At 33.1% G+C, this 237,883-nt stretch overlaps 17 protein-coding genes, 1 long non-coding RNA gene and 1 other non-coding gene across 40 annotated transcripts; 11 read left to right on the plus strand and 8 right to left on the minus strand.

The window, feature by feature from the left end:
* Positions 1-5,218: 5,218 nt before the first annotated feature.
* LOC100241173 (protein ALTERED PHOSPHATE STARVATION RESPONSE 1) lies at positions 5,219-10,341 on the plus strand. The gene is made up of 4 exons (XM_002279638.4): positions 5,219-6,517; positions 6,927-7,102; positions 9,073-9,296; positions 9,426-10,341. The coding sequence occupies exons 1-4, from the start codon at positions 5,545-5,547 to the stop codon at positions 10,219-10,221; spliced, it is 2,169 nt and encodes a 722-aa protein (XP_002279674.1). The 5' UTR covers positions 5,219-5,544; the 3' UTR covers positions 10,222-10,341.
* Positions 10,342-12,404: 2,063 nt separating this feature from the next.
* Positions 12,405-16,086, minus strand: LOC100263448 (ras-related protein RHN1). Of its 3 annotated transcripts, none has more exons than XM_002284666.5 (7): positions 15,839-16,086; positions 14,608-14,685; positions 14,337-14,504; positions 13,519-13,567; positions 13,082-13,155; positions 12,801-12,894; positions 12,405-12,728 (listed from the first exon to the last, which is right to left on the minus strand). In XM_002284666.5, exons 1-7 carry the CDS (start codon positions 15,875-15,877, stop codon positions 12,631-12,633), a joined length of 600 nt encoding a protein of 199 aa, XP_002284702.2. In that variant the 5' UTR covers positions 15,878-16,086; the 3' UTR covers positions 12,405-12,630. The 3 variants fall into 3 exon arrangements, with proteins under 3 accessions (XP_002284702.2, XP_019077704.1, XP_019077705.1); XM_019222159.2 differs by having other exon boundaries at positions 15,835-15,874; XM_019222160.2 differs by lacking the exon at positions 15,839-16,086 and adding an exon at positions 15,655-15,749.
* Positions 16,087-21,007: 4,921 nt separating this feature from the next.
* LOC100258307 (uncharacterized) lies at positions 21,008-24,093 on the plus strand. Its single transcript, XM_002279670.4, has 3 exons — positions 21,008-21,755; positions 23,635-23,706; positions 23,794-24,093. Exons 1-3 carry the CDS (start codon positions 21,117-21,119, stop codon positions 23,794-23,796), a joined length of 714 nt encoding a protein of 237 aa, XP_002279706.1. The 5' UTR covers positions 21,008-21,116; the 3' UTR covers positions 23,797-24,093.
* A 4,871-nt stretch (positions 24,094-28,964) lies between these two features.
* Positions 28,965-31,041, minus strand: LOC104880241 (uncharacterized). The gene is made up of 2 exons (XM_010656368.3): positions 30,804-31,041; positions 28,965-29,785 (listed from the first exon to the last, which is right to left on the minus strand). The coding sequence occupies exons 1-2, from the start codon at positions 30,982-30,984 to the stop codon at positions 29,178-29,180; spliced, it is 789 nt and encodes a 262-aa protein (XP_010654670.1). The 5' UTR covers positions 30,985-31,041; the 3' UTR covers positions 28,965-29,177.
* A 1,337-nt stretch (positions 31,042-32,378) lies between these two features.
* On the plus strand, positions 32,379-33,313 carry LOC100242914 (transcription repressor OFP14). The gene has a single exon (XM_002279723.3). It carries the CDS (start codon positions 32,379-32,381, stop codon positions 33,306-33,308), a length of 930 nt encoding a protein of 309 aa, XP_002279759.3. The 3' UTR covers positions 33,309-33,313.
* A 3,194-nt stretch (positions 33,314-36,507) lies between these two features.
* On the minus strand, positions 36,508-76,633 carry LOC100265202 (regulator of telomere elongation helicase 1 homolog). 3 transcript variants are annotated; one of them, XM_059739500.1, is made up of 25 exons: positions 76,410-76,633; positions 71,819-72,078; positions 69,226-69,377; positions 61,718-61,799; positions 61,446-61,593; positions 60,992-61,154; positions 60,527-60,703; positions 60,159-60,274; positions 59,948-59,993; positions 57,551-57,692; positions 57,300-57,454; positions 56,426-56,517; positions 56,239-56,346; positions 56,072-56,140; positions 53,969-54,055; positions 51,123-51,182; positions 50,914-51,029; positions 49,266-49,323; positions 49,092-49,194; positions 46,822-46,892; positions 46,093-46,704; positions 45,402-45,547; positions 37,854-37,948; positions 37,065-37,139; positions 36,508-36,992 (listed from the first exon to the last, which is right to left on the minus strand). In XM_059739500.1, exons 1-24 carry the CDS (start codon positions 76,509-76,511, stop codon positions 37,135-37,137), a joined length of 3,165 nt encoding a protein of 1,054 aa, XP_059595483.1. In that variant the 5' UTR covers positions 76,512-76,633; the 3' UTR covers positions 36,508-36,992; positions 37,065-37,134. The 3 variants fall into 3 exon arrangements, with proteins under 3 accessions (XP_059595483.1, XP_010654671.1, XP_019077700.1); XM_010656369.3 differs by having other exon boundaries at positions 36,508-36,970; positions 76,410-76,632; XM_019222155.2 differs by lacking the exon at positions 76,410-76,633 and having other exon boundaries at positions 36,508-36,970; positions 69,226-69,388; positions 71,819-71,909.
* A 7,258-nt stretch (positions 76,634-83,891) lies between these two features.
* Positions 83,892-90,716, plus strand: LOC100260001 (heat shock 70 kDa protein 14). Of its 3 annotated transcripts, none has more exons than XM_010656371.3 (11): positions 83,893-84,113; positions 84,198-84,275; positions 85,021-86,255; positions 87,463-87,681; positions 87,792-87,887; positions 87,979-88,197; positions 88,966-89,160; positions 89,252-89,398; positions 89,483-89,632; positions 89,787-89,917; positions 90,167-90,716. In XM_010656371.3, the coding sequence occupies exons 3-11, from the start codon at positions 85,086-85,088 to the stop codon at positions 90,384-90,386; spliced, it is 2,547 nt and encodes an 848-aa protein (XP_010654673.1). In that variant the 5' UTR covers positions 83,893-84,113; positions 84,198-84,275; positions 85,021-85,085; the 3' UTR covers positions 90,387-90,716. The 3 variants fall into 3 exon arrangements, with proteins under 3 accessions (XP_002279789.2, XP_010654673.1, XP_010654674.1); XM_010656372.3 differs by having other exon boundaries at positions 83,953-84,113; positions 84,198-84,264; XM_002279753.5 differs by lacking the exon at positions 84,198-84,275 and having other exon boundaries at positions 83,892-84,113.
* A 2,032-nt stretch (positions 90,717-92,748) lies between these two features.
* On the plus strand, positions 92,749-97,144 carry LOC100249769 (pentatricopeptide repeat-containing protein At3g16010). Of its 2 annotated transcripts, none has more exons than XR_009466545.1 (3): positions 92,749-93,057; positions 93,217-95,499; positions 96,581-97,144. XR_009466545.1 is itself a non-coding variant. In XM_010656373.3 (3 exons), exons 1-2 carry the CDS (start codon positions 92,982-92,984, stop codon positions 95,055-95,057), a joined length of 1,917 nt encoding a protein of 638 aa, XP_010654675.1. In that variant the 5' UTR covers positions 92,749-92,981; the 3' UTR covers positions 95,058-95,067; positions 96,581-97,144. The 2 variants fall into 2 exon arrangements, 1 of the variants encoding a protein (XP_010654675.1); XM_010656373.3 differs by having other exon boundaries at positions 93,217-95,067.
* A 1,113-nt stretch (positions 97,145-98,257) lies between these two features.
* Positions 98,258-100,443, minus strand: LOC100244623 (trihelix transcription factor ENAP1). The gene has a single exon (XM_002279799.5). The coding sequence runs from the start codon at positions 99,657-99,659 to the stop codon at positions 98,454-98,456; it is 1,206 nt and encodes a 401-aa protein (XP_002279835.1). The 5' UTR covers positions 99,660-100,443; the 3' UTR covers positions 98,258-98,453.
* Positions 100,444-110,802: 10,359 nt separating this feature from the next.
* Positions 110,803-113,116, plus strand: LOC104880242 (uncharacterized). Of its 4 annotated transcripts, none has more exons than XM_059739806.1 (4): positions 110,803-110,906; positions 111,501-111,607; positions 111,705-112,485; positions 112,592-113,116. In XM_059739806.1, the coding sequence occupies exons 2-4, from the start codon at positions 111,529-111,531 to the stop codon at positions 112,758-112,760; spliced, it is 1,029 nt and encodes a 342-aa protein (XP_059595789.1). In that variant the 5' UTR covers positions 110,803-110,906; positions 111,501-111,528; the 3' UTR covers positions 112,761-113,116. The 4 variants fall into 4 exon arrangements, with proteins under 4 accessions (XP_059595789.1, XP_059595792.1, XP_059595791.1 ...); XM_059739809.1 differs by having other exon boundaries at positions 111,501-111,562; XM_059739808.1 differs by having other exon boundaries at positions 110,818-111,051; positions 111,501-111,562.
* Positions 113,117-115,835: 2,719 nt separating this feature from the next.
* On the minus strand, positions 115,836-117,222 carry LOC100853130 (coatomer subunit beta'-1). The gene is made up of 5 exons (XM_010656609.3): positions 117,128-117,222; positions 116,973-117,027; positions 116,768-116,804; positions 116,116-116,441; positions 115,836-116,025 (listed from the first exon to the last, which is right to left on the minus strand). The coding sequence occupies exons 1-5, from the start codon at positions 117,220-117,222 to the stop codon at positions 115,885-115,887; spliced, it is 654 nt and encodes a 217-aa protein (XP_010654911.1). The 3' UTR covers positions 115,836-115,884.
* A 22,069-nt stretch (positions 117,223-139,291) lies between these two features.
* Positions 139,292-144,060, plus strand: LOC100249815 (MAR-binding filament-like protein 1-1). 2 transcript variants are annotated; one of them, XM_002284709.4, is made up of 4 exons: positions 139,292-139,736; positions 141,592-141,635; positions 141,755-141,895; positions 142,104-144,060. In XM_002284709.4, exons 1-4 carry the CDS (start codon positions 139,472-139,474, stop codon positions 143,811-143,813), a joined length of 2,160 nt encoding a protein of 719 aa, XP_002284745.2. In that variant the 5' UTR covers positions 139,292-139,471; the 3' UTR covers positions 143,814-144,060. The 2 variants fall into 2 exon arrangements, with proteins under 2 accessions (XP_002284745.2, XP_010654677.1); XM_010656375.3 differs by having other exon boundaries at positions 141,595-141,635.
* A 167-nt stretch (positions 144,061-144,227) lies between these two features.
* Positions 144,228-144,301, minus strand: TRNAR-UCG (transfer RNA arginine (anticodon UCG)). Its single transcript has one exon. It is a non-coding gene; the product is annotated as a tRNA-Arg (tRNA).
* A 1,788-nt stretch (positions 144,302-146,089) lies between these two features.
* LOC100244681 (uncharacterized) lies at positions 146,090-150,802 on the plus strand. 2 transcript variants are annotated; one of them, XM_002284718.5, is made up of 3 exons: positions 146,090-146,900; positions 147,242-147,468; positions 150,219-150,802. In XM_002284718.5, the coding sequence occupies exons 1-3, from the start codon at positions 146,677-146,679 to the stop codon at positions 150,224-150,226; spliced, it is 459 nt and encodes a 152-aa protein (XP_002284754.1). In that variant the 5' UTR covers positions 146,090-146,676; the 3' UTR covers positions 150,227-150,802. The 2 variants fall into 2 exon arrangements, with proteins under 2 accessions (XP_002284754.1, XP_019077715.1); XM_019222170.2 differs by having other exon boundaries at positions 146,109-146,900; positions 150,248-150,802.
* A 945-nt stretch (positions 150,803-151,747) lies between these two features.
* On the minus strand, positions 151,748-158,941 carry LOC100251525 (uncharacterized). Of its 5 annotated transcripts, none has more exons than XM_059739501.1 (10): positions 158,567-158,941; positions 158,003-158,111; positions 157,248-157,892; positions 156,990-157,160; positions 155,991-156,905; positions 155,208-155,909; positions 153,997-154,494; positions 153,707-153,853; positions 152,480-152,587; positions 151,748-152,278 (listed from the first exon to the last, which is right to left on the minus strand). In XM_059739501.1, the coding sequence occupies exons 2-10, from the start codon at positions 158,087-158,089 to the stop codon at positions 152,159-152,161; spliced, it is 3,393 nt and encodes a 1,130-aa protein (XP_059595484.1). In that variant the 5' UTR covers positions 158,090-158,111; positions 158,567-158,941; the 3' UTR covers positions 151,748-152,158. The 5 variants fall into 5 exon arrangements, with proteins under 5 accessions (XP_059595484.1, XP_019077712.1, XP_019077711.1 ...); XM_019222167.2 differs by having other exon boundaries at positions 151,748-152,284; XM_019222166.2 differs by having other exon boundaries at positions 153,698-153,853.
* Positions 158,942-159,298: 357 nt separating this feature from the next.
* LOC109123197 (uncharacterized) lies at positions 159,299-161,692 on the plus strand. Its single transcript, XR_009466546.1, has 2 exons — positions 159,299-159,407; positions 159,500-161,692. It is a non-coding gene; the product is annotated as an uncharacterized LOC109123197 (long non-coding RNA).
* Positions 160,098-164,968, minus strand: LOC100267000 (probable sulfate transporter 3.4). Its single transcript, XM_003632815.4, has 13 exons — positions 164,573-164,968; positions 164,297-164,345; positions 163,969-164,176; positions 163,613-163,784; positions 163,206-163,271; positions 162,995-163,108; positions 162,763-162,879; positions 162,417-162,543; positions 162,038-162,324; positions 161,604-161,794; positions 161,266-161,351; positions 160,671-160,747; positions 160,098-160,579 (listed from the first exon to the last, which is right to left on the minus strand). The coding sequence occupies exons 1-13, from the start codon at positions 164,927-164,929 to the stop codon at positions 160,436-160,438; spliced, it is 1,995 nt and encodes a 664-aa protein (XP_003632863.1). The 5' UTR covers positions 164,930-164,968; the 3' UTR covers positions 160,098-160,435.
* A 31,865-nt stretch (positions 164,969-196,833) lies between these two features.
* LOC109123196 (uncharacterized) lies at positions 196,834-197,474 on the plus strand. The gene is made up of 2 exons (XM_019222171.2): positions 196,834-197,160; positions 197,347-197,474. Exons 1-2 carry the CDS (start codon positions 196,890-196,892, stop codon positions 197,460-197,462), a joined length of 387 nt encoding a protein of 128 aa, XP_019077716.1. The 5' UTR covers positions 196,834-196,889; the 3' UTR covers positions 197,463-197,474.
* A 22,935-nt stretch (positions 197,475-220,409) lies between these two features.
* Positions 220,410-236,881, plus strand: LOC100261812 (coatomer subunit beta'-2). 6 transcript variants are annotated; one of them, XR_786569.3, is made up of 27 exons: positions 220,410-220,584; positions 220,913-220,933; positions 221,050-221,111; positions 221,588-221,642; positions 223,297-223,333; positions 223,465-223,790; positions 223,900-224,031; positions 224,122-224,270; positions 225,860-225,928; positions 226,222-226,372; positions 226,476-226,541; positions 227,661-227,849; positions 228,102-228,242; positions 228,353-228,427; positions 228,556-228,732; positions 228,840-228,931; positions 229,025-229,141; positions 229,490-229,604; positions 229,764-229,835; positions 230,556-230,752; positions 230,843-230,936; positions 231,647-231,753; positions 232,246-232,375; positions 232,751-232,868; positions 233,465-233,495; positions 233,903-233,969; positions 236,392-236,881. XR_786569.3 is itself a non-coding variant. In XM_010656383.3 (26 exons), the coding sequence occupies exons 1-25, from the start codon at positions 220,582-220,584 to the stop codon at positions 233,920-233,922; spliced, it is 2,715 nt and encodes a 904-aa protein (XP_010654685.1). In that variant the 5' UTR covers positions 220,410-220,581; the 3' UTR covers positions 233,923-233,969; positions 236,392-236,881. The 6 variants fall into 6 exon arrangements, 2 of the variants coding, with proteins under 2 accessions (XP_010654685.1, XP_059595485.1); XR_786567.3 differs by having other exon boundaries at positions 220,411-220,584; positions 232,751-232,945; XR_002030821.2 differs by having other exon boundaries at positions 220,411-220,584; positions 232,751-232,910.
* The last annotated feature ends 1,002 nt before the right edge of the window (positions 236,882-237,883 follow it).

Raw genomic sequence — 237,883 nt, forward strand, 5'->3', positions numbered from 1 at the left:
CACTAAAGATATTTTTACTAAAAATGTTTCGAATAAAAACACTATCAAATGACTCTTAGAGTGCGTTTGACAATAATTTTAAAAAGTGTTTCTATAATTTCTAATACTTGAAAAAATTTATTTTTTTTAGTATTAAAAATATTAAAAACATTTCATGCCCAACACACTCTTAGAGTTCAACAATGATTCTAAGAAACACTTTTAATTTAAAAAGTGTTTTTTAAAAGAATTAGGTGTTTAGAAAAAATTAGGAAACACACTTAAAAAATTACTTGTAGTGTTAAAAAAAACCAATTATAGTATTTTCAAGAAAAAAAACTTAATTAGTGATTTTTCTAAAAACACTAGGAGTAAAAATAACGTCCAATCACTCTTTAATTTTTGTTCATAAGTACTATCAAATGGACTCTAAAACCTCTTTATCTAAAAATTACATAATTTAAACATATATAAATTTTTACTGATTTTAATTATATTTAACTTTTTTCATAGTTTTCATAATAAATTAAACATGAGAAAAATATTTATTTTATTATTATTATTTTCTTTCTTTAATATTTTTTTTTACTACCAGACATAGCCTTAGAGTAAATTGTGTATATTTATTGTTTGAAAACAAATGCTATTTTTCTCATTTCATTCTTCATTTTTCTTTTGGGCTTAAGTGGTGATCAAAGGGGCGAAAAAGGAAAGCTAAAAGAAGTTATTAGAAAAATACAAAATACAAATAAAAATCCTGCATTTAATTGCCATTTGTATATTATGTCATGGGCATGATACTAAAGGTGGAAAATCAAGTGGTGGTTCCTCCAGGACCAACTCTCTCCATCCCAAGAAGCTTGGTTTGGGCGTTGGACCTCAGCCCAGCCCTATTGGGCCTATTCTCCAAGACCCAGGCCCATCCTCATTTACAGCCCTTCTCAAAACCAATGTTGAAAATGTTGGATGTCTTTCGGGCGTTGGTGAAATGCAAATGGGAGCGAAATGTCAACAGAAGAAATATCCAAAATTTTTGCCAAAAATCGAAGAAATATCGACGATTTTTTTAAAAAAATCGCCTCCAATTGAAAAAAACTAGGGATATTTCGGTTTATTTCACTGATTTTTTGCCCATTTTTTGAAAATATCGGCGCCCTCCACCTACTGCTGATTTGATGGCTCCTAGCTTCCCCACGTTGATCTGACGGTCTAGATTTGGTCCGAGTTCCAACAGTCAATTTTATGTGCATCTGATGGTCCAAATTGAAGCTGGATGTGATCCAACAACCATAATTGAACCCCAACAACTATGTGATGATTCAATTGTCAGATTTCGATCCAACAACCAATTTTATTTTCCAACGATAAAATGAGATTCCAACAACTATTTTGACCCAACTTTTGTCTTCAACAACAAGACGGGGTTTCTTCATCTACCAATTCCATTGAACCACATCGATTTTCATTTTATTACTAAAGAGTCATTGTAATGTAATATGTACAAATTATTGATATTTAATGAAATCAAGTCTTTCATAAAGCTTCATAATGAGTGTACAATTACAAAATTCACATTTCTTATCGACCGACGTGATATAATTACATCTAATATCACAAATCATATCATACATATATCAAATTCTTCAACAAAACAACTTTAAATTGTCTATTATACTTCTAATTACATTGCTATGAGGTTTTTTTTACATTTCCGTGAATTTTGATCAATTTTTGGCTTACCAAATTTTTTTTCCAAAATATCCATCGATATTTCTCCGATATATACGTAAAATTAAGATACAGATATATCCGTAATTACCGATATTTTCATCAATGTTCAAAACTACATATTGTGGTATGGATTATGACTTTGAAGACATGAATGAATTCGAGCTTTCATGTGTGAGTGTTTTTGTTTAAAAATTTAAACAAAAAAATAAAAAATAAAAAATAAAAAAATAAAGAGAAAAAGTAAATTGAAATAATAAAATATAAATTTAAAGTGAATAAAGTATTTTTATATATTATTTTAAACCCATTTAACTTATTTAAACTCTTCTATATGAATATTAAATAATTTTAAAATACATAAGAGTTTGTTTGGTCATGTGATTTAAAAACCGTTTTTTGTTTTTAAAAAGAGAAACTTGTTTTTAAAAAATGTTAACATTATTTTATCATTGTTCTCTAAAAAGCATTTTTAAAAAGAAAGTAAAATAGAGGAAAAATTTTAGAGAACAAGTAAGAGTTGTTTTCATGAATTTTTTAAAATAAGTTTTAGAAAACAGGGTCAAAGGAGCCCTGATTTTTGGCTAATTTTAATTATATACAATTTTCTATTATATTTTTCATAATAAAATCATTTTTCTTAATGTTTTTAGTTGTAATGTTTGAATATAAACTAAAAAAAAATGTTTTAATAGTATTTTTGGTATGTATCATATAATAAAAAGAGTAATTTTTGGAATAATCATACATCATACATCATAAATCAATCCAAATAATTCTTCAAATTTTTAAAAATTTATCAAAAATGCTTTTAAATATTAGAAAGTGTTTGTAGTCCCTTTCAAAATCCTTCCCTCACAAACTTGAAATTGTGAATTTGCAAGTGTTTTTAAAATAATGATGAAAATTATATGCTAATGGATTTTGGGTGTAAGAGTAAATTTATATTTAAATTAAAGATAAAATTAAGAAATTTATTTCATTTTTTATCGGGGAAATTATTTAGACAACTTATTAAAAATAAAAACCAAACTTTTTTATTTTCATGAAAGTCGAAATTCCTATTTTCATTCTTACCACATCTCAATAAATTTTTAATGCATTCGATTAATGCTCTCATGTTAGAGTCAAGGAAATTTTTTTGGAATTGGTTTTGGGTGCCCAAATGGAATTGACATATTGATGCAACAAATGATAGATTAGGAGGAGCAGTTTTTATTGGCTTATTTTTATCTAGTTAGGCTATTTTATATTTAGGTATTCCTTAAACGAAAATATAGATATATAAATAGCATTAGGTCTTTGGTATTACAAGAGAAGGGGGTTTGATTGATAAAAGAAAAGAAAATTAGGGTTCTTTTCTAGGTTGTTTTCTCCGTGATTTTTTACTTCATTTGATGAGTTTTTTTACATTATATTTGGCGTCTCATTTTTAGTTGAATGTTCTTGGTGTTGTTATTATTGTTGAGTGATTGTTATTATTATGAAGAAATCTTTTAACCTTGGTATTCTATATTTCTCTTTTAACTTCTCACCCATTTCCCAAAGTTAAAATTGTCTAAAAGCCCGTAAATTTAGTAATATATATATATATATATATCACCCTCTTTCTTTATTTGAGAAAAAGGCCATAAAAACACATTTCTACAAGAGAATTTTCTCTTTTAAATTTCATCCAAGTTTTTCTTCTCTGTGCCCAAAAAGATTAAGCGTAAAAGTTAAAACATTTATACTATGAAATAAATTTTTTATAGTTTCATTCAAGACTTGAGACATGATTCATCGATGAAATAACCAATTTGGAATTCAGACATTTTGAAATCTTATTTTTTTTATATATAAATTCCTTTTAATTCTTGAGATACATTTTATACAAACTTCTTTTAATTATATAGATATATTTTAAAATAAAATGACTAGGGACGGAGCCAAGAAAGTGATTGAAGTAACATTATATGAAACTTATTTTAGGAGCAGAATAACATTAAACTTCTAATATAGTCAAGTGATAAAGTAGCTAATTATCATAAAGCTTTTCCATTACCTACTATATTTTTAGCAAAATTTCAAAATTTCCATTACCTGTTACAGTTCGGAAATGACATCAGAGTCAATATTTGTCTTTAATGTAAGCCTTGGGGCTTTGTCTATCCGAATCCAATGTAAGCCTTGTCCATCCGCCGAATCCATCCATAAGGTTTCCGACATGCCACGACGTCCTGACAGTGTGTCTACATGTAAGGGGTGATTGTGTGATCATGATATCCGAGGTTGAAAAAAACAATCTGACATCATGAATGTGGTAGTCAGTACAACATATAGTAGTAAAAATGCACAAATTTCAACGTTAACCTCATAACGGTGAGTGGTCGGCGTCGTCGGCTTTTAAAGTACAGCATCAAATCTAGATTTCGAAAACACCGGAATCTTAGCCTTAGACAATGAACACCGTCGGCAACTTTTCCAACTTCCGAGTGGCTTGTGGCATACAAATGCTGTTGAGGTCTTGCCATTTACGCTAACACCTCTTTTATCCATGCTTTTTCTAAACATTTAAAAAAATAATTTTAAATGTAATTAAAATTATTAAAAATTTTATATATTTTTAAATGATTTAATCTATATATATAAAAGAATTAAATTCATGAAAAATGTTTAAAATAACTTATTAATTTATTTATTTTTTATCTATTTCTTTTCCCTCGTATTTTGGTTAAAACTTTCCGAAAATTAAACATAGCGTTAGGAAATCAAATGTCAAGAAAAAATAATAAGGACATATTTGGAATGTTTTAAAAAACAGTTATTAAAAATGATTTTTGAGAATAATTTTGAATAAAAATATGTTTATAAATTTGAAATATTTTCAACTTTGTTTTTATATTTCAAATATTTTTTTTTTTAAGAATATCTTGTATCTTAATATTCATATACATTCCTATTGTAAATATATATTTAAAAAAAAATATTTTGAAAACAAACATAATCTTAAATTAAGTCATACCATACAAACCTAGTATATCATATTAATACCTTCCACCAATCAAATTCCAGCACTTTGAAAATTATTAATTAATTCCTAAAATTTCTACTTCCATATGCTTGAAATCATAAGCCCTATTTTAAAATCGGGTTTTCTTAGGATTAAAGCACCTTAATTCTATTTTTGGAAAGTGATAATAAATTAATACGAAAAATTTAAACGTATAACCACACGAGATTTATAATGATTCATTTTTAATGTGAGAGTTACATCCATTTTTAATAGCCGCAAATTTTTCACCGATACGAAAAGACTAAAGAGTGTCCAAGAGGATCCAAAACGCTCCACCATTTTTCTTTTTAGCTCTAAACATAATATTAGGATAAGCAAATCATGTGTAAAATTCTTTAAATGCCCCAACTTAAACAATAATATAAATTTAGAAATTAATTTTATTATTTTTTTATTTTTAAAAAGAAATTACTGCGAAATTACTAATTATAGAATAGGAAACTGCGAAACTGGAAAGCAAAAACACAACGCTGCTGGCTTAAATTCTGCTCACAGTTTCATAAACGATCGCCTGCCTTTATTCCCGGGGCCCGTCTTCTACCTTCTGCGACGTCGTTTTGGGCGATGAAACGACGTCGTTTATGCTGGTTATTCGTATTCCCTTCTAGAACCATGTTTGCCAGTATTCAACTCTGCTTTTTTTTCCTTCTTCCCATATCGGCAAACGGAAAAAAGTTGTCAATTTTACGTACTTTCTCTCTCTAGGTTTATAAAACCCCAATTCCAATTCGATCCAACTATGATCAACTGACCCACACAGATCGGCAGCCGAATCGGAGCAAATGGGTTGCACGCAATCGAAGATCGAGAACGAAGAAATCGTGACGAGATGCAAAGAACGGAAGCTGTTCATGAAGGATGCGGTGACGGCACGCAACGCCTTCGCGGCGGCGCACTCCGCCTACGCCATGTCGTTGAAGAACACCGGCGCGGCCCTCAGTGACTATGCCCACGGCGAAGTCCAAAACCCCCAACTTCCCACGCAGACCAACTCCAATAACCCGCCCCACTACGAGACCCTTCCTCCGCCACCGCCGCCCCTCCCCAATTTCCCTGCGGCGCCGCTCCAGCGGGCTGCCACCATGCCGGAGCTCAAGCTTCCGAAGCCGGATTCGAAGCCCTCTGACACGATAGAGGAAGAGAACGAAGACGAAATTTCGGATGATGAAATGGGTAGCAGCAGTTTGAGGCACCGGAGCAGTCGCCGGAGTGGAGGTGGGAGTAGGAGTGCCAAATTGGAGGTGGAAGATGATAGCCCCCCGCCACCGCCGCCGAGGGTGGATACGCCGCCTCCTCCGCCGCGGAGAGAGGAGCCTCCGTCGATGCCCCCGGAGACGAATAACGCCACGTGGGAATTTTTCTTCCCGTCGGTGGAGAATATGCCAGGGACGACACTGAGTGAGGTGGAAGAGGTCAGGGTACATGAGCAGAAGGTGTTTGAGGAAAGGCCTAAGAGGGTTGATGAAACTCCGGTGGTAGTGGAGAATCCAGTGGAACCGGCACCGGCACCCCCACCACCAGGGGCGGTGGTGGGGCCGAAGAATCCAAAAAAGGTGAAACAAGGGTCGAGTTCGGTCACTGCAGGGCCAGGAGCAGGGGTCATGGAGGTGAAGAGAGCAGGAGGAAAGAATTTGTTACAAATATTTATTGAACTAGATGATCATTTTCTTAAGGCCTCAGAGAGTGCTCATGAGGTTTCCAAGATGCTTGAGGCTACCCGATTGCATTATCACTCTAATTTTGCAGATAATCGAGGTAATTCATTTCTATCCTTCTCTTGCTGAATTCTTAGGATTAGTTTGCTTTTCAATTTTCCCTCGTATTGATTTTGAGGTTTTCTCTCTCCCATTATATGAAATCAACTTTGACAATCATGATAAGTCAATCCTCAAGTTGGCTTCAGTTAGCTTGAGTAACTAGCATTTCTTCCTCTACTATAGTGGTGATCATAACAAGGAGAATCTTTAATGCTATGGACAAAAGGTAGTCTATATATATATATATTATGAATTTGGCATATAATTTGAATTTTGCACTCCCAAATCCACATAACAGTTAAAGTAAACACAGCCCATTATATCATCTCTATGATGCAGCAGTGGAGTTTGGATAAGTGATTGATCTTCCAGATGACTGTTGAATTGCCTTTATATTTGCTTTGCAGGCCATATTGATCATTCTGCAAGGGTCATGCGGGCAATTACATGGAATAGATCATTCAAAGGTTTGCCAAATGCCGATGATGGGAAGGATGATTTTGATTCAGAAGAGCATGAAACACATGCCACAGTCTTGGATAAAATGCTAGCATGGGAGAAAAAATTGTATGATGAAGTGAAGGTGTGCTTCTTCATCACATTGGTTTCATGGGTTTAATTTTCCATCATTAATTAATTTGATTTTTGCACAACTGTTAATGACTTTGGAATAGTTGATATGTATTTTTTTTTTTCCTTCTTTTTTATTTATTTTTTATTTATTTTAATAAATAGGATAGTTTTAGATGTCCTTCCTAGTGCCTTCTGCACATTAATCATATTTTCTCCAGTTTCTATAGAGATTTTTAATCTCCTTTATTCATTCAATTATTTAAAAGGCTATAGACATGATACTCTCTTCTCAGAAACTTGGAGCTTCTCAATACTTCTTCTAATGCTTTTTTGGGTGAACACTTATTTAATATGTTTCGTACCATCATTTCATTGTTCAGGTACAGAGTTATAGACTTAAAATGGGCACTTTTTATCTGGATTCTATAATCTTGTAAGTTGTTGGAAAAGGAATTTGTTATTTTTTTTCAAATTGATACTTCAGGGGCTTGTGTATTAGTAATTAGCAATCACTCCTTCAAGAAGATGTTTCACTTTCAGATTGCCATGAAGTCAGTAGTAACTTTCCCACCTCCAAAGTCTACTATTCCTTTTCTCCCCTTAAAACATAAGACTAAAAGAATAGGTGTGCAATAGTTTGTTGTATTTTGTTCCACCATCTCATTCCTCGTAAGATTTTAATTTGTTGAGTGAATTAACTGCAAGCTTGGGTTGTGGAAACTGCAAATGGGATGTTCAGATGGGGCCATAAGACAGTAAATGTAGGTGGATTTTTTATTTTTTATTTTATTTTTGGATAAGTAAGAAAGTAAATATAGGTGGATATATTCAGCTTTTGTTGATGAAGCGATTGGAGTTGTCTTGATGCAGGGTAAATGCCTAAAACCTTATTGTGTTCCCAGGAGCTGTCACTGACAGTTGGCCTAAGTTGAGAAATGGTTCCTAGTCCCAAACCTTGTTTCTGGAGGACCATATTATCATTTGGGTGTGCCCTTATTTTCCTTCCACTCACATGATTTTCCTTTCCCTGTTTTTATTACTTATTCACTTCTGTCCACGTTATTTGTCTTTTGTTTTGCAACTTACCATCTCTGTAGCCATTTGCACCTTGTTATATCCAGGTGTTGTCTTTCTAAGATTACAGGGCTTGGCCTTCAGGTTTTCTAAGTTCTTATAGTGAAGTGCAAGAGCTCTGATAGAAAAAACAGGCTTGGTTGTACTGAATTCTCTCATCGGAGGAGTACCATTAGCTATTAAAGCTTTTCAATTCTCCAAATAATTGTTCTTTCTTTTTCTTTTCGTTTCTTTTTTGCTCTTTGGATCATCTTTTACTGTTGACTATTCAGATTTTCTACACTATCTACAATCATATCTTTTGTCAATATTCAAGCATTTTGAAGTAAATACTGCTGTCATTTTCTTTTGCTGGTTGACCTCGTTTGCTCCTTTCTGATATTATGCTTGGTTCTTTTGTGCTTATATTGGGTTTTCATGAACACTACCAGAACTTTATAATTGTTGTGTTCTTATTTATAGTTGTGGGTCTATTACAGGACTGTATTTCCTATTATCATTTCTTGTCTTTTCCAAATTATTAATCTGATGTCATCTATGCTTGATTTTCAACATTTCCAACATAATAACTCATTTGTAACCACTCTTGTTGGTGTCTTACGTAGTTTCAATTGGCTTAACCAGTCACATGCCTTGGGAAGAACATCTCCCATTTAATCACATAGTGTTGTCCTTCGCTCTCACCTTTGTGTTTGATCACACGCTGATAAGTTTGGTTTCTATTGGGTATTACCATTTAATCTTATGAACTTAACACCTTATACCCTTACTTTTATAGAGGCGGAGTATACATTCTAAATCTTAGCTCAACTTAATGTTCAAAACCTTTCAATTTTGAACTATTGCAACAATGTGCATTTCATAATTTAAGCTGGATCTTATTGTGTGCTGATTGATGCTGTATAGGCAGGTGAGATTATGAGATTCGAGTATCAGAAAAAAGTTGCCATGCTGAACAAGCAAAAGAAACGTGGTACCAACGCTGAAGCATTGGAAAAAACAAAAGCAGCAGTTAGTCATCTGAATACAAGATACATAGTTGATATGCAGTCCATGGACTCAACAGTTTCAGAAATAAACCGTCTAAGAGATGACCAATTATACCCAAAACTTGTAGCACTTGTTGACGGGTAAGTTGTGATATGAAAAAAGGAAAGAGTTTATATTTGAATTTGTCTGTGACTCAACCGTGCTGCCATTTCTGTGAGACACCTTGATGAACACTTTGTTGTTCCTTCATATTCTGATATGGTTTGCAGGATGGCCACAATGTGGGGAACCATGCTAGAACATCATAAAAGCCAGTCAAAGACTGCTATGGCTCTGAAATCTTTGGACATCTCCCAGTCCCCCAAGGAAACGAGTGAGCACCACCATAAGCGCACCATCCAGCTGTGGATTGTCGTCCAAGAGTGGCATTCACAGTTCGATAAGCTTGTTACCAATCAGAAAAATTATATAACAGCCCTGAAGAAGTGGTTGAGGCTAAATCTAATCCCAATAGAGAGCAATCTGAAAGAGAAAGTTTCTTCCCCACCAAGGCCCCAAAATCCCCCGATTCAGGCGCTCCTGCAAGCCTGGAATGATCATCTGGAAAAGCTTCCAGATGAGCTTGCAAAAACCTCTATATCCAACTTCGCTGCTATCATAGAAACTATAATGCAACATCAACAGGACGAGATGAGATTGAAGGCAAAATGCGAGGAGACTGCAAAGGAGCTTGAACGAAAAACCCGGCAATTTAATGACTGGCACAGTAAGTACATGCAGAAGAGAATACCAGATGAAAATGACCGAGAGCACTCGGGAGATGACCCGCATGATGAAGTTGTTATTGAGAGGAAGTTAGTAGTGGAGACATTATCAAATAGGCTGAAAGACGAGGAGGAAACCTACCAGAAGGAGTGCGTTCTGGTGAGGGACAAGTCTTTGGCGAGCCTTAAAAATCACTTGCCGGAGCTTTTCCGGGCACTATCAGAATTCTCTTATGCATGTTCAGATATGTACAGTCGATTGAGGTCCATTTCACGTTCCCAGAAGCCAGCTGGGAACTAGTGGTGGTGATATGTTTCTATGTTATTGTATAATTCGGTTGTGTCATGTAACTTACCAACTTTTGCATTCCTCGTTTGAGACCAGTGCCCAAAATGATAGGAGTTTGTGAATTTTCATCAATTTTTTTGGAGTTGAAGAGATGTCATGAATAATGGCTTTTTTCGATTATACCATGGAGATGATAGGCTATATTTATAGGTTGACTTGGGCATGTTATGGTGTATAAGTGAGCCAGCCAGGTGTTCGCTTGGTCAACAACCGATGACGAATGTTAGGATGTGTGATAGAGGTGCATCATCCTGGGCTTGATCTGTGCTACTAGTTGAATGCCCTTAATTACTTGGTGCGATTTGTGCTATTAGTTGAATGCCCTTGGCTACTTGGCACGGGTTGTGGCAAGCGTCATGGAAGGTTTGTGCCCTTGATTACTTGGTGCAGGTTGTGGCAAGGGTCATGGAAGGTTCGTGGTGTACGGGGTTTTCCTTTTTGGTGTTAAATCTAAATATAACTTATTTTGATTTAAATCTCAATAGATTGTTTCTATTAATGGTTGAATGTAATCAACATGTTGTTTGATAAAACTTAATACTTATTACTTAATTACTTAAATTAATTTTAAGTTAAAGTATACTTAAGTTGTTGATTTTGAATTTATTATTTGATTTTGAACTTATTATTTGATTTTTACTTTAAATATTAAAGTTGTTTTATAAAATTAACTTAAAATTTATTCTAAATTATTAAATTGACATATTTATTATCATAAATTATAATTAGGATAGAAGAGTTTGAGTAATAATGAAGGTTGTAAATTAGTAAAAGAGATTATGAAGATAATTAGGACAAATGAAAGTAAAAAAAATAAAATGAAAATATAGACCTAAAAATAAGTTTTTTTTTTACTTATTATTTAAAGTTGTTTTTAATTTTAATTTGTATAATTAAGTTATTTTACCAAACATATTTATTTATTTAATAATTTAAATTAAAATTTTGATTCACTTTAAAGTTATTAAATTAATTTACTAAACACCCATTAAATGTTAAATTATTCATTTTTATTAATATTTTAATATTATTATGTATTAAATAGATAAATTTTTATCCTTATAAAAATATCATATTTTATGTAATTAACGTAACATATTTGAAAATTAATAGTTTATTTAATAATTTAGATAAAGATATTTGAAAGCAAATAATTTTAAAAATAGTAATTTAATATATAATATATTTCCAAATATCCTAAAATGTCAAAATGGATTGTAATGACAAAATGTTTATATTGATGTATCAAGTAATTAGTTAGGAAATTTGAAAATTGGATAAGATAAGGTTTTCTAATTATATTAAGGTCCTAAGAAATTATTATAAAAATTTGTAGATTTATTCTAAACTCACTTCTTATCCAAATTAAATTAATTCTTGGTATTGTTTTGAGTAAGGATTCGTATAAAAAATTTAGATCTAAATTTGCTTTAGAAATAAAAAGGGAAATGATCAAAAATAGCTATTATAGGAATTAAATTATATTTTTCTTAATGACCACTTTGTTGATTTATAATAAACTTATTTCTCAATTAAATAGCATGAAATTTAGAGTGCATAACGAAAGTTTTTTCTTATGAAATGTTTTTAGGAGAATCACGGGTTTCTCTAAAAAAATATTACAAATGATTTTTCGACACTGTAAGTGATTTTTCAAAATTTTAAAAGTGTTTTTCTAAATTTTATAAAACACCATTTTTTTCAAAGGCACTTTTTAAGAATATGTTCAATAATATTTTTACTTTTCGTAAAAATGTTTTTTTTAAATGCTTTTAGAAAAATCACATATATAAGTGATTTTTCAATACTACAAATAATTTTTCAGAATTTTAAAAGCATTTTCTGAATATTGTCAAACACCTAATTTTTTTCAAAAACACTTTTTTAATACTAAATATTTTCTAAAATCACTATCAAATGAACTTTATTTTTTGTTAAACTCTAGGAAACACTTTTAAAAATTTTACAAATCACTTGTAGTATTGGAAAACCACTTATAGTGTTTTATGAAGAAATACTTGATAGATAATTCTCCTAAAAATACTTTTAGAGAAAACACTTTAACCAAAAACACTTCGTATAGAAACACTATCAAACCAACTCTTCTAAGACTTTAATCAAGAAACCAAACAAACTTTTGCAAGGACTCTTCCAATGTACAATCAACAGATAAAAACAGAAAATATACATAATAGTACAACTTCTTCACCTTTGATAAAAACTGTCACCATTTCGGTTTTCTTTGTGAATGATTTCTTTACAAATATCAAGAGTACATATAATACCTTGAGACCAAATGATAATCTGATGTTGAAGTAAGACTCGAGGTATAGAAAACTTTGCGACCCAGAGACTATTCTGTCATACTGAGCAACAAAATAGTCTTCTTCCACTGTTTTCTGTCTCATGCAGATTCATCCCAGAAGGCTGTGATGGTTGAGCTATTGCTAGCCGCTTTGCTGCAGCACAGGCAGCAATGGGGTCAGAGAAAACCCGGGTTTTCGAAGGAGATATATGAATGAATTAGTTACCTATTTCATAGAAGAGCTCATTGATGTTGAGAGAAGTTTTGGCTGATGTTTCTATGAAGAACATCCCATTTTCCTCTGAGAGTTTTTCCCCCTCCTGAAGTGGAAGTAAAAACAATGGATGGAAATTATTTTCATGCCGAATTCAAGGCTGAATATGTCAAACTAATATTTGGCGAAACACCTTCTGAACCATGGTATGGTATCTATGGTGAGAATAACAGAATGTCGTCATTCTGCTATTCTAAGCAAGGGGAGGGAGGGGAATGCAAGATTTGAAATACCTGAGTGTTCACTTCTCTCTTTGATTCCAAGTCACACTTGTTTGCAACCAATGCCATTACCAAATTCTTGTTTCCTAGAAGAAGTTAAAAGGAACAAATGGTAATAATGAGCCATGGACATAGAGCAAAACAATATTTATCCCAGAAGCAAGCCATTAGAAATTCGATATCATGTGTATACTCCATTGAAGAAAAAAAAAAAGGAGGTATTTTCACATTTTTATTTGGTAGGATTTAGAAGTAATTGGGAATCCATTTGTGTGAAAGTGAATATAATAAAAATGTCATAGGCATTCAAGAAGAGAAACATTTACGAACGCTTTTTGGATGAGGAAACTGCCATGGTTAATCATAACAATATATCATGATGAGAGGATATGTTAAAAGTCAAGAAACAAACATAACAAAAGATCTAGTTTGCAGTTTGATGGTGTCACCTTGTTTTTGCAGTTCTTGAACCCATTTTTTGGCTCGAACAAATGTATCCTGAAGCCAAAACAACATAGATTTTACTGTCGAGAAGTTTAATAGTTGGGAAATTAACAAATAGATCAAAAGTAGATGGACCACAATAAAATTAGCATCAAATTGGGTGTTTTTAGAGCATGATCTTCCTCAAAATATGGTCAAGTGATGAGCAATAATTGCTCAGGATCTTTCAATAAGGGTCAAGTCTAGTGTAATTTATTCTTGTATAATCAGGGGATAGGGGATGGGGTCCGAAATAGCATGATATAGTCACAGCCATTAGTGAACACAAGCCCTATAATAACATATTACATTTACAGAGACAGGTAAGAGATATTATATATTTTTTGAGCTTAGAGTTTCACAATATATGCTCATCATTAAATCTATTGTAGGGCAATAACTATAAACAATCTGTTGGTTGGCATACATAGCTGACATGGGTTTTTTTAAAAGTAATTTTATCAATTCTTAATGGAAGAAACAAAGCCCAATGAAGAACTCCACACTGAGAATAACTCATCGTGGATTCAATAAAAAAAAAAAAGGTAGATCAATTATGATGAATTTGATCACAATATCATATGTTGCAACAGGCCATTCAAGTAACTAATAAAGAGGCTCATGACCCATGACATCACATGGTTTCAGTTGATATCCATTCATTTAATTTTAATTTATAGCGCTTTCTATGACATTCATCTCATAATAACATTAACCTTAATGAATCTGCACGAAGAGATGTAAACAGCCATATACAACTATAAGAAGTGGAACAAATAACTACCACATTGGAGATGTCATACACAACAACCGCTGCTGCTGCACCACGATAGTACATTGGAGCCAGGCTATGATATCGCTCTTGTCCTGCTGTGTCCCATATGTCAAATTTCACAGTGGCTTCATTTAATGATAGTAACTGAGTGAAAAATGCTGCTCCTATGGTTGGTTCCTGCATCAAGATCAATGTTTTTCGGATATGGTTGATGACAAACATATATAATTGAGTAACAAAAGAAGATTATGTCATATGGAAACAAGCCCTGAATGTGAACCTGGTGTTCGAAAAATTGGCCTTTCACAAATCTTAACACCAAGCTGGTTTTCCCAGTTCCCATATCCCCCACAAGCACCTGAAAGAAAAAATAATCGATTAAATTCTAAGAAATAAGAATAATCAAAGTGCTTGTCAAGATCATTAATTTCAAAAAATGCGATGATATATTAACAATCCAACATCAAGAATTATTGACAACAATATAATTTCAAAAAACAACAAAAAAGGGTACCATATAGTATACCAATATTATTGCTTAATATGTAATCAAAATTTAGGTTACAACATGGAAGCAAAGCAACAGACCATCTTGCCCATTTTGGTGGGTGCACGTACTCTAAGCACCCGAACCATGGTGTGGGAGTGCCAGAGCAACATATAATTAGTCTTTATGTGATAGACTGCATTTACAATTTCCAAAGGTGTATTGCATCTATCTTAAGCATTCACACAAACACATTGCTCTTCAGTTTAATAGAGGCATGGTACCAGATAAAGCTGAATGGTGATGAAGTACTCATGTAGTTGACCTCATAGCGAGGATCCGACACACAGTTGTTATCAGTGAGCCATGCTTTGGACTTCATCAGAGAGATTCTAAAGCTTGGAGGAAACATTTCAGGGAGGCTTGCAACCTCAAATATTTGAAGTAGAGGGTTTCCTAAATGGGGATGATCCCCATTAGAACTCCAACTTCAACTAGTAAAGGTTCTCTCAATATACACTAGGGCCAAATTTGGAAGTCACATAGAAATTTCAATTCCAAAGTGCTAGACATCATCACAAATGAAGGTAAAATTTTGAAATGGAAACATTTGATGAAACCCTAAACCTAGCACTCTATCACCAGCTGGGGTGATGACCACTATATTCTTGAAACACCCCATTCCATATAATAGATTTGTAACTTCAAATGCTACTCCAAAGACAATCCAACCAATCAATTTTCATAGTGAATCCAAATTAATGTTCCCTAATTAATAGTAGGATTCCCAAAAAAACCCTCCTTTGGAGATGGGAAAAATACTGAGTTTATTCTACTTACACCAATATATTTGATTTCCAGGCAAACAAAACATGAGAGATGGAAGATATAAGCAGATATCTGAAATGGGGTTTTGAAAAATTGTCAGTGGGACAGAGAAACAGAGAGTTATATCAAGAAAAGCAGCAAATCAAAGTGAATGACCCCAAGAAACAGGGGAAAAAAAGGGGGAAAACATACCCACCAGCTTGGCTTGTATGTTCTTGTTGCTAGGCCTCGCCATTCCACTTTGATAGATTATGAGAAAGTAGAGAGATACAGAGAGTTGAAAAAAGGAAAACCATATACAAGTTTCATGAAGAAACTGGAGAAATCAGAGTGAGGAGTGATTGAGTGAATGAGAGTGGTTGGTTTGACCTTTGTGTTTTCCTGTGTGGGTTTGAAACTTTGAATGGTGGTTTTTTTTTTCTTGTTGGGTTGTCAAGTCATGGTTGCTTGGCCTTCACTTTGGTGGCAAAATTTATATAGTGCTTTATTAGCTTTAAGGCTTTTAGGCTGTTAGGCTTTTACTAAATGACTGGGTTTGGTTTGAGTGTAAGGTTAAATTTTTAGAAAAATTGGTAATTGAAAGTGATATGTTTGGAATAGGGGGAGGTCTCATGCAGTTCTTTACCTATGGATCTCTCTCGCCTATCCATATATATATATATATATATATTATATGATTGACATAAAACTTGGAGTATAAATACATTTATGAAATGAACATAATTATAATTTTATGTGATAGAAAAAAATTGACATTTTCTATGAATTAAAGTATGCTATTAAGTACAAGTATTAGGTTTACACTAATCTAATCAAAGGTAAACTCCTAAGAAGAGGAAGGGGGTGAATTAAGTGTTGATCAATTTTAATCATTTTTTGGGGGGATACTCGGATTTCTCCATTCCCTAGTTTTGGATCATGTAAGGTGTATGCATCTATCTTAAGCTTTTTTTTAGATCTAATGCAGCAAAAACACTTAACATTAAAAATTATTATTAATGTAGATCTAGAGTTAAAACACTCAAGCTTGTGATCTAGATGTTTCTAGATCAATTTCTATTCAATGAAGACTCTAAAACCACGATGGTCATTATAAAACTCGTCTACCCAATTATCTTTCACCCTATCTCTCCTTTCATAGCTCTTGGCGCAAGAAAAGGGTGAACTTATCTCCCTCTCTCTCTAGAGGGTGGATAGAGTTCCTCTCTCTGAAATCTTAAAAAATATGAAAGGAAGAATCAATTCCTAACCCCTTTTAAAGGGTTTATATATGCTTTCATGTAGGTTTAAGTGACTTGAGTCCAAATTAGGCTTAGGTCACCTAATTCAGCCCACTTGGGTAATAATTAATTAATTGGTCCTAATAAACTCAAATTAATTAATTACCTTAGTCCAAAAAGTCAATTCATAAGATCTAATACAACCATGCATTTTACCAAAATACTCTTATTGCACACTTATGAATTATATACCTAAAATACCCTCAAAGCATGTGTTACCATGAAATGGGAACTCGAGCAGGGACCACTGAGATCCATAGGAAAAATATTGGCTTCCTCAGAACCCAAATCTGAAATTGATTCAACATTCCACTAAACAGAGTTAATTGCACTTTATTATCCTATGAAATTATAATGAGATGAAACTTGGGTCTATGACCTACTATCTACTGCATGCAAACTCCTTATGAATTGGTATCCATGATCTAACAAGATAGTATTATCACCTATTAAGATTACCTCTCCAATTTTTAAATTATAGATCATACTTATTATGTGATCAATTGACAAATTCTAATTTTAAAAAGTATATGTCAAATTTTACTAAAGAAATTATTGCAATTACAAATTTCATGATCACATGTCATTTGAATCAACTAAGAGGACACACTATCTCAATCCTATGAGATATTATGGTGCCTCAATTGAGAATATCTATTGTCACCAGCCTCCATAAATAGTAACTCAATTCATAAGGATATATGACTACTTTAAGGTCTCACACATAGGTCAAAGCTCCATGTTAATTTCAACATAGACTTAATATCTTCTTAAGGTTAATAGTTCATGTAATATAATAGTTTGATGAATCATGACAATCGATAACCTTATGTCTTGATTCACCATAAGTCTTGTCCAATGTGCATCACATACACTAGTACACCCACTCATCCCGACGAACAAGACAAGTCATCCCTCTAATTTGGAGGTAGTACACTAGTCTCTATTAGATTGTCTAAATTCATAAACTGATTGTAAACAATTTATCCACTTACAAGGAACTCATAACTAGTATCATTTCTACAACTCCTAATGTACCAAAGTTATATACAATGTAAGAAATATTGGTTGAATACTCAAATCAATGTCAATGTCTAAAAGGGAAAACAAGAGGATAATTAAATGTGACTTTGTTACATCATATCTTACTTTTAAGGGTTCAATCCCAACATTTTTATCAATATGAATGCAAATGATAAATAATGTAATAATATTAACACCCACTTGCCCTCCAACATCTGTGACAAGTCCTTCTTCTCCTTCTTGACTGCTTGAAGCTTTACGAAAAGTTATCATGAGTGTGTTTCTACTTCCTTTGCCACCTACTTATATAACTTGGCATCATTAAGGTGCTCTCGAAGTTCACTCTTCTTCTTGATGTTAGCCTAAAGCTATCAATTGTAGTGACTAATTACTAATACATACTCATTATTCCAAGAAAGTGAATACAAAAATACTTACCAACATAACTAAGTTGCGAGAGTAGAACTACTACACGGTGACAAGGGCATCTTGTAAAGAGATAACCTTGTCGAAGTTGTACATCGTAGCTACAATCATTGGAAAAGGTGGAGAGACTAAGTCAACAAGATCAATGATGGCAACAAGATTGACTATTAGGATAGTTTGGTACACTTTCTCGAACTACAGAGGAGAATCCAATATCTTGATGGTCAGGCACTTCATCATTTAGTTTGGGGGGCCGCCACAACATGTGACCTTGACGAACCCTCTTTTTGGGCAACCACTTTCCTCTTCTTCCTACAGTCCTTAATCTTGGTAGTTAAAGAGTCGAGATTCATTTCGTCTATGTCTTGATCAAGAAGGCACCACAATAAAGGCTTGCTTGACAACTATGTCGCTTGAACGAATTCAATGGCTTACTAAAGCGATTTTGAATAGGTTGTCCGTTGGACCTGTGTTTGTCAGAGTGTGTCCTTCTATCACTTTCGGTCTTTTTTTACTTGAATGGAGGGGCCATTAAAGGTATTGGGTATCAAAAGCAACCTACCAGAGTTATCAACTCAATCGATTTAAACCATTCTAAATGCCTTATTGAGCCCGAGACTTCATTACTTGCCTCACACTTCGATACCACAGGGGTGGGCAAAATTTTACGGCTTAGTGGTGAACCCAAACTTGCTAGCACGTCGAATAGTCTTGTCCACCAAAGTGAACATTCAGTTTCCAAGCAATTCATCCCAAACACCAAAGTGAACTTCCAAATAAGATTCATTAGCATAGGTACCAAGGGTTGCGATAGGTTGCATATGAGGAATGGATCCCAAAGTAAAGTTGATCTTATCCCATTAGCAAAAGGTGTCTCTCTATTGGTCAACCACACGCTACTTGACACAGATTTGGCTAGCCAATGATAAACTAGACATGATCCCTAATCTTTGACTCCCTGACATGCAAATTTCTAAGGAAAAGGTTGGCTTCTTCAACCAATCAAAACCTGGTAAGAGAAACCCATAAAAAGAGGACCACGAATGATAAACGACCCAATCTGCTTTCTTCACAATTTGTACACTCTCCGGTGTTTAACGAAACCAAGGATTGGTTGCGACCTAGATAATTAACGAATAACCGCCCCCAAAGGTTTGTGCACCAATATGACCATAATTGTGAAAGTCTATTGAATCCAAAATGGACCTCATCAATAATAGAGGATCCATTGGGTCTGACAATATCTAAAAGAAGAGAATCATTAAAGTGCTAGAAATGGAAATAAAGATAAATTATAATAACATGGGAAAGACATGCTTTATAATCCTAACAATGATGGATCTTAATTTCCACAAAAAAAAATGAATTCCTATCTTATTAATCATAAGTAACTAGACAAGTGATAAATGAAAAATACAACATATTTACTATTCCCAACATATGCAATATGGATGTAATGCCACATAGCACATCATTGAAAGTCTGGATTCTTTTTCAATGGGAAAGTCCATGGGACATGAATCATATGACCACCGGCATCCATTTCAATATTATTCATCAAGATTTTATATTCAAAATTTATCAACACATAAAGACAAAGAAAGTTATTGAGTGTCAAACAGAAAGCTCAGCTAATTAACAAAAAAATATGATGGTGCCATACTGCCCATTAATCATTCACTAGTTGAAACAAAAAATTATTAAATTTTTTATTAAAAAAAATCATTAAATTTTTTATTAAAAAAAATCATTATAAAATCCTTGGAATCATGAATTTAAATTTAATTCCTTATTAGAATAATAAAATCCTTGAAAACCGTAAAAAATTTAATCAAACCTCCAAAATAAAATAATTAAGAATGACCTTATAAATTTCATTTTTCTTATATATATATAAGATTATTTCAACTATTTTTTTGAAAAACATTTACATGACATATATATCTTTAATATTGCAAAATTTTATTATAGTTGATAAATCAAATAAAAACTTTTTCTAACAATTGAAATGTTTGACATTTAAATTTTTTTTAAAAAAAATCAACGAACAAAATGATAGGTAAAGTCATGAAATCATGAATTTAATTATTTCATTAATATAATAAAAACAATTTTTAGATGCAATTTAAAATAAAATCTCAATCTTTTTTTCAAAATTGAAAACTACCTCACTTAGAGTGTTAATATTATAAAACATTTTAATATAAGAAGTTCTAGTATCAACTTATAATATCGATTGTTAGAAGTATACGATAAAATTTATACCGTTAGATCTAAATACAAATATATGATATTATGATGCAAATATAAGATCAATTTTTAAAAAAAAAATGAGATCAAAACTTAAGAGTAGTAAGATACAAATTTAGTTACCCAACTTTAACCAAATCCAAGAATAGAAGAGATGAAATGCAACATCACCTTCATTCCCTAAACCAAATCCACAATTAGTGTGTCATCAAATGACTAATCAATGTGGATTGTGGATGAGTTGATTTTGGAAATGTTAAAACGGGTGCCTAACCAATGTGGAGTGATGGTACGGCCCTCACTAGAAATTGTTGAAATTGTTTGGAGGTGGGCCAGCACGAAAATTCCCAAGAAGGAGGTCCATGATCATTTTCCACATCCAAACAAAACAAATAAAGAGCATACAAACAAATCCCCCAAACAAACCCTTATTCACCTTCCCCACCACACCACCAATTTCCTCACTTCTCGCCCCAACTCTATCCCGAAATAGTTATGGCCTCCTCCAAGTCCAAATCCAAGCCGAAGCCGAAGCCCCAACCCCAACCCCAACCTCAACCCCAGTCCCAGCTCCCACCACAAACCCACCCCCAGCTCCCATACTACACCCCAGTCCCTTCCCACCCGGCTTCTGAGCGAAACTACGTCGTTTTGCCCCTTTACATCCCCCTCCTTCACCGCCGCTGCAACAGGTTCCGCCTACTCACCGCCGCCTCCGTCCTCCTCCTTGTGGCCTCCACCTTCGTCCTGTGGCCATCCGACCCCGACGTCAGTATCGTCCGCCTCCGGCTTAGACGAATCGCAGTCCACACCTTTCCGCGGCTGTCGCTGGACGTGTCCATGTCCTTGATGGTGAAGGTGAGGAACGTGGACCTCTACTCCATGAATTACCGGTCGCTACACGTGGCGATAGAGTATAGGGGGAAGGAGCTGGGGAATGTGACTTCGGAGGAGGGGCACGTGAGGGCTAGGGGATCCTCGTTGGTGGACGCGTCGCTGGAGCTGAACGGAGTGGCGGTCTTGTCTGACGTCATATTCGTGTTAGAAGATCTGGCAAAGGGTACGATCCCTATTGATACGGTGACTGAGGTTCGTGGAAGCATGGGCTTCCTCTTCTTCCAACTTCCTTTGCGGGTAAGCCTTTTCTGTTTAGACACCCTTTCTTTTTATTTATTTATTTATTTATTTATATTATTGTGGATGAAAATATAGGCCATAAGAAAAATAAGAATACATATATATATTTCCATAGAAAACCCTAAAAAAAAAAAATCACTATTAAAGAAGAAGAATAATTCACTATATCAAAAATTAATACAAAATAGGAGATTATTAAGTCACTACTATACAAATCCTTGAAAATCTATACACAAAAGAAAAAGAAAAATTCATAATTTTTCTTCACCATGTATATTACATCATGAATTTAACTTAAAAAAAAGGAAATCAGGTTTATATATAATGATAACTCATTTTATCTCAATATATCGATTCAATAGATAGTTTGAGATATTAGAATTAATATATTATAGTTTAAAATTTAATTGTCATAAATTAATACATTAGAATTTTCCTCAATTAGGGTGTAGAAATCTAATTGTGTCAACTTGTTTGTGTTGGTACCAACTCATCTACATAAAGTGTAAAATAAAACCCCTAAACAAACCTATATCAAGATGGTTGGTAGGATAGGATATATTTGGATTGTACAAGAAATAAAAAATAAATTATAATTTAATATTTATTATTAAAAAATATTAATAAAAATAAATAAATATATGATTCACGATATATCTATATTTCACATCTCAACTTAAGATTTTCAGGTTTAGGATTATCATAACTCATATAAAAAAAATATATAAAAAAAATGGATAATATATTATACCATTTAAACTATTTCATATTCAACATATGATATGATATATGATAATTTTTGGGATTAGGGCAGGCTTGAAACCAACTTTTCAGTCCTTCAAGGCCTACTAGGACCAAGATAAGGGTGGGGTGAGCCCAAGCTAAGAGGACTTGGGCTTGGTCAGCTTGTTTACATGACTAAGCCTGGTGAAAGATTGAGAGGACAATGTTACATTCTAATGTATAATGAGTAATGAGTTATTAATGGTTTTTTCAATACATTATGGGTTTATTTGATAATTATTTTCGAGAATAGTTTTTATTTTTCAAAAAAAATAAAATAAGAAAAATACGTTCGACAACTAAAAATTATTTTTTGTTTTCTATTCTTATGAATATATATATAAACATCTTTCAGTTGTTATTATGTAAAATGATTAAAAATAAAAATAATTTAAATATATATTTAAAAATATTAAAAACGGGTTTAAAATATTTTAAGTTTCCAAACAGATTTTTGTTCCACTAAACATCATAGAACAATTTTAAAAAATTATTCTTAAAAAGTGTTTTAAAAAATAGTTACCAAGCAGGCCTATAATTTTCTTTTTCTTTTTAAAAATATTTTTCAAAATTTATCAAACATCTAATTTTATTTAAAGTGTTTTTAATACTAAAAATAGTTCACTTGTAATTGTATAAATATTATCTGCTTTGAGTTTAAAACGAATAATATTTACACAATTAAGGATAAATCGTTACAAATGATATCAAAATTGATCTTTAACCTTGAAACAAGTCTTTATTTATTTGGTCTCGTAAGTGATATTTCTTTGTTTGATTCTGCAATCACTCAAGACACAATGAGAACAATGAATGTTGTGTTTGTACGGGCTCATTGTTAAATGAAAAAAACTTCTTAAACATATATATATATATATATATATATATATATATATGTATATATGCATAAGTATATGTTTATGTATGTATGGATTCATGCATTTTGAAACCATGATGACCCTCTAAGCTTTGTGCGACTCACAAATTGGAGGAGTTGTCATTGGCAAAACCTCACTGTCATCATGGGTTATATATTGCCGGATGGCAGATTCAAATTCAAATTTCTAACCCTTAAATCTGCATCCCTGCACAGACAAAAGTATCATGCCAGGTTTATGTAAATACAAACACTCAGAAGGTCCTCCATCAAAATTGTTACCCTGAGGTGAGACCACACCCACCCATGAAAATCGATTCCTCATTCACTGGATCATGACTCCTCTCTTTACTCACTACTGTTTTTTATGATCAGTGACACAGCTCCAATGGCATCTGGTGGCCGGAGCCAAGCTACAAAGTCTGATGCTGTCCCTGACCTCTAAATATGTACATTTTTTAAAGGTCTAGGTCGATATATATATACATACACCTGTTTCTGTAACTACTGTAATCAAAACATGCTGATCTTCGCTTTTAGATTCATGGCTTCTTCTACTATCTTGGGCATTCATATAATAAGAGTAAGGGCTATATATCCATGCTCCATGAAAGCTCTACATGAGTTCCCTTTATTTGGCTATGTACAATAATTTTATACATGAGAAATTCATGCAGAAATACCATGGAACTAGATTCATATTCGACCAACCCATTTATATTCACCGTGGTGCTGCCTACACCTGAATGAGCCCGGGTGGCTCGTGGGTGAGCACACGCACTGCCTCACCATCCCACCACCTCCACCACCTTCATTCGCTCCACCCACCACCCCAATTGGCGATTCCTGTTGTCTCACGACCTCCACCCTCCGCCGTGCTCCGCTTGCTGGAACCCGGAAACTGCCCAAAGGGAGGCCTGGGTGACACATCTGGTTTGGAGAATTGAGGTTGAAGAAGAAGAATAATTTTAGAGGAGGATAGAAACAGAGAAAAGGAAAGATGGGATATGAGGTAAAGTTTTGGATTGATGCTGCATAAAGAGTTTCGGTTTTGGTGCGCGTGTGCACGCGCTGGTGTGGGTGATGGGGCGTTATATGCAGAGGAGGTTCGCCTCTCCTTGCTAACACTTGGCAAAGTGAGGGGGCTTTATGGGTGATAACGCGCCACCTGGAGGTGCTGAATACTTTTCCCCTGTCTGTTTGGAAAGAAAGAAAATGGAAGCGGGAAAGAATATTAAGTACCCTTTGTTTGGCTATTATCACTTTCTGTTTTCTTTCCATCTACCTTCTCGACCGTCTTTTAGTCCTATCACCAACTATTCATATAAATTGTTTATTCTTGAAATTCTGAAAAAGAAAAATAATTTAATAAATTAAAAAATAATAATAATTCCAATTAAGGATCCATATTTTCTTTCTTCTTGGGTGGGTAAGTTTCGTTTACTTTTCTTTTTCTTTCCCAACTTAGTCCATAAGCAATCTTCTTCATTATTAACTGATAGGCACGTGAAGATGGATGCTTTATTTGGACTCTTTTTCAACAAAAATAAAAAATAAAAAAATAAAAAATAAAAAATAAAAAATTCTTATAAGATGTTTAGTAATAGGATGAACCTTAAGCACGATACTTATATTTAATATTATAATTTAAAATTAATATTAATTTAAATATAAAAGCTAATATTAATTAAAAGTCTATTTTATTATGTTTATTTTTAAAAATTGTTTTTTATTTTTTAACTTAAAAATAGTTTAAAAAAAAACATGGCTAAACAGACTTATGTTTAAAAAAAAACTAATAAAAATAATTTTTACTTGTTTTTTAAAAATAGTTCTCAATTTCACTTTGTTTTAAAAATTGTTTCTAAATAATAACAACAAAACAGTGTTGAAAAATTTTTAAAATGATTTTTTATTTTAAAAAACAGAAAACCGTTTTTAAATCATATGACTAAGCATGAGTTATAACATTATTTCTTTAGTGGTTTAGAGAGAACAATTTACAAAAAGAAAAAAGAGAGTGCTAAGAGAAACAAGGTTAGAATTGTTTTCTTAGGAGTGAATCTCTCCTTTACACTCCATTGTATTTTTTTTTCCTTTTAAAAATAAAAATTTGAAATTACAATTTTGCCTTCATCTTCTTCATCAACCTCACCAGTCCAAAACTTCTAACCAATGCTGTGGGGCTCAAAAATATTCATGAGGCATTGTGAATGGAAGAAGGTGATCTCCATTAGCGTTATATTATTAAAAGGGATAAAATAATATCGTATCTTTTAAACCTAAAATATATTTATTTTGATAAAATAATTCTGATTTTTTTCGTAAAAAGATAATATTTTTTTATATTAAAACTTACCTATAAATAATCTAAAGATTGAAGGATATTTATGTAAAAAAAGAGTTATTTATCAAATTCGAACATTAGATCATTTTATCATTTTTAGTCAATTAATTTTGGATCATTTGATAAAAGGGGTGAAATAATCCTCAATATTAAAGTTGACTATCTTTTAAACCCTTACATGTAAATAATCTAAAAATGGAAGGACATTAATGTAAAAACATAGATTATTTTTAAAATTCAAATATAAAAGGGATTGAAATTACAAAATTTACATCATTTCATCCTTTTAATCGATTAATTCTTTTTTTAATTCTCCTTAAAAATATGCAATTTCTCTCCTGTCCCTCATGCTCTGAAATTTCCACTCAAAATGTCACTTTTACCCTCATTATGCCATGTGCTTTGACTTCAAATTGCCATGCTTTTTAATTTGATTGATGGGTGTATATATTCATATACCACAAGCATTTACAGTATCTCTCCATTGAGAGCCATTCAACCTCAAGTTCCAAGGTCCATAAGCTCAATCACTCTTCCTCCCGCACTGCAGTCTGCAGCCATGGACATCAAATACTGCTGCAGTTCAGGCAATGAACGCATCATCAGCGACTGCCATGGCTTGTCCTCTTTCAACTTTCTGGCCAGTGGATCAAGGGCACACAGGTGGAGAATGCTGTGGAGAAGAATTAAGAGAGAAAAGAAGAAGCTGTTCAATTACCCAACTCCAGTGCATGCCCCTTATGATCCCTACACCTACTCTCAAAACTTTGATCAGGGTCTGACCTGGGCTGATCCAGATAATGCGTCTCGCTCCTTCTCTGCTAGGTTTGCAGTTCCCTCTAGAATTTTTGAGGAGAGTTGAGTGGTGGGGTTTCATGGAAGATATGTATATGAGCTGTGTATTTTGATCTTTGATCATGGAAGCTGAGGATCAGTTTAGTTGTTAATTTGCTTAGTTTTCTTTAGGGTTTGTATTCTTTTTTCTTCTGATCATCAAGTGTGTTTTCTTTGTCTTCTCCTCCTCCTCCTCTCTTACTTCACAAGCAAGTGAAGGTGCCTTGTTTTGGACTTTCTTCATTGAAACTTTTTCCCAATAGAGGTAGAAGGAAACAAGGAAAAGCAAAAGGAATCTACTCCATTTGTTTTTTTGGTTTTCTTTAGACTTATCTCACATCACATGACAATAGTAAAGGTCATGGGAAAGGAAAATCCATGTGCAGAAGAGAATATACATACAACTACCTGATATATTATTCCACACTGAAGTTTCTGAATTATACTTTCTCTTTAAGAACATTTCCTAATTCAAAAAAAAAAAAAAAATTTAAAAATTACTTAATTTTTATATTGAGGGGATTGGGATTTAGGCATACAAGCAGGTGTATGGGTTACAACTGTGTTGGGAACTGAGTGCTCGTGATCTTGCAGGACGTGGGTCTTTAACTACCACAGACAGATTTGTCCATCAAAGTACACATCTACATGTGCTGCACTTGCATACAAGATCACAGTGGAAATCAAATATTGCAGGGTTAATCACTATAATGCCCTTTTAATGCTAGCATTTCTGTGTCCAAACCATTTTTCTAGGGGTAGAACTGACCCAAACAAGTGTGTTTCACACAACACAATCATTCATTTATTCATTTATTTATTTATTTATTTTCTTCTTTGAAACACAACTCATCTGGTCAAGCATATCTCCTACAGAAGGGCCTAGTTGTCTCATTAATAATCATATGTTCAGCCACATCTTAGAGGGCTCTCTCTGCCCCACAAATGAGGCCTACCATACCTTTATGTGGGGTTCTTTTATGGGGCTCTGCCCAACACCCTCATGAAATATGGGGTCATCTTCAAAATTTTGGGGCTCTGGTTACCGTTTTCCAATTTATTGTATTCTTCTATGGTAGATAATTTACCGGGGATCGGCCTGAATGACTCAACTACTTCAGTCGGTTTGGTGGCATGTGTAATTGCACATCGTGGTACACGCCGGTTTAATCATTGAATGCTGCATTAAACATGCCAACTTCTCATTACCGAATTTCAATTTTAGTCTCGGGCTGCATGACATGATCGACATGTCGTATGCGAGTTTCTTAACGTTGACATAATCCAAGGCTGCTTTGTTATATGTAGACGATGACTATGATAATAAGATAAGCTTAACGAGTGTAATATGGATGAACCTTTTTATGGGGAGCCCACAAAGTGAGGATGGGGATCCTTGAGGGCACTTACACCAGCCATCCATAAGATGTAGACTGCCTTTAAGAATTGTGTGGTTGTGTTAGAGTAGAGATTTGACGGCCTCAGTTGCTTAGTTAAAGGCATCTTCTTGAGTCTTTCTGGGGCTTGGTATTGGGGACAAACAGTCAACCTGAAAACAACAAAAGATTGGGTCCAGAATGATCGACTTGAATCTCTCACTATCTAGCAGGCCTTGTGGGTAATAGAGAACGCGAAAATGGTCCAAAATCCCTCCAAGTATTGGTCCCCCAAGTCATTGAATGAGCTCTAGAGTTTGGGGTGCCTCATCAAAAAGCTCATTTCATCCATATCAGCTATACTCCACAAACCATTCATCAATTCTCACCTACTACATTTATGTTTTCCTCTTCCTATAAGGACATGTTCTTGGCAGCAATTATAGAAAGTTGCACAAAACATTCAATGTTCAACAAAAATGTGTCCCTCCAATATGTTAGATTCAATTGCTATATGCCAAATGTGAAAAAAAGGGGATGAGAATCAAACGCCTCATTCAAAACTCTCTTTCATCTGTCTTTGCCTAAAAAGTTTTCCATCGGTTTCCTGCTCTGGTTGAGAGCAATAAATCAAGCACTTTAAACTGCAACAGATCCAACCACATGACCAATTAGACTCAGTACTCACGGTAGATTTCACTGTCTGATGATAATTCCTTGGATTTTCACAAGCACAAAATCCAGTATGAGATCAAATCTGCAACTTGATGATAATAGAGCCTATAGATTTGATAACTATCTGGACTTAACCACTTGTGAGTTGGGAAGAAAATCAGAATACTTGACAGAGAGGGATAGAGAGAGAGAGCGAGAGGGGGCAGAAAACTCAGACATTAATTTGTGTTTCAGAAATGGTCTAAACATGGATCTCAATGTAGTACTCAAAAGTTATGACTGTAAATAAATAACAGGAACTGAAATGGAAGCAATTCATTACAAGGGGGCATCTTTATTTCTGGGCAAAAAGGCAGTACAACTTTTGTTCTGTGACTCCAGAGCTTGGAGAGCAGCAACAACACTGAGAACAACCACATACAATAATGGCATAATGTCAGATAAATCTGACAAAAATGAATAAATATAATCAAACAGAAAAAGAACTTTCCACGGGGAAGTTGTGTATTGTTTGATGAGGGAAGGAGCTACAGTAGAGATAGGCCACACACGACAAGAACTGCATAGATGCTGCAATCAATGAAGATTGCACGGATGGACTGGTGCACCACTAAGCCTGTCTCCAAGACCTTCACTGCTCCTGCCCATGTCTGTGCATCTTCTTGGAACATTGCTCTTTCTCCTCCTTCAACCTTCACAAAACCCCTTCGCTTTTCAAGAACTAGGCGTCCCAGCACAATTGTTACATCAGTTAGCAGGAGCATGTAAAGAGGCCTTGAGGTTATAACGCTCTCTGAACTTACAATGTTTCTTCCAAACATTGTATAATCAATATAAGATAGAACTACCAGAAGGGCTATCATGGCTGAAGAAATGGCTCGAGTATTCTCCGAGGCCATGATGCAGGAACTTATTTGTTTAGGGGTGAATAAACTTGAATCAGAGCCCGGAGGTTCTGAAGATGGTCCTTTGACCATGGAAGTGACCAACACTGGCTGCATATGGGCCCTGACTTGCAGAGGAGGACGTCGGTTAAATTCTACACTCGTCTCGCACTTGCGCAACGGATGTTCTACCTTGCCAACAGCATTTCCTCTTGAACCCAAGGCATCACTGTGTTCACCATCAGGACTAGCTGCAATACAAATACAATGGCACCTTGTCATACTGATGAAATAGAGAAGAATTCCATATATATCCAAGGCATTTTGCCACAAGGAAGACCTCAAGGATGTCAAAGCTGTCATATGTTTGGCGGGTTTCGACCTGGGCATATCATCTCGTTACCCATTAGAAAGATATTATCCCCAAAACTAGGTCATGAGATCACAACTGAGATTCTAAGACTGAATGAATTTTGGTCCCGGATAAGGAATTCATCAAACACTATTATAGAATTCCATTCGGCAGAGACTCAATGTGATCAGGGTAAAATCAGTGGACTTGGAAGCCATGAATCCTAAACTTTGGAAGAAAAAAGAAAAGAAATTAAGCTTTTGAATTGTAGGTTTTTCTTTCCATGTGTTTGGAAGCCTAGAAAATAAAATCCCCCAATATAATGAACTCTCAAAAAGACTATTTGGCTAAGTTGCAGTGGGAAATTTTTTCCTTGGAATAAAAAAAAAGCCATAAATGGAAATCTAAATTTCAAATCCTTTTCTTTTTCCAACATTTTCAACCGAATGGAGCCATCCTAGACATCTCAATAACAACACCCAGAATTCTTCTTCTAGAAATAAACCAGCCTATAGTGCATAAGATTCTCGCAGTAATTTTCTCAGCATCCAAAAAGGAGAATATGGGTGCAAATCAATGTACCACAAGTCAATTCCACCAACAGTATCCAGAATTTATTTTCTGAAATAAACGAGCACAATACACATGGTTCAAATTCTAAATTAATTCTTCTCCTTTCCCCACATTTTCTCAGCATCCAAAAAGGACACAGAAGGGTGCAAACTCATTCTATCCCAAATCAATTCCTATAACAACACCCAAAATTTATTTTCCCGAAAGAAACCGATACAACACACAAGATTCAAATTCTAAATTCTTCTCGTCTCCCACATTTTCTCAGCATCCATAAGGAGATAGCATAATGGTGTCAACTCATTCTTCCCCAAATCAATTTCAACATGGAATGATAGTGTTACCAGTGATATAATCCTGGAAGGGGAATGATGGGGTTGAAGCAGTGTGGCAATGACGTGGTTGTTGGCTGGATGTTGAATGTGAGGCAGGCAGGCTTTGAATCCGACCCGTGATCAAAGCCAATCGGTCCGATTCTCTCTCCATGATCTTTTTTCTTCGGGCTTCCCTGCTGCTTATCTCCATCTCCCCTCTTCTTTCTCCTCCTCCTCCTCCACTTCTTCTTTTCCTCTGTTGTTTGATTTCTCCTCTACGTTCCTTCTCAAATGTCTTGGTAGTTATTTCTGTTGGGTCACATTTGGCATGCGACGTCGTTTTATGATGTGAAGACATCGTTTATTTTCAATGATAAGCAAATTTTATGCATAAATTATTTATTTTCTATAATTATATTTGCCTCGTATAAATAGACTTTTAAGTGAATTTGACTTGAAAACGAAACATGCTCAAATTACTATATTAGCCAATATATCTTATGGAATTTTTTTCCTTTATATAATGTTAGATATCATAATCACTCTCCACCCCCTATGCTAATATAATATCCTCATTATGTCTCGTAAAATTGTGGGATTTGGGATCAATTTTGATATTATTTGTAAAAAATTTCTTTCAACCATTTACATATTATCCTCTTTGAGTCCAAATGACTCTCATGACTTTATCAAAATTACATTTCGTAATATAGACACAAAGTCCTCGTTATATTTTATAGGATTGTATATATCAACTTTATTACCATTTGTAACGATCTACATTCAATAGTATAGACATTGATTGTTGGGGTGGAAATGAACTCTATTTGTAACAACTCACTTCAAACTAAGTAGATATTATTCACTTTAAACCCAAACGATACAACTTTATTACAATCACTTTAATATAGGTACAACGTACTCATTGTATTCCATGGGATTGCAAAGTCAAGGATCTATTTTGATACTATCGGGTTGACCTATCAACCTGACCCAACCCGCATTGCACCTCCGAACATCGGGTGATACGGTATGCCTATGAAGTATCCTAGTCAAATTGAGAGTTAATTTACCTAGCCTGGCTGGAATGGGCTGGGCTGGGCTCTCAGCCAGCTCATAATACTAAAATCAGGCTCAGATGGAGCCCACATTCAGTAGCTGGGCCAGTACCAAATTCAGACAAATGTATTCAAATAGAATATATTCACAGAAACAAATTGTTATCACTAAAAAAAAGGTTCAACTATTCATTATCGTCAAATTTGCGTTTTAATTTTATTTTCTTTTCTTTTCTTTTCTTTTCTCATTTATTATCGGTAACCGAGGAAGATGAGTGATATTTAATAAATTTAAGTAAGTTTAGAATTACTTAATGGATATTAAACAAAAATAAAACTTTCAAAATTAAGAGATATTTACCAATATTAACTGATTCAGATTTAATACCATTTAAGCCAAAACTCCAGCCAAACATTTAATTTTCCATACTGTCATCTTAGATTCTCCTTATTGTCCTCAAATTACCCAGAAAAAGGCCAAAATCTAGGAAAATGGTCATTTCAATGCATTAAGGAAACGTTTTCCTAAGATTTTTTTTTATTGTATATGTTACTTTCCACATCTTTTTTAGCTATTAAACCACCCCTTCTCCGTTGTTTTCAAAAGACTCTTTCTCGCCAAACAAGCAGAAGAGAGAAAATGCCTAGGAAAATTCAGAAGTCCCTTCAAGATTACCTCTCCAAGCTCAAAAAGCCCACCCCACATATCCAATTGTCTGCTAATAATGCTCTCTCGGCGTCGATAAATCGAATGCTATTAGGGTGTAAATACCCTAAAACGTTAATCGATGTTGATCGTGATCAAACAAACAGTCGTGGATCAGATCATGGCCATGCTGCCACACTCTCCGACATCGATCGCTTTCTTTTTGAGAATTTCAGGTCACTCTATCAGAAAAATGATGATGATGATGATGATGATGATGATACCAAGAAGCGAGAAGAAGAAGAAGAAGAAGAAGAAGAAGAAAAACCAGGTGGGGTTTTGTTTGAATCACCGAGGATTATGGATCCTACATCGAATATTTGCAGCTGCCACAGATTTTTCACAACTCCTTGTTCTTCAAGTTCATTAATGGAGGATGCTAGGGCAAGCCTAGCAGTATCATCAGAGGGCATTGCCTCTAGCTATGCAACCAGTAGTACCAGTACTGTTGATTGTTCTTCATCTTCTTCCAATGATATTAAGGAAGTTTTAGCTCCCCATGACTGCATTGCAGTGTTGACGAATTCTCCGAATCCATACGTCGATTTTCGACTCTCCATGCAGGAGATGATCGAAGCCCGATTGCACAGCCATGAAAAGGTTGATTGGGATTTCATGGAGGATCTTCTCTTCTGTTACTTGAACCTCAACGATAAGGACTCGCACAAGTATATTTTACAGGCTTTTGTAGACCTAATCTGCGTTTTACGCCAAAAAACCGACAAAGTTTCGATGAATGCTCGAGGAGAAGGAGAATGGAGAAGGGAATGAAGAAAGTTAACGTAAAATTTTAGTCATCTAGACTCCATTGATGAAGAACACAGGACACTGCATGGAAACCTAGGGTGGGTTTTGACTGTCTTTGGTTTATTCTCCTTAGGGCTCACATGCAATGTGCAAATATTGTAGAGAAGGTGTTTTTTGGAATCAATGAAAACACTTCTGTTTTATTTATTTTGCTTTGTTTATGGTTTAATTTCTTGTCTCATGTGGTTTTTGGTGGGATTTCACATATTTCAAAAGTGGGTTGTCTGTTGCATGTTCCCCGGTGCTTTCTATCTTAAGTATAAATCTTACGTTGGAAACTCAGAGCATGTGATCTTGGTAACCTTCCTTAAGTTACGGTTATTGTAGGGAGTGATGCTCGTAGACTATATGTATATATATCTCGTTGCCTTGATTTTGTCAATGTTAATTGCCACCGATTTTGTTGAAAACCCTAGACCAATTATTTAATTTTCCAGTTTTTCTTATGGGCAACCTTTGTAATTTAGCGGGTTATTGTCTTATTTGGATAGAGTATCATATGTGCACTATATACCCAAAAGAAGGGTCTTCCAATTCTACCTCCTTCCATCCTTTTTCTATACCTTTACCTCCTTCCATCCTTTTTGTACACCTTCTCGGGAAAAGTGTGTTACGATATACTCATACAAATTTGAAGTTGTTATTTAAAAATAATTAGTATTTCATATACTTTTTTATCAAATGTATTACATTTGATCATTAAGGTGCTACTTTTTAATAATATAGGTATTACATTTGACCATCGTAAGTATTACATTTGACTAATACAAGAGGACTCATATTTTATAATTATTTTTCAGAATTGCTATTCGCAACATCATTTTTACCAATGCAGCATTTTACATTCTTAAACTACCCTATCTTATTCCTTCCCCCTTCTCTCTCCTCTCTCCTCTCTCCTCCCCAACCTCACGTCCCAATTGCACTCCTTTTTATTTCTTTTTTCCTTTTCTTTTTCTTTTTTTCCAGCCCCCACCCCACATTTTAGCATTCTTTTTCTTTTATTTTTATCTTCCTTTTCATCTCTACCCACCCAATCCCCCACCCCACGTAAACTTTGCTTTTTTTTTCTTTTCATTTCTTATATTTTTTCACACTCAATTGTTTTTCATATTCTTCTTATATTTTGAAATTAAAATAATTTCTTTAAATAATAAATTATAAAATGATTTTTTCACCAAAAGTGTATTATGTAAAATGATTTTATTATATTCAATGTTTTAATGTGAAATTCATAACTCAATTTTTTTAAATAAAAATTATTATTAAAATTTTAAAATAAACAATATTTAATTAAAATGGTTTTTTTTAAAATATATTTTTTATTGTGTTCAATATGATTTTTTTTTTAACCCAAACAAAAATATTGAATTTCGTCATTTATTGTATTTCGTATGTGATTAGCAGCCTTAATCAATTAGAATTTAGGTTCAAAATATTGAGAGGAGGTTAAAGAGAATTTTTTATTAAAAAGGGTATATGTGAAAAAAAAATATGACAAAAAAATATTACGTTTAACAAAAGGATGAATAGCAACCCCTTATTTTTATATGAGTGTGTGAAAACATTTTTTTTTCCTTTCTCTTTTTCAAATATAAAATAGTCTTCCTTTATTTTTATTGTTATTTAATATAAAAGGCATGTGCCCTTGTTTTAAATGGTTTGAGGGCTAAGATGGAAAGAAATAAGGTACCCAAAAAGGGAGATATCAATAGGATATCAAGGTTTTATTTGGAAAATATTTTCGAGTACAGTTCAAAAAATGTTAGTAGAATAAAAATTTTGTTTGGAATTTGAAATGTTCTTTAACTTATTTTTTATTTTTTTAAATATGTTTTAAAAATAATTTTTATCCATAATACTTTATTTTTAATCATTCCAGTATTCATATAATTATTTTTTAAAACAATATTTATAAAACAAGTAAAAATAATTAAAAAATATTTTTTGAAAATATATTGGCTTCTATTTTTAAAAATAAAAAATTATTTTTTATTTTTTTATTGTTAAATGTGTTTTCCTATGTTTTGGAAAAACAATTCCCAAAAGAAACTAATATTTTGGGTGAGGTAGGTGAAGGTGAGGAATAGGATAATGTGAACATTTTAGTATTTTACATTTTTAAAATTTTTTTTTTTAAAACATTTGTATAACTCTTAAAACTCGTGAAAGAAAATCAACTAAGGTGACATTTATTTTTTGGCTTAATAGATAAAGTCAAAATATTTGACTTTTTTATTCGTTAAAAGTAATATGCTAATATCAATGGATATAACTAAATCGAATCTATTGATAATAAGTTTGTTTGATTGATATCAATAGATTATTTTTAATTGAATAGAAAAAAGTTAAAATATTTAACTTTTTCTGTTCAATAAAAAAATAGACACTAAAAAAAATATCGGTGTTTGTCCAACTGTGAAGATATTGAGAATGTTGAATATGAATTAGAGGTATGAAATTCAGAGTTTTGACCATGATTTGATGATTATATTTGAAGTAATTAATTGAATTTGAATCTGAATTGTGAATGCCTAGAGATTGGAACACAACTAGAAGCCTAGTACCATCCAGATGTGTAAACAATGAGAGAAAAGGGTCGAAAAGTCAATAAAATATAACAAATTTGGTGGATTCCATCCGCAGATGGTGAATCGTGTCGTTGAATTCACAGCTCATGGCATTAATGCAGCCTAAATTTAAGGATACATACCTGGCTGATCAACAGAAGAAACATTCCCCTTTCCTCCGTTTATTTTCCTAGAAAATGAAGGAATACAAGGGAAATTAAGTACACACTGCAATCATCTCACTCCATCACCAAAGATCTACCCACATGAATGGGGTGGATTTGGCAGGTCTCTCCTAGGATTGAAATATGAGCGGACCGATCCACCCTTCCCAACTCAAGATTTAGGTTGAAATGAACAAGATTTGAATAGATTAGGGTTGAACTTGAAACTTGTATTTTATTTTTATTTTTTAAATCTAAAGCTTCAAACCCACCCTTGCTTTGATTACACATCCCCAAATGCATCCAATTAGGGGCAGGCTGAAGTGGGTTCTCGAAATTATCTACCAAGTTGCCATCCCCAATTGAAAAGAATGATGGAACAATTTTCTTTCTAGTCTTCTCTCTTTGATTCCCGAGAACCAAACATAGCCTAAAAGAGATCAAGTTTACAATAGCTATTGCAATAATCAAAAATGTTTACAGGAGAAAAAGGCCTGTGATAACATAGATTTCATGATCTCTATGAATAAATTTACAATAGAATTGAAGATTCTCTTAAAATGTGCTCTTTATTCTGTAAGAAAATAGTTACAGACACTTGATACTTAAGCCTCCAATATTCCACCTTACCCATTCCATAATCATCAGCATTTACATTAGCTGTAATTTGTTTGGCTGTGAAACCCCAAAATCTGAGGTTCCTTTACATCCAATCTTTCCTGCTCCATCCAGATTTTCCTTTTCTCTCCTAAGCTGGTGTGTTGCAGCTTTCTAACATAATGCAGAATGGAGTTTCCTGAACCTGATGGGCACTAAATCTTACCAAATTGCAATGGTGCTGAGAACTGCATTTTTCTTTCAAATGAAGGTAGATGATTATCAGCTTCAATACCTGGTTAAAACCCACAAATAATCTACAAGTTAAAATATACAGTCTAACTAGCCATCTCAAGTGCAATACTTTAGCAATTAATATAAGTACTTACATTTCTCCTTAAGTCAGATATTCTGGCTTAGCCGCACAAATTCATGCCATAGCCATTAAGTTTCCAGGATTTAAGCTGCACCATAAATATGAAGAGTAAGAAATACAAGTTTCCTCCTTGAGGAAATGCAAAAGAACAAGAATCAACATGAAAATATTGGAACATAACGTATTAGTCAATGACTGCTCTGGAAGTCACATTCAGCCACCAAAACTTTAGGGGCAGCATTCTTTGCAGTCTACCTATGGACACCCAAACCCAGAGAGGGAATGGTCACTCTTGGGCATCTCTTCCTCATCCATCTTAACCATTTCCTCCTTTTCATTCCTAGGGGTTTTAGAAATTGCATTTAATGAATTCAACTTAAGCCTAATTATCTTGAAATTTTTCAATTTGTCTAAGCAATTCACCATAACTCTTGGTTTTCAATCTAGTTTCATCAATCATAAATTGTAAAGAAATAGGCCATTCTATAGAACTTTCCTTTATGTATCCAACCAATGCATCTATAATAGTCCCCAAAAAATAGGGGATTAATTTGAGCCTTTAAAAAATAGGGACTTAATTTGAGCCTGATAATTGTCATTTTAACTGTCTTTAATATTTCGTTTATTAATAATGCATGACTATGTTATACATCTTTGAAACTTCAGTTTATTGGCTTGATGCTCCTTCTCTAAAAATCTACTAAATTATATCCCTAGGAATTCCATCATATGATTGATCTAGGAGAGTAAATGTGCAAAATTTAGATAAACTTTGGTCAAGCTACAAAATATTAACACTCACAAGAAAAGGATTCCTCGGTGTCAATTGTTTCCTCATTATTTTTAAGATATTGCTGATATAGAGATTGATACTTTGCAGGAATATAATCCTTGAATCTGTTAACAGTGGCAAACAAAAGAGTGAGATCCTGGCAAGTTATGATTAGAAATAATTAATCATAAAATAGCAATAGTATAGAATGTGAAAAAGGTAATGCATAGAAAAGAGAAAATAAAGTAATAAAACAAAATTGATGCAGATGATTTTCAGCCCCATAATTGAATAGTAGAACTTTTACAAGGGTACTTATCAATGGTATTGAATGTGAAAAAGGATGAAAAAGAGAAAATGAAACAATAAAACAAAATTGATGCCGATGATTTTCAGCCCTATAATTGAATAGTAGAACTTTTACAAGAGCACTTATCAAATTCAAAGCATAACACATGTAACTGGCAAGCAACCTTAGAAGCAAATGAGCTAATTTTTTGTCTGATCATAGATAACCCGCTTTCTAAGAAACATGTGTTTGAGTTCATTATTGTAGGCTTCTTAAAGATCTATGATTGCTGAAGAGATGGTTACTCCAAGCACAATCAATAATTATGCATACTGAGCAACTAGCAAAATGTGCGTCTCTTAATATATTTTCCAAAAAGCAACTCCAACAAAAATAAGGGGACTTTCACAAACAGAATCTGCTGCTAGACATGATATATTCTATTACCAGTAGTCCGAAACATGAATAGACTTGAGTTCAATAGTATTATTTTAATTCTTTTTATTTATTTAGATTTTGTAACTGTGTACCAGTAGGAAGCACAGATTTCAAAGAACTTTCATGGTACAGCCAGCCCTTTATAATTTGGGAGGCCATGATGGTAGTTCCCATCTTGTAAAATATGAACTCAACCTTTCATTTTGAAAACCTGAGCTGATTCATTTCAATTCAAGAAGCTTTGTAAAGGAAGTTTAGAATTTGATGAGAGAAAGAATGCATCAGCAGTTTAGAATATAAGAAGAAATGGCTGGTTCGTTTATTTGGTCCTTTTGAGGAACATTCACTCACTTTAAAATGATAGAAAGACAAAGAGAGTTGGGAACTGTACCAGAGGCAATGATAATTATTTCATTGGAAGGCAAATATGGTAGATTCCTTGAACCGCTCATTAAACCCTTTGGTTATTGATAGCAGGAAGAGGGACAAGTTGGGTTGCTGATGGTGGGAAGATGGACAAGTTGGTTTGGAAGGCTTCAAAGAATGTTAGATAGTGTACAGTTATTTCAATTATTTACTTTTCCTTTTCTTTCCTTATTGTATTGTGGATCCCACTAACATGTATATATATACCCAAGTCCAATGTGTATTATTAACAGTTTTTTAATAAGAACAATTAGGGATTCTTCATTTTCTCTCTTTTCACATGGTATCAGAGCCTAGGGAGAAAAAAAACCTAATTATTTCCGGTTTATCCGTGAATCAATTCTGGGAAACCTTTCAGTGATCGTGTTTCATTCCAGTCACCTTTCCCATCTCCTAAAGCTTTCCGATCAACCGTATCGCAGTCAGAAAACCCTCACCACCGGCGACTTTTCTGATGACTTTCTAGCGAAGTCCTTTTCCGACACCGACCATACCATCAAGTGCGCAAGGAGGAGATCTTCAAGTTTTTTCAAAGCACTGGAGGGAGATTCTCAGTCACGCGCCGGCCACGCGCGTTTCTTCTCCGACGGCCTGAACCTCACACGCCGGCGCGTGAGGGCGTGTGGAGCACTTTCCGGCCACGCGCTTCCACCTCCAGTCTCGCCTGATGCCGTTTAGCCACCCTCCATCTGTGCTTGTGCCATCCAAGCCCTGCAATTGCATTTTTTGGGGTTTTTTGTCTCCGCCGGCCCTCTAAACAACCTTTCTGGCGACCTTCGGTGACTTCCTCTCCACCCTAAGCCCTACACGTGTCTTAGGAAGTGTTCTTCTACCCTTCCAGTAGTGTCACATTTGTTTTTCTTTACTATTTGGTCTCTCACAGCCGCGGATCCTCGGCTTTTCTTCTTTCAACCGTGATCTGAAACCGTATTAGGGCTCTCTTTGATCCAAACATATTTCGTTCTCCAGATAAGTAGATATGGCTACTAAAAGTTCCATTTTTTTCTCTATTATATCTGGATCTCCTATTATTACTTCGGAGAAATTGGTTAGTAGTGAAAATTATTTATCCTAATCTGCCTCTGTGGAGCTTTGGTTTATGGGTCAAGGTTATGAGGATCACCTTGTTACGCAGGAGGCGGCTATCCCTGAGGTTGACAGAGTACAATGGAGGAAGATAGATGCACAGTTATGTAGTGTATTATGGCAATCAGTTGATCCTAAGATTCTGCTTCATCTTCAGGCCTATAAAACATGCTTTAAATTTTGGAATCATGTGAAAGGGCTATACACAAATGATATCCAACGTCTTTATAAGGTGGCTTCTTCTATTGTCAATGTTAGACAACAAGACATGGATTTATCTACTTATATTGGCCAAATTGCCTCTCTTAAAGAGAAATTCTTGACTGTGATGCCTCTTACTACTAATGTTGGGGATCAACGAACATAGATTGATAAGTTCTTCATGGTTCTTACGCTTATTGGCCTCCGTCCAGATCTTGAGACCGTCCGCGATCAGATTCTTGGCAGTTCCTCCGTTCCATCCTTGGATGATGCATTTGCTCGCCTCCTCTGTATCTCCTCCACTCAGACTTTGCCATTTGATAACACTTCAGATTCTCCTGTGTTAGTTTCTCAAACTAACTCTCGAGGAGGACTCAGTGGTAACCGAGGTAGAGGCCAACGTCCTCATTGCACCTATTGCAATAAGCTTGGCCACACCCGTGATCGGTGTTATCAGTTACATGGGCGGCCTCCCCGCACTGCCCACGTGACCCAGTCATCTGATCCTCAGCCACCTCAGCCTCCCAGTTCCTCCACATCTCAAGGTATTTCCCTCACTGACAGTGAGTATGATGATTATCTCCGCTATCAAGCCACCAAGTCAACTTCTATTGCTTCTATTGCCCAGACTGGTAATGCTTCTGCTTGTCTTACCCACACATCTTCTCTTGGACCTTGGATTCTAGATTCTGGCGCTTCTGATCACATATCTGGTAATAAGGATCTTTTCTCTTCTATTACTACTACCTCTGCCTTACCTACTGTTACCTTAGCTAATGGCTCTCAAACTGTGGCTAAAGGCATTGGTTTGGCACATCCTCTCCCTTCTCTGCCTCTCACTTATGTCCTTTATACTCCTAAGTGTTCCTTTAATCTTATCTCCATCAGCAAAATCACTCATACTCTTAACTACTCTATTACTTTTTCTGATAAATTTGTGACCTTGCAAGACCGGAGTACAGGGAAGACAATTGGCATAGGACGTGAGTCTCAAGGCCTCTATCACCTCACCTCGCCTTCAACTCCTGCAGTTTGCATTTCCACTTATACTCCCCTCCTCATCCACAGTCGCCTAGGCCACCCTAGTCTATCCAAGTTCCGAAAATGGTCCCTCGTTTTTCATCTTTGTTGTCACTTACGTGTGAGTCATGTCAACTTGGGAAACATACTCGTGTCTCGTTCCCAAAGCGTTTGAATAATCGGGCAAAGTCTCCTTTTAAACTTGTCCACACTGATGTTTGGGGTCCTTGTCGGACCGCGTCTACTTTAGGATTTCAGTATTTTGTCACTTTCATTGATGACTATTCTCGATGTACTTGGTTATTTTTAATGAAAAATCGAACTGAGTTATTCTCTATTTTCCAGAAATTTTATGCTGAAATCCAAACTCAGTTCAATATTTTTATTCATGTGTTACGCAGTGACAATGTCAGGGAATATTTTTCTGCACCATTTACTTCATTTATGTCCCAACATGAGATCCTTCATCAGTCTTCTTGTGTTCATACTCCTCAACAAAATGGGATAGCTGAACGTAAGAATCGACATCTTGTTGAGACAACTCGTACTCTCCTTCTCCATAGTAATGTTCCTTTTCATTTTTGGAGGGACGCTGTTCTTACAGCATGTTATTTGATTAATCGTATGCCTTCATCTGTATTACACGATCAGATTCCTCATTCCCTTCTTTTCCCTGACCAACGACTTTATTTCCTTCCTCCTCGTGTTTTTGGTTGTACTTGCTTTGTTCATATTCTCACTCCTGGACAAGACAAACTTTCTGCCAAAGCCACAAAATGCATCTTCTTGGGATACTCCAGACTTCAAAAAGGTTATCATTGTTATTCCTCTGAGACTCGTCACTACTTTCTCTCCGTTGATGTCACCTTCTTTAAGGACTCACCATTCTTCTCCACCTCTAAGTCTCTTCCTGTTTCTGAAGTCTTACCCCTTCCCATTATCTCCCCACCTGATGCAGTGTCTTCTCGCCCACTTCAGGTTTATCATCACCGTCATCGTGTCGTTGTTCCTCCTTCTTTGGCCGAGGTACTTGCTGACTCACTTCCTATCCCTTCAACTTCTCCTACCCCGGCTCTACCTCCTTCTGCTGACTTACCCATTGCTCTTTGGAAAGGTAATCGATCTACTTGTAATCCTCATCCCATTTACAATTTTTTGAGTTACCATCAATTATCTTCACCCTATTCTGCATTTGTTTCTGCTATATCTTCTATTTCTCTTCCCAAGAGCACTCCTGAGGCTCTTTCCCATCCAGGCTGGCGACAGGCAATGGTAGATGAAATGGCTGCTTTACACTCCAATAACACTTGGGATCTTGTTGTTTTACCCTCTGGTAAATCTATAGTTGGTTGTCGTTGGGTCTACATAGTTAAGGTTGGCCCTAATGGTCAGGTTGATCGCCTTAAGGCAAGCTTAGTTGCTAAAGGCTATACTCAGGTTTATGGTTCTGATTATGGTGACACTTTCTCTCATGTTGCCAAGATAGCTTCTGTTTGTCTATTGCTCTCCATGGTTGCTATGTGTTCTTGGCCTCTTTATCAGTTAGATATTAAAAATGTTTTCCTTCATGGGGATCTTGCTGAGAAAGCTTATATGGAGCAACCACCTGGTTTTGTTGCTCAGGGAGAGTCTGGTTTAGTGTGCAGGTTACACCGTTCTCTATATGGCTTGAAACAATCTCCTCAAGCATGGTTTAGCCGTTTTAGTTCTGTTATTCAGGAGTTTGACATGTTCCGCAGTACAACAGACCATTCCGTTTTCTATCATCATAACTCTTCAGGGCAATGTATTTATCTGGTAGTTTATGTGGACGACACCGTCATTACAGGCAGTGATCAGAATGGTATTCAGAAACTAAAGCAACACCTTTTCACCCACTTTCAGACTAAAGACTTGGGGAAATTCAAGTATTTCTTAGGGATTGAGATAGCTCAATCCAATTCCGGTGTGGTTCTTTCCCAAAGGAAGTATGCTTTAGACATCTTGGAAGAAACCGGTATGTTAGACTGTAAACCGGTAGACACTCCTATGGATCCAAATGTCAAACTTATACCAGGACAAGGGGAGCCTTTAGGAGATCCTGGGAGATATCGGCGACTTGTAAGTAAACTGAACTACCTCATCATTACTCATCCAGACATTTCTTTTCCTGTAAGTGTTGTTAGTCAATTCCTACAGTCACCATGTGATAGCCATTGGAATGTTGTAATCCGCATTCTTCGATATATCAAAAGCACACCAGGCCAAGGTGTGTTGTACGAGAACAGAGGTCATACCCAAGTTATTGGTTACATAGATGCAGATTGGGCTGGCTCACCCACAGATAGACGTTCCACTTCCGGGTATTGTGTTTTTATTGGAAGTAACCTAATATCCTGGAAGAGTAAGAAACAAGATGTAGTAGCCAGATCTAGTGCTGAAGCCGAGTATTGAGCTATGGCTCTAGCAACATGTGAACTCATATGGCTGAAACATCTTCTTCGGGAGTTGAGATTTGGAAAGGATGAACAGATGAAGTTCATCTGTGACAACCAAGCCGCTCTGCATATTGCATCCAATCCAGTCTTCCATGAAATGACCAAACACATTGAAGTTGACTGTCACTTCATTAGAGAGAAGATCGCATCAGGATGTGTGGCGACTAGTTTTGTCAATTCAAATGATCAACTAGCAAATATTTTTACTAAATCTCTCAGAGGTCCTAGAATTAAATACATTTGTAACAAGCTTGATGCATATAATATATATGCTCCAGCTTGAGGGGGAGTGTTAGATAGTGTACAGTTATTTCAGTTATTTACTTTTCCTTTTCTTTCCTTATTATATTGTGGGTCCCACTAACATGTATATATATACCCAAGTCCAATATGTATTATTAATAGTTTTTTAATAACAAAAATTAGGAATTCTTCCTTTTCTCTCTTTTCACAAAGGTCTTTCTCAATTAATTACAGGTCTATGGCATCTTGGTGAGCTTTCTCCTTTTCCAGTTGAAGAGACACGGAATTTAAAGGAGTCATCTAAAGTTTGGATCTTTGTTTGGGAGACAACTTGGAAGAATATTCTCACATCTGATCAACTTATAAAGTGAAGTTGGTCTATGGTAAATCGGTGTTGCCTCTTAGCAGAACACATTCTTCTACACTAAGATTGGACCTCAAGTTTATGGTCTCTGGTTTTCACTTTGCTTGGTGTGTTTTGGGTTCTTCCTCATTTGATCAGAGACACCTTACTCAGTTGGCATAGCATTTTTTGTTGGGCAGATCATAGAAAGATTTGGACATTGATCCCTTTGTGCCTCTTCTGGACCATATAGAAAGAGTGCAACCATAGAACTTCAAATAGAGTGGCCAATTTTGGCTATAAAAAGTGCATTTCTAAAAATGTTGTACATGGTTACACAGGGAATCTAAAACTTTATTTGTTGATCTTGTAGATAATATGGGAGTTGGCTAGCTAGTCTGGTGTTACACTAGCTAAGTTTTCTTTGTACATGCTCTCTGTGTGTGTCTCCACTATACTTTGTGTGTACATGAGTTGCACCCCTTGTTGTTAGGCATGTCATTATATATTTACTTTTTAAATTTGCCAATCAAAAAAGAGTTAAAACAGGAGAGCAATAGGTGCATCTACCTACATTCAAGATAGGTTCAATTTTCCTCCTTTTCCGTTCTTTCTTTTTTTTTTTTTTTTTTTTTTTTTTTTGCTTATTGTAGGTGGTAGTTGAGGCACAAAACAAACTCTGATAAATGTGATACTAGAAATGAATTAGAATAATAGATGGTGCTTCAACGAGAAAAGTACCTGTTGCATTGGACCACACTAGAAACATTTACAAAGTGCATCGTACAAAAGAAAATAAATAACAAAAAAAAAAACTGCCATTGCATATCAAATTGAATGGTTTAAACACCTAAGTGCAGTTTAAGGCTGCAATCGGTGCTCTAGCTGATTTTCGTTCATATTCATTTGAGGTGTCTGATTAGCAATGAACCTTAGCACCCAGAGTCAAAGGGACATGAAAAGTGAATAATAAGAAACCTTATAGAAGAACTCGAGCCTAGATTTTGAATTTGCAGGCAACTGTCACTTATACAATTATAGATAGTACTTCATACCTTTTAAGAAGAGGCAGCCTCTCAGGCCCAGAAAATAATCTTGCAATGGATTCTAGAACTTGGCCTATCTTCATTGCTTTGGACTTCAGAGCCTTCATGAAACCCACAAATTCTTTATATTCAGCAGTGCTGAGTTTCTCTTGAACCTGTAAGGTTTAAAGTCCAAATAAAAATAATCAAGCTAAGGTTGTTCTTAGATTCTTAATATGGTAGAACATATGTAAATTTGACAAGTGAAAAGCTAAGGCAGAAATACTTCTGCAGAATCCAATGCATGGTTATTTTGGACCCATTTTTACCCAGGAAATGAATCTCAAGAAGCAAGTTTAAACAGCAGGTGCAAAACTTTCTGGAAATTTCGTGGGAAACAAATAGTTAACTTTCAAAAAAAGTGGGGGGGAGACAATTTTCTTCACTATTAATGCTTCCAGGAAATTCTTTTGCTAAGCCCCTTTTGGTGATAACAGAGTCACATCCTCAAACCATATAACAAGGACCCTCCAATATAACTGTTATTTACATGTCAAAGCATGCAACACTTGACCATGTTATGAGGTTTCTATGTTGGGAACCTCCTATTGTGTCAGCAACCAATCCAAACATTCAGTTTTCATGTTAGGCAGTTCTTAGACTTGTTCGTCACAGAAAATGTTGACACTAGTGAATCATTTGTGTTACCAAAATACTTCACCTGAATTAGAAAAGCAGATCCTCTTGTTTCCTTAACACTGCAAGGCAAAGGACTAGACTGAACACCCTTGCCTTTCTGACTGAGGAACTCAGCATCCTTCTTTGGAGAATCATCTTCAAGAAGCATGGCTGAACCAACCTGGGTCTCTCTGTTTGTGCCATCAGGCAACTGTGAATTATCATGTTTCACTGAATGATTGGCCAAATGGTCATTTGATTGTGCATTTTTTACCATAAATGGATGATGATGGGACATTTCAAAATTCTGCATCGCATCTGGATCAAGTTTTGCTATTCTACGTTTCTTTGCAGTACAAGTAACTAAAACTTCTTCTTTGCTTGGTTTTTCACCCAATAAAGAACTATTAAAGGAATAAGGCATTTCACTGTTTGAACATTGCATAATTTTCCTCCCAGGGATTAGCAATGATTTCTTTTTGGAGAACAGATCACTAGGACTGCTCAATGTTAAAGACTGATTTTGCTCATAAGGAGTCAGAGATGAACGATTAGCAGGAAGAACTCCTCCCAATTGACTAGAAAAGTTGCCTCTTTTAGCTTCAAGTACAGAAGACAATGGCTTCACAAATTTATCTTTATCCATTGAAATAGTCTGCAAATAAAGATTAACTGAGATGAGAAAAGGAGGAAATTGTTGAGACAAATAAAAATTCCAGGACATTTTATAACATAAAGCATGATAATATACAAAGAAAAAAATCAATGTTACCAGAGGAGTGAGAGAGTTTTCTTCATAAGATCTTTCCAGGGGCTTGGCAATTTTCATCTCATTTACATCCCCTGTATAAAGACATTTACCATTAGCCATGCACATTGAAACTATCTTTTTAATTGAACATAATAGAAGTCTCTGCAATCATCTATTACAATGGAACATCAGGCTAGTTGCATTAAAAAAATGAAGAAAGAAATCAGTGACTAAAATAGCAGTCTGGCAAATACACATTGTTCTCTAGGGACTATATTGAAATTTTTGCAGAATCAAATTGAACATTTTCTGAAGAACCCATCTAGCATATCTTATAGCAATTGACTAGCACCAGCTAACTCAACAATACTTGAAATGATTTGTCTTAGACTCATAAGTATGTTTCACTTGGCCTTCTCTACATTGCACTTTGTCAACATAAAGCCCCGCCATTTTGACCGATTCCTACAAGTGTTTCATTTTCAACATCTGCCGCTAATAATTTGATAAACCAATATAACTTATTAGCCATAAGGTCATTGAATCTGGCACAGCTAAATAGTCATTAGGAATTAACTCATAAATTTCTTAATGCAAGAGTTCATCTCAAAGCAATTAGATTTAAAAGGGGAAATGAAAAAGAATAACACAGAAAAACCACCACAGGCCAGTTTGATGATTTCAAAAGATCTGGAATATCCTTCAACTGGTTCATTTAACTCCTCATCTAATACCAGTTTTGAAGCATGTTAATCTATCAATTGAACCCAAATTCTTAAGCTGTTAGCTAATGGATCCACGATATATATCAAGCTGATTGAGTTAAACCCTAATACCCCACCGCATGAGTAGCCTTCTTTGGGCTTGCACATGAAGTTTAAACTCATGACCTCTCGTGAACCAAGGTTCCTATACCATATTAAGCTACCAATTTGATCCAAAAGTTCAAGTGGTTAGGTAATAGGCTCAAAATGTGAATGCATGTATTCTTGAAATCAAACATAAGAAAGCTTAAAAATCCAAAGAAACATCAACTTCAGTACTAAGTCAAAAGTTGCTTGATGAGATTAGAAGAGCAATATAACCTGAATTCCCATGAGTGCACAAGTAAACAAATCCACAGCTCAAAGGCAATTTCAATAAATGGAGGCATAAATAAGTTGTCTTAGACAATTAATAGGCCTTTTCATTCTAATTCTTCCATAAGTGAACCAACATAAGTCCCTGGTTAAGATACATTTCTAATATTTCCATGCTACTACATGAGTCTTTACACAAACTGAGTGTTTTCTTTTATTTTCCCTTTTGAGTGTGATGTGGGTTTGTGTTTCCTAGTGTTCCCATAGTAAACCTCGTATTCTTCCCCTTGGGCACATTTATGAAATTCTAAATAAGCAGACACATCTGATCAGTTAAAAGTTTCAACTTTTTAGGGAGGAAAAAATGATATATCCTGCATGCTTTGTCCCAATTTTGCTAGGTGCCATCTTGACATATCACAGCACATCTTGCTGATACAGAAATGTCTTAACTAATACACAACCTGACAACAGTAGAAATATCTCAAATTATGTCTAATTGCCACACCATCCTATTATCTCATCAAATTCACCGAGAGAATTGAAACAATTCTTTTTTTATGGTACTGCATCATATAATGTCGTGTAATTGACAAAAGAAACTCTTAACAGTGGAAGATGATGTTTTCTTTTATAATGTTTGAGCACAAGCTCGGGATAGCACTGAATATAGTATGTATGTTTATTAATGTCTTATGAAACATGATATACTCAATGTATATGATAAAGTTGTTTCACCCAAAAAAAACAAAACAAACAGTATATTACATTGTATTGCATCTTGATTGCATTTTTATAGATGGCTGTCATATAACCAGGTAAAGAAACTCCAGGCTCTGATCAGTTACAGGCAAATAAAAATGAAAACCAAACAGCCAACTCTCAAATTTGTTGCTATAATGCAATCATAAAGTGCCTCCAAATAGCTATTTAGAACTATAAGCCTACTGATAGTCTGATAGGAGCAGTCTATGAGGAACTAACCCTACAAAAATAGAAAATAACATTCTGCCAGAACCAAATCAGAATTTTTTGACAGGATATAGACCCATGCAACCATAAGCATACTACAGCATCAGATAAATAATATATTAAAAAGACTAAAGTTTTCAACAGAATTAAATACAACCTAATTCTGTGAAAGTTTGCCATGGAAATGAACGACCATAATCATGAACTTGATGAATATCATTTATATGGAAAATACTTAACCCCTGTCTTCAGCTCTTGACTTCAGCTGAGGAGGACCATGAGTTCCAGCATCTCGAAAAAAACGGGTTAATGTAAAAACTACATCCCCAAATTTGGAGTAACACTGCAAGCCCAGCAACAAGTAAGTACAGAAGCAATTGCAAACAACAGGCCACACCAAAACCTAAAAAGCACCTTGATATGAGGCTGTATCCAGAGTGAAATTTGAGACTGACGGTTTGGATGTGCAAACCTGTTTACAATTTAAAACATGAAGCAAAACCAGAAACTGTGCAATGTATAAAAAGACTGAGAAATATGACAACTATATCTTCAAGAATTTTGTAGATCAAAGGACCAAGAACCAAATTATGAAGCAGGCTGCATTAATAGCAGCAAAATTCTTGACCATGAAGCTTCATATCCATTTAAGTTTGATTGTGGTTACCTTAATAAGATACATAACTAACTATAAATGGTATATTTATCATTAAAGAAAAACCATTTAAAACTTGGGCATAGCCTTCCTACTGGGAAAAAAATAAAAAATAAAATTGAGCATACTCCAAATGTGGTGATACTTATCTTCCCTAGGTACTAAAGCTGAAAATTGAAAACAAAGAGATTAAAACTTGGTAGAAACATTTCAAAATATCGTGCATATGGTCCATGTCTAACTATAAAAGACACCAATCATATATGGAATATGCAATTACAGATGGGACATGTGATCTGAATTTGTGACTTAGGGAAGAAAAGAACATATTCTAAATGTGGTTCTGAACTTCAACCTGTCAATGAAGTTTAAAGTGCCATTAATTTGATAAAATGTTCAGAAACTTTAAGGGAGTTCAAAACCAAAAAGCTAAAATTGATAGATAATGGCAAGGAAAGGGTAAAAGTGATTAGGTTTGATTAAACAACACATTCTAAAAATCCATTGAGCAGACACCATAAACAACATGCAAGAAAACCCAATGTAGGTTTCAGAAAGAGGGAGAAACTCTGAGGGGAAAAAACAGATAGGAATGTGCTAAAAACTAAGTTAGAAAGACGGTGTTGGGAAACTCCAACAAAAGATTGCTACTTCCCCTGTACAGAATTGTTTCCAATAAAATGCAAGAGTTGGGAAGCATTGGACAGTAGTGGAAAGGATGGGGTCCTTAAAGTCCTTGCATTCATAAGGTGTTTCATGACTAGAAGATGGAGGTGACAAGCAACTTTTTAGCACACATCATGGAGTGTCTTTATGGGGATCTGGTAAGAACGATCTACTGCAGAGGGTTGTGGGGAATAGGTGCTTTTCAAAAGACATGCTACTCTCCCATATCTTTCAAAATCTTTGAAAATTTCCCTGCTAAAAATATTTGACTTCTTGGGCTTCTTTAAGGGTTTGTTCCTTAGCATGGGAAGCTATTTGGGAGAAGATTCTTATGATTGATCAGCTCATGAAAAGGAGTTTAGCCCTTGGCAAATACATCTTGTTTATGCAATGGCAGGAAGAAGTAACAAATCATATGTATTATACTGTGCCAAGGCCCATATTCTCTGGTAGCAATCAAATCATTCATTGAAAGATGTGTCCCTGAAAATGTTTTCTGATTGAGCTAGGATCCTTTGGGAATTTGACCTATCTCTGTTGAACTTTATTGAGGGTTTGGATCAGGATTAGGATGTATAGCCATCAGTTTTGTTGCTTTCTTGCACTTATTTCCTTGTTTGTTCTTTGGTACTACGTACTTGGGTTGCACACCTTCCCATTTTTTAAGGCCATTTTTAATCTAATTATTTTCTTTGCCTATTAAAAAACATGTTCTTGAAAGTTCCAGTACTAGATAAAAACCTTTCATCACAAAAGATAATTGCTCCAAAATCATGACAATGACGGATTACACGGCCAACAGCCTGATTCACAGCTCGTGATGCTTGTTGAGTGTACCACTCTTCTCCTGTCAAAACCTGTATCGGCAATGTCTAATTTAATAAGTAGGACAGTTGATAACATTACCAAAGAAAAACATTGGCATTTCATAATTACACAATCATGATTACCTTACATCCTTCCTTTTGAGATAGACCCCGTTGATCCAAGAATTCACGTTTCAGACGAACCTGTTATACAAGCATAAAAGGAGTTTTAAAGAAAGTGTGACAATAGAAAGCAGTTCTTTGTGTGCTGTTCCACAAAAACTCAATACATTTAAGTTAATGAGGGAGCATGACAAAAGGAAAAAAATATCTATAACAAGAAACAAATTTTAAACCTGAGACATTTCCAAATAATTATTTTTTTTTTTATTGGAAACGCACAAAGATTTATTGATAGATAAAAAAGTACAAAAGAAGGATGAGGAATCCTCCTGCCAAAGACAGCTAAACTATAGAAAAATACACTGAAAAACAAGCAAACACTCTAAAAAGACCACTCCTTATGGAGTACACACAGCTATCCAATCAAGATGTATCGCATTAAGGGGAGTCCCCTTAAAAACCTTGGAACAATAGGCCCAAAAAGAAGCAAGGAAAACAATAGAGTCTCATAGAGACTCTGAATTCCTTGCTTTATCCTCAAAAATCCTCGCATTTCTTTCCCTCCACACGATCCAAATAAGAGCGATGTTTGCAGCTTGCCACAAGGCTATCCCCCTCTTAGTCGAACCAAATCCATTGAATTTGATGTACATCATGTCAAGGATGCTCCTCGGGGGAACCCAATCCATCTTAGCTAACTGAAATAACCTGTGCCATAACCCAATTGTCAAGGAGCAATGAAGAAAAATATGATCAGCTGATTCCCCATGCTTCATGCACAGAATACAAATATCCGGACTAAGGACTTTATAGGGTCTTCTCACTTGTAGCATGTCATTAGTATTCACCTTCTTGTGTGCCACTAACCAGATGAAGGACTGCACTTTGAAAGGAATTTGAGAATTCCAAACGAATTTAGAAGGAAAAACCTGAGGAGATCCAAAAAATTGGGATAAAGCTAGAAAGAAAGATTTAACTGAAAAAAGCCCTGAAGAAGACAAGGGCCACAATCTGGCATCTGGAACCGAAGGAGATAAATGCACTCCATCAAGAGATCGCATGAGGCCTTCTAAGTCCTCAATCTCAGAATCTGACAAGTTACGACGGAAATTTAAATTCCAAGAGAAAGGACGAGTAGGACCGAGAACTGAAGAAATAGGTATGTTTTTATCCAAGACTACTCTAAATAGACTTGGATATTGGGATCCCAAAGGTTAGTCCCCCCACCACAAATCTTCCCAGAAACGAATTCTTTCCCCATTTCCTACCACAAATCGAGTAAACGAGGAAAACTCCTGAAAGACTTGAGAAATAGCCTTCCAAGGACAGCGATGTGACCATCTGACTATTGTGTTGGCATCCCAACCATTGGAGTGTGAACCATAGATGCTTAGTATGACCTGATGCCATAGAGCTGAACCCTCTCTAGGGTACCTCCACAACCATTTCCCTAAAAGAGCGAGATTTCTCAGAGAAATATTCCCAAAACCCAAACCCCCTATTTCCTTCGGTTTACACACGACATCCCACCTGACTAAATGATCCTTTTTGCCTTCCCCAATCCCTGACCATAAAAAATCCCTCTGCAACCTCTCAATTTTTGCAGCAACTGAAGTGGGTAACTTAAATAAAGAAAGATAGTAACAGGGCATATGGGTAAGGCAAGATTGGATGAGAGTTATCCTCCCTCCGAAGGATAGGTATGCCTTTTGCCAACCATCTAATCTTCTTGAAATTCTCTCAATCACAGGATCCCAAAAACCACCTGCCCTGGGGTTCCCGCCCAAAGGAAGACCCAGATATAGTATAGGCCAGCCAGAAGCCTTGCATTCAAGTGTCTCAGCCAATCTTGAAATATGAGCTTGATCCAAATTGATGCCATAAATATTACTCTTGTCTAAATTGACCTTAAGTCCAGAAATATGCCCAAATGCTAACAAAAGACTCTTGAGAGTCTGCAAGTCTTCCTCCCTAGTGTTAGAAAAGAAGATGGTGTCATCTGCAAATTGCAAATGAGATACCCTAGTTCTGTTTCTACCCACCCTGAAACCCTCCAACATATTTCTCTCCTCTGCCCTCAAAAGCATCCTATTCAATACATCTGCTACTAAAGTAAACAAAAAGGGGGAAAAAGGGTCTCCTTGTCTTAATCCTCTCGATGCCTTAACCCAACCTTTAGCGCTACCATGCACCAATACTGCATAAGATACCGAGGACAAGCATCCATTCATCCATTTCCTCCATTTAGGACTGAACCCCTTCTTCTCCAACACTTGATCTAAAAAATCCCACCTTACGTGAATATTTATGGCAATAATCCAAATAATTATTCTAAGTAAGAAAGGAAAACAATATCATATCAGGAGCCAATAATCCAAGAATATGCACATCCCCTTCAACAACATTAACCAATAAATATCTATGCTTTTAAATGAATTAACAATAAAAAAAAGTTGCATGAACAACGAAGTATTTCCAAAGTCCATACTAAGATAAATTATGTCATATAACTCATTGATGGCTTAATAACTCAAGCTAAAAGAAAATTGAAACCATAAAGACTTGGGCCAACCGCACCTTCCTGATCATCAACAACTTCACTATTATACAGTCACCAGTATTGAATTAAGACTTCATGTAGAGTTAAATGTAGAAAGCATCTTTGTCAAGATAAAGAGCCTCCCTTCTAACACATTCTAGCTTCAGGTACAGCATCTCCAAAAATTAAATATGATTTAACTCTTAACATGAAAAAGTCAAAAAAATTAAGATGGCTGTAATGCTTCATATGATAAAATGCAGCTCACAGGAAAGTTATTAAAATGCAAGCTAAGTCTTAGGAAAAAAAATGCAACAAGAAGTCGTACCTTAGGATCAGTCCTCATGGCAAATGGTATACCAGTGATAACCACAGCTCTCCCAGCATGGTCAGCAAAATCTAGTCCTTCACTTACCTGACATATCAATAATGATTAACAAGTGTAATGAAACTGGAATCTCTGAAACATAGTATAAAGTAAATAGATGAAGTAGACTATTGAAGCGAAGGTAAAACTAAAATTCTAATATCTCTAGGTGCTGTCTTACCATTTTGTTTTCTTGTACAAGAACTATTTGGATATCAGGTGAGTCAATGAGAAATGCAAGCAAAGGTAAAACTATGGAGACAACCATCAATGGAGGCTATCACAAACTAGGATGATCAATGCAGAGTACTCTACTGACAATTAGTGCAGCAATATGGTTGGATTTGATTGTGTTCGGATTTTGGGAATGGGAATTGAATAAGATCATTCTATGCAAAAATTTAAGGCTTTCAAACAACTGACTGGTGTACCCACACCCATGCTCATGTATGCTAAAAGTTCCTGTTTGTCCATGCCCAGAATATTCCGACAATGACATCTCTGGAACAAAAAGAGTGATCTAGAGTAGGAATATAATAGCTGTTCCTGTTCATAATTTTTTTCCTTCAAAGATAAGGAACAAACATTTAACAAAATGTTGTCAAATTACAACCACAGTCAACAGTAGAAACCAGCAGGCAGTGGTCACCAAAGAGACCAAATTCTGTAGAGAGCATTGTAGAAAGATAAGTTAAACATGCACAAAAGTGAAATCTGTTGATGAATTAGAATAGGTTGACAATTTCTGAAGATTACAAAGACTGTTTCACTATCATGACTCTTATAGTGACATGTTCGAGTTGATGTTCAAAATTTGAAGCTTATGCAAGTATATTTTGAGTTAGATTACAATGGAATGATGGTATAACAAAATTCATAATTTAGGTGTAACTTAAGCACCCTGGGTACTTTGTTTGGAAAATTTTTTAAAAATTACTAGAGATTCCTATTTTTCTAAAATAAGTTTTCTAGTCTAATACAATTAAAAAACCTAGGATTTTGGTACAAAAGATTTTAAAAACTCATTTTAGGTGTACAAAATAGAAAACCCTAAATATAAAAAGACTTCATTATTTTGACCTAGTTCCTAAAACTCTAGAAATCAAATACATGTTTGAAGAATCATGAATGCCCTTTCAAGGAGGAAAGGCAAAGGTTGATGATTTGAGCCCCCAAGCCTCAATATGATTTTTAGGTTATTCACCAAGGAACATGAGGATGTAGTAAGTCGTGGACGAGAAAAATAGGTGTAGTCGGCCAGTATAAGACTTGTGGGAAGGAACATTTGGGCAAGTAAAACTGTGTATAATTCTTTCAAATTTAATGGATTTTTGTTGCAGTCGAAAGACTTGTGAAATTTGCATTTTCAGAGGTTAAAGCAATCTCTATAGGTGATTTTCCACGTATAGTCAGTGTGTCATTGGATTTATTTTGAATTACTTGGACTCGTATAATATCTCACAAGGCTAATATAAAACCTAGAATTGAATCTAAATAACAAAAAAGGGTGATAATTGATTTAACTTAACCAATCTGAAATAGGCCTAAAAGTTATTAATTTAAGATATGTCATTTGGGCATAAAAATTGTGAGTGCTAACTATTTACCCCCCACCCCCACACACACCTCTTGGTAGCTCCTTGATCAAGAATACAATTTTACAAAATCCATAGTAAATTAGATTAAGGTTCACTAAGATTTTTATTCAAACTTACTCCAATTGTTTTAAGGTCTAAACTACAGTGATTCACTTGTGAGTGCTAACTATTTACCCCCCACCCCCACACACACCTCTTGGTAGCTCCTTGATCAAGAATACAATTTTACAAAATCCATAGTAAATTAGATTAAGGTTCACTAAGATTTTTATTCAAACTTACTCCAATTGTTTTAAGGTCTAAACTACAGTGATTCACTCACTTTATATTCATGTAACTTAGATTGCCTATGTGTAGAATGTGTTACTCAAAAAAGGAGGAGAGGAAAAACACAACAAAGAAGACTTTGTAAATGTCCACTAGAGCATGACAAGAAAACACTGCTGACATTCAAATAATGACCTACCTTGCCGCGACAAACGGCAAAAAAAACTGCACCAGACATTGAGCTGTCCTTTAACTTGTTCATGTAATCCTGCCAAAAAGCCAATTCACCTGACAGTCTCAAGCGAAGACAATATATAGCAAGAATGTGAACAAATGTCTATCGATTACGTAGTTTATGTTACTTACCTCAATTGAAGAAGGAAAAAGTGAAGATTGCCTAGGTTCTATAACGGGCTGCTTATGTTTGCAAATTCGTTCCCATATTGTACTAGAATTTGTTGAGTTGGCATGACTCTGCAAAAATGCAGCATAATTAGACCAAAGAAAGATGCAAACAGATGTCAATCTTGAACGATTGTGCTTGATTTCTTACTTTATTCTTCCAGCATCCAACGCATTGCTCCAAGATGTAGTAAGATGGAAAAAATACAAGCAGCCCATCGGGTACAATTCTAGCAAAATTGACTGGAAGATAAAATTCAACAAACAACTTCCTCAAATAGTTACTTTTAATAGTAGGGTAGATACCTTTTATAATTGATGAAGTAAAACTTAGGGCCTATTGCTTCATAACAAAGTAATATTCAGCACAATGAATCAATGAAATTACAAGTACATGCCTCATTTTCTGAAAGTTGCTTTTAAGATGAAAACCATTAATTCCATCCAAGATATGGATGTTAGAAGACAAATAGTATAGACTCGTCTACCCTTTTTTAACTTCATCTTCTCCATAAATCTGATAAGTTTGTGCTTCTTGTCTCGCTTCAGTCTTTTTAGAGAATATCCCCTTCCCCCACATAAGAAAGGACCTCACACCCACCCCCTCCCTATCCAAAGCAAAAGTAAAAAGCACTGGCCATTGGCTCAACACTATTCATACCTACGTATAATTTGCACATTAACTGCAAATAATCAACACTCCAATAGCTTTATGACAGAGGCATAAAATAATATGTGCCATGATAAAGTATTTTGAGCAACAGATAATAAGTTTTGGTTACACAATATCTAATGAAATAAAAGTAACACCTTATCTACATTAAGAGAGAAATTAATGACAATGTGACTATCTGAGAGTTAAATGAAATCAATAGTTTATTTACACTTAATTCGTTTATCAAAATCTTTAGTTTCTTTGCATTAATTTGTTTATCAAAACAGGTGAGCTTCCATCAGCAGCATAACATCGTAATAATATGATAAATTTATTGAGAAACAGCATTAAAAATCTTTGTATTACATACCAATGGCATTCCCAAGCTCTTGCTTGTATTCTAGAGAATCACGAGTCCGATAAGAAGAGTTAAAGGAGCAACCAGATGGACCAGCTGGTACAACTCCAGCCCATATTTGATTTGAGGATATAACATGAGGATTTTCCAACCGAACAGGAAATTCTCTAAGATGGCAAACAAGTTAGATATTCTTTAGCAATAATACAAGTCATGACATAACCAAATGGAAAGGCAAAAACAATCTGCATCAAGTAACCTACAACTTCAGTTCCTGTGCAAATGATTCCAAGGGAGATAATGTGCCAGAAGTCAAAATGATAGAACTAACACCGAGCACAGCAAATTCCTGCATGGCAATTCCCGGATTGAAGCACCACCAGCTGAGTGTTCTGGATGCCTTACCTGCAAACATCAAGGGACATAGGTATATATAGGAATTTCAGTACTACAGTACTACCACCTAGTGGAAAATTTCATTCTTCAGCAACAAAATTGCACCAGTCTGCAGGACTAATCATTCTAAGAACCAGAGTAAAACCAGCAAGCCTTTATCTAACCTATATTGGGGTTGGCTTTAGTTTTTTTATGAGCAGATCTCAACCTAATATCAACCTTCTGAACAGATACCATATTCCTGGAAGGCCATATTTAGGAGAGTGGGTAGGGGGAACCGGTGATATTAGTCATGCAGTTCAAAGAAGCTGCAATCATATTTTTATTTCAAAACACATAAAATTCTATGAAAAAATGATCATAGAAGAATCCCAAAATTGGAATGGAAAAAGGAAATTGATGAATCTACATTGGCTGCATATGGTATGTATCCCAACTTTCAGGTAAAAGACATGTAATGATCAATAGAACTTGGTTGATATTTAAATTCGAATGCCCTGAAAAATAATATTTTTAATGAAAACTTGTATAAATCCATGCAATACACATTCTGATAGTAAAACCTTGAATAAACATGACAGACTGGGACTGTCCAAAATCTAAACAATGTGCATTGAGATCTTGCAAACCAAATTTAATTTCTTCTTTGTTATAATGCTCAAATAATTTTACTTGGAAACTAAAAACTTGTCTAAGTTTGTGTATGTGAAAAAACAATGAAGGGATAATACATTGTAAGTTCAATATGGAGAAAGCATAACAGAATATTGGATAGCAAGGGGAACCAGTACAAGTATGCAACCTTGGAGCATGGTACAATCATGGGAAACACGTTTTAATTTATACTCATTCAGAAGGTGAAAACCTGTTTTCGAACATTTCTAAAACACTTCTCAAAAAACGATTTCTGGAAACAGTTTTTAAATACAAATTTTCAATGTTTTCTAGAACAAAAGTCTGTTTGGGAACTTGGCATTTTCTCAACCTATATTCCGCATTTCCAAATAATTTTTAAAAATAACTTTTATATGCTATGCTTTATTTGCAATCATTTTCCATATTTGTATAATTATTTTTTAAAACAGCCCCCAAAATCAAGTGAAAATAATTGAAAGCAAATAAAATATATTCTCAAAAAACAACTTGTTTTCAGAACTCATTTTCAAAAAAACTGTTTTTTGTCAAAAAAATACCAAAAATGTTTTCCAAGTCTGAAAAACAGTTTTTGTTTTTAAGAACAGATAACTATTTTTAAAAACAATTCCCAAACAAGCTCATTGTCTTTTCAACCATTACATGAGGATTAATCAATATTACATCTAAATATTACTTTTAACTCATCTAAAAATCTATACTAAGATTTTTAACAATATTTTCAATTAAAGTTCTTAATAGCACCACTGCTGCTGGCATTGCCAAGCCCTACACAGGCATAACCACCACTAACTCACAAATTTTTCTTTGCAACCCCTGACCTTTAAAAATAACATTGATTTTTTTAATGAATAAATGATGGAATATTAATGACTTCCATAAACAAAAATTCATAATTCTATTCAGCTTTTCAATAACTGTATTAATCGAATGGAAAATATCAAAACAAACACCATCTGTGCCACAGCCACTGCAACCTTACCGCATGATCCCTCTCCTCTACAGCTCTACCACATATTTATTTGTGACCGATTAAATGAATTTGATGCCAAGATAAACAAAATGGATCCCTCTTATTTATTTATTTATAAGATTCAACAAACTGATGGCACCAGTCCTAAATTTTGTACCTGCTGCTTCTAATTTTGATATGATCAACTTCCTTTTTTTATTTTTTCCATAATATATTAAATTAAAGGTAAAGGTGTGCAACACAACCTACTGATTGTTATATTCTATGCAAATACCTTGCTATAACTATACCATAGGCCCATCGTATGAAAATACCTCATGATCTAAAGAAACTACGTAGTCAAATTTAGCTGTCTCAATTCCTGAAAGATTAAACCAAAAACTCAAGTCCCTTTGGAGTTTCCTTCTTGATAAAGAATTATCATTAAGTTTGTGACTAATAATGCATGAGAACTAAAGTATTTCATTTAGAACATTACATTATAAACATGATTGATAACTGAAAAACTAACAGTAACAACAATAATTGAAATGAAAGATCATGATAGAAATCAAGAAAGAAAAATACAAACCAAACATAAAAAATAAAATAAAGTTCCCATCAAGCTTAATGGATTAAAAGAAAGTCCCTATGATACCTTTTAAGGCATCTGCAGCATTTGCTTCAACTTCCTGGACATGAACCTTAAATTGACAGACAATTTCAAAGACAGACAATTTCGAAGTCAGACAATCAGCTCATTGTTGGACAATGAAGACAAATGCAAGACATCCATTCTGAACTAATGATGCACCTGAAGTCCTACATGCTCCTCAGAATGGCAAAGACATAGCAAGTTTCAAACTTACACGATAGAATTTTGCATGAGCATTACCACCATCTCTGAAGATTATTTTAAGAATGTCACTCATGGTCTCTAGCCTGCAGATGGTACTCTTTGTCTTTTGGGCCACTCCTTTTGCATCTAAAGCATAGAAAAATATCTTATAAAAGACAAATTAAAGCAACAAAACTATTACCAATGTTCTAGAATATGAATCCCCCAAACTGTAAGCTGATTAATCATGAGAAAAATAAAAACATATAAAAGAATACATGTCTTTTTATAATAAAAAGTTAACCAGATGCACTTGGCCCATTTACAAAGGCACTAGTAAAAGTTGGCCCAATTAGCAGAAATATCAGTAGTACCAGCACAAAGACTGTTGGAGCTTACCTTCCTCAAGAAGCAAGGCAGCTTCCTCAATTATATCAATAAGCATGGTGGCAGTTTTGTGTGTAATATTTAAATCAGCTAGTAGTTCATAGATATAAGGCCCAGGCCTAGTAAAACCCAGTTCCTTGGACTCAATAGGCACTTCAGCAATCTGCTTCTCAAGCTTCAAAAGAAGTGCTGCATGTAATGCACAATTAAAAAGTGAGGAAATGTATCCACCAGTAAATACAATTACAATGACAGTGTGTCACCAGCAGAATGACTCATTTACAATGTGTCCTACAAAATTTTTTGCAAAAGCATTAAAATCTCAGCATGTAGTCGCCAGCATCACTATGGACCCAAAGAAACTGGTTACACACTGGCTAAGTAACCCAAAACCATTTTACAAAACACTTGTAATGATTAATGAATGGCAACTTCAATTTACATTCAGCATTTAATGAAAAGCATAATTTGACTTGCCTCTAAGAATAGCAAAATTATCTGGATTACATGATTTATCATTTGCTTTTTCAATTTCCCTCCTTGATATAGAAAGGTCAACACAATTTTTTGCTTCAGAAATGCAAGCTGTCAAAAGCCAAGAAGGCAAGTCAAAAGAGGCTGCATCTGCACACAAGCCTTCCTGCATTTCATGAGACACACAATTTATTTTTTATAGTGGCTGAGTTCACAAAGAATACAAATCAATAAACCTGCATTAGCTTCTGTAAATAACTCATTTATGATCACACAAATAAGCTCCGAACATTGACAAGCAAAAAAAATGAGGAAAAGAAACAAGTGTTCAAGGACCAACTTACATCTTTTTTTAATATGCAAACAATAAATGTATGTTGGTTTAAGGACCAACATACATAATCTCTAAATTTCTCCAGGAAAAAAAAAAGTAAAAAAGAACTGCAGTTTCCTGTACCAGGTTGTGAGCTTCATCAAATATGAGTATGCTGTTATTCCAACAAACGCTAAGAGATTTTCTGTTGCCACGATCAATGAGATAGTTATAAGGTGCGAATAAAATATCAACAACCTTATGAAGCTCTCGTGATACATAATAAGGACACCTACAAGAGCAAACAAAATACAAAAAAATTAGTATAATTCTGACTTGCAAAATGAGGAAAACATATTTGTGAAGGAAACTTTATCTTTTTGGTACAAAGAGACAATATTATCAAGAAAACCTACGGTCCATTGCTTCTTCCAATATTGACCAAGTCCTCTATGTCAATAGGGTCATCTCCAAGACCAGGATTGTACTTCATGAAATCTAAACAAAAAAATAAAACAAGAAAAAAAAAAGAAAGGCATAAAGGAAAGTCAGACCTGTTTGGAATAATAGTTAGATCACAACATCAAGAATTTTTTTTTTCTGAACAGTTAAAGTTTCTATACATCAAGAAGAGCTTCAGATTTTAGAGATAGAGTAGTTCAAAATTTCAATACCATCTGTAGAACCTTCAAAAAGATAGTTCAGGTAGAATACCAACATTTTCATCATCAGAACCCTTTTCTGATCTTTTTAGTTCAAAGCGTGGATGTGGCAACAAACACGTAGATATATCTAGGGCAAAAGGAATAAAATAAACGACATTAAATGTTCTGCTGAGTTCCAGGTATAGGCTCTCCTACACCAGCAATTAGCCTCTTTCCTTGAAGGGTGGAAAGGAGTCTCTCCACCGCCTCCACCTCCCAATCATTGAAAGATCTAGAGAAACGGGGAATCCATCCCCCCACTTCCCCCAAAGAATCCCAGCAATCCGCTACCCACACATTTTTAGAGCCATCTAGGGCAAAGAAAGAGGGAAAAGCCTCACAAAGGGAATTATTCCCGCATCAAATGTCCTTCCAAAACCCCACCCCAAAGCCCTCCCTGACCTCACAAGAGCTCCACCCTCCATCTTTTTCCCCAAACTTCCTACTAATTATAAGCTTCCACAAGGACTCCCTTTCAACTGCAAAGCACCAACTCCATTTGCACAAAGGGGCCCTATTGAGGATAGAAAGATTTCTAATCCCCAATCCACCCTTCTTTTTATGAGAACAAACAACAGCCCACTTTACAAGATTGGGCCTCTTCTCCAATGCTCCCCCACCCCAAGGAAAATCCATTTGGATTTTCTCAAGTTTCAATTTAACAACTCTTGGCATTAACTTAAAATTTATTACTGTTGAGAGAGAGAGAAAGAAGAAAAACCTTAATTCTCATTCATGTAATTAACTACTTACAATTGAGAAGTATATATATATATACAAGCCTAGGAGAACTAACTACCATACATGTAACCTATATTAAAAAGGAAAGACTGTACACTATATATACATTATATTCAACACTCCCCCTCAAGCTGGAGCATATATGTCATATGCACCAAGCTTGTTACAAATGTATTTAATCCTAGGACCTCTGAGAGATTTAGTGAAGATGTCTGCTAGTTGATCATTTGAATTAACAAAACTTGTAGCAACACATCCTGATGCGATCTTCTCTCTAATGAAGTGACAATCAACTTCAATATGCTTAGTCCTTTCATGAAAGACTGGATTAGATGCAATATGTAATGCGGCCTGGTTATCACAGATGAGTTTCATCTGTTCATCCTTTCCAAATCTCAACTCTTGAAGAAGATGTCTCAACCATATGAGTTCACATGTTGCCAGAGCCATAGCTCGATACTCGGCTTCAGCGCTAGATCTGGCCACTACATCTTGTTTCTTACTCTTCCAAGATATTAGATTACCTCCAATAAAAACACAGTACCCTGAAGTGGAACGTCTATCTGTGGGTGAGCCAGCCCAATCTGCATCTGTGTAACCAACAACCTGAGTATGACCTCTGTTCTCGTACAACACACCTTGGCCTGGTGTGCTTTTGATATATCGAAGAATGCGGATTATGGCATCCCAATGGCTATCACATGGTGACTGTAGGAATTGACTAACAACACTCACAGGAAAAGAAATGTCTGGACGAGTAATGGTGAGGTAGTTCAATTTACCTACGAGTCGTCGATATCTCCCAGGGTCCCTAAAGGCTCCCCCTGTCCTGGTACAAGTTTGACATTTGGATCCATAGGTGTATCTACCAGTTTACAGTCTAACATACCAGTTTCTTCCAGGATGTCTAAAGCATACTTCCTTTGGGAAAGGACCACACCGGAACTGGATTGAGCTATCTCAATTCCCAAGAAATACTTGAGTTTCCCCAAGTCTTTAGTCTGAAAGTGGGTAAAAAGATGTTGCTTTAGTTTCTGAATACCATCCTGATCACTACCTGTAATGACGATGTCTTCCACATAAACAACCAGATAAATACACTGCCCCAAGGAGTTATGATGATAGAAAACTGAATGGTCTGCTGTACTGCGAAGCATGCCAAACTCTTGAACAACAGAGCTAAAACGGCCAAACCATGCTCGAGGAGATTGTTTCAAGCCATATAGAGAACGGCGTAACCTGCACACTAAACCAGACTCCCCCTGAGCAACAAAACCAGGAGGTTGCTCCATATAAACTTCCTCGACAAGATCACCATGAAGGAAGGCATTTTTAATATCTAACTGATAATGAGGCCAAGAACACATAGCAGCCATGGAGAGAAGCAAACGGACAGAAGCAATCTTGGCAACAGGGGAGAATGTGTCACCATAATCAGAACCATAAACCTGAGTATAGCCTTTAGCAACTAAGCGGGCCTTAAGGCGATCAACCTGACCATCAGGACCAACCTTAACTGCGTAGACCCAACGACAGCCAACTGTAGATTTACCAAAGGGTAAAACAACAAGATCCCAAGTGCCATTAGAGTGCAAAGCAGCCATTTCATCCACCATTGCCTGTCGCCAACCTGGATGGGAAAGAGCTTCATGGGTGCTCTTTGGAAGAGAAACAGAGGATATAGCAGAAACAAAAGCAGAATAGGGTGAAGATAATCGATGATAACTCAAAAAATTGTAAATAGGATGAGGATTACGAGTAGAGCGAGTACCTTTCCGAATAGCAATGGGTAAATCATCAGGAGAAGGCAGAGCCGAGGCAGGAGAAGCCGAAGGGGTAGGAAGTGAGTCAACAGGTGCCTCAACAAAAGGGAGAGGAGCAGCGACACAAGGACGACGATGATAAACCTGAAGTGGTCGAGGAGGCACGACATCAGTTGGGGAGACAATGGGAAGGGGCAAGACTTCAGAAACAGGAAGAGACTCAGAAGTGGTGGAAAAGAATGGTGAGTCCTCAAAGAAGGTGACATCAGCGGAGATAAAGTATCGATGAGTCTCAAGGGAATAACAACAATAACCCTTCTGAAGTCTGGAATATCCCAAGAAGAGGCACTTCATGGCTTTGGCGGAAAGCTTGTCCTGTCCAGGAGTGAGAATATGAACAAAGCAAGTACAACCAAAGACACGAGGAGGAAGGAAATAAAGTGGTTGGTCAGGGAAAAGAAGGAAGTGAGAAATCTGATCGTGTAAGACAGAGGAGGGCATACGATTAATCAAATAACAAGCGGTAAGAACAGCGTCCCCCCAAAAACGAAAAGGAACATTACTATGGAGGAGGATAGTACGAGCTGTCTCAACAAGATGTCGATTCTTGCGTTCAGCTACCCCATTTTGTTGAGGAGTATGAGCACAAGAAGACTGATGAAGAATCTCATGATGAGACATAAACGAAGTAAATGGGGCTGAAAAATATTCCCTGGCATTATCACTGCGTAACACACGAATAGAAATATTGAACTGGGTTTGGATTTCAGCATAAAATTTCTGGAAAATAGAGAATAACTCAGCTCGATTTTTCATTAAAAATAACCAAGTACATCGAGAATAGTCATCAATGAAAGTGACAAAATACTGAAATCCTAAAGTAGACGCAGTCCGACAAGGACCCCAAACATCAGTGTGGACAAGCTCAAAAGGAGACTTTGCCCGATTATTCAAACGCTTTGGGAATGAGACACGAGTATGTTTCCCAAGCTGACATGACTCACACGGAAGCAACGACAAAGTGGAAAAACGAGGGACCATCTTCTGGAACTTGGAGAGACTAGGATGACCCAGACGATTGTGAATGAGGAGAGGAGCATCAGTGGAAATGCAAACTGCAGCAGATGAATCCGAGGTGAGGTGATAGAGGCCTTGAGACTCACGTCCTATGCCAATCGTCTTCCCCGTACTCTGGTCCTGCAAGGTCACAAATTTATCAGAAAAGGTAATAGAGCAATTAAGAGTACGAGTGAGTTTGCTGATGGAAATAAGATTAAAAGGACATTCAGGAGTATAAAGGACAGAAGTGAGAGGTAGAGAAGGCAGAGGAAGGGCCAAGCCAATACCTTTAGCCACAGTTTGAGAACCATTAGCTAAGGTAACAGTAGGCAAAGCAGAGGTAGTAGTAATAGAGGAGAAAAGATCCTTATTACCAGATAGGTGATCAGAAGCTCCAGAATCTAGAATCCAGGGTCTAAGAGAAGATGTGTAGGTAAGGCAGGCAGAGGCATTACCAGGCTGGGCAACAGAGGCAATAGAAGCCTGAGATGTCTGAGATGCGGAGGAGCTCGGAGGCTGAGGCAGCGGAGAATCAGAGGACTGGGCCATATCCACTTATCTGGAGAATAAAGTATGTTTGGATCGAAGAGAGCCCTAATACGGCTTCAAATTGCGCGTGGCCGGCGCGTGGGTGAGATTTTGGTTCCGGTGCCTTCACAAAAGTTGGAGATCTCCTCCAGGCGCTCCTTCTGGTATGGTCGGTGTCGGAAAAAGACGTCGCCGAAAAGTTTGCCGGAAAAGTTCGCCGGAAAATTTTGTCGGCGGTGAGTGTTTTCTTACGACGATCCGACTGACCGGAAAGTATTGGGAGATAGGGAAGGTGATCGGAATGAAACACGGTCACCGGAAGATTTCCCGGAGTTGATGACACGGGAAATTGGAAAGAATTAGGTTTTCTCCCTTGGCTCTGATACCATGTTGAGAGAGAGAGAAAGAAGAAAAACTTTAATTCTCATTCATGTAATTAACTACTTACAATTGAGAAGTATATATATATATACAAGCCTAGGAGAACTAACTACCATACATGTAACCTATATTAAAAAGGAAAGACTGTACACTATATATACATTATATTCAACAATTACTTTTTTTTTTTTTTTTGATAACTGAGGAACCTTCCATGGCCAAGTCCTTAGGACTCTCAAGATGCTGACCATCCCATAACAACCAACACCAAGTAATTCAGGGTATCATCAATGGCTTCGAACCCAAAACCATACGTCACTTACTGGAACCACACTTCCCAGTGTTTGCCCTAACCAACTCGGCTATCCTAACAGGTTATTACTTATTTTTTACTTTTAGGTATTAAGGTAGTTTGGTAAAGTTAACTTAAAACTTATTATAAATCATCAAATTGACACATTTACCCTTATTAATTTTAACTAATATTTATCCTCATTGATTTTAACTCATATTTATTTTCATTAATTTTAAGTAATAAATTTATTTATTAAATATTCATATTTAAATATTGTGGATACATAAAATAACCATGAAATATTTATTATAAAAAATGAGTTATGGATGTTGAATCATAGTTCTAAAATATACTCTCGCTAGTACTGGCAAATGAGGCTAAAAAATTTTGAGACTAAGAATAAGTTAATTATTTTAACTTAATTCTTAAGATTATTTTTTACTTTAAGTCGTAACATTAAGTTATTTTGTCAAACATGTTTAATCTACTTAATGACTTAAATTAAGTTATTAAGTCATTAAGTTAATTCACCAAACATCCTCCCAGTCTTATGCTTTTTAGATCTTTCTTAGACATATAATCCCCCTTTTAATACAAAAGTTAGGGAAACTGAAGATTGGATGTGTATGGACTCTGTTGTTGTATAATTTTATTTATTTTTTTTTTTTATAGGTAAAGTAGAAGATCTATTAAAAGAGAGATGCCAAAAGAGTGATTCAAGGTATACAATACCTATACACCCACTGCCAAAATGGCCAAAAGAGAAAAAGAAAACATCCAAACACTGTTGTTATATAATGACAATGGCATAGTATGGAACCGCACACCATGCACAATCTTGGGTTCAATTCCTACCACAGGTTGAATGCCCTGGATTACTTGGTGCTGGCTATGGTGGGCGCAGTCAGCACCCCAAGGTTTGGGTCCCCATGGAGAGTTCAAAGAACTCGACCATGGAAGGTACCTTGGTTATCAAAAAGATAAAAAAATAAAAATAGTATGGAACCTCACACTGATTATAGTTAAACTTTGCACTTCTTTTAAAATGATTTAGGACTCCTTGTAAAGTGCCGCAACAAAGTACTGTTTTTTGAGTTTATGAGCTCCATGAAAAAAAATTTACTAATAAAGAGTAGGGAAGATCACTGCCTAAATACTGTAGCACTCTCAAAAGATGGTGGGATCAGTTACCACAATATTAACCTTTTACTGCTATTTGCGAGCAACAGAAGCGCCTTCTAATCTTCATGGTTTGAAGATTGTTAACCTAATATACATTGTGAGCTCCAATCCTAACAGCTTAAGTTTTTAGAAAAGTTGGCAGTCTAACATAGCATCAGAAACATCAACCTGCAACCATTCTATCATGCCTAATAAATCTGCCACAATTTTCCCTAAATCCTAACCAATCCTAGAGAAATACACTGCTGAAACTCTGTTTAAAACGTAATCATCCTCCTGCAATTCAACCTAAGCCTTACCCAGAAACCACTTTACACCCTAACCCTAACTAATCTGTTGTAAGTCTCTAATCACTTTGAATCACCCTCACTAAACTTCTGTAAGTCTCAAATCACTTTGAACCTGGTAATTTTTTTTAATTTCTACCCTTCTTTTCAGCAAATCAGATCTACTTGTCTACCTTGATTTTTTCCTATTTTCTGTTTGGTTCACCTATTCAGATATCTTCTTCTGTGACTTTCTGTTTGCCACTAGCTGTTTCTTCTGGTTGCTTGCTGATTCTCCTCTAGAATTGGGTTTTCAAACAAATGCAGGAATGATGAAATACGTGATATGATAGCATTACCACACAGTTTTAGAAAAATGACCTCAAATGTTTCCTTAGAGCATGTGGAATTGGTTTTCTTTTTTTTTTTTGATAAGTAAAAGATATGCATTAAAAAAGGCAAAACGCCGCACAGCATACAGGAAGTATACAAGGCAGCTTAGGCCTCAAAAAATGTGGAATTGGTTTTCTTGGTACCATCATAAGCTTGACATGGATTTTTTATTTTTTTTTTTATGGGCACTAAAATTTATACATATATATACATGAAAAAAAGAAAACTACTTGTGCAGAGAGTGAGTTCTCCTTAGCTCAAATGCAGTCAATATAGCACAACTTAAACCTCAAGGCATTGCAAAAGGCAGATATTGGCAGTTAGAATACAATGAAAGCAGTGACATTCATTATATATTGTTCTAATATAAAAAAATATTCATTATATAGTGTAATATTCAGGATGAGTCCAGAATAATATAGCAATTTGCAATGTTCATGACAACCAAAAACATTCGGCCAGTATGTCACAGCTTCAGTAATAATTTACACGACTCTGCCAATGACCAAAGGGAATCCAAAATTCCACAAATATAGTATGAGAACCCTTATTTGTGTCAGATGATCAAATAGAGAATAAAATAAAAACCATGCACATGTTAGAATGAATTACCTGAAACACGAGAATAATGACCACAGTAACCCTTTTTTGTGCGCTTTCTGCAAAGTGAATGGCAAGCATTTGTTTGTGCTCTTCCGCGAAGTAAACTCACTTCTTCATGAATGCACAACTGTTCCCGAGATCCTAACACCACCATCTTTGGCCTGCACATTCTCTAATATTGAGCGAGATAAGTTTCTATGATACTAAATTGTATATGGCATCATGAGCAACAAATTTTCCCGACTTAAAAAAAAAATGACCAATCGTTTAAGCAGAACAAACAATAATCATCCCTACCCCCAGACTTCTAATTTTCACAATTTTATCAGTAAAACAAGCACCTATTTTTCCCATGCATTCCAACTTATAATAACAATGCTAATTCAACATTGAACCTTCACAAATTCATCATTGAAACTATCAGCGCAGAAAACAGCTGGTCAAGTTTTGCCTTTTCATCCCAACCATCAAGACAGTGATCGAGGTAAGTATATGTTGTCTTCATGCAAATAAATATTAAGAGCAAAACCAAGCACTTTTTTGATAAGCACACAGACAATAGCATTAATAGAAAAATAAAGATAATACAAAAGGATACAGCTAAGGCGCTCCAAAGTACACAGGTAGTATACAAAGGTCACCACGGGAAGAGAATAATGAAAGGAGGGCATTCAAAAGACAAAACACCTGCCACATCTACTTGGCTCCTAACCAATTAACAAAATTGACCATAGACATGGTATTCCCTGCTAAATGATGCCCAACGAAATCGATCAAGAACTTCTACACATTGTCATCTGGAAATCCCTCGATCAATTACTTTGTTAATGTTTTTCCCAACTACAAAATAAACTGCCAAGGGAAACAGGCCAAAGTTGACATATACCCACAGTACCAGAAGTAGAAAATTTTATCAGGGGACAACCTTAAACATAAGACCAAGAACAAATTTTAGCTAATAACTCCAAAATCTTAATAATAACTCCAAAATCTTAATAATAACTCTATTCCACAGATTTGCAATTCTTTTCCATAAGTTTTCGTACTTTGATTATTATCACTCAAGAAACAACCACTTCCACACATAACAACCAAAAAAGATATATAATATCTGAGTACAAACATATGATATATGCAATTAAGTAATCTAGGTGAACTATTATCACAATATAAAAGAAGATTCAAGTTAAAAAATATTTCAAAAATTGTGTTCAAACATTCCACTAGAAGTCTTTAAAAAATTAGTAATTTCACCATAAAATTTTAATAAGAAATCTTACAAATAAAAAGTCAAAAAGCCCCCAATAAATTTTGCAATCCCCAAAAACAAAGTAGATTGGGATAATGCATTTTTTTCAAAGCTGTCAATAGTATAATAGGACCAGAATGTTTTCATTTAAGAATTACCAATAATTTTGCAACACCACAACATTTGTTTTAGAGGAAAATATTTTTTCTTCAAATAATTGAAGAGTAATTATTTATTGGGTCCAGTGAGAAGATCTATCAACCTGGTGAAATGATCTACCACTCTATAATTTCTCACTCAGCAATTTTTTTAGAGGGGGTAAATAAAGGCATATCAGACATTTGAATCTCCTACATGAAGCATCGGATTGAAACTATCCAGGTCAGGGGGTATCAGGTTCCCATACACCATCATACACAACAAAAAGAAAAGGAAAAAAAAAAAAAAAAAATTGCTAGTTGGATGAAATACAGATTCTTAGAAAATCTGACAAGTTAGATTCTCAAAAAGTTCCTTACCTATCAAAAGTTCCCCATTGACTCCATACAAGTGGAAAGTTCCAAAAGTACCTTCCTCCATTATTATATTCAAAAGTTCATGATAAACAGTATTCTAGTTTTTAATAACTACCTCACTAAAATATCTACACAAAGTATGCCACCTTTTACTTTGCTTTGCACTCATTTCCTAAACTTGAACTTATCCTTATTACCAATGATTACATGCATCCATAATGAGTGTATACGTGTTACAAGGATACTATGCTGCCCTTTCCCATGTACTTCACGCATGCCTCTTAGCAGTCACCCTTAAAGAAACAAATGCACAAGGATAGGTAGGTTTATGTAGGCCTAACTAAACAAGTAGGCACTTTACCAGCTTTAGTAGGTGTTTTAAATTGAGATGAAAAACAGAATAGATAAACAATTACAAATGAATCTATTAAATACATAACATCAAAGAGAAGAAAAAATCAATAGAAGAAACCTCAAACATAAGAATCATTCTGCTGTTAAACTTGAAAGTATCATGAAGAAGCCAAGGGCACATCTCATTACAATTAAAGAAATGGAATTCAAAGGGATCAAATAGGAAAAACAGCAAGGGGTCTTGTCTGGCATAGAACCCGAACAAGGGCGGAGGGAGTTGTTTTCCAGTAGCATTAATAAAGGAATAAGTATTGTTAATAAGTTATCTGCATAAGACTTTGAACACCCTGCATCAACACATGTCATCATAAAGAACTCACCACCCTGGATCCGCATGTGTCATTATAAATAAGCCCAACTGAAAGGCAGTAATATCAGGTTTTATCAAATGATTAAAACATCAATAACTAAAGAAATCTCTGACCTGTAACTGGTCCTTTTTAATTCTTGAATCACTTGCCGGAGCTGGCTATGAGTGCGCGATGCATATATTATGGTGGGTAGATTTGTTTTTGCAGACTGTGAGTGTGGAACATCTGAATGTTGGCTTCCCATAATCTGACCATTCCATTCACTCCTGCCAGTTGAGAAACCACCCAAACTCTTCCTCCAAGCCAATGTAGCACAAAGAAGGCACAAAGTTTTCCCAGTTCCAGTAGGACTCTCCAAAAGTGCATTACATCTCTGCAAAGCCGTGAATATACAAGCATATGGGATATTTAGGTAACAACAATAACAATAATAGTAAAAATTTCTTACTGTATAGGTTATAATCATTATTATTAGTACAAGTGTTACATCATCCGCATTTGAGGAGCTGAATTTGCATGATCTGCCTTAAATTGGAGAGCTGTACCAAGTGAGGTGACTTGAATACTAAATTTGCTTCAAGGCTAGACTGGTTCCTTGTTTCAGAGGAATGAGCATTGGGAGAGTCACTTTAGTGGACTGTTACAGAGTGTCCTACCCAAGCCAGTCTCTAATCAATCCCCAATTTTGCTAGCCAGAGGTAGGGTGAGAAGCAAAACCCCATACGGGTTTGAAAATATGTGACTAAGAGCAAGGGCTTTAGAAAAGTGGTGGACAGGTTATAATGTCAGAGGCTCTTTCAGCCATGTGTTGGTTTGGAAATTGAAAGCATTGAAACATGACCTAAAAGCTTGGAACAAAGAGGTGTTTAGGAATGCCGCAATTAGGAAAGCAGGGGCCTTGAATCAAATCAGGTTATGGGACTCTATGGAGAGCAAGACAGTCCTTTGTATAGAAGAGGTTGAAGCTAGAAGGCTGGCTGTGAAAGAGCAAAACAAATGGGTCATTTTGGAAGAAATCTCTTGGAGACAAAAGTTGAGAGAGCTACAGTTGAGGAAGGGAGATAAAAACACTGGTTATGTCTATAAAATGACCAAGGCTTGGAGAATAAGGAAATACATGGCTAGAGTTACAGCAAATGGAGCTTGGCTATCTGAGGATGCAAACATAAAGGAGGGGGTTGCAAATGTCTTTCATAGTTCATTTGCTTAGGCAAAGAACTGGATGCCTAGCTTCAGCAAGATGTCTTTCAGTTCTTTAAAGAGTGTAGAATCAGGGAGCTTGGAGGTTCCTTTCTCAAATAAGGAAGTTTTTTCAACTCTGTCAAGCTTGAGTAGGGACAAACTCCCAAGTTAGATGTGTTCACTAGGGGCTTTTGGCAGTATTATTGAGACATTGTAAAATATGAGGTGATGGGCTTCTTTAGAGAGTTTTTTGAGTGTTGTTCTTTTGTAAGAAGTTTAAATGCTACTTTCTTGGTCTTCATCCCGAAGAAAGGAGAGCTAAGGACCTGAAAGACCGCAGAACCAACAGTTTAGTGGGAGGGTTACCAAAGCTTTTAGTGAAAGCATTGGCTAACAAACTGAAGAAAGTCATGGCCAAAGTATTTTCCGATTTTCATCATGCTTTTGTAGAGGGTAAATAAATTTCGGAAGCAAATCTTATCACAAATGAAGCAATAGACTCAAGGTTGAAAAGCTCCATTTCCAAAGTTATATGTAAACTCAATATTCAGAAGGTTGGTTTTTTTTCTTTTTTTTTTTTTACCCTCCATGGCCAAGCCCTTAGGACTCTCAATATTAAGAAGGTTTATCATCACATCAATTGGAGTTTCGTATTGGTAATCATGGAAAAAATGGACTTTGATCAAAAGTAGGTGGAATGGATGAAGTGCCATATCTCATCAGCCAATTTCTCTATTATAGCTTATGGACCCGCACAAATGTTTTTTAGAGCTCTAGGGGCTTAAGGCAGGGAATCCCCTCTCTTTTATCTGTTTATTTTAACTATGGAGGCTCTCAATTGTCTAATTAAGAAGGCAAGAGAAAGAGGTTTCATATCTGGCTTTAAGGTGGGGAGGAAAAGTCGTAATGGTGTTGAGGTGTCTGCCCTATTATATGTCGATGATATTATCATTTTCTTTAAGGCAAGCTAAGAGCAGTTGTAATATCAGAACTAGACCCACTTGTGGTTTGAAGAGATTTTTAGCCTGAAAATCAATTTGGAGAAAAATAAATTGATCCCAATCAAAAGGGTAGATAATATGGAAGAGCTAGCTTTTAAATTAGGTTGTCTTGTGGGGCAGCTTCCTTCCACATATTTGGGTCTTCCTTTGGAATCTTCTTTTAAATAGGCAACAATCGAGGATGTGATGGAGGAGAGCTTTTAGAAAAGGTTGAATATGTGGAAAAGCCAGTATTTGTCGAAATAGGGGAGGCTCACTCTAATTAAAAGCACCCTATCTAGCTTGTCAATCCATTACATGTTTTTATTGGTGATTCCAAGAAGAGGAAGCTTAACACTTGAGAAGATCCAAAGAGGCTTCCAAGGCGAAGGGGGTGCTCTTGAGAAGCTCAATTGATGCGTACTTCCAAGGGAAAAGTCCCTCCTTCAAAAAGAACTTGCTTGCTGATACTCAAAAACACTCTTGGAAGCATCAAATCCATATTCTAACAATATATGATGTAAGGAAAATGTTGCTCTTACAAGTTACAACAAACTCCACATGAAGGCATATCCCAACTATTGTAGCAAGGGATGTCTTGAAACTAGTAAAACAATGGCTGTCATTTAGTATTTTAAATAGTAATAGAATGGTGCTAGGTTAGAACTTCGAATGCACTTTATAGTGAAATTAGTAGTTCTATTGCATAGTTGTGCAGTACATGCTTCCTGATGATGAATAAAGTGAAACGAATGCACAAATGAGATTATTTAACTACTGGAAATTAACTGGAAAATAGATGAATATCAATCCCTGAAACAACCCTATACAGTGTACCCTAGTGATAGCATTGTCTCTAACTCCAAGACATACTTACAAAGCTTGCCAATCCAAAATCATATCAGAGTTTATCATCTATCAATATGAAGAGATGTCATACTATCATTGAACCAAAACAGAAGTACTCAGTAACCATGTTCTTGGATTTTATAACAATAAGATCCCAAACACATTAAGATCATTCTCAATCATCAAACTTTGACCATATTTTGAGTGGCAAAAAAGGCAAGATACAATTTCAGCAATTTAAATCAGATCTGCCTGGTGATCATATTCTTTTCACTTGATAGTAAGATGGTCCAACCCATGCTGAAACCTTCTTACTAGAAAATCTATATCATGAATATTAAACAGCATTCTGAATCAGAACTGTGCGGTGAGCAATATCCCTCACTTGATAAAATTATGATGCATACTAAAAAGCTTCTCACTAACAAATATCAAAATGAAAATATGTTACCCAGCGCCTTTGAAATCAGAACTACTAGCCACCGAGTTATTTCAGTTGGTAACAACATGGTCCAAGGCTATTTTGCATATCAAAATAATGATATCTTATACGTTACTTGGAATAAACCGTTTTTCTATGGTCTTTATTTGGAGTAAATCAAAATTAGCTAATCATCATATTCTTTCAATGGATAACAAACAATTCAAACTTGAAAAACATCTTTCTCTTAAACATACTAAAACCATCTGTATAGCAACCTAGATCGTAAGATTAAACACATGAAAACACATAACTCTTTCATTACACCACACAAAAAAAGCTGCAATCCATTCCAAACTAAACCGGAGTCACTTCCAACTGAAATAAAATGTGAATCACAGTGAATCACATTACTTAGTAGAGATGTAAAATTGTTTTCTCAAAACACATTGAAATGCTACTGAGCACATTTTTCTATTAACTATATGTGATATACATTCCATTGCTATGAGTGTCCTTCATAGCATACTTAAAAAAACTTAATACAAACCCATATCATGAATATCAAAATAATAGATAACATTAATATTAGAAGTCTAAACTAGGGTTCCCAAATAACCATGTTGAGAACAATATGGTCCAATGCAGGCTAAAAATTTCTAGAAATGAAGGATGTTGCTCTATCAGCCTACTTTCTGACAACCACCCATAATCTTTCAATTAAGAGCTTTTTATCCAAAACATACTAAAAGGCTTCTTCATTAGGATCCTCGCCTCGCAAAATTATCAATCTTACACAGCATGAAACAATCAGACCACACATAATCTTACTGATGGTTGCCACCTAAAACATAATCAATTTCGACATTTAACAAGGGCATACAGAACATCCAACCTAAAACACAGTAACAGGCTAAGAGAAGCCTCTTCAGTTAAGAAAAAAAAAATCCGATTTTTAAATACCAAAATTGAAGAGATATCATGCAATCGACTCACAAAATCAGATCAACCCAGTAACCATAATCTTTCAACTGATACAAATGTGGTCCAAAACACACAAACAATCTTTTCAATCCGAAACCCATATTACAAAAATACCAAAATGAAGACAAATCAAAAAACAAACTAAACGTGAAGCTATGCTCTTTTCCACCTTACTTAAATCAGAATCAGCTCTCCAACTAAATTCCAATTCCAACAATTATTATAAATATATATGTATAAATCCTAACAACATTTTTCGACGTTCAAATTTTGTTTCTCAAAACTTACTTCTTGAAGAGATTGAATGACTTTTTCCATGTAAACTAGCTGGCAATCATAGGCCTCGAAAGGGAAGTCCACATCGATTCCTCTGATCTTGTATATTGGCATTGTTTTCTGGGTTATGAACGAGACGACGGTCCGTCAAACCCTAAAGCCTAGCAAAAAGGGTTCCTCCGAGGATGATGCCTGTATTTTCCCGCCACGAAATGGTTTGGGTCAGACTTCCAATCAAACGACGCCGTTTAGATATTAGACACCTCGATTAGAAATATAACAATACTTTTTCTTTTGAAATATTTGATTAAAATTGATGAAATAATTCCTAAATTATGCTTCTCATGTTTAAAAGTAATCTATTTTTTTACATAAATATCATTTATTATTTCAAGTATTAGTTGTAGGTTTTAATAAAAATGATATTTTTATTAGAAAATAGCGGGGGTATTTTTATCAAAATGAAACAAAAAATACAAGGGGTTAAATTTCAAATTTTGGGTTTTCATTGACCGTTTTAATCAAATAATTTTTTTCTTTTTCATGTCTCTAATTAATTAAGAAAATGTATATAAAATTTGAAATCTCGGTCTCAATACTATTGAATAAAATAAGATTATGATATAAATAAATAAGGTCAAGATATAAATAAATGTGGTCGTATTTAAATACAAGTAAATGAAATTTAAGTATAACAAATGAGACCATTTTTATCATAAAAAAATTGATATAAATTATTGTAATTTGGTCCAAAAAAATGATGATAATAATATACTTTTCAAATAATGTAACGATTATGAAAATTTCAATCACTCGTGTAATTTGTGGAGCAATCCTGAATTTGAATAATGTAATAAAATATATTAAATTTATTAAAGAATAGTTCTTAGGAACTCTCAAAGCTCGGGAGAATATCGATCAAAATTATAACAATTAAATATAATGATCATAGTAGTAAATATGAGCACATTGTGAAGAAGGGTGATATGGCTTCTCAATTGAAAGGAATATGTGAAGTTAACCTAATTCACCTAGGTTAACAACCTAAGGGGGGTGAATTAGGTGAGATTAATTTTTTAGCCAAATGAATGCAAAAGACTATAGTTAAGGATAATGAACAATTAAAACAACAATAAAGTAAATTGAGAAAAAGGATGAGAGTTACACAAGATTTATAGTGTTTCATCTAAAACCCGGCATACGTCCACTTTCCTCTAACTCTTAGTAAATTGAGGGTTTTACTAGCCTCCAAAGATTTAACTGAGCATTAATCTTTTACACTTGAATTATTGGTTTCAAAAAACCTTTTTATACTTTCCTTAAAAGATTTCTCACTCTTGAATTCACTAACAAAGTGGTATTTGAAGAAGATTAGTCACACAATAAAACTAGCACAAATTTAAGCTCACAATGATAAAAATGAGATTAGGATTGAAGGTGGTGCACTAGAGATTATGATTTTTTATATATATGTAAAACGCCCTTAACAAGATGTTAAAAGCCTTTAGATTGATGAACCACAAGATTTCACACTTCTCTTAACAACAATGGCTTAAAATAGTTTTTTAAGAATAAGAGTGAAAGTTAAACTAACCATTAGACATAGTTTACCTCAATCAGTTAGTCTTAGTAGTCGATTGATATGCTAGTTGTTAGAGGTATGCCACAATAGGTAACCATTAGGATGGCGAAAGGCTCAACCAATTAGCTCAATGAATCAAGCTTCAAACTCAACCAATAACCACTACCAACAAATGATAAATGATAATTATTATTTATTACTATTATTGATTTATTAATGATATTATGATTTAGATAATGTAGTGTGCCTTTCTTATCTATAAATTACTTGCAAACAAATTGAAAAAATAAAATAAAATTCATGTAATTACATGATTACATTTACAATTTTTTTGCAACACATTGCCCCTTGGAGGTGTTAGATAGAGCAGGTTTGGGAGGTCTCAAAGGAAATGCTCATTTGATAATTTCAACCTTAAAAAGGCAGTTTAATAAAAAAACTTTTTCCTTAAACTTAAGCCCTGCTAGTTTCCTTCATGGAATAATTTAAAGCTACAATTCATCAAATTTACTTGCAACTTTGATTACCTTGGATTAATATTACTCTTGTTGTGACTAAAGAGATAAAAATTAGACGGAGAAAGCTTTAATAATAAATGAAAATTCAAATTATTGTCTCCTTCTCTCGCAAATATCAAACACAAGTGTTGTTCTTACCGTGTTCATATATTTGTTATTCACTATCTACTTTTATACACCTAATAATCATGGCATTGCTTATGTTAAGATGCATATGGAATGAAAAGCTCAAATATGTTTTTTTTTAATCATTATTATTATTAATCTATTATTTAGTGCAAATGAAATTATTTTTGATTTAGGTTTTAAGTTTTAATAGAGATAAAATTGCAAACAATAATCATATGAGATCGATCATTTTGAAGAATATTGTATTGCTTACAAAGATTTTAAATATTATATTGGGAAAATGTTTGTTCTTAGAACATTTTCTATCATTTCTTACCTTGGTTTGTCTTTTTTCTTTTGATTCCTATACATTATTTTGTATGTTCTCTAACATCATTATGTTTAGATCAAATAGATATTTTAAGTCTCAAAACATGGTTTGTATGCTTGATGTTGATTGTTGGTTGATTCATGATCTTGCATAATTCCTTGACAAAAAAAAGAAATTGGAAGTAGGCTTCGATATTTTTTGAATGAAGATTAAAAAAATTTAATTGTTATTTTTTTAATTTATAATAAGTATCAATGTAGTTGTTGATGACTTATTTTCTTAAATGATAACTAAAATTGATTTTTTTTTACAATTTTGATAGAAAAATGGAATCAATCTCGACATTGTTATCTACTCAATATTCAATCACAAATTCACAATCAATTAGAGGCAAGATTAACCTTGCATGAGACCATAATTTTTAAGAAAAATATGCAAATAGAAGGAAAACTTTCATTTGTTTGTATTTCAAAAAAATTGTGAAAGGTGAGGAAATTTATAGAACGAAACAACACCTTATTAGAGTGAAAACTGATATTGAACCATATAAATCAATTCCTTTTGATGTTACATTTCAAATGAATTTTTTTTCATAAGAGATTATGAAATCTAAAAATGAAACTCAAGAAGCTTATGAATATTAACATCTTCATGACCCTAATGTATCATAGTTTGAAGGGGTTAAAATATGCAAAAAATTTAAAAAAAAATAAAAATCAAGAAATGCAAAATCCTATAACAATAAATAGGAAAAAAAAATCAATAATGGATAAACATTTTGCACAAATAAGTAATTTAGGAACTCAACCTTCCATTAAAAGTGTATTAAGTAGTAAATAAGCTATTTGAAGAGCCAATATGGTCATTTGAAGATTTATGATGCATGAATTCCTACTAATGTTGTGAATTCCTTTTACTTCAAACTAATATTGGATGTTATAATTGCAATTGGTCATAAACATAAGGGACCGACATACCATTAATTGCAAATTAAACTTTTAAAATATGCCAAGAAGGAAGTTCAATTACTTGTGAAGTTCAATTACTTGTGAACTTTTATCATGAAATTTGAATAAAAGTTAGATGTACAATAATAGGTGATGGTAGACACTTGTTGTGTGTTGTTGATTGTAATGAGAAACTTTTGATGGGATATATGTATAAAGGTATGTATATGATCCGTTTGAGCACTAATAGACTATTTAATTGCAATAAAATACTATATATACCTTATACACAAATCATAAAGGCGATGTTGGGATCGAAAACTATGTAAAAGCATTCATCAACATCATGTTAGTTGAATCCATATTTTCAATACGATCAAGAAAACTTTTGTAATAAGTCATAAATTATTGGAGGTATCAAGAATGTTATTGATCAAAAAACTATGAAAAGTCAAGCATAAAGTGATGAATGAATTGAGGTTGCTCCATCATCACCTAGGAAAGTTTTGAAAGAGAACATGTTTCGTCTTCACATGATGCACTTCAATTAGGTAAAAGATAATTAATTAGTGTACTTGTTATTTTTCACCATTTACTGTTTAGTATCTGGTAATGCGTTTTAAAATATAAATTATTATGTTTTTAAACTTGCTATTTTTTTCTATATTTTTAATGTAAAAATAATAACTAGATGAATGGTGGAGGTTACATGAATATACTGCACTAAATTTGCAAAAATTGACAATTCAAATATTAATTCAAATTTCATCCTCTTCCATATGTGAAAGGATTTGAAATGTGTTTGAACATATATATGCCAAAAAGATGAATAGATTGAAACATCAAAGACTTGATGATCTTGTATACAATCATTACAACTTGCAACTAAAAAATTATTATAAATACTTCTTTGGTTGTTTTGAATATGAGTTTTTGCTTTGACAAAATTGAATAATTATTTGTTTTTCATTTTTAGGTTTTACAACAAGAAAAAAAAAAAGTTACGATCTCATTGATTATTGATTTTACATGTATTGATGAGATTGAATTTTGGATAGTTGACGAGGATGAGTAAGAAGAGTTAGATCTTAAAGAAATGGAAAATCTTTTGTTTGAAAAATGATTCAATTCCAATAAATGGAACAAAAGGTACAACTTCTTACATTGGTTAGTAGAATATGTAAAGTTACCAAATTTCAATAATTAGTATTTTTTTTTTCAAAAATGTTTTTTCTTTGGTATATATTTAATATTTTTGTAGATGACAAGGATGATGATGACATGGCTCTAGAATGGGCTAATTTGGAAAAGTTTTGTGATTCATATGTTCATTTGGAATCTTCATATTTCAATCTTTGAGATAAATGAAGGCATGCCATTTATATTTATCAACATGGAAAACTCTTCATGGATTACTTAAATATCGGCATGTTATATTTTGAGTAACTATTTAAGGGTTGTGGTGGACATTTGTATTATGTATAATATGTTAACAACTTTTTGAGATTTCAGTCATTATTACTTATTTACCTATACATGGATGTCATATAGTAATGTTTTGGTAAGTATTATATTGATTTACATTAATGAAAGCATAACATTTTATATTATGTTAGAGATATATATGATATATGGTGAGTCCTACAAATAAAAAAAATTTGTGAAAAAATTCAACAAATAGAGGAGTTGTTAAAATTTCTGTAGAATTTATCAAATTTATTTTCTTGTAATTATTTTAATTCTAACTATATATAGATTATATATTTAAGATATTACCAGTATTAGAGAAAGTTAATGTTATCCTTAATTTAAATATTGATATTTATCTATTTATTATATATTAGTTTGAATTAGATTATATAGAAATTTAATTAGAGTAGGAGATAAAGTTTGAATTATAGTAGAACTCAAATATTATTTGTATATAAATATCTATCGTCATCGATGAGAATGGTATGCCATTTTTTTTTTCTCTATATGGTATTAAAGCCTCCAAATCTTAAACCCTAGTATGAACTTGGAGCAAATTTAGGGTGCAGGGCTTAGGCCTTGCACGCGCGCCTCCAAATCTTAAACCCTAGTCTGAACTTGGAGCAAATTTAGGGGGCTTAGGCCCTACACGCCTCCTCCTTTACTCTTACTTGCAAATGATAGTGACCTTGCTATACCTATGTATTGTCATGCAAATGATAGTGACCTTGCTATGCCTATGGATACTTATGTATTGTCAATACGGTTTCAAGTCTTTATAACCAAGAATTCCAAATTTTCCTAGTTCAAACCTACTAGAATTTTATTCTCCTTTGCTTTCTACCAGTATTGGTTTCCTTAATTTAACATATACTTTTTTATTACCTTTAACTCTACCTCTCTCCATTTCTTTAAAATCTTCCTCAAAGATTTGATTGTTTTTTTGCATGTCTTGGGAAAACAAATATGTCCATGGTCCTCTACCTCTACCTTATACTCTACCTTTTCTTTTACCTTTTATGTCATCTATTGCATTAGCTTCTAAAATATTATCTAGTTTGATACCAAATAAGACTCATAATCCTACTCTTCCTTCAACTAACTTTCTTTTTACAAGTTCTTCAAAGTTTTGGAAATCTGACTTAGGAAGATCCCATTACTCTTACTCAATATTTTAGCCACCAAGTTGAATTTATTCACCACTTGGACCCCATGAAGATTGCTCTCCATAAAACCACGGAGACTGCCCTCCACAAAAATCGAATACTTTGTAGTCTATTTTCTTTCTTTTAAGACCAAGATTGGAATCTCCAATAGGAATTCCATTTTGTAGGGGCATATAAAATAAAGTTAATGTCATATTTAATTTAAATATTGATATTTATCTATTTATTATATATTAGTTTGAATTATAATAAAATATAAAATTTGAATTAGAATAGGACATAAAGTTTGAATTAAGTAGAACTCAAATATATTTATATATAAATATCTATCATCATCAATGAGAATGGTATGCCATATTTTATTTCTCTATAAACAAACTATTGGTTGACAAATGAAGGATGAAAATACATGCCATATTTTCTAATTTTGAAAATGTAACTCTTAATGTTTATTTATTTATTTTACACAAATATAAAAATGTGGATAACAAACACTCTTGATGTGCCATAGTCACCACTTATTTATTTATTTTTTCACTTTGATCAGATTTATGTACCTTAGTCATACTTTTGGGACTTGAGTCATAATTTTTGTGTATTAACAAATTGGTTACATTTTTCATATCTCAGTGTCATCTTTGCATCATAATCTCATTTGATGTATCATAGCGTCATTGTTGTATTATAATCTAATTTGATGTATCCTAGTAAAAATTTCAATATCTTAGTCATATTATTGGTCGATTGTTACTAGATGACTTTTTCCTTTTTTTAGTACCTTGATTGCACTCGTACTTTGATCACATTCTCATCACCTTAATCACATATAGGTTATATTTTTTGTACTCTTATTATATTATTCATATTTTTGTTAACATTATTCATACTTTTATCGCATGCATTGTATTTTAGAACATTAGTCATATTTTTTGTACATTGATCACGTTCTTCGTGCGTTATTAAAATTTCTTATTCTATTATCATATTCTTTGTATCATAGTTATGAATTTTGTATCTTAGTATATCAGACATATTTTTTATACTCCAATCATATTCTTCGTACGTTGATCATATTTTTTATACTCTGATCATATTTTTGATATTGGTTGCATTCTTTTTTTTCTTACTTTCACATTTGTATGTTAGCCATATTTTGATACCTTTATCCATTTATTTTATGAAATACTTAAAATATAATTTTAAATTTACAGTGTTTGTTGTGAGAACCCAAATATGAGAAATGGGTCAGGCCCAAGCCGCCCATTGACTGAGCCCACCCCAAATCCTTCAAAATTCAAAAAGCACATAGGATGTTTCTAGAAGCTCGAGTATCTCCTAGACCCCTCTAGGACCACTTGACCCAAAACTATATCAAAATTAAAAAAACACACCCCAATAAATTACCAAAATCACGAATACGCCCCACTCGCGCCGATTAATAAGCCCTCCATTGTCTCCACAGCCTCTGCTTCCGTGTGTTTAAAGAGTTTTGGAAAATTCCAGAAAACGAACAAAGCCACAGCCTTTGCGCCCAGAGATCTCCGGTGCCTTCTGCATCGCAAACCCTAGATTTCTCCCGCCGCATCCGATTCAGGTTTTGTTGCGCCTCCTCGTTTTCCTTTGAAATCGTAGATCTGTGTTTTTCTCTCTCTAGATTTTCAGCGTTTTTTTTGTTTAGGGTTGTGTTGATGAGATTGAGAAATCGGGCGTTTTCTCTCTAGATTCAGACATTTTCTGTGTGCCAGGTTCGTTGGAGGTATTGATGGGGTTTTGTGTGATTTTTTTGCGTGGGAAATTTTCAGATTTATGTTGATTTAATGGTGATTTGTTTTTTATTTTTGAGTTGGTGGTGTAGAATGGTGTTTTGATTGGATTGTGCTGAGCTTGGACTTGATTTTCGTGTTTATGTGAATTGCATGGTTGGTTTGTTTTTTGATGGCTTCAGTGTGGGTTTCATTTCATACTCATTTTGTTCTTCGGGGATTATACTGATTTCAATTGGGCACCAACCTGTGCTGAAACGAAAATTTTAGTTTCGGTAATTGGATTTTATTGGCTATTCAATGTGGTATTTGTTTGATAATGATCAGATTGTTGTTTGTTTGTCAGGACGTTACCATTTGTTCACAGGAAAACATTAATTTTTTTGTATGCCATAAATTATAGAATCATATGGTTCCTTTGGGTGTTATGGTTAATTAAATGTGAATTTGATTTATCATAGTTTAGATTTTTACTTGATCCCTGGGAAGACACTGGGTTCTGGGTTTTGTGTTAATGTTGTTATTCCTACTAATATTCTTCTTATTTAAATTGATTTTTTTGGTATTTTGATCTTGATTTGTTGATCATAACTTTGTGTTTATCTTGCCAGGAGTGGGGTGATATAAAATTATATTATTTACAGAAAAAGTTATTTTCTTCTGTTTAGCTCATGCTCATTTTATGTGAATTATTGTTCATTAGATCTAATTTTTCATTGTTATTGTCTTATTGATCAGGTTGCGAGTTGTTCCATCAGGAATAGACTGATTTTATCAAATAAATCAGTTTGATAATTGCAAAGATGAGTGTTGTTGGTTTTGACTTTGGAAATGAGAGCTGCATTGTTGCAGTTGCCAGGCAAAGAGGTATCGATGTTGTGCTCAACGATGAATCCAAGCGTGAGACTCCTGCTATTGTGTGTTTTGGTGATAAACAGCGTTTCATTGGGACGGCTGGAGCTGCATCAACTATGATGAACCCAAAGAATTCGATCTCCCAGATGAAGCGGTTGATTGGGCGACAATTCTCTGATCCTGAGCTCCAACAGGACCTTAAGTCTTTGCCCTTCACTGTTACTGAAGGGCCTGATGGTTATCCCTTGATTCATGCACGGTATTTGGGAGAAGTGAGGACATTCACACCAACCCAAGTTTTGGGGATGATGTTTTCTAATCTTAAGGGCATAGCTGAGAAGAATTTGAATGCAGCAGTAGTAGATTGCTGTATTGGGATACCTGTTTATTTCACAGACCTTCAGAGAAGGGCTGTATTGGATGCAGCTACAATTGCTGGTTTGCATCCCCTTCGATTGCTTCATGAAACTACTGCAACAGCTCTGGCATATGGTATTTATAAGACAGATTTACCTGAGAATGACCAGTTAAATGTTGCTTTTGTTGATATTGGGCATGCAAGCATGCAGGTGTGCATTGCAGGCTACAAGAAAGGCCAGCTGAAGATTCTGGCTCATTCCTTTGATCAATCTTTGGGTGGTAGAGATTTTGATGAAGTCCTATTCAATCACTTTGCAGCAAAATTTAAGGAAGAATATAAAATCGATGTTTTCCAGAATGCAAGAGCATGTCTAAGACTTCGGTCTGCATGTGAAAAGTTAAAGAAGGTTCTTAGTGCAAACCCGGTAGCGCCTTTGAATATAGAGTGCTTAATGGATGAGAAGGATGTTAGGGGTTTCATTAAAAGAGATGAGTTTGAACAGATCAGTGTTCCAATCTTGGAAAGAGTGAAGGGACCTTTGGAGGAGGCCCTTTCAGATGCTGGTCTATCAGCTGAAAATATTCATGCAGTTGAGGTTGTTGGCTCAGGTTCTCGTGTTCCTGCTATTATTAGAATATTAACAGAATTTTTCGGAAAGGAACCTAGGCGGACAATGAATGCAAGTGAGTGTGTGGCCAAGGGCTGTGCTCTACAATGTGCAATTCTTAGCCCAACATTTAAAGTGCGAGAGTTTCAGGTAAAACTCCTTTCAACTTAGGTTGTATCTTATTTTCTTTATTTATTGAAGTGAAATATGTGTTGCTTTTTTACGGCTATTGAGTTAAATTTCCTTGGTTTGGTGAAATGGTTTGGCTGTCCAATAGATGTGTTCATAGAGTGGCTTTGTTTGCATATGGTAATAGCAGAATTTATTATTTATGCTAGTAACATTGGTTTTCCATTGATTTTGTTGATATTTATGTTACATGTTTATTTTTTCTTTGTTTCTTCGTTTCTCCTGATCGAAAACTGATATATAGCATAAATACCCACCCAAATCAATGGCAAACCAATATAAATACCACCCAAATCAATGGCAAACCAATGTTAGTAGCATATACATGCATGCATACATACATACATACATACATGCGCATATATATATATATAGAGAGAGAGAGAGAGACACACACACACACACAAATGTAGATATTTTGATTACTGAGAAGCCTTCCATGGCTTGATATATACTCAATAGGATGTGATGCTTGCAAGTTAGCAATTATCAATGTATTCTAAAAGAAGATGCAAACCTGAATGTCTGTAATGTCCTTGGAAAATAAACACATTCTTGAAGATTGTGGGAATAAATAAATCAGCTAGATCAGACATTAAGGTTTCTTGTGTTCATAGAGAAGCCAATCATGTAGTTGATTATTTAGCTTGATTAGGAAATAAAGTTGTACATAAAATTATTTAGGCAAGGTAGTTTTCCTGTGTGTGAAGACATTTATAATCTGTTCCATGTTTGTTTGTTAAGTGACACATGCACCAAACTCATAAAGAGAAACCTTTGTATGCCTTTTTCTAGCTTCCATCAGTCATGTAAGGTGTGTAGGTTGTTCTAAATAGACTTGTGAGCTTACATGTTTCTATTGCAACATTAATTGTTTTTCTGTCATGATATCATCAAGAACAAAAAACATTGCATTTATTTATTATTAGCATCTAGAAAGGGGAAGATATCTTTGAATAATATGGCTAAGAAATTCAATCCAAGAATGGTAGCCGCATTGCATGTATAATGACCTTTTTTATTCTCTTTTCTCCTCTTGATTTTTTAGTTCCTCTTTCATTCTGGCAATGTATCATATACATATATATACATACATATTCTTGACTTCTTCAAATATGTTTTTGCATGGAGTAGTCCAAATAAGTGAATGTATTTATTGGTTTTGAAGGTCAATGAAAGCTTCCCATTTACAATTGCTTTGACCTGGAAAGGCGATGCCCAGAATGGTGCTGCAGATAATCAACAAAATACTGTTGTCTTTCCAAAGGGAAATCCAATACCTAGTGTCAAGGCGCTGACATTTTACAGATCGGGCACATTTTCTGTTGATGTGGTATATGCTGATGCAAGTGAAATACAGGGTCAGGTGAAGATCAGCACATATACGGTGCGTAATCAGCCTATGGTACTTAGTTTAAGATTTTAGCTGGAGGGGGGCCCTATGGTTTAATGTTTATTCCGTGTTGTGTTATACCTAACGGAAATGTACATTGGCAGATTGGTCCATTTCAATCTACAAAAGTTGAGCGAGCTAAATTGAAGGTGAAGGTTCGGCTGAATCTGCATGGGATTGTGTCAGTTGAATCAGCAACAGTAAGTTTCGGTGACAGTTTTTGGGGATTCTTGTTGTTGGATGAGGCATAGTCTAAATCTTTTGCAAATTTGTTTTGATATTCTATTTTAGCTCTTGGAAGAAGAAGAGGTCGAAATTCCTGTTGTAAAAGAGCCGGCAAAGGATGCTACCAAGATGGATACTGATGAAACTCCTGGTGATGCTGCTGCTCCCCCTGGTACTAGTGAGACTGATGCAAATATGCAAGATGCTAAGGGGGATGCTCCTGGAGTTGAAAATGGGGTTCCAGAATCAGGTGACAAGTCTGTGCAGATGGAAACAGATACAAAGGTCAGTAGTAGCCATTTTGCATATGCTGCTGTTGCTTATGTGTTACTTGTATCATGTGATAGTATTTTAAATGTTTAATTGAGGATAAATCTACATTCTTGGGGTAAATGATTTTTAATTGTTGTCATTGGCTTTGATCTTCATTGCTATTCATGTGTGCCCCCTGCTTGGTTCTGCAGAGTTAGTGGCAGGTTTTTAGCATTTCTAAAACTTCTAGAAATATGTCATTTTCCAGTCAGTAATATGCTTGGTTATTTTGTTTGGCTGCAGATTATAAAAAGACCTTATAGAATCCTTTTATAACTGTGCCTATACTTCTTGATTTTAATCCGAATTGTTGGAAATATAAAACTTAAACAGACATGCTCTTCCCCTAGCCCCCACAAGAAGCAAAAGAAAAATGGAAAAAAAATAAAAAAGTAAAAGGAAAAAAAGAATGAAACAACTTTTCTGTTCACATGGTTGAGGGTTCTATGCTGGTGCAATTGTGGTAGGGTTCTCTGCCTCCTAATATTCAGGTTATGATGGGGGAACAATGTTCTTCTCAACACAAAAAGACATTTTATAATAAAATTTTAATTAACTGGCAGTGAAGAGGAGGATGCATGTGTTTGTGTACTACTATAATTGTTATGGTTCTACCTAGAATAGGAAGTGGACTCTTCTGCTCCATCAAGTGTGTGCTCAAATCAATTCTGATTCTGAAACATGGTCTGTCGTTGGAAAAATGGCCTTTGGTTGTTAAATAACTTAATGATTGACATGCAGGTTGAGGTTCCAAAGAAAAAGGTGAAGAAAACAAATATTCCTGTATCAGAATTGGTTTATGGTACAATGGTGCCTGCAGATGTGCAAAAAGCTGTAGAAAAGGAGTTTGAAATGGCTTTGCAAGATCGAGTCATGGAAGAAACAAAAGACAAGAAGAATGCCGTGGAGGCATATGTTTATGACATGAGAAACAAGGTAAGTGTTTCTATCCTATTGGCTAAGACAGAATTACAGCATTTGTAACCTTCACCTACTGATATCTACACATGATTATCTTCTGCCCCAGCTTCATGACAAGTATCAGGACTTTGTCACTTCATCAGAGAGGGATGAGTTTACTGCTAAACTGCAGGAGGTAGAAGATTGGTTGTATGAAGACGGTGAGGATGAAACAAAAGGTGTTTACATTGCCAAACTCGAGGAACTTAAGAAGGTAATTACACTTTCTTAACTCCAAATGGTTTCTTTAGTTTGATCTTCTTAGTTTTATGGTTGACGTGAAAAATAAAAATTGCAGCAAGGTGACCCAATTGAGGAGCGCTACAAGGAGTACTCTGAGCGGGGAACAGTGGTTGATCAACTTGTTTATTGTATCAATAGTTACAGAGAGGCAGCAATGTCGAATGATCCCAAGTTTGAGCACATAGATGTCTCCGAAAAACAGAAGGTAATAGATTCTGTATTGTTTGTAAATTGATTATTCTTCAAAATGCTCCCCTAGCCTCTGAACCACCAATATAAATGCAAAGGATGAAGGAAAGTTTGAAAATATCCAATTTTGGAACATTTTTTTTTATATTTTTAAAATTTTTTTATTGTAGGTCTTGAGTGAGTGTGTGGAAGCAGAGGCCTGGTTAAGGGAGAAAAAGCAGCAGCAGGACTCACTTCCCAAACATGCCACCCCAGTCCTCCTGTCCGCCGATGTGAGAAGGAAGGCTGAGGCAGTTGACAGGTAATGATTCCATGATATATTCCATATTCCATATTCAAGTTCATTTTTTTTGGGTGACACTACACCTTTGAAACAAAAAATGTTGTCTCAAGTGGCACTCTTCAGAATTTTCATTGACCTATTGGTTTTTGAAGAAAGTATAATTGACTCCCTCCATTTCATCACTCAATTAACAATTGATTACCTCTCTCCCAGCTTCAATTTATTGTCTCCTATTATGATACTTTAAATATGTCATTTTCCCAACAGGGCTTGCAGGCCAATAATGACAAAGCCAAAACCAGCGAAGCCTGCTGCTCCTGAAACACCCCCGACCCCCCCTCCGCAAGGAAATGAGCCACAGCCTCAGGGTGGGGAAAATGCAGCCAGCGCCCATGATAGTGCAGCAGATGGAAGCAGTAGTGAGGTACCACCTGCTGCAGCGGAACCAATGGACACTGACAAGTCTGAGACTACCACTGCTGCATAAGTCTGGTTCATTTGTATAACAACTGTTTCCATTTGAGTCTGATACGGACAAGTCTTTGGTGGGGGGCTGCCAGTGAGAGAGGCTATGAGATGTTTGTTGGTGAATTTGTTTGAAATAGTAAAACCCATCCTCTGTTTGGGTGGTCTGCCAAATTCTTATTATATTGTTGTTAGGTGGGTCTCTAGAATCCGGTTTTGCAAAAGGATTTTTAAGGACTATTACAGTCTTCTTCAAAAATCTTGATGGGATGTTTTTTGTTGGTAAAGAGACCTAAATTTTACTCTCTATTGAACTTGTTTATCACTTCTTTATCAAGAATCCTTCTCATTCTCTCTTGTGTTTGCATTTTGCTTGTTTTTAAGCTTCCTGCTTCAGCTGGGGGCGCACCTTCAAGTAAAGCATGGTGTTGCGGAAGCAGATTGCAATGTGCATTCCAAATCAAGGAAATATTAGATTTATGTTTTATTTTACAATATTTATAACACGATGGACGGGGTTTGGCTTCACTAAGCTGATCCTGAATCTATTCCAGCCGGTTCATAGGTGGATTCACCTGACAAGTTAAAATGCCATAGGACATCTCGATCTGGCTTGGAGTGGAAGATTATAACTTTTAATATTTGAAAAGGGAATTTTCAGATCAGAATCGAGGCTAAACCAAAACAAATGGAAATTCAGATCAGGGGTATTAAATATTTGAGGGCAAGTGAAAAGGAAAATGCGTAAAATCCTATCGTGTCTTCTTTTATTAAGCCAAGTGGCTTGGTAAAGTTTACCAACTGACTTGAAGAGGGATTTTTCAAATTGGTTAATGGGAAGTCAAAATTGTAAAGAAGATTGCCCTCTCGGGCGACGAAGAGAGGAAAAAGGTTATGAAATAAAAAATTAAAACGTAAATATGATAATCAATTTTTTTTAAATATTTTTGATATTTTTATAATTTTAATAAAATAATAACATAGGATAATTAAAATAAAAATGATTTTTTGATGGATTATACTATTTTTTTCAAGTGTAAGTCCAAAGTAATCCATTGGTAGAAAAAAAAAAAGGTAAGAATAATACTCATTTCAAAGTATTTGTCAAACAAATCTTTTGTATCCACGTAAGCATTCACATGAATTTTTTTTTTAAGTGTAAAAAACCACCGTTGATGTAGTTTTAAAAGTTTTAGAAATATCCTTAAAACCACAGTTACAGACTGTGGTTTTATAATTTTCCTAAAAACCATAATTAGTAAGTGTGGTTTCAAAATTATTTTTAATTCACCCCGGTTTTAATAATATTGTGATTTTAATATTATTTTAAAAAAATTCATTATCATAATAAACATAAAACTACAGTTAGTAAGGAATAACCTAAAATCATAATTATTGGCATTAATTTTTATATGAAAATATAAATTTAAAAATAATATAAACAATTTGTTTAGTTATTTTAAAATTTAAAAATAATATGAAAAAATAAATTTCTTTAATTCATATGTGATAAAATTCATAAAACAAATAAATATTTTATTTACCATAAATACATAAATTTTTATGGGAATGCATGTAGGCAAAATTATTTTCTTAAAATTTCAAGGAAAATATGAAAAAATAAAAATTATATATATACATATATATATATATATATATATATATATATATATATATATATTTTAAAATAGTCGTAAAGAAAAAATTTATTAAGGATAATTTGTAAAAAAAATAATTTTAAACTGACAATGAAAAATTATAAAAAATTTTTCCACTCCAAAACAAACTTTAGGGAAATTTGGTATATCGTTAAGAAATTTTGGTACATCCATAATTTACACTAAAATTAAAAATAAAAAAACAAAATTTTAAAATCTTATATTTTTTTAGTTGATGTATAGTTACATGAGTTCCCCTTAAAGATATTTGTGAAACTATAGTTACTAACTATGGTTTTAAAGAAAATTATAAAATCATAGTCTGGTTTTAAAGAAAATTGTAAAATTACAGTCTCTGACTGTAGTTTTTAAGATATTTTTAAAACCATAATTATTAATTGTAGTTTTATGGTTATTGTAATAAAGAATATTTTAAAAATAATACTAAAATCACAATACTATAAAAATGGGAGTAGATTAAAAATAATTTTGAAATAGAGTTACTAACGATGGTTTTAAGGAAAATTGTAAAATCAGTCTGATTGTGGTTTTAAGGGTATTTTTGAAACTCTTAAAACCATAATTAAAAAAAAAAATCCATGTGGATGCTTACGTGAAAACAAAATATTACTTTGACAATTATTTTGAGATGGATACTATTCTTACCATTTTTTTTTTTTACCAATAGATTATTTTGGACTTAAAACTATTTTTCTCTCTCCCAAACCTAGTCCTAAGTCCTAACTCCTAACCTGAAATTTGCCCACGCCTAACTCACACTCCAGCTGACCCCAGCCCAGGTAACACACACGCATGTGATGGTGTGAACTTGGCTCAGTAGCGTTCTCTTCTTCATATATAGCACCCACTGACGAATCAGTCGTAACTGTCACCGCTTCTGCAATTTCCATCTTCTGAGTACAATCCATTTTGTCGATTTTTCCCACTGGACGGTCATAATGATTTCCGGGTCCATCCCTCTGAGGCGAATGATATCGACTTTGCCTCATCTCTCTCAGAGAATTAAGCAAACAGGTGGTGTTCACTATCACACGCTTCGTTGATATTGGTTTAACACTGATTATTTTCCATTTTCTCCAAATGCTGTTTCTTTTTTACTGTTTTTCTCCGTCTTCATATGTTATATGTGTTTTTGTACTGAAATTTATTTTCTGAATAACTTTCATTGATCAGAAAGTGAGATTGTGCAAATGTTCAAGTTATCAAGCCCAAAAGATGAAATCCAAAGATTGCCCATGAATCAGAAGTTTCCAAGGAACAATCCCTCAGTTAGGACATTGGATGAGAGGTTCATAAGGATTTTGAAAATATTCAAGTGGGGGCCTGACGCGGAGAAGGCTTTGGAAGTACTGAAACTGAAGGTGGATCACCGATTGGTTCGTGAGGTTTTGAAGATAGATGTTGAGATTCATGTTAAGATTCAGTTTTTCAAGTGGGCAGGGAAGAGGAGAAATTTTGAGCATGATTCCACCACTTATATGGCTTTAATTCATTGCTTGGATGAAGCTGGAATGCTTGGTGAAATGTGGAAGACAATTCAGGAAATGGTTCGGAGTACATGTGTTATTGGTCCGGCTGATTTATCCGAAATTGTTAAAGTTTTAGGAAAGGCGAAGATGGTGAACAAGGCCCTCTCGATTTTCTACCAGATCAAAGGTCGCAAGTGCAAGCCAACATCAAACACTTACAACTCCATGATCTTGATGCTGATGCAAGAGGGTCATCACGAAAAAGTTCATGAGCTCTATAATGAGATGTGTAATGAGGGTGACTGTCTGCCTGATACAGTGACATATAGTGCCCTTATAGCAGCATTTGGAAAACTGGGCCGTGATGATTCTGCCATTAGCTTGTTTGATGAGATGAAGGAGAATGGATTACATCCTACTGCAAAGATTTATACGACAATATTAGGAATTTATTTCAAGTTGGGTAGGGTTGAAAAAGCTTTGGGTCTTGTTCAGGAGATGAAAGAGAAGGGTTGTGCTCTTACTGTTTATACATACACAGAGTTGATAAAAGGTGTTGGGAAAGCTGGGAAGGTTGAAGAAGCCTATAGTATATTTATGAATATGTTAAAAGAGGGGTGTAAACCAGATGTTGTGCTTATAAACAATTTAATAAACCTTTTAGGGAAGGCAGGTCGTTTGGCGGATGCTATTAAGTTGTTTGAAGAAATGGAGTCTTTGCAGTGCACCCCAAATGTGGTAACATATAACACTGTAATTAAAGCTTTATTTGAATCAAAAGCCCGAGCTTCTGAGGCGTTTTTGTGGTATGAGAAGATGAAGGAGAATGGTGTTGTTCCTAGCTCTTTTACTTATTCAATTCTTATTGATGGATTTTGTAAGACGAATAGAGTCGAGAAAGCTTTATTGCTTCTTGAGGAGATGGATGAGAAAGGTTTTGCTCCTTGTCCAGCTGCCTATTGCAGCCTGATCAACGCTCTTGGAAAAGCGAAAAGGTATGAAGCTGCAAATGAGTTATTTCAGGAATTAAGGGAGAACTGTGGATATTCCAGTGCTCGTGTATATGCTGTGATGATCAAACACTTGGGAAAATGTGGTCGTCTAAGTGAGGCTGTAGATCTTTTTAACGAGATGAAAAAACTTGGGTGCAATCCTGATGTTTACGCTTATAATGCGCTTATGTCAGGGATGGTAAGGGTTGGCATGACAGATGAAGCTCATTCCTTGCTTCGAACCATGGAAGAAAATGGTTGCACTCCTGACCTAAACTCACATAACATAATTTTAAATGGCTTTGCTAGGACAGGGGGCCCAAAAGGGGCAATTGAAATGTTTACAAGAATGAAGAATTCAAAGATTAAGCCAGATGTGGTTTCTTACAACACTGTGCTTGGCTGTCTCAGCCGGGCTGGCATGTTTGAGGAGGCTGCAAAGCTGATGAAAGAGATGAACTCAAAGGGTTTTGAATATGATCTCATTACCTACTCATCAATACTTGAGGCAGTAGGAAAGATTGATGAAGATCATACACCTGCTGGTCTGTGAAAGGAACCTGGTATGATATAAATGCTCTCTGTACCTTTTCTTTCTTGTTTTTGTTAGTCATTATAAAGGCCACTTCTCACAGGAAATTGCTTGGTTGATTTTAGGTTATTTTATAGATTTTCTCTTTTACAAAATATGGCGGGTTCATTGTAAAAACATGTCATATCTACTGAAACTTGTTGGACATGAATGCATCATTTTCTAATTTGTTTTCTAGTATTGTAGTTATATATTATGATCACACTTCTTAAGCCTCTAAAAGGTGGACTTTTGTTCATATGTTGGTATTTGAACTAATTTTTGTGTTATCAAACATCTATTCAGTGTCATTATGTTTAGAATGGGAATCTGAAACACTGACAGGCCTTCGTTAGGAGGGTGTCATTCTGTTCTGAGGAGATCCAACTATGGAGATCTATTCTAAGATGGACCTTATAAGCTGGTAAATAACCTGAAACCATGTAAAAATTAAAACTATTGAGAGAGGAAAAACAGAAAAGAGAGAATATACTCTTATAGACTCAAAAAAGCATTTTGGATCCTGTAGGTACCGAATATCTGTACTCTCTGTACTCAGTAGTCTTATGCATTTCTGTGTGAAAATTTTATGAGCTCTATTTCTGTCTAGTGATGTATGCATGTATAAGCAGAGAATGTGAACTCTTAAGAAACCATTTCCTCCATCTTGTGATGGGAGTTGGGCGAATTTCATTCACACAACTAGTGGTTCTGTAATACACATGGAAAATACCCACTTCGTGTGGAAGAATTTTTGTGGAGTTCTACTCTGAAGATGTATTCCTCATTCTTTTCATTAGAATAGCCACACCACTCCACCAACCAGCCCCGTCCCCAACCCATTCTCCCAGCTCTTCCTCTCCATAGCACATGCAAATGTGGTAAGGATTCACTTTACATTTTTCTCCTCTAAGCGAGAGGCTAACTGCTGCACAGGACTTCCTGGATTCAAAACTAACACGAAGCTAGGCTAGTCATTTCTTGGGAGACACCAGAGTGACAGTGTCTCAGAATACTCACAATGATAATTGCTTCTGATTCCCATGATATTATGAAACTAAATTCCTTCATAACTAGCCTATCATGTCTCGATGAGTGAATACATTTCAAAAGATCACCCATCGTTTCATCTATTTTAAAAGTGTGAGTGTGTCTTACCAATCCAACTTAACTAGTCATGGTGTCAATGTAGGATGCTGGTATCCCCCTTATCAGCATATCATATCAATGGCCATAACAAGTATCTGTATGAGTATATCATATTACTGGCAATTATAAGGTATAATTGTATCCATTCAAATATTTTCATGGTAAATTGAAAGGAATAATATGATTCATATTTACAGGAGATTCAATTACATGCAGGTCTTGTGATTTTAATCGGATTAGTGATTGTAACTGAACTCTCATCCTATGATTGTTTTGTAGTATGATCTTTTTGGTATAGACAACCAATTGCTGTTTATTTTTATCATCTTATGAACCAAACGGCTTTCTGCCTGCAGGTCAGACTGTTATGCATATTGTCAACATTAAAATCATAAACCTTGTTAGAAGGGAAGGCCATGTTTCTTCAGAATATCTGCTGAGATCCACAGATCCAGAGTGTCAATGCTGTGTGGATGGGTTGTATCTGATAGAACAGGCTGTGAAATCCTTCAGAACAAGTTAGAAGATTGCTGACATACTGAATTCTAGGAAATTTCAGATAAGAGCAGTGGAAAGAAAACCAGAAGCCTTATATTCTCTGCTAGAAATGGCTGAAGATGCAGTTCGACTCTTCTCAGTATCACAGTATCTCAATTGAAAAGTGCTGTTCTAAGGCTTCTTAACAATTTGCCTTGTCAGGTGGAATTGAGAAAGAAGAAATTGGGTAATTCTGGACTGGCCTTGTAAAGAGTCATGGCATACTACAACAATATCTTGAGAAGCTAACACCATTGATCAAGGCAAGATCATTCATTTTTTGGGTTGTTTTTCAAATGAAACACTTTTTTGATGCTCTTGCAATGTGGATATGAAATGAATACATCGGTTGTTTATATATATGAATCACCAAGAATTATTTCCATGGAGTCATAATATTTCTCTTGCTGCATGTAGGATGTTCTACTTTAGAAAAGCAAGACTGTAGATCTATTTTTCATCCCATCATAACTACAAAATATATCATTCTCCTGCTACAAGCAACAGAGATTCTCTAAGAAATGCTGGGCAGTGCAGTACCTGTATAGGATTTGTTTTCTCTGGCCTGCACTTGCATGCATAACTAGTCAGTCATGATCCAAAACACAGAGAGTGTCAGAGACTACATAACTGGACTTATTAAAGGAAATAATATTCAAAATAACATTTCATGAGAAAAAAACAAAGAAATTTAGAAATTGTTAATAATAAATTGAATTAAAACAATTTAAAAATTGGGTGTGCACAAGGACAACAACATTAAGAGAAAGAGTTTAAAAAACCAAAAAATCTATTAAAAAGAAGAAAAAAAACCAAAAACAAAAGCATGGCAACTAGGATTTGGTAGAAGAGATTTGGGAATAGTTTCATGGTGATTATGATAGTGTAGAAAAGAAAAAGGAAAGCACATGGAGGCCAATTGGAGCTTTATACACCTTTGCTACTCTCAAAAAGTTGAGAACAATAAATTTACCCTTCACAGTCTGGCAGCTGCCTTCGATTCTATGTAAAGAAGATACTCCCTGTTCATGAAGACAACTATATTCCCAGAAGGAAAGAATCAAAGAAAAATTTGACAGTTCACCCTATGTACTAAACAGATTTGTCCTAATTCTAAGCAGAGCAATCGGTTCTGGAACCCCAATACACATTATTAGGATATAACCAATGAAGAAAGATCCTTTTTGCATGTCTGTTTGGTGCTAATTGTATGTATCATGTGTACCTTGCTGTGTTCTTTTCAGGCACTTCCAATATATTCTCTTTTGCCTGTCAGAAAAATAAACAAAAATGAAGAAAGATTCAAGGTAGTGGATGTATTGCCATGAACCCACATTCCCACCAACATAGGAAACTTGTACTAAGAGTGAGTGTAAACTACTCTCTTTAGGTTTATAATTCCAGCTCTGGTCATGGCACTAGCAATCAGTGAAGAAAAGGTTGACTTAGCAAACAATGTATATATCCACAACAAGCATCCATCAGGGCACAACAAATAAATAACAACTACGAGGATCTATTAAGTTTTGTTATTACTACTAGCTAATATTTTCACTACATTACCTTCAACAATTTTATTGCATTACAGATCACAAATTCGAAATGACAAAAGGGTGCCCCCATATTATACAACAACAGCAAGCAACCGATATGCTAAATAATATCAAGGATATATTATCAGGTTTGGTTGCATCACCCACTGACATTCTCAGTAGAAACCTCAGTCTCTTCATCATCACCTTGCCGTATTTTTGCGATCTCAGCTTGTGCCCTCTCTACAATTTGCCTCTTCTGCAATTCCAAATCCCTATGGAAATCCATCCTCATTTTCTCCAGTTCAACCATCTGCTGCCTTTTACTATTCTCAATCTTCTCATATATCTCGCTAAATTTCTGAATAGAATTTGCTAGCAATCTGAAGGAAGATCCCTCATTATTGTCCTGTCCACAGCTTTTTCTCTTGGGTGGAAGTCCATCTGAATCATCCTCCTCACCTCCTGAAGATCCTGAATTCCCTGGACTGTCCCTCATCTCATCCAACCCATTTGGACGGTTCAAATAAACTCTAGGGTTCATGAAAACATACTCTCCTGAGTCCAATCCACAAGAAAGCCCAGCTTGACGTGGCGCTGCAGACATTAACATATCCATCTTCTTAAAATAAACCCATTTATTAGTGCCACCACCAGTCTCCCCTGACTTCATATTCTCCTTTTTATACTTCTTCTTCAGTGTATCCAAACGATTCCGGCACTGAGTATCTGTCCGCTCGGTTCTTGACTCCCGTGAAACCTTCTCTGCGACTTCCTGCCATTCCTCTGATCTAAGACTCTTCCTCCCAAGTTTAAGAAACCGATCGCCCCAAGCATCTAGCAAGACAAATGTTTCATGTTCAGTCCAATCTGTAAGAGAATTACGACCACCAAAGGATGGTTTTGGGGCCGGAGCAGCCACAGCTGAAGGCACTGCTACACGTGGAGCAAATTCATAACTTGAAATCAGGCTCTTTAGCTTCCGCTTCTTTTGGTGCCTCTCTAAACTAACATCTTCAACCCTCCTTGTATGATCTTTCTGATTGTCATGATCTTCATCCTCATCATTGTCATTGTCATTGTTATCGTCTTCATCATCGTCATCGTCATCCTCCTCCTCTTTGCTTACTTGTCCAAGAGCATTGTTCTGATCAACATCCTCATCTTCTTCATGTCCTAATTCTTCTTCATCTTCCTCATCATCTTCATCCTCAACATCTTCATCAACATATTGATTACCAATTCGCCTCTGATAGGAAGTATTCCTCACTGGAAGCTTTGGACGGTGTGAAGAACCATAACCCTGAGGGTGGTTCACACCATAAGGGTTTGGAGGATACCTTGCATCATCCTCTGTATCATCCATTTAAGCACACTTGGGTAGCTCAAAAACCTTGAATGATAAATTATTTTCCACAAAACCCTAATCCCAAGTACCTAATCATCATTTTCTACATTTCATACCATCGAAAGTGAAAAATAAAAAAATACCCATAATTATTTCTTCCCAAAACCCCCAGCCCAACCACCAAAAGATCACTTTACCCTCAAGAGTCAAATTCTAAAAACAGCATCACCCATGATTCTAATAAGCAAGCATAATTTCAAGCTCCAAATCACAGATCTCTCTCCGGTGCGAGAGAAAAAACCACCAAAACTCATATCTTAACTCAAAAACGTACAGATTCTGTAGAAAACCTAATTTTCCAGTTCAAACTCACAAATTTTCCATTCTTGCAGAGTAATTACTAGCTACAAAGCCCAGGAATCTTACCTATATAAAACATTATTGAAGCAAAATTTCCAAACTTTCAGCGATTCAAAACCAAGAAAACGGAAACGATTGGAACCCTAATACGAATCGTACAAACCCTTATTTACCAGGTTATGTGGAAATGAAACAAAATATCAACGCCAAATTAGAAAAACGAACATGGGATTCTTACATTGGAAACCCTAATTTCATCGATTCCGAGAGTTTCTAGGGTTTTGGCGTTTGAAAAGAGGAAAGACGACAATCTGGTGAGGGAACATTCGGGGGATAAATTGGTGGACGATGCTAACATACGCCGACTGCTTTAGCGACCTCATGGTCAATGATCAGGCAGCCTGGTTTGTGTTGTGGATTGTATGGGCAGATGGGCCTAATCTTGGTGGGCCTTGGGCGGGAGGGTGAGCCATTTGTAAGCCAATAAACGGGCCTAATTCATGGACCACAAAAAGCCACTAGTTTTGCCGTCCATGTCTACTCAATGTTTTTACCTTTTAGAATTAGACCGAAGAAGTAATAGGAAAAGTTACTGGATCATGATTCAGTAATGAGATCAACGGTTGAATCATGGTTGATTCATAAATATATACTTTATATATTATAAAAATAAATATAAAGTTAAATATTTGTGTTTATTTAATAATTTTAAATAATATTTAAAAAAATAATAATTCTTTGACACCATTATTTAACAAAATGATAAATGACCCAATTACTTCCTATTGTCATTTTTTTTTTGTCTTTTCTTCTAATTCTATCCAATTACTTCCACTATGTTCAATCAACGACTATAATTTTAATCTCTTGATCCAACAACTACACATTCATCCATGCGTTTTAAATCCAATTCAACGGTCATATTGTTGATCTAAGGGTTAAAATTAAATTTGGACTTAATTTGACTATTGGGAAGTGTTTCCAACAACTAGATGAAAATCTAATGGTTAGATTTTAACCAAACTTTGATTTAATGATCATAATCGAATTATAATGGTCATATGACCATCCAACGACTAATTTGACCCAATTTTTTTATTTTTTATAAATACCTGATTTTCATTCCATTTTATTCATAATTTAATTAAAAGTCTCTTGATCTTATATTGCTCCAATTTTAATTGTGATTTCTTTCAAATTTTATAATTTTGGGAATTTAATGTTGAAGTTGTGGATTGACTTCAACTTAAATATTTAATTAGCAGAAATTGAATAATTTAAATGATTAAAATGAGTAGTTTTATTTTAATAGTAGTTTAACATTAATATTAAATTATATGTGTATGCATAGTTCACTTTTAATTTCAATTATTAATATTATATTTTTTAAAGTTTACATGTAGTTCAATTGAAATTATTAAATTAGCATTTTTTAAATAAATTAAATTAGTGGTCTAACTAGCATTTTTAATATTAATTTTGTATTAACTATTATAGACACCAGTTCATGGGGAGTCTATATGTAGTGGATGATCATAAACTCAATCCACTATATAAATAACAATATTATTTACATAGCGTATTGGAATGTAGTTGATTTTATGTAATGAGATGTTGATTTAACTTTCGAATTGGATTTTGAGGGAGTTAATACTCTTATGAGAGTCAATATTCCTATAAGACCTAATGGTCCTCACTCGAGCTTATATGCTGATGACACGGTTTCTAAGGGTTGGATTGACTCTAGATTCATTTTTGTGTATAAGGACATTTTGATAATTACATGAAGTCACATAAGGGTTAGTGAACAAGGTCTTTGGATTGATTTAATTGATCAATTAGATGACCTTATAAGACTTACAATCCATTTTTGTTCTCAAGTTTTCGCTAAAGGATATGCATTTGTATTTAAATACACTCTCATTTCGAAGTCTCTCAAGATAACGTTAGAAATCTTGCCCATTTCTTAATTCACCATTTCTTAGGGTTTTTCCTTTCACAATTTTTATTTTTTCCCATTTTACACAACCTTTCATCATTTTTTTTTTCTCACACAACTATGACGCAGATGTAATGCACTATACCCATATATTAGAAACTATTGTTTATAGAATATATTTTTATTTTTCAATGTAGTTCAATTGCCTTAACATTCAACACTGATAATTTTTTTCTTTCACTCCAGACAAGTTATATTATCAACAAACAAACATATCATTACTTCCCTCAACCAACAATTCATAAATCATTAGGAAATAAAATTTAAGTAATAATAATATACCAAGTCACACGCAGGACTTACAAGTTAAACAAATTTATCTTACATTAAGATCTATAATTTTTTTTCTTCCAAAATATATCAAATAAAAATTTTAGGGATAAATTACCCTACCATAAACCTAATATCCAACCCGTTAAGTTTGAAATAAGATTTTAAAGTAATGTTGCTCACAAAAATGGAATACCCTCCTAAAATTTCATAAAAAATGGACCATATTTGTCTTGCCAGATGACCTTCCAAAGACCTATAGACATCTCATTTATTTTCTTTTTTCCCCTTCACTCTATTATTTCCCCGTTTGTCTAATAATACAAAATCCTATACCCATATTTTTACTAACATAATTAATTCTTCAAAACCAAAATTATTAATTCTAATAATAGATAAGACTTATCTAATTTCCTAAGAAATTCTCTACGATAAGGTTGACATGACACAAATTTAACTTACTTGTTTGACCACTAAAGTTCATTGAGTTTTTCAATTCAAATTCAATATATTTTCTTGATTTTGCCTTTTTGACTTTTCAATTACCACTTTTCTAGAAAAATTTCAAACTCACTATTCCCATGTAATCTTAAAAACCCGGACATTACGAAGTCGATCATAGGGTTTGAGAATGAACATGCCTTTGTGTGTCCATGTTTTCCATGGCCGAAGATAAAGACACCCAAAAAGTACATCATAACATGTTATTGGGGTTTATGTTGTGATAGATATGAAGTTAGCTTTTCAAGCCAAAGTAGTTAAAATCAACCTTTATTGGAAGAAAAAACTAGGCTAATTTGTATTATAGTTGTTATAACTTAATTAGTTAAATGGATTCGAAAACCTTAACTTTTTTGAGTTATTTTTATTTTATTAGACAATAAGTGGGAAATTTTGAATAGGTCAAGATGAAGTGGTTACAAATTTGCAAATAAAATTAGACACTTTGCTTCACTCCACTCTTTCCCACCCCTCCTTACCCCATCAAGGTTTTTCGTTGAATAAGAGTTTTTTCATATCACATAAGGCTGATATTGAGATAAGAGTAACTCGTCTTAAACCCGCTCCATTAACATAATTCCTAAATAAGTATAATAATTTCTTTTATTTTGCTTCATTGTACCCTATAACTCTTATTTTTTTATTCCTTACTTTTAAAATATTATTTTATGTTAAAAAAAGAATTATCTATTATTAATATATGTTGCTTATAAAATATTATTTCCCCCTAAAAATATTACTAACAATGTATTAATCACCTAGCATGGATGTATCATACTTTTTTATTTTTATTTTTATTTTTTATTTTTTATTTTTTATTTCAACAAATGTGAAATGAGATGCAAAATATTAAACCTTAAGTTGTCATTTTTTTTCTTAAATATTTGATCTATAATTTCATTTTGTGAAGCACATACAAACTCTAGAGTTAAAGTTATATATATATATATATATATATATATATATATATATATATATATATATATATATATATATATATATATATATATATTTCTTTTCTTTTTCTTTCAATTTTTTACTTTTATAAAATACAATTAAGTATAATAATTATCCCTTTCTCTCTCTCTCCCCTATATGGTAGAACTCTCAATCTTTTCTCTATTATTATTGTGTGTCTTGCATTTAAAATATTATTTTGTACAAAAATATAATTAACACACCATGCAATATGAAATGAGTTTGTAGGATGATCTTGAAGGAGCTACAAAATAGATATAAAACTATATATGGACAAACAAAGTTAAATAGCTAGAATATATTTCATTGGTAGTTGAAACTTTATTAATGTTACTATGCTTTGATTAAATCTTTATTTTTGAAAAAAATCATCATCTGAAATGTTTAGGACCTCTTTGGTAATTGTTTTCAAGAAAGGTACTATTTTATTTTTTAGAATAAAAAAGTTGGAAAACACGTTTAACAACCAGAAAACTGTTTTTCGTTTTCTATTTTCTGTTAGTGTTTTTAGAAAACATCTTTTATTTGTTTTTACTTATTTTTTAAGAATTTTTTTAAAAATTAATCATACAAACATGTATAATATTAAAAATGAAGTTCTAAATATAAAAAGTTATTTTTAAAACATATTTAAAAATAGGTTAAAAATAGTTTAGATTATCAAACAAACTTTTGTTTTACTAAACATTATAAAATAAATTTCAAAAATTGTTTTGAAAAATCATTTAAAAATCATTTTTCATATATTTTTAAAAACAGTTATCAAAGGTTAGATACATATAACCCTTCCTAGAGTTCATCTATTGTCATACACAAGTGAGAATACTTATGTCATGATTCATATAAAATATAAAATTACAAAATTATGGAGTGATGCATTCATTATTACTTAAAAAATTTCTACACATGTTGGAGCCATATTTATAAGTACATAATATTTTTGCTACAATATATCAATATATATATATATATATATATATATATATATATATATATATATATATATATATATATATATTATACTTGAAAAAAATATTTTACTTGTTTTTTTTTTTTGTTTGTGTTCGAAAGTAATATTTTTATGCTTAAAGATAATATTTTTTAATGAAATTTTTTCATGCATAAAAATAATATTTTCTCATGATTTTGTTTTTCCTTCAAAGTAATATTTTGTCATGAAATTATTTTCGAGCCTAAAAGTAATCTTTTGTCATGAATACTTATTTGTACTTGAAAAATGATTTTTTTTACTTTGCTTTTCTTAATAAAAAACAATTAATTACAAACTTGTAACACAAAATTGCTATAAATAATTTTTTGTGCCTAATTTTTATTTATTAGTTAGACTAATATCAATTTTATGATTTATATTCATAATAATCAGACTTACTTGTCAAACTCAAAATAATTTTGCAAAACAAGAAACCATAGTTACTGATTACAATTATGATGCATCAATAGACGAATAATTACAATAATCTATTTTTCATCTAATTTTAATAATTATAAGTTTTTAAAAATAGTTTTTTTGAAAAAAAAAAAAATAGAACATGTTTGACAATTAACAAGCATTTTAAATTTTTTCTAATGTTTGAAAAATAAAAATTTTAAGTGTTAAAAAATTTAAAAATATTTTTTAAAATCACTGTAAAATAGATCTTTAATGTTATATTATAATCGATATATAAAATAATAACTTATCATTAAAATTAGCATATTCAAAGATGTTTTTACGTAAACCATTGTTATGATGTAGGGGCTGAAAATTTGACTTTCACCATGTGCTAAATACAAATTCCATCTGATTCTGATGGTATCTATAGTTAATAAATACAACTTTTGTTTAAGGGTCTCCAACGGGTCGGGCCGGGCCGGCCGGCCCGGAGGAGTAAGGCCTGGGTAAAAATTAAAATACTTTTGAGTTTTGAAGGGAGGGGGATTCAAACCCCTTCCCTTATGGATATATGAGTATTTAAGGAGAGTTAGCCACCAACTGAGCTGCTCTCTCTTGTGTAACTATTTTGCATTAGTTATATATATATTAGAAATGTTGTATGATTTTTGAAAAAAAATAAAAGTGAGTTGACTGTTCAACGGTCACATGACAACTGAACATGCCACTCATAAATATCAAATATATGACTGTTGAACGGTCTTGACATTTAAAAAAAAAAAAAAAAAATTAAATTCTAATATTTAAATCCCTATAAATATTAAATACCCTCAATTTTTTCTATTCTCTCAACTCTTAAGCTCTCTCCCATTCCACAATATTTCCAATTATTGCATTTTGTCTCAAATTATTCAATATTATTGGTGGTGAAAAACAAACATTGGTGGTTCAAAGAGTTCAAATTTGAAGGAATTTTTGCTTTGGTTCTTCAATTTAGTAACATACTTCACCTTTTATTTTATTTATTTGTTACATTTTAATTTTACATTTATTATTTTTAGCATAATATTTTATCAATAATTATAATTATGACAAGTGGTTCTTGTTCTTCATCTAATGCATGTGATAGCAAACAATTTATTTCAAATATATGAATTTTTTTTATAGAATAGAAATAAATTTAGAAAATAATAAAAAAGAAATAAAAGCAAAATGTAAAATTTGTAACAAACTTCTTAGTGGTGGCTCAAATGCAGGTACAAGTCATTTAAAAAGGCATCATGAAAATTGTAAAACTAAAAATAATGTAGATATTAGAAATTATATGCAATTAGGTAAAGATGAAAGTGGAAATTTAAAAACATTTTCTTATGATGAATCTTATTGTCGTGAAGAAATGATTGGTTATATAATAAGAACAGAACAACCTTTCAATTTCATGGAAACTCATGATTATACGGGAACAATGCAACGAGCTGTTAATTCTCAGTTTTAAGGTTGCTCTGGAAATACAGTTAAAAGAATTCTTATAAAAAATTTTGAAACATAGAAAGAAAATTAATTTTTTTTTTTTGCAAATTTTGAAGGAAGAATTTGTTTAACATCTGATATTTGGACATCTTTAACTCACAATGGTTTTTTATGTATAACTGCCCAATATATTGATAATGAATGGAAATTAAATAAAAGAATTATTTCATTTAAAATAATAAATGCTCCACATAATGGTAAAAATATAGCATCTTTAATAAATGATGAAATTATAGATTTTGGCATTCGTGATAAAATATTTACAATAACATTAGATAGTGCTTTTAATAATGATGCAGCAGTATCTAGATTAAAACGATATTGGCAAATAAAAGAAGATCAATGTAAAATATTTTATGTGCGTTGTTGTACACATATTTTAAATTTAATTGTAAAAGATGGATTAAAACACGTTGATGATACATTATAAAAAATTAGAGGCATTGCTATTTGCTGCGGGTCTTAATAGTTCTCAAGCAAAACATGAATTATTTTTTTATTGTTGCAAAATGTTAAATATGAAAAAAAGAAATATAAATTTGGATATGCCCACTAGATGGAATTCCACTTATAAACTTTTACAAACTATTATAAATTATAGAAAAGTAGTAGAACTATATGAAATACAATTAATTAGCAATGATTGTGAAGTAGATATTGATGTATTAAATGATTATGATTGACATATTGCAGATCTTTTAAGAGATCTTTTTGAAGTATTTGATACTTCAACAAAAAAATTTTGTGGTGTATATTATCCATCTTCAAACCGAGTTGTCATGCAAATAACTAATATTTTTATTGTACTTCAAAAATATTTAAATTTGGATATATTTAATGATGCAATATTTGCAATGATAGAAAAATTTAGAAAATATTGGGGAGAAATACCTTTAATTTTTTATCTTGGTTTAATTGTGGACCCTAGATTGAAATTTGAAGCTTTGGATGAATGGTTAACAATTATTTATTTTAATGACCAAATAAAAATTGAAGAAATTAAAAATGAAATAAATTCATTATTATATAATTTATATAACTATTATAAAGAAAAATATGGTGATGATTTTAGTTCTATTAAATTACCACCTACATTTACAAGCTCTTCATCTTTTTATAAAGGAGCTCTAGAAATGTTAAAAAGTCAAAAGAAGGCAACAAATAATTCTCCAAACAACCCAACTGATTTAGATATATATCTTAATATTGATTTAATTTCATTTGAAGATGATGAAGATTTTGATATTTTAATATGGTGAAAATCACAACAACACAAATATCATGTGCTTTCTATCATTGCTCGTAATGCACTAACAGTTCATGTGAGTACAGTTGCATCAGAAGTTGCTTTTAGTGCAAGTGGAATAGTAGGTAGTGATAAACGATGCAGCTTAGCGCCAGATTCTATTGAAGCAAATATATGTGTGAAAGACTGGGCAATAGCAGATAAAATGATATTTGATTCTATTCAAGAAGAAAATATGCTTGTCGATATAGAAAAACTAAAATCATCAAGATTTTCATGGATTTGCGATAGTTCGCCATCATCGCCAAAAGATAATGATTAAAATATTTTACTAAATGTATGTCATATTTTTATTTTTATTTTTGTGGTTGAAAAGTACAAATGATTGACAAATAAGTAGGTGCCAACCTAGTTGGGATGTACTTATTTTGTAGTGATGTAAACTTTTTTCACATTTTCAAATGTAATGTATACATTCAATGAATAAAATAGTTAACAATGAATATTTTTATTAATGTAGCATTTTCTATTTCTTGAATATATTTTTTTTAAGTGGTGGGCTTACGGGCGGGCTAGCCCGTCGGGCCGGATCGGGCCTAAATTGGGGCCCATGGCCTAGCCCATCCAGAAATGGGCTCGGGCCGGGCCTGGGCCGAGCCATGGGCCGCGGGCTTTTTGGAGACCCTTGCTTTTGTTATATTTTACTTCACTTTCCCGCTGACCAAACAAACAAGTATTGTTGCCAATAAATTATACTTGGCCGGGTTCATGACTAAAACGTCCATTGCAAAGGTACATGCCGTAGTGTTTCTTTGGCCTATAGCCTAAAACAAGTTAAGACAAAACGGTGTCGTTTTCCGGAGGGTGTCAGTCGGTGTCCAACTCGCTGACAAAAATATTACCCAAGTGCCTAGACTTTTTATGTGATTTTAAGACACGTGTCATGGGTCACTGAATAAGGTACATTATGAACTCATTGTGAGCCGTTGGATGGCCTGGCTTTGGTCAGGGAATCTTTGCTTCATGCCGTTGGATTTCAGGTGGACATGCTCCGCAGAGAACACACGTGTTTGTGTTTTATGTGGTCAAATCACAAAAAGAAAAAAAAAGAAAAAAAAAGGGTATGATGCAAAAGAAAAGGATAAAAGTAGTACATAAGCCACTCAAAACCCACCCTCTCTTGGTGTAATTTACTGAAATACCCTTCTCATTTTACAGCCATAATTTTAAATTATCCATTAGAAGTGTTCATTCTATATCCTACACCGAGAGAGAGAGAGAGAGAGAGAGAAGCCTGTCTTGTAAGATTTGCATCAACTCTAATTCTATACATCTATGTACTCTCTATGATTAATTAATATTTTTATTATTTTAATTTTGGACTCTTTTATAAGTATAAGATAGTGATAATAAATTAAGATACAAAAAATTGTCATTTTTATGTTTTCTAAATATTATTCTTCAAATTGTTACCTCCTATGATTTTGATTATCGAATATTTGAATTTTTTTTATTATTTAGTTAATCACTATAATTGTTATCATCGATTATGGTTACAATCGTCAAAGTTATAAAATTATTGTCGTTGTATAGTTTTACTACATCTTTTTTTTTTTAAAGTAAAAACCAAATTATCATAAATAACTGTCATTTACCATTATTGTTATCAAACATTTCAATTGTAATGTTTCTTAAAAGATGTCTTATCATTAGTAAGGTAAATTATCATGATTTATTGTCGTTTTTCGTTACAACTAACAACAATATGTTGTTCCAATCGTCGTGGAAGTCATCATCATTTATTCTGACCAGTATCGATGTTAAATATATTAGTACTCTAGTTGTCCTATTCATTAAATATTAATGCGATTTTAATAAAACAAATTATTGTCGGATAATACTTTTGTGTTTTTCACTGATTATTATAACTATTATTTTGTTTATTCTTATAATTATTGATACTGTAGAAAGTTATCTTATAATTAAGAAAATTTATACGGATTTTCTAGTAAAATAAATTATCAATTATTATTGTTGATTGTGTCATTATAATAATTGATATTATAATTATTTAAATAGTTGAATGTTACGATGTATAGTCTATAATCATATTATCTAATTCCTAAATAGACATATCCGGTAAGTTTAAAAGTGTACAACATCATATTTTGTACCTTAAAGTTTATAGCTCGATCAAATTAAGAAACAAATTTGCATAATTCATGTACAAACCTTCAAAAGGTTATTTACGTCATTTCACTTCATTCATGATCCTTGTCCACATTTTCAAACTGGCCAACCTTCAGGAGGTGTTTGGTTTCACATTCAAAAACCATTTTTCTCTTTTGTTCTAAAATCTTGGGTGTTTCTCCTAATGATAATAATTAAAAAAAAACATTTTTTTAAAACCACCCTATACCAAACATTCCTTAAGCAGCCCCAAAAATCCAACCCACTTTTAAGCCAACAGAAAACATAGCTGTGAATAGGAGCAGACGTTAGTCAGTTTTTTTGGAATTCACCTGATACTTTTGAAGTTTTGTAATGGCTCTTTTCATGACGAAGACCAGGGTACAGCCACTCACTCCGTCCACAGGGGAACATTCATTCTGACGTGGCAAGATCATAGTGGATCAACCCATAACCGACCCCACTTGGGAAACACATTTTCTGATCAAGAGGCACAATGGGTGGCCCAATTTTGAAGTGGAGAACTGCTTTGGGTGTGAGCAATCTGCACACAAGGTGCCATCTCTCTGTACACAGTATTGTATAGTGGTGTGGTATTCTCTGAGATAATCGTATTAGATAAGAGAGAGGGAGAGAGTATCAGGAGTGTCAATTCTATGCTGCTTCTAATGCATGCAACATAGAGGGTGCAGAAGGCAGCAGGTGAGAGCCTTTGTCTACATCTATATATTCGCTTCATTTGTGACTGTCAATCCGCAATCTTGTTCTTTGAGAGCTTCTCTTAGGACAAAAACAAGGGTGAGTTTCTCATTCTAATTTCCTGCCTTCCTCCCTTTCTCTTTGTGCTGTCATTGTCATTCATCACTGACCCTGAAGAGCTTTCTCATGGTCTCATGATTTGCTGCACCCTGAGGTTATGGAAATTGGGTTTGAAATAAACCAGGTTGTTCTTGCCATTTTTCTTTTTCTAGGAGTATCTTTTCTGTGTTCCTCTGGTTGGTTTCAGACACTAACCTTTTTTATTTACTGGTTTTCAAGACCCTTTTTCCTTCAAAATCAAGTTTTTATGGTCTTTTTGGAGATCAAATCTCTCTCTCTCTCTCTCTGAATTTGATTAGTACTTTATATGAAGATCCTCAAAAGGATTTTCTGAAAGTCTCATTTCTGATAATTTGGGGCTCAGAGTGGTACATGCTGGCTCCATTTTCACTGCTCTCTGAATCTAGAGTAACAATTCTCAATTGAGGCATTTAATTAATTTTCCATTAAATCTCTTAATTTCCTTGCTTTACTTAGATCCCATTATTGCATGTGTGAATGGTTTGCACTTTATCTCTTCATGTTCTTATCTTTAGTTCTTGTCTTTATAAGCAATTCTTGAATTTAATGCAGTGAGAAGGATAGAACAGATTCATATGCAATGCTGAGCGAGCACAATAATCATCATTTCAAGGGTAATCTAATCACTGAACACAGTTCAGACTCTCATTTTCTTTCTGGTACCTTATACTTCAATCATAAAAACAACTTGTTTTTCAGTGTCCATGGGTTTTTTTAGGGGGTTTGATACTGAATTTTGGTCGTCTGCTGCCTCAGCGAACTGTTCGGATTGTTCAGATAAGCTTCTGAAGCTCGGTAAACTTTTAAGGTTTTGGCCCACAAAACCATCATCCATAATTGAGACTGGCAGGAACTGCAGTGGCATTGAGTTAGCTCGAGGGATCTCTGTAATATTCGCTGAAAAAAACTCCCATCTTCTGCTTCGACATAGAGATGTTAACGTCCACTTCACAGTACTGTATTTCGGAAAATCATGTAATTCTTCTGTTGCTAGCAATTCCTTAACTGATACAGATTCTCAAGGTTCGGTCACCCAACAACCCATGCCCCAAAACGTAGCCTGCGACGTTGGGGAATCATCTTCAAGGCCTGATCAGCCCTATCGAAGAGTGAGTTCTTTCAGTTCCATCAACGCAGGGCCTGAGGTGAGTTCAAGTTCAAGGGCTTCTTCCGAAAAGAGAGATGCTATGATGATCCCTCCAGATTTTAAAAAATCTATGAGAACCCAAAAGAGCTCAGTCATCATACCTTATGCCTTAGATGAGATATGGTCATCTGAGGAGTATACTTGTGTGGTTGTTCATGGTGATCAGAAGCCTGCCGTTACTCATATATTCTGTGACTACATTTTGGAGTGTCACGCCAGGTGGATGGTCGGAAGGAAAAGGATACCCACAATTGAATCGCTTGAACAGATCACCAAGAGCCCAGATGTTCCAACAGTTCAATCTTTTGATAATGATCGTCAATTTATCTTGAGCTTCTGCTCCATGTGCAGCCAAAGACTGGAGAAGGAAGAAGACATTTACATGTTCCAGTTTGTCCCCAATATTATATATATGTCCCACTTTATGTTTTCTACTTCACTAATTAGGCTATAACTAACAAGGATTCTGATGTTAATTTCCTGTAAATTCCTGCAGAGGTGAAGCATTTTGCAGTCCTGTCTGTCGCAACCATGCGGTTATAATTGAACTTTGGGCCGAGGAGGGAAGGAAGGTCAAAGTGGACCATAGCTCCCAAGGTCCTCCTGAACCTGCAGACTCAGATGAGAAGAATCTCTTCACCTTGGGCATCCCCATCATTACATGAAAGAGGTGAGATTAACTGCTCAAATCTCACATGCCACCATTCCTTCCAAAAAGGTAAAACAACCCCAATGTATATACGGTCTGTTTTGAAAGAGATAGCTGTCTCTTTCCTTCAACTTTTAGCAGCCATGGACTTATCGAAATGTACAGTTTTCTCGAATTGTGTTGCAGGTTTCATGGTAGAGTTGAGTCAGCACTAGCGTCATTTTTAGGTTCCTTAGTGGAAGTTCTAGTAGCTGCATGCCAAGGCATTTGGCACATCAGTCTGCCCATCTTTTTCTCTTCTTTGTTTTTCTTTAATCTTAGAGAGAACCCATGTAGCAACCTTAATTAACTCTGAAACTTAATTTTCATGGTGAGTAGTGTTATAGTACTTGATGCTTCAAATTTAGCTCTTTTATCTCTCCTTGATGTTTGGGAATTGTTATAATTTAACGGCTATTTTTCATGGTGGTAACACATTACTGACTCATAAATTAATATCCCTTATTTATCTTTTAAATTAATTATTCTACCTATATAATTTTTTTTTTGCACAATCATGTTTGTCTCGTTTTTTTTCTTTCTAATATACTGCCAAAAGTACATCACATTTAATGTCTTTTAATTCCATAACACCAAAGTTTTTAGAATTAATTGGTTAAAAGGGATGAAATAATCTCCATATTTATGAATTTAACATTTTCTATGTTTTTCTTTGAAGGGTAACTCATTTTTAACATAAATACCCTTGATTCTTTCAAGTATTTATATGAATGTTTAAAAAAAAGTTATTTTTACAAGAAAAAAATGAGGACATTTTTTTCCAAAATAAAGGTAAATAAATAAAAAGTTAGATTGCCAAAATTGGGTTTTTAAATACCTTTTTAATCAAATAACTCAAGTTTTTATCTCTTTCTCATGTATTAGTGTCCATTTTGTGAAGTAGTTAAATATAAAAATAATGAAATAGTAAATTCATGCGCATTTTTACTTGTAATTATAATTTTTTTTGTAAAAAAATTAATTGTATTTAATTTTTCCCACAAAGATCATATCTGTCATGTCTTTTACATATTAGTTAAGTAGCCATTAATTTTTTTTCCTCTTAATTAAATTGGTGAATTATATAAGAATAATTAAACTAATATATTATTTAAGTTTTTCTTCATGTTTCTCAACTATATGTATAGCCTAATAATAAAAACCTTACCTCCTTTGGAAAAAAGGTTAATGCTAATGCTAATATAAAAATGCACACCTATTGTTATTCTCTCTTTGTTTAGTCCTAGTTACCATGGATGCAAAAAACTAGTTAGGATCATTGTGAATATTGTTATAGTATATGTGAGACAAGAATAATTATTTTGCAATAATTAGTTGTTTTGACAACTATTAACAGGATCAACCACCCACTTGTTAATTAGGTGATTTTTTTTTAAAAAGTTAAGTAATAGTTTAACTTAAGTGATATTTGTTTTTTAGTTGAATAGAAAAAGTCAGAATATTTGATTTTTTTTATTCAATTAAAAGTAACCTGTTAATATTAACTAATATAACTAAAGTGAACTTATTAGCAATAAGTTCAATTTAGTTGTATTGATTGATATTAACAGGATACAAGTGATTAACTTTGTACTCAATTAAACCACTCTTCTCTACAAAAGCATTCCATTCTTCATGAGATTTTATATTGTTAGACTTAATGCAAATTCATGTTTAATGATGCTTATTTCCTTGACGCTTTAAGAATGTACGTCTAGCAATTCAATCAATAATGGTGTTTTCGAATATCTATGTTTCCCTGTTTCTCAAACACCCCCGCCTCGTCTAAAAAACCTAGCTTGTATTGGAAAGTTAAACCCAAAACCATCCATGGCCTTCAACCACCATCAAACTCATCGGTGACCTTACTAGCTACCACTTGACAACCTTACCAATGATTATTAGGAGTACCTTTTCGAAGGCACCCAAAAGCATTAATTCACTTGCATTTTGGGTCACTATATCAAGTAACTTTTCGCATAAGGTAAAGAAATAAAGAAAAAGAAAAAGGATTTGGTTCATGTAGTTTCAAAGCTTGAACTTAGTCTAGTTTATTGCAGTTTACTGACACGCTACTCGATCTGCTTATGGAATCCCTGTATTTCTACTGGAAAGGTTGATTTTTGGTTCGTTTTTGTGCATTTTGATCTGAGTTGGAAGTTGGTTTGTGTTTAGGATAGTGTAAAAAAGCTCATTGGATGGAAATGGGGAAGAGGGGCCATTGTAGCTGTGTTCCAGTCTGGTTCGGGCTTTGAATCTAAATTGCTTTGTTCTTAAAATGAGCCAAGATTTCTAGTTCTTCTAACCTTACTTCGGCATCCCAAAAATAGATTTGATCCATGCTCCAACCATCACTTCAATCATATATAAAACTTCCACTTTCAAAATCTAGAAAATCATCTTCATTTGATGACAAAATACTATGCTGGCCAACTGTTTTTTAGGTTCATCTACCAGCAGCACTTTTCAGGGAGAAGTAGAAAGAGTTCAGTTTTTGCGGTTGAAAGAGATCATATGATGCCAAACTCATACTCTTCACCATCCATACTACTCAAAGCACACAAGATGGACCACTAGAATGATACACCACAAAAGAACTGAGAAGCCTAGAATGATTGTAATCAACCATTAGTAGAAGATGTTTATACTTGAAATTGCTTGAAATCACATTACACTGCTAATAATACTATGACATTATTCTTTCCAATCATCGTTATCTCAGAGATCGGACAGGGTTATTCTATCAGATTACACATAGGTTCACAATGGTAATACTAGTGGCAGCACTAAGAAATGATCAGCATTCCTTCTTGTCTTCCTTCTCGACCTGAAGGCCCCTGGAATCCCAACTGTGAGAACTGAGAATTTTTACAATAATTGTTCCTTTGTCATAGCCAATTGCAACCCTGTCCAGAGAACCAATGGCAATGGTAAGAAAAGTGAGCATACAAATCCATTTTCCCCCACGCTCAGTGACTGAAAGATCATTTACTATGCATATAAATCTTTGTATGTTTTGAGCATATTAACATTCTTCATCAATATACGACTCAGCTAATATTTACACATGATCTCCATACAGTCATGAAAAATATAGAGTACTAGCAGACCTTAGCAGTGTGATCATCAGAACCAGAGATTAGATATGGTTTAGGGCCACTCATGAAGTAATCAATGCAATTCACCCCTTTTGAATGGCCATCCAAGGTAAAATCTGGAGCAGGAGAGCTCAGATTCCAAATCTGAAAAAGGTGATATTAATTTCCATCAGATAAATTGCACGTTCACATATATATACTGTGACCAAAAAAATAGTAAAGAAGTATTCATACCTTTATGGTGCCGTCAAGTGATGCACTTGAAAAGGTGCTGGGGTCTTTGGGATTAAAGGCTACCTGCATCACATAGTGGCCATGTCCCTCAAAGATTTGAGCACACTCCCAACCTTTCTCCCAATCCCAAAGCTTTATGAGCATGTCATCAGAAGCCGACAGCACATATGGAAGGGTGGGATGGACTGCAACACTCCTAATGTAATCGGTATGTGCCTCAAATTCTGCAACCTTAACCATTGTATCATAGTTGAAGACTCGGATAAACTTGTCATCAGCTCCGGTAATAACCCATTGTTTGGTTGCTATGAACTTTGCAGACCTAACTGCAAACCCAAATTCAATGTTAAACAACAGTAATGACCTTGCCTAGAAGAGATAAGTAAGAAAATATATAGGCTTTGTTGCAGAAGTGTTTTCGAAAACATTTCTGAAAAACGATTTTTGGAACTCCGATGTTCTGGAAAACAAAAATCTATTTAAAAACCTTAAAATATTCTTTTTACATTCTCTTTTATGAAAATTAAAAAATGTTTTTTATTTTCTAATTGTCAAAAAATAGGCTTATGCATTCACATATTGTTTTGTACATAGAATGAGAGATGGGAAAACATATGATGTAGAAAATATTGAATAGGTGGTGTTCATGTACCTGGTGATTCAGTGACCTTGAAAGACTTTACCAGTTCCTGGAATTGCACCCAAGAGTAAGCAATAATATTGCATAAAGAATTTGTATCAAGTTATGAAATGATGAATCACATTTCTTTAATTTTCTCGGTTCTCATGACAAAGATTGTCATGGGAGCCAAGTAAAGATCGATGTTGAAAAATCCGAAATCCACACAGTTCCTTACCTGAGAATGGTAGTCCCAGATACACACAGTTCCCGAATACAGACTTGCCAAAATCCTGGAGGAAGTATCATGCAACATGCTTCCTCAGTAAAACAAAAACTTTCTTGACATTGAAAGCTTCGGAAATTAAAGCAACTGATCATCATGGCTCTTACCATGGTTCTGTGGGATGTACATCCAGAGATTTTACTCTTTCTGACTGTTGAACTTGTTCTTTCTGACCAAGAAAACAATTACATACTGTCAGCATGTTGATTCAACTTTGATATTCAACCTACTTGATTGGAAGTTAAATTTAGGCTCAATTAGTTGCAATCAACCAAACAATAGTACTAAGTTGTGGCCCAAACAATTTCATTTATTAGACCAACTTTTCTCCTATCCTTTTTTTCTTTTTTCACCACGTTTGGTAAAGACTAAAATTTTCCGAGAAAATGATGGATATTGTAAGTTGAAATACAAGGCTAGAATGAGAGTGCTCTAAAAAAAGGGTATTGAAAAGGTAAATATTCTTGAAAGTAACCTAGAAAAGATGAAAGGCTAGTCAATATTTAAAGAATAGATTAGGAATTGCATTGTCATGTTGTGATACTTCTTAATTTGAATGTAATTGTACATTTTGGAGTATGGATACAAAAAAACTCGTATCTCATCGTCTTGACTAAAAATTCTCCTCTTAATTTCCCCATGCCAAAAATTAAGGACTTACATTTACAACAAATCTCTTCATAATTGTAGCAACCAACCCACTCCCTTTCATATGGATGAAAGGCTCATACATGTATAATGTATGAAACTTGCGATGTCACAATAATTTCGTGGGAGATAACTTTCTCAAACACTCTGCTTTGCCTTATTTATTTATTATTATCAAATAAACTTATTAGGTAAAGGAAAACAAAAATTTTGAATTTTATTTAATTTAACATATACAAAAAAGAGGGGTGAGCTTAAACTAGAGTTGTTTCAAACTCCAACATATGCATAGTTGAATTTTCTTATATGGAATCTGAAGTCATGCTATTATTACTTAATATTCATATTTTATATGGTGAAGACATAGTATATTTCTTTTTATCAGATAAAAAACTCATTGACGCCAAAAGTGAGGATTCGCTAGACATTTGGTAATTGTTCCACTGATTAGGATAAAAGATCCCATTGACGCAGCTAATCATAGATATATTGTATATACCTCTAGTGATACAAATTGTGTACGATCATAAATAGCTAAAAATGAAAAAAAAAAAAAAAAAAGAGAAGGCATTTCAATAGATCCAATTGGTATTTTTCTTCATTAATCTTTACAAGTAAATTACATATGAATTTTTCTATCCACAATCAAAGGCTTAGTGATACTTCTTTTTGTTTCATAGGAATAGCCTCTCGAGTCTCGAAAATACCTACTTCATTATCATTTGTAACGGGGGTGATGAAAATATAAAAATGAAAATAAGAAAATAAAACCACCTTGACAAAATAGTCATGTATAAAATTCATTGTTATTTGATTACTTGAATGAAAGCATTCTATCTTACTTTCTATTGTGCATTAAGAAATAGTTGAGAAGGATCATTTATTACAATTTTTGGAGCAAGAATCTACCCATCCTTTCATTTCGGTACGAGCATAATTGGATCATTTGTTGCAGTTCTTGGAGCATGAATCTACACATTTTGTCATTTCATTACCTGCAAATTTACCAATGTTGGATGTGAGAATAATATACCATGGGAGTAAAAATCTATATTTGCAACACTATGTTTTAAAATCTATTTTATAAGAAATTTATATCTAAAATATTTGAAAGGTTTTTCTTTGATCTCAATTTCAATCCAAGGTGCCCTAAATTTCTAAATAAAATTGTTAACATGCTTGTTGAAAGTATCACTTACCTATCAAAATTTTAAGATTAATTTATAATGACTCACACCCAATCGTGTAGAAATTATTGTATCTGAGCCCAAATAGATCATCATGACTTTAAAATGTGTTTATATAGTTCTAAAAACTCTCTTCCCTTATCACAATCACTCCTATCCGATATGAAATATCACAATTACTACCATTCGATATGAAATATTATAATCACCTCTATGTAAATATAATGTCTCTCCTCATTGTTGTGTTTTATAGGATTGCAAGGTCAAACAAACAGATATCCAAAGGATTGTAAGGTCAAACAAACACATATCCAAAGGATTGTAGAACCAAACAAATCATAACACTTAGAAACTTCAAATAAATAAACCCCTTTTCTAGAGTTAGAAACTTCTTTTCCAAAGGATTTGGATATCACATCTATCCTTGTCAAGAAAAATGCAAAGGACGATGGCTAAGTTGATGTTTTGGTACCTGACACAACATTGTTGCAATTGGAATTTGCACAACCAAGAGTACAATCCAAGGCTGGTTTTGAAAGAGATGGTGGTATGCAGGTTTCCTAACATCGACTCATACACTGATAAACAAATCTAGCATCAAAGCATCTCTCTTCACATTCCTTTGTGCAATTCGGGCTTTCAAATTGTTCTGTGGCTCCGATAAACATCATCAATATTATAGCCATTCCCACAAGTTTGTTTGCATCACTTGTCTCCATAGTTGCTCTTCTCTGCAATCTTGTTTCTCTATTCTATGATCTATGAACATTTAAACAAGTCATTCACTTATATAGGCCTCTCAAACAACTAGTTCTTCATGCGAAAGATGTTGACTATGGAAGCATATCTGTTAAGAAATGAAAGGAAATTTGACCTAAATTGCATTTTGTTATCAAGAAGAAAATGAAAGTAAATATTAATTTATATTCTATAATTATTCAAATTCCATGTTTACTTCAAATAAAAGCCAAAAAAATTATAAAGGTAATGTAATGTAGATTTATCTACAATCAATTAAATTCTTTTTTTTTTGGGATATATTATGTCTATTTATGACAACAAAATTAATCCTCATATTTTGCATTTAATTTATTATGAGAAGTTTTGAGGGCATTTACCAAAACTCTCTATAAATCCATACATTTTTTTTCCTTTTTTTTTTTTATAAAAAATTTGCATATAACATCTGTTAAGAAAATAAAAGAAAATTTTACCTAAATTACATTTTATTATCAATTCTCTCTCTCTCTCTCTCTCTCTCTCTCTCTCTCTCTCTCTCTCTCTCTCTCTCTATATATATATATATATATATATATATATATATATATTGAAAGAAAATATTAATTTAATTATATTCTATAATTATTCAAGTTCAACGTTTATTTCAAATAAAAGCAAAAAAAATTATAAATGTAACGTAGATTAGTCTACAATCATTTTTTTTTGAGATATATTATGTCTAAAAAGTGATCCTCATATTTTGCATCTAATTTATTATGAGAAGTTTGAACGAATCTACCAACTTATGTTTTTATATTTCAAATAAAATAAAATATAATTAAAAATAATAAATAAATAAATAATTTGTAGCTTTTCATAGGTTGTTTCCCCCTTAATCCATGCTAATTCTACTATTTTTAGGTTAGTATTTTCTAATTATCAAAGTTTAATTTTAATCAATTTAAACCTTACTTACATCAATCTAAGCTTAGATCAGATAGGTTAACCCCATCCAAATTATGGTCCAATAAGGGTAGTGTCCTTGACCTCTTTTATCATCTACTTATCCAAAATTCTAACCACTTTTTAAATTCTTATTACTTATTTTTTTTCTCCTTAAATCATTTTCATTTCTTCCAACCATTTAGTTTAAAAGTTTATATCCAAAATGAAATAAAAGTTAAAAAGATGAAAAATGAATACCCTACCACTTTGACTTCTCCTTTTATTTCCTTCCTATTTCCATTTTTTTTCAACTTATGTCTTCTAGGTTTCTAAATTAAAACATAAAAAAGGTAAAGAAAAAAAGAAAAAAGAAAAAAAAAAAGAGTGGTCATGGTTGCATGTCCTATAACTATTGATCATGGTAGTATGTCCTGAAACTATTGGCCATGGTAGCATATTAAACCAAATTGAATATGGTTCATATATATATATCTATATGCTTAATTAATTATCATGCATGTCTATTCTTCATGACTTAGAAGGCGTGCATGGCATAAGAATGAAATTTGTCTGTCCTTGGTCCTTTTTTGCACCATGTTTGGTAAGGACTACAATTTTTTCGGGAAAATGATGAATATTGTAAGTTGAAATCCAAGGTCGGGATAAGCATACTAAGGCTATGTTTGGTTCCCGGAAAGTACAAAGGAAAGAAAAAAAATGCTAAGGAAAATGATTTTCTCATGTTTGGTTGTCCTATGAAAAATATCAAAGAAAATCAAATATAATTAAAACTAATTAAAAACTTATGTATTTTTAAATTATTTAATCTTTATATTGATGAGTTAAAATAAATAAAATGAGTTTGAAGTAACAAAAAAAATAATTTATCAACTTTTAATCTATTTTTTTATTTTCCTTTACTTTTTCTTTCCTTCTACTTTTCCTTTGTATTTTCTTTCTATCGCATTTTCCCTCAAATTTTCTAGGAACCAAACATAGCCTAAAAAAATAAATGTTTTGAAAAGGTATATGTGCTCAAAAAGTAAACTTGAAAAGATGAAAAACTAATCGATAATTAAAGGATAAATTAGGATTTGCATTGTGATGTGAAGATGCTTCTTAATTTGAATGTAATTATACATTTTATAGTATGGAAACAAAAAACTTCCATCTCATGATCTTTTCTAAAAATCATCTTCTTAATTTTCATGTGCCTAAAATAAAGGATTTGTATCTCTAACAAATCTCTTCATAATTTACTTTCTTGTTTGCATTTTATTTATTAAATAAATATGTTGGCCAATGAAAAGAAATTAAAAATTTGAATTTTATTTAATTAATTGTATAAAAGGGGAAGAGTAAAGTAAAAATAGAATTGTTTCAAACTCCAAACCTCTATCTATCTATATATATATATATATATATATATATATATATATATATCTTAAATATGTCCTGTAGGAATAGGCCCTAAAAAATATCGGCTTCATTCTCATTTGTATGTAGGAAGAGTGTAAATAATTTTTTATTTTATTTTATTCTATTAGTATTATATTTTTGGGAAGAATTCTATTGAGAATTATTTTTATTTTATTTTATTTTATTAGTCTTATATTTTTGGGAAGAGTCCTACTAAGATTGTGCTAGTAGAGTCCCATTGCATTTCTAAGTAGAATCTCCTTCCACTTTGAGTCATATTCTAATTACAAGTAGAGTCCAATTGGGACTATGTTAGTGACCTATAAAAGCAGGTCACTCCTCACTCTCTAAATACGAATACCAAATTTTCAGAGAATTTTTTCAGAGAGTATTTTCATACATTTATCTAGAGAAATTTTTTCAAAACCCGAGTTGTACACATCTCGCTTAGAAAGTGCACCCAAGGTGAGATCTGACTGTTGAATCCTGGAGGTAGACCACTGTTACCCTAGTGCACTGAGTTCGTCTTAAAGGAGGGTAGATCTATTTCAAGGACAGTGTTTGTCACGCCTCAGTCAATAAGTTTTTCTTCGTATTAATTCTATTATTTGTTTATGTCTTTTGGGTTAGTTATTTGTTTCCATACCCTTAAATCTAACAATCTTGAAATATATCCAAATGGAAGTTTCCCTAGTTCATACTCGTCTTGACACATCTAAAGTTGATCCCTTCAACGGGACATTCTTTAAGATATGGCAGGAAAAGGTTTTCTCTGCTATTTATGTAGTGAACTTGGGACGCATTTTGATTGACCCAAAACCAGAGGATGGTTCTCATTTGTTACCAACTTGGGAAACTGGAAATAAACAAGTTAGGCATGCTATTCTGAGTACCATTTCTAATGAATTTTTTTTATATTTATTGTCAATTTAAAGTTGCAAAAGAAATTTGGGATGCAATGAATAAAAAATATATTTTGGAATATGCAGGAACTCAGAAATATGTCATAGGGAATTTTAGATATTTCCAAATGACTGAGGATAGAGATGTATCATCTCAAATCCATGACTACCACTTGTTGATTAATGACTTAGCTATTGAAGACATTAAATTACTCGAACCTTTTGTGGCTGATTATTTAGTTGAGACTCTTCCAGAGTCTTAAAAAACTCCAAAAATAACATGAAACATAAAAGGAAACAGATGTCCCTAGAGGATGTCATAATCCATATTAAGATTGAGGAACAAAATCGAAATACGGACAATGTTGAGAAAACTAAAGAATTGTCTTCTAAGGCTAATGTAGTAGAAAAAAACCCTAAACCCAAAAACAGTAGGTCCAGGAAACAAAACTCTAGGACCAAGCCTAATGCATCAAACAAGGTCCAAAACTCAACTATTAAAAAATGGGGTAATTGTTTTGTCTATGGCAAGTATGGACACCATGCAACTCAATGTCGCTATGGGAAGAAAACTAAGAAGTCCAATTCAAAAGCAAATCTGGCAGAGACAGAGGTGATCACAATAGTAATCTTCTCTGAGGTGAGCATGGTCACCAATATGAAGGACTGGGTAGTAGACTCTAGGGCTACTAGGCACATCTATGGGAATAGAAGTGCATTTACTTCCTATACCACTGTAAAGGAAGGAGAAGAACAAGTGTTCATGGGCAATTCTAGATCTACTCTAGTGATTGGCAAATTGAAAGTTCTTCTTAAGCTAACCTCCGGAAAAGTGCTTGCCCTCAGTGATGTTCTTCATGTGCCAGATATCCATTGGAACTTGGTGTCAGTATCTCTACTTGGAAAAGCAGGAGTGAAGATCTTGTTTGATTATGATAAAATAGTTTGAACCAAGAATAATGCATTTGTGGGAAAAAACTATTATAGTCAGGGTTTATTTATGTTGAATGTTTATGATATTATCAATAATAATGCATCTTCTTCTTTTGCTTACATAGTTGATTCTTGTGATATATGAAAAAAATTATTGAATTGAGTTTAATCCCTAAATTGTACTTAGAAAACCATGGAAAATGTGAATTTTGTGTATGATCTAAAACCACAAAGAAATCTTGCCAATTAGTTGAAAGAGAATCAGATCTACTAAGCTTAATACACAGTGACTTAGGAGACCTAAAAAATACAATGACTAGTGGTGATAAACAATTCTACATAACTTTCATAGATGACTATTCAAGGTATACAAGCGTATAACTTTTGAGAAACAAAGATGAAACAAAAGATGCTTTCATCAAGTATAAAAATGAAGTGGAAAATCAACTAAGTAAGAAAATTAAAAGGCTTAGAACTTATAGGAGAGAAGAGTATGAGTCCAACCCCTTTAATTCTTTTTGTGAAGATTATGGGATCATTCACGAAACTACTCCTCTTTATTCCCTTGAGTCTAATGGAGTAGCAGAAAGGAAAAATAGGACCTTAAAAGAAATGATGAATGCAATGTTGGTAAGTTCAGGAGCACCCTTGAACTTGTGGAGGGAAGCTATCCTATACACATGTCATATTCAAAATAGAATACCTTACAAAAAAACTGGTGAAACTTCTTATGAGTTGTGGAAGGGTTATGCACCTAATATAACATACCTGAAAGTGTGGGGGTGTTTAGCTAAAGTTCTTCTCCCTGAACCTAAAAAATGAAAAGTAGGTCCTAAAACCTTTAATGCAATGTTCGTTGGCTATGCTGAGAATAGTGTGACATATAGGTTTTTTGTTACTAAGTTAGAAAACAGTCTTGTAGATGTCAATAATATAATAGAAACAAAGAATGCAAGTTTCTTTGAAAACATCTTTCCTATGAAACTAAATGGTGAACAACAAGTTCTATAAACAAGTAAAGATAAGTCTATTGAACCTTCTAAATTTGAACGTAGAAGGAGTAAAAGAGATAGGAAATAAACAAACCTTGGAGATGGTTTCTACACCTTCCTAATAGATGAGGACCCTAGATCCTACAAAGAAGCTATAACTTCTCCTAATGCACCATTCTGGAAGGAGGTCATTAACAGTGAAATCAAATCAATCATGTATAACCATACATGGGAGTTAGTAGATTTACCTTCTGGTGCAAAGACTATTACTTGTAAGTGGATGTTTAAAAGAAATTTAAAACAAGATGGGTCCATAGAGAAGTATAAAGCTCGTTTAGTTGCCAAAGGCTTTAAACAAAGGAATGATGTAGATTACTTTGACGCCTTTGCCCCTGTGACTAGAATAACATCAATTAAAGTATTGATCACTCTAGATTTCATTCATAATTTGGTGATACACCAAATGGATGTCAAGACTGCATTCTTGAATGAGGATTTGGAAGAGGAAATTTATATGGAACAACCTGAGGGTTGTATAGTTCCAAGGAAGGAGAAAAAGGTGTGTAAGTTAGTTAAATCACTATATGAGTTAAAACAAGCTCCCAAACAATGGCACAACAAGTTTGATTATGTGTTAGTAACTAATATATATTCCATTAATAATGTTGATAAGTGTATTTACAGCAAGTATGAGAATAACATATGTGTAGTCATCTACTTTTATGTTGATGATATGTTGATCTTTGGAACTAGCCTAGAGGTTGTGTGTGAGACCAAGAAATTCCTAAGTTCTAAGTTTGATATGAAAACCTAGGAGATTTAGAGGTGATTCTAGGAATTAAAATAACTAGAACACCTAATGGGCTTAAACTTTCTCAAGAACACTATGTTCAAAAGATCCTAAGGAAGTTTGAACACTTTGATTGTAAACCAGTGTCAACTCCTTATGATCCTAACTCACAATTGAAGAAAAATAGAGAACATAGTGTTACCCAAATAGAGTATGCTTAGATCATATGAAGCCTAATGTACTTAATGAACTGTACCAGACTTGACATTGCTTATGCAGTAGGTAGATTGAGTTGGTACACCCAAAGTCCTAATCAGGACCATTGGATTGTTGTTCGTAGAGTCCTTAAGTATTTGAGAGACACCATTAACTATAGTTTGTGCTTTAGTGGATTTCCAAGTGTCCTTGAAAGATTTAGTGATGCAAATTGGATCTCGGATTCAGATAAGATTAAATCCACTAGTGGATATGTTTTCATTCTTGGTGGAAGTGCAGTTTCTTATAAGTCTACCAAGCAAACTTGCATTACTCGGTCTACTATGGAGGCTGAGTTTATTGCCTTATAAAATGCAAGTTCTGAGGTTTAGTGGCATAGAAACCTCTTAGCAGATATCCCTTTATGGACGAGACCAACCCTGTTTGTGTCTATGCGTTGTGATAGCCAAGCTGCAATTTCTAAGGCTAAAAGTAAAATATTTAATGGGAAGAACAAACATATACGCCTAAGGCACATTATTGTGCGGTAGCTGCTTGAAATAGGGGTTATATCCTTGGAATTTATAAGGTCAGAGTTGAATTTGGCCGATCCTTTGACTAATAAATAAGAAACTAGTGGAAGAAACATCGAGGGGGATGAGACTTATGCCTATTATAGAAGTCAAGAGTGGTAGTATCCCAACCTATTAGAATGGAAATTCCATGAAGTAGGTTCATATGGGTAATAACAAATCACTTGTTGACTTGAGGTGATTTATCAACTCTAATTGTATAAGAGTCTATCCCTATGGTGTAGATAGAATGTATTTTGCATTAATTAAGGTTGAGTGTTTACTCTTAATGAATACCATATTCTTTATGGATGGTATGTTTAAGTGTAAAACATACTTGATAGATTCACCTATATGAGAATGGAGGTGGGACCGCTTCCTATGAGAACTTAGGCAGGTTCTCTAGAGCTCTCATGAATATCCAGGCAGGGCGCATGACCTATTTCTGCCAACCCGTTTGTACAGCTCGTAGTGTAGTTGAGAAAACCAATGTGGATAAAAGTCCCTTGAGTTACATCAAAAAACACTGGTTCATAAAAATTTATTTTCATCGTGTTTTGTGATTCAATACTTTTTTGTCCTAAGATTGATTCATAGCTTTTGGGCACCAGTACTGATGCATTGGATTCTTTTTTCCTCAAAAAAAAAAAAAAAATCACGTTTATACTCTACGGGGGATTGTAGGAAGAGTATAAATATTTATTTTATTTTATTTTATTCTATTAGTGTTATATTTTTGGGAAGAATCCTATTGAGAATTATTTTTATTTTATTTTATTCTATTCTATTCTATTAGTCTTATATTTTTGGGAAGAGTCTTATTGGGATTGTGCTAGTGGAGTCCTATTCCATTTATAAGTAGAATCTTCTTCCACTTTGAGTCATATTCTAATTACAAGTAGAGTCCCATTGGGACTGTGTTAGTGGCCTATAAAAGCAAGTCACCCCTCACTCTCTAAATATGAATACCAAATTTTTAGAGAATTTTTTCAGAGAGTATTTCATACATCTATCTGGAACTTTTTTTTTAAAATCCGAGTTGTACACATCTCGCTTATTGAATGCACCCAAGGCGAGATCTGGCTATTCAACCCTGGAGGTAGACCACCGGTACTCTAGTGCACCGAGTTCATCTTCGAGGAGAGTGGATCTATTTCAAGGACAATCTTTATCACGCCTCAACCAATAAGTTTTTCTTCTTATTAATTATGTTCTTTGTTTGTGTCTTTTGGGCTAGTAATTTGTTTCCATACCCTTAAATCCAACATTGTAAAGAGTGACAAAAATATAAAAATAATAAAATAAAATCACCTTGACAAAATAGTCGCACATGAAATTTATTGTTATTGTTATTATTATTAAATAAATGAAAGCATTTTGTCTTTCTTTCCATTATGCTTAAAGAGATGGTCAAGAAGGATCATTTATTACAACTCTTGGAGGAAGAATGTACTCATGCTTTCATTTCATTACCAACATATTTTGATCATTTATTGCAGTTCTTGGAGCATGAATCTACACATGCTGTCATTTCAGTACCTGCAAATTTACCAATGTTGGATGTGAGAGTAATATACCATTAGAGTAAAAATCTAAAATATTTATATAAAAAATATTTAAAGGGTTTTTCTATATGTTAATCTCAATTTCAATCCAAAGTGCCCTAAATTTCTATACAACATTGTTAACATCCTTGTTGAAAACATCACTTAGAAGAAAACTTTTCTTTACTTAACCGTATAAATATTATCTATTCTATACAACATTGTTAACATCCTTGTTGAAAACATCACTTAGAAGAAAACTTTTCTTTACTTAACCATATAAATATTATCTATTCTATACAACATTGTTAACATCCTTGTTGAAAACATCACTTAGAAGAAAACTTTTCTTTACTTTACCATGTAAATATTATCTTCTCTTGATACAAATGGGTTAATGGGTTTAGTTAGAATGGGATCTTATAGCTTTAAAACACGTTTACATTATTAAAAGGAATTCATATTTATATAATTCTATAAATTTTTTCTTATATCCAACTTGCAATATCACATTCATCCTTGATGCAAACACAATGTGATTAAACAAACAAATACCATTTATAGGATTCAAACAACTTTAATGCCATTTATAACAACTCACACCTAATCATGTACATATTGTTCGTTTCAAGTTAAAAGCGTTTGAAATAAAAATAAAATAAAATAAAAATAACACCCCTTTACAAAAGTTAGAAGCTTCTTATCCAAGGGATTTGGATATCACACCTTTCCTTGTCAAGAAAAATGTAAAGGATGATGGCTAAGATTATGTTTTCGTACCTGATACAACATTGTTGCAATTGGAATTAGCACAACCAAGAGTACAATCCAAGGCTGGTTTTGAGAGAGAAGGTGGTTGGCAGATTTTCAAACATTGACTTATACATTGTTGAATCATTTTACTCTCAAAGCATTCCTCTGCACAATACTTTGAGCAATATGAGCTTTGAGCTTGGACTGTGCCTCCGATAATCATCATCAACATTATAGTCATTCCCACAAGTTTGTTTGCACCACTTGCCTCCATATTTGCCCTTCTTTGTTAGCTTGTTTCTTTATTCTATGATGATTGAAACAAGTCATTCACTTATATATATAGGCCTCTCAAACCACTAGTTCTTCATGTGAAAGATGTTGACTTTTGTCGTTTGTGAAGAAATAAAAGGAAAGTTTACCCAAAATTGCATTTTGTTATCAGGAAGGAAATGATAATAATTTCAAAATTAATTTGCATTTAACCCATTTTTATAGGAAAAAAAATAACATTTTTATCTCTCTATATATGGAAAATGAATATTAATTTATATTCTATGATTATTCATATTCCATGTTTATTTCAAATAAAAGCAAAATAATTATTAAAAGTAATGTGACAAACTCTCTATATATGGAAAATGAATATTAATTTATATTCTATGATTATTCATATTCCATGTTTATTTCAAATAAAAGCAAAATAATTATTAAAAGTAATGTGACAAAGATTAGTCTATAATTAATTGATTTTTTTTTTTTGGGATATATTATGTCCATTTATAAGATCAAAATTAATCCCCATATTTTGCATCTAATTTATTATAAAAAGTTTTAAATGTTTTCATCAAAACTTTCTATACAAACACACATTTTTCTTTACATATCCAATACCCAAAAATATCCTCATCTTCAGTCTCATCCCATCAACCTCTCCAAAACACTAATATTTCCCTTCTCAATTTTCCTTCTTTCTTTCCACATCACTAATGTACACTAATATTTCCCTTCTCAATTTTCCTTCTTTCTTTCCACATCACTAATGTATGATCAGACACCCATCCACCTCTCCAAAACCCTAATATTTTCATTCTTTCTTTTCCATCACTAATGTATGGTCAGACACCCATCTACCTCTCCAAAACCCTAATATTTTCCTTTTCCATTTTCCTTCTTTCTTTTCCATCACTAATATATGGTCAGACACTCATTTGCCTCTCCAAAACCCTAATATTTTCCTTCTTTCTTTCCCCATCACTATTGTATGCTCAGGCTGTCCATGCCCCTGGTTGGTTTGCTCCCTTTTTTCAATTTAAATGTTAAAAAAAAAAAATTTGAGGACGAAATGAAAGGAAAGAGAAGAAAAAAGAATGGAAAAAAAAAAGATTTGGATTAAGGTTTGGGATGGATAAGTGTGTAGAGGTTGGAGAAGAGGGTAAAATCATTTTATAAGTAAATTTTATTTAAAAAAGAAATAAAAAATGGGTGGATGTAGAAAGTAATGAGATAGATGCATTTGACAAATCTCATTTATTATGATTTGGTTGGTATATATATATAATGTCAATTTTATATTTTTAAATCCTTTATTTTCTATATGATTGAGGAATATGCCACAAAGAACTTTTACTCTCATTTTCTATATGATTGAGGAATATATGATTTTGTTCTTAATATATTTTAGTTGTTTTATATTATTTTCACTTATTTTTTAAGGACTGTTTTAAAAAATAATTATACAAACATCTATAATGATTAAAAATAAAAAATTAAATATAAAAATTATTTTAAAATATATTTTAAAATATTAAAAATATGTTTAAAATGTTTTAGGTTTTCAAATAGACTTTTGTTTTATAAAATATATTAAAAAAAAAGTTTTTTAAAAAATTGTTTTTCAGAATCATTTTAAAAAACAATTACCAAACATGCCCTAGTTTTTTTACCAAACACACCCTAATTTCTTTGCATATAAAATTTCCTCACTGCGTATATGGGAAAATCTCATGCCCATGGAGCACCATGTATTATTATTATTATTATTATTATCATTTTATAATTCTTATTCCTAATAAATGAAATATATATATATATATATATATATATATATATATATATATATATATATATAGAGAGAGAGAGAGAGAGAGAGAGAGAGTGGATTTTATTTCCTTTTTTAAATTTATAAATAAATTTAATTTTTGTAAACAATACCTAATTGGATTGTGATTGTTAAGACAAAATCTCTTATCACTCTATGAATGTTTTACAAACCATTGCAACCTAAGAATATCCTTTTATATAAAAAAATGAATATTTTATGGATTCTTTAATTATATGATTTGTTTTTAATTAAGTTACGATATCTCATATTTATGATTAAAAAACCCTATTGCTATTCACAACACCATTTTTACTAATCAACATTTTACATTCTTAAACTACCCTCCCTTATTCCTTCTCTCCTCTCTCTCCTCTCTCATCTCCCTTCTCTCCTCCCTAACCTCACTTCCCAATTGCACCCCTTTTTGATTGTTTTTTTTTTTTTCCCAACCCCCACCCCCACCCCACCCCACATTTTAGCATTCTTTTTCTTTTATTTTCATCTTCCTTTTCATCTCTACCTACCACACGTAAACTTTGTTTTTTTTTTCTTTTCATTTCTTTTATTTTTTCACACTCAATTTTTTTTCATATTCTTCTTATATCTGAAAACAAAATAATTTCTTTAAATAATAAATTATAAAATGATTTTTTTCACCAAAAGTATATTGTGTAAAATGATTTTATTATATTCAATGTTTTAATGTGAAATTCATAACTCAATTTTTTTAAATAAAAATTATTATTAAAATTTTAAAATAAACAATATTTAATTGGAATGATTTTTTAAAAAATATATTTTTTATTGTGTTCAATATGATTTTTTTTTTAACCCAAACAAAAATATTGCATATAACTAGAGATAGATTAAGAATATGAGCAATGTAATAATTATTTGTGTATGCGAAATAAAGACTCATAAAACAAAGTATGTAATCAAGAGCAAAAAAAAAAGGTCAAAACATAGTGGGACTTAAATCCTACATATGTTCAAAAGTCAATAAATATAATCAACTAAATACCTTCTTAATGTGTTGAATCATGAACTCAATCAAGGTCTACATTATCTACTGTAGTTGTTCCAAATTGTTTATGTCACTCCTCTAACCTCGGCTTAATTTGCTCGTCCCAATTGAATACACTGACATCATGATACGAATACCAACTGGGATGAATTCTTGGCATTGGAAAACCTGAAACCATTTTTACCTATAAAAAAACACAACAATTACAATATCAACAATTAGGGTGTATCTGCGTGTGTGTAAATATAAGAATAAATAAAAGAATTATACATCTATGAAGTGTCGACCTTACTCCAAATAAACAATTTTAATGACTCTCGTAGGACCTTGTACATCTTTGGTTGCGTTCAAAGGTAAGTATGTCAAATTTTGTGACACATAAAAAGAAACACATACAACATTATATGTGTTGGCAATGACCCATGCCATATCCGTCACATCCATCCATTTGGATTCATTTGCATTACCTTCCTAATGTTGAAGTGAAACAATCCGAATGTATCTGCATATAACCTCAATCGACCATTCATCTCATTTAACAAATCTCTTTTCACAGTGGGTCATTTCTCCTCATCAGAATAGATAAAATAAGCAATTGATCTGTACCTGCAATTTCCATCTGCCTTAACATTGTAGTAATCATTAATAAACGGAACAACAAATTTTGGAACTGCATTTAGGAATGGGAATTTTCTAACATGGCTAGACATTGACCTTGATTGTCGACAACCATGCAATGATCCCATTGATGACCTTTTCTTGCTGCATGATTTTCTAGGATACTTCTTTTCTGCATATTCCCAAGCAGATGGATCCCTCTTCATGACATTTTTTTTTCGATCGACCTTTAGTTTGTCGTACAAGTGGTTCCTTGAGATTTGTCCACTCAGGGTTAACAATTTTTTCCAACTCTTCAATATATCTTCTCTTGACATTACGAGGTTGTTGGATCATTCTATCAAATAATAACTGCAACAACTTATTTTCCTCATCAGAATCAGGAACACTATCTTTTACAACTTCCATATCAAGTGTTTTCCAAAAGGGGTGAATATCTTGCAACTCAATACTTTTACCATCCTGCATAAGTGCAAAAAGTTCGTGCACACATGGAAGGCCATGTGTTTTCCTCAAATAACACACGCAAGCTAAGGTATGACTGCGCACCTTTTATGCTCGTTGACATTCTTCATCTAGCAATTGGATTGCTTTGTGGGTAACATTACCATTCAACCTTCGAAACAAGTGCAACGCTATAACATGAAGAGGGACAGTTCGAGCCCTTTCCAACTCTCTTTTAATTTTCTCAAGCTACAAATTTATCATTAAGTCAATTTTGGGCCACATCGAGTCAAAACTTGCTATGGATGATCCTAAATAGCTCTTTAACTCTGCATGTGCACTCTCCACCCTATTATTGACAATAGAAATTAATCAATAAACATATTTTTTTATAATTAATAAACATTACAAATTAAAAAGATAAAATACCTGTTAGTTGTTAGCTGACCCATATGTAATGCACAATTCGTCCATGCACGAACAAATCTCTCTTTGAAAGGTCCAAGCCATGTCTCATGCACATATTTCAGCAAACCGAACATATGTGAATAAGCCTCATTCATCTCCCCTAGTTGATCCTCATATTTCTGTTGGGTTTGAGCTTCAACCACTTTATGCCAACGTCCTTAGGAAAATGTTCCAACATCCTTGTTCTTTACCAAGTTAGTACAATATTTTTCCACATTTTTCCCGATATGATGTTTGCATAAAATATGATAAGAATTGGGGAATATGATTTTCAATGCATTGACTAAAGCCAATTCCCTGTCAGTAACTATAGCTTTTGAGAAATCATTTGAATCAATTAAAAGCTTCAAATGCTCAAGTTCCCATATGCAACTATCCTCTTTCTCATTTTTGAGAAATACAAATGCAACAAAAAATATTTTCCCTGTTGGCGCAACCCCAACAACTTCAAATAAGGGCATCAAGTATCGGTTAGTCTTGTAAGTACTATCCATAATCAAAACATATGGATAAACATTCAACAAGTGAATAGATTTTGGATGAGCAAATAATATATCACTCACTGTGTTAGTTTCTGCATCTTCTCTATACCGGTGGTGATAACCATGATCAATTAGCAATTTTAGTAGTTGTTGCATCACTGATCGACCATTCTTTTTCTAATCTTTAAGCTTTTGCCTGACATTGTAGACATGTTTCCCACAACTCAAGTTGCTTGGATTCTCCCGCTTGAGGTGATTTAAATTAAGTCGTTGCTTAACATGACTTTTGGTCATTGTAGCTACTATCTTGAACTTTGCTTCCTTTAATTTACCAACCAATGAATGACCATGAGGATACTTTCCAAGGTAGTGATTGTGGTTGCCATTAATGACGACTAAAGTCCAATATCCATCATCATGTTCAATACCCTTCAACATAAAGGGACAACGACTAAAGTCCCAGTTCGATTTCTAGGCACCACATCGGTTTTTCTATTCTGTTGCAGTCTATAGCCTCCGAATCTCTCGCAACCTATCCATACTTTGCCACTTCCCGAACCATCAACTTTAGTGGAACGACAAATAATCACAAATATATTTTGTTGTTCTCCAATTTGTTTAACCTCTTCAATCAATTTTTCTCAATCTTTGAATCTTTTATGTATAGTGAAATGTTTGCCATAATCTATTAGTTGTGATGGAAATTCCTCCACAAAATAGATAAAAAAATTTATTTATATCATGAAGACAATAAAGTTACACAAATTATATGAGAATGTATATGACAAAGTTAAAGCATTTAAAAAATTAAAACATGAAGCAATTAGTTAAAATTTGCAAAAAAAATAAATTAAAACATTGAAATTAGTAAATTTGGTGAAAATTGGAAAAAATGAATCTTGTTTAAATTAATAATTTATGTGGCTACTATAATGTTTTCTTACAAAAAATTAGTAATTTGATAAATATTATAAACAAATAAAAGAATTAGAATTTTATAATTATTATAAGCAAAAATTTATGTCACGAATAATTTTCTAACTATTATAAACGAAAAGTAATTTAGTAACTATTATAAATAATAATAAAAAAATTGATTTTTTATAATTATTATAAGAAAAAAATTTAGCCCAACCACCACCGTAGGTGGTCGCCGACTTCCATCCTTGCTCCAAACCCTAATCGTCGTCACCACTGCCACCTCTTAGGATGCCGGAGCCCCACCCAAGTTGCCGAAGCCCCACCTAGATCGTAGTTTTTTTTTTTGATAAATATATATTTTTTTATAAAAAAAATGAAAGTTAGAAATCTTACTTGAAAATTGTCATCAGATGATTGAATTTTTTCATTCATTGTATTTTGTATGTGATTTGTAACCTTAATCAACTAAAATTTAGGTTCAATATGTTGAGAGAAGGTTAGAGAGAGTTCTTTATTAAAAAGGGTGTATGTGGAAAAAAAAATGACAAAAAGTGTTACGTTTAGCAAAAGGGATGTTGCGAATAGCAATACCCTTTAAAAAACTGCCCAATATGATAATTAATCGTAGATAATTTGGTCATATTTTAGGGAATATAAATCACTAAATTTTAGGAAAAGCTAAGGTAAGGAACTAGTCTCTCCATACATAAAAATTGTTAAATTTTAGGGGAAAAAAGGTAAAAAAAAATTAAGATATGTTTGACCACTATTTTTTAAAATAGTTTTTTGTTTTTCAAAAAAAAAAAAATAATCAGGAAAACTCTTTTGATAACCAAAAACTATTTTTTTTTCCCACAAGAACATAAAATATGATAGTTTCAAAAGTTGTTTTTATGTTATTTTCACTTATTTTATGAGGATTGTTTTAAAAAATAATTATGTGAACATTTAACATAATTAAAAATAAAACACTACACATAAAAATTATTTTAAAAACATATTTAAAAATATTAAAAACATTTTTGAAAACATTATAAAAAAGCTTTTAAAAACGGTTCTCAAAAACTATTTTTTTAGAAAACATTTACCAAATAGGTCCATGGCCTCTCTATACTTAATAATTATTAAATTTTAGAAAAAAAAGACTAAGGTACCGTTGAACTTTTAATCTATATTATTAAAAGAAGTGAAAATAATGAGATAATATAAAATAAATAAAGAGTAAGGCATAAATAAATAAAATCAACTTGCTACAATTTGATTATTTGAATTTTTTTGATAGATAATTTTTTGAAACTATAGTTGAAACCTAAATTTTAAGATAAAATCTAGGGTTTTTATTTTGTTAAAATTAAAATGACTATTTTTTACTAGTAAAACCACTAGAATGATATGATCATGGGGTGTTGATAAAAAGGATAGAGAAGTGAAGGATAGAGGTGCATTTTCCTCACTTGGCTTGCTTCTATTGGTAGTCTGAAAAGGACAAGATAAGTGCAAAATCTATTAAGCAATGGGCATTGACACAATTTTGAATAAAGCCCTCAAATCTCATAAAAATTGCATTGAGTACCATAGATCATGATCATCCACATGAGACTATGGGTTATAGAGGCCATACTTGGGGGAGTTTAAGGTGGATATCATAGGTTAGAAGATTAATTAACGTCAAACTTATATATCATTATGTTCAACCTTTCTCAAATTCAACTCAAAATCGGGGTTAAAGAATTCTCAATTCTTATAATGATAAGAGTTTCAATGGGTTTTCACAGAGTTATAACAAAACTAACTTATAATTAAATCTCTTAATAAATAAAATATATTTTTTAAAATCTATAAAACATAAATTGTATCATGAAATAAGTGTTAAAAATTAAATATTTTTTGAGGTTAAAAAATGTTAAAAAAAAAAATACATCATTAGTTATTAATTTGACATAAGTAATAACAATATTCAAATTCAAGAGTCAACATTTAAAAATACTTTTAGGTTAAGAGTTTTTTTATCCTTTTTATATTTTTTATATTTTAAATAAATATAATTTAAAAATAATAAATAAATCATATGTAGTTTTTCATAGGTTTTTTGCACTTTTATTCTATACTAATTCTACTATTTTTAGGTTAATAAATTTTAATCAAAGTTTGATTCTAACTCATTCAAACCCTGCTTACATCAACCTAAACCTAACCTAGATTAGATAGGTTAACCCATCCACATTGTAGTATGTAAAAATAAGGTCAGTGTCCTTGAACTCTTCCATTATCGACTCACCCAAAATTCTAATCCATTTTTTAAATTCTTGGTACTCATTTTTCTCTCCTTACTCCAATCATTTTCATTTCTTTCCCCTCATTCCATTTGGAAGTTTATATTTAAAATGAAATAAAGGTTAAAGAGATGTAAAAAGAATATTCTCACCACTTTGACTTCTCATTTTCCTGTCTTCCCATTTCCTTCTTCAATTTCTTTTTTTCTTGTTTTGTTTGTTTGTTTTTTAATTATTGTTTTTTTTTCTTTTTTAACTTCATTCTTCTAGGTTTCTAAATTAAAACATAAAAAGAAAAAGAAAAAAAATGGGTCGCCATGGTTACATGTCCTGCAACTGTTGGTCATGGTAGCCTTTTATTAGCACCTTAGTCATTGGAAAACACAACACGGGCAAGTGTGATGGCACCTTATGCCTACAAGGCCTAAGGCATGTTAGTGGTTTTGCATACCTAGACTTGAGTAAGGTGTTGCGACTTGGAAAACTTATTCGTGGGAGAGGTTATGGCTTCCAAAGTTACACATAGGTGAAAACCAAGTTGAAGCAACCTTCAAGAATTAGAACAAGTGAAGTGTTATGAGTACAACAAAGTTGTGCACCATGAGTAGTAGACAATGTTGTAAGAGCACACAACATTGGCAATACATGTTTGCATGACTTGGGGGCATGGTGTATGACTATGGTGCCTTATCATGGCACACCCACTCGATCTTGACATCGCAAGCATTGGGTGTTAATGTTTTGACGAGTTCTTTATGTTCTTGGAAATCTAAGAAGAATTTCTAAAGGATGAGGTGTTTTTCTAAATTTTCTATGATTAGAGACCATCAATTATGTCTTTGGAAGTATCTTTGATATCTTCTCATGATAATTGGAAATGACTTAAAACACTTTTTAAGAGGGAGGTGGGGTGGTCTCACCTAAGGCAACCCAAGGGTGTACGTTATGGCATGACAAGGCTATGCTAGAGGCACACAAGCCTCTCCATGGATAAACTGCATGGCACCATTAAAGGTTACACACACCCAAATGCACAATGGCTTGAGTAAGGCATAAAAATGCGGACACATAGCTACGAGTAAAGCATGACATATGTCAAATGTGGGTTATGTGGTTGAGATGAGGTGGGAAGCAAATAACTTGGTGCATAGTTTCACATGAAAATGCTACGTGCATGAGTTGTAAGCATGACCAACCTCATAAGAGCCTGTCGCACATGATGCTAAGCAAGGGTTAACATGATAAGACCAAGGAGCCAAAAGGTTTGGCCAACAGTGAGCTAACCGTTGGGGCAAGTTTGCCCCTTGCTATATAACCTGCACCAAATATATATAAAGTCAAATTCATCATATAAACATAATTTTAAAAAAAAATGTTTTAAAGAACAAATTAATTATAATTATTTTATAATTAAATAATTTTTTTCATCTATTTGAATACCAAAAATATAAAAATTATCGTGATAATTTTTTACGTAGTGTTTTTAATATCATTAATATATTAATTAAGTATTAAAAACTATACATATATCATCATTTATTTTATATCATTTAATACAATTAAATGAATTCTAATTTTAATATTAAATATATTTTAAAATTAGATATATTATAATCAAATATCACAATATTATTATGAATAATATTTGACATAATTTAATAATAAATATATACTTATGAAAATTTTCTTATATTTATATAATTTTTTTTTTATCAATTTTAGGTTTATCGATATTTTATGTCAAAATATTCATTGATATATCTTCGATATATCCGTAAAATGAAAGTGCTGATATATCCGTAATTACCTATATTTTCATTATTGAATAAGACGCATATAAACATGTGAATGCATGAATATTGTAAGATATGTGGATTGATTTGTTAAAGCATATAAACTCAAGGAAGCCATGCATGTAAAGACATGTGAGGTTGATTGGCTAAGGCATAAGGCATGCACTCATGATTGACATGCGTGCATTGTATTATACATTGAAAAAAAGAGATAGAGAATTTCTACATAAGTTTAATGTTTACATAAATATTGGTTTCTTATACGGTCTATGGAATAATGCAGATTAGGAAGCATTTCCTTATATTCCTTGTATTGTGATTAAGAGCTTGTATTGTTTATGTGTAGTTTTGCATTAGTGTGGATTGGTTAAGTTGGGTTGAAATTCCTTCTAACGAAAAATATGATGGAATTACCCCTCTTAAATTTTCATTTCTAAAATGGTTTTCTAGTAGTTACAAGAAACATGCATGGGCATTCAGGTCATTCACCCCTTATCTGTGGAAAATACAAGGGGTCGTTGTGATCGCCTTATCTTTCTAGAGACCCACTTCTCTTTCCTTTTCACACACTCGCAATGGGTGCAGAGAGAGAAACGGCGGGTGTATATAACGGAATATAGAGTGAGATAGGGAAGGGCTCTGAAGTCTGAAGCTTCGGTACTTGGCTTATCTATCTGAAAATCAAGGGAGGAAAACAGAAAAAAGGAAGTAGGAAAGAAAGGCCATGGGCTTTGTAATGGGCAGTTCTTGCTTTCTTCATCCTCCGCTTCACCATCGACACCGCCCCTCTTCTTCTTCTCAATGTGCTCTATTATATATGAGAGATGCAGAGAAACAGAGGAAACACAGAGTGCCCATGGCTTCTCTCAGCCACGAAGGGGATTCAAATGACACCATTTTCTGCAAAAGGAGGGCGATTCTATTTGTGGGTATTTCAGTTCTTCCATTTCTGAGCTCAAGGGCAAGAGCTCTTGAAGACTTGGCGAACGGTGAGTTTGGGTATTCTTTTGCTTTTCAAGACTCGTCCGTTTGGTTGGTTGATGAGGAAGTGTATGGAAATAAAAGAAACAGGAGAGTTTGAATCTTGGTTTTTTTTTTTTATTAGTTATGGCTTACTTGAGGAGGGCTTTTCCTTTCTTGGACTAAAACAAGACAAGGGATAGGGTTTGGTTTTTCATTACAAGCCAAATTAATAAATTTGGTGAAATGGGTTTTCTAGGGTTTTTCTTTCCTGAATATATATGGATTGGTTGTATTATGCTGCTTAATACCTTTTTTATTTTTTGCTGTCTATTGTTTTTCATTTTTTCTTTTTCTTCATGGATGTGGTTGTTGTTGCCTTTCACCTGGTGTAAAATAACCTGATCATTTTTCCTGCTGTGTAGTTAGTCAAAATGTTTTTTCTTGCAACTAGAATACCATAATAAAATGTATGAACTGATGGATCCTACTGAGAAATCTTCTCTTGTTAAAAATGGAGAGAGTAAAGGTAGCATTGCTTCTGTATCACCAATTGTCAGACAAGTAGGCTTTTGGTTTGATGAGACTCTGGTAGTGAAAGTATGCTTCTGCCAGAAATCATAGCTTCGTATGGATATTATGTTTAGATTATCTAGGTGATAAACCCTTATATGGATATTTGAGATCTAAACTTAATTGCTGAAATGCCTGAGGAGGCAAATGGGGATGTTGCTGACCAAGTGACTACAAAAGGAAGGTGAACTTCAATTTAATGATTTAGTGGGAAATTTTTTTCCTCTATTTGGTTGCTGGATCAAGCATGGAGACGGCATTAGCATTTGGGAGAGAAATGAGAAAAAGAAAACTTTCTGCAGCCAAACCAAATAGTTGAAGTCGGAGAGCTTTAGTAGATGATCCAAATAAAGATAATAACTAATCTGGGATTCAGTTCTTTAATTTCTTGTGTTTTCCTATCCTTTCTTAGAAACCGGCTCAAGCATGAAATGCGTATTTTTACAGAGTAAAGCAGAAGTAGGGTAGGGCCGAGAAGGACATTTCCTACACCAAGTTTTGGTGCATTTTTATTTTGGGAACAATTTTAGTGCCTCTGAAGGGCTTGAAACATTTTTTTTTTTTGATAAGTAAACACACAGAGAAAGTATATATTAGAAAAAAGGGCACCTTAAATCATACAAGGGGTATACAAGAGGCGTCAAAAAGCAAGAACAAAAAGAAGAGGGGATACAAAAAATCACCAGCCCTCGACTAGATCCCAACCAATCAAAAAAACTGATTAAAGGAAGCCTTTCAAGCCTGAAAGGCTTGAAACATATATCTGCTCACACAAGGTATAACATAGCAGGATGCTACTAATAAGCTATACATATTGAGGAAACTTGATGTTTATTCTCTAAAAGGCTGGAAACATATATCCGCTCACACAAGGTATGACATAGGAGGGTGCTGCTAATTAGCTATACATATTAAGGAAAACTGTTGTTTATACCCCTTACTAGAGCAACACACTTGGATTTCTTTTGTGTTTCTAATACCCAGAACTCTCTGAATAAAGGGGTATGGTGGAATTGATGTTTTAGATGATGTAAAATCATAATTTGCTTCTTGACCCACTCCTTCCCTCCCTCCTCCCTTCAACTTATTTTTTTATGCCCATTCTCCTTTTCTGATTTGAACTATTCATAAGCCTTATCGGTTTTTTAACATTTCATGTAATTGTTCAAATGTAACTTCTAAGAACGTCTTTTACATCTTTAGATCCTCTTCCTAGTATAGATTCTTTTGTCCTTGTGCTATCATTATTCATTAATGGCGTTATCATCCCTTCTCCCCACTTTATTATTTACTTATTCCTTTTGTTCTCAGAAGATCACGACCTTAATACACCAGAGAAGAACAAAAATGCAGAGGTCTGTTGCTCTATCAAATTTAGTTCAAAAATGAATTCAAACTAGTGAGTTTTTTTGTTTTTATTTTTGTGATTGTCAAGCTTGGTATGGTCTGAATTTATTATCATATTTATGGACAGCAAGAACTTCAAGAAGATTCACCCCCAAATCCCTTTCTGTCCCTCCTGAATGGACTTGGAATATTCGCTTCAGGTGTGCTTGGTTCACTCTATGCATTGGACCAGAAGGAAAAGGCAGCTTCTCAAACAACAATAGAGTCTGTAAGTTACTGATATAACTTCACAGCTGACTGCTTGCAGTGCAATGATTTGATGGGGATGCATCTGAGCATCCTTGTAGAAGTCTCATTCACTTTTATTTTAGTTTTCTTTCCCCATAAGATTTTGAACATAAAAGTTTAAAGTAGATTTATCTTTGAGGTTCATTTGCAAATTGACATCTTGGATTGGTTGTCTATTTTATTTACAGATAAAGACCAAATTGAAGGAGAGGGAAGCTGCCATTGTTTCACTGGAGAAGGAGTTCGGGTTAAAACTACTGAATGAAGAGAAAGAGCGAGCCAAGCAACTTGGAAAAGCAAAGGAAGACTTGCAGTCTTTGATGAACCAAGTACAATCAGCAAATGATATAATAACAGGCCTTGGACAAGAGCTACAAAGTGAGAGAAGATTGATTCAAGAGCTTAAAGCCCAAATAGATAATCTTCAAACAGACCTGACAAAGGCTAGGGAAGATAAAAAGGCGCTTGAAGAAGATCTGAAGCTGAAGCTAGAGTCCATTGAAGTCTTGCAAGACAGGATTAACTTGCTTAGTTTAGAGATTAAGGATAAGGAGGACAATGTTGAAAACCTCAACTCTTCTCTTGCTCAAAAGGAATTGGAGTTTAATAACCTTATTTCTGACCATAGTCAGACTAAGAATCAATTAGTGGAATCAGATTTGGAAATCAAAGGACTGAAAGATGAACTCTTGGGAACTCAAGAAGAACTAAAATCAAAGAATTCTTTGGTGGATGATTTAAACGCACAAGTGAATTCTCTAATTGTTGAAAAAGATGATTCAAACAGACAACTTGCTGCTCTTCAGAAGGAATTCAATGATCTGAGATTATCTTCTGAAAAAAAGGCAGCATTCGATGCTAAGCTCTTGGGAGAAAAAGAAAATGAACTTCACCAACTAGAGGAAAAGCTCAAGAATGCTTTGAATGAAGCAAGAAAAAGCAATGCAACAATTGCTGATTTGACCCAAGAAAAGGAAGATTTGAGTAAACTGCTAGCTATAGAGTTGAGCAATGTAAAGAATCTGAAACATGAGCTCCAAATCACACAAGAAACTCTGAAGGCATCAACAAACGAGGCTTCTGATCTGGAAAAACAACTAAAGCAGTTGCGAGATCTTTGCTTGAAGCTGGAGGCTGAGGTTTGTACAGTGCTGGCTGAATCTGCAAAAGCTAAAGAGATGCTACAGAGGAGCCTTGATGAGGCAAAACAGAGTGGTGAAGTTCTGGCCAGTGAACTCATGAAGGTAAAGGAACTTCTGAAGAAAACAAAGGATGAGCTGCAACATAGGTCCCATGAACTGGCATCTGTGTCTGAAAATCGTGACAGCCTACAGAAAGAATTGGTTGATGTATATAAGAAGGCAGAAAGTGTAGCCCAAGATTTAAAAGAAGAAAAGAAGGCAGTGATTACTCTCAACAAAGAATTACAAGCTTTGGAGAAGCAAACATTGAAAGACAAGGAAGTGCAAAAATCTCTCAAAACAGACCTGGAGGAGGCTACCAAGTCACTAGATGAAATGAACCAGAAAGTATTCTTACTTTCAAGGGACCTTGAGTTTGCTAATACCCGGGTTTCTAGCCTTGAAGATGACAAGGCTATGCTTCATAATGCCCTGGCTGAACAAAAGAATGTTACCCAAGAAGCTCGGGAAAACATTGAAGATGCTCATAATCTTGTCATGAGGCTCGGCAAGGAAAGGGAAAGCTTGGAGAAGAGATCAAAAAAACTGGAAGAGGAATTGGCAGCTGCAAAGGGTGAAATACTGAGGCTAAGGAGTGAAATAAATTCATCAAAAACCCATGTAAACAATAAGCCCCATCAAGAAGTCGAAGCTGAAGGCAACGCTGCAGTTCGAGTGAAGAAAAGTGGTAGAAGGAGAAAGAGTAGTTCTCCATAAGTAAGGTTGCTAGCAAACTACCCAGATTACCATTCTTTTCCCCTCCAATTTCTTATCTTCCTGTATGATCCTGTGAAGCTGGGCATCATCATAATCAAGAAAAGGGTTTGGTTTTGAAGTCCTTTCCCCAATTAGGCTGTTGCAGGGGCCTTCCATCTTCTGATTTTATGTAATAAGTGTTTGACCGTTTCATTGTATTGTATAAATTGAGTTGAGATAGTACGAATGAAGGAAATTAGTTTTGTAAGGACCATGTACTTGGCTGTTGTAGAAGGTTGAATGAAGGAAATTAGTTTTGTAAGGACCATGTATTTGGTTGTTGTGTAAGGTTGGTTGGCAGATGGTTTCATATTTTGCTTGAATTGCTGTAAGAAGATGAAGAGGGTATGGATAAAAACAAAATGTAACTTCATTCGACCACAGTGGGAGTCGAACCCACGACCTTTTGATCCGAAGTCAAACGCGCTAATCCACTGCGCTATGCGGTCATTTATACGAAGTTTTCACATAATTACAAATATAAAGATAAAAATTAATTTCATTTTTTTTAATAATAAACGCTTGATTCATTTATTAATGACACCTCAGAAAACAAAAGTTATTGCCCTTTTTGTTTATTTGTTTTTATTCTATATGTCCACGTGGATGAATTTCATTACCTAAATTGCACTTGAACCGCATTTTCAAAATTAAATTTCATATTTTATACTAAAACCTCATTTCGAAACTGAAGTTTCATATTTTGCAATGAAATATTATTTAAAATGTTGTTTCATAATTCGTACTAAATTTGTATTTTCAAATCATGATTTTGGTGTTTTGTATTAACTCCAAATAATTTCAAATTTTGATTTGAAATCGTATGTTACAAACACAATTATAGTTTAAATTGCAATGTTTTTAAAATCGAATTGATTATTAATGAAAAAGTTATCGATTCACGATTCATTAGTCGAATTGACGGTTGATCCAATAATGTCATAAATATATAATTCATATATTATTGAAATTTAAAATAATTATAAAAATATAAACAATAATTTATATATTATTTAAAAATTAAAATTTTAATATTGGTGATCGGCCCCCAAACACTGCTAAATTGTGAAATCATATTTTCAAATTGGGTTTTTTTTTGTATAAATTATGAAATTGTGATTTTATTTGAAATTTAAAAATAAGAAATCACATGACTCCTAGAAAGTAACAAAAAGCTATTTTGAAGTTTGAATATAAGTTTGAAAATCAACCTAAAAATGATATTTGTCTTGAAAGATACTATTTTACCCTCAAACTTGTCCAAACTTTTTAGGGAGAATAAGTAGGGGATATAAAAAAATAATTTTCCCATACCAAAATAAGCAAATTACATAGTGATTGTTGGGATATATATATATATATATATATATATATATATATATATATATATATATATATATATATATATATATATATATTTTAAATTTAGAAAAATTGTGATAATTCCTTACAAAAAATATAGAAACTCTCGAAATGTATAATAAGTCTGAATTTATCTTATATTATTAAAAATTAATTTTTTTTAAAGGGAAAAAAAACAAACCTTTGACGAAATTTTATATTGTCCATTACAAAGACACGGGAATTGCATTTAAACCAATTTAATATGATCTATTATTCATCACATAACATCTCACCTTAATAATAAAAGCAATGATAAATTTTATGAGGGTTAGTTACTTCTCTAGACCAACCAATTCACATGAAATAATTTATATAGGTATGATTTTTTAGCTACAAAAATTAAAGGGTGATTATATAAAACTTAATATTTATTACTTAACTACTTATGTTGATTTTAAATTAAATTATCCTTAAATGGTTGACTTAAAACTTGTTACTTAATGTTTACTTTTAAATAATCTAATTTATTTTAAATAATTTAATTAACATATTTATCCTTATAAATTATAACTAAGACAAATAAGATTAAGTAATAGTGAAGGTCGTGGAGCATAGTAGCGAAAGAGCTCATGAAGGTAACTAAAACAAATAGAGTAAAAATGTAAAATGAAAATGTAAATTTAAGAATAAATTAATTATTTTTATTTATTACTTAAGTAATTTTTTACTTTAAGTCATACCATTAAACTATTCTACTAAATATACTTAATTTATCTAATAACTTAAATTAAATTATTAAATCACATTATTAAGTTATTAAGTTGGTTAACTAACCACCGAACCTTTTCCTTTATGACTAATATATTCTGTCCTGGATCATAAAAAATTCAATAAGAATAATAAAAAGCAAAAATGAATTGGGCCGTTTGGGCTGGGCCCTAGGATTTCTTGATACGGTGTCGTTTTAGTCCACTGCTCTGCTCTGCAATTCCTACGAATCTTTTCTTTGAAATCGTTTCTCTGGAATTGGCCATCTCTTCCCTTAGGTATTCGAATCCCATGCCCACGCTTTTTTTTCTCTTTCGCATTTATTTTCTTATATTCACCCGTCTCGCTTTGTTTCCACGGAAAAGGAATCCCGGGAACAATTCCATTTTCCGGGAAATTTTTATCTCCGCTGCAACTTTATATTCTTAGGCCAAATTTGAGTGGAATCCGAAGCTTCCACTCCTTTAATCCGGAAAATTTTGTGGAAATGTGAGTTTCTCATCTCAATTTCTAGAAAATTTGGATTACCCAATTTTCAGATTTGGAATTGGTTTCGTATAAATCGTGAAGCTTTTCTCAGATTCCTTGATTTTTGAGATTCATATCGTTGTCAGACTATGCGTTTGAAGTTTGATTTGATTGTTGTGGGGAATTGAGGTTTCAGTTGAAGGAATTGGAGAGTTAGGGTTTTGATTCGAAAAGATTAAAAGTCATGTTCTATGGTGCTGGGGTGTGGGATCCTTGGCTCATTGTTGCCCAAATCGTTTGTCTTCAATGCTTATACTATCTCACTCTTGGGGTGTTCATGGCGATTCTTGTCGGGACTCGCGTTTCTCGGATGAGTCTCGTATACTTCTTCGATTTCTCGACGCTTACCGGCGCAACGGTCACGGGTTGGTGCGTCATTGCTTCGTTTGGTCTCAGTGCGCTTGCAGGGTGAGAAATCTTGGTCACAATTTTTTTCCCCTAATTGTGCTTTGTTTGATTAGTGAGAAATTGGAAGAAAATAAAATCGTAGCCCTTTAATTTCTTTTCGTCTTTGCTTCAATTATGGTAATGTAAAATATTTATAACGTGTAACACATACATAAGAATCCATCGATGGGCATATTTCATTAAGATTGATTTCAGCAGAAAACTCAGCCATATATATATATATATATATATATATATATATATATATAACCCACAAAAAATAAATAAAAATAAAAAAAGTAAAAGAAAAAGCTGCGGAACAATTTTTGTTTGCTAACTTGCAAATTTTCTTGTTTGAGCAGAGCTGTCTTTTTGCTTTATCTGATTGAGAGGGCAAAGAAATGCTTAGATTTTTCTGCCACACTGTATGTTATCCATCTCTTTATATGCATCATATATGGAGGTTGGCCTTCCTCAATAACATGGTGGGTTGTGAATGGTACTTGTCTCGCAATGATGGCTTTGCTCGGTGAATATTTGTGCATAAGACGTGAACTGCTAGAAATTCCTATAACACGATACCGTTCAAGTAAGTGTACCATTTCTCTTTGAATATTCTTTTAATGTTAGGATGACTGCCTAAATGAGCTCTATGTTTAAATTTGGTTAATTAATTTTTTGCTATTTTGGGAAGTGGATTCATGGCTCATTAGGCAATAGTGGTTGCATGAATAGTGTGTTCAGGAAGCATTGCTGTTTTCTCTATGTTCTGCTTAATGTTGGTCAAGTATTTCTCTGTTTTTTCTATCTATGGTGTTTTCCACTGGTTTGCATGTTGGCTTGTATATTCTGTTATCTGATGTTGGTATTTTAATGTTTTTATTTAGTGGTAGAATTCCTTTGTGCTGATTCATAGTAGAATTCTCTATTCCTTTTTGGGGAGGATCATGTACTTTTATTTCTTCTTTTTATGCACTCACTTAGATTCAATTGCTCCCCTTCATTTTTCTGCCACCTTTTGTTTTATGTGCATATCCAGAAGCTGGTTAGATGGATAAATATCTCTTGACATTGAGTAGGATTGTTTTTCCAATCTAAGTTGGGTAACTCTTTGCCTCACTCAACCTTAGACGAGCAAGAAGCCAACCATATCTAACTTCATAAAGCTTATATAACTGTTTACAAATTTCTCCATTTCTCTCCAACATATCAGCTTCTTTTAGTTGGGTAAAGCCCTCTCCCACCGATTGACCTCTGCTTCATTAGAATTATGTCTAGCTTCTAAGCTTACTTCTCTCCTACTAGGATACACTGACATAGTGCTTGGGGAAGCAAACTAAGACCAACTTACTGTAGGATTATCTCATTTTCTTGCTGCCTGACCAACTCCTTCATTCACTTTTTATCAGTTTCATGGGGTGGTTAACAAGCCTTTTGTCATTTAGCTGATTATAAGGCTTCTTTGTCAAGCATTATTGTTGTATGATAAAATAATGAGCAGCATACTGCACATACATTAACCAAGGCTCAATTTGATGAGTCATGGGTAAACGTCATCAGTGGCCTTTATTATGATGATAAAAGCCTCCTATCCTGTGAGAATGGGCATTGTGTTATACACTTATACTTGCTTCCTCCTTGATAATTAATTTTAATCAGTCACTTTCATCATTTGGGCATGATTCTCAACAGAAAAAAGAAAAAAAAAAACATTTGGGCATATTGATAGAGGAAGTTGGTCCTGCCCCTTCTGCATGAAGATGAATATCATTGTTATTGGTAATCATCTTGGTGAAATATTATTCTCCAACCACCTTTATGTCATAAATTTGAAATGACAGATCTGGGGCTCTTTTGCTACTTTCTTGGAGTAAAATTCTTCGAAAATAGTTTTCCAATACATCAACTCATAGAGATGTTCTGTTGATCACTTTACGACATTTGGGATGCAACATTGCAAAATGGTTGCAACGGCCTGTTTTGTGAAAAAGAGAAATCTGCAATAGGATGGTCTGATATTCCTTAGTTTTGTACTATGTTTGGAGGTTTGGAGGCTTGCAGTTTTCTGCATTCTCTTTCAGATGCAACTTTTGATGTCAACCCACTGTGTCGATTTTTTGCACAATCTACAAAATTATGATCTTTAGGTGGCTGAAGGGTTACATGTTCAAATTATAATGGATGGGTTATTCTAATTCTAATATCTAAAAGGTAGGGATATTGGAATGACAACCTAATGTTGACCACATAGGTGTTTATGAAGTTATGGCATTCTTTAATGTGAGGCCATAACATCCAATATTGAACACACATTTCAATACTACTCTGGTGGACATCTCTTGGGTTTGTCTTGTTTCATTGGGATTAGAAATGAATGTTAACTTATTCTCTATGTTGATTTCTTTTCCTCTTGCTCTTATTTTAGGTGCATGTGCTTCCTTTGCCCTTCATTTGGGGTATATGTTGTTTCCCTCTGTTGAGGGCAAAAGTGTCATAGACATTTACTTTGAATGCTCACACACAACTCAGGCTTGCAAAATCTTACCAAACTCACCAACTAGGGCAAATCATGCTTACATTAACTGAGTGTGAGTTTGGTTCCTGATTTTTCTCACTTTTATAACAATAAAATATACTCTCAGTTAACATATTAAGTTGAGCTACAGTTTAATGAAAATGGTATACCATATTGTGAATGGTTTACGATACCTGATTGTTTACTTCCAATGAGCAACCTATTGATGGTGGTGTCATGAATTTCACATTCGATTGACACTACAATGTCGCTGAACTTGTCCATGTTGCATAGTGTTATGTGTGAAGATTTTAGTTTTTATTGAAGTGATTACTGCAATGACTGTCTCTTCTTGCTCCAGCTTTCCATTCTTTGTTCTTTTCCATGTTCTCATTATGTACATGAAATGAAAAATATTAATACTGGATAAAAACTTTTTGGTTTATAGTTTTATCTAACTGTTACACTTTTGATATAATTGTTACATTATTGTTCAATAAGTGTTTGAGTTTTGTATTCATGCATTTTTTCGGTGTTATTGAGGATAGTTTGAATCATGTCTTTTGAATATCAATTTTGTTTCAGTATGGTTGTTATCCAAAATGGGGAAAAATGGGTTATTAGATATTCACTTATAATGATGTGCTTATTTTGTTTGCCTTCAAATTGCTGCATAAATTCTGTAAGACTTGGAGGTTCTTATGCATAATTTTAATATGTCATGTTTCTTGCTCTAGATTTCATTGGGTGCAACAACCACATGAGCTCTTAGTTTCATTAGCTAAATTATAAGCACCATTAATTTGTAGACATTTTCTCTGCAGATGTTTGACTGACCAGAGAAACTCAACAGGCAAGAACAAAATTTATTGGGAACATTCTATGTTGGCTTCACTATTTTGGGGGAGTTCCTGGATAAAGCTCATGAGATACCAAATTTGATGTGGGATAACCTATGAGCAATGATCACCAGAAGTCTCTTATCGATTTAATTTTCTATGCTGGCGGAATGACTGAAAACAGCTGCCGCAACAATTCAAAAAAATGCTTTTAAAAGATGAAAAAGTGGAACACATGAAGGGAGGTACTTCTGAATCGTGTTGGTGAAACCTGCATGTAAAATTCTAGGTAGTTTTGAAAGAGTCAATTCCTATTGTGCTTTTTGATTTGAGAATTTATCATTGAATGAGAACATTTGGAATGAGTTTTAGATCAGCGCACATATGACCCGTGGCGATTTTTGTATCGTGTGGGTGGAAGTTATCATAGGGTTGCTAGATGTGCCATGAATTGCCTGGTTTCCATTAAATCTAGTTAGAGCAGTTGAAAAATGGTATATGACAACTGTAGTTCAAGTTTCTAAGCTTGCCATATTCCAAAAAACATAGTAAATGTATGATTGGTGGTATGATGATGACTTGGTGCTAATTGTGAGAAACGTGCTGGACATTCACTATTCATGGCCCTTCTTTGTATTTACTATAACTGAGCGGATCCTTGCTTGATATTTCTCACTCTTGTTCAAAACTGTGCTGGTGCCCAGACTGCCAAAATCATATTATTCATATGGACCATTGAGGCAATCCAGAACAGATAATGCAGCCATAGATTCAGTTCCAATTTGGGGTGAATTTCAGGTTGTCACTGCAAGAATAATGGCACTGAATCGAAGGTTCAGGCCTCATGCTGCACTAGCATTTAGTGGGTGCTTCATATACCCTCTTATATTTTGTTTGTTTGTTTGTCCATTCTCTTCCTCCCCGAATGACACTTATCTTCTACCAGTCCAGGTGTCCCACGTCTAATCCTTCCCCTTGCAAAAACCACCATTTTACCTTTGCATCCTTCACTTCTATCTGCAACCAAAACTACTCTCATCGGTTTAATTTCTCTCTATTGAGTGCTATCCTGGATTACTGAGTTTCACCCTTTATGGCTTCATTTTCATTTGTCTGTTTAAGTTGGGGAGTAAATTTGTATGGAGACCATAGTGCACCGAGATTTACAGGCGCAACCCTTGAAACCCCTCTAAACCCTCAGAATTCCCCTGTATATCGCTTTGCCAAAGCCTCGTAAATACTTCAATCACACTGACAAATACTAATTTCTTGATTTACCATTTGTGCTGTTGATGATGTGGGAAATTTTCACTTCGGCCCCAGTTGCTACAGCTGTTACTACCCACCAAGTTTTGCAGAACAATCAGCTTTGGAGCAGAATTCCAGAAATGTTTCATCATCACAAGCATTCTTTCCCTGTTTGTTTCGAGTGAAAACAAAATGGAACAAAAAGCTTCAACGAAGATTCTTTCTGAACTCTTTCATGAGCGCCACAACATGCGGTCTATAGGGTCTGCAGAAATGCCAGAAACCAGTAAGCTTAGCTTCTGGTATCTTCAAACCTTAGCCAACTAGCCTTAATGAGTTACATGAACAATAAATAACACAATTGGGAGGATAAGGAGAACACATCAGGTAACTAAGCTCGAATATTCACATGGCCATTCCTCATTCCTCACAAAACTCATTAACCAAACTCTAACTTTACATAAATACTCTTCAACACTAACGGAAAAATACAAAGCATTGTACCAGATAGGCAACAGCCAAAACACACCATCAATCAGCTCCTCTACAAGCAGAATCCTGACCCATGTACCAGATAGGCAACAGCCAAAACACACCATCAATCAGCTCCTCTACAAGCAGAATCCTGACCCAAGTCCATGGTAGACTCGATGATCCAGCCACTGCAGTGATAATGCTCAGCTGCGATAACGATGTCGTTTAACACTCTTCTCTGTTTCCTGTTCTCTCTTTCGACACACTTCAGATTTTCTATGTTTCTTCCTCTCATTTGCCTGACTATCTTCATTTTTTCTAATCTGCAGCTAAAAATGGGTCTGAAATTTGTGATGTGTTGCAACTAGGAACCTTTTTATTTTTCCAAACAAACAAACAAAGGAAAAGTTTTGTAAATGTCTATTTTTATTTTATTTTTAAAATTACTGTTTTCTTTTCCTTTTTCTTTCTCATTTGGACTCGTTAAAAGAGAAGCAACAGTAAATGGATTTCGTATTCCATACCTTGGCTCCTAGAGTCACAGCTTTGAAGGTGTGGAAAACTGGATCATCGAAAGTAGGAGGCCCTAGAACAATGTATGCCCCTTTATTGTTAAGTCTTTCCCCTGAGCTCTGCATGGTAGAGAAATCAACAATTAGGATGGATTACAAATTTTTGAGCAACCAATGCTAACAAATTCTTTTTTTTTTTTTTTTAAATAAAAATAAAATACTAAACAATCATAATTCATAAAAGAGATGACGAAACATGTTGGTGGAGGAGCTTCATGTTGTTGGGAAGGGTGTGGTTGGAGGTATTGGTCCACATTTTTTGCACTATACCAACAGATCAGAATTAGTGTTTGTTATCTTACTTATTTTTATGAAAAGGGAACATGCAAATAGTTTACATAGAAAGAAAGATGACGCTCAAAAAACCTGCAAGATGGATGTCATAAAACCCTGTTTTTTATACAGTTTAGACTAGATAAAGCCTATTGCCATTTACACTCTACTACTTGTTCCACCAGCCTTGAACTAAAAGATAACCATAGGAAGAAAGTTAAGAAGAAGAAGAAGAAGACGGGCTTTTTCTGAATTTATTCAAGATACATTGATTCTGAAGGTTGTTAATCAAGCATAACATTTGTAAGGGGAAACCCAATGCCTCCATATAAAGATCCAATAAGAAAATTTTGATATGCTCTGTGGATTGGATGGTTACAGATCGAAGTTTCCCAAGAAGTCCAAACTAATTATGTCAAAAGGTATGGTCCTAATCTTCTATATGCATCATATTTCCAGTGTCCTGTGTCATTCAAACTAGCATTCAAATAGCTGTTATCTATATGTGCATGTGTGTAAATATAATTTCAATAACTCACATTCCTTCTGGAATTACATTATAATCTTCTCCTGAAAAATTACTGTCTGTAAGCATAAGTTAGAGCAACGGAAGCAATAGTTCTCACTTTCCATGTGAAAGCTCAAACGATATATATGTATGACTATCTCCTAAGGTTTTAAGCATCCTACTTGTCTTGCTGATGATATGTACATGTAAAACATGGCCATGTTGACATACAAGGATTATTAGGCTATGTGATGTCACATTCTACCTTTACACATAAAATCTATACAAGATGTGTTTAAGTAGAAGCTATTAAAGAAGAAAGTCGGTGTTGTAAATTGTGAAACCATTGATTTCAGAATATGAATGACTGTTGGAACAAAGAAACTAACAGAAGTGACCTGAGACGGCGGAAAGTCTGGAGCACTGAATAGAGTGACTAGTTTCCCTGATTCTACTTCATGATCTATGGAATACCCTTCATCCATTCTACCAAGATCTTCTCGTTTCTCCCTTGCATCAGGGCCTTCATGCGATCTGATAATCAACTGTAGTAGCCACAAAAGACAGCATTCCCAATATCAGCATTTCAACTCTTCAAACTGGTCATTTCTCACACTTAAGTAGAAAAACTTTTCTAGTTTCATATGTATGAAGTTAAGATACAAGGGACTAAGTTAAATAATAGAACCTTTAAATTTGACTTCTTTAAGAAGGTCTCAGTGCAATCAGGACCCCACAGTAGGCCACAGCCTCTCTGTAAATTTGGTTTAAGGCCACACTCCATTGAAGGATCTGACCACAATGCATCACAAAGTATTGAGTTTGTTCCTGAACTTCGAGGATCTAGAATTGTTCTCTTTGCTTTGGATAATTCTTCCAAAGAACCCAGAGACAGCATCTCAACATCATGATTGGACTCTTCTGAATCTTTCATTTTATGGGACTTTCTTAGTGGAGCAATGGATATACTGCTGCTTCGAAAAAGACCTCCATGAGTTGTATAAACACGCCCTGCTATTGTTGAGGCCAAAGGAAGTTTTGAAAAGCAGTCTAAGCATCTACGGTAGACATGCTTCCCTTGATCTCCATATTTCGTCATCACCTCCTCCTCAAACCCACACTCAGATGTGCAAAGCTTGGTTTCATGATTTCCACGAAGTAAATATACTCTATGTGGCAGAAGGACCTGGCATCAGAGTGCAAATGGTATTAGAAAAATAGATATTGCAATATTCCAATGCTTTTGTAACTTGTCACAACTCTAGGAATAGTTAGAATCAGGAGTCAATCATAAAATAAAAGCAAATAAAATAAAATTATAAAGCAATAGGGCCATGCTCTATGGAGAGATGTGTTTCTCTTAAAGAACCAAGAATTCAAATGAAACGCCTTAATATTACAGCACCACCACAAAAACTACAAGATGACATGATCACTTGGTGAGGTATCCATATATTTTCTTTGGTTGTCAACATTAGTTTATGGCTCCTTCTCTCATTAAAATTAAAAAGAAAGTAGAAAAAAATATCAGGTGGACCACAGAAAACAAAAAGCACTCAGCTATGTCAACCAAAGACGTACTGCTTAAACAATAAAGAAAAAGTTTGAAAACTTTAGAAATACAAATATTTCAGTCAGAGATACCAAACATCCTTCAAAATACAGATGTTGTCAAAATAAATGAAGGCAAAGAACTATTACCCAACAAAAACCTATTCATATACTATTTCCTTTGGTTTCAAATAATAAAGGTCAAAAGTATCAATTCCTCGATCACCTGAAATTAATGTCAAGATCGTATTATTAAGGCATATGAAAAAATCCCATTAGGAAAACCACATCCTTTTCCTATTTTTACAAGCTAAATACTAGAAGTAAATATCATTATTCTAATTTTACCTTCCAAGCCAATAGAAGTAAAAATGTCTCAAGACCCCACCCTCCAATACCAATATAATCTCCATTGAAAACAAAGATTCGGTTTTGTGAAGGAAAACCAGCATCTTGCAGAAGGAAAATGAGATCATGCAGTTTCCCACAAATATCACCAACGATAACCACACTTAAATCCTCCTCAAAACAATCTATCCTCACACAATTTGGCTCCTTATGCAGAATCCTTGATGCAGAGTTAAGGAGGCTATCAAAGACAGAAGATGGCAAGATGGAAGTGAATTCTGAGGGAGAGATATTCCATGAAGACCACTCAAAGGCAGACATAACGTCATGCATCCAATCCAGGGTTAAAATGCCATTGACAGGCCAGGTGAGAGGAATTTGAACAGGTGGTTGAGACAAATTTTCAGTTGATGCAAGCATGTGTGAGGGGTCTTCGTCCAAAGTGGGTTCAGGATTTTGTGAAGATTCTGCACAAGCAGTAGCCAAATAATGCAATTGTGACAACAAAGTCTGATCTGGATCCCCATCATCATTAACCACTTCTTTGTTCCTAGGATCTACTTCCACACCCACTTCTGTCTCATCACCATAACCCACATGAAGCAATTCCTTGATCTTTAAAAGTGATTGCAATTGTTGGGAATCAAAGCCTTCAGTGGAAAGGTCATTTGTAATGTGAGCTATTTCCCGCAATGCAGCAGACTGCAATAATACAAATGTGATCAATCAAATTATATTAATGCATAAGAAATAAACTTACTAATGATCTAACAATTAATTTACCATTCTAGCATTCTCAGATGAGAGAAGAGATGAAATTTTAGTTGACTCCAATTCATTAGGATTAAAACTTCGTTCAGTAGCTGTGCTGGGTAGAGGAGATGACCCTTGTTGAGTTGCTAAGGTTGGTAGAGGAGATGCTATTTGTTGTGTAGTTGAGCTGGATGGAGGGGCCGGATGGGTTATTGATGTGAGTGGGGCAGATGCCATTTGCTGAGTTGTATGGGTGGGAAGTGGAGATGGCATTTGTTGTGTTGTAGGGGCAGCAAGAGGAGATAAAGATTGCTGAATTATGGGGGTTGGAATAGAAGACAGTGTTTGGGTTGCAGCGGTGGGCAGAGGAGATAGCATCTGTTCAGATGTTGAGCAGACTACAGGAGATGGCCTGCGTTGAGTTGTAAGAGTGGGAATAGGAGAAGGCAGTATTTGCATTGTTGAGCTGGATAGAGGAGATGATCTTTGTTGAGTTGTAGTCGTGGATGGAGGAGACAACTTTTGAGATGTTGGATTGCATAAGGGAGGTGGTGCTTGTTGAGTTGCAGGGTTGGGTTGAGGAGAAGGCCTTCCTATGAGTTTACGAGTTATATTTAAGTACCAGTCCATATATCTGCTTTCATCTCCATCCAAATCATCCTTAATAATATGATTCCGACGCCCCTTCCATTCCCTTAACTCAGATGCCATCTTCTTAGACAAATCTGTACTCTCATAAGTATCACGTGATTTCCTTTTCCACTGCTTGACTGGTGTAGGCGGTGATCGATGCATGCCAAATTGACGCAAGCAACGGTCTGGGAGGTGTCGTTCAGCTTTATCAAAACAAATCAGCATGGTGGAACTCCTTCCTATAGTCATCTGTTTCCTCATTTCTTCCTGTATAAGAGCATTATCCATATCTATATATGGAAGAAAGGTAACCTGTATATCAGCAACATCTGAATTATAAATTTCACATGCAAAACTATGTTAAATATTATGAAGGTCATAAAGTTGCATGCTTACGTCAGACAATTCTAGAGTGTCCAGTGCCTCACGGTAAACAGACAAACTTTTGCTATTTGAATAAACTTTTCGCTTCCTTCTCCATTTTAGAGCTCGAGGAAAGTCTTGAGCAGACTTATGAAAGTTCTCAAGAGCTGGTCGACCAACTTTTAGATGCTCATAACTCCAACACTAAAGAGGAATAACCACACAGTTTTTGTTACATTATGGTTGTAAAGGAAAAAGGAAATAGAGAATAGCATAAGAAGTAAAAATAACCTGAAGTAGTGTAATACTCCCACAAATACTGGTTTGCCCATTAAGTGAGGCATTTCCAAGGGCTCTATATAAGTATGCCAATGCTGCTGCGCCCCAAGCATATCTTTTGGTATCATCAAAATTCTCAAAGAATTGAAGGTACATTACTGGTACCTTATTACCTGTGCTGGAGGAAAATATAGTGCAACCTAGAAGATATAGAAGGTAAGCACGGGTGGATCGCTTAATCTGTTCCTCAGATGCATCTTCAGGACACCTTGAGAAGCTCTCCCTTAACCAGCTTAGCTTTACCATTCTGCCACTTCTGTGCTCGGATCTTGGGACATTTCCCAACAACTTCCTGCATATTGACTCGCATGCATGAGATGTAACCCCTATAACTGGATCACCATCAATTGGTAATCCAAGTATCAAGAAAACATCTTCAAGGGTAATAGTCATCTCCCCCACCCTCATATGAAAACTGTTTGTTTCTCTTCTCCACCTCTCTACAAGGGCTGATATGAGGGGTGCATCTATAGACATATCTGTAATCATACTCAAGTGCTTAAATCCTGCCATCTCTACTAACTTGATTTGGGCTTCCGTTAACTTCCACATTTTAAGTTCCTTGGTGTGCTCATGACATTTTAACACTCCACGGTCCTTGAAAAATTAAACAAATGGATCCAAAACAACAAATCATCCAATGAAAAGGACACGAAAAAAGACCACAGATAAACAGGAAAAGTAAAAATCCATTTAGGAAAGCAGACCTCTCCATCCCAAATGGCAGAGGAGACATGTAAATCTTGCTCTGTAAGTACTGAGGAATCACATGGTCCAGGATTGTCCAAGTCCATCTCTAAGCCCAGCAAAAACTAACTGTAACCCATGACAAACACATCAAAAAGAACAAAATATCAGAAAATAGTTTGAAAAATAAAAAGTGTAATTGTGAGAAACACCAAACTAAGTATAATTTAGTTTCCTTTAAATGTTGAAATTTATGGGAGTAAGGAAAATCAAGAGGAATAATGTCATGACAACTATATATAAGTTCAAATGAAGAATCATATAGTCCATGATATTAAAGAACATGAAGTGAAAAAACAGTACTGAGTAGTCAATTGAGTATAATGATAATGATGATTAAACTGGAAACAAATGCTCCATAATAGTAACATTTACTCATATATCAAGCTGCAAACTGTATCATGATACTAGAAGAAACAATGAGAAATCCCACAAATTTAGTAGCAATACTTAAAACCCAGCAAATAAACGATAAAGAAAATTCAATTAAATACAATTTGAATTTGTTTCTGTCGCAGTTTTACCCTCTGTTTGGTTACTGAGAAAATTGAAAACTCGAAACCACCAATTTACAAACCCTAACAGCATCCTGTCAACAAGGCTCCCGCCATCTCCTCGATTTACAAACCCATTTGAATTTCAGTTTCACCGTTTCGTCTTCATCGTCAGTCTCCAGAAACGACGCCGTTCGGAGCTTCTTCTTTGATCATTCCCGCTTTCTTCTTTTGTTTCAAAAGCTGACACCTTTGAGAAACAAAACAGGAATTGAAGCTCAGAGATGCATAGAAACGGTGATTTCTTCTCTATTCTGAGCTCACTTCCTCTCGGCGGATCTAGCCCTAGAGATTAGACGCCGCCATTTCGTTTGGGTTTCGTCGTTTCGTTATCTCTGCTATCGAAACGACGGGGTTCCAGTCTTTCCGTTTACCCATCTACCGTCATTGAACGACGTCGTTTGATCCTACTTTCCGCAGTTTGTCGTTCACCGTTTCCGTATGCAAGATTAAAACGACGCCGTTTCAACTTTTGTTTTAAATTTTTAATCTTAGGTTTCTTCGTTTGTTGTGTTCCCTATTTATGTTTTAAAAAACGACGCCGTTTGGACTGTACCGTTTTTTCTTGTGTTTCCTCCCTTCGTTTACCCCGACACCGTTTGGTTTTCTGCGTTTCAGCCTCTGTTTTTTCACCTCTCCCTGGTTGCCAAAACGACGCCGTTCATTGTTCTCAGGGTTCTCTTGTCTTCTTCCCTACGATCACCGGCCTTCAATTTCTCGACTTCCTCCATTCTTCCGGAAAATGAAGCTCTTTTCGATCTCCACTAGCCAGTGTTGGGGGTCTTGAAAGGGGTTGCAGCCCATTAGTAAGGTATAACTGAATCTAAATTAAAATTAACCTGATTCTCAATTTTGTTGGAGAATTTTGAATTTAGCTTATTTCTATTGCACTTCTCCCTGCAGGTTTGCTCCAAAAGAACGATTCTATAAAATGACGGGGATTTCACTTCCTAAGAATATGTCCATAAATGCTTCAGGTACAAACCCTAATAAAATAAACAACTATAAAGGTATAAATGCGAAGTACTAATTCTATGCAATCATGTGATTGAGTTCTTGGAAGATTCAGATGTTAATTTGATGGAAGTAGGAAAATAAATTTGTGCATGGAAATAATTTAGACACAAGTTTTAACATTCATTTTCACATCTACCTTGGGTGGAGGAACAAGTGCTTTCAACCCTAAAACATGGCTGGATTGAAGGGAAGATTAAAAAGATATGTAGTTGAATCTTCCCGTGAAATTAGTGCTTTGCATAATGATAATGCATAATGCTTGTCTCAATCATGAGTTAGTTTCTTTTGGGAAATTAGGGTAGTGGATCCGCAATAATGCCTTCCTCAACTGAGTTTCCTTGTTTGTGTTATGTTAATGAGCTGAATTTTAGCTACATAGAACCCTAACTAGCACCAAATCATTATGTCAAATCTTCTTCCTCTTATTCTAATAACAAAGTTAGGAATTAGTATGAAGTCAGTAGTTCAAAGCAGGAAAACAATATGCCAAGCCTTTTTCTTCTTATTCTAGTAGCAAAACAGCAATATAGATGAAACCGGGACTCCCAAGACACTAACTTGGTTAGGCGCAGGGTAGTACAAGCTCCTTTGAGAAGAGGGTATGGACATAGCTTTTAGCAACGGTAAGTAGAAAAAATTCTTACTAGATTACACTTTTTTCGCCAAAAAGGAACAAAAGAACTCTCATCTGAAATCTACACAGATTTTGAAGGTGTGAGATGCTAACATAACTATGTTTCTTTTACCGTAACTTTATTTGATTAGTTCTTTAACCATAACTGTATTCTTTTTGTCATTGTGATGTTGAGTTTCTTTTGGAACTCATGGTTGAGCCTTCCACAGTGAGGAGATGTCGGCCACGGCTTCTCCAACTGCCAGGTAGAGTCCATTCAACCCAAAGGAATCCAATATTTTTGACTGATGTAGCTTTTCCATCACATTTCCAGCGGGATTTGCCAACACAAACTACACGAGGAAGTGGAAATAAGGGCTGGTGTTAGAAAGTGGGCATTTACTAGAAAAAACTATGCATAATTGATTAGATGTTTCTTCTTACCTGAAGTGATCTTTTCTCCAGCATCTTTCGGAGTTCACATATCACGTCAATACCACTTGTGTCTATTGCTGTCACAGCTGCAAGAATGGAAAATCATAAGCCAAAGGTACAGGGATAGCTGAATTTGTTATTTCATTTAGAAACTTGATTTAAAAGTTAAAAGTGCATTGATTGGATGGCTTAAACCACCCAAAACCACTTAGGAAGTTGGTTTTTGAAACTGAAATAAACCCAAACCCAACAATAATTGAGAAATGGATACACATCTCTACATCAGTACAGGAGACTCCACATTGTGGAACAGCTAAGAAAAAGACCACCACTATGTAATCTTCTTGTGGGTGAAGTTCCCCTCTTATCTGAGGTGGATTATTCTCTACAAACCCTAACCAACCTATTGCCATTCCTACCATACAGAATTGGAGAAATCTCATTTTCCCACAGAACAAACAAATATATAAGCCATCCCAAACTCAACTAGTTCTGAATTTGCTTTATGGAAATAACTTGACACTTTTCAGGCAATTGAGTGCAGCATGATCATGTGCTTATAAGCAGAGAACTGTTGAAAATTTAGCAAAAGGTTCGTATATACCTGTCATGTCTAAAATTACACATTTCAGCGCATTCCCATTGTTTGCTTGTATCTGCTCTTCTTCCTCACGGACCCATCTTAGTATCCTGGAATAGGAGAATTCTTCAGTCAGATAAACTTGACACAAGAAGGTGATGGTGGTATCTCTACTATACTCTGATATTATTTTCCTGAATTTATGGTGACATACACAGCTGCTGTCTAGGGACACGATCATCTACAAGTCCTACTTGGAGGTAAATCAGGCACACTAGATTGGTGATAACAGCCTCAAATGATGGTAGGGCCATTAGGGTATGCTATTAGTATATATTCAGGAGATACCATATTGAACTAACCTTTCTTGTATGTAAGTGGAATTTGCAAAGTAGATGGGAGACTCCACAGCAAGTATAAGAAATGAAGGAACCTTCATTGCTTCTCTGTATCGGCTGGGATTTTGATATATTTGAGTTCCTGGGATATTCCCTAATACCATAGTGTTTGGCCTCGTGACATGCAAGAGAACCTTGAATACTGATACTCCAACCTAAATTATACAGCTAAGTCATCAGATAGAGACCAAATAATAGAATCATGTATTTGTAAAAGCCATAGAAATATCAGCATTAGTAGCATATTTCTGAATTACACTTGAATTCATATAAATGATAGGCAAGAACATGAATATTCAGAAGACCAAAGCAAAAATGCAGAACTTATTTATTTTTGTTCTCAGAGAAGCAAGCAATTAGAAGGTTAAGTCTGAGATGGGATTTAATGTGAAACTTACCGCAATAGCAAGACCCAGGGGAACTGAAATGAAGAGCACACCAAAGAAGGAACACAAACAAGCAAAGCAATCAAGCTTGTCGACTTTCCACAATTTATATGCAGCCTCATAATCAATAAGCCCAATCACAGCGGTTATGATAATGGCAGCCAATATGAAATTGGGAGTGTAGTGAAACAGTGGCATGAGAAACAACAGAGTCACAAGCACCGTTGATGCCATTATTATGTTTGAGACTGCTGTTTGTGCTCCAGCATTGTAGTTCACAGCAGATCGGGAAAATGATCCTGAAAAAGTGGGTCAAGCAAGTTAGCTTGAGGGATTTTAGTGAAGAATGTTTACTGAGTAAGAAAAGTTTAGATGAGAAGAGGATCTTCACCTGTGGTTACATAGCATGAAGAACAAGAACCAGCCATGTTCATGAAACCAATGGCCATCATTTCTTTGTTGCCATCAACTTGGTAATTTCTCAGAGCAGCAAATGTCCTTCCCACTGCTATTCCTTCCTGAAACACAAGTAAAATTACCAAAATGTTTAGATAGAGTAGAAGCACGTGTATATGTATGCATATATTTGTGTATGTAAATATATTCTCGGCCTTAGCTGAGCCCTGGCATCAAATTTGTGGGATAGTAAATTTCTTTTATCCAATAAAAATCACTAGAAAAAAGCCCATTCTGATGATGATTTTGGTAGAGCAAGATGCTAGGTTTTGATCACTTACAGTGAGAGATAGGATTCCAGTTATAATGCCAGTTTTGATAGCAACTGCAAGATAAGAGCCATGGAAGTATAGCATATTTGATGAAGGTGGATTCAGACCCTTTGGTAAGTGACCAATCTGCATGTCAAAAAATTCAATTTTTATAAGCTATTAGAAGGGGAAAAGAAGAATTTTCAAACATCTTCTGTTGATTTACATCAGGAAACTTGTAGGCTAAATTAGTAGTTCTTACAATTGAGATCCCATGAAGTTTCGACTTGAGGAGAAAGACTAGAAGGGTTGAGAGAATAACTGATGTCAGTGGGGCAGCTGCTGAAACCCAGAAAAGTTTTGGCCTTCTCATGCTCTGTATAGGGTCAAAGTTTGAACATTTTAGTACAACATATACAGTGAAAATTAACATAGCAGTGAAATATGCTTTTTGAGTAATATGAGACACTTACAATTTGCCTTGTAATCAATAGAAAGGCTAGGAAGCCGAATCCCATTACGATGGTTTGCCAGGACCACTGCACATCAATATCACTACAATCAGAACCAGCCCCCTCACACACCCACAGGCACATTTAAGTACTATAGTAAGTTGTGTCTTTGAAGCAACTCCAAGGAGGAAAAGAAAAGACCTGTCACTGTCACTGTCACTGTCACTTAAATGGCTTCCAATTCACCTATTCTACAAGCCCTTTTTGGAGAAAAGAAATCAACCACGGAAAGTTTTGCATCAGTGGAATAAATCTCTTTAAATCTCAAATTGTTCTTCCATAGTGCTATCACACAGTTCCCCTAGGTGTCATCCTTCCAAAAAGTTGCTTCTGGACACAACCCTTTACCGAAGCCTCTTTAGTCTTACCTCATGTCTCTGCTGGAAAACAGAAGTTAAAACAGGGACAATTTGCATCTTGGTAGTGAAATGGGCGATCCCGAGCAACCCTTTCAGTTGTTGCAGAGATACTATGACTGCTGCACCAGCCATGAACCCAACTAGAGTTGCCTTTGAGAGGAAATCAATTATAAACCCCAACCTGTGAACCATATAAGCAAAATCAAACAGAGAAAAATTGGTGGAGAACTCAAGAAAATAATCCTTCTGCAAATTTTCCTTTCCTTCTAGTGGATTTAGCAGTGAACTATAGTAAAATATTTCTATCATTGTTTTCCTGGGAAGCAAACAACACATAAGCGAACTTAATACATGTGGTTCAGTACCTCAGTAGACCCAAAGCAGCCTGAAACAAACCAGCGAAGAAGGTTGCAGTGAAAGCCAATTTGAGATACAGAATTGGATCTGCACTGCAAGAAACCGCGTTATTTAGCATCGTGCCCATGACCAGTGATGCTATCGAGACTGGACCGACAGCAAGATGCCTAGAGCTCCCAAGAATAGAATATATCAATGGGGGCACAAAGCTTGAATCTGCAAACAGACCCAAATCAATTAAAACGCAAAACCAAAGGAAAGCTAAAGAAATGTATGTAATCAATCAATAAGCAAAACCATTAACAAAGACAGAATCAGGAAGATAGCTATACTAACATAGTCCAATAATGGGCGGCAAATTTGCAAGCTTTGCATAACTAATTCCCTGCAGCAGATCACAAGAAACTTATAAAACAATCTGCAGTCGGTATCCTTAAGACAAGAAAAATCTGAAGAACATAATTGAAAAGGATAACCATCAATAGTAGAAGTGATTTTCAGCCTAAAAATAAAGAAAAACATAACCAAACACACTGTTCATTCTTTACTCAAATCCACACACACACACACATATATATATATATGGTTGATGGGTTGTGGGTTGTGACTCACTTGTGGGATTGCAAGGCTTGCAATGGTGAGACCAGAGATGATATCAGACCTCAAAAGAGCTAAACTGTAAGTGGGTGCCCAGTGGAAGATGGGAAAGAAGAACTGGAGGGCCAGAACCAGTTTTGTAAAGGAAGACTGGTTCTTGAACCTGTGGAGAGGGTCATCTGGGAAGAAAATCTCAGAGAGCCTCTGTCTGAGTTTCTGAAAGGTGGTTTTGCTTGGTGGTAAGCAAACTCTGTGTATCTCCACTGGTGGCATTGCCACAACCATTACTGCCTCTGCTGATGCTGGTGACATCCTAACACTTGTCTCATGATGGCTTGAGAAGTCCTCCACTCTGTTTGAGCTCACACCCATCTCTGCAAAACCCACCCAAGTCTTGATGATACATTTCTCCCATTCTCTCTATTTATAGAATCAGAGGGTGGAGTGGTGGTAGTTAATGTTTAGTTTGTTGCTACTTGCATAATGGGGGGCACTTTGGCCATCTTCAAAATGAAGATAAATGAGTATTAATTACCCAAAAACAAAAAACAAAACAAAAAAAACCTAATGGGGTTTACCTGCAAGAAGGAAGGGAATTATAGGCTGAAACGACACCACAACATTATGGTGGGCCCTAGAAATCACTATGGATTCTGGTCTTACATTGTAATAACTATTACATTATGTGTGGCTCTGGTTTGGAGGTTTTATGGGTCCTCACTTCTGATGGGTAACGTAAAAAACTTAGGTTTTACTTGATTTGGTTAGAAGTGGACAAGGCATTTGGCTTGATGGATGTTGTAGATGTGAAGAAAAAACAAATCTGAAAAAGTGGGTGTTGAAGGAAAGAACAAACGGATGCTAATTTACTTAATTTAATAGTACATAAGCTTTTTAATTTCTCAAAAAGACAGGAGTATTTCTTAAATGGGGTATTAACTTTATGACTTTTAAGGATACATATAGAAAATAAATTTAATTAGATGATATAAACCATGAGATTCATGACTTCAAAAAAAAAAAAAATTGAAAATGAGAATATTTTTTTTTCCCATTTGAGATGCCATTACTTCATGCACATCTAATGCTATATCTTTTTTTCCAAACTTTCCTAGAATGATAATGGAATGTAAACATTATTTTAGGAAAAAAAAACTATTTTTTAATTCTTTTTTATTAATTTTCATACCAATTTAGAAGTTTCATTGTTTGTTTTAGTCTATTTTGAATTAATTTTTATTATATTTGATTTTTTAATATTATTTTATAATAAATCAAATAGAATAATTTAATATTTTTTTATACATTTTTTTTAACCTTCCCTTGATCTAAAATAATCCTTCCTAATTTATGCTATAAAATCTAAAATGTTTCTTTATCAAGTTAAATCATTTTAAGAAAATGATTTTAGAGAACTACCAACCCCATCAAGGCTGAAAATTAAAATGGTTTTGGATGTATTTTTTATTTTTATTTTTGAAAATAGAAACAAAAAATACTGAAATTTATTTATTTTCTAAATGGATAAAAATGAATTTTTATTTTTATTTTTTATATTTTAAAAACATTTTTAAATACATAAAATATCTTTGTCCTTCTTGTACAATTTTTTTTATATGATTTATTTTATTTTTAATAATAGTATATATGATGAGGAATGGAATTTGAGGGTTCCATTCACAACTCTCAAATGGGCATCCAATCATGGCCGTCCAATGGATGCTAGCTTTGTACAAGTAGAATGATTCCAGCCCTCAATTCACTGAACTTTTCTCTTTTTCTTTTCACTTTTTTTTCCCCATATTATTCCCTGAAAAAGTCTGAATTTCAATTCAACCGTCCTCAGCTATTGAGCCACCAAGCCCATATCGTGTCTAAAAAATTTATGCTTTTTAATTTTTTTTTTTCCAAATCTTTTAGGTAATGACTCCAATGACCACAAATGTTACAATTTACAACCACAAACTTAAAGCAGGTCAATGGTTTGTTTGTGTCTTGGGAAAAAAATCTCTTATCCCAACCTACTCTTCTACCTAATACTATTAGGTACTTGTAATGAGATTTTAAGATTCTAATCATGGATCAATGTAAATTTTAATCCCGCTATTTAAAATATTTTTGATAAAAATATTTTTAGAAAAATCACCGATGAAATGTTTTTTTTAAAAAAAAAATATTACAAATGATTTTTAGTGAGTTTTTAAAATTTAATAGCATTTCCTAAATTTTTGTCTATTTTTTAAATTTTGTCAAATATTTGATTTTTTTATTAAAAATATTTTTTAGACTAAAATTGTTTTTTAAAAGTAATATTAAACGTACTTTAAGAGCATATTAAAAAAATGGTTTTAAGAGATTCATTTACAGCTCATTTGATAATAATTTTAAAAGTAGTATTTTAATATTTCTAAAACTTTCAAGCATTAAAAAGTTTAAAAATATTTTTTAAAATCACTGTCAAATATACATACTCTCAGAATCCATTTAATAGTGATTTTAAAAAATATTTTTAATATTTCTAATACTTAAAAATTTTTATCATTGAAATGTTATAGATGCTAGAAACGCTATCTAGAATTACTTTCAAACACATTTTTAGAGTGCATTTGATAGTGATTGTAGAAAACATTTTTAATCTTTCTAACACTTGAATGGTAAAAATTTTGAAGTGTTACAAATATTGGAAGTGTTTACTAAAATCATTGTTACTCTTAAAGCCCGTTTGATAGCCATTTTAGGAAATGCTTTAATATTTTTAATACTTAAAAAATTTTATCGTTAAAAAGTGTTAGAAATGCTAAAAATGCTTTTTAAAATCATTCTCAAACGTACTTCAAGAATGCGTTCCGTAGTACTTTTAGAAAACGCTTTTACCATTTCTAATATTTAAATGATACAAATTTTAAAATGTTAAAAAGTTTAGAAACATTTCCTAAAATCACTGTCAAACGGATTTTAAGTGCTATTTTAAAAAGTATTTTTAATATAAAAAGTGTTTTTGAAGAAAAATAGATATTTAATAAAATTTAGAAAGCTCTTTCAAAAGATGAGAAAATTCTTTATAGTGCTTTTTGAAACTATGTTTGACAAATGATTCTCTCAAAAATACTTTCATTAAAAACACTTTAAATAAAAGATGCTTTTTACTGTTTTGAAATACTTTTTTTACAAAAATGAGTTGTTTGAAAAAGTTTTGAAAAATTAGAGAATCATTTAAAAGTGATTTTTGGATAATCACTTCATATAGGATTTGGATAATCAATGCAATTCGCTCAACATTCAATTTCTACATGAAAAGAATTAACAAGTGCTTTTGATAGTTTCAAAATCATTTCTAGATGCTCTTCCATGAGAATTATTTCTGAGTTTGATTGACTGATCCATTTGAGGAATATTTCGGTTGAAAAGATAAAATAATTTCAAGATTCAAAAAGAAATTATTTTCCATGTAGGATTGATACAAATAAATTAAGGGTGTTTTTATATATAAAAAAAAAATAGTCATGTTTAATTTTTTTTTTCTTTAACCAAATTGGAAAGAGAATATTTTTTTTATTGAATGTAAAAAGTCAAATATTTTGTTTTTTTCTATTCAAATATCAATCAATATAATCAAACTGAACTTATTGATAATAAATTTACTTTAATGATGTTAGGTTACTTTTAAATAATATTAGAGAATATTTTTTTGCTTAATAGAAATCTATAAGACGATGTTTGGTTCCATAAAATTTGAGAGAAAATGTTTCAAAAAAAAAAGAAGGAAAAATAATTTAAAAAAATAAGTTTAAACTTAATAAATTATTTTTATATACTTCTTCAAACTGATTTTACTTATTTCCTTCTATTATATAAAAATTAAATAATTTTAAAATATATAAATTTGATGAATTTTAATTGTATTTGATTTTCTTTTTTATTTTTCATAGTAAAATTAAATATGAGAAAAAAAATACTTTGCTTAATATTTTTTTCTTTGCTTCGTACTTTTTGCGAACCAAACAAAGCCTAAATGTTCATTAACATTAAATTTTAATACATCATTAAATATCACCATCTCCTCAACAACAATCTATACATATTGATGATCACAATTTTTATATTTTACTTATAAGTCACTTCCTCAGGGTAAACAATTAAAAAAAATGATGAATTTCAACCAAATAATTAACAAAACTAAAAAATATTAAAAAAATTATTGGTTCATTCAAAATTCTAAATTTAAAAGAATTTTGGAAGCAATTGGGAAGTGATTTTGAAAAGGGCTAATAAAATTTTTTGACTCTTAGAAGATATTTTTTTATATAAAACTTAAGAATGTGTCTGACAACTATTTTTAAGAACAATTTTTTGTTCTTAAAAAATGAAAATACATTTAATAATTAAAATTTGGTTTTTGTTTTTTGTTTTTAATAATAAAAAATAGAGTATTTTCAAAGAACATCTTTTAGTTATTTTAGGTTGTTTTAATTTATTTTCTGAAGATTGTTTAAAAAAATAATTATAAAAACATGTAAAATATGGGAAAATCATTTGTAGTGCTTTTTGAAGCTACTTTGAGACTATTCTCCTAAAAACACTTTTATTAAAAATACTTTAAATAAAACATATTTTTTAATATTTTGAATTGTTTTTTTTTTTACAAAAATGGGGTGTTTGAAAAATTAGAGAATCATTTAAAAGTGATTTTCGGATAATTACTTCATATAGGATTTGGATAATTGCTGCAATTCGCTCAACATTCAATTTCTACACGAAAAGAATTAACAAGTGCTTTTGATAGTTTCAAAGTCATTTCTAGATGCTCTTCCATGAGAATTATTTCTGAGTTTGATTGACTAATCCATTTGAGGAATATTTCGGTTGAAAAGATAAAGTAATTTCAAGACTGAAAAAGAAATTATTTTCCATGTATGATTGATACAAATAAATTGAGGGTATTTTTATATAAAAAAAAATAGTCATGTTTAATTTTTTTTTTCTTTAATCAAATTAGCAAGGGATTTTTTTTTTTTTTTTGAATATGAACACAATCAAAATAAACTTATTGATAATAAATTTACTTTAATTATGTTAGGTTACTTTTAAATAATATTAGAGAATACTTTTTGCATAATAAGAATTCATAAAATGATGTTTGGTTCTTAGAAAATTTGAGAGAAAATGCAAAAAAAAAAAAAAAAAAAAGGAAAAAAAAATAAAGAATATGTTTAATCTAAATAAATTATTTTTATATACTTTTTCAAGCTAATTTTATTTTTTTTTTCTTCTATTATATAAAAATTAAATAATTTTAAAATATATTAATTTGAAAAATTTAAATTATATTTGATTTTTTTTTGTATTTTTCATAGTAAAATTAAATATGAGAAAAAAAAACATTTTTCTTAGTATTTTTTCTTTCCCTAGTACTTTTTTGCAAATCAAACAAAGCCTAAATGTTCATTAACATTAAATTTTAATATATCATTAAATAACACTATCTCCTTCACAAGAATCAATAAATATTGATGATCACAATTTTTATATTTTACTTATAAGTCACTTTCTTTGGGTAAAAAAATAATAATAATAATTTGGACCAAATAATTAGCAAAAATAAAAATATTTTAAAAATTATTGGTTCATCCAAAATTCTAAATTTAAAAGAATTGTGGAAGCAGTTGGGAAGTGGTTTTGAAAAAGTCTAACAAAATTTTTTGATTCTTAGAAAATATTTTTTTATATAAAAATTAAGGGTTTGCTTAACAACTATTTTTTAGAACAATTTTGGGAAACAAAAAAAAAAGCTAAGTGTTTGATAAATTTTTGAAAGTAGTTTTTTTTTAAAAAAAAAAAATTATAGAATCATTTAAAGTGATTATTAGATAATCACTTCCCAAATAATTCTTCCAAAAATCATTTTTTTTTACCCAAAATATTATTTAAGTACTTCTTTTTGTTTATATAAAAAGCTAAAATGATTCTATTTAAATGTGTTTTTAATGGAAACATTACTAATAAAAATGTTACACATAAAAACATTAGAAATAAAATCAATTCCAAATGAATTCTTAAATTCCAACAACAATTCAAAAGGAAGTAACTCAAAAAAAAAAAAAAAAACCTTTAAATAAAATCACTTTCGAATGAATTCTTAGATACCAATAACAATTCAAGATGATAGACCATAAAAACGCTTTCAATAAAACCACTTTCGAATAAATTCTTAGACTCCAATAACAATTCAAAGGAAGCAACAAACAAGAATCAAATTATTATAGGGCTTCATCTAGGTAACTTGGTAAAAAAATCTGGTACCAATATCTCACAAATTTATAAGCATGAGGTAATTTAGGTGAAAATTGCATAATTAATATTAAATGTCATTAGTGCATCTAGGTATAGTTGTCTACGTATGGATCAAAGATCCACCGTTGGAAGGTCTCCATGTGGTCCATTTGATTCAAAATGTATTTGAAATAATCTTACCACTTGGATTTAAATAAAAAGTTGATTAGATTCTTGCAATTTGTAAAATAAAATTTAATACCCAAAAGTGGTTCTGGAAAGCGCCTTTATAATTAAGTGCTCAATTTAAAAAGTGTTTTTGAAAAGCAGTGCTTAATCAAAGTAGAAAAAGTGGCCCCGGTCGGTACATGTAGTTTATATGTTTATGCCTTTCAATAATTTATTTTTATAAGTTCAGATTCCATTTATTGTGTTAGAATTATTGAACACCCACATAATTTATTTTCACAAATTTATTAATTTGATTTTGGAAAAAAATTGTGAAAAATAATTTGTAACAGAAGTTTTAAAAATATTACATTTGAAATTCTCTATTTTCCTTTTATTTTTTATTTTTCAAATTTTAGGGTTTTTTTAATCTTTTCTCAACCCTTTTCCATGGTTGGAATGAAAATAAAAAATAAAATAAAGAAAATTCATTTCATTTCCCATTAAATACCCCTTTATAATTTGTAAAATAAAATAAATTTAGGACTTCTTTGTTGTAAGTCAAAAGTGCCCCATAAAAATAATTTGCCTTTTGAAGTTATGTCACATTGTATACTACTTTTGAATAATTTTAATTAGTATCATGTTTGAATTTTGTAAACAATGAAAAAGAAAAAGAAAAACACCCATTATCAAAAGATAAATAATAAAAAAAAAAAAACTATCAACATCTCATTATCACAATTTTGATTACTATGATCATATCCTATCAACCTTTAATCATCGATCCTTATCAGTTATTAGATATTTATAGATATTTAATTATTACGAATAATTCAAATTTCCTTTCCATTTTCTATTAAAAAAGTTGAGAAATCTTATTAAATTAAAATATATTTTATTTTCTTTCCTTCATAGTAACTTCTAGGAACCAGCCATAATCCAAAATTGGGTGTTACTCGTCTTTGTGACAACTTCTAAGAACCAACCATAAACCCAATTGGGTGTGACTTATTTTTGTTCCCCACCTTTGACTACTCTAAATTTTAAACCAAAGTACACGTACCACATGTTCCCACCCCTATAAATTATTTTCCCCACCTTTAGTCAAATCTATACATCCCCTCTTCCATTTTTGACAAACATGAAAAGCCCAACTCATATTCAAACAAATACCACTTTTTTTAGCTTAAAATTTCCATGAGTTGGGCATGTGTTATTTTTTAAGTACACATGAATCCCAAATTATCATCATAAAGTAAAAGGAAAATGTTAAAATTTCCATGAGATGGGCATGGGTTATTTTTTAAGTGTACATCAATCCCAATTAATCAACTAGCTATCATAAAAAAAGTAAAAGGAAAATGTTGAACATCAGTCTCTCTCTATATGATTATATAGTGTTTGGGACCTCTAGTTAGGTCAAAAGTTTGCAGCCGTGGAGACATTCATGAACCATTGAAATTTGATGGCAAGAGAATATCTTGGACTTATATTGGACGCATGTCCCTTAAATTGTGATGGGACAAGGACAACACCCTCCATTACGCGGCGAGAGGTTGGCAAATGGGAAGGTACCTTGATCATATGATATGTATAAAATATAGGCCAGCTTTCATAGGTCGCCCCCTAGCCATAAAGGGTGGATCATATTCAAATTCAAGCATGGCATCTCATCTTTTTCATTTCCCACTTTTCCCATTTTGTGTGAGCCTCTTTTAGTCTTTAAATTGTAGTTTTTTTTTTGTTCTTAAAGTCTAGAAAGATAGTATATATGCATGGATGGATGTCGATCATTCCGTGAGCAAGATATTTTGAAACTCTAATTGAAAATAATATGGACCCATGATTAAAGTCGTTTATATGGGATTTTGTTTGTAATATTCTTGGAATATTATTATTTCTCACGAAAAAGTTAGATGGCATGTTGCGTGTGTTAAAAGTTTATCAAAGGTATGAAATTATTGATTTTCTCCTTGATATATTCTTTTTTATTTGTAAAAACATTGATAATTTAATAAATAATTTAACATTAATAGTTAAAATTAAAATTAAGTTAAAGAGGAGTAAGTTAAAACTTTGAACTTCTCATAGTACTTTATCATATATATATATATATATACATCAGCACTTTCTTTCATTATTTATATTTCATAACCTCATTATTTAACATAATAAAAGTAAATATTTTGAATTTAATCATTTTAAAAAATTTTAAGTTACAAAAGTAAAAACTAAATAATAAGTAGTAAACAATAAAATAAAATAAACCATCTTAATTCTCTCCACGTCATTAATAAAATTAAGGCGATATATTTAACAGATGTTTCTAAAAACACTTTTTATTTTCAATAAAAAAATATAGAAAAACACATTTGACAATTATTTCTAAAATCAATTTTTTGTTGTTAAAAATAGAAATTAGAGTATTTTTTGAGAACATATCTTGGTTATTCTCAATTGTATTTACTTGTTTTCTTAATTTTTTTTTAAAATAAATATTTAAATATAAAGAATGATTAAAAATAAAACATATCTAAAAATATAGAAAATATGTTAAGAAATTTTAGATTTCCAAGCAAATTTTTATTCCATAATAGAAAGTGTATTGATGATGACAAAAGGAGATATTTGATATATGTGCAATTTAGGGTATCCATGATGACAAAAGAAGGGGATATCTGATCATCTTCCTTCACAATTGTCATATAGAATTTCAAATATGGTATAAAGAAATCCAAATAATTTAATCAATAATGGAAAAAAAATCAAAATACTTATATATAGTTATATAAATTTCCTTTGGTGATATCGTCGTCTAATATCACTATATCATACTTGTATTATTATTTTAAAACCTAATTTAGAATATGTATTATTTAACTATTGTCGGTTGTCAAATTTTCTTTTCATGAACACCGATATTTTCATCGACTGCCTTGCAACGCGTAGGAGTCCGCATGCCATGATGCAGATTCGGCATAATAAATATGCAGAGTTGTATGATAACAGCGACCTACTTGCGGTAGGCCAAGATGGCATCGAGCATATGGCATGATAGACAACATGAAAGCTTCTTGTGGGAAGAGTTGTGCAATTAATTATGCTACAAAGAGGAGTTATAATGGAGTTTTAATTAATAACTTGGCACATATGATGTCTCCTTCTGCCTAAATAAGAACTGGTAAAAATGGTATCGAATTAGGAAGAGAGGCCATCTCACATGATGGCGAGCCATAAACATAGATAGAGGACTCGACAAGGCATGTGCCATATTCATAACCAATAGGTAGAGGGACTACAAGGCATGCCTAATACTTGAAACTAATACTACCTTAAGCGCCACAATGTATGGCACCATAGATAATTTGGCAGCCTAAACCTAGGTTTATAGTTCGGTTGTAACTGCCAAAGCAATCCTAGAGGTTTAACTAATTATTATACACACATGCTTCTATAAACGATTTTGGTATAAATTTAAGGCTAGCACTGCAGTTTAATTTCCCTGTCATCCATTTAAATATGCGATCAGCAAAGCGGGATGTCATATTCAGTGCCATGCATACCAGACAAAACCTTGGTGGTTAACTTTTGTTCTATGCCATGCTAAGAATGGTGTGCCATCACTAGGAATATGGGAACTCTAGGCGCGCAAGTGTTTTAGGGTAAGAATTTTAGACACTTGAATAGTTTTGGTTCTGTTTACAGGAATACTTGCTTTGATATTTTTTCTTTTATTTTTTTTTTCATCCATTTGAAGGACTCTTTGGGAGCAGGTAGGACAAAGAATAAAATTATGGGTCGCCAAGCCTTCTAGGGTTTGTTTCAAGAACCTTGGAAGACTCAACTTTGTATGAAATTTTCTCCATGGTAGGAGTACTTAAGATCTGTTGGCATAAATGCTTTTGTTTCTAATAAATTATATTAGAAGAACTCCGATCAAATGAAGTCCAATTAAGCATAAGTTATCACTTGATAGAAATTTCTTTATTACCGAAGAAATATCATATTTATGTTTTGTACCCTAGTCATGTTATTTTATTTTATATTGTTTGTATTTTCATTTTTTTTGTATTTATCTTTTTTTATTTTTTCTTATATTTTGATTGCATTCTTTATACCTTTGATTGTATTCTTTATATATTTTATCATGTTCTTCGTACGTACCAAATTAAAAGAGTAATTGCATGTAACTTAATATGGAGTGTTTTATTTTTCGAAAAGTCGAAATTTTGAAATAAGTGATATTTTCATATAGCATGTGATTTGTTGTCTGTTCTAACAATTATAACTATTTGTTAGCAACATTCAAGTGAAGGCCAAGGAAAAATACCTTCAACTTACGAGAACAAGACAAGTTGAAGGTACTTGAAAAAGAAAAAGCTACAACCCTCCAATTTTTCGTACACAAAGTTACACGTGATCACTAACTTGAAGAAAAGGACATTCGGGTTTATGTTGGGCAGTTGAGTTGAATGAGAATTGAAAGGTCATCGCAGTGTAGCTACTTGAGTTGAATGAGAATTGAAAGAAAGGAAGATTAGGGTTTATGCTAAGTACTTGAGATGGTTGCGAAAGATCGACATTAATTTTCTTAATATAATCGATGTTAAACACAAGGGCAAGAAAATCTATCAAACATAAACTAATCGATACATAATGAGTCAACAATGCCGCAAAGTGCACACGGCATACCAATCCCCATAAGAAATGTAATGCTTTATCCGCGTCAAAAATCAACGGTAGTTAGGGCCAAGTGGCACACCGGCCTTCAAGGATGAAGCTTAGTGGCATCTATGATCTATGGAGTACTCAAGTCAAAAAAGGTCTTCCCAATTTCATATTGCCATTAGGAAGGAAACATCCTGTTACCATCACTATATATCTTGCATACATCAAGACTAGTCCAATTAAGCCCTAGTCCACTAAGTGAACTTAAGAGGTCATAGAGGCAGTTGAAAAAGGTCTGTGAGTGGACAAGTTTATTCTCAGAATATACCTTTCCATTCACATGTTTGCTACACATTTTTCCCAAGTTTCCTCGTTACAATCATTACTATGTTGACCTCTTTTAGGGTCCTCCGAGTTCTTTCTCTACTGAAGTCAACTAATGGGAGCTCTAAATGTTAAATATGAGTCTTGTGTGCAGTTTGTACCATTAATCTCGAAGTGGTGAAGGCACTAAAACACTAGAATATGATTGAAGTGCATATGATATGATAGGATTCCCAAGACAAATCCATGAATCTACATATGGGTTGGCTCTAGGGTTCTCAATACGAAAGTCAGGATGGTCTGCGCGGCAACATGTGGCGTAGATCGTGGCGATAATCCATGGGCAAGGAGCACAAGACTGTAGAAGATGAATTTCTACAAGTTTTTTATTTTTGGGGTGGTAATCATTGATCTGGAGACAAAAGAACATGTAGGGTTGGTTTGTGTTTTTAGAATGTTGTATTATATTGTATGTATAAGCAAGGCAAAAGTACTTCTTAAGATGGTTTCTAAATCATGTTTTTTTCGTATGATTGCGCTAATGACCCTTCATTCTTCCCTTTTCCATTTTTAAAATTTAGGAGGTTTATACTCTCTATGTATTTTATTCATAAAGCAAGCGACAAAATGATCCAAATTTTTAGTGGTATTAGTTCTAAGGATATTCTTTCCCGGTATTTACTCACCAAGCAAAAGAGATTGTATGATCCTTTGTGGGCTCTCTCTCTCTCTTTCTCTCTCTTTTTCTCTCCCTCTCTCTCTCTCTCTCTTAGATAAGGATAAAGTTATATTGGGAAGTTCATGTACAATGGTTACACTATATAGATGAAGTTGCACACAGTATTCGCCATTTCTGGGATGTGAAAGTTCTATGCAATATCGCCTTTCTTTGTACTCATTGAATGAAAAGAAATGTATCAGATAGGATTTTCAGCACTGACATATCAGCCAAGTAAAAATATATATATATATATATATATCCCTCATATTTTGCTAGCATATGTATACATACGCATATCTTAATGAGGATATATTTTTATTTTAGATAATATTTAACTACTCCAATTACATAGTGTTTGGCAACTTAGATTGTGTGCTTGGTGAGTTTATCATGTCCAAGGTCTCATCATCAATTATGGGTTTTCTGTTGGAAGCAACTGTGACAATGGCCACTTCCTTAATCGTCTTACTATTGCCCTAAAATTTAAAAGAAGTTGATATACATCATATATATATATCTCAGCTCTGAAGCTTCCAGAAAGAATATCTTTCCGTTTATGAAGAGTAACAAAAAAAATATAAGAAGGATTTATCGCATGGATGGGTCGAGTCTAATCATATTAATGCTAAAAATAACAAAAAAGAATATTATGAAGCCAACCCCAAACCCTTCTGTGACGTAATTGAGCATACATATTGTACACATAAGATTCTCGTTTTTAAAAATAGGGTTGAATTGAATTTTTATTAATTTGAAAAATGAGATACAATCTTTATTTTGTCATATGATTTTTTTTTTCTTAGTTGTCAACTTGGCTTGAAAAAAATTGATTTTGAGTGAAGGGTTAATTCGTTGAAGAGAAAATATCACAAGAGCTTAATTTGGACCTTGATCTAATATAGTTTGAAGTCTTGAGTTGACATAGTTTGTGGTATTATTTAAGTGCCCTAGCGTGACTTAATTAAGCTTGGGCAGGAACAATATCAATCGAAGGCTTGGATAGCTTAATCTCTAATCGAAAAAGTTTTTTACACGTTTCAATCTTGAAGTTCGAAGATGTTGACAATTCCAAGGACAAATTGAAGAAACTTTAAAAATTCTTTAAAGATTCGTAACTCCTCTTCAATTCTACCTCCTAAATTGTCTTTGGAAATTATACTTTGTATCATTTTTGCATTGTCTTTTAAGAGCTTTGGAACAAATCTCATTCATAAGATTTGTAAATATTATATTTTGATAACTAGTTTTGTTTTTATCTCTTAACCTTGATTAAAGTTGATATTTAGAAAGATTTGGAAGAATGTGTTGGGCTAGTTTTAATCTTTTGAAAGACCATAGTTAGCAATCTTCAACTTATTTCTTAATGACAGTTCATAATTATTTATTTACTTTTTACAATTATATTTTTTATTATCAAATCAAATATTTTTTTATTATTTAAATGGATAACGTTTTGTTTATGTTTTTTCTTGTGTAGACCCATGGGAAATTGAAAGAAACTTTTTTTGTTGCCTCAACTTTCTTAAACAATATTACATTTTTTTTTGTGTCGATTTTTATAGTCATGTATTAACTTTTGTTTAAATCACTTGAGGACTACAGATGATTTTTTATTGAGTAAACTTATGAAGAACTTTTTTGAGTATTTTAGAGAATGAAAAAATAATTCTTTGAATTTGTCTTAATTTTCTATCTTGAAAATTGATAATTGATATTTTTGTATCATGTTTGATATTCTTTTATAGTCTTTAAGTTTGTCTTGATGTTCAACTTTGAAAGCAGATAAATGATACTTTTGTATCGTGTTTGATATTTTTTCACAATTTTATTAAAGAATACTTGAAGATTATACTTGATTTTGGTCCAAGGGCGAAAAACAAGTTTTCTTAGAACAAGGTTTAATCCACAATGAATAATGATTTGATTTCGAGTAAATTTGTGAAAAACTTTTCCCAAAAAAACTTTGACTTTGTCTTCTTTGACCTTGAACATGGATAAACGATCATTTTCTATTATATATGATATTCTTTTATAGGCATGTTTAAGTATGTTTGCAATTTGATCTTAACATTTGAATCTCCTTTTCTAGATTAGGTTTTCAGCTCACAAATTCTTTCTTTTTGGAAGTCCCCATGTTAGAGAAAGACACTTATCTTTATAGAAGAGGTTAAATAATTTAATTTTGAATCTCCAAATTTGACTTTACTAAATAAAAGAATTTGTGTATTTGATTTTCTTAATTAAGAAATTTGTCTGTTAATTTATTGGCATAAGTTTGATTTCCTTCCTGTTAGTGACTTGATTAGTGTATGAGCCTAAATGAAAGGAAAATAAATGGGAGGGAGATTGGTGATGAGAGGATAAGGAGAAAATGAAAGGGAATGGAAGAAAAAAAGAAAAAGAAAAAGAAAGAAAGAGAGAGGGAGATAGAAATAAAAGAAGATAATGAAAAAAAGGGAGTATTTGGGATGTGGAAAAGTGAGAGAAAATGGAGAAAGAGGGGAAGTACAAGAGGGTGTGATGGCACTAGTAGAGAAAAGATGAAAAGAAAACCAACCTTAACCCTAAAAGAAAATCCCTTTTACATGGGACCTCTACAAATTCTAAAAATGAAATGGGGTAGGCTAAAAAATGTATATTAAGAGTTAATTGATTAAAATGGATGTACAGATCTTAAATTTGTAGATCTAACTTCTCTCACTTTTAAATTTAAAAAGTGACCCATTATATATATATATATAAATGTTCTTCAATATTTTGATTATTTACATGTAAGTTTTTAAAAAAAAACAAAAAAGAATTACAAAAAAAGGGGTGAAGGTATTTTTTAAATTGAAAAAAAGTGGACAAATAGATTTATAAATTGGGGATGATTTCATCCATTTTAATTGCAAATAACCCTATTATAAATCTATTATATATTATAAATATCTTTTATATGTATATATCATTGAAAATGTGAATCTCAATAATGGACTACACCTAGGGGGGGGGGGATGAATAGGTGTTGTAGAACAATTTAAAAAATTTCCCAACAAAGATTACCTAACCTTAGTCTATCTCAATGTCAATAAACTTTTCTTCCAACAATTTTTCAACAAAGTATTACATCCACAAGCAAGAATGTATGCATCAACACTCTCCCAACAATTTATCAATGCAAAATACATGCAAATGCTTCAACACTCTTCAAAAATAAATCAAAAGAATAATAATCTCCTCAACTCATAACAATTGACTCCATGATATCATTAAACAAAGTGAATAGAAGAATTATTAAAGACATTCAATGGATCATCACACTTAAATCACTATATTTCTTCCATTCAACAAGTATGCCCAAGTAATCAATGATATCAAAAACAGAAAATAAATCAAAGTGTAGAGTGAGAGAAAGAGACAATGAACACCGAATTTTTAACGTGGAAAACCTCCGAAGAGATCAAAAACCACGAGCCTATCACCGATTGAAAAACTCCACTATGAAGAATAAAAACTGAGTACAAAGTTTTACCTAGCTTAAACCAATCAATCATTCCCAGACTATTTGATTAGTACCTTCATTTTCGACTTCTCACCTTCTTCTTTCGGAGCACACTTGGAGTCCGCACCAAGCTCAATCCCGACCTCTTCTTGAATCCACACAAGAAGAAAAGGGTGTGTACCCAAACCCAAATAGAATGAGAGATTGAGATGTAAATGAAGGAATGAATAAACCCATTTATTGCTCAAGAAAATCCATTAAAAACTAGTTTGGAAAACATTAAGAGAAGTGGATTTTCTTTGCAATAAAAAAACCCCAAATTAGGAAAACAAAATGAGAAAATGAAGAACACAAGGAGTGTGGCTGCTCTCTCCACGTTTTCTGCAGTCACCACCCAGAAAAATGAGAGAAGATTGTTTTTTAAAGTGTAAAAAGAAACCCTTAATCTAATGGCTAAGATTGGATAAAAAAAATAATTAGTTGGATAGATCCACCCCTGCACCTGGATCGATCCAGAAACAGGGGAATGAAAGCCTTGCACCAAAAACCATTTTTCCTAACTTTTTAACACATTTAAAGATTAAAAACCGAGTTGATTCACATCCAATCACCACACACTCGGCTATATACCTTGGCCTCTTAGCAAAGTTTTAGTCTTCAAAGTCAAGTAGTTCGAATAGGAATTGGAAAGCCGAGTTAAGGGACACTTAGGAATTTTTTCTGGAATTGCCAACCTAGCTAAACACCCACAATTATATCTTTTGTATAATAATTGAATATAAGACAAATATGAACTTATAAATAAAATTATCAATATTTTAGGCCATTTAATATGGCCAAACTAAATATATTATCATTTAATATTAATATGTTTTGATATTTGATACAGATAGTTTAATGTTACAAATTTATTATAGATATACCAATTTCTTCATTAAAACAAGTTCAATGTATGTATAATTGATTCTTTTATTATTTTTTAGAGCTTCCTCGATATTTTCATAAGTTTTTATCAATTTTTGTCTCATTGATTTTTTGTTTTTTGGTAAAAAATTTCACACACATTTCCTAATATATTCATAAAATCCTACTACCAATATATCTATAAAAACTTATATATTTTCATCGTTGGTTGTAATATAGACTTTTATTAAATATGAAAAGAATAAGTTCACAATTTTAATTTAATATTTAAAGTTATTTTTTACTTTAAGTTTGGATGTTAAGTTAATTTACAAGATATGTTTAATTTACTTAGTGACTTAAATTAAGTTATTAAATCATTAAATTGATTTATCAAGCATCTTCTAAGAAAATAACCAAAGTAATGAGCTAAGTCATTCCAAAATTTGCAAATCAACTTGTGTTTACTGTTGAGAAATAGTATTTTCTTTGCTTTGAGTCATAGTGCGAAAGCTTGTTTCAAAGATAGCAACTTTCATACCATCATACTAGTAGGCATATTTAATTCCTTACTTGTTGGATGAACTATTTGATAGGATTAAATGTGGTATAAAATGAGTAGAGATGGCTCCACTAAATTTATCAAAAATTTGTATACATAAAATTTCTTAAAGAAAAAATAGGCAAATTGAATTTTATAAATTTGAAGTAAAATTTTTATTCAATCTTCTAGTTCTTAATCCAAGGTTTGAAGAAGGTGGAGTTCAAGAGTTTATTAACAATTTGATATCACAAGAATTTAATTTGGATTTTGACTTGATTTGATTTGAGTTTGACTACACGAATAATAAAAAAAAAAGATTTTCAAATAATTAATGTGATCATTACATTCATGGAGTGTACTAACACTCAAAAATTCACTAATCAAATGAAAAGGAGCACAATGGTGAAACTCTCATCCTTATCCAATGACGGCCCTTCTTAGGCCCTATTTGATAATTATTTTTTAAAATAGTTTTTAAGGAAATATGTTTGGCAATTATAAAATAGAAAGCAGTTTTTTGTTCTTAAAAATAAAAAATAAAGTGTTTCTAGATTGTTTTCATTTATTTTCTAAGAGTTGTTTTAAAAATAATTATATAAATGTGAAAAATAATTAAAAATAAAACACTACATATAAATTTATTTCAAAAATATATTTACAAATATAGAAAACAACTTAGAACATGTAGGTCGGATTTTTATTCTACAAAACATCAAAGAATAATTTTTTAAATTTGTTTTCAAGAACTATTTTTTTTAAAACTGTTTTCAAAATACTTCCATTTAAAGTTTTTTTTTTCTTTAAAATAAAATCCTAAATCATAAAAAGGTTAAAAATACAATAGAGGTCAGCTCAATCCCCACAAGCTTAGTGAAAAGCTTGACCCTCACGAGCTTAGTGAAGAGCTCGATCCTCGACATCCCCTATGAAATGCAATAAGATTGATTCAAACCACCATCCATCAAAGCCTTGACATGATTTGAGCTTTGGTTTAATAAAGACTTGAACCTTGGTTTGTTCAAACTAAGGTTTCAACAACTTGATATCAGATTCGTAGATTTGGATTTTAAATATTTAAAGATTTTAACAATTTGAAGACATGTTAAAAAAATTTAAAAGATTCTTTGAAAAAGCTTTCAAGATTCGAAGACGATTTGAAGCTTCCTTTGAATATTTGAAGAAGTTATGAATTCTTCTTAAAATACTCCTCTTCAACTTTTGCCTTTAATTTGAACTATCTTTTGAAATCATGCCTTGAATTATAGCTTGAGAGCTTCGGAATGAGCCTTTTTAAATCGAAAAACTGGTGGAGCAGAATTTTTGATGCCATATAGAGATAAAAGAAAGATGGATGAAAAGTTGTTTTCTGTCACTTCTCATTCAAAACTTTGTACAGGAACGTGTGAGGAATCATACAAGGAAAATAATAATGAATGTTTTTTAACATTAAGAAAATTTAAAGCTTCTTTCAGAATAAATGTGAGGCACGTGTTTCTTCTAGGGGTATCCACTACCATTATACGATATCAATTAATACTTAAAAAGATTTGATCGTGAATTTCATGATTAAATATGAAATGGCAAAACAACAAGAATTTCTCTCTTTATATCACAATGCCAAAAGCAATAAATTGTTCCGCCCAATCTTTTCCATGGAACATCACCCAACATTTCACACATCATAATCCATTATGATTGCATATTTTAATCCAAGAATTATGATGATATTTATGCCAAAAAAAATGATAAATTAATTTTTGTGAAGAATTCACTTGGAAAAATATTATTGATTGATGTTTACAAAGTATTGATCTCCAAGAAAACAATTGTATCTTGTTGGAATCTCGTGTGCACTTCAATAATCTCACCTTGTCATGGGAACATAGAGCGGAAAGGTTGGTTAGGTCCCTACTAAACCACCTTTGATGACAAAGTGTGATATCTCTCATCAAATAAGGGATAAATTTTTTAGCGTTATATATGTATAGTTTATTTTTAATTTTGTAGACACATTTTAAAATCGTAAGAATTCTCTTGAGTTCAGATTGAATAATATTTATATGATTGAGATAAACCATGTAGACAATGCATTTTAAAATCATGAGAGCTCTCTTAGGCTTAGAGAATGGATTGTTACACAAAGCTAACTCAGGAGAGAGAAAATGATGAGAAAAGGAACATAACATAACCTCCCATCTTTCATTGATATCGCTTACCTTACAATGACCTCACCGCTTTCATATATAGGAGCTGGCACACATATAGGGTGTAGGTTCACCTTAACTATGGTCAAGGGTTATGCCAGAGGTGTTGGGAATCCATATTACGATTCCAGTTCCTTGAGAATACGTGTTCTTGTGAAGAAAGAACCTTCTACTACACCTTCCTTGAACATAGATACTTCATATTTATTGGGTATAATCCACCTGTTGAGATTCCTAGGTGGGATATGGTCCACTCTCCGCCCCACCTTCTAGTGTTAGGAGTTTGCAGTAGAAGACCTGACCTATCTTGATATCTAGACGACTGACTAGTGCCTTAAGGTCTCGAAAGGTATCTAACTAGATCTCCAAATTAGAGCATGTCTCACTGAACTAGGGCTTGCATGTGCTATTTGAAGATGCAGAATGCATATATCCCATTTGCTTTTCCAGTCCTTGTAGTTAAAATCCAATTACTAACTTGTTTGACACTGAAGGAAGAAACATCCCCACAAGCTTAGTGAAGAGCTCAACCCCCACGAGCTTAGTGAAGAGCTCAATCCTCAACATCCTCTATGAAGTGTAGTAAGATTGATTCAAACCACTATCCATCAGAACCTTGACATGGTTTGAGCTTTGGTTTAATAAAGACTTGAACCTTAGTTTGTTCAAACTAAGGGTTTCAACAACTTGATATCAGATTCGTAGATTTGGATCTTAAATATTTAAAGATTTTAACAATTTAAAGACAGGTTAACTTTTTTTTAAAGATTCTTTGGAAAATCTTTCAAGATTCGAAGACGATTTGAAGCTTCCTTTGAATATTTGAAGAAGTTATGAATTCTTCTTAAAATACTCCTCTTCAGCTTTTTGCCTTTTGCCTTTAATTTGAACTATCTTTTGAAATTATGCCTTGAATTATATATTGAGAGCTTCGGAATGAGCCTTTTTAAATCGAAAAACTGGTGGAGCAGAATTTTTGATGCCATATAGAGATAAAAAAAAAAGATGGATGAAAAGTTGTTTTCTGTCACTTCTCATTCAAAACTTTGTACAAGAACGTGTGAGGAATCATACAAGGAAAATAATTATGAATGTCTTTTAACATTAAGAAAATTTAAAGCTTCTTTCGGAATCAATGTGAGGCACGTGTTTCTTCTAGGGGTATCCACTACCATTATACGATGTCAATTAATACTAAAAAAGATTTGATCATGAATTTCATAATTAAATATGAAATGGCAAAACAACAAGAATTTCTCTCTTTATATCACAACGCCAAAAGCAATAAATTGTTCCGCCCAATCTTTTCCATGGAACATCACCCAACATTTCACACATCACAATCCATCATGATTGCATATTTTAATCCAAGAATTATGATGATAGTTATGCAAAAAAAATGATAAATTAATTTTTGTGAAGAATTTACTTGGAAAAATATTATTGATCGATGTTTACAAAGTATCGATCTCCAAAAAAACAATTGTATCTTGTTGAAGTCTCGTGTGCACTTCAATAATCTCACCCTGCCAAGGGAACATAGAGCAAAAAGGTTGGTTAGGTCCCTACTACATTACCTTTGATGACAAAGCGTGGTATCTTACATCGGATAAGAGAGAAATTTTTTAGCGTTATATATGTATGGTCTATTCTTAATTTTGTAGACACATTTTAAAATTGTAAGGATTTTCTTGGGTTTAAATTGAACAATATTTATATGATCGAGATTAACCATGTAGATGAAGCATTTTAAAGTCATGAGGGCTCTCTTGGGCTTAAGGAATGGATTGTTACACCAAGCTAGCTCATGAGAGAGAAAATGATGAGAAAAGCAAGGTAACATAATCTCCATCTTTCTTTGTTATGGCTTACCTTACAATGACCTCACCGCTTTCATATATAGGAGCTGGCACACATGTAGGGTGTAGGTTCACCTTAACTATGGTCAAGGGTTATGCCAGAGGTGTTGGGAATCCATATTACGATTCCAGTTCCTTGAGAATACGTGTTCTTGTGAAGAAAGAACCTTCTACTACACCTTCCTTGAACATAGATACTTCATATTTATTGGGTATAATCCACCTGTTGAGATTCCTAGGTGGGATATGGTCCACTCTCCGCCCCACCTTCTAGTGTTAGGAGTTTGCAGTAGAAGACCTGACCTATCTTGATATCTAGACGACTGACTAGTGCCTTCAGGTCTCGAAAGGTATCTAACTAGATCTCCAAATTAGTTCATGTCTCACTGAACTAGGGCTTGCATGTGCTATTTGACGATGCAGAATGCATATATCCCATTTGCTTTTCCAAGTCCTTGTTAAAATCCAATTACTAACTTGTTTAACACTAAAGGAAGAAAGAGGTAACTAAGAGAGATGCCTTGATAACAAGTTTCCTCCTCATTTGTGGAAATATTTTACAAATTAATCTCGAGATTATTCCACATATAAAATTTCATGACAAATTATTGGACATATATTCTGCCCATTTGTCCCTACTTTTTAAAGATACGATTTAAGGGTGATTATATTCTCATGGTATCTACTTTCATACTTATCATTTTATTTGAATTTTGAATCGATGAGGTAATCTTAACCATTTGCTAGAGGAATTGGGCACCCCCAGTTGATATCTCTCGGCCTCAGGCCGCTCGAATGAGTGCATTGTTACTGCTCCTATATATGGCCGAGCTCATCAATGGCTTGCGGACGATTGTATGGAAATGAAGAACTCGATTATATGCATCATGTCGGTGTTTGGACACATGGTTGCATGTGAGTGGGTACTGTACCTTCAATATTCAATGCTCTCCCATATTTAACAACCCTTAGTTCATATGACCCAACCTATTTGTATATGATTTTCAATCTGACGGGGTGATATATAGCTGATAATTTAATTCAGTATTTATCATCTCAGATAGACTATGCTATCACATGCCTTAGTACAAAATTAGACAAGAAAATCTACAATTTTCATATACTAATGATTTGAAAATACATACAAAATAGGAACCTATGTTTTTGTATTTCAAAGTAGGTAATTGGTTCTATTTTTTGATGATATGGGTATTGTCTTTGACTTAAATATGTATTACCTTTTACTTGAGAATGTATAAATTTAAATTATTTTTGAAGAATTTTTTTTTTTTTCAAAAGTTCGTACCAAAATATAATTTCTCCTCAAAGCAAAAGTCATTGTTGTGAGGGTTTTGGTTTTGGGAAAAATGAATAAATCTTACTCATAAACAAATGATTGAGTCTTTGCCATTGACTGTATTGGGGATTCGGTTGTTCTTGGTCTTTGTCCAAGAATTTGTGTGGAGAGGGATGATTTCCTTCAATTAAATCTTCAAGGGCACCATTTGCAATCATCACACTAAGGAGCTAGCTAATTCTTCCACATAAGATGGTTTGTGTGATCTAGTTTGATGGAAAGGGTATGAGTAAGAGGGGATAGGTTTTGGTTTTGGAAGATCGGAAGAGGGTTTAGTTTATTTTTTTATTTCTCTTTTTGGTTTATGGTTTTTGGATTCAAGATTAAAGAATAATCAAGTTCATGAATAGAGGTTGCTTTCCGATCGACATTTGGGAATGAATGTAGCCCTTAAGCCTTCAGTGACTTTGATACCAAATCAACTGAAATGAACAAGAAGAAGAATTCCGAGTATTTAAAGAAAGGACTAGATAAGCAACCCCTATATTCTATCCATAATTGATGACCTCTTCTTCTATTCTTGAAAGGATGAATTATTTAAATGTTGCCATGATTTAATTACGAGTGTTTAAATGCCTTTCTTCCCTCTCATTGAAACTGGTCACTTGACTTGTCAGTATCAGTATCTGCCATGTGTAAACAAAATGATTGTCGCAATACAAAAAATTTAGGGATTATTTTTTTCTTCATATTGTGGATAAGCAAAGATCTTGCCACGAACCAGAGAAAAGATAGAGGGTATAATTTTGTTTTGGACAATAATTACTTCAATTACTTGATGTTTAGCCATTTAGATTGTGTGCTTCGTGAGTTCAGCATGCCCAAGGTCTCATCTTCAATCATGGGGTTTGTTATTGCCAGTAATTGTAACAATGATCATTTGCTTAAATGTTAAAAATATGGCACTAAAATTTCAAAGTTGCTGTTGAGATCATCCACAAACGACTGCAATATGGGATGGATGGGTGATGGATGGTGTTCAACCCAATGCGAAAAGAAGATGATAAGAAAAAGAAAAAAGATTTGATTTAAAAAAAATTCTACCGAACGAGAGAGTCAACTCCAATCTTGAGTGATCAAATCTTGTTAAATCATTTAGTAATTTAATATAATTAGTGAATGTACATTGATAAAGTGTTTGATTAAATAATATAATTTTTAACCGATGGTATTTCATTCTAATCTTTTAATCTTCCACCATTCTTTCGGGGATGGGACGGGTCACCCCTATCCAAAACCCACTTTGTTTCTTCAAAATATTTATCATTCTTATTCCATTAAAAAAAAAATTAAACGGGACAAGGTAGGACGGGCATGAGAAATTCCCATACCAGTTTTACCCCATTTAACATTTTTTTGAAAATTTTTAAATTTTAAATTGTATTAAAATAAATACATTTTATAAATAATTAAAATATTATAATTTTTTATAACTTATTTTAAAATTATTTCATTATATATATATATAATAGGAAAATAAAAACTAAATTAAATTATTTTTTGAAATTAAATTTTATATATAATAGAGTGTGACAAGATAAAATAATATCTGAACCCACTGTGAGCTCATTCTAGGTTTAAAAAAAAAAATCTCAAATTCATTTATTTAAATTTCAAATTCTTCCCAGTAGTGGTAGGATAAGTACTTGAAAAAACCTGCCTCATTATTATACTTATATTCGGAGTCTAAAAAGATATGTATCTTGTTATAGGTATCAACAAAATCTAAAATAATAATTTTTAAGTTAATAAATTAAGTAGAATTTGATTGAAAATCATTTTAAAACTATCATTAAGCATTAAATGTTAAACTCTACCAAATATCCGTTAAGTGTGATAATGACTTAATTATTGTTAATGCATATACATTAGATGACTAAACTTGTTACTCATATTAAGCCATAGCATATGAGAATATAAAAATGAAAGAAATTTAGAAATCTAGCTAGTTGAAAAGATAGTGCATGAGGTATAACATATATGTGTAAGACGTTTGAAGAGAGTTAAAAAGGTTAAAAAAAAAAATTGGCCTTATTAAGTGAATAATTTTTTTCTCTCTTTCTTTTTATTTTATTTTTTAATTATTAGGCTAAGGAACATTATAAAATATAAAATAGTGAGATAATAGTTGAGAGCAATAAAGATAGCCTTTATAGATTTTCAAAGGAGAAAATGAAGAGCTCCATTTAAAACTCGTCTTAAAGAATGGAATAATGGTAAAGCATGTGGGTCATCAATTTTTATGAACCTTTCATTTATGACACTTCAAACTTTGGATGCCCTTCATGATTAAGAGAATAGACCCTTCTTAAAACCTTGAAAAAGATTTCATATGAAAAAGAAAAAAAAAAGTAGAGTATTCCTATATATCTTACCATAAAAAAAAAAAAGAATAGAATATTCTTATATATCTTACCATGGTGATAGGTAGTTAGGATTGTCTTATTAAAAACATTGCGTATAAAACCTAATAGAATAAAATGATTTGTAAGTGAAAAAAGAATATAATACACTAATATCCTCTTATAAACATGTTCCTTTTCATATTGATGCAAGTATAATTTCTCTTATGATTCATCATTAAAAAAAAAAAAATATTATTGAGTTGACATATATTTTGATTTCATATTAACGTCTAATATTGCAGTTGGTAATGCTTTGGTAAGTAGATCGGTTAGATTATCACTTTAATGTACTTATTGAACAACTATCTCATTACTCTTATGGAGTTCATATGTATGAAAGCACGTTGATGAGATATGTTTGGTTCTATCACCTTTTACATAAACTACTTTAATTTGTATAATATATGCAATATTATCTTTATATAATATTATTGCATTACTTTTAATCTAGGACAATTCACATAATTCTTAAATATGTTAAACCATATAGATCTTAACCATACACAATAATGATTTGTTTTGTAAACATTACAAGTATCACTAAATGATTTGAAGAAATCGAAGCCGTTATTTATTTTACAAATCTCTATCCTACAATAATATTAGTTTCTACTAGTAAATTATGTTATTAAATTTATTTTAAATTATATTTTTCATTTTAAAAGAGAACTTAAGGGTCTGTTTCACAACTGTTTTTAAGAACAGTTTTCTGTTCTCCAAAAAAAAAATTCTATTTTTTGTTCTTTAAAACATAAAATAAGGTATTTTCAAATAAAATTTTTAATTGTTTTCATTTATTTTCTAAAGGTTGTTTTAGAAAATGATTATATAAACATGTAAAATGATTAAAAATAGAGCATTAGATATAAAATTTATTTTAAAATATAAAAATTATTTTAAAAACATATTTTAAAATATTAAAAATAGGTTAAAAATATTTTAAATTTTTAAACAAACTTTTGTTCTACAAAAAAATAGAAAAAAATTTTCAAAAACTATTTTTTTTTATAAAAAAAATGGTTGGCAAATAGGGCCTAAGTCTTCTGTGCAAAACATTATTTAAAACTCATCTTTTAAGATAAACAAATTGAATATTGGTAACATATGTGAGTTATCCATGTATATAAACCTTTCATTTACAAGGAAAGATTAATTATGGTCTTCTTTGCTATCATGCATGTTTTCTCATGCTTAACACATTAAATATCATAATAGTTCATGATTATTTTGAATCCATAAGATCACATAAGAGAACTCATGTGAAGTTCCATTTTTAAAGATATATGGAAAATTTATAGGAGAAAGAAGAAGGGTGGTGAAAAAAAAAAATATAAAAATTTATATTGTTTTTTAATCTAATTTCTGTTGAGTTGTCGGATATAAATAAAATAAAATAAAATAAAATTGTAAATTAAATTACCACTAAATTGGTTTTTAAAATTGTGACTCTTTTGCTTAATAAAATTTGGGTTTAACAAGTGATCATGAGTTATACACATTGAACACAAAATTAAAGATCATAAAATAAAATAATTAAAGTTAAGAGAGAATTAGAAAAAAGATACTCTCTTGTTGGCAAATTTTCTAAACAAAGGAAATGAATCTTCTAATTAAAGTCAAAAGAGAATGAAAAGTAAATATTCCATAAATTTCCTTAATAAAATAGACAAGTTATTAAAATTAAGGAATCAAATTGTTTGAATTATGTAGCTAGTAAAATCTCGGGGATTTTGAATTTAATTCTTTAATTTTATTTATAAATAATGGTGACTCTCAAATTTAATTCTATAATTTCACTTATAATTAATAATAATTTCATTCAATAAGGGAATCATAGAAAAAACTTCATATAGGTAAAGAGAATTTACAAAGAGAAAAAGACTTCACATAATATCCTTACAAGTTCAAAAAATCATAAAAGTATTACACATGTTTCTTAACTGATAAAGGAATTCGTTATGGAAGAAGTCACTTTAAGCCCTCAATAAATCTTCAGAACCAAGAAAACGTTTTTATTGTCGTCTTTAGAATTGTAATCAATGTAAATGAATTAGAGGAAAAATATTCATTTGTGATAATACAAAATTTTTATTTGCACATCTTTCTTATAGTTTTGTTTATTTTGTAGAACTTTTCAAAATTCACGCATACAAGTTGCGTAAAAAACTATTCTAAAGAATTGTTCATTTAACATTATTGGTGCAAAAAGTTGCTAACTCTGAATAAATATTGAAAAAAATATCTAAGTATATATTATGATTATTTTAACTGCAGGCCACGTAATCAAAACATGACCCATTAATATTGATACTGTGACGAAGTTTGAATGCGTTTTAGGAAAGGCCACAAAAGTCTATCTCAGCAAATCCATAAAAACCCAAATAAAGATGCATCCAATGATGCATTAATATGAAAAATCAAAGAAAATTAATTATTGAATGACGCGTGATTATTATTTTGAAACCATGAGATCAAAAAGGAAAAAGGGTACATATTTTTAAATTAATATGAATCCATAGAAGGAAGAATCATTTAAAGATCCCTGTAATTTAATTTAGGTTAATAAGAATGGAAGGGATAAGAATTACAGGGATGAGATGATTGTCTCTTGACTTATTTATTCTATACGTATATATAAGGTATTGAAATGAAGAACATGGTATGGGCGTATTGATGTGGTAACATATATGACATTTAAGGCATCCTTCCTAAAATTCAAATATTCAAGATTTGTTTCAAAATATATATACGAGAGAGAGAGAGAGGGAGAGAGGGAGAGAGAGAGAATGGCAGCGAGAAGACTTGTGATAATGGCAATGATGCTGATCATGTTGGTTGCTGCAGTAGAAGCAAAAGATCAATGCGAGGTTAAATGTGACAAACAGTGCGCTACTCATCCATTCTTCCCACAATGCATCCGTGTCTGTTTGATCAGATGCAGAAGACCACCTCCCCCCACTGCCTACTCTCTTTGTACTCTTGGCTGCATAGACTCCTTCTGCACCAAAATTGGCTCTGGTATAAACATAACTCTACTACTATATACATACATTTTATGCGCAAAAGCAAAAAAAAAAAATTATCAAGTGGGGATGTTTCTAATAGTTTGAACGTTGATGATGTGGCTTACAGATGTGGATGAAGTGGAAGGCTGTGAGGTCTCATGCTACAAGAAATGCACAAGGGGTGTTTCTCCTTAGAAGTCCTTCATGTAAAAGCCTAAACCTATGATTAGCACATTGCTATCCGTCTATATTGAATATTGATCGATAAGAAATTAATTTTCAATTTTTGTTCCATTACTGAGTTTAATAAGATGATACAGGGAGATTGATGAACAATACTTAGATCCTCGGTAGACCAATGGCAAAAATGATATTCTTTTTGTTTGACTTTGCATTTAGATATGTATCAGTTTGGAAAGCTTATGAGTTTCCTACATTTCCCTTGCCAAATCAACTAGGGAAAGAAACCAAATCCTTCCTTCCAATAATGACAAATTGCACGAGATGTTATTCCTCGAATGATAAGAAATCATGCTCATTAGTAAACATCTTGAATGAATAAATTTATCTTCTACACCGATAACTCTGACATTTGAAATTTATATGCTTCTTAGGAGTCAAAACACCTACATAAACAGTCATGACCCATCTCGTCTTTGTCATGTAAATTATGTTTGGTTGACATGATAGGATAGCATGAGATATGTATATCTTAAAATATCATATCTCATTGGATAAGAAACACATATCTTAGGATATGATTTCTGATGAAATATGAATTAATTTTATTAGGTTTCCAATTATAATGCTTTAATATATGAGGTAATTTCATTAAGGTCCTCTCGGGTTTGGTGTAAATACACCCAATCTTCATTGATTTTAAATTTTGTCAAATTTTTAGCAAAATTTTAGGTAAAAATCTTTTAGATAAGAATATTTAATAATTCTCTAAAAATTAAATTGTATTCTTTAAAAATTAAAATTCATATATGAAATAATATTAAATTTGAAACCTATGTTGACTTGAGGTCTCAATAAAATTAATTAGCCTTCATACATTTATCAACCCTCGGAAAAACATCCATTATCATAAAAAGTCTAATAGTTAAAATATTAAAATTCTTATTTATTTATTTAATTTTTCATTTTCATGATGAAAACCTTCAATTAAAATATTAGTATATTGTCAAGATAACCCATGAATTGATATATTAGGTGGGGATTATGAGAGATGGATAGAAGAGACAAAAAAAAAAAATATTATTTGAATTTAAAAATTATAATGAGAGATTTTAAATATTTTAAAAATTTTAGAAAAAATTATTTTAGGAAATACTTATATTTTATTCATTTTTACAATTAAAACTTATTGAAATAATTTATGATAATTTGGGTGAGGCATAACAACACTATCCTTAAATTAAGACTCATTTGACCTGGTTTAAAAAATCAAATTTAAAAATCCAATGGAAAGTGTAATTTGCATTGAAAATAAATTAAAAATCGTTTGACCTGATTTAAAAAATCAAATTTAAAAATCCAATGGAAAGTGTAATTTGCATTGAAAATAAATTAAAAATCGTTTGACCTGATTTAAAAAATCAAATTTAAAAACTCATTTAATTTGACGTTTATCAATTTCAAATTCAATAAAATTTTAGTTGCATTAAGTTCGAGCCACTCGAACTCCCTCTCAACTGGGCTCTATGAGACTAAGGAAAGCATATATACCCTTGAAAATTGTTCATCCTTTTCCGCGTGGGATTAACATTTTCCTTCTTTCACACACATTCTCTACCAACATCTCTCAATCTTCATAGAACAAAAATCTTTAGCAAGAATGGCAGCTATGGGTGAAAATGGTGTGAGAAGACTCGCAGTAATGGTTATGACGCTTATCTTGCTTGCAGCAGCGGTCGCACAGGCTGATACTGATTGCAGTAGAAAATGTGTGAGACAATGCAGGGATAGTCTCTTCCCTACTATTTGTCGCCAGGGTTGTTTGAAAAAATGCAAACATTCTTTCTCTGATGCCCACTTTGGCTGTACACTTGGTTGCACATATTCAAAGTGCACCAACCTTGGCTTTGGTATATGATCTCACTCTCTCTCACTATATATATCCTCATGTGTGATTGTGAAGAACTTACCCTTTTTTTAGGCGAATACCGCTTGGTTTTCAGAAAGATCAATCATCCATATTGAATTATATGGACCCCAATTTACTATACTAATAAGAGTTTCTCCCTATTGTAAGTTTCTAATAGTATTGGCAATGTGGCAGGTGATGATAAACTGGTTGGGTGTATGGATTCATGCTCCAAGAGATGCAGCAGGATTCCCTCTCCTTAGAGGTCCCATATGTACAAACTGAAACCAAAGCATGTATTAAGGTATACCTAATATTTCTTGACTGCTTTCAATAATGTGGGGGAAAAATCAGTGAATGCTTGGTGGTTCTTCTATGGGTGTGCTTCCATTCATTGTCACATTTTTATGAACTTCGTCATTTGTCTTTTCTCGTAGTTAAACGGTTTGCATCAACTTCAATAAAACTATATTTAATTGGTCCAATATACCCTGAGATGGATAAAAGAGGGAATAACATAGTTTATCTTGTTTGATCGGTAATGGGTTTGATTGGTAATGAGATATAATAAGTTATCCCCTCATTTTTACTTGTTATTTCATATTCCTCTAAATGGATATCTGTGTTATGATTCAAGTCTAAGTTTAGAAAAAAAAAAGGAATGAATGAGATATGGTTTTATGGATCTAAAAATTTATTTTTTTAAAGAGATTTTAAGTAAAAATCTTTTCGATACAAATATTTAATATTTCTCTAAAACCTAAATTTTATTTTTTTTAAAATAAAATTTTCAAATGAAATAATGTTAATTGTCAAAATTTAAAACCTATGATGACTTTGTGCATTTATACTAAACCTCAAGGGGTCATAATGAAATTAACTTTTAATATTTGTCAACCTTAGGGAAAACATCATGTCTAATAGCTAAAATATTAAATTATTTATTTATTTTATTTTTCATTTTCATGATGAAAACCTTCAATTAAAATATTCGTAAATTGTCAATATAACCCATGAATATCATAGTTTGATTTGGGTGAGATGAATTTAAAACTTTTAATGAGAGTTTTCAGATATTTTAAAATTTTTTGAAAATTTTACTTTAGGAAATAACTTATCTTTGATTCATTTTTACAATTAAAAACTTAATGAAATAATTTATGCTATGTTATCATCAAGATCACGTTGATATTTTTCGGAGGTGGTCAAAATTCGGCCACAGATTTGACAAAAAAGTGGGGCAAAAAATCGTCAAAAAATTGGCACAAAATATTCGCACCAAAAAAAATAGACATGGCAATATGGGCAAAATATCACTAATATTTTTAGGAAAATCCTGATATTTTAGGAAAATCTTGAAATTTCATCGAAAAGAATCAACAGTCTAAGCGGGAGACACTTTCTAAAAAAATCACCATTTTTTTCCAAAAACCCATTTAAAAAAAAAATATTTGTGTTTTTTTAATTTATTTTTTATTTTAAATTTATATCACCCTTTTATTTTATATTATTCTTTTATTTTTAATTATCTTTCATATTTATCTTATTAATCATATTTTAAAAATTTACTATCACTTCACTTTAATTTTTATATTTATCTTTCTAATTTCAATTAATTTGATAAAATAAATTATTAATATAATTTTTAATAATTTTAATTATTTAAATAAATTAATGTTAATGACAAAAAAATTTGTCATCACAAATGTTAACAAAATTTTGGAAATTAAACCCCAAATAAAATATTTTATGTAAATTAATTTAATTTTTATTTAAAATGTAATAAAACATATTTTAATAAAAGTAGTTTTAAAATTTTAAAATAAATAAATATAATATATTAAAAGAATATAAATATAATAAAAGTATTTACAAAATAACTTTAAGTATTTTTATTTATTTTATTATTTTTAAAAGTTTTTTTTTAAGTATTTTTATAAATTTTTATCTCATCAATATTTTTATCAAAATATCTATAAATATTTTCAATATATTTATAAAATCCAAATATATCTATAAAATCCAATATATATCAATAAAATCTAATAACGATATATTCATATTTATCCATATTTCAAGTTATCATCCTTATCAACAATTACAACTAATTGACACATCATGAGTGGATCCAAGTGGATCCTGCTATATCTTGGGTTTCCAAGGCACGTAAGGCTCCCCACACCTCTCCACAACTCAAGAAGTAAAGAAAGTGGATTAATATATACGCCCATACGTCCATTCCTTTTCAAGGTGAGATTGATATTTTCCTTCCTTTTCACTTCAAAAACTCGCATACACTTTACCAAGTACCAACATCTCTCAACCTAAATGTTTCTAGGAAGAATGACAGCCATGAGTGAAACCGGTGCAAGAAAACTTGCAGTAATGGTTATAACGCTTATCTTGCTTGCAGCAGCAGTCGCACAGGCTGATACAGATTGCAGTAGCAAATGTGCGAGACAATGCAGTTATAGTCTCTTCCCCACTACTTGTCTCCAGGGTTGTTTCAAAAAATGCAAACATTCTTTCTCTGTTGCCCTCTTTGGCATCGGCTGTACTTTTGGCTGCACAAATTCAAAGTGCGCCCATCTTGGCTCTGGTATATGATCTCTCTCTCTCACTATATATCCTCATGTGTGTGTGAACTAATTTGAAGAAGCATTGTGAAAAACTTATCCTTTTTTTAGGCGAACACCGCTTAGTTTTCAGAAAGATCAATCATCCATATTGAATTATATGGACCCCAATTTACTATGCTAATAAGAGTTTCTCCCTATATTGGCAGTGTGGCAGATGTTGATAAACTGGTTGGGTGCGTGGACTCATGCTCCAAGAAATGCAGCAGGAATCCCTCTCCTTAGAAGTCCCATATGCACAGACTGGGAAGAAAGCATATATTAGTAAAGCGATGTCGTTCTGAATCCTTTATTTTTCCACAATCAAAATGACTTCCTTTTAGTTTTTTTTTCAATCAAAATGAGGTTATTTTGTATGTCTATTTTTGTCGAAGGTTTGAATATTGAAAATTTTAGCTTAACAATCAAATCGAAATTGTTTTGGAGTTACTAAGGTTTGGTTTAGGAAAAGTTTTCAAAAACAGTTCTAAAAAGTAATTTTTAGATTCGTTTTTGAAAATTGTTTTATGATGTTATATAAAACAAAAGTATATTTAAAAACCTAAAATGTTCTTAATTTGTTTTTATGTTTTTAAATATGTTTTAAAAATATTCCTAAATCATTAAAGTTGAAGAAGAAAGACAACTTTTAGAGGAATACAACATATTATTCTTATCTTCAATTGATTTATTTTTCTCATATATGTTTCATGTCCTCTATTTTGGTTTATTTTTCAACTACTTTTTTTTGTTGAAATTATAAAATAGGGAAAGTGATTATTGAGAGAAAAAAAAAAAGCAAGAAAATTAGTTGAAAAATAAAGCACATGAAACATACATGAGAAAAATAAATTATCTGAAGATGAGAATAACCTTTTTTATTCTTCCAAAAAGTTGTATTTTTTCTTCAACTTCAATGATTTAGGGTTTGATCAACTAACTTGCAATGCATAAATATTGTGAGAGAAGAAAATAAGATGTTTTTTAGGGATTGAGATTAAGAATAAAGAGCAATTGACCTGAGATGGAGAGTTTACAAATAGAGAAAGAGGCTTTAAAACTAAGAGTTCGTGGATATAGCTTTTTATTTTTGAAAAAATATATTTAGGGTTATGTTGATAGTATTTTAAAATACCATCAATCTCATTTAGTGTCAACATTGTCCTATATTTTCTATGTTGATGCAATTTCACTTCTTGTCAACATTAATCATCAACAAAGCCTTTTTTTTTTTTCTTTTGGTGCCTTTTTTTTCCTCCCATATTTTTTATATTCAAAACAAAAAATATAAATGGAACTTCATTCTATAACAAAAATTTAGAACTCAAAACTATTTTTCCACCATGAGATAAAACAGACCATTCAAGGATAAAGATCCTTATTTAGATCCAATTGGTAACTTAAGAGTTGGTTTCAATTGTGTGGAATCTAATAGTGGAGGATTCATGGGTTTGTTTCAACTATTTAAACCAATAATTCAAGGATTCAAGGCTTTGTTTCAACTGTCCATATCCTATAACTCAAAGCCTGTATCAAATTGCATACAATAAAATTTTAGCAAAAAAAAAAAAAAAAGGGGGCATTTATGGGCCAAAATGGTGGTAGGAGATTCGTGGCAATGGCTATGATGTTGATGATCATTGTAGGAGTAGTAGAGACATCATATACTTGCACTACAAAATGCTTTGCTAGGTGCAAGAATACTCCATTTTCTGTTGTGTGTCTCCATGGATGTTCTAAAAATTGTCAACATTCTTTCTCATTTGCCCGCTTTCATTATACTCTAGGTTGCACAGGTTACAACTGCAATAAATTTGGCTTTGGTATGAATACTCTACCACTAAGACTGAAGACTTAGGGGCATACCATCTTCAAATGCTAGATGGCGTACCCCTGCTTTGCCCATGGAATGTAGCCAATTTAAAGCAGTACTATCAATAAAGTTTGCTTACAAAAATAATATATAAGGGACAAATGGCTAAAGCAAGTACATTCAAATTAATAAAAAAAACATTCATTGTATTTACAGATTTAGCAGTCTAGGCCACAACCGGCCAGAATAAATAAATACAGAAAAATCAAGCCCTCTCGCTTGAGAGATCGCCTCCTTAAACATGTCATCCTCCTTGGGTAGGGCCGCCTAGAAACTCGTCCTCGTCATCGGAAGAGAAGCTGAGACCATCTTAGGCGATGTCATGCTTCTTCATACAACATTGATATTCATTGAAGAACATGTCATCCACCTGTTTTTGGTAGTTTGCCTTCAAGTCTTCCTTTTGAGCGAAAAACCCCGCCTAGAGATCCTATAGCTCTTGTCTTAGCCGGGCAGCCTTCTTATCAGAAGCCATAACTTCTTTCTCTTTAGCCAACCAACGAGCTTTAGCCTAAACTGCTTCTTTCTCTCCTCGGCCTTCCTTAGCATACCGGCTCCTTTTTTAGCAAGCTTCTAAGCAACAACGACCTTGCTCTTCGTCGTCTCCAAGCTGGCGAGGAGATCCTCATTCTCGTCCATGTTATGAGTAACATATGCCCTCATGGTCTTGGCTGCTTCCAATAAATGGAAAAGATGAGTGTGTTATTGCATAAGGTTTCGGACTCCGACTATCACCTAGGGGTAGTAGAGAAATCGTTGTAAAACAAGAGACTAAGGCAAAATAAGTGAAAAAATGGAAGACGACTTACCACTTCTGTTGTTTCAAAAGTCATGCAGTCTTGTATATGGAGAATGTGGCCAATAGCAGTGTCGGAGTACCATACAGAAGCCGTGTTGTGAAGGATCAACTGAGATTGTCGTCTATCTCGATTGGGATCCATTGAGTAATCGGAAAAAGTACCCCCATATTTTGTACTAAGGGCTCTCTTTCAGTGAACAAAATGATTCACTTCAGAAGCTTAGATATCTCATCCCGATTGAGGACATATGCTGACTTCAAACGAGGAAGAGAAGAAGCCATGCACTCGAACGATTCTTCGCTGAGGTTCTCCATAACGACGAAGGGTTTCCTCGTCTCATGATAAGCAATATCATCAACGGAAGGAAGTTTCTCATCTGACTCAAGAATGACAGTCGCTGCAGTAACAAAAGGTATTAGAACAGGTGGAGGAGCTAAAGCAGGTTTCAGACAAGCTTCTTGGAAAGGGTAGGATTGATAGTAATGGATTCGAACAGGTGCTTACACTATCTCTCACGAAATCCGGCCCTCAAGTTGGAAGTCATATCCTCATCATCTTCTTCTTCTTCCTCACAAATAATACGGGGCACTACCCCATCAACTCCTGCTTCTGGTTTGTTGCTAGAAGATGAAGAAGATAGAGATGATAAAGAGGATAAAGTTGATAAAGAAGACGAGGATGTAGGAGGTGAAGTCCTCACCCTCCAAACAGGATGAGCAGCAGGTTCCTTCCTCTTTTGAGTGGGAGGACGGACAACGGAACTGGAGAATGGACGACCAGCAGTCGGAACTTGCCTCAATGTCCCTTCTTGACGTTTTCTCTCCCGCTCTTCTAAACGGGTCTAACGTGCCTCAGAATATGCCAAACGAGCAACCTCGTAGAATGGAAAATCCTTCAACACGAAGTGTTCACCAGGCACCAAAGACGGGAGAGCTAAACGAGGAAATACGGGGATGATGAACGGCTTAGGATTATCAATCAGCGCCAGCAAGTTCTTGTCTGATAAAAAAACCTTGTAAGCTCGTTTGCTCGTGTCTATCTCAAACAACTTGTTGAGCCGAGTGAAAGAAGACTTTTCCATCCACTCTACAAGGTGTTTTCGCCTCTCCTTGCCTGTATTACACAAACAAAGAGATCAGTAGTAAATTTACAACAAGGAATAAATAACTACAAGATACAAAGAAAGTGACAAAAACATATCCTATTCAGAATCTCCAACGAACGTTGTGGAGAAAAAACTCCGATTAATCCCTCAGACGAACCACTCCAAGAACCAAAGATTAGGACATACCCTTTGCCCAGCCTTTACATGAATCTGGAAGACCGGTCACCAGCTAGATGGAAGGAATATGGGCAAACAAGCTAAACCTTTCCTTTTGGCTCATCTTGACGGTATAAACAAACAAGACTTCCATCAAAGAGAGATCTAGTTGGAAGAGCATGTCCAACACACTACACCTTATCAAAACCCGAACAACGTTCGGATGAAGAAAACCTAGAGGGATTTGTGTGAAATGAAGAAACTACTTGAAAAGAGAAAGAATAAGTAGATGGAACCCAACGACGAATTATTCCTTAGTAAAATACATCATGTTGTTGGGAAGGTCAGCAAAGGATAGAGCCTCGCCATTTGTTGGTTGATCGAGATATTGTCTAGAATATGAAAACGAGCCTAAATTTTCCATTCGGATAGGACACCAACTGGACACTCCGATTTGAGGCGCCCGACTCTAGTGTTTTTTCATTCACTTTGCTAAGGCCTTCCACTGGTAGAAGCAACTCTTCCTTTTACCATTATGCTAAGTGGATTTGGGCCATGTGGAAACCTGCACGGGACAATGCAATTATAAAAACTAATCACCCGGCCCATCCGTCGTTCATCATTACCTCAACCATACAAAAAGGAGCCTAGACGAACCAAAAGCCTGAAACTAGATAGATTTGGCTACTGAAACTTACAAAGCAAGTCTCTTAACCAATGAAGCCAATGAAAGAGGAAGAATCGCTCTCATCGCCCCAACGTGACGACAACGAAACACATGAATTGACGACAAAAACGCAGATGCCTTGACAACACAGGAATGAAAGAGGAAACTAAAAAGCCCTAAATCCAACCCTAGACACATCCATGATCTCTCAAGCAAAGCATCCAAAAGAAGCAAAAACATGGAGAAAAACCTAAATCTAGACGTCAAGGTGTTCGTTTTCTCTCTAACCAAACAATCGTCGACACGACCCAAGCAAGAACAACAAGCATTGTAGAAGAAAGAGTGAACGATGGAAAACTTACCGGAGTCAGGAATGGACACCCGCTATCGGGGAATAAATCTACCAAGTCTAAAGACGAAGACAAAGGAAGTGAATAGCAGTGACCGATGGCAAACACAACGGCGGACGAGGAAAGCAAAAAGCAACAACTAGTGGCAAACACAGTGACAACAGAGGTGCAGCGCCGACAGTGATACTCCAAAGCGGGAAAAGGCTAAAAGGTGACCCAAAAAGTGTGGAGTCCCTCGATTTATAGGGATATAAAAACCTAGGTATTCCAAGGGACAAGTCGTCTGGAAACGCTTCCCAAAGCCAACTGAAGAGGTGTGTTGCCTGACAGGCAACCTTGATCGATGTGACCCATTAGTATATGAATATTAAACGTAGGATGATGCCTATAAAGATTAAAAGAAAATAAAGAGAAGAAAAATTAGAAGAGAAAATAAGCAAACTTTCAATGAACTTCACTAATTTAAATGCCCTTATATTTATAAAGTAAAGTTAATAATTATATTAATTTATTCTATTGGTAATCCATACATCCATATGGGTAATTGTGTGATCATCTTAAACTCCCACGAGAATTTGTACACGCCTCCTCTTTAGATAACTATCATGTTAAAAAAAAAAAAAAAAAAACCTTTTTAGCTATGTTTAGTTGGCTAAATATATAAGATAGGATAGAATATTTTGAATATCATATATCATTAAATAGGATATGCATATTCTAAAATATCATTTTCATGGAATATGATATCCGAAAATAACATATCCATGGAGATATATTATGTAATGACTCACTTCCAACTAAGTAAATATTATCCATTTTAAAATGGTTTTTACAACTTTAAAATATGTTTACAAGATTAAGAAAAGCTTATACATATATAACGTGAGAAACTTTTTCTTCAATCCGATGTAGAATATCACAATTCTTCTATCATTTCCCACACAAACACGTCTCCATCCTATTTTATAGAATCATGGGGTCAAACAAACAAATACCCCTTATAGAGTCAAACAAACTTCAATATTAGAGTCATGGATTAATTAACTTTGATTCCATTTGTAATGACTCACTTTCAACCATGTAGATATTATTTACTTTAAGCCCAACGGGCTCTCACAATTTTAAAACATGTTTAATAGGAATATATATAGCGTCAAAATTTTTTTCCCTTAGCCGATATAAGATACCACTTTACCATGCCCTAAAACTCACTCTAAGGATATGATGATCATTTCACATCTCAAGCCCGAAGACTTAAAAGGCAAATGACTCAAATAATCATTTTGTAACTGAAAAGTCACTAATTACCAAATTCATCTTCAAAGTAAAACATATTAAATTCCTCAAAACTCAACTTTAACACATCAACCACTTTATTTAAATCATTCAAATAGTCATCAATTTATAACATTCAAACCACATGTCAAAATAAAAGTCTAAACCAAAAATCCAAACATAAAATAATTTTCATGCTAGCCATCACTTCTCATCTGAAATAAGAGTACATGAAAAATATCGACAAAAAAAATGAACTCAAAACCCAATAAGAAATATTGATACAATTTCATGGATAAAAATTTTTTAAATATAATTACAAGTAGAAAAATACAATTTTATAGTTTTTTTCATAAATAAATAAATAAATAATCATTGGAGTTTAAACATGTTAAAACACCCAAAACTTTTCAATCAACAATTTTTCATATTTATGTTAATAGCAATTTCATATCAAATGAAATCAAATGGTATCAAAGTCGATCCCTGACTCTAGTGGTAGAATTTGTTTGGCCCCATAAGGGTTGTCTGGTTATGTGGTCCTACAATCTTATGGGACATGATGAGAATATCGTGTCTGCATAAAAAGTGATTATGATATCTCCCATCGAATAATGAAAACACGCTATAAGAAAAAAAAAATTTCTTTATGGTATCAATGTTGACACGGAGTGAAATTAAGTCAACATAAAAATTTAGGACAATGTTGACAATAGAAAAGAGTTACATTGATAGTAATTTAAAATAGCATCAACAAAACCCTAAATATCTTTTTAATATAAAACTCTACTTCCGAACTCTTATTAATGGAGAGTTACATTGATAGTATTTAAAATAATGTTGATATAATCCCAATTATTATTTTTTTAATATACAACTCTATGCATGAATTCTTAGTATTGGAGTCTCTTTCTCTTCATGTGAACTCTTAGAATCCTTAGAATCATGAATCATTAAAAGGTTAAATCTAGTAACATAATATAAATCAATAGATGAAAAAATGATGAAACGAACTAATAAGGTGATTTTTTTTATATATATAATAAAAGTAAGGCATGGGATCCATAAAATTATGAATTATTCAAATGATCCATTAAGTAAATGTGCAGGAGACCTTCTTGTAGAACCTTTGGCTTATAAATTGTCATGTCAATATTTCTTTTCAATAAACCATTTTTATTACAAAGATATTTTCTTTCTTTCTTCCCCTAAATTCTTTCAATAAACCATTTCATGGGTACCATATTTTATTTCATCTCCCTCACTTTTCTTTAGTAATTCTTAAATTTTATTAGGTTTGTAATTATAATGTTTTAGTATACGGGTTAATTTTATTAAGACATCCTTGGGTTTGGTGTAAATACACCTAACCACCATTGGTTTTAAATTTTGTTAATTGACATCTCTATAAGTTTATTTGGTTTATAATTTTTTTTAGAGAGGTTTTAAGTAAAAATCTTTTAGAGAAGAATATTTAACAATTCTTTAAAAACTAAATTTTATTCTTTAAAAAATAAAATTTATATATGAAATAGTGTTAATTGACAAAATTTAAAATCTACCGGTGATTTACTGTATTTATAGTAAACCTCAAAGTCCAATGAAATGAACCCTTATCTCTCCACTATGCTCTTTCTTGTCCAATGAGGTTAAGGAAAGTGAATTAATATATATACCTACTAAAAGTATCCTCTTTTTCCAAAATGGGATTGACATTTTTCTTCTTTTTCACTTTAAAATACTCATACTCTCTACCAACCTCTCCCAACATTCATACAGCAAAAATCTTTAGGAAGAATGGCAGCTATGGGTGAAAATGGTGCTAGAAGACTTGCAGTAATGGTTATAACGCTTATCTTGCTTGCAGCAGCAGTCGCACGGGCTGACACAGATTGCGGTGCAATATGTGCGAGACAATGCAGAGATAGTCTCTTCCGTAAAGTTTGTCTCCAGAATTGTTTGAAAAAATGCAAACCTTCTTTCTCTGATGCCCACTTTGGCTGTACTCTTGGCTGCACAAAGTCAAAGTGTACCAACCTTGGCTCTGGTATATGATCTCTCTCTCTCACTGTATATCGTCATGTGTGTGTGAACTAATTTGAAGAAGCAGTGTGAAAAACTAACCCTTTTTTTAGGGGAATACCGCTTAATTTTCAGGAAGATCAATCATCCATATTGAAATATAAGGACCCCAATTTACTATACTAATAAGAGTTTCTCCGTATTGCAAGTTTCTAATAGTATTGGCAATGTGGCAGGTGTTGATAAACTGGCCGGGTGTATGGATTCATGCTCCAAGAAATGCAGCGGGAATCCCTCTCCTTAGAAGTCCCATATCTACAAACTGAAACCAAAGCATGTATTAGTTACATGGCTATATATGTAGAATAAGAAAGCTATGGGATGTATCTAATATTTCTTGACTTCTTTCAATAATGTGGAGGAAAAATCAGTGAATGCTTCGTGGTTCTTCTATGGGTGTGCTTCCATTCGTTGTCACATTTTTTCTGAACTTTGTCATTTGTCTTTTTCTCATAGTTAAACGCATTGCATCAAGTTCATTAAAGCTATGTTTTGATTGGTCTAATATACCATGAGATGGATAAAAGAGGAATAATATATTTTATTTTATATTTGATTGGTAGTGGGTTTGGTTAAGATATAATAAGTTATCCCCTCATTTGTACTTGTTATTCCATATTCCATATTCCACTAAATGAATATTTGTGTTATAATCAAGCCTAAGTCTTGAAAAAGGAAAAAGAATGGATGAGATGTGGTTCCATTGGATCTAAAAAATCTTGATTTTTTTAACATGAAGAAATCATGAAGTCATTGCAATTACCGGAAATACTAGGTCCACTAAAGGCATCAAAATAGAGGATAAGTTAAGAATCATCATAGAATAGGTACCTCGATTTAATATTTGTATTAATATTTGTTATTGTTATAAAGATATTTTATAATAATAAATATAAAATTCTTATATAATTATACAAAGTATATCCAATGTGTATAAATATAGAATAAGTGCAAGGAATATAGTATTAAATAAATTCACTTATTCATCTTTTACATATAATATATGTATGATAGTCCACTTTATTATTATACTTCTTTTCTGATTTTATCTTATAATGTCCATTTTATTACAAAAATTTGAATTAAAATTTAATAAAGATTTTAATTCCCGAAAAAAATCGTATAATCTAATAGAGATTCTTAGTAAAAATGGGAATTTTTGGTAGATTTAGAAAAATGCGAGACTCTATATCTATAATCCATATTTCCTTATATTTAGGATAGGATAGATGATGAAATATATTATTCATTATCTTTTTTATATCATTTTTTTCATGGGATATGTTAATTATATGTTAAACTTAAAAGAAATAACTTTATTTTTCGAATTTATTAAGTTCAAGTATAAACATAAAGGAGACTATACATGAGAGAAGATCTTGAAGTACGTGGCATACATTGTGGTAAACCTAAATCCTACAAGTTTAAACTTTCAAAAAAATTGTTTGTTCATCTTCTTTCTTTTTTATGATTCTATAATTAAGAATGATGTTTTGTTTCATTTGCTAACACTTCTATCCTTAATATTATTGGGATAGATAGGTAATTTAAGAAAAAATTAATTTAATATATTTTCATTTCTCATAAACCATGAAATTATGACACTATTGTTGATATAAAACTTTTTTCTTTACATTTAGTATTATCATTCTTGAAATTGAATGTATAGCTGAGAAGTACCCCTTTTATGGTCAATCTTAATATTGTAGAAATTGATTTTATTTTGACCATATGGAGAGGAAAGTAAAACAATAACCATGTACACATACATATGGAATCGCTTATAACATGTAAGTATCTCTATCTTTACCAAAAGGAAAAAATTTATAAATTTTGAAACTTGGTTTTTTTTTATTTATTTTTTAATTAAAAAACTGATAAATCCGGATAAAAAGAGTTGTAGAAAATTTTTATTTGCTAGTCCACTTTTTATTTTCTTCATTTTTTATTTTTTTTCATTTTTTCCTCTCATTTTTTTGAGATTCAAGCATGAATATACTTATTTAGATCCAATTGGTAACTCAAGAGTTGGTTTCAACTGTGTGGAATCTACTAGTGGAGGATGCATGGGTTTGTTTCAACCATTTAAACCAATAAATCAAGGATTCAAGGCTTTGTTTCAACTGTCCATAGCCTATAAATCAAGGCCCGTATCAAATTGCATACAATAAATTTTCAAAAAAAAAAAAAAAAAACAAAACAAAAAGGAAAATGGCAGCTCTGAGCCAAAATGGTGGTAGTAGATTTGTGGCAATGGCTATGATCCTGATGATTATTGCAGGAGCAGCAGAGGCATCGGATAATTGCACTGCAAAATGCTTTGCTAGGTGCAAGGATACTCCATTTTCTGCTGTGTGTCTCCGTGGATGTTCCAAAAATTGTCAACATTCTCTCTCCCTTGCCCACTTTCATTGTACTCTGGGTTGCACAAGCTACAACTGCAATAAATTTGGCTCTGGTATGAACACTCCACCATTAACCTCTTGTTTATACACCATAGGAATTCAAAGAAGGATTTCGGAAAACTGCACCATTTTTCTCATGCATAAAATAGTGCCTTTTTTGATACACTCTTTGTTTTCTATTTTTTAAAATAAGAAATATTAGTAATTTTAATATAAAATATAATAAAGTTTATATAAGAAAATATCAACTTACCTTGTACCATTAAGAATTAAAGTTGAGGTAGTAAAAAAAATTTTACCTCAATTTTTTTAGACAATGTTTAAAAGCCATAGAACGTGTTTAGGAACCATTTTTTAAGAATTGAAAACTATTTTTAAAAATAAAAAACTATTGTCTAGATTCGAAAACATGCTTAATGAGTTTTTGAAGTGTTTTTTGATAACAAAAAGTGTTGTCAAAAATTGCTTTTTGATAATTTTCTCCAAAGATCTTCTCAAACAAGCTCATATCTTTTTAAGCAAGTCTCAAAAAATTCTTAAATTTGTTTTTAAAAAGAGAAAACAAAAAAGTGTACGCAAACATCTAATAAATTAAATGTTATTTCTCACAAAATCAACCATCCATAATGCAAAATCATATGTTATGGAAATATAATCAAACATTCTGCATGTCATAAGTTTCTTATAGTATCGATAATGCTACAGGGACAGATAAATTGGATGAGTGCGTGGATCTATGCTCCAAGACATGCAGCAAGCAAGCCCAAATCTAAACTTATGTTGTCTGTGCAACAAAAAAGAGTACAATGAAAATAACCATACATGCTTCCAATATTGTTGGGAAACTTTATTTATTAATGTGATTTTATTATTGTTGTTGTTGTTTTTGTTTCGTAGAAGCTCAGTATGATGATAGGTCCTAAACAATACTTAAATTTTGGGTTAATGAAAAGTCAAACTCATTCCAAATGCAAAGATGGGATTCTATTTCACGCCTTTATCCTTTTACCATTTCTTTACTTGTACTTTTTTTTTTTTTCAATGCGAAAGAATATTTAAAATTATTCATCTACACTCTCTTCTTCCGTCTCCAACTTAGGATGTAAATTTGGCCCATTGGGCTAAGAGTACATGAAGAATATCGATAAGAGGGAATAAGCTTAGAGTCTAACAAGGAATATGATAAAATTTCATAGATCAAAATTTTTAAATATAATTACAAATAAAGAGATAAAATATAATAGTCTTTTTCATAATAAATAAATAAATAATCGTTGAAGTTTAAATATACTACAACATTCAAAACTTTTCAATTAACAACTTCATTTCAGATCGAATCAAATGGTATCAAAGTTTGTTTGACTCCACAACGATTATTTGTCTTTTTAGTCTCACAATTTTATGAAATACAATGAGAACGTCGTGTCCACATAGAAAGTGATTATAATATCTCAGGTCAATAGAGGAAAAAAAACTACAAGAAAAAAAATTCTCAGTGGAATCAATGTTAACATGAAGTGAAAATGAGTCAACATAAAAAATTTAGGACACTATTGATAGTAGAGAAGAACTACATTGATAGTATGTTAAAATAGCATCAACATAACCCTAAATATTTTTTTGAATATAAAACTCTATACATGAACTCTTATTATTATTGAAGAGCTACATTGATAGTATTTTTAAATAGTATCAATATAGCCTCAATTATTATTTTTTAATATAAAACTCTACATGAACTCTTACTATTAGAGTCTCTTTTTGTTCATATGAACTTTATGTCTCAAGTCAATTTCTCTTTGCAAGTTAATTGATCAAACCTTAAATCATTAAATATTGAAGAAGAATGATTAGTTTTTTGGAGAAACATAATAGGTTATTCTCATCTTCCATTTTTTTTTTTCATGTAAGTTTGATGTCTTTGATCTTGATTTATCTTTCAACTAATTATGTTAATTTTTTCTCTCATTAGCCACTTTCTCTATTTTATGATTTCTAAAATTATTCTCGCTATATGTTATTTCTTTTTTTTTTATCCATTTTTATTTTATTATTTTCCATATTTAAAAAAGTTTTAAGATTTATTTTAGGTTTTGAAAAGGGATTTATTTTTAGGTTGTGAGATATCTTAATTATGTAGTACTTCTATAATTATTTATTGAAGTCGCCGCATATTTTTCCTATAATTTTATTCAATTTTTCCATCACTAGAAATATAGTCACATTTGATTGAAACATAAACTAATCATGTGTATTGGATCAATTTTTTCTTAAGAAATCATAACGGACATAGTCTTGCTAATTTTACATGTGAACCAATTTCCTCTGGCCAGTTTACCTTACTCTTTTTTCTATTCAGTCTATGTTGACTTCAACTCCTCAACTAGATTTAGAATGAAAAAACGACGTCGTTTTCCCATCCAAGCACCAAACGACAAATGGTAGAATACGGCCTTCTTGGTTGCTTCCCCTTACTCCTTTTCCCTTTTAGATTTCTAATCCTATGGGAAAAGCCAAACAAGCCCTTTTGACTTGTGTTCAAAGTTGAAACTTCAATACTAAAAACCGTGTACATGCATACAAGGTCTTGGTCCCATATTTTCTTACCTTCCTGGAACTGTCCCTCCTCCCCACATGGGCCAAAGCACAACAAAATAATTGAAACTTCATCTTCACCCTCAGTTCCTCCATCTCAGACTAATGGACGGACTCAGGCTATTGGGAGACAGCATAAAGAACTAAGAGAAGAGTCTCATCAAGTGGATATGGGTTCATAGATTGAAGTGGTGTTTGTTTTTTTTACTTAATTCTAAATAGAACCTTAATACTTAATAGTATTAAATATTAGGTTGTTTGTTTTTGTAATATTTTATTTTTATTAAGTATTAAAAAGTAAAAAAATCTATTATGTTATTTTTTCTATTTAAAAAAAGCCACATATTCTGGCTTTTTCTATTTAGTAAAAAGTTTATAATAAGTCATAAAAAAGTAAAAAAACAAACAACCTAAATTCTAAAACTAAATGGTTTTCAGCAAAAAGCCAAAAAAACAAACACCACCTGAGACAAGTTCATTTTCTTAACTACAAATCAAGGATACCTTAGAATTTAAAGAAATGGAAATGCATGCCATAAACTCACAAAACCTCTGCAATTCTCTCTTCTACCGTTCGAGCCCTTCAGTTTTGCTGCTTTCCACCCTCACTAGTTTTTTCCATCAGTCTGAGTAAAAGTGGAGGAAAGCCCAAGCCCAACCTTTTTTTTTTGTTCATATTTCGCTGTACCACAGGCCACTATATTGGACAAATCTGTATTTTATGTACTTCAAATTCTTTTAAGACAGAGATTCAGGTGGTGTTTGTTTTTTTGACTTTTTGCTGAAAGCAATTTAGTTTTAGAATTTAGGTTATTTGTTTTTTTACTTTTTCATGACTTATTATGAACTTTTTACTAAATAGAAAAAACTAAAATATGTAGTTTTTTCTAAATAGAAAAAATAACATATTGATTTTTTTTACTTTTTAATACTTAATAGAAATAAAATACTATAAAAACAAATAACCTAATATTTAATACTATTAAGCATTAAGGTTCTATTTAGAATTAAGTAAAAAAACAAACACCACCTCAGTCTGCATTTCTCTGAATTTGTGAATCTATTTGAGTAACATGCTGAGGGTAACTGTTTGTTTAGCCAAAAAGAACAACTTTCAACAATCATAAAGAGTAAAATCTACGGATATACATCCTAAGGAACCAAAAACCTACTTTATTTTGGTGGGTTTTTGTCACGATCCAAAATTTGGCCCATGACCCCAGATTAAAAGTTTGACCCTGAGGATTCCTCCTACACCATGCTGGCAATCAACCAAAAACACTTTGAAATTTTTTTATTTTGTACACATACATCACACTAGAGTTCTCCCCAACCAACAATATACTAAACAATACTAAAAAACAACAAGATTTAATAATTATCATTATAGTCCAAAAATAAAAGTTCGCTGTTAAACAACTTAATCAAAATAGGGTCTTATTACAAGTCCATAGTTCATTGCTTACTAAAACAAGTCTCAAAATCACAAACACAATAAATACAACAAGTTCCACTAGGCCGCTCCAGGGGCATCATGAAGTCCTCCCTACCCCACCTTTGGATCCTTAGAAGTGATATCTGCATCTAAAAAAATATAAAAATGAAGGGGTGAGCATTTCATATTGCTCAATAGGGTGCCTAACACCTAAGGGGTTAATGGGGATTACTAAGTTCCAAATAACACAAAAGAAGCACCTCAATAGTATTGATCAAGTCACATAATTTAATCTCTAATATTATACACAATTCCACAATATGCAACAATTAAATGAAATGCATATAAACACATGACACACAAGCATCATCATACAATGCATTGTCGTCCTCGAGCTTTCACCGAATGATATGCGTCCGCACCTAAATATACTCCCCATTCGGAGTCTTTTTCCGGTAAACTTTTTTAATTCCTTTTCCTTTCCCTTTTTTTTCTCTTTATTTTAACCACCAGCCATCATAAGCCCACGGCCAATATCCAAAAGCCCATTGAATTAATTCCTTTTTTTTTTATTCTCTTTTGCTTTTTTTTTTCATTTCATTTCCAATTCACTTCAATTTTTTTTTAACAACACACAAAATAATTTATTAAATACCAATCCAAAAATTTAATTTTCTCAATTTTATTATTAAGAAATTTAATTTAATTTTTACCTAATTAATTATAATTAATTTTAATTAATTTTAATTAATTCACTTTCATTTTCGTTTTCATTTTTCTTTTCTGGAAATTTTCAATTTCTAAAATCCTAAAAAAATTTCTACCATAGGGTTAACATGACACAAAATTTTCAACTCGTCTAATTGATCAACAAAATAATTCGAATTTCATCGATCCAAAATAAACACGTGTTCTCTAAAAACTTTTCTTTTTGACATTTTAACCACCACTCAAAAGAAGACTTTTCAAACTAGAATTTTCAACATAACCCAAAAAAACCCGGTCATTACAGTTTTCACCATTGTGATCATAATGGTCTTTACCATCCTAGAATTCAGTTGGAATAACTAAATAATTTCATTATGAAATCGAATTGAGCTTCAGTCCCATTAGATGATTGCTCAGTTCCTAATAGAAGTGAGTCCTTACTTCATTGATAGGAATATTTTTATGCATTTAGTGCTTACTCTTGGGTGCTATTCCAGGAACTTGTAAAGTCGAAAAAGGTCACCGAATCACCAGGTACACCGTTACATACTTCCGCTGTTCCTGAAGATACTTGAATATGACTTCGCAGTTAGGTTTGCGAAGTTGATAGCACACAAACAATGGGTTGTTACTGGGGCTGATGACAAGTTTACCCGCGTTTCAACTACCATTCAATGGAGAAGGTTGTAGAATTTGAGGCACATACCGATTTCATTAGGAGTGTTGCAGTTCATCCTACCCTTCCATATGTTCTGTCAGCTTCTGATGACATGCTCATAAAGCTTTGGGATTGGGAGAAAGGTTGGGAGTGTACTCAAACCTTTGAGGGACATAGCCTTTAGTCCCAAAGACACCAACACTTTGGCAAGTGCATCTCTTGATGGAACCATAAAAGTCTGAATCAATTCTCATTTGTTGTTTGGTTACTTCTTTACTCTTTTTTGGTCACAGTAAAGGCAATATTGCCTGTTTTCAGATTTGGAATCTCACAGCTTCCCTGCTCCAGACTTTACACTGGATGGGTTCATGAGTGGCTCAAAACCATATCTAATCTCGGGTTCAGATGATCACACCGCTAAGGTCTGAAACTCTATACTTTTTCATAGCTATACGAGGATCATACGTATATACAAATATTGGTTGAGTCGTAGATAAATCCGCTGAAAACAGGTGTGGGACTATCAATCTAAGAGTTGTGTCCAAACACTAGAAGACCACACATGACAATGTTTCTGCAGTGTGTGTTCACCCTGAACTTTCCCTAATCATTACAGGCTCCGAGGATGGGAATGTTCGCATATGGGATGGAGCCACTTATAGGTAACATTTTCTTGGTTCTCTTATAGCAGCCTATTTGACCTATGTTTTTGGGGGTGTGCTTTAAGGCAGCTCTGAGGAATGATCTTTAGAATCATTCTAATGCTCTATTTATAATTTGTGTGCTTTTTAGATTCATAGGTCAGCTTGAAATTACAGTGCGGATTGGACCGACTTGAAAATAAAAGTAGATTGATGATTTCTAAAATAATTGCCATCTTAATATTATGGAATTCTTGGTTGAATTGGAAATGTCTTCCAAATTTTAGTGGTGTTGACCTATTTTTTTTTAATAACTTATATTAGTTTAGTCAAGGTGGTTTCAAAATAATCATTATATATGACTTTACGTGGAAAAGGGAAAGACAACAAACAAAGGACAAGGAGAGAGTGTTACCCACCATCCTTTTCTTAACATACATTCCTGATGATTTCGTACTTAAACTAAAAAATAATAATACTAATAATTTGAAGAAATTTTTATTCCTCTCAATAAATAAAAAATTAATAAAAGGGTACGAGGAATGTGAGGATGACATCAAGTCATCATGCCCCTTATACCTTAGGTGACACACGTGTTACAATGATCGAAACAAAGGATCGCATTCCACGAGGGTCAGCTAACTCCAAAAACACGTCCTTAGTTAGGATTACAAGTTGCAACTCGCCTACATGAAGCTGAAATCACTAATAGGGATACTTTCTCAATAAATATAAAAAAAAAATGCATTATCAATCAAATAGGATATATGCGCACCTTTAAACCTTATGATTTATTCATTTTTAACTTTCCATTTGTTTGTTATGTGGGTTACCGTCTAAATTCCATCACATATATTTAATGATCAAGATAAAAAATTTGAAAAAACTAATTTAATATCTTAGCAATTTTCTTAATAAATGTCATTTTCATTTTAAAAATAATTTTTAGTGTTAATTTCATTTATACCCCTAGAGATTTTGTGTAAATATATTAAACCTCCAAAAGTTTCAAATTTCATTGGTTAACACTAGTATAAATATATTTTATATATAAATTTTATTTTTTTTAAAATAAAATATAATTTTTAGAGCATTGTTAAACATTCCTATTTAAAATAATTTTATTTGACATGGAAAATTTTCCAATTTGAATCCATTATAGGAGTGTGAAGAATATTTAAATAACCACAAATAAGTTAAATATCTCCACCTCAAATTTTAAAAAGGCAAGAATCAAGTCTTGAATCAACAGTAAAGCTTCAGAACTAACCAAGAAATGGCGTTGGTTGTTGGAAAAAGGTAGTGGTTGCTTTAGCTTCATTTGTCCACGACCGGTATAACCATAAGAAACACAAATTGCTTCAAAAGGGCTCTTACTAAGTAAGAGCCCTTTATTAAAGTTATATTTGGTTCCGATTCTTAGTTTTTTTATTAAAGTTATATTTGGTTCCATAAAATATTAAATATATATATATATATATTAAAAAAATAATTTTTTTTATTTGGTTTCACATAAAAAAATCAATTATAATTAAAATTAATTTAAAATTTATATATTTTTAAATTATTTAATCTCTTTATAATAAAGAGAAATAAGCAAAATGGGTTTCAAAAAACATATAAAAATAATTTATTAAATTTAAACTTAATTTTTATTTTCTTTCATGTTTTCTTTTCTTTTATTTTTTCTCTCTATTTTCTTTTTTTTCGTATTTTCTTTCAAATTTTCTGAAAATCAAATATAGTTTAAGAGTTTATTAACAAGTGATTTTAAAAGAGTTGGAAATATTTTAAAATATTTTTTAATAAAAATTAAACATTTAATTAATTTTTATAGTAATTTTTTTCTACTAAACATGTTACTAAAAACATTATCAAAAACATTCTTTTACCTGTATTTAAATGCTGATAAAAAAATACTATAAAAAAACACCCGTATTTACAAGAGTACACGAAATAAAAGCATCACAAATCAAGTCATAAAATGTTCTAATGACCCCCTTCATTTTATAGGTTATTGATACCACATGATGGTTTTTTTTTTTTTTTTGGTGGTTAATTTGTTGTATTATGCAATGGTTTAGTAAGTAACAAATTTTTAATAAATAATGTGATTATTTATTATTTTCATAAAAAATCTATTTCACTAAAGTTAGCATTTTTCTTATAATTAAAATAAGACCACAAAGATTAGAAGAAAAAAAAATTGCTTCCATTTCTTTTACCTAACCGAACAACAAAAGTAAAATACTCTTATTAATTTGAATATTTTTAGTAAAAACTTTACCTGTGATTTAATTGCTTCCATTTCTTTTACCTAACCGAACAACAAAAGTAAAATACTCTTATTAATTTGAATATTTTTAGTAAAAACTTTACCTGTGATTTGAACATTCCCAAATCAATTTCTTTCGATGAAAAATGGTTTCGCAGTAGTCGGAAGCCTTGTAAACTTGAGATCTTTCATCTAATGACTTTAACTCTATCTTGGCATTCTAAATGATGAGTCTTTGAAAGGAAGGAAGCTATGATTCTCTCTTTCTCTGAAGATGGAAGATGACTCACTCAAAAAATGATGAAAACCTTAACTCTTAAGGACGTATTTATAGGATTCCTTAACTAGACTTAAGTGATCTAAGTTCACCAAGGACTTAAATCACTTAATCTAGCAAAAAACAAATCATAATTTATTAATTAACCTCATAGGATCATCTAATTAATCAATTAGTCCAATCCAAAGATTTTGTTCACTAACCCTTGTGCAACCTTACATAATTACCAAAACATCCTCATGCACAAAAAGTGAATCTAGAGTCAATCTAATTTTTATAAACCATGTCATCAAAGTATATAAGTTCAAGTAAGAACCATTGGAACCCATAAGAGTACTAGTTCTCTCAAAATCCAATTCTAATATTGATTCAACATCTCACTATAGAGAATCAATTGCACTTCAGTACTCTATATAAATAACAATGAGACAAAGCTCGAGTTCATGACTTATTATCCACTACATTCAAAGTTCCCATGAACTAGTATCCATAGTTTGACAAGGTAATACTATCACCTATCAAGATTACATCTCCAATCCTTCAATTATAGATCTCATTTATTTCATGATCAATTGATATACTCTAACTCCAAAGAGCATTTGTCAAATTTTTACTAAAGAAAATATTATGGTCATAGTCTTCTAGATCACATGCCCTTTGGATTATCTAATGAGACACACTATCTCAAACCAATGAGATATCATGGTGCCTCAATTGAAAATACATGTTGTCACCAATTTTCATCAATAGTACATAGGGATATGTGATTACCTTAGGGTATCACCCATAGGTCAAAACCTTCTATTAGCTTTAAGACATACTTAATATCCTCTTTAAGGTTGAGAGTTTATGTAGTATAGTAATTGGGTGAATTACGACAATTGATAACCTTACATCATGATTCATCATAAGTCTTATCCAATGTGTAACCATATACTCAGTGCACTCACCATGGGAAACTCATACTAATAGCCAAAATAAGTCATCCCTTCAATTAAGAAGTAATACATTATAGTCTCTACTAGATTACCCAAATCCATTAAGTGACTATGGACAACCCATTATCTTGTAAGGAACCCATGATTTGTATTCCTTGTACAATTCATAATATACCTGAGTCATGTATAATTTAAGTGATATAGGTTGAATGTTCAAATCAATGTTAATACATAAAAAAGATATCGTAGGGACAATGAAGTCTAACTTTGTTACATTATGTTTGACTTTTAAGGGATCAATCCTAATAGTAAGTATTTCTTTGGAGGTATAAATCGCTAAATAAAATTCTATTTCTTTTGTTTTATCTCTTACATCATTCTCTTAACTTCGTTCATCTTCTTCATCTTCTCTATACTAACTTAAGCATAAAAAAGACTATTTTAATACTCACACTCAAGCATATTTGCAATAGTGGATCTCTCAACTTTTCTTTTTCTTCTTTATCTTCTTTATACGAGCTTGAGTATTAAAAAGACAACTAAGATTTACTAGAGTATTTATGCAAGTAGTAAATCTCACAATCTTTGGTTACAAATCTACTAACACAAGGTTGGTTTGATATCCTTACAATTGACTTTGCTTTAGGAACTAAACACATGAGCCATTTGTTATCATAGTATGCACTAAAGAAACTACAGTTAGGTAAGGATCATTTGCTTATGCAACCTTAGAAGGATGAGAGACATTTAAGCTTGGATAGAGGTGTAGCAAACCAAACATTGCCATTAAATGGAAACATTGCATTAAATAATAATAGAACCATGGTGGTCTTATAGGATCACCTAGATCTCATGAGTGAATAGAAAGTTAGATTTACATTAGATTCCACATAAAGTACCCTATCTATCATTCCAAGGAAAAGTTTGGTTTCAAACTGTAGTTTGAATGGGAGGAGTACATCATTCTAAAATGCCTTGGATGCATGATCCACATCTTAATGTCAAACGCTAATGAGCACTTTGAACTATCCATGTGGCTAAGAGCTCTCACAACCCAAGCACAATGATGCAATTATTAAGGGCATGCTCTATATATAGGTCTGACATAAGAACAAGCTACTAAAGACTTGCATGGAAAAGCAACTTACTAAACCTAGCTTCCAATTCTCACAAACAAGGGAAGGCATGCATGATCTATTTGACCAATCATGGAGTTGATATTGACAAACAACACCTTATGGCTAGAAAGCTACTAACATGACCACATCTCGCCAAGGCTGTATGGCAAAGCCTTTAGTAGCTCCTCAATGACATGAATTGTACATGTTCTACCTCCTCAAGTACCTTAATAAAAACCCTGCTCCAAGTTTCAAGTTTGCCTCTCATATTTTATAGTAATCTTTGTACTACTTTTCCCTTATCAAAATCAACTTCTAATGATTGTAAGAAAGGTCTTATTTAAGTATTTTCATCTAGCCTTCATGCCTTGGATCTATCTCAAATCCACCACTTCCAAGTTAATTTCATTTACATTTTTATGAGCCTTTTTGAAGCCTTTGTGGCCCAAAATTTATACTTGCAAGATAGGATAAGCTCAAGGATAAGAAGCAAAAGTTTGAGAAGTCTTACTTGACTATAATTTCACTATACTCAATACTACATTGGAAGGTTCCTACTAGAGAAAAAATAATATAGGTCTCAAGTTGCCTTAGCTAATGCATGGGGAAGCCAACCTCAAAGACCAAAGTTGATGCTTGGTTACTACCATAACATGGGGCACACCACCAAGTGATATGGAACTTATAGTACTTTGTGGAGAATTTATTTAATTTCAACATTATGTGGCTTAAGATTGTTCTCAAGGGTAGCTTCAATTGTTCGAATAGCAAAATTGTCAAGGTCAAACCCCTAACGTGACCAAAATTACGTTTGAGCCATGAATAATTGACCATGTTATTCTTGGTAGGCCTATAAACCATTAAAGAGGCATGAAAAATCAAGCTCAAAATATGATTTGAAGGCTCAAATTCTTAAACAAAATCTATAATATTAGTTTCATCCAAATCTCAAGTAGCCCTATGTCCATAAATGGTTCTATAACTTTCTCTAAGTTTGACTTCCTCCTTATAGAGTTTGGCTGAATGAAGACACTTTAACTCTCACTATGCACATTGCCACTTATAATTTATACCACATCTTTGTTGATCCTAGGAGCCTCGTAACTCTCAAAAACCAAATAGTCAAACCCAAAGGATAATTTATTAGGTATGATAATTTAACTATTAGTATTCAACATTCTCCTACAATTGACCTACTTAAGGTTATATTTGTTGTTGTTGTTTTTTTTTTTTTTTTTTTTTATTTTAATATATATAAAAGGTATCATTTGGATATGCCTCTTATTTTTTAAAAAAACACAAAAAATAAAAGTAACTTCTATATATAATGTAATAATTGTTTGAGTTTTCTTATAAAAATAATGAATTTTAAAAATTATTTTTAAAAAAATTGAGGTATTAAAATTATTTTTACTATCTCAAAATTTTAAAAGATGTGAATAAATTAATGTTTTTTATGTAAGGGTTATTGTATTTTATACCGAAGCAGTTACCATTATTAGTAAGTGTATACAAACGATTATTAAAAATTGCTTCTATTTTATAACATATTCTTAAAAGAAATACTTAACAAAACTTACCGAGTATGTTAAATAAATCTTAGATAAATAAAATAAAATAAAACCAATGATTATTAACCTATGTTTTTTTTTTCTTATTATTAAATCCATATTCTTAATTTTTTTAAGAATCCAAATATATCCCAAAAATATTTATCGGGAAGGAGGCTAGATGACATACTTCAAATTATTTGATTAAATTTATATATGTATTTTCAGAAAGGAAAAATATTAATTAAAATCCCTACTCTTATTAGCAATTAGGTACATGGCATCATGCGGCAGGAGCTGGGGCGAACCGGGTTTTCTCTAACAGCAATATTTTTCTCTTCATATTTACAGTCCCCTTTCTTTCTGTCTTTCTCTGCGGCACCACCAAAACCTCTCTCTCAGACACTCCCTTTCTCTCTCTTGATCTGTCACGTTCTCTCTCAAAAACTATCGTTCTCCTCCGATTTCGACCATCTCTCGCTCTTTAATCTCTAAAAATGGTGAGTTTTTCGCATGATTTGTGCTTCCGCTTCTGGATTTAGCTTAGATCTGGTTCGAATCTGCTTCGATTTGATGTTCTTATTGCATTACGTGCCTAATTATAGAAATTTTCGCTAATTTGATTGAAATTAATGCATTTTTGTTTTGTTAATTCGAATTTGAGTGTTTGAATCGCTAGTGCTGTGTTTGGTTCCTGAGGAAGTGTAGGAAAGGGGTAGAATATTGAAATTGAATCTTCAGATTTAAATAGGGATTTGAATTTGTGCGAGATCTGGTGTTTGGTCTTTTACTGATTGAGTTTTGTTTGGTTTTATTTTTTGTTAACAGCCTTTGAGACTCGAAATCAAGGTACGCTTGTTTATTCCCTTTGAATTGATTTCTATGTACAGATTAGATCTCGATTTGTTTAATGTTTAATAGTTGAAGTATTGATGTCATTTTGCTTCTGGTAAATTTTGGATCAGAGGAAACTCGCGCAAAGATCAGAGAGAGTAAAATCTGTGGATCTGCATCCATCTGAGCCATGGTAATTATAATATGTTTGGCCATAATTTATGTACTTTTTGTTTCAAATTTTCTCTGACTTGAATAGGAAATGAGACTTAGATGTTTGCTGGCCATTGTGGTTAATGGCGCATTCTGTTTTGAAATGGAAGAAGAAAATTGATTACCGTATCTGATGGTAGCATTAACTAGAAAAGAGGAATGCTGTCTGTAGTCTTAGTGACAACTAATTTTCCTTGTCCCTTTCTAGTCAACTTTGAAACAAGATAACCATTTTTTTTTTCAATTTATTTTTATTGCTGCTTGCCACATTATTTGGGAATTTCTTGGGAGGTGGGGGGATTTAGGAAGATTGAGAGAAAAAGAATTGCATATCTCATTTGAAACTTTAATTCCATCTTATTTAATTTATCTAATACCGTCTATTTTTTAACTTGGAGCAAATTGCAGAAAGTGGTAATTTTTCTGAAATATGACTCATTGTGCTTGTTTCTGCAGGATTTTAGCAAGTTTGTACTCTGGAACTGTGTGCATCTGGAACTACCAGTCACAGGTATTTATCAAATCTTCATTTCCCTTTTCTTTTCTTTTTTTTGTTGTTGCAGTTGTCTATTCTGTATGATGTCTTTGTGCCTTTAATAGACATGTACAATACAGATGAATGACCTTATTCCCCTGGAAAATCCGAGTGCACCCTTAATTTCTCATGCTCGAATTATAAACAAAGACATGAGTTATATATAGTAAAGTATGCAACTACTGCAGCTGGAAAAAGGAAAGTTGTTTGATATTAAACTTTGAGGGAGGAAAGTATCTCTAATTGTTGTGGCATTAGGGTCATGTCCTTATAGGTGAAAAATCACTAACAACATATTAGCAAGCCATACTGGCTTTTTCTATCTATGTGGTACTGCTTATGATATTCCAGCATTGGCTCTGACATTGAAAGAAATTTGCATGGTGCTTCCTCTAGAAGTTCCCAATGTATAGTGGGGAGTTGGTCCACCTTGCTACCTAAATTTTCCAGTGTCAAGCCAACTCCTAGAAGTTTGAGGCATGGCCTACAGGTAAAGCACAAGGTTCATATTAACCCTAAAACAACATTGCTTCAAATGAACAGAGCATACGTACATGTTTTTGAACCAAGCATTAGGCCCCCACTGAGCTAAAAAGGAAAGAATTGTATACAAATGAGATAATAGTGTGCCCTATAGAGCAATCCTAAAACCCTTGAATAAAACCTGCTTCCTCCATTGTCTGAATCCATCCGGTTACAGGTTCTCTTAGAGCTGTGAATAAGAGCGGAGAAAGGGGGTCACCCAGTCTTATGCATATAGTGCTTCTGAAGAAGCCAGAAACCACCCTGTTATCAAATTCTAATAGGAAGAGTGGTTATGCACCAGCTAAGTGAATGCTGCAGAAAGTTCCAGCTCTCATTAACTCTGGGTGTTCTGTGTTAAAAATTACATTTCTCAAGCCAATGCATTTACTTCAATATTAACACCATCCAAAATATCCCATTCATTGATGAAATATTTTTAGAAGGATGATGCCACCTCCACTGATGACCCTCTCCCTAATAATCAAAAGAACGTTATGATAATTGCCAACCAACTGAATGCAAACATACTTTTCTATCTGAATTGGAGGCACTTCTCTTTTCGGAATTTTCAGTCAATGTAGATGTTTAGAGAGGAGGATGTCTTAGTTCTGAGGAGGAATCAAAGTCCAGCCTTTTTGTGTTGCTTAGGCTGTAATTATAATGAATTTGGAAAATGAAAGTTAGTGATCAGCCAAAAGTGGGTTCTTCTGAATACCTGTTGTGTGTGTACTGATATGCATAATTGGTACTTGCATTTTTCTTAATCCAACGTTGTCATGTGAGTTGGTAAATATTGAATGAAAACCCCAAGGTTTATCTTTGTGATATGATCGATCATGTTTGTCTACCTATAAAAAAAATCATGCTTGTCACTTTGTAAAATTCTAGAAGCAGCATGCTTCACTGGTCAAATCTTTGTTTTCTTTCAGACTTGTACTTGGAACCAGTAATTTCATGGTATGTGAAAACTGCAGATTAATTTATATATTGTTGAGATTTCAAAATATTGGAATGCGATCGTGAGTCTTTGGAGGTTTAGGTTCTTTTGAATATATAACCTCTTGATAGAATAGTGCTAACTTAAAGCTCCTTGCTACTGTTCCAGACAATGGCAAAATCATTTGAAGTCACTGAATTACCAGGTATGTACATGTACTTTATCTGTTTCCATATGCTCTATTTGGTGTGATTGAATTCCCTTGATCCATTTTTACTCAATTTCTCTCTTATTGGTAAGGTTATTACATGTTTCAATTTTACATTATCATTGCAGTTAGGTCAGCGAAGTTTATAGCACGCAAGCAATGGGTTGTTGCTGGAGCTGATGATATGTTTATTCGTGTATACAATTATAACACAATGGATAAGGTTAAAGTATTTGAGGCACACACGGATTACATTAGGTGTGTGGCTGTCCATCCTACCCTGCCATATGTGCTATCATCTTCTGATGACATGCTCATAAAACTTTGGGATTGGGAGAAAGGTTGGGTGTGTACTCAGATCTTTGAGGGCCACTCTCATTATGTGATGCAAGTGACATTTAATCCAAAAGATACCAACACTTTTGCTAGTGCATCTCTGGATCGCACCATTAAGGTATGATCTGGATTTTCTGTTGGCAACTTGTTAACTGCATTTTTTTACCAATTTTGCTTCATCAAGTATGAGTGTGCTATTTATGCTCTGATGATATCTCCTTTTCCAGATATGGAATCTTGGCTCTCCAGACCCTAATTTTACACTGGATGCCCATCAGAAAGGGGTAAATTGTGTTGATTACTTTACAGGCGGTGATAAACCATATCTAATCACGGGTTCTGATGATCATACTGCTAAGGTCTGCCGTTGATAATTATTTTCAAGCTGTGTTTAGTATTTATGCGGTTTGATAGAAGGAAATGTTCATGGACAAATCCTCCAAATGCAGGTGTGGGACTATCAAACCAAAAGTTGTGTCCAGACACTGGAAGGCCACACACACAATGTTTCTGCAGTCTGCTTCCATCCTGAACTTCCCATAATAATAACAGGTTCTGAGGATGGGACTGTTCGAATATGGCATGCTACCACTTATAGGTAAGCTCCATATCATATGCAATTTTCTAATATGAAGTTCACATGTTAAACTAACCTTGACATCCTGCTGTTTCTTTTTTATTTATTTTTGGGCTTTCAAATGAGATGGACATTATGTGGTGTGGCTTGACATTAATATTTCATATTGGCATTTTGAATTCATATTCATTATTCTAACCATCTTTTTCCTCTCATTGGAAATTCCACATTAGACCTACTGATGGCTTGTATCTTAGAGGTCTACAAACTTGCATAGGATTGGTTAATTAAAATTTCAATATTAAATGTTGATGGATTTGTAGCTACTAGCCTACTACAAATAACATCCTGGAATTTGTTTGAGAATGTATTTCTATTTTTCTTTTTTTCCTTCCTATCTTTGCCTATTCATCTTATCTGCACATCCATATTAGACTTCATCCAATTCAAGTATAGAATATACTCCAGAACATAGCTCATCTAGACATACAATACCTTGGGGGGAAGGCTGTGTAAAATAAGGTGGAAGAGAATGATTAGTCACTGGAAGTGAAGGGATGTTTCAAGGAAATTGATTGGACTGCTGTAAGGCCATGTTTGTTTGGTTTTTTATTTATTTATTTTTAATTTTTTTTCTTAAGTCTTAATAGACTTGAAATGTTTTAGTACAACTTGTTTTTTTAATTAAGTCTTAATTTCAGATATTTTGTCTGAATACAAAAAAGTAAAAATTTTAACTTTTATCTGAAACTAGACACTGTTGACTCAATTTGTATTCAGATTTCTGAGTAATTCAGACTTCCAATAAAGAACAAGCTCTACCTAAGACTTGTTTTTTTCTCTCCTATGAACTTTGGATTCATTTTCCAGGGTTTCATGTCTAAATGGATTTTAGTTCTGGTTCTTCTCTTACTCAACTGGCTTCAGATTGTATATTTTCTTGTAGATATTCAATAACTAACTGTTTGTTCTATTTTGATAAAGGTTTTTAATTTAAATTGCAACATCACTTTCAGTCTTGTTAAAGAAAACAATTAGAAAATTTTTCAAAATTACTTGATAAAAGAACAGATACTTGTATAGGAGACCAAAATTAGGATTGAAACTTTGGAACCTGAGAAATTTTGAAAATACTCAATATTGAAATTTTAAACAAGTGATGCATATATATTCATTACTTTATAGCCTCTCAAAAATAAATTAATACAATTCATGACTTTATAATCTTATGCATAGTCTGGTTCAATACTTATTTCCTGTTGGAAGAGACATTGTAGAAAAGTGGAGGAGAAGAATGTGGAAGAATGGTGCCTCTGTATTTGTTGTGGTGTGTTGGAAAAGAAAGCAATAGGTGGCTCGATTTTTTATTGTTATCCTTATTTTACTGCTTTCTGGTAGTCGCCCTTATTTTGCTGCTTTTAGTTTCATCTAGTTTTTTTTATTTCACTCTAGAGTGTGACTTTTATCTATGTTCTTTGGCGTCTGCCAGGAATTCTCTTAATTATTAAAATGTTTTTTCTTAATGTAGTGATAGATGATAGATGATTAAACCTTTAGAGTTATGCTAGTCTTTAATTTCCGACAGACTGAACCTTCTTCATTAACTACAGGCTCGAGAACACGTTGAATTATGGTCTTGAAAGAGTTTGGGCTGTTGGATACATGAAAGGTTCACGCCGGTTAGTGTCTTCTCCTTCTTACTACTACCACTACTACTACTTTTTTTCATTTCAATTTATTGGTCTTTTGAATTTTTTTTTCTGGTTTGAACTTTGAAGTTCTAGGGAAATGTTTGACATGCTCTTGGAAAAATGTTAAGGTGCCTGAAAATAATTAATGTTGTACAAATCATTCTGGAATCATCATTTTTGTTGTCACACTTCACTTCTCTTGTTCCTGTAGCCAGCACTAAATATTTAGTATATGGCTTAGGAGAAATGGCTTGGAATGACTATTATTGCTCTCCATCCAGGGTTGTAATCGGCTATGATGAAGGAAGTATTATGGTAAAACTTGGTAGAGAAGTGCCTGTGGCAAGTATGGACAACAGTGGAAAAATAATATGGGCTAAGCATAATGAAATTCAGACTGTGAATATAAAGAGTGTGGGAGCAGATTTTGAGGTTTGAACTTAAATTCAGCTTATTCTCATTTTGGTTACATGACATTGAAGCTTAAGTGAGAAATCCTTAAGGTTCACATTTCTTTCTTGCCATGCCTTCTCAGGTTACTGATGGAGAAAGATTGCCTTTGGCTGTTAAGGAGTTAGGAACCTGTGATCTTTACCCACAAGTGAGTTGACTGTCTTCTGGCATTATTTAATTTTTTCTATGGTGCTTTATTTCATTATTTTGCTTTGCTTTGGTGTGGTTTCATGTCCTTTGCTCCCACCATATAAGCCTTTGTGGTAGTTAAGACATTTTCTTTGGAAGCTTGCTTACAAAAAGCTTCAATGCTTCTTAGTAAGTTGCATTGGTTTTCTTAGTTAAATGTTCATGATGCTTCCTTCTCCTACTCTATGCCAGTGATTAGTTTTTTCTGCTAATGAAACATTTTGGATTAGATGTATCAATGAATAAAGAAAAGGGGGGCATAGAAGGCATGCACTTATCTTGAGAGTTAAAACTTGATAGAACCAAGAGGGTAGGCATGCACTTATCTTGACAGTTAGAACCTGTTTTAAACTTGTTGAAAATGAATTTTATGAGTTTATATAAAAACTTTGAGATCATGTCTTACTGTTTCTTGTTCCTCCCCCATGCTTTATTCTGAGGGTGTCTCATCCGCTTGAGGCATTAATTTATCCTTATTCCATATTGACCTGCTTGTCTTTCTGCATGTCAAGAGTAGTAATGCTGCATTGTATACCCCCTGTATGCTTTGTGGCTTTTGCCCTTTGTTAATATATTCCTTGCTTATTTATAAAAAAAAAGAGTAGTAATGCTGCATTCTTTTTTTAAATCTTCATCTTCACAAGGTTCTTACATTGAATTACAATGTATAAGTTCTTAAAGTTACTGTTTTCACTGAAATGAACTAAGGTGATTTTTAAATGTTCAACCATCATGCAAATACTGTACATAATCTAAGGTAATGAGACATGCTCTTTTTAAGAGAGGGTAGATTCCTGAATATGTAAAATGTAGATCAGTATCTCTTTCTGGGAAAAAAAAGGCCATGTAAAGCCTGCAGCCTTGAATTGTCTAGAGAGTATGAAGTATACACAAGGAGAGCCGACTGTATTCGAAGTGCTTGATGATTAATTGGTGCTTGTTAAACATCCTTGTGGTAGTATTTCTTTGGAAATGAAAGCATTAAGCTAGGATGAATGATTGTTTCCACCATATTTTAATTTATTGTTATTTATGTTTACATTTATTTCTTCCTTTTTTTTTTTTTTTTGTGTTTCAGAGCCTAAAACATAACCCAAATGGGAGGTTTGTTGTTGTTTGTGGAGATGGTGAGTACATTATATATACAGCTTTGGCATGGAGGAATAGGTCTTTTGGTTCGGCATTGGAATTTGTATGGTCATCAGATGGTGAATATGCTGTCAGAGAAAGTACATCAAAGGTTAAGATTTTCAGTAAGAATTTCCAGGTTTGTGTCCCCTCCTTTGTTTCTCTCTGATGAGAATAGATTAGGTGCAATATATATATATATATGCATGTGTGTGTGTGTGTGTGCTGCTGAAAACATTTTCACTTGTATCTTGCTTTTGAGTATTTGAGTTTCCTTCAAAGTATCCTAGATATTGCCTGCCACTGTTGTCTGGTTACAAGTGTTAGGTAAATGCAAATATATTCCTGTTCGGAGAAATTCAACAGAGTTTAATGAAGTGGCATCTTTCAGGAAAAGAGGAGTGTCCGACCAACATTTTCAGCTGAGCATATTTTTGGAGGAACTTTATTGGCAATGTGCTCAAATGATTTTATTTGTTTCTATGACTGGGCTGAATGCAGGCTGATTCGACGAATTGATGTTAATGTCAAAGTAAGCACTAACATGATGGCCTGTTGGCTACCGTGGTATTGTTTTCATGCCACACTGCAGGAATTGATTAAATGTTCCTTTTTTCTTTTCTTTTTTTTTCACTATTTCAGAACCTCTATTGGGCTGATAGTGGGGATTTGGTGGCCATTGCCAGTGATACATCATTTTACATCCTGAAGTACAATGTATGGATCCTCAAATTATTAATCCTCTTTTTAACTTGTGTAATTCTCCTTTCCTCTATAGAATTGGCCAAATGCATGATTTGGAGCACTGCATTCCAAATTGAACTTTTTTTAATTTAATTTTGCAGCGCGATGTAGTTACTTCTTACTTGGATAGTGGAAGACCAGTGGATGAACAAGGTGTTGAGGATGCCTTTGAACTTCTCCATGAGACAAATGAAAGAGTTAGAACTGGTATATGGGTTGGAGACTGTTTCATTTACAACAACTCCTCTTGGCGGCTTAATTACTGTGTTGGTGGCGAGGTATTGTGTATTGTCCACCCTTGTCTTGAAAGTATTTCCATATGTGCAGATGATATCCATTTCATGGATTTCTTGGAGCTTTTTTGTTAAATAACCATATGTTCCAGGTAACCACAATGTTTCATTTGGACCGGCCTATGTATTTGTTGGGATATCTAGCTAATCAAAGCCGGGTGTATCTCATAGACAAAGAGTTCAAGTGAGTGGACTTTTGGCAGAAAGGGGGAGTGGAGGGTGGTTGTTGTATTGCTAACATCTTTATTATTAAGTTGGTTTTTCCTTTTCAATGCAGTGTCATGGGATACACGTTACTTCTCAGTTTGATTGAGTACAAGACTCTTGTGATGCGTGGTGACCTGGAACGGGCCAATGAACTTTTACCTTCAATTCCCAAAGAACATCATAATAGGTAAATTTCTACTGTTGGCTGTTGGTAAACAACAGTAAAATAAGAGGCAAACACTTACAATGTAGTATTTGGATCTTCATGTTTTGTGGGGAATTTTGTAGTTCAATATAGCACACATTGAATAATTTTCAAAATTACTAAATTGAAGATCTAACATTGACTTTTATCTATGTCACTCCCATTCTTTCCTTCATTTCTGCTGTGTATTTTGACCCTTCTGTTCTTTCTTCTTGCTTTTGATCCCACAATCTGAACTTTTATACCCGCTGAAAATGAAACAAAGATGAATTATTTTGCAGTCTTTTAAGTTTCTTGCATGCTAATAAGAAAAGTTGTTTGAATTGCTAGTGTGGCTCGTTTCTTGGAATCACGGGGTATGATAGAGGATGCCCTGGAAGTAGCTACTGACCCTGATTACCGATTTGAGCTAGCAATGCAGCTTGGCAGATTAGAGGTTGCAAAGGTAAATTATGTTGATTTTATGTCAGTATAGGGATATAAACTAGTTCTTTGACAGTTTGTTGACTTGAACATTTAAGCACATCTTTATTTTCTTCTGAGGAATGATTAGTCCTCTGTGACAATTTTATCTGAAATATAGCATGATCTTCTTTGCTTTCAGGACATTGCTACAGAAGTGCAAAGTGAGTCAAAATGGAAGCAATTGGGAGAATTAGCTATGTCCACTGGAAAGGTATTCTGTTTACCAAGAATGGATCTTTCGTTATCTGAGAAAAGTGCCCATCAGTACCAATGCTAGCAGTGTGGATTCTCTTTCTGGGAAAGACAAGTTTGCCTCACACACACACAATGGAGACAGCCCACTTGGATCAAATAATTTCCCTAAAATTAGCAAGCTAATGATTCTCCATAATTTTACAGATGATTTAAGCAGTGCTGTGCTCCTTAAGGATCTGTTTGGACATCGGAACATAGTGGGAAAAGGGAAAATGGGGAAAGAATCTCAAAATCATTTGTTTGGTTTGCCATGAAGGAAAGTAAATGTAATGAAAATTATTTAAAAATTTAAACATTTTCAAAATTTTCATTCTTTATAGAAAAGAGGAAGATAATGGAAGAGGGATTAGAGTAAAAAAAATTATTGAGCTTAAATTTTTATTTTTTTATTTTCCTTCGTATTTTCTTTTCAGCCCCTTTCCTCTTTATTTTCCTTTCCTCATCCTTTGCTTCAAATTTCCATGCTTCGTACAAAGTCTAAGAGATTATTCTGAGGATGTTATGCAGTAGATACTTGTGGTTTCAATTTTCTCCTATGGATTTTAAATTCTAATTATGTTGCTGTTGCATATATTGCTTCGTGAATTACCCTTCAGTGCTTTAGACAATTATCACTTGTAAGTTTTTGTTCATTGATTTAATCTTTTTTTTTTTTCCCTCTGTTATCTTATTGCAGTTAGAAATGGCTGAGGAATGTTTAAAGCATGCGATGGACTTGAGTGGTTTGTTGCTGCTCTATTCTTCTTTAGGAGATGCTGACGGAATATCAAAACTTGCATCCCTTGCTAAAGAACAGGGGAAGAACAACGTTGCCTTCCTTTGTTTGTTCATGTTGGGTAAATTGGAAGAGTGTCTGCAGCTGTTGGTGGACAGGTAATTGTTGTTGTTACTGCAAACATGGGAACAAAGATAGTTGTGGAGATATTCCACTTTTGGGATGATACTGAAGCATTCTCTTTGCAGCAATCGGATCCCTGAGGCTGCTTTGATGGCACGGTCTTATCTTCCAAGCAAGGTCTCAGAGATAGTCGCTCTGTGGAGGAAAGACCTTAATAAGGTAACTTGACATTCACCTACTTTCTGCGATTTAACAAGCTTGGTAATCGAAGGCATGAGAAACAGAATGAATTTACTTCAATTTTATGTGCCATAACGAATATAACCCATTATTTTATCTTGTAGTCATGATCTGGTGTTAGGAAAACTGGATGCACAAAATAGTTCTGTTGACAATAAGGATGATATTTTCTTGAATTATGGCAGCCTTGTGGGAAATGGACTGGTTTTTCTCTTTTCAATCACTTATTGTCATTACAACATCATAATCACTGTGGCATGCCTCATCCAATGTTGTGCCATTTTGAACTAATACAATCAAAGTCAAACTTTTATGTCATTCCCTTTCCTGTCTAAAAGATGTTTATTGAATGTTCAGATAAACACCTTGTGAAATGTTTTTAAGATAACAATTACAGTACCAAAAAGCTGAGAAGCTAAACTGTAATATGACACATCCAACAAGGGCTTATTATTTGTTGTTTTCCTAATTGTCAAATGTTATACCTTATGATTCATTCTTAGTGTTCTTTTACACAATTTGATTGTTAGTTTATCCTAAAATTTTAACAAAATGAATATCTCACCAAGATTCAATAGGTTGTGTATCCATATGCCTGCTTGGGTAGTTGGATCTATTTCATTTAACTTTTCTTGTGATTTAAAGAAAGAGACACATATCTAATCCTGTTTGATCAACACTATATGCAGGTTAATCCAAAAGCTGCTGAATCTTTGGCTGATCCTGAAGAGTATCCTAATTTATTTGAGGACTGGCAAGTTGGTCTTGCCATTGAATCTAAAGTTGCCGAGACAAGGTGCCATTACATGGCCTTCTGCTATGTTGATTTCTCTGTATTTATCTAACTGTTGTATTTTTATGTTGCTCACATTATCGTAAATACCTTTCTGGAATTTTTTTTTCTTATAATGTTCAAATTTCATTTTCCTGGCCCTTGCCTTTCTGCAGGCAAGGCTTATGATCTTACTGGGGGGAATTCATAAATCTCAGTCCAGTTCATCCATTTATTAGACTGTCCTATTGTATAGCTGATGGTCTTAATTTACCCAATTTTGGAAAACTAGAAGCAGATTATGTGCTATGAGCAAGGTTGACAATTACCTGCTCCATGTGTGGGAAAGGGTAGCTGGTTGAGAGCCATTTACTTTGGACTAAATTTCCTAGAATTGCAAGTAGTTAGTGGGTGTTCTTTGTAACTTTGTAGAATTCAATCAGGTCCTTATTTACATGAGATGGAATGGATTATTTTGTAGCATTTGTTAACTAATGTTCTTCAATTGCTTTGTAGGAGTATTTATCCTCCTGCTGAGGAATACCTGAACTGTGCTGACAGATCACACATTAACCTTGTGGAGGCTTTCAGAAACTTGCAAATGGAGGAAGAAGAGCCTCTTGAAAATGGAGATGCAAGCCATGAGGTTTACTCTGCATACATATTTTTGTTCTGTCTTTTCAGACCTGTTGCAAGTTTGTTTAAACTTGGGGGATCACAAGTATCATAGAACATGCATTGACCTATTTTTCAACTGGAGCTGTTGATTGGTTATTTGTCCATTTTAAACAGCCAATATGTTAAATTTAGACAACTTCAAGAGTTACTTTAACTTCCATATATTTATTTGCAAATTTATTAGTGTATGTGATCCTGATTTTCCAATTTGTAGATGTATACAATCAAATTCGATTTCTGCCTTTCCTTAAAATGAACTGAACCAGCGTTTCTCTATTATTGGATATGTAGATAGGATCTGGAACTTCTGTTTTATTTATTTCCGTTCTCTCTCTATTAATAGGTTCAGAATGGAGAGGAGAGCCAAGAAGAACATAATGGAGAAGAGGCTGTTGTGGTGGATGCTGATTCTACTGATGGTGCAGTACTCGTTAATGGTAACGAGGCTGAAGAAGAGTGGGGTACGAATAATGAAGGAACTCCATCGGCCTAAAAGGCAATTGGTTGGGCCAGTGTGAAAATCCAAATTTTGTCTCTGGTGATTAATTGATTTTCTTTGAAGTGCCATCTCTGACTCGCAGTTTGAGTTTTTGTCCTTGCTACTGCTGCTGTTGTTTCTTTTTTTCTTGTTATTAGAACTACTAGTCATAATAATGGTTGTTTCTGTTTTCTATATGTTACCATATTTGCATATGCTAGTAATGATGAAACTGCTAGTAGAAGCTCACCCATAGGAAAGGTGTAAAAATCTAGGATAGTTGTTGGACTGAGTTTGTCACTACTGAGTCTGAGTGATTGGTGCCTCGTTGCATTTGCTTTCATTTTCCTTTTTATGTCAGAGATTAGCATGTATAGCTCTTAACATGTGGTTAGTAAGGTGCTTCTAGTCTTTTGTCGATTGTAATGCAGTACCTACAGAGAACTATTTGTAGAGCATATTCTCTGAGGTGTGAACTGCCTGTTAAATTTGGATGAACTGATGTTGCTTTATGATTTCTAGACCATTTCCATATCCTGTAACTTGGATTTACTTTGACTTGTTGCTCCTTGCATTTAGGAGCCTGAAGTCCCTAATCAATATGCTACAGGTACATCTAATTTTTATAAGCATTGGTCTTTATCATCCCGGAATAGTTCTCGCTGTGGTCCATTTTTAGCATTTTGTGATATCTTAGCCCTTTATTCTTATTGCTTTCCTTCGATCCATGAGATTTTTCTTTGTGAGTCAGGAACTGGATTTTTTTTTTCTTTTTTCCATTTGATCTATATTATTCTTTTTGCGAGTCAAGAACTGGATAGTTTCTTTTTCTTCTTCTTTTTTTTCTTTTTTTTTGGTTTATTTTTATCTTTACATCTCCTCCTCCTCCTCCTCCTACTAGTACTACTTCTGTTTTCCCCCCTTCATCATATTACCAATTTCAGTTTTTGATGGCTTTATCACATCTTAGAGTCAATGACATTTTTCATCTTACTTTTTCTTTTTTCTGAGTTGCAGTGCTTACACCACGTCACTAGGTCTCACCAAGACAGTCGGTCCCAGCTATATTCATTCCCTACTCAAGGTGAGAAAGAACAATCACGTAAAATGCATTTTGTTCATGGTTCTTTTTTCCCTTTTAGTTCACTGGAACTAGTTATTTCTATTTTGTTGTATTATAAGTGCACATAGTATGGGTATTTGTTGTGTGATTAATTTGAACCATTTGATTGGACAGTTCAGTAAATCTAATCACATTTACGGTGTTAATAGATAATCCCACTTATTTTTTAGGTTATTTATATATATTCTCTCTACAATTAGCCACTGGTTGAGTATTGGGGCGCATAGATCTGAGTTGAAAAAAAAAATAGATCTGAGTTGAAGCGTTGTTACAAACTTAAGGTACAAAAAGAGATTGTATAGGGAAGGCATCAACTCTCTGAACATTCTTTAGTTCAAGATGAGAATTCGCAATGGATGTATATTACTGGTTGCCATGGGTGGTGCAATTTGGCCAGGTTGAACCCAGCCCCTGAACCGTAGGCAGGCTTAGCTGATCTTAGTAATAATTTGGGTTGAACTTTGGCTGAGTTGATTTTTGGGCAACCAGACCTAACTGAGAACTGGGTTATCCTATATATTTTATTCTTATTATCTACAGGCATGTAAAGAAGTGTATGAGACGAAGAGGGTAGTTTCAATATATTTTTATCAAATGGTGCATGGAATCATAACCCATTTATCCTAGAAAAATCCTGTTGAAATGAAGACCACCCAGTTCTATAAATCTGTGTTGTCCCTTTGTTGGATCACTTCTTCATTCTGTTAGAGGGGGGTGGGATAACAAGAGGCAGTTCTCCTTTAAGGTTCCAAACCATGTGGCTGAAGGTGGGGGGATTATTCAAAGACTTGCTTAAGAGTTGGTGGATGGTGTTTAAGTTCAGAGGTTCCTACAGTTTTATTCTCTGGCTTCCAAATTGGAAGAGTTGAAGGCAAAATTGAAGGTTTGGAACAAAGAGGTTTCTGGCAACATTGTAGTTCGAAAGGAAATGACTTTTAATCAGTTGGGATTCTGGGATTCCGAGGAAAGGGTAACAACCTTTCTGAAGAGGAGGTTAAAGATAGGAGGATAGCGAGAGAAGAATATTGCAAGTTGGCTTTTGGAGGCAGAAACCATAGAGATTTGGTTGAAGGAGGGTGATAAAAACATTAAAGGGCTTGTTTGGCAACATTTTTAAAAACAATTCTCTAAAAATATTTTTTGAGAACAGTTCAAAAAAATGTTTCTCAATTAGTTTCAGGAATAAACTTACATTTGGGAATTCCAATATGAAAAACAGTTTTCTTGGCTTGCTCTCCATAAAGTTACTGTACACGTGTATAATGCAAACATTTCTAAAGTATTGTTATTTAGAAAATTCTTTAAAAAATAACTGAAAACATCCTAAAATTGTTTTAAAAAATAACTTGTTTTTAGAACAAGTTTTTCTAAGTTAGAAAATAGTTTCCAAACAGGCACTAAGTTCTCTATAAAAAAGCTAATGTGTATGGGAGAAGGAAATTTTTGTCCAAGATAAAAGTTAATGGGAAGTGGCTCTCCAAGGAGGGATGAGATGAAGGAAGGACCAACTCGGGTTTTTCACATTTTGTTGTCTGATTTAGGGGGTTGAAGACCTGACATCAATGGCATGTCTTTCAAAGTTTTGGATAGGCAAGAGGCAGGGTTTAGAGTTGCCATTATCAGAGGAGGAGATTTTCAGTGCTTGGTCAGATTTAAACGGGGGTAAAGCTCCAGGTCGGATTTTCGGTGCTTTTTTGGTCTCTAGTTTTGCATTAGAAACAGCTATTAGGTTTTGCCTTACTAACTGTCGACAGTCTGGGTTTCACCCATTCATGAAGGGGAACTTTCTGCTCAAGGTTGTATTTTTTTTTATTAAATATTACTCATAAGTGGCTGAGTGCGACCCACCAAAAGCGTAGTATTTGATCATCTGACTACATTTTGTATCCCATCAGGTTCTGCCTTTCCTTCTGGACCGTGCATAGAACAGTGTCATCGCTAAATGTATCTTGGTTGTTTTCTTTGTTTAGTTTTACATTCCTGCCATGCCATCTCAGGATTTTGTGAAAGAGATGAAGATGAATTCTTTTTCAGTACATTGTAACCCTCACTTCCTAGGCTGTGAGGATTTGAAGGTCCTTACAAGATCATGTAGGGAAATGACCAAATTCCATTGTGCTCTACATGGTTTTGAAATAGATTACTTCTATTTATATGTTCATTTTATTGCATTTGGAATGAGTTTTGTGATAACCTTAAAACTTCCTTGAAATGATGTGACAGTTCACTGGTATCATTATGGTGACATTTTTGTTCCCTTAGCAATCCACTTTGGGTTAAAATTGTGCCTTATTATTTTGAAGAAAACATTTCCATTTCATTCCCTGTCGAGATGTGCTGAAGGATTTTATTCCGGTTGTTTTTTTCCTCTGATTTATACTAGGTTGTTCCCGGAGGTGACCAAAATAGATGATTGCAGGGACCGATGGTCTCAGTTTCCAGTGGTGTGGTTTCAGTGCATTGAATTTTGTCAAACGGAGCACATATAATACAAACAGATTCTCGGCTTCGATTACTCTTTTAGCCCATCTTTTTAATTGTTCTTTTAGCATATATTCTTTTGAGGCCCCCTTCCCCTTTTTGTTTTTTTCTTTTTAAATTTTCTTGTGCCATTGTGAATGTAGAAAAGTTTGAATTAGTGAGATGCTTACCCATTCAACCCTCCTTGCTCATTTTTAAAATTCTATGTACTTGGATTCCGATCATGTTCAATTCATGTTTTGGACAATGGGACTGTAAACATATCTCGGAATCATCATTTACTTGTATTAGCGAACAGGCTTGCCATTTTAGAACAGTGAATGGCCCTGTTCGGTTAGTAGTTTTTTGCATAAGTTGGTCAAACAGAGTCCCCGGATGGACTTTTATAGCTCCGTTATTTGCTTATCAATTCAGGAATTCTAATTTGTCATGCGCATTCCACATAGAATCACCGTGATGTCTTTAAAACCAATCTTAATCTCAAAATTTTTAAATATTAATTTGATATCTTATAAATAATTTATCAACATGTTTTATAAATGTGTTATGGTGATATGGTGGATCACCGGATCCATATTCTAACTGTTTATTTTATTAGTTTCTTTTCTTCTAAAAATGAATGGGCGGGTGATGTGATGGAATTTCACGAGCGTCGTTTCGCATCATGTGATCTGGCGTTATACTACTCTCCTGCTGATGACTTATTTATTTAAAGCTATGCTTGGTTCAAGAAAACTCGAGGAATAATACAAAGGAAAAGTATAAGGAAAATAAAAAATAGACTTGTAGGTACTCTACCACCTATAGCAATAGAACTGTTGTTGTAGCGATGAGAATAGGCCTTAGAATGAGGATTCGGGCTGTTAAGAAGCTCATAAGAGAGCCTTAGAATGAGGATTCGGGCTGTTAAGAAGCTCATAAGAGAGCTTCAAGTACCTTATAACATTAGGCAACTTTAAAAGTTGATAAATTATTTTTTTTGTTATTTCAGATTTATTTTATTTATTTTAACTCATCAATATAAAGATTATATAATATAAAAATACATAAATTTTTAATTAATTTTAATTATATTTTATTTTCTTTTATATTTTTCAATATATAATCAAACATGAAAAAATCATTTTTCTTTACTTTTTTTTTTCTTTGCTTGGTATTTTTTGGAAACCAAACATAACTTAATAGAAATTTCTAGAATATCGTCTCACATCATCATGTATGACCCAGCTCTGCTCCAACCCACATGTGAAAACAAAAGGTTTTATTTTTATTTATGAAATCATTTTTTTCTTATTAAAAAACAGAAGTTAGAACATCCTCAATTTTGTTTCCCCCAAATTTGAAACAAAGAAAATGCAAATTTATCTTCATCAAGTTGTAATTAGGCAATGAAA

The sequence above is a fragment of the Vitis vinifera genome, chromosome 9 (assembly GCF_030704535.1).
Source record: "Vitis vinifera cultivar Pinot Noir 40024 chromosome 9, ASM3070453v1".
Classification (NCBI taxonomy): domain Eukaryota; kingdom Viridiplantae; phylum Streptophyta; class Magnoliopsida; order Vitales; family Vitaceae; genus Vitis; species Vitis vinifera.

Coding starts and splice junctions, on each gene's coding strand:
- LOC100853130 (XM_010656609.3), bottom strand. CDS start 117,222: ATGCTGACAGTATGTAATTGTTTTCTTGGTCAGAAAGAACAAGTTCAA. Junction 116,805..116,972: donor TCTGGGACTACCATTCTCAG/GTAAGGAACTGT, acceptor GTGCAATTCCAG/GAACTGGTAAAGTCTTTCAA. Junction 116,442..116,767: donor CAAGGTCACTGAATCACCAG/GTACATGAACAC, acceptor TTGGGTTTGCAG/TTAGGTCTGCAAAGTTCATA.
- LOC100258307 (XM_002279670.4), top strand. CDS start 21,117: ATGGCCTCCTCCAAGTCCAAATCCAAGCCGAAGCCGAAGCCCCAACCC. Junction 21,756..23,634: donor TCTTCCAACTTCCTTTGCGG/GTAAGCCTTTTC, acceptor ATCCCTGCACAG/ACAAAAGTATCATGCCAGGT.
- LOC100267000 (XM_003632815.4), bottom strand. CDS start 164,929: ATGGGTGTGAGCTCAAACAGAGTGGAGGACTTCTCAAGCCATCATGAG. Junction 164,177..164,296: donor GCCGCCCATTATTGGACTAT/GTTAGTATAGCT, acceptor GTCTGTTTGCAG/ATTCAAGCTTTGTGCCCCCA. Junction 163,272..163,612: donor TTTTCCAGCAGAGACATGAG/GTAAGACTAAAG, acceptor ATTGATGTGCAG/TGGTCCTGGCAAACCATCGT.
- LOC100251525 (XM_019222165.2), bottom strand. CDS start 158,089: ATGGACTTGGACAATCCTGGACCATGTGATTCCTCAGTACTTACAGAG. Junction 155,910..155,990: donor CATCTGAGAATGCTAGAATG/GTAAATTAATTG, acceptor GTATTATTGCAG/TCTGCTGCATTGCGGGAAAT. Junction 154,495..155,207: donor TACTTCTATTGGCTTGGAAG/GTAAAATTAGAA, acceptor CTCTGATGCCAG/GTCCTTCTGCCACATAGAGT.
- LOC100244681 (XM_019222170.2), top strand. CDS start 146,677: ATGTTCTATGGTGCTGGGGTGTGGGATCCTTGGCTCATTGTTGCCCAA. Junction 146,901..147,241: donor GGTCTCAGTGCGCTTGCAGG/GTGAGAAATCTT, acceptor TTGTTTGAGCAG/AGCTGTCTTTTTGCTTTATC. Junction 147,469..150,247: donor TATAACACGATACCGTTCAA/GTAAGTGTACCA, acceptor GAAACTCAACAG/GCAAGAACAAAATTTATTGG.
- LOC100242914 (XM_002279723.3), top strand. CDS start 32,379: ATGTTACTTTCCACATCTTTTTTAGCTATTAAACCACCCCTTCTCCGT.
- LOC100261812 (XM_059739502.1), top strand. Junction 227,850..228,101: donor TTTTCAGTAAGAATTTCCAG/GTTTGTGTCCCC, acceptor GGCATCTTTCAG/GAAAAGAGGAGTGTCCGACC. Junction 228,243..228,352: donor GAATTGATGTTAATGTCAAA/GTAAGCACTAAC, acceptor TCACTATTTCAG/AACCTCTATTGGGCTGATAG.
- LOC100263448 (XM_002284666.5), bottom strand. CDS start 15,877: ATGGCGAGGCCTAGCAACAAGAACATACAAGCCAAGCTG. Junction 13,568..14,336: donor TGTATGACATCTCCAATGTG/GTAGTTATTTGT, acceptor TTTTGGCTTCAG/GATACATTTGTTCGAGCCAA. Junction 12,729..12,800: donor TGAGCTCTTCTATGAAATAG/GTAACTAATTCA, acceptor CCTGTGCTGCAG/CAAAGCGGCTAGCAATAGCT.
- LOC100241173 (XM_002279638.4), top strand. CDS start 5,545: ATGGGTTGCACGCAATCGAAGATCGAGAACGAAGAAATCGTGACGAGA. Junction 6,518..6,926: donor TAATTTTGCAGATAATCGAG/GTAATTCATTTC, acceptor TTTGCTTTGCAG/GCCATATTGATCATTCTGCA. Junction 9,297..9,425: donor CTTGTAGCACTTGTTGACGG/GTAAGTTGTGAT, acceptor TATGGTTTGCAG/GATGGCCACAATGTGGGGAA.
- LOC100249769 (XM_010656373.3), top strand. CDS start 92,982: ATGATTTCCGGGTCCATCCCTCTGAGGCGAATGATATCGACTTTGCCT. Junction 93,058..93,216: donor TCAGAGAATTAAGCAAACAG/GTGGTGTTCACT, acceptor TTCATTGATCAG/AAAGTGAGATTGTGCAAATG.
- LOC104880241 (XM_010656368.3), bottom strand. CDS start 30,984: ATGGAGATAAGCAGCAGGGAAGCCCGAAGAAAAAAGATCATGGAGAGA. Junction 29,786..30,803: donor CTTCCAGGATTATATCACTG/GTAACACTATCA, acceptor TTTGTATTGCAG/CTAGTCCTGATGGTGAACAC.
- LOC104880242 (XM_059739806.1), top strand. CDS start 111,529: ATGCTGAGCGAGCACAATAATCATCATTTCAAGGGTAATCTAATCACT. Junction 111,608..111,704: donor AGACTCTCATTTTCTTTCTG/GTACCTTATACT, acceptor CTGCTGCCTCAG/CGAACTGTTCGGATTGTTCA. Junction 112,486..112,591: donor GAAGACATTTACATGTTCCA/GTTTGTCCCCAA, acceptor AAATTCCTGCAG/AGGTGAAGCATTTTGCAGTC.
- LOC109123196 (XM_019222171.2), top strand. CDS start 196,890: ATGTTTCTAGGAAGAATGACAGCCATGAGTGAAACCGGTGCAAGAAAA. Junction 197,161..197,346: donor GTGCGCCCATCTTGGCTCTG/GTATATGATCTC, acceptor CTATATTGGCAG/TGTGGCAGATGTTGATAAAC.
- LOC100249815 (XM_002284709.4), top strand. CDS start 139,472: ATGGGCTTTGTAATGGGCAGTTCTTGCTTTCTTCATCCTCCGCTTCAC. Junction 141,636..141,754: donor AGAAGAACAAAAATGCAGAG/GTCTGTTGCTCT, acceptor ATTTATGGACAG/CAAGAACTTCAAGAAGATTC. Junction 141,896..142,103: donor CTCAAACAACAATAGAGTCT/GTAAGTTACTGA, acceptor TTTTATTTACAG/ATAAAGACCAAATTGAAGGA.
- LOC100265202 (XM_059739500.1), bottom strand. CDS start 76,511: ATGCCAATATACAAGATCAGAGGAATCGATGTGGACTTCCCTTTCGAG. Junction 61,800..69,225: donor TCATTATTCTCGTGTTTCAG/GTAATTCATTCT, acceptor TTTTTTGTTTAG/ATTTCATGAAGTACAATCCT. Junction 45,548..46,092: donor GATCTGCTTTTCTAATTCAG/GTGAAGTATTTT, acceptor TAAACCTTACAG/GTTCAAGAGAAACTCAGCAC.
- LOC100244623 (XM_002279799.5), bottom strand. CDS start 99,659: ATGGATGATACAGAGGATGATGCAAGGTATCCTCCAAACCCTTATGGT.
- LOC100260001 (XM_002279753.5), top strand. CDS start 85,086: ATGAGTGTTGTTGGTTTTGACTTTGGAAATGAGAGCTGCATTGTTGCA. Junction 89,399..89,482: donor AACTCGAGGAACTTAAGAAG/GTAATTACACTT, acceptor TAAAAATTGCAG/CAAGGTGACCCAATTGAGGA. Junction 89,633..89,786: donor ATGTCTCCGAAAAACAGAAG/GTAATAGATTCT, acceptor TTTTTATTGTAG/GTCTTGAGTGAGTGTGTGGA.